At 34.4% G+C, this 288,358-nt stretch overlaps 5 protein-coding genes and 1 long non-coding RNA gene across 13 annotated transcripts; 1 reads left to right on the top strand and 5 right to left on the bottom strand.

The window, feature by feature from the left end:
• Positions 1-21,170: 21,170 nt before the first annotated feature.
• Positions 21,171-23,456, bottom strand: LOC149556337 (GDSL esterase/lipase At5g03610-like). 2 transcript variants are annotated; one of them, XM_089785852.1, is made up of 6 exons: positions 23,238-23,456; positions 23,060-23,136; positions 22,797-22,979; positions 22,420-22,709; positions 21,903-22,194; positions 21,171-21,764 (listed from the first exon to the last, which is right to left on the bottom strand). In XM_089785852.1, exons 1-6 carry the CDS (start codon positions 23,243-23,245, stop codon positions 21,481-21,483), a joined length of 1,134 nt encoding a protein of 377 aa, XP_089641978.1. In that variant the 5' UTR covers positions 23,246-23,456; the 3' UTR covers positions 21,171-21,480. The 2 variants fall into 2 exon arrangements, with proteins under 2 accessions (XP_089641978.1, XP_089641980.1); XM_089785854.1 differs by lacking the exon at positions 23,060-23,136 and having other exon boundaries at positions 23,137-23,359.
• A 40,879-nt stretch (positions 23,457-64,335) lies between these two features.
• Positions 64,336-201,159, top strand: LOC149556332 (uncharacterized). 7 transcript variants are annotated; one of them, XR_016364668.1, is made up of 10 exons: positions 64,336-64,980; positions 65,059-65,188; positions 119,898-120,026; positions 120,256-120,318; positions 182,745-182,803; positions 182,949-183,056; positions 200,002-200,059; positions 200,172-200,213; positions 200,355-200,471; positions 200,547-201,159. XR_016364668.1 is itself a non-coding variant. In XM_089830600.1 (9 exons), the coding sequence occupies exons 1-8, from the start codon at positions 64,861-64,863 to the stop codon at positions 200,186-200,188; spliced, it is 684 nt and encodes a 227-aa protein (XP_089686726.1). In that variant the 5' UTR covers positions 64,371-64,860; the 3' UTR covers positions 200,189-200,208; positions 200,547-201,159. The 7 variants fall into 7 exon arrangements, 1 of the variants encoding a protein (XP_089686726.1); XR_016364673.1 differs by having other exon boundaries at positions 64,371-64,980; positions 200,402-200,461; XR_016364671.1 differs by having other exon boundaries at positions 64,371-64,980; positions 200,402-200,471.
• On the bottom strand, positions 69,613-78,400 carry LOC149556336 (uncharacterized). The gene is made up of 7 exons (XM_089785881.1): positions 78,255-78,400; positions 77,900-78,132; positions 77,630-77,782; positions 77,144-77,544; positions 76,634-77,039; positions 76,357-76,498; positions 69,613-69,730 (listed from the first exon to the last, which is right to left on the bottom strand). Exons 1-7 carry the CDS (start codon positions 78,398-78,400, stop codon positions 69,613-69,615), a joined length of 1,599 nt encoding a protein of 532 aa, XP_089642007.1.
• Positions 126,488-127,213, bottom strand: LOC149556335 (uncharacterized). The gene is made up of 3 exons (XM_089785872.1): positions 126,783-127,213; positions 126,545-126,637; positions 126,488-126,491 (listed from the first exon to the last, which is right to left on the bottom strand). Exons 1-3 carry the CDS (start codon positions 127,199-127,201, stop codon positions 126,488-126,490), a joined length of 516 nt encoding a protein of 171 aa, XP_089641998.1. The 5' UTR covers positions 127,202-127,213.
• On the bottom strand, positions 177,310-177,765 carry LOC149556334 (uncharacterized). Its single transcript, XR_016352346.1, has 2 exons — positions 177,687-177,765; positions 177,310-177,559 (listed from the first exon to the last, which is right to left on the bottom strand). It is a non-coding gene; the product is annotated as an uncharacterized LOC149556334 (long non-coding RNA).
• On the bottom strand, positions 178,581-179,067 carry LOC149556333 (uncharacterized). Its single transcript, XM_089830601.1, has 2 exons — positions 178,943-179,067; positions 178,581-178,836 (listed from the first exon to the last, which is right to left on the bottom strand). The coding sequence occupies exons 1-2, from the start codon at positions 179,061-179,063 to the stop codon at positions 178,634-178,636; spliced, it is 324 nt and encodes a 107-aa protein (XP_089686727.1). The 5' UTR covers positions 179,064-179,067; the 3' UTR covers positions 178,581-178,633.
• Positions 201,160-288,358: the final 87,199 nt, after the last annotated feature.

Here is a 288,358-nt window from a genome sequence, read left to right as displayed (position 1 = left end):
AAAAATTAAAAAATTTATTGAAGTTTTACTGAGTGTCACTTTTTAACATTTAAGAGATACTTTTGATTAATAAATAATGGAAAAATAAAAAATGAACTAATAACACTATAAAATTTACATTTTTGAAACTAGAACAGTAAGACCTATAATGGGTTTTTGTTTCATCAAAAAATTCAATGGGGACGACCATATAAAAATTACAAAAATCCATAAAAATGTTGATTAAATGCCTTAGAAAAAAAATGGTTCATAAAGGCATGGCTTGGTGGGACTAAGCCTATCCCATGCCTTTCCCCAAGGCAAAACCCCATGCAAAATTCATGGCCATTCAAAATTCCCGCTTGTGTCACTAGAATCAGGCACCCGATTTGTAATTCAAAAATCGGGTGCCCGATTGTGTTTCAACCATTGAACGAATCGAGTACCTATTTTTTAAAAATTGGGTACCTAATTTTAAAACAATCAGGTACATGATTCTAATGTACCTGTTGGGCCCCAAAAGATGCCCCACAGGTCAATTTTCAATGATTGTAATGATTGAATAATAGTTTCGATCTGCAACAGCAAATTTTGTCATAGTTATTCTATTTTCTTATCTTCTTCTACAATTTGCAAGTTGTTGACTCAAATTCAAAACTAGTGCAAACATGGGATCAAAACAATGAAGAAAAAAGAAAAGAAAAGTTCTGAAAGATGAGGAGATTGCAACAAATAAAGAGAATGAAGGACAATGTCAATGAGTGAGAAGACAGAGAATTAGAGAATTGAACAATGTTTCAAAGGAGAAAGACATTGAGGATACCATGATGGATGAAGAAGCTGAAGAAGAGAACCCAATACAAGGAGATTCAGGTGCACATTCTAATCAAACATTCAATACAGGTGTGTCTCCAAACCCTCGAATTTTTCTCATGATGAAATTGGTGATTTTTTAGAAGCAAGTTACGATTTAAACGATTTAGATTTTCTTCATGAGAATAGATTGTCAAATGATCATACACAACAAAATCCAATGGAAATGCATGGCCCGAAAGAAATACCAAGAAAATTTGAAAATGAGATTCAAATCCCAAATAACAGTAAAAATGAAATGTCAACTGAAAATTAAATTTGTATGAATGTAGACATAGAAATGCCAACTACTAAACAAACATGTCAGAATGATAGTAAAGTGCCTGAACATAATTTTCATTTTCCTAATGATGTGCTAGATAATCTTGCGGGATTGGTTTCATGGAGACAAATTAGGACACATGCTAATAGATTATATAGACATTTTTTTTTATAATAATAAATTTAATGTCAGTTGATGCTGCAACTAATTAAAATGTCTTAACTGTGAAAAGTCATGAAAAGGTTAGGAATGTATACAAAACCCAAGAATAAAAATGAGTCTTTAAAACAAGTTGTATCCACTGTTGCTAGTGTCATTGATGTTATTAGAAAGAGAAGTCGCTCTAAAGATAAGAATGCAACACAATGAGCAATAACAATAGCTTTAGTTAACAAATCAACAACTGACAAAAGATTGATTAGCAACATAAGTGGATATCTTAATGTGAATCATGAGACTTTAGAAAGAGCTGTAAAGAGAAGGGTTAACTTTGAATGTGATCTGCAAATATTTTGTGGACTTCTAGTGGTAGACTCTCGAGATGTGATATGAAACTTACTAGTAAAGTCAAAAGTTTGGTTGAAATTTTTTGGCATGATAATACAAGAGTATCACCTAATTCAAGAGATGTTCTTAAATTAAGAGTTGGGTCAAAAATACATGATCCACATCCTAAACACCTTTTGGACATGACTCAAACTAAATTGTTTAGAAAAATTTTAGATGGTAAGGTATTAACTATTTCCATTAGTCAAAGATCTTTTGAAAAGTGTAAACCATGGTATGTAAGGATTAACAAGGAAAGAATCACATGTTGTTGTAAAACTCATGTTCAATTTCATTACCATTATGATGTATTTTGATCTATACATGGCACCATGCATAGTAAAGAAATGTTACAAGAATGTGGTATAAAAATACCACCTCAAACTATAAAGGATTTCATATTAGGTTTGTTTTGTAAGCCACCTAATGATCAATACTTTCTTTTCAATGCATGTCTTTCTAGTACGTGTGATATGTGTAGCAATCTTTCTTTGTTAGATGAATGTTTGCATGAAAATACTTTGACTTCTTTTGGACAACAATTAGTTGATGTAAAAAGATTCAAAACTGAATATCCATTGAAGGATGGGAAGATTGGAAGAAGGTGTGATTTAGTTATAGATAGAGTTATTTTTCATGCATTTATGGATGAGTTTAAGAGTGTGATCATACCAAAATATGTTAAACACTCTCAATATGCTAGATGTCTTGATGGATAATTTTGCATATGTAAGAATACATTTTCAATTGGTACTATACTTTTAGGTGTTGACTTTGCAGAGAATTACGCACTTGGACCACAAGATGAGGTACAAGCACAATATTAAAATTCAGTACAAGTAATAATTTATGTTCATATAGTTTATAGGCATGCACCTGATAGTACAGAGGAGGATCAAAAAATATTGAGAGAGTACCATTTCTATATAAGTGATAATAAACTTCATTCATCTGAGTTTGTCCAATATTGTTTCAAGGTCTTTTATGATAATTTAAAAGAGAGAAAAATTCAAATGACACAACATTGGATATGGTCAGATATTTGTACAAGACAATTCAAGAATGCTAGAATGTTCTATTGGTTGAGTAGGACACATAGGCAAACTAATATCCAACATGTGTGGAGTTTTTTTGAGGCTGGACATGGTAAAGGATAACATGATGGTGTTGGTGCATGTGTGAAGAGAGCCCTTAGTAGAGAGCAATTAAAACTCGAGGAGAAAGCCAAATTCAAAAATGCACATGAGATTGTCAAATGGTGTAACAAATATTTATACACAAGATCAAGTGAGAACTCTACAATCAAACATTTCTTCTACCTAGTTGAAGAGAAGAATATCCTTTCAAGATATGACTGTGATACAATTAGTGGGTCAGCTAAATGGCATTCATTTAGGAGTTTATATTCTAACACTTGGAATATATGGACTAGAAAGCTTGTTTGTTTTTGTTAGTTTTATCTTGCAGGTGAATGGGAAGAATGAGAGAATCAATAATGGGTTGAAGATTGGCAAAAAAATAAATTAGAACCTACTAAAACACATTTTCAAGGTGATATAGTAAATGAAGGCCAGAATGTTACTTTTGCATCAGAAGACTATGGTCATATTTTAGACCTTATACAACTTGGTATGCACAATTTAATTAGATTTTGTTGTGATCATGCTTCAATTTATATTATTTATATATGTACTCATGTGATTAAAGTGTTCATGTACTTTATCTTATCTTGTAGGACAAGTTTATGTTGTTATTGTACCTAATAATAACGATGAATAGACAGAGTATTAGATAGCTAGATGTGTGGAACCTAAGAAAAAATTGATATGTCATCAAGTACATGATGACAGTTTTGAGTATCCAATTGGGTCTGTCATTGTAGCTAGCACCTAGCTACATAGATACCTAACAAGAAGAAATGGTTTACCAACATTTGAAGACTACCAATCCAAAAAGAAGATTTTACACTATTCTCATTTGGTTGTGGCAACAAATATCAAATTAGAAAGATATAAAGGGAGACCCACCAATAAGGTATTATGGAAAATTTCAAAGGATGAGCACGAGACAATCATAGATGCATTGCAAAAGAGAGTTGATGCAGATGATACAGTGGGATGACTACATTTAAATCAAACATATGCAAGTTTTTTCTTTATTGTGTTATTTTTGTATATGTACTTATATAATTTAATTACATGTATGTATGCATTGTCAATACCAAATTAGAGAACTTATATATATACCTCTTATTCAAGTCTCAATTACAATTTATACAAATTTAAATATTAAGGTGGATCGAACATCAACATCTTGTGCAATTACACATAGTGAGTACATACAAATTACACATATATTTACATAGTTCAGATAGCTCATATTAATTTATGCTTTTATTAACATGTGTTTTTGTTTTACAATTTTATTTTACAAGACCTCATTTGAAGAAATATGTTGAACCAATTTTATATTTTGAGTTCACTTCTATAAATATATCATTGACATTGTCTTACATATATTGTGAAATATGTTGTAAACAAATTTAAAAATAGGAGTTTACTTCTATTTGAAAGTTAAAGGTGTGCAAGTTTGATATTATAAATTAATTGTCAATTTAATTAATGACTTCCTATTTTTTCCATTATTTTTACATTCAAACATTTTTAAATTAATGTTTGTATATAAATAGTTGAAATTATTGTTCATGCACCATATATACTTACAGAATGTGTCATAACATGAATAAAATATGTCACAATAAAGAAAACGGTTTGAATACTTACAACATGATAACATAATAATATATACTACATACACTAGCATGATAAGAATTCGTAAAAAAATAATACATGGTCTAACATGTCATAACATGATCTATGAAGTCAAAAAATACATATAATAAAGTTAACTGTCCTAATACAAAGTGTATCAAAATAAACAATATGTGTCATAAAAACATAATCTAAAGGTGCCAACAAGACCTAATCTATCTGATCTACACTCTTCTTTACTCCACATGAAGAGGATTTAGATGGATCATCCTGTGTAATATGAGTTGTCGAGACATCATGTGGGACACCCTGTGAGGCAGATGGATCATCCTATATAACATGAGGTGTCTCATCATGTACACACTTAATTGAAATGGGTTTCAAAATCTAGCTTTAAAATAAATTAAATATTCACTACATAATAAAATTAATACCACATGAGATGGGTGTCCCTCTGTAAAGGGAGGAGGTGCACTATCAAAGCTACCAAATGTGGTAGTGGTGAGATCCTGTAATTTACAATATGCATACATTTTTAAAATTTGATAAAGAGCATAATGAACTATGTATGTACATAAATCACAATACTGACCTCAAAGGATGATGTAGGTACCTCCATCTAGCTTAGTCCCATACTCTCAGCAACACTCATGGCGACATAGTCCTAAAATTATAGATACATAAACGTTGAGTTAAAATTATATATACATAAATTACAAAGTACGTAAACTAAAAAGTACATAATTTGTACACTACATTTTTTATACACTATAAAAACATGTATATATATCATACATGAGTAGTAGCCAATATCACAAATGTGTCTAAAGATATGATAGCACGATGATCAAAAGATGGAGTAAAAAATAAACTATACTGAGGCTTGTATGGATAAGTACGATCCATCTCATGTTTGTAAAATCAAAACACATAAAATTATACACACGAGTCAAAATTATTCAGATTATATGTTAATAACAATGTACATACATAAAAATAGTACAAATTATTTGTCTTCAGTCAAAAGTTCATACCTAGGTATTTGAGGTTGTGCCTCAGGGGTCAATGGATCAGGACTTGTACTGACATCAAACTGTGTAGCAGCCAACAATGCCTACAAAATTAGATAAAAGAATATATGAGCACATGTTATTAAATGTGAGTTCGAATGTACATTTTTATATTGTAATTCAAAGTGCATATCATATGGGGGATGCCAACGTCTGTAGGTCTCGAAAAAAGACTATACTGTCTCCTAGGAGGAACAATATCATCCATCCTCTGTTATTTCAAAATCAACATGTACATTAATATGGTTAATAAAATTACACATGTATGTAGAAAGTAAATAATTATTTACTTTATATTTAAATTTAAATTTAAATTTTACCTACTGCTCTTGACTATCTCTGGGCTCTCCCTACATGAGGTCAACAAATGATGACACATCAATATCATCACTACCATCACCATGGGCAACCTATGCATCATCATCAAAATCAACACCCTCAGCATAATGATCATCATGTGCCATATCAACATCACTCTGGGAGCCTCTACATATGCCTCCACAGCTAGTACAAATGTGTCCAAGTGGACAAATATGTCTCACCTACATCCACTGCTTTGCTAAATTTCCTAAAAGGGCACTCAATAAGGTAAGAGAAGATGAAACTGCTCAATGATGGTGTGGCACGGGAAGAGGTACAAGAGGCTGAGGTCGCATGCAATTTCTAATTCTATCACTCAGCTTTGCCCTAGGCCTATCCTGAGGCATCCCTCCACCAACCCCCTGAAATTATCTAATATCAAAATAATTAGGTTCAAATTCAATTCAAACTCAACCCATAGTTTCTTAAGGAAGTACATGGGCACCTCATGATTAGCGTGTGGTGGATGGTCAAATACCATCCACCACCACTCCCAAAAGTGTGCTGATATACACGAATGCGTGCACCATCTAATAGAAATACGAGGCTTCTTCTCGTTAATCTCCTCACCTATCTTAGGGTTTACAAAATATCTTTTAAAATGTCCTTTAACTATTTTGAGGTTATGGACCTCTCTATAAGATAAGCCATCAGAATAGAAGGAACACATGTTTTGCCTCCATAATCTAAATAAATCAATATCGCAATCCAAATTTTGTATAGAGTGAACGATGCCTTGCATGTTATTTGCAAGGCGTAGTAGGTGAGGAGGGTGGTGGGCCTTGCACCTAATAGTCTGAATATCTCACATGAGGTCGCTAAGATTACACCTCATGCTCTCTTGTAGATCCTCTATGGTAGGTGGTGGAGGAGGACTAGGTGGTCATGGAGGTGGGGGTGGAGGTGGAGGTGGAGATGGAGGGGGCAGAGACGGGGGTGGGGGAGGGGGAGGGGGTGGTGGTGGGTCCATCAAATATAATCTACATATATGTTTAAACAACGTAAAAAATCACAAAACTAGTATTTAATAAAATAAATCTAAAATATCAATTATATAAATGCACAGATCTTTAAAACCATATCAATTAAATAAATAAAGTTAAACACTTAAGTAAACTTTAATGTTAAGGCTAATTGAACATTATACCAAATTTAAGCCTAATCATAAAATAATACTCCAAAAAACTATATTAATAAATCAACTTAAAAATGTGAATTCTAAAAATATCTTATATAAATATGTTTATGATTATGCCTTAGCAAATTTGTATGATTAAGGATCAATATTAAAACAATTAGTATGTTGAACATATAAATAAGATTTTGGTTTGGGTTAGGATTGAACATATTATAATGTCACACTTAATTAGCCTTTCAGATGGTGACATCTACAGGGAAATGTGTTGGTTGCCAAGAACTGAATAAATAACTCTTTAAGTAGTTATGTTTTAAGTATCTATGTAGATGGTAGATCTTTATCTGTGTGTCTCTGTTATAAGGAGGAACTATATAAATCTGGTTTTAATGTTAGATATGAACTTGTTTTGTCTATGCAAGTTCAAGGGAACATGTTTTTGATATTAAGGAATTTAAGGATGTGAAAGTGCCCAATAGTTTAACCATTGTTTTGTTAGATTATGATCTAGATCCTACATGGAATTACTTTATGAAATATTGTAGTGATTTTATTATTATTAATATTTTATATCATGCTAGAGTAGTTACATTCCTATTTTATTTAGTTTTTAAATTATTGTTGAAAACAATATTACAGTTATATGTTTTTGTCCTAGAACCCTAACTAACCTTATAGAAAGGGAAAATATATTTTGGTACTCCTATAAGATTTTTTGTTCAACACTATTTATGCATTTATTTGGCCTACTAACAATCTAGTTCATATATTTGAAGTGGTTCCTATGAAAAATATAGTCAGTTCTCCATCCAAGAATGAGAAAAAAATAGATAGAGACAACTGACCCCATTGATGTATTAGGTAAAATATAATATTAAGACCCTCTTCCATCTTTAAGCACTCCATTAGGTGCTTAGTGGACCTCATAGTTGTTTCTTGGAATAGGCCCATGATTTTGAGATTCAATTAGCTTCTTTTAGTTCTCCTTATTTGACTCTTATGTGATGACATTATGCCACAACTATCCTTTTTGAATAATATATTTTTCATTATATATAAAAGAAAAGATATATTTATATCTTAAAAAAGATAATATCTAGGCCTACGAATAAGTATGTTGAAAGTAAATTATTTACCCATTCACTAAAGTGATAGGGGGTCCAAATGATTTCTATATTCTTGAAAATATAAAAATGAAAATAGTAGAGAAAGAAACCATATTTAATACACTTGAAATTGAATTGATCCTTATTAGCACTATGGTTTTCATCATTGATAAGTGGTAAAAGTTCATTCTATTCAAAGGAGGACCATATTGGATAATTTATTACTATTGTAGACTTGGCAAGAATTGATAAGATTTGGAATCAATGTACTTTGGATTCAATTTGTATTCATTAAGAATTACATAATCATCACTATAGTTTAATGCTATGGAAATTAATGGTCCAATGTGTTCTTTAGAGGATCAATGGTAGGCTTGTAAGGAAACTAAAACCATTCAAACATTACAATTAATTGATTACCTCTACTAAATTTGAGCTTAGTGTAGATAAAATAGGAGACAAAGATATAAATAAATTCCTCTTGGAACAATGTACAAAGGCTCTCTGAACCATCTAAAATTTACAAACATCAACACTATCAATTTTTATGTATACTTATTTTGTGACACTAGGGGATTATATTCTCATTATGAATTATATGTTCATCTTGGGATCAAACAAAGTTTAGTAATGTTACCTTTGTTGGCTCGAAATCTTAGTAATGAATGGGTTAAAAAGGTTATAAAAGAATAGAATCATACAAACTCATAGCGAAAGTTGCAACGAATGTAGACTTCATCACAAGTTGAATGAGTAATGGAAAATTATAAAATATACTTAATTTAATAGTTTGATAGAGGAAGTTTATAGTTGGTATAGTTTTAATGTCTCAAAATATCAATGTACCAAGATCTAGTATTTAACTTAAGACAATTATACACAATCACTATTAAATAACTACATTAATAAATGAATATTTATACACAATCCATTTCATTATTTTGAACAAATTATAAATAACATATATTCTCAAAATAATATTATTCATATTATCCATAATATTTCTTCAACCCAATTTAAAATCATTAAATATAGTTTTCAAACTTAGGATCAAGATTACTTTCCATTATGGACCTACTGTTATGGTTACCTGGCTAGGGATCAAGTGTTAGTTTTAAGATTTGAAGTTACAATTACAATTAGGGTTTAACATTTAGGATTAAGTTTATTAATGATTAGGGTTAGGCTTAGAATTAATTTTATTGATTTTAATTATATAATTTGGTTAAAATTTTAATTAGTGTTAGGGTTAGGTCTAGAATTACGATGAGAGTGAGATTTTACATCAAGGTTAATACTATGCTTATAGTTAGTGTATAGTTTTATTTAAAAAGATATGGTTTTAAGGTAAGGGACACATTATGTAATGCCCAACCAAGGAATCCAAAGAACTAACCTAAATTTTTAGTAAGTAAGCAATAACATGTACAATAATACATTAAAAACGTAAGAGATTACATTCCTTAAGGATCCCAAGATGTCGAGTCACATTTCATTTTTATATAATTATACTAGAAGTAAAATAAATAACACATCCACATGAAAGAATAACTACAAGTTCGATCCATTTAAATAATATACATTTGTTTTGAATGCCACTTGGCATTAATTCAGAATGCACAATCATCCACTGTACATGTCACAGGGTATGAAAGGCTAAAAGAATATACATTTATAAAATAGTTTTCACCATCCCTTTTCGATCCATGAAACAAAGTACAATACAATAAGTAAAATCATTAAATACTTAGGTTTGTGTTTGGATCCCTTGGTGGGGTGTTACACATTAAATACTTAGTTTTATGTTTAGGGTTTAGATTAAATTATTTTACAATTATGGTTAGGTTGAGGTCAGACTTACGAATATAGTTAGTTTTAATTTCTTTGTTATATGGTTTACAAACTAATCTATAATTAATTACTATTTATTTGAAATAAATATTAAATATTGAATGTAATTACATGTTTAAACAATGAATTTACATCTATCTAATCATTCAACATTATAACTTACATATTAAATACATTGAAACATCTAAAATAATAATTTTTAAATGAACATCTATGAAACTATTATTTAAATTAATAGATACAATAATCTAAAGATAATACTGTTAAGAATGGAAATTTATAATTTTACATATTAAAACTTTAAAAAATCAATAAATTGACAGTATTATAAAGTGTAAAACTAAAAATAATTAAATAAAATAGTACAAAACAAAATAAAATACATGGTATGTTGAAAAAAGTAGCAGGGGTCAGTAGACGTTGAAAATGGGCTCCCGTATCACTCTTAAAATCGGGCTCACATTTTCTAAATGGTTAAAATGAGCCAAAAAACCCCCAAAAAATTGGGATTTGTAGTTTCTTGCAATTGGGTACCCAATATTTTTAAAATCGGGTACTCAATATTAAACATATTGGGTACCCGATTTGTTTAAAATTGGGTACCCAATTTCAAAGAGGTTTAGGCACTCGATCCGTGTTGAACAAATTGGGTACCTAATTTTTTGAACATGGATTGGGTGCCCGAAGTAAGTTTTTAAAATTGGGTACCTGATTCTAAACAAATCGGGTACCGATTTTTGAAAGGTCTGATTCTGTGGATTTGACTTCTGCAGAATTGTGACCCAACTTTGTGCTCTTATCCTAGCATTGTTCTTTATCTCAACATCCAATTTCCTTAATTTAGTATTTCATCTAAGACTCATTCCATTTACAATTTCAAAAGGAGTCTTCTTAGTACTTCTATTCATAGAATTGTTATATGAAAACTCAGCTTGTGCTAAAATCAACTCCCAATTAAAGGGTTTATCTCCAATTAAATATATCAAAAGGTTAGCCAAAATTTTATTCACAACTTCAGTTTTTCCATCAGTCTGTGGATAAAATGTAGAACTAAACTTAATACCAATATACAACTTTCTCTAGAAAGTTTCCTCTAAAAATTACCAATAAACTCAGTATCTATGTCTGAAATAATATTCTTAGGAAATCTGTGAAGTCTCACAATCTTTCTAAAAAATAAGTTTTCTATGTGTATTGCATCTGATGCCTTCTTGCAAGGTACGAAACGTGTCATTTTTGAAAACATGTCATTCACAACAAAGATAGAATCATTACCTATCTAAGTTCTAGGCAATCCCAAACACAAAGTCCATATTGGTATTTTTCCAAGGTCTACAAGGAATAGGTAAAGGTGTGTGCAAACCAACATTCTGACTACTTCCCTTAGCAACTTGATTGCTATATTTGAGAAGAATATGACATGAGATTGTTGGTTTACAATCTATGTAAGCTCTCCATATTGAGAACATGCCATGATCATGGGTAATGAGCATGTCATCATTTCTTGATGGTCTGTATGAATTTTGGCCTAATTTGTCACATATTAAGATGGATTTTATACATTCTTTAGATGGAGCTTTATATTTACATTCTAATTGGTTCCTTTTTTTTATTGAGGCAAGTTCATTATGTGCATTTTTTGTGTCTTTGGACATGATCTACTAACTCTTCATAATTTTCATTAGGGTGAGTTGTGAAGATTTTAGATGTCTTGAGCAAGCATGGGTTGTCCGTAGTAGATCCGTGTATCATATTTTCTCTTGATATTTTTGAATGGGGTTCTAGGAGGTAACATACTTGTGAAAGAAATCCTTTTCTTTGATAACTTCAGCTCTATTTTCCCAATTGAGTGAATCCATGTGAGGTGCATTAGGTATCCAAATGAATCTATTTATATGTACAAATCCTTGATGTTTCCATTCATAATGGTTCAAGTAACTTGTTACATGTAAGTGTTTCTCAATTACCTCTTCACAGAATATTGTAAAACGTTGATTTAGGTAGAGAGTTATAGTGTATGGGTTTTTAATTACATTATTAGTGTGTTGATTGTTACTAAAATTGTTGGCATATTATTTGTTTGAAAAAGCCTATGCAATAAATAATAAATGTAAACCCTTGCTATAGAAAAGCCAAGAAAGAAAGTACTTAGTATATTAATAAACAATTGACACTTACCACTATACAAAATAGACAACTACCAAAATACTAACAATCAAAAATCTATACCTTTCAATTTGCGAGTCTTCTCAAATTTGTGGTTCTTTGAAATACTCCGACCCCATATTTATAGGAAGAAGTTCTACAGATGAGAAGATTTATACATAGTTTTTTAGGCTAATTTAAAATACTCAAAAATTGGAAAATTTATTTATTTATTTATTATCTTAGAAATTCAGGAATTTAATTATTATTTATTTTTATTTTAATATTTTTATTTAATAAAATAGATAATTAGATTTTTTATTTTAATTATTAAAAATTACATTAAAGTTTTTATTACCAATCATTTAAATATAAAACATACGTTATTAATTCTAATACTATATCTATTGATGCTCAAGTTAATAATGTGAATAAATCTCCGTTGCACCTCCTAATCAGAATTTGTAGATATACTCTATTCATTTACGTTCACATTCAAAAAATGTCACGAGTCAGCCTTCTTATTTTGACCAACATATTGATTACGATGATAAGATTGAAGTGAATCACGTGGCTAATCATGTTGAGTTAGAACCTCAACCTCTTATTTCTTTTCCACCTAAACCTAAATAGACACCTCCTATTAGCTTTAGTCAATCTGACTATGAAACTAGGGAAAATCTAGCATGAATATTAGAACACCCCATGTTTCATAATGTTTTTTACTAAAGAAGGAAGGATAAGGGAATTGAACCCAAGTAACAACAAAAAAAAATAGGAATTTTCTTCTTTGGGCCATTACAACTAAGAAAAATAAAAGACCATCTCTAACACAAACTGCTAGAGACCCACCAAAGAGAAAAACTTAATCAAAACAAGGTAAAGTACTATGAGAATCAATCTAAGTTATCAGCCATTTACACTGTTGATAAACCAAAAAGATAATAGAGTCTTAGTGTATTGGCCATTAACAATATCTAGATTTAACATAACAATTTTAAAACTATGTCCCAAAATCATAGGCAAGATCACAATAACCACAAAAAGAAAGAAGCTAAACTACTCATCATTGAAAAATGACCACTATTGCTAAGATTCCCTCTCAATGATCAAAACTTCTCTTGAATATCCACAAAATAGATAGCTTTAATGACAAGACCAAAACATAACTTTTATTCCTTGTAACCTTACTCTTGATGATAGTGGGAAACTCTTTCCCATAATTCTTATTCTTGAACTTGAGCATGAACCTTTCTTTATTTAAAACTATAGTTTTTAGTTCCTATGGGAATTTGAAAGTGGAAATATGATTCCAATTTTGAAAATTTAAATCCCAGTTAGCCACAAAGTCTACAACTTATTTCCTTCTCTTAATATGTTGTGAACTTTGACCTTGTGGAATGAAAGAAGATGCATTTTACAATCACTCACTAGACTCAGAATGTGCCATGAGCATCTAGCCTTGTTTAGAAGAATGTCAATAATAAGTTTTGAATCCCCTTCAACTTCAATAGTAGTAGCTCCATAGTCCTGTAACATTTTCAAACCATGCCACATTGCTATACCCTCAACATAGTTGTTAGAGTTAATTCCAAGGTTCTTGGTGAATCCCAATATAAGAAGACCTTTTTCTTTTCTTATGATACCACTTTCTCTCATTATTCTTGATTTTCCCTTAGAGAAACCGTCCACATTAGACTTAATCTCATTGTCCTATGAGGTATCCATTTACAATGCTTCCTTTCCTAGATACTATTCCAATTCATTTTTATTAGGTTCTGTGTAACATTCTAGTTTTTTTTTAGTTCTTAAATCTGTCAAACCAAGAAAGGAAAACCCTTTAAAGAAACTCACATTATTAACACTTTCCCTAATAATTCTTTTAGTTATCTAGAAAATAGGTAACATTTCCTTTTTCTTCTCTAAAGATTATGTTGTTTCTTTCCTTCCATATAGCCCAGGTTGTAGTAGGAAGAATAAGACGCCAAAGGTTTCTTAGGACTGGGTGGAGCTGAGGGGCATTGCTCCATTTAGAAATGAGAATTTTGATAGAGAACAACATCACTATGTTAACCTTGGTCTCCTACAAAATAAGAATCCAAAATTCTCTAGTAAAGGAGAAATGAATAAGTAAATCGTCAATAGTTTCTGCATCCTTTTCACATTAAACACATACATTAGCAAAACATAACCCTCTCTTATTGAGGTTTTCTAAAGTCAAGATCTTCTCATGATAAACCATCCACCAGAAGCAATTAGTCTTAGGGGGAAAGTTAGGAACCCACACCTCTTTCTGAAATTGGATAGCATCTCCCATTGGATCTAAAGAGATATAAGTAGAACTCACTAAGAAGAGATAATTATTGTTATGTTTCCAAAACCATTTTTCTTCTTCCATACTATTAAACAAAGAAGGATCTAGAAGAAAGTTAGAAAGAGTGATAACATCCTCTCTTCTAATACTAGCAATCCTTCTTGCCTCCCTTTGTCTTGGCCATAAATTTTCCAGATCCAATCATTCAGCCTTACCATTTCTCCAAACAATGTAGTTTTCCTCTTTGATACCAATACTAGTCGTGAGCTAGTTCTTAAGGTCTAGAGAACAACTCCTAAAGCGAGGTATCACTAGCCCAAGAGTCAGACTAGAAGAGAGTGTTTCTACCATTACCAATAATTTTCATGCTCCCTCTTTTGACATCCCATTTCATTTTTAATAAGTTCTTCGACAAAGAAGAAGGGTGTTGATAACATTGTTAGTAGTTAAGAAGAGGGAAGACAAGTCATTACCCATATATTTTTCTCTTATGATCTTCATCCATTATTTTGAACCCTCCAAAATAAACCATCCCATTTAGAAAACTAAGGATTTATTCATTTTCTAGAAACTTATTACCCCTAGACCCCCTTTCTTCTTAGGTTTGCACACTTGACTCCAATTGAATAGGGACATTTTCATCTTTTCTTCCAAACCAAACCAAAGGAATATTTTCTAGATCTTCTCAAGAGCATCGACCACATTAGCAGGCATGAGGGAGAAGGTCATAAAGTAAATTGAGATACTTTGGAGGCATGCTTTAAGCATAAGTAATTTCTCTCCCAAACTTAGGAGTTTACCCTTCCAACTAGCCAATTTCCTTTGGAATTTCTCAATAATTTTGTCCCAGTATGAGTTGGAAGGTTTCACCAGTGAGAAAGGGAGACCAAGATAGGCATCAAGAATAAGAGAAATAATACAAACCAACTACCTTGAGATACTCATCTGAACCTCTATGCTAGTATTGAAGAGGAAGAGCTTACTTTTTTTTAAAGTTGATATTGTCTAGAGAGAGCAACATAGTCATTGAGTAGGGCTTTCCACAAGGAAACTTTTGAGATCAAAGCTTCTCCAAAAAGTATTGTGTCATCCACAAACTATTGGTGAGTAGGCGCATGAAGCCTAGAAGCAACTTTAACACTTGAGATAGAGTTAGTAAGGAAGATTTTAGAAAGGTTCCTTCCAAGAACTTAAGCCACTAGGATCAAAAGATAAGGAGAGAGGGGGTCTCCTTGTCTCAAACCCTTGCTAGTAGAAAAAAAACTCATGGGCTTACCATTAACTAGGACATCATATTTCATAGAAGTCACAACTTATAATCATTTTATGAAATTTTCCTTTAAACATAAATCTAGTCATAACCTTGTAAAGGAAAGACCATTTATCTCTATAATAAGATTTGGACATGTCAAGTTTAAGAGCCATGGCAGCCTTATCATTAGTAGTCATAGAGTGAATAAGTTCATGATTAGTAATAACAAAATCCATAATGTTTTTCCCTCCAACAAAGCCTTCCTAGTTTTTAGAGACTAGCTTATCCAAGATAGGTTTCATTCTATTCACCACAAATTTAGAAATTATCTTATATATGGTGTTACAAAGGATTATGGACCAGTAGTCAGACATAGAGGAAGGGTCTCTCATTGTATGAATAAGGGCTATATATGTTTGGTTGGTATATAAGCCATAATGCCCATTCTGAAGAAGTGGCAGACAACCTTAAAAACATCTTCCCCTATAATATCTCAATCCCCACATGCCATAATGTTGACAAAGGAGAGGCATGAGAAGTTCATAAAGGTAATGCCATGTGGAAAGATCATGCCCTTTATCTATGTGTAAAGAAGAGTTAGGGACTAAAATGTAATGTTGTTATGTAGCTTCCTCTAAAACCTCTAGTCTTATCCAACAACTATTGACTGCACACCCCACCTTTTTGCTAAGAAAATATTTATTTTGTTGTTCTGTTATTTCAATGACATCCTCCATGTGTTTGGGAATATTTACATATTTTTTATTTAATGTTCTCCAATTTCTCTTTGTTCATTCCTTATTTTGTGTATTTGTTTTGATATAATACTATTTTCACTTAAGTCCTTAAATATTTTGTTGGTATGAAAAAAGTATTTCACATTCCTTAATTGGTACACTTAGACTAGGCAATCCCTATTTCCACGATATAATGTCTGCTTGATATCCACTATCTTTTTTTTCCTAGGTTAAGGCAAACAATCAACTACCTCAGCCAATTATAGACATTTCAAGTGACAACTTTGACAAGGATGTTCGAAGATTAATTGAAATGTCAACATCTATGAATTGGAGAGGAAATGACCAAAATAATATTATGATTTTGTCAAATACCCTTCTACCAACTTGCGCTAAGATATGTGACAATGTCATTCAAATAAGTGAGAATACAATGATGTGTCGAATAATCAGTAAAATTAGTTTTTTCTTATTAACTTGTGAGCCTGTAATGTCAGAGTTCTTGATTTGAGTCTACTTGAGCTTAACACATAAAAAAATAATTAATTACAAAAAATAATAATAAGTAATCTAAATTTAGGCTTTGGCCCATTAGCAATCAATTTTTTATATTAATTTAATTAATAAAAATTGATTGATTATTATAGAGATTTAAGAATATTATTATTGTTAATTTTATGTTGATCTTTTTAAGTAATAAAATAGAAGACTTTTGCTTAATCTTTAAATTATGGTATGTTTTTTCTTTTTGTTTTATTGTCAAAATAAAAAGGTTCAAAAAATATTTATTTAATTTTTAATAAATAAATATTTTTAGAATATATTATTTTTATTTACTCTTTTAAAATGTGAAGATATTATCATTTTATTTTTAATTTTTGATACTTTCTAACTTAATATATTTTTTAAATTTATTAATATAAATATCTTAGAGTATTATTATTGTTAATATATTTTTTAAATTTATTAATATAAATATCTTAGAGTATTATTATTGTTTATTTTAATTTTGGTATTTTCAATTAATAAAATATAATATTATTTGAATTAATAGATATATGATTTTCATTGATTTTATTGTCAAAATACAAATTATTAATAATTATTATTATAATAGAGATTTAAGATTATTATTATTGTTTATTTTAACTTTGAAATTTTTAATTAATAAAAAAAAAATTGTTTATTTTACTTAACAAAAAATTAAACAATTTTTTAAGTTTTATTGTCAAAATAATAATTAAGAGAAATAAATGATGGTATCCATTTCTTTTTTTTTCGATGTTACAAATAAATTTTATGATTTCATAAAAGTTGTTTTTATAAACTTTTAAGTAATTTCAAGCACCGACATACCTAAAACTTGTTTGTGAATGACTTCCATCAAAAAAACAAAACAAAACAAACTTACTTTTAAGTAGTTTTAGAACACAAATTTTTCAATAGTAAAATATAAGAACAATACCACAATATTAAAAACCTATCAACTAATTAAGACAAATCTCCTAAATTCAATTATACAAACAAATCATATTCTTTATTTCAAATTGGTGACAATTTTTAAATAATAATTAAGCCGATAGGCTTATATGTGGGAGCTTTGCTCCCAGATTTTACAATTTTTTACCAAAAAATTGTCAACCCCGTCGTTAAAGTTAATTTTCGGTTACTTAGAATTGTTTTCCAACTATTTCAATTGTTGCCTATTTTTTCATTTATTTATTTTCTTTTCTTTCTAATTCTTGCACCACATAAATTATAGATTAGAGAAATAAATTGATTCTATTTTTCTACCCTTTCTATTTCAATTGGATTTGTTTAGTTTTTAATTTGTCTTACTTACGGTTCAGCCTATGGTCTATTATTATATGTATGCATTTTCTCTACTGTGATCATCCAAAACCATATTAGATTTAGTAAGTCTTGTTATTGGCAGATTTTTTATGTAATCTTTCCTCCTATGGTTTTTTATTATATGTATGCATTTTCTCTACTATGATCATCCAAAACCATATTAGATTCAATAAGTCTTTTTATTGGCAGATTTTTTATGTAATTTTTTCTCAATTTTATTTTGTATGTAAATCATATGAAGTTTTTTCAAGATAGATCGATTTATGAATTAATGAGTTGTATCATTTTGAATTTCTATATTAATTAGATAACTCTTCTAACATTAAATATTTTAATTAGTTATTTTTACACTAATGAGAAGTTCATGGTTGATGAAATTCATAATTATATACATTTCCAACTATCTTCAGTGCCCATCAAGATCTCCAAGCCAAACGAGGGGTTCTTTTTTGTACACTAGTAAAAATTAATGCAATTGATGAAATACAAGAGAAGTTATTTATCATTTCTATACATTGATGAAGAGGTAAATTGATTTGTTTGTTTCATTGAAATTGGGGATATTGTAAAAATGTGCACTTCTATTATATACATTGATGAAGAGGTAAATTGATTTGTTTGTTTGTTTGTTGGTGATTATGTCAGGATATGTTGTTTATTTAAAGGTTCATATTCTACTCAGTTGTCCATTTTATAGTTATTTTGCTGCTAATTGCTACTTAGATTTTTAATAATAAAACTTTCTTATTTCTTAAAAAGAATAAAAAATTATAAAATAATAAATGTCAAGTTAAATAAAAATAAATCCACTTAAATATCATTGTTGAGCTTTGATACGTGATATGAACAAGTGCCATGTAGTGGCATGTACTTGCCAGAGAATGTATTGTAATAGAAATACTAATAAAATATTATAATAATTAATCAATAGAGTAAATGTATTATAAAAAGATAGATGTACGATAAAATTATTACTGAAATAAATATTTCAAATCAACTAATCTAATTTCAATATTAAAGTTTAGTTAAATAAATAATAATTTTATAAATAATCTCATCAAAATCATCACTTTTATTTGTGGAAGTTAAAACCAAACAATAATCTAGTAATAAGTTCAAAATTACCTTGAAAGTCAATGAAATTAATGAAGTGCTCCTAGCATCATTGAATTATATCTACATTCTAATCAATGCTAGTAGAAAGCTAATCTCATTTGATAAAGAAAGTTGACTATGGAATTGCTAATAAATTTGACTTGTTAGAAGATTCTATTAATTTTTAAATACAAAATAGACACTCTTAATTTTTCAGTATTTTATTTGACTTCCACTCTTCTCTAATTTTTGTATTCAAACTAAATAGGAAAACAATCTTTAAGTTTGTTTGTTTCCTTCAATGTATATTATTTTATTTTAGTTTTACAACTTCAAAAGTCTTAAAAAAACCTATTTCAATATAGAATTGTACATTTATGTGTAAATTAACTTGACATATATTTTCCAATCAAACAACTTAAGAAAGAACTAGATCCAAAATCTTACTTTTAGATAAAATATATGATTAATTCCACTTTTACCTAAAAAGTTAGCTTATCTTCTCTCTTAAAGATATCAATATGTAAAGATTTATTTTTCAAAAATTACTTTTCATTTAATATTTTTTAATTATAAGATTTCTAAATAATATTTGGATGGTAAAAATATTATAGGTAAATATATAAAATTCAATATAAAAATATTTAAGTAGGTTTCAAATTTTCTAAAATTCAAGGTGGATAAATATTAAACAAAAAAATCAAATGTGTCTTAAATGAACATTAAATTTAAAAGATTATGATTGTGTTTATAAAAACTAAATAGAAATTAAATACTTAATATTTTTGTCAACATAATATAGTTTATAAATTTATTCCTAAAATCTTGCCGATAAAAATGAGTAATGGAGCTATCTCTAAAGAAAGGGGTATTATAAGACAAAATCAAAACAACCAATCACAATGGTGAAAATTATTTTTAAAAATATATAAAATTCATCAATAAATTAAAAAATTTAGAAACATGTTAGTTACATAAAAATGGTCATTCGTGATTGGTGCAAATTAATTAAAAAATTGGATCAACTGAATGCAATAATATTATATTGCCTACGGCAAGTACAATAAGGAAAGAACCATTTTAAATGGAAAAAATGACAAAAACATCTATTTTATTATGTGTACTTCCCTAAGTAGATGTAGATATTAACAATTTAAATAGATAAGAAATTTCTTATCTAAATTTCAAAGAACTTTTCTATTCTAAATGTTGGTGTATTATATTCAAAACATTTTTTTTTGGTAGTAGTTATACATATTGAAGTAAATTTCTACTCTTCTCTATACTTAGGCTTTTATATCCTTGAATTTAGGTATGGTTATCTTCTTAAAAATAGTGAAATATTATTGTAATATAATGAATTACAATTTTTTTTATAGATCTCTTATTCGTTGTGAATAAGAACAATTACAATCTCTTTAACACTTTAGCAAGGTATATCTCAATTAAATCATCTAATTAGCTTCATTATTAATTGATTAGTGTTGATAGTTTTTTTTATTACAATTTTAGTCACATGGTTCTTTTTAAGAGTAGTTGAAACTTTAACATGATATCCAAGTCATAGCTTTCCACTCAATTTATTAAACATTTTTACAATAGATCAGTTTTCTCTAACCACAAAAATATAGATCATTAGATTTTAGTAGAGAGAGCTCTCTAAGAACAATAGGTTCTAGTAAAAGGTAATTATAAATATTTACAAGCCTATCTCGGTGGATATGAGGGGAAAGCAAAATTTTAACATAAATATATTTAAAAAGCTTCAATAACATTGTATACTAAACTACTTGTTAAAGGAAGCACATTGTCATCAAGGGTGTTACAAAAAGATGTTGCCCTCCATATATACAAGCCACTCAAAATCAATAGGAATAAAAGAATACACTCCTATTGACTTTTTGTTGCATGTACATAAACATGCAACTGCTAGTAATAGGTCATTGCAAACATGTGTACTGCAAAGATTTTGCTTCAAAATTTTAAGACAATTCTTTTAAGCGACTGGTTTCGCCATTGGAGATATTGTAGTGTTTTTTTAACAGAAACTTCATCGCAGAAGATCAAGAAATGCCTAGAAAAGTTTATTTAGATGAAAACACTCATGATTTATTTACCTGGCTTGTAACGCTAGGAGATTCCGTGAGCAACAAATCCAAGTAAGTGTAGCCATTCATTAACATTGGGTGCCCCCTCTGTAAAACTCATTGTTTTCCTTTCCATTTTCACTCCATTACTGTAGAGCGACATTATTGAATGCCATCCTTTCTGTGTTGGATGGACTGAATCCCAGTAGAACTTCTTATTCACGTCAGAACACACTTCATACAAAGCCCCGCCTACGTTGTCCACCTTTCCACAATTAGCAACCCCGCCTTTCTCAGCACAGCATGGAGTGAACAAATCCACAAACCCTGCCACATAATTACAACAACAAAAGGGAGGTTAAACAATCGAATCCAGAAACTACATTGACAAACAAAAGTAGGTTAAACAAGGTATTGATTTTGAAGATTCAGCAGAAACAAGAAAGGCAGGGTATTTGAAATTACCGAATTTCTTTGGATTTGAGAAAATAAAATTAGCTGCAGATACAAAATCTGAAATTATAATGGACGAATCCTTATGGCCAGATCTGAGACTTTTTACGCCCTGTGTAAGTAATCTCATATGCAGAGCCAACATGTCATCGTAATTCGAATTGCAGGATTTCTTGCCGATTTGAGGACCGCATCCAAAACGAGCATTATTACTCACTACAAAATTCCTAAAGCCGAATTCGTACAAATCTTTCACAACTTTGATTATTCCGCTTACCACAGGCTTCACCAGGTCGATTATTCCCTGTGATAAATGCACAAATTTGAGAGAACTTAAATGTAAATATCTCGATTCACCAGATCGATTATTCCCTGTAATAAAGTCACAAATTTGAGAGAATTTTGATGTAAAGATTTCGCTTCACCAGATCGATTACTCCTTGTAATATTAAAGTCACAAACTTGAGAAAAAATTAGATGTAAAGATTTCAATAGGCTAAAGAATTATTTCAGATTTCAGACTGAGTACCTCTGTGGAACCGTTTCTGCTAGCAACATATGAACCGTAGTCGTTTCCAGCCACGGAGATGAGGACTATTGACCGCGAGAGCTTGTGAGAATCGAACCCTGGACTTCCTCCAACCAGCTCCTTTAACTGCTTCACTTGTTCTGGCACTGTTGTGAAACCGTAGGCTCGAGTCACTCCACTTCCGCCGACTGCAAAATTCACTCCTTGTCGAATCTTGTTTGCAGTTGCTTTACAGTCATGACTTCTTAGAAGCTCATAAGCTATGGGAACCGGAAGCCCTAAAATATTCGCTGTACACACCAAAGCCAAATAATATTTAGACAAAGGTTGCTGAAAACTTTAAATTTCACCATTTGTGAGTGGAATCAAAAGTTTACCCCAAAAATCCGTCTGGATTTTGCCAGAAGAAAATCTGCCTGCAGGATAGCCAGGCCAGGTGAGACCGTAGGGTCGTCTCCATGACTGATTCTCGCTTTCATTGTATGAATTGCGATTTCCTGTGTCGGCAAATGAGTCTCCCAACACAAACAGCGCCTGCGCTTTCTCCGCAACGCCTCTCCCTGCAAATCAATCAATTTAAATTCAAGATCATACTAGCCCAGAATGAGAAAAAATTATAATGATCATCTGTATAACTGACCTATCAATTTAAACTCAAAATCAGTATGAGAAGAGAATGAGGAAAGTTTGATCAAATGGAAATTTTTTCTAACTGACCTGCAAATAAAGAAAGAAAGATTATCAGAAACAGAAAGTCCATATCTATGTAGCTACAACTTGCAAATTGTTTGAGATTTTCTGTGAGAGATGGTGCATACATATACATAAGATCTGGATGCTCTGACACTTTTATCGTGCTCGATCATGTGGCCTAATTGGCAAAAAAAAAAACTACTTTTTTTTGGAAGTGCGCTTCAATCATTTCACGTAGATCAAAATCTTCAAGTGTTGAGCAGCTTTTTCATTTAAATAGTTGGTGGTTGGAGAGAATTTTCTTTCGCGAGGATAAACCAACATTCGCATAGAATAATTGATGTCGAGTGAAAAGAGGCTATGGCCACTAATTTAATGTTATTTTCATTCAAAAGGATATATGACAAACCGACACAAATTCAAGTCGATGGTTTAAACATCACACATTAAGTTTGATTTCTATACTAACAGGGTTAAATAGTTAAAGTTGATTTTTTTTTCCAAACTTAATTTTTCTGTTAGCGATGTTTAAGGTGGTCAAATTAAAGAGCACTCACATGTTGTTTCTTCTATGATTATGTTTGGGAAGCTGGACTTTTGAATTAAATATCTAATTAATAATTATTTTATTATAATGTGCTTCCATTATAGAAGATAAGACTTGTGTGGGTAATCTAGGCAGCCTCTTCATGTCACCACAATGTATCGGTTAGATATATTCCTTTATAAGTGTGATTTATTATTTATACTATGGGGTGGGTACATTAAGGTGACTACATAAGTATTTGTAATAGTTTATATAGAGATGCAAATTAATTACTAGTAGTTATTATAGTTAATTTTATGTATTCTAAGTTTCTAAATGGTATATTGAATATTGATTATTTAGATATTCATGTTTTTGTATATGATTTGATTAGCTATGGTTATACTTGTAACTTTTGGATAGTCAAGAGAAATGTTGTGGGATGTGGGATTCGTTAGGTACAATAGGGTAAAAAATAGTCATTTAGAAGTGTCACCTAATAACTACTTAAATAACTATGCACTGCAACCGCCTCAATAGTTTTAACAGTTAATCCAAAATATATTCTTCAAGGAACATATAACTTTCTCTCAAAGAATTATTTTTACCAATACTAATGCACAATAACCATGTATTGTGCATACCAATAAAGGTGCAAAATTAATCCAATTAAAGTCTACAAATTTCACTGCTAGGAGTACAAGTGGGGGACAATTGGTATATGTGAAATTTATTTTGATTTTTTATTTTTAAAATGTCTTTAATGCTAGTAATTGGTGGGTTGGTGAGTGAGGAGTGATAATATACTTATGTGCTTGAAATTATATAGTTAATATTGGTAAAATAGAATGAATAAGTGTCATTTGGGATCCTTTGGATTCTAACATTTCTTGTACAACACTTCAACATTGGTCGATTAAGTCACCCTTGTAGCCAAGAATGGCAAAGTCTCATATAGTATCTAGCATGTTTGAAACAGTCACAATGATAGCTCATTTTTTTCTAGCTAGTTGAAGGATGTGATCACTTAAAGACTTCTTCAAAGGAGATCCATCAACTCCAACAAATCATTTATTGATATTTTTAATTTAAGGTGAATGGATAAATATATTTTGATTTGATTATAGTGGTATGGCCCCTATATAGCTCTATTGTGATTACTATTTTTTTTTTGCATATGATAAAAATCTTATATATGAGGATGCAATTGCAAGTAGTTAGAAGTCTATGGTTATTAGGACTGCATGCACGCACACAAACACACATAGGAGTATGTTGTAACCAAAGAGGTTATTATTATTTTCATGTGTCGCTTTTAGCCAAATATAATATTTTTCCATGACAAAGTTGCATGCATGAATATATGAGATATTGAATTAGTCTATCTACGTCATTGTATCTTTTGGATTGTTCTTCAAGTGGGTCCACTTAAGGTAACATATTCATTTATCAGGTAGATAGTTGTTATCTTACTTCAATTTACCAATTTTAGAATCTTACAATTCTTAACTAGTCTAGATTTGATATCCTTTTGACTTACTCTAAAAATAGTTATACATCGTCATTTTAGTTCATTATTTCTTGCTACTACCTTAGCTACATTAAGTTTTTGTGTTTTACTTGATTGCATTTGTTCTCTATTAAACTAGGATACCAACCACAATGAGGTCATGGTGCATATATAGTTTTGGTGCATTTCAAATTGATTTCCTTGGATTGATAATTAGACATAAGTCACAAAGAGTTTATCAATTAGCTAATCAATCTATGAGTTTATGGGTTGTTGAGATAGCTAGGATCACAAATGGATATCAATTAGCCTTCATTTTGGTGTTGTTTCTGAGGATGGTGTTAAGCCATGATGTTTTCTAATTTCCCATATTTTCCTTGAAATATATCTCATTACTTATAGTATTAGAATCTTTAGAGCTTAATGAAAAATGTAAACTCTTTACAAACAACATGCAAGTCAACTAGAATAAAGAGAATATCTTTTGTATGCAGATGAAAAGGGACCCTCTTGGAAGGATCCTTCCTTTAAAGAAAGTACAACTTGTACTGCATCTCCCTTTTTTTTGTATTGCATTTTTCTTGATGTAGAATTAATATTTTTCATGTTTAGATCATATTATGAGAAAATTTGGTTATATTGTGTTGAGTTGGTTACATTTATGGTCTTGTATTTATTGATTGAGAGTTTTTTTTACAAGTCATAACATTATGATGTTGATTTCATTCATAGAATAGTTATATGCTTATGATCTCAGTGAAAGAATATTTAAAGGTATCTAATTGGATTAAAGTATTATTATACCTTAAATTAGGATTAAATATGAAAATGGACGATATCATAGCATTTAAATGATAAGGCATAAAAATTTAAAATTCCCCTTTTAATGGCTTCGATTAAATTAATTATATTTGTTTGTTTAATTAATTATTTTCCTAAATACACATTACTTAAGTTTAATTGAGACAATGCATATCATCCTCCAAATTTTTGCATATATTTGTACATACTTTATTTCACAAAGGAGTAAGATCTACCTTTGTTGGACATGTGATTCCACCTTGTGAGTGTGACAAGTTATAGATCATATTTATCATATTCACTTATTTCCTTTCCTAAATAAGAATGCACATCTACATTTCACTTAGTTCACTTATTACATCATCAATGAAAACAATTTATTCTTGTCATTTGTGTCTCTCTTTCTTTTGTTTTACTCATTTACCTCTAGATCCTGAGTTATTGTTATAGGAAAGTCCTTACATGTGGTATTAGAGACATTGGAATGCCATTGAGTAACTTCTTGGAGAAATTTTAGTGCATACAAAGGAGGAAAATTCTCAAATTTAAGGATTGGAAGAATATTATGGAGCATCATACACCAAATTTGAGCTCATGGTCATGTCCAAGATGCTCTTTTGGAGAATTTTGACAATAAATTCCCCCATGTTGGATAAAAGTTAATTTTGGGGCCAAAATAATTACACAAAGGTCATAGAACTTCCTACTTGCACAAATGGTATGAATTTGTTTTAAAAATATTTTTTATTCTATGATTTTAAAATTTGTATTTATAGTCTATTTTTCAAAAAAATGGGGGTCTATACACTGAATGTTTATTTTTGTAGACCCTTGTCAAGTCTATACTTGATATGGTTTTTATTGATCACATGATCATTTGCAACACCCTAAAAACTCTAGCAAAAATAGTCCAATGATATAAGTGGAATAAATATGCCACTAATGACAACACTACCACCATTAATAATGACATTCACATGATTCACAGTCTACATGTGTGTTTTTGACATATAAATAGATTAGAGTGTCCCCAAAATAGTAGATGCAAGATGAAAATCTCAAGGATATTATGTGTTCATTAACACACAACTTGGTACTTTTTATACTTCTCATGTGTCATCCATAAAGAGTTCCACATAGTGGTCAATGGGTACCACATCATATAAGGAATTAACCCTTGCATAGAGACACATCATCTTCATGTGTTTATTTTGTGTACTTATGTAATTTTCTATCAATTTGTAGATATTGTAGGATAAAATATCAATTTCACTACTTGATCATTTTGGTACTTTATGATCATTATATAGTACTAGGATATTAGTTGGATCTGAGTCTAACTTAGCCTCATCAATAAAATTATAATTGTAGTGGTAGAAATGTGAATCAAGGATATGGAGCCAAAGCTCATCACATAACCATGCATATATAACATAACATAGGGAGGAAAGTTAGGAGATAAGTCATTCCAATCCTAATTCTATAGAACTAGGTCTAGAGAGATTACTACTAACCAAAATAGCAAGGAGCATGAATACAAACTAAGTCTAGGAAGAATAGGGAATAAGATAACCAAGCCCTTGAAAACCCTAGATGATGTGAGAAGGTAGAGATAGATATAAGTAAATATGTTGAAAGAACAAAGAAGGTACATAACACACCTTTGTAATCTATTTTTATGTTTGATGTACTGATCAGGATGAATGAAAATTATTTGATTTGGGCCTGAAACTACTCAATGGACAAAACCCATAAATCATATGGCGATATATCAGGGGAAAATGTGATGATCAGGTTGGCGCGATCATCATTGGTGCATCAAGGGTGGCCTAGACGACCCTAATAGAATGCATGCAATGATGATTTTGATTTCGTAGTTTTGAAGAAAGTCAAAAAGGGTGCTTAGATTTGCAACCTATTTGTCAATTCGATATCCACAACCTGCAATAAGAAAGGGTTTTTGTTGTTGATGGGGGGTTTTCTAGCTTGATCAAACCCTAGTTTAGGAATTAACCTTGAATTCAAATAATTGAAATAGAATGAATGTAAAGTAAATATATGAATTCACCTTACAATAGTAGGATATCATGAATCGAATGCAATGTGCTTATTTCGCTAGTTGATTTGGATTAAGAAGATGAATATGAATGGATGTAGAAGATGCAACAAAGGAACTTGAATGGATTGAAGATCTTGAATAAAAACTCCTTCAATTTCTTGAATGCTTGAATCCTTGATCTTCAATGGAGGGATGCTTGAAGACTTGAAAATTTGAGTGCTCAAACTTGTGTTTAATATTGGATTGCTTGATATGATATGAGATAGATGAGAAATGGAGAAAATGAAAGGGTTTATATAGAGATCACAATTGACTAACTATACTAGGTTGACTAGCCTAGAGATTAACACCCTAAAGGTATTGAGACATGAGACCTGAACATGTGATCCAAAATGAGGCCCAATTAGGGGTGCACTGTGCCCCTAAAAATCAAGGGTCATAACCTTTGGGATTCCAAAATAGGTCCTAAATCCCCAAAAATTAGGCACGAAGTCTAAGATATAGCCATTTCATGTAGAGAGAATATTCTAATTTGATAGGTAAAGGGAAGGGAGGATGTAGGAGGATAGATTCTACCTCAATCTTAACACCATGAAAATAGGATTTTTAAAGAGGATCTATTATCTTTTACCCCAATTCCACCTAGGAGTTCAAGGATAAAAAAGGGAAGAAAGAAGGAGAAGTGTGAGGAGATTAATGATCTTACATTAAATAGGTTCTAAAGCTTCATTAAACTAGAGTGCATCCAATTTAAGATGGTATATTTAGGCCCCACTTTAGCAAGAGTATCCAGAATTGATCCAAACTCTTGGTAATGTAGACCACAAATCATAAGATACTCTCATTATATAATCAAGGAGAAAAAGAATCCATCAAGCCCTGAAGGCATTGAGACTTTGCCAACTCCTAAATCATAGTAAGAGAGAAATCATTGACTAAAAAGAAAGAGGAGAGGAGTGATTATCTTGCCCAATAGAGTGCCCACCCTACTGGGAATCAATGAAAGAGATACTATAAAAGATGGCATTGAAATAGTCTAATAGGCTGACAACCTGCTAGTCAACCCATTAGAAGTCCTACCCATAGACCAACATTCTTCATATCACCATGGCAAGGTCTAATAAGATTGTGCATTATCCATAAAAGGATTCACAAGATGTGTGCATTGAAAAGGGGAATGAAGTACTAATGTATAGATTTGAGGATAACTTAGGAAGCATACTAAGAATCCAAGGCTAAAGTACTCCAAGACATACTCAAAATTTGTATTCACCACTTCACAACTAGAATTCAAAAAAGAGAAGAGTGTATGCCCCCACATTGAAGTCATTGCTAAAAATTTTACATGAGGAAAGGATTTAATGGAATATATACATAAAATCATTGAGAGATGTTTCCACTATTAGATTCCTCTAGGAGAAGATAGATCAAGGGAAATATATATGCAACATATAAAGAGAATAAAGGAATCTACTAACTTTGGGGTCAGTGTAATCATATGAGAACATGTAAATATTACATCAAGTATGCAATATCATCATCCTCTAAAGGAAGTAGAACTACAACACAATGGAAGGATATGTAAGAGTTACAAAGAAGAGTCTTTTTGGACTGCCACCATGGAGACCAAAAAGAATTGGTGTTACCATGTTGCAAATTTGAGCAGACAACACAAGGATACAAGTACAAACAATAAGATGTGTATAACATAACACATAAGAATAGATGAAAGAGGTAAGATACAAATAGAATAATGGTTCAACATTATTTATTCCTTTTTCTCCTTGTGCCAATGAAGCAACAAGGATCGTTTAAAGAAATCTAAACAAACATTAATAAAAAATAGTAAATGGGAAGCACATAATACCAAGCAAACACACAAAAAGATACTATGATGGAGCGCTCATTTCAAGCATGTTACAATCCTCTCCTATCTCAACCAGTAGTAATAAGAGAAGGTAAATAACTTGCAAGAGGAGTTATATCCAACAAAATAGGAACAATAGCTAAATCTAAAGAAGGACCCTCGTGAGAGTCACTATGCTTAGGGGTATATGTAAGCATAAGATGCGTAGAAAGTATGGTAGGTAAATCAATATCATGATCAATAATCTCATGCTCATCATCATTTAAAGTGTCTTCTTCGTCTAAATTAATAGAAATATAATCCAAAATAGGAATATCACATCTATCCATCTCATTAGTGTGAGTAACTTCCTTTACATACATAGGTTAATGTGAAACATTTGTACAAGCTTTAGCATGAGCCCGATGATTCTTTCAACATTCAAAAGTATATCAATTATTCTTAGCTTTATTAGAGATTTTTTGAGAAGAAGAATGATCAACAACCATAGGTTCCTTATCTTTTGATGGCACAAGAGGAGGAACAACAAGAGGGTGAGAGATAGAAGGAGGAACCACACTAGGTAGATGGACCACACTAGGAGAAGGATACATACTAGAAGAAGAAACCACACTAGGAGGATTAGTGGATGCAAGAGGTGGATGACCATTAGAAAGAAAGGAGTGTAGAATTTTTAGGCAAAAGACCACAAGAAATATCCCTAGGCATACTTAACTCAGCAATATTTCAACATTTATGAGCTTGATAATTGCAAAAAATATAATATGGACAAGTAGGAGGTGTAGTAGGAATAGAAGGCCAAAATAAATCAAGAGTAGGACAATGTCAAGGTCTAGAAGCTTGATAAAGACTATGATTAATGATCTTAATCTCACCATCATAAAGAAGTTTGAGGCACTGATGAATAGGGAAAGAAATGGCTTGCATTGAAGTCAACCAAGGTGAACTAAGCTTCACTTGGAATTGATTAGAAATAGGAATGAAAAAAGGTATAATAAATCATTGCTTTTCCATAGAGCTCAACAGGAAAAGAAATGGAACCTTAAGGAGCATACAAGAACCATTACAAGTCTGAATCCAAGTATCAATTGAGTCATAGAAATCACAATGTTTTTGTTTATCATATAAATGTTCCTCGGCAAGAAGGATTTTTAACAATCTGAGTAGTAATATAAAGAGGATCATTAGGAGCTTTGAATTTATCAACATCACTAAATGAGATAAAAAGGGGTCTAGAATGCTTATAATCTGGTTTAGGTTTCGTTTTGAGCATTAGCTGTAGAGGGAATTTCTTTCTTAGGTGGAGGTGGAGGTTGAACTAGATGTTCCATAACATTAACAGTATTATCATTTTCTCATCGTAAGGTATCATAAGCAATATTCACTTTAGGAGAAAATAAGGAGGAGCATGTTGAACAATAGTATTAGTATTCTGTTGAGGTAAAGGATTAGTATTGATTTGAAGATTTTAATTAGGAGGTGCCATAGATTTATTTCTAGTATCATGACTATCAATGGATAAAAAATTAGAATCAATCAAATCCTAAATCTTATTCTTCAAAGAATAAAAGGCCTCAATATCATGTCTAGATTAGCGATGATATTGACAAAAGGCTTTAGGATTAAAGAGTGGACTTGATGCAATAGTAGGAAGAAGAGGCTTAACAGGAGGAAGTGTAATCATTTTAATACTATCCAACCTACTCATAATAGATTGTAAAGACTCAAAAAGAGGATTCAATGTTTGATTCATCCAAAAAAATAAAGGAAGTGGTAGTGACACCTCAAGATGCGGTAGCTACTTGACCATCTACTATATTCATGGCTTTGTTAATCTTGACATAGTTATTAGGTTTTTGAATTTTTTTATGATTAGGTGGGGCATCATTTTTATCAATAGGTATAGGATCCATTGGAGAGGTCTCTCATATTGACTCACTTGTAATTGATAATGATGAAGCACTACACAAGGCTGTGAAAAAGAAGTAAATTTAGTAAGAAGAATCTTATCTCTAATCTATTTTTGTAAATTCTCAATAAACATATGTTAAATATCAAAATCAGGTATAGGATACAAAATATGAGCATGCAAATTCTTAGATCTACCAATAAAATCAATCACTTTCTCCTTAGGACCTTGTTTACAATGCATCAAATCAGTCAACAAAATAGAAGGACCAATATTATTCTAAAATTGTTGTATAAAGGCATTAACAAGTTTTTGAAAGGAACCGATAGAATAAGGTGGAAAACAACAATAGCATTGCAAAGCTTTGTCATGAAAGGTGCGAGAAAACAACTTCAGTAGAATCCTATGGTCATGAACATGGTCACTACATATAACTTGGAAAGTCTTCAGATATGTCACAAGATCATCTTTACCATTATAGGTGTCATGGCAATAGATATCATCTTGTTGAGGAGCAGGTACGGATAATGTCTAAAGATAAAGGACTACCCATATCACATGTAGGAACATTTAACTTAGATTGAGTAAAGGAAGCAAGGTTTTGTTATAAAGAAGACATAGTCCACACAAAGCTAAGGATAGTAGAATCATTAGAGGAAATAGGTGGAATAGGCACATTTGATACACTAGTAAGGGTGCATGAATTAGTTGGAATAGGAGAAGCTATAGGTGGGGCACTAGGAACCATAGTAGGAGGATTGGGATAATTAAAAGGAACACTATTATATGAATGTTTTGAAGTGGTAAATGAAATGGGAAGAATACTCATAGGAAAAGAAGGAATGGGAAGACTACTAAGAGGATTAAATGCTTGAATATAGGTAGTCATAATAGGAGCAACATAAGCAAAAATGTAGGAGATAAGTGCAGAAATAGGAATCCCTTAAAGGCTCATTATCATCATGAGGTGAGGATAATAAATATCCCACGAAAGCTTTTGAAAGTCGCAAAAAACTAAGGTCTCCCTGAGTTGGATCCAATGGGACCAATCTTATGACAATCCCATGCTCATAACTCTCACAATAAACAGAAACACAATCCTCCAGAAGAGGATTTTGGAAAAAAAACTCACAAATTACTAATTTCCAAAAGTGAGAAGTGAGGAATAAATTTCCTCTTTGAATACTTATTTATTTTTTGAGTGAATAATCGATTAGGTTAAATAACCAGGTAACCTAGTTAGACCCCGAATCAACCAAACAAAAACAAGCTATTCCAAGTAATTGGAATTCATCTATGGTAAAGCTGCCAGAAATTAAAATCAATTAAAATAAGGCTCAAAAACCTTACAAACTTTTGTGACAAAGGTGATGCATAGACATGTTCACAAGTCTAATCACATAATGAAAATGAGTACAAGTTTACTAAATCACTGGAAGATTTAGTTCAAACAATCAAATATGATACATTGACCATATAGGGATGACATTGGTAAAATATGAACAACTGAATCACTAACTCCATGTGCCACTATTAGGGACATAAATCCTGCACACTAAAACATGTGATCAAGTGCAATTACATATACTAACATAGCTAAAGCAATAAATTCATTAAAATAACCTAATTTAATCATTTATTTAATTATATCGAAATAATCCATTTACATCACTCACATTTGCATAAAGCATAACAAAGAGAGAATGAAGTAAATAACCATAACATTAAATCCAATATAAAACATCATCAGATAATATGTCCAAATATCGGATAACTAGATATCATCATAAAACATACTATCATCTCAAAACACATCATCATGTAGATATGATCAACTGAACAACATAGTAATATAACATCTATGATACTAGAAATCAAAGTATGACATCTTACCCTTAGGTCATCTCAAATGTAAAAATATCATGAATAATAAGTATCTCTTAGATCAAAATATAACAAGGTACAAACTACAAACACAAGAGGCACTACACTTCTTGTAAAGCATTTTGAGACTCATCATTTTCAAGACAACATAAGGGAGTACCATAAAGACCTTGTTGATATAGTGTGTCAGAAATTAGGGTGTAACATGATGTTTGGTGAAGTAAGTTTCTCTTTTGGTTTCAGGATAAGTCTGGTGGTAGGATATTGTCTTTTAGATAGGCATAGATTTTTCCATAAATTGGGGAATCTTGGCTCACTAGATGCCATATGATTGAATAGTCAGGATCATCATAGGAAGAATAAGATAAGGGATTCACTAAGAACTTAAAATGAGCTTGTGTGTTTTCCATATCAAGCAAGGAAACAATCATTTCCATGGCATCTACAGCTTTATTGTCCTATTAAGGAATTTGTAAATGCGATCACTGTGAAATATTGTTTGAAGTCATTTGTCACATGCTTATATGGTAGTAACTTATCATTTTTGGTTTGATATTCATCATTAACTTAATTGATGATCAATTAACAGTCTCCGTAAATATTCAACTCTTTTATTTTTCATTGTACTAGCATTTTGAGTCCTTTGAACAATGCTTCATATTCATCTATGTTGTTTGTACAAGGGAATAATGTAGTTTGTAAGACTTGGGTATTGGGCATTGGTATTTTTAGAAGAATTTTTGCAAATGTAGTAAGCATTACCTTTGTATATGGTATGTGTTTTCCAAATGGCAATGACCTCTTATTTAAATTAAGAATAAGCCATGAAGAGACATGTCCCATAAATGTGATATGTCTATTGTTTAATTAGATAATTAATATAATTAAAATATAATAATTATTTTATATATATAATATTAATTTATCTCATATAATAAACTTATATCTCATATATAATATTAGCCATAGTTTTCTCTGAATGAAGCTACCAACATCAATACTCCTTCTTAGTTAGGGAGGACAAACACAAGACATATATTACACCACTAGAAATCTTTAGGAATGATGCATTAAATAAATATTTGATTAGAATGTGTTCACTTTTTTGATATCATGAGTTTTGGTCTTTAGAATATCAACATATGATATTCACTGAATACTCTAAGTAATGGTCTCCAAAATATCAACACTTGATATTCACCATGTACTCAAAAAGGTAATGGTCTGCAAAATATCTACATATGATATTCCTCATTTTGTTATCACATTTGAGTATTTGTCTACAGGATATCAACATATGATATTCATCAAATACTCTTTGAGTAATGACCTCTAGAATGAGATGCAAGATATTCACCAAGTACTATGAGTAATGGCCTCCAAAACATCAAGTCATATGATATTCACCATGTACTCTGTGTAATGGCCTCCAAAACATCAATTTGCATAGCATTCACCATATACTCATAAAATGTTTATAAGATATGTGCATATGCATTCTCATAATGCTTACCATATAAACATCCACCATAATCTATCATGATCTGCATGGGCATCATAAGATATCCACCATAATAGAAAATTAAGTTATTGCAAGATCATCACCTTTCAATAACTTCTACAAATAAAATTGATAATCATTTGTAAGTTGTCAGTTCCTCATTATGCACACAAGGGGTAGGCCCATTAAAAGCATACCTTCACACACATGGATTTTAAGCTCCCTTTGAATTATTAATCTTCAGAGCTTCTCATTCAATGTTGCCTTTGATGAAGTGTTAGACTCCCTCTAAATCTGATATCAATCCTCTTTTTCCTGCAAGAGCATTATTAAAAAAGATCAAGGCAAATAATTCTTATAGTACATATAGAACCACAAATAATAAGTAGACAAATGTAATACTCAATTATAATTACTACCTATGTGTAGCAATATAAGACCATTCCAATAAAATATAGATAAAAATCTAAATTGAATTTATGATTTGAACATATATACATATATTCAATCCTCAATATGTTTATTCTAATCTATATTTTAGAAATGTCATTTTTTAACGTAATATCAAACTAACTAAATATCATTATGTTACTATGTAATTCCTTATACATGCATAACCTTATCATCAATGTTATCAATAATATTAAGGAATAATTATATAATATATCTCCTAACTAAAAGATAGCTTTCTTAATTAATAAAAGATATCACCTTTGATATCACAAACATCATACCCCTTATAATTTTGAGTTTTGTTTGTCCTCCCATTGTATTCAGTGGTCCTCCACTCAAGCATAGATTTTCCTTATAAATTTAGAATCCCAAGTATCATGTTAATATCAAATTTTTCTCTCCTTTTTATTTGTTCATTTGGAGAGGTCCACACAAGATTCTCTTATACGGGGAGGTAGTTTGATATCTTCCTTATAACTGGTCTAGTGACTGCTGATGTAGATACTAATGCAATCAACTTAGACTTTGTACATTCATATTTGACTCAGCTAGCATGCTCTTCATATTCTTTTCATATCTTTTCCATTCATTAGTTTCTCCTTCGATGTATTCACAGGTCGAATCCCTCTTTATTTAATTGTTGTTTTTTTGCAAATGTTTATATCAGATGATGATTTCTTATCCATGTACAATAACTTCCTATCTTGGTGTTTGACCACATTATTAGGAATTCATCTTGGTTCCTAACTGCCCCTTTATATTTTCTTCTTCCTTGTTGAGGGTTTAACAATTCTTCTATTTCACTAGTCCAATGATGTTGGGGTTGAATCACCTGTTGTTTGCTCCATATTGTTTGACTTATCTGCCCTTCCACAAGTTTTTTATAGTTTCAAATAATATCTACATCAATGATAAATACTCCAATACTATTCAAGCATGAAAAATTAATAAGACAAAAATGAGGACTCAAGTCCACTAGGTGTGATTTTAAAAACATCAAGGATTGAAATACAGAATATGTAAAATGCATATGCCCAAGATAATTTAGCTCTGGCCAAAAATGCACTCAAATGCAAAGGAGAGCACAAAAAATGAAGTTAGGACTATTATTCCAATTAAAAAGTTCTACGACAATCTCAAAATCCAATGCCCAGGCACAAAGAGAACCACATTTTGCAAGGGCTAGTGGAAAAGTTCAATCACAAAATTTTTGTCATTACACCTAAGTTGCACCCATAAATACACTAAGTGGTAGAAAATTTCTATACAAAAAATGTTTTCCATCACCTAGTATTTATTAGTCACTCTAAAGGACTATTCAAGAGATGGTGAATACAGATATCTGAGCTCTACAATCAAATTTCTCCCTAGGATTGAAACCTGCTCTAATACCATGTTATTTTTAGAAGAATTGTTGCAAATGTACTAAGCATTATCTTTGTATATGGCATGTGTTTTCCATATTCCAAAATCATGCAATTATCAAAGCAATTATCAGATGTTGATGATTTTAGTATCTAGAAGCTCAACATGTATCAGATGTTCATCTGACAATGTGGTGTCCACTAGTTGATCTGCAATAACTTGTCCCTTTATGGCTTTGTGATCCATATACTCAATGTCAAATCCACTTAGTACCATAACCCATTTTCATAGTCTGCATGTAAGTGTTGATTTACTAAGAAAATACTTCATAGGATCAATCTTTGCAATTAGCTTGACTTTATGAGATAACATGTAGTAACATAGTTTTTGTGAAGCAGAGACTACTACCAAGCATGCTTATTCAATTGATGAATAGTTAATCTCATATCCAACTAAATTGAGATTGATATAATAAATAGCATTTTCTCTTCCTACATGGCCTTGTTGTACCAATAAGGCTCCCAAAGAGTTGTCAAACACTAATACATATAACAAGACTGGTTTGTCATGAATAGGTGATATCAAAGTTGGTAGATTTTTCAAGTATTATTTTATCTTGTCAAAATATTCTTCACACGCAACATCCCAGTGAAATGATATATTATTATGTAGCATATGCATGAAAGGATGACTTTTGTCAACCAATTGTGAGACAAAACTTCTGATGGATTGCAATCTTCCTTGTAATGATTTCAATTGACTTGCATTTTTTGGTGGTGGCATTTCCATAATTTCCTTCACTCTATTAGGGTCAAGTTCTGTTTCTTTTGTAGAAAGTATGTACCCCAAGAGTTTTCCAAATGTAATCTAGCATTGTGTTTTTCCAGTTTGGTAAATATCCTATCTAACGCTTGTAAATGATCTTTCATGGTTTTTTATTTTCCTAGAATACCATCCACATAATCTTCCATATGATATGCATCATATCATGAAACAATTTAGTCATAGCCCTCTCGTATGTAGCACCTACGTTTTTGAGACCAAAAGGCATGACATTCCAACAATAAGTACCCAAAAGACATGTGAAGGAAGTCTTCTCTTGATCTTCTAGTTCAATTTTGATTTGGCTATACCCAAAAAATCCATCCATTAAAGATAGAATTTCATGTCCAATTGTAAGATATACAATAGCGTCAATGTTTGGTAAAGGAAAGTCATCTTTTGGATAGGCTTTGTTGAGATCTCTAATGTCAATGCATACCCTGATAGACTTGTTTGATTTTGAAATAAGAATGATGTTTGATATCCATTTTGCATAATCAATTTCTCTAATAAAGCCAACATCCAATAATTTATTTAACTCAACTTTAACTAGGAATACTACATGTGGATGCATCTTTTTGAGTTTTTGTATTGGTTTGGCCCCTAGAGATATAGATAAATGGTGCATTATGAGATTTGGATCTAAGCCTGACATATTAGTGTATGACCATGCAAAATTGATTTGTTTAGATTTGAGAAATTATAGAAACTTATCTCTTTCTGACTCTGACAAAGACATGGCTACTTTGAGGATGCATTGAGACTCTTTTGTTCCAATGTTGATAGGTATTGTTGGTTCAATGATAACTTATGATTGCTTTAGATATAAATAATAAGGAAGAGGTTCAATCCTTTCATCTTTAGGTGCCTCAAAGAGGGTTTCACCTTTAGATACATCTTTTATTTTTACAGTGTTGGGATTGAATACTACCACATAGTGATTTTCACCATTAGATCTATTAATTATTTTCATGTTTTTAAGACTAAAAGGATTGGCATTCTCATTGAAATGAGCCATGTCATTGACTTTAATAGGGAACCATTTCTTATGATCTCCCCATGGTAAATGATCTCTAATCTCAAGATAATCTATGATTGTGTGATCATTGTGGAAAATATCAAGTTCAGGAATACGAGGTGAAGCCCAGTCAATAAGTTTAGGTGTAAAAGTAGAAAGGGATCATTTGGACCATTTTCAAATGTAGTAATTGTATAAATAGATAAGTTCTCAAGATCTAGAAATGTATCAACAAGGTCTATTTTCATACTCTCATCTAAAATGTCTTGTTCCTAATAAATATCTCTTTCTTTATGATCATCATGATTTGCATAATATGGGATTAGCTCTAATGATTCTGACTGTGAACTTTCTCCCTCATGGTATGCATTACTATAAGTCTTAACAATGTCAATTTAATTATCTTTAGTGAGGATAGATAACTCATCGCATTCATAAACATTGGAATCATCTTCATCAGAATCATTATCCTCTTGTTTATCTCTGATATGATTTAGAAATTCTAGGGTGACCTTTTGTTTCACATATTTGATCCGATTTATATCCCAATCCTATGGTATCTCTTTGATAATTTGGATTCTTTAAAATAGGTTGTAAGACACATTATCTTTGTAAGTTGGTAGGTTCAATTCCTTTGTATACCATTTTTACCAAGATAGCATATCCTTTTCCATAATGTTCAAGAGATATACATTCATACTTGATGGTCTCTTGTTTCTTCTCCTTGTAGAGAAATTGCTTAGCATTTTTATCATTTGCTTCATCTATTAAGGTGCCCCACTCACAAAAGTGCCAAAAATAGTAATGGCATGTGGCTCCAACTAGTTTTGTTATCAAAGATCTTCCATATGATCTAGGAGATATGGGTAATTTTGTGATACAAAAATATTTCCACAAGGTATATTCTCCCATGCTCAATTCTTTGACATCAAATTTTACGTTTGATGACTTAGAAGTGGATTTTGTATTGCTAGGATCATGATTGAGAGCTGTGGATATAACTCGATTGTAGGGTATTAGGTAGTTTGTTTATGACTTCAGGGTGTTGCAATAGTGAAAAGGATTGGGATCTCATTTAATTGTTATATCTTGTCCATTAGGACGAAATTTTAGACATTGATGAAATATTGAAGGCATTGCTTACATAGAGTAAATCCAAGGATGTCCTAAAAGAATATTGTAGGCTAGTTCCATATCCAGGACTTGACAAGGTACATCTTTGATCATAGGGCTAACTCTGATAGGTAACACAACTAATCCTCTGGATGCCCTTTCTTGTTCATCATAAACTTTAATTTTGATTTTCTTTTTAGGATCTATTGCATTTTTGGAAAATCCCAGTGCAAGGACTAGTTTTACAGTACAAATGTTCAAACCAGCTCTCCCATCTATGAGGACTTCTTTGATTTTATTATTTTGTACAAGATCTTCAATGCGGAGTGGAGCATTATGAGGTTGGTGAATGACAAGATCATTATTTTTGGTAAAGGATATGAAAAGTGGCATGGTCAAATGTCCTACCATAGCTTGGAATTGATCTTCATCTAGATTTGTGGGTATTGAGGTCTCTAATAGAGATTTTCAAGAATTTATCTATGTGATGTTGACAACTATAGAAGCTTTAATATGGATATCTAGGCTCATGTTTTCTTCAATTGGTCCAAAAGGTTGTATTGTTTTGACACCCCAACTATAGACTTTGGTACATAGATAACTTTTGTTTGAGACATGGATGGTTTGGATGAGATACCTTGTAGTGTGACCTTAGCTTGATTCCTAGTGGTAGAATTAACTTGTTCGGACTCATCCTTCTCATGAAGGGTAATGACATTGGCATAATATTGAGAAGGATCACATTCAAATATGGTGTTAATGTACGTGTAGGATGTAGTATTATAACTAGCTTTACTATCATTTTTACTGTTTGAGGCATTTCCTTTATTATGATCTAGAAGTGGATCTTTGAATGTAGTATGTGTCTCATTTGAGGTATGTCCATCAACATTTACTTCACCACTCTTAACCAAATCTTGTATCACGCTCTTTAACCTTTAATAGTCCTTTGTTTTATGTCCTTTGCCTCTATGGAATTTACAATAATAATCATCATGTCATCATGATGATTTCACTTTTGGTTCATAATCTTTCACTTCAGGAAGTGTTATGAGTTTTCAAGTGATTAACTTCCTTAAAGCTGATTCGAGAGATTCGCCTATAGGAGTAAATGTTCTTTTATTGGCTATGAAAGATGTTCTCATGAAAGACTGATTATTTCATTGATTGTTTTGGACTTCTTGAGTATTTTGATTTGTTTTAGGAGTAGTAGATTTGTTTCCCATATTCAATATTGGTTGTGATGTCTTGATATTTTGACTATCTACTACTTCATCACTCACAATATTTTTGTTTTTATTCCAATATTTGTATTTGTCATTGTTGGTATTGGAATTTTTGTTGTTGAGATTTGGAGAGCTAGCATTGTCTTTTGTGTAAAGTTTGAGTTCTCCTTTTTGAACCGTAGCATCTTTAATTTTTAAACCATTTTCAATGAGATTTTTGAAGTTTGGTGGATATTATTATTTTACTCTATAACTTATGTCTGGTGTAAGATTTTGTATAAGGATATCCATCTTTTCATGTTCAAGAAAGATTTCTCAGATATTTTGACAAAAGGTGATGCCATATTTGTTAGAAGGTAATAAATGGTTCTCCATTCTTTTATTTTCTATTTCAAAGGTCTAACTTTGTCACTTCATGTTTAATGTTATAGGAATAATGTGTTATAAACATATCAACTAGCTCATTAAATGACTTGATACTAGGTGGTATCTTAGAAAACCATTCCATAGATTGACCTCCCAAACTTCATGGAAATAGTCTCATAAGGTAAGTCTCATCATGAGCTACTTCAATGCATGTAGCATATAATTCTCTAACATAGTCTTGTGAATTTGTATTCTCTTTGCATTTATCAAATTTGGGAACCTCAAAATGAGGAGGAAATGGAATCGTGGCTAAAATTTTGTCAAATGGATATGGACATATATCTTCTAAGGTGTAACTCTTACTTGAATATCTAGTTTGAATTTATTCTATTTGTTGTTGAAGCATTTGGATTTGTTGAACTAGAGGGTCCAATGATAATGTATGTCCATACGTGGTATTTCCTTGAGTACTAGTTCCTCAAGGATTTGGACTATAGGTGTTCATACCATGAAGATTATAACCTTGTTGATGAGGTCCTTGGAATGTTTAGTTTTGTTGTTGGAAAGGACTAGATTGAGCATATTATGCAAGTATTTGTTGAACATAACCTTGAGAAGAAACATGTTGGGGGTCATCCCTAGTTGATAAGATCCTTGATATGTTGAGGTTTGTTGTTGGGAAGGACCTTGTAAGGTTATGTGTCGTAGACTACGACCTTGTTGGGTTGCACCTTGTTGAGGAGATGTTTGTTGGGTATATCCTTGTTGAGATGGTAAGAAGAGAAATAATAAGACATCAAAGGCCAAAAAAGATAAAATAACCTAGGATGTTGTATGCAGAAATTAGTGACAATGCTTTAAAAAAAAATCTTAGCTAACAAATGCTTACATAATGAAGGATTACAAATTAAAATGGAATTTTTACCTTTCCTTACCAAATGTAACATGCCTCCATTGTCCTCCAAAGCTTGAGTTTCCTAATTTGTGAGCCCTTATATTGTGATCAAATCCCTTCTTCAAGATTCTTCAAGTTTTTGGAGATTGTTAACTTCAATGTAAGATCCTATCAAATGGTCCTAGGATGATAAATGCAAATGATGATGGATGGATGAACGAATTAAGATTATTATGGAGATTGGATGAACAAATATGGATTTAATGGCAAATTGCTTATGAATTCTCTAATTCTAATTCAACATGCAAAATATAGTTGTTGGTACGAGGGAATAGGGGTTTCTTTTATAGACTCTGGGAAAACCCTAGCCTAGGTGGCAACATCTAATGGTGGAGAGACAATTTAGGACATGTGGACAAATGAGATTGACTTGGTTGGAGAAATGGATGTATTGTCCCCACTCCTCGGATTAAGGGATCTTCAAAGATGTGGGGACAATACTAGTTCTACACATCTTTGAAGATCCCTTAATTTGGCTTCCTAACCCTCTAGGAGGATCCCCTGTATTCATGAAGAACAACCTTCAATTATTTGGCCTTCTTCCCTAAAACTACCTTTCAAGTTAGGCTTTACAATCCTCTGGGAAGACCCTTTGGGTTCCTTAGAACAATCCTTGGTTAGTTAGCCCTTGTCCTTTAAAGACCTACAAGATTATCTTAACACATCCACTACAAACCTCTTCAATAGTTTGGTATTAAATGTTTAATGTAAATCGATATTCTTCCTAAAATAATTTGCATGCATTATTATTTCTATTCACCTCTATTGTGAATCCTAGTCATGATTCAACTGATTTTAAGAATTCTCATATTTAAATGGTATAAACTAGCTTAATAATAATACTATTACCATATACTAGTAATAGTACTATTATAAAATAACTAAATATACCTTACATTTAAATATTCTTAATATAAGGAAATACTACTTTATGTAATTTAATGCTCTTGACCATACTATTACTCCTAAAAGTTCTTTCATTTAATTTATATAAACTAAATTGATAATACTATTGTACTACATGTTAGTAATAGTATTATTACAAAATATCTAAATACAATCTTATACCTAAGTCTAATATTAATTCATATCACTAAATATTCCTATACTACTCCACACATACTTACATAGCCAATGGTGATATAACTCTATGTACCCCAATGTGGCCAAGGCACCGGCTATGGTGCAACTTATTTTCACCATGGAATGTTGTGCCCAGTCTTGCCCCTGCTCGACTATGGGAAAGCTATGATGTGACATGGCTATCAACCTATGCGTTAAACAAGCGATTTATTTTCAAACTTCCTGTGCAAACACATTCAAGCATTTTTCACGTAAGTTTTTTAATTCATTTTTTCTATTATATCAAATTCATAAATTTTAATAAAAAAACTTGTATTATATTTTATATTTTAAGTGTTATTATTATTAGTAAATTGTAAGTGTTATTATTAATGTAAAAGTATTAGATTTGTTTAGCTTTACTTATTTATTCATTTTATAGTACTTAGTACTATTTTATATTGTTATTATAAAAAAAATTGTGTTCATCTATTTTCTATGTTTCAATTTATTTTTTAATCAAAATTTGTAAAGAAAAACTAAATTCATAAAATTAAAAAAGTATTATATCAGTACATATCAATTCAATATAATTTAATTTAAAATAAAATAAAATTATGATCTATTTTTAAAAGGTTTACTCACTATTATCAACCTTGACACTCCAAAAATCAAATTACACTCAAGATCTAGAACGGAATATATTACTGATGAATGATTGATTTAATTTGTTTCTTACTATATATCACCTAAAAACTTCCAAAAAAAATAAATTATAATTGAAAGTGTAATAGAATGACTGATTCACCAAATTGAAACAAATTAGAATTGAAAATAATATATTTCTTCAATTCGTTCATCATGTTGTGTAATCCCAATTGACCATGTTGAACTTTTTTAATCAATATTTTTAATTTTTTAATATTACATTCTTACAATATCATATAATACAATATAAAAATTAATTAAAAATTGAACACAATCTCATCTAAAACTCTATTAAATATCATTCAAAATGTTATAAATTAACTAAAATTTCTTAGAATAAATATTTGCACATCAAATATCATATTACATGCATAAATCTTGATAATTAAAATAGACTTTTACACAATATTGTTTAACTTGTTCAACACCATTAAATAGTATTTAAATTGTTGATCTTAAGATTAGCAAGTGTACATCGAATAAAGCTATTGTAATTATTAAATTATACTACACAAAATATAAAAATATAATATGTTTCGTTAGATTACAAAATATAAAAATATAATATATTTTGCTAAATTATACCAATATTTAAGTTTATATAAAATTAAATCAAATATTTAATGAAAAAATATTTTCAAAATTTAACATAGTAAAAATTTAATATAGTAAAATTTAAATAACATATTTAATGGAAAAAAATATTGTTGAAATTTAACATAGTAATTTTTTACTAAAATTAACAATTTTTACTTGCATGTTTTAATAATTTTCATTATTTTATTGGTTGCATAATAATTAAATAATAGTACAAAATTAAAATTTAATAATAAAATTTATTATTAAAATTTAATAATAAAATTTATTATTATAATAAAAATAAAGTGTTATAATTTTTTTAAACAAAACTGAAATATAATAATAAAAATAGATGCTCATAATTTTTTTTAACAAAATTTAAACATTATAATAAAAATTAAAAATTATAATAAAAATAGACTGTTTTAATTTTTTTAAACAAAATTTAGATTCATATTTGACAAGGTTCCTGCTATCCATCACATCACCGTTCACATCACAGTTCCACGTTCAGCAACCGGGCACGAGCAACACTTGGCACGGGATTCTATGGTGCAAATAAGTTGCGTTGTAGCTGGTGCCATGTGGCCAATGTCTCTCCATATACTCTCCATGCACTTTGATTGGGAAGCCGCTCAAACCTTAACACCTTCGTTCATGTGGAATTCGTACTACCAGGGTGGTGCTATCCTTGTTATCGTGGTATCTAACAATGTTCTTACTTGGCAGTACTTCTCCTCTAACAACCTTTATCTATGATCTCTTCCATGGGTGGTATACATGTCTCAAGCTAAATGCAACTATAGTTACTGACATGTCCTTGTTGACCGATATGTCTTTGACCTTTATTGTGTGCAATTGATCCATGTGTCCTTGCTGCAAGGTATTGCAATTTTTGTATATGTTGCTTTTTTCATATTCTCCAAATGCCTTCTTACCAAGTGCTTCCCTGATTTCTAGTCATATGGTTGGAGTTAAATATCCATGCCACACAAAAAGGGCTAGAATGGGTCGTCACCATTTTTGTGGATTTATATTAATGTTAAAAGACTATTATTTATTAGATCAATTGACCTTAATGAATATTTAAATTATTATAATAGTAATATCTATGTTGAATGTTAATGTTTCAACAATATCAATATTTACAAATTTTTAATAGTTATTTTTTAATAAATTATATGTTCTATATTTCTCATTTCACATAATGTAGTTAAATTCATTGATTACATAAAGATTTATGTATTAAAAGGAATATAAAATATTTTTTTTTAATACATCCATTTGGGCTCATGACAATCTGCCCTTCGTGAATTTGCTTGTCCTCAAGCAAATATTTTAAGAGTTGTGTTTAGCACTTTATAATAGCTTCCTCCTATTTTATAGAGAAATGAGCTTATATCTATTATCTCACAATGTTGCCACAAGTTGATCATATGTTATGTTCTTGTTCATCAATCTTCGCTCTTTTCTTTGGACTTTAATCACCACATCTTTCTTCAGTTTGATTCATTTTCCCTCTCTTACATTTATGGTCATAACTCCAAGGCCCTTTGCATTTGAAACTTATATTCTTCTTTAATAATTCATCTCTTTTCTGGCATCGATGTCCCCTACTCCATGATTCATGACATATGTAACATGGTCTTCCTTGATTACTTTGTTTTGATGTTGCACCTTGTTGGGATATTGTTGTTAGGAGACTATTGGGTCTTTCCTTTATCATATTTGACTCGACCTTTTTTTCTTTTCTAATGGCTTCTTCTAGATTTTGGGGCTCAAAGGGTTCCACTTGTGCTTTAATGGATTCTTAAAGCCCTTCTATGAATAAATGATTGAGTTGACCCGAAAGTAGATTTGGAGCCATTACATAAAGATCTTGAAATTGATTTGGATATTTTTCTACTAATCTTGATTGTTTTAGATGATTTCGCTGTTGGAAGTACCATTCAAGATTCCTTAGATCAAACCTAGCCATCAATCTTTGAGTGAATTCACTATAGGATGTTATTTTTTTGAGCCCAAGGGAAATTTGGTCATAATGCCACCATTTGTGGGATGATCCTCTTAAATGAAGTATGGCAAACTTGACAACACCTTTTTCTATCATAGGACTATAGGATATAAATGTATCTAACTTTTGGACCCATGATTGAGTAGTTTCTTCTCCCGACCCATCAAAACATGGTAATTTTACCTTATTTAGTTTCTTCTAAAGGTCTTCATCTACATGACATTTCTTTATATTTTCCATGAGTTTAGATTCATAGTGTTCTTTAAAGGGAATAAGTTGTTGAAGATTGAGATCCAAAATGGCATACATTTGTGCAATTTCTTCCACACTATTAGTGGTCATTCCATTATCTACAACAAGTTCTTCTCTCAGAATGAACAAGGGGAAAGTTTCTCCTGGGATTGAACTTTGTGACGAGGGTTCATTTTCTCCATGAGTGGAATGGTGGTCCCTCTGTGAGTTAAGTCTTTCATTTTTGTTATTATTACTACTTATTTTTTGTATAGCTTCTAGTAGTACCTTATTGGAGTTTTATGTCTTTTCAAATCTCTCATTAGTTTGTTTTATAAAGTTCCTTACTTCTTGGGCTAGTTCCCTTGCCATCATTCTTTAAGGTGTGATGATGCAAGGACTAACATATTCCACAGGTTAACAGGATTATGCTCTGATACCACTGTATTGTCCCCAGTTCTCGGGACAATTTTACCTATAGAAATTATTAGCAACATAATTTATTAAATTCAATTCTAATGATTGATATTTAGGAATGTTACTAGCTCTACACATCTTTGAAGATCCCTTAATCTGGCTTCCTAACCCTTTGGGAGGATCCCCTGTGTTCATGAGGAATGGCCTTCGATTATTTGGCCTTCTTCCCTAAAACTACCTTTCAATTCGGGCTTCATAATCCTCTGGGAAGACCCTTTGGGTTCCTCAAAACGATCCTTGGTTAGTTATCCCTTATCCTTCATAGGCCTACAAGATTATCTTAATACCTCCACTACAAATTTCTTCAATAGTTTGATATTAAATGTTCAATGTAAATTGATATTCTTCCTAAAATAATTTGCATTCATTATTATTTCTATTCACCTCTATTGTGAATCCTAGTCGTGATTCAATTGATTTTAAGAATTCTCATATTTAAATGATATAAACTAGCTTAATAATAATAATACTATTAGTATATACTAGTAATAGTACTATTATAAAATAACTAAATATACTTTACATTTAAATATTCTTAATATAAGGAAATGCTACTTTATGTAATTTATTGCCCCTGACCATACTATTACTCCTAAAAGTTCTTTCATTTAATTTATATAATCTAGATTGATAATAATACTATACTATGTATTAGTAATAGTATTATTACAAAATAGCTAAATACAATCTTATACTTAAGTCTAATATTAATTCCTATCACTAAATATTCCTACACTACCCCGTACATACTTACATAGCCAACGGTGATATAACTCTATGTACCCTAATGTGGCCAACGTCTCTCCATATACTCTCCCCACACTTTGATTGGGAAGTTGCTCAAATCTTAATGCCTTCCTCCATGTGGAATTCGTACTACTAGGGTGGTGCAATCCTTGTTATCGTGGTATTTGACGATGTGCTTACTTGGCAGTACTTCTCTAACAACCTTTATCTGTGATCCCTTCCATAGGTGTTATACATGTCTCGAGCCAAATGCAACTGCAATTACTGACCTGTCCTTGTTGACCGATATGTCTTTGACCTTTGTTGCATGCAATTGATCCATGTGTCCTTGCTGCAAGGTACTACAATTTTTATGTATGTTACTTTTTTTGTATTCTCCGAATGCCTTCTTACCAAGTGCTTCCTCGATGTCTAGTCATATATTTGGAGTTAAATATCCATGCCACACAAAAAGGGTTTGAATGGGTCGTGATGATTTGTGTGGATTTATATTAATGTTAAAAGACTATTGTTTATTAGATCGATTGGCCTTAATGAATATTTAAATTATTATAATAGTAATATCTATGTTAAATATTAATGTTTCAACGATATCAATATTTACTAAATTTTTATACTTATTTATTAATAAATTATATGTTCTATATTTCTCATTTCACATTATGTAGTTAAATTCATTGATTACATAAAGATTCATGTATTAAAAGGAATATAAAATATATATTTTTAATACATCCATTTGAGCTCATGACAATGGAGGAAATCAAGGAATTAGTTGAGATGTGAGAGCAAATTTAGGGAGAGGAAAGACATGTGGAAAACATCTCACCAAGGCCTCTTGAGAGAACTCTATCTTTAAGGGAAACTCCATGGACAAGTTTCTCATGAGCCCCTGTTGATGGCATGAGCTGGATTGATTGACTCCAAGTTAATGGAAGAAGTAAAAGAAGACTTTCTCATCCAGGGACATGTGTCCTAGAGGTTGAGTTGATCAATGTCACATATACTCTTTTACCCACATAAAAAAGGACACATGGGTGAGTATAAATAAGATTTGTAATAATTAATTAAAATTAATTATTGGTGCAAATATGAGGTGGCAAATAGCATGGACTGACTACGTCGACTAAAAGACTTAGTCCTTTAAGTAAGTGGATAATTAAGCAATTTAAATAAATCACTTAATAAGATTATTTAGAAGACTTAGTATAGTGTAATTGACTTAGGTGAATTAGCTTAATAAATTAAATAGTTTATTAATAATAATAGATCTCGAATAATTTTAATTAAATATAAAAATATTTAATTAATTAACAGAAAGCGAATTAACTTAATATATTAAATATATTTTTTTTTTTTAATTTTGGAAAAAGGGGTAAAAATTTATTCAATCAAAGCCAAATTACAGAAGGCCTCAGGCCCAAACCACCAACACACAAACCCAAAAAAATTAAATTCTGTCCTTTGCTACTAATTGCTCAAAAGTCCCAATATAATCAGTAGGAAGATTATCCCTTTATGAAATATCCCAACCAACTCGTTTCCCCAAAGCCCATTTTGCCAAGACATTAGCCACTCCATTCCATTCCCTAGGAATATGACAAAAGGAGATCCAATCCAAAAAGCTACTCAAGTGAAGAATCTCTCTAACAATAGATGTAATTTTCCAATTAGAGTCATCCACACTCTAGTTATTTATCATATCCACTACAATCTGAGAATCTGACTCACACACCAATTTCCTCCAACCAAGAGAGCATCCTCGCTCCATAGCCACCTTAATGGCCAAAGCCTCCATCATGTTATTGGATTGAACTCCTTTGTGAATAGAGAACATGAAAACAATATTGCCATCTGAATCTCTCCCAATCCCCCCCACACCACCCTATCCAGGGTTCCCATGGGAAGAACTGTCTGTGTTAATTTTAAGGATATATGTCGGTGGAGGTCTCCATCTCCCCACCCTACAAACCTTTCTCTTGAGCAACTGAGGTCTCTTGTTGTTTGTGCATCCCAATCCTTTGTCCATCAATCCCAAATTCTTGACTATATTGAAGACACCAGGATCCACAGGTTCTGTCATATCACACTTAGCATAGATAGTTTCCTGAAGTCTGCTTAAAATTAGCCACCATATTTTAGTGACTCCCAAATTGGAGTTACAAAAAATCCTACGATTACGCTCCAGCCAAAGATTTCAAAGAATAAAGGTAGGTCCAACATTCCAAGCCACCTGGAGGAACGTAGTTTTCGCCAGGGGTCTACCAAGGCTGTCCCAAAATTCAATAAGAGATTCAGCATGAATGCACCCATGACACCATGCCTCCCACCACTTATGCCAGATTTCTCTAGATAGAGGACATAAGAAAAATAAATGAGACACATTCTCTCCATTCAGCATGCAGAGGGGACAGAAAGAAGGACCCTGAAACCCTCTTCTCTGAAGATTATCCCAAGTAAGACATTTCTTTTGAACAACTAGCCATAGAAACAAAATTACATTTTGGCCAAGAGAATTTATTCCAAGCCTTCTTCCACCAAGGAACTTCATGAACTCCATGGCATTGATTATCCAACCGAGCATATCCTTGAGCCACATTGAACTTTCCTTTAAGACAAGGACTTCAAGCAAGGATGTCTTTGTCCTTAGAGGAACTACACAGCTTGACAGAGAGAAGATTAGCCAGCTCAACCCGAATCTCCAAGGAACCCCCCAGAGGCCATTCATGTGGATCCTTCCAACCAGCCACATCCATCAATCGACATCACTTAATAGTCTTGAAGTGAGCAACCTTGGTCCATCCTGCAATAGAAAAAATTTGACATAGAGGTTGGAGATGGGGGTAGCTAGAGAGAATGGGAGGATGGCCGTCCCAAGAGTCTTGCCAGAATAACACACTTGATCCCTCATTACATATCCAAAAAAGGCCTTCCTTGATAAGAGAAGCTCCCCTTTTAAGAGTATCCCAAATAAAATAACCTTTTCCATCAAGAGCTAGCCTTGAAATATCCTGATATTCCACTCCCAAAAAATACTTGTGGGCCAGAATCTTAACCCAATCCCGATCCTGGTTCTTGCACCACCTCCAGTATAACTTAGCAGCAAGAGCCTTGACTCCAAGAGCCATACATTTAAGGCCTAGACCCCCAGCAAACTTAAGCAAGCAAATAGTGTCCCAGTTGACTAAGCTCCATTTAGAAGAAAGTAGATTGCCTGACCAAAGGAATTGTCATGACAAAGCATCAAATTCTTTCATAATTCCAATGGGAGGAGTTTGCACCAGACACCTATAACTGGGAAGAGCCTGAACCACAGTCTTGAGGAGGATAACTCTCCCAACCAAAGAGAGCCACCTATGAGTCCAATGACTCACCTTGCTACGAAATTTGTCCAATAGACCTTGCCAATACTCTTTCAGATGAGTCCCTAGAGTTAAGGGAACTCCAAGATAGATCAAAGGAAGAGAACCAATTTGAAACCTGAGAATCCTAGCAATCCTGAGCTGGATCGACTGTGGAGTATTAAAGAAATAAATAGATGATTTACCTTCATTAATTTGTTGTCCAGAAGCCTTTAAATAAGTATCTAAAATCATTCTGAAGTTTCTTGCCTCATTAATAGTAGCCAAGCCCATCAGTCCAGTATCATCCACAAATTGGAGGTGTGTGTACACTGGAATATTATTATGCCACTTCCACCCTTGGACAAGCCCCTGCTTTGCTTGAAATTTTATAAATCTACCTAAGCCCTCTGCCATAATGATAAAGAGATATGGAGAGATAGGATCCCCCTGTCAAAGTCCTCGAGAAGTAGAGAATAGCTCAGTGGGTTCTCCATTAATAAGAACTGAAAAGGATGGGGAAGTCACACAACTGAGAATCCAATCAATCCATTCCATATCAAATTTGAAAGTGAGGAGAACCTGACCCAAGAACTCGCAACTAACCCGGTCATAAGCTTTTGATAAATCCAACTTAATAAACATAGCCTTTTCCTTAGACATGGCCATAGAGTGAATAGCCTCTGAAGCAATAACCACCCCATCAAGAATCTACCTGCCACCAATAAAGCCTCCTTGTTCCTCACAAATCAAAGTGGCCAGAAAAGGCTTGAGCCTTTCAGCAATTAATTTGGTGATAATTTTGTAAGTGACATTACATAAAGCAATAGGTTTGAACTGATCCAAACTATTAGCCCCATCAATCTTGGGAATATGAGCTAGGAAAGTATCATTCAAAGATTTGAGCATTTGTTTGTTCTGATATGATTCCTAGAATACCTCTAGAAGATCAAATTTAATAATCTCCCAAAATTCTTGGAAAAATTCAATGGGAAATCCATCAGGGCCCGGGGCTTTACCTTTCTTCATACCAAAGACCACCTTCTCTAGTTCTTCAAGCACAATAGGCCTTAGCAGATCCCTGTTCATACTGCTAGACACCAGTTGAGGAATGCAATCTAAAATAGTCCTTGTCTCCACCAATGAACCAAATTCTTCCTTAGAGAAGAGTTTATAAAAGTATCTAGTGGCCTCTAGAGAAATTGCCTCTTTGGAAAATAGTTGATCACCAAAAGTAGAAATAAGAGAAGTGATAGAATTACCAAACCTGCAAGCTTTAACCGTGTTGTGAAAGAAAGTAATGTTTCTATCTCCCTCCTGCAACCAATCCACCCGAGAATTTTGCTTCCAAAATATTTCCTCATGAAGCTCCCATTCCTCTAACTCCCTATGAGCTGAGGATTCTCCAAACATTAAATTCTGAGTCATTCCTTGGTCCCTGATCTGGCGAGTGACACTGTCCAGCCTAGCTTGAGCCTCCCTCAACTGTTCTTGAAGGTTCCCAAAACACTGTTTATTCCACTGTTTAAGCTTGAATTTCACATGCTGAAGCCTCTTCTCAAAGGTGAACATGGAAGTTCCATGAGGAGGCCTACCCTCATGCCACCAGGCTATTATAAGATCCTGCAGAGAGGGATCCCTCAACCACATCAACTAAAACTTGAAAGAAGGATTCTTAGAAGTCTTGTAAGGAGTGACAAAGCTTAATAGGCCAGTGATCCGAGCCACTCCAATCAAGAATTTTTGATCTGGTAGACCATCTAACATCTAGCCAAAAAGAAGAAGCCAAAAAGAAGAAACCATGAACCTATCAAGCCTTTCTAAAATAGCCTCTGTCCCACTCCTTCTGTTATTCCAAGTGAATATACTAGAACTAGGTTTAACATCAATGAGATTCAAATAACCAATATTATCTCTAAGCATACTAGACAAAGGGCCCAATCGAGCAATCCCTCTTCTCTTTTCCTCTAAATTAGTAACAACATTAAAATCTCTAGCCACAATCCAAGGAAGGAAAGGATCCAAGGACTAGACAAATGTAATATGTGACCACATAATAGATTTACCCACCAAATCACTCAGAGCATAAATATTGGAGAATAAGCATCTTTCTCCTATCTCAAAGTGAGAAGCCATCAGAGAGATAGAAGACCTACTTGAAATCCACCACAAAGGAGTCACCTTCTTAGGATTCCAAAGACAAGTGAGTCCACCCGAACTTCCTTGAGCACCCACTCCTTGCCAACTACCATGGGGCCATAACTTTGGTCCACAACTATCCAATTCATCAACTGTAAGCTTAGTTTCCTGAATGAAAATAATATATGGAGAATGTGAGTCTATTAGTCTACGAACAACCTTTTTTCTAGGGATGTTGTTCAACCCCCTCACATTCCAAGAAAGAATAATCATTTAGAAGATTGCAAGAAGTGAGATTCAATGGGCTTCACAAATCCTGCCTCAACTAAAGTCTATCCCATCATCTTAACCTTCTCCTGATCAGTCTTCCTTACACTCTTAGCTGACTTCTCTGAGGTCCCTTTTTTAAAAGGCTTTTGCTGTAAGCCTAAAGATACTGTAGCTTTAGAGCCTTTTGTGCTGTCAGGCATCCCTTTCTTAACAGGAAGGGAAGAAGCTATGATATTTGGGGTGTCATTGGGATGCGACCCACCAGGAATATCACAACTTATCTCCTGAACCACTCCATCCAAACAAATTGGTTGACCTTGTTCCTCTTCAGGAACTTGGATTAGATTCCTCACCTCCTCCATCAAGGGCCCCTGAAAAGAGCCATCCCTCGGGGGCATCTCAACTGGTATGCCTTCTTCCTGTACCAGATTATCCAGAACATTAAACCTATTAAAAGTGCCATCACTTTGTCTATCCACCCAAGTTCTCTTCTGTCCCTTTCCTTTAGTACATGTCTTAACTGGGAGAAAACCCTCCTTGTCCCCAGAAGAACCTTCTGGCATAGGGGCCTTACCCTTGTCATCCTTAGGGGTTGGCATAGTGGAGGTCAATGATTGAGAAAATTTATTTCAAGGGCATTTGTGTTGCAAGTGCCCATACTCACGGCATATCCTGCATCTAAAGGGTAAAGTCTCATAGTCCAATTGTTGAATCCATGAAGTAGAGCCCAAGCAAATCTCTATAGAGTCAGACAATAGATTATTAAGATCAACCTCTACACAAATTCGTGCATATGAAATTACCTTTTGGTCTTGGGTTTGAGTGGTCGATCCAACCGGCTTCCCAAGTAGAAGTGAGATTGAATGAAGAATATCCTCTCTCCAAAATTCCAAAGGTAGTCGAGGATGATGAACCCATACTAGGACCCGAGATGGGATCTCCTCAATAGAGTTAAACCCGATGTGCCAAGTTTTGATAAAAAGCCCTACCTAGTTAAATAAATATGGGCCCCCTTCGAAAACTTTGTTCCTGTCTGTCAAATTTGAAAAAATAACCATAAAATAATTGTTGGCTACCAGAAGAATCTCCATATCTCCTTCTAGGGTCCAAATCCAATGCGCCCACGATTCCAACATAGGAAGAGAAAGCCAAAGACCCAAAAAATTACAAATGAGTGCATGATTGCCCTTGTACTCCACATCCTCAAAAATTTTCTCTAGTTGAATAACCAACACCGGTCGATCATCAGATCGCTCCAAACACCCATTCATCTTTTTAATATAGACAAAACCCTTCGATGATGAAGCGTTCACCCTAGATGAGATATTGTCAGTCTGGCTCTTAGCCTTCCCCCACATCAGAATAGAAGAATCAGCCATTCTTAAATCATCGGATAAAATCTAAGACACAAGGATCTCTAATTGTCCCATGTTCAAAGCCAAAGACCCTATCTCCAAGCCGAAACCCTTTATATAAACACCAGCAACCTGTTATGCAACCCACACTGTTGCAGGTTGAAGACCCCACTCCCAACGTCCAACCCTAGCCGGCCTCGACCCCAAACAACTACCCAAAACCCCACCTCAGCCCCACACACAACCCTACGCTGTCTGCAAAGCCAAGCACGTGGCCAACAATAGGAACAATGACCCCAAATGCAATAGCCAACATCTGCAACCGACAGGCTTAGAGCACATCAGCCCTAGCCATGCAAAATGCCATTCCACGCACCAGAGCCTTCATATTAAATAATTTATTTAAGTTAATATAGGAAAACTATTAATTGAATATTAAAATATTTAATTAATTGACTTGACAATTTTTAAGTCTATACAGGTGTTAGAACAATAGACTAGTATAGAAGATATCAATCCAATGTTAGAAAATGGATAAGTAGAGAAAATCAAACTCAAGAAATATAAAGGCAATAAGATAGTGAGGTTACTAATCTCAAAAGGGGGGGGGGGGGGGGGGGGGAGAAAGAAGAAGTTATATAAGTTTTGGTAAATGCCAATAGGAGGAAGACTTCACCTTGAAGAAGAAAATATAATTGGCAACCAACAAGGAAAAGAAGGGAAAAAGAGAATTTTTTTATTTCTAATCTTAAAAAGAGTGAAATTAGAACAAAATATGTTTAGAGTCAATTAACAAAAGTAGAGGAAACAAGATTGAACAAAGTAAATATAGAGGATCAACTTAAATCCCCCATTCCTTTGGATGAAGCTGACTCAAATGAAGAAGACTCCCATGAGGAATTTGATGCTAAAGAAGAAGATGCAGAAAGTGAAGAAGCAATGAAGGAAAACATATGCTTAGTCAAAAGAATCATGGAAATGAATAAGGAAGAACCTAAAGAAGAGGATTTAGAGGATAATATAGAAAAATAAAATTTAATAGATACCAAGAGAAATAGTGAATTAATACTAGAAAAAAACATAGTCTTAGGCACTCCAGTAGGAATATAGGAAGATAAACAATTGAATATTTAATAACAATAAAAGAGTATAATATATTTTAAAACAAAAGAAAATGAAATCTAATTCACCCTCCTGAGAAAAAAGTAGAGAAAAGAGAAGGTGATTGTAGATATATTCCTATTGGGGCAGATACATTTTAAAGGGAATCCGAATTGAAAAATCAAGAAGATATACTAGATAAATGGGGTTTGGATAAACTAGATAGGAATAAAGTAGGAAAATCAAAAATTGGGAGGAGTTTAGGATCCGAGAATTAGAAGAATTCCAGCAAGATACAGATATAACAAATAGAGAAAATAGTCAAATTAAGAAAACAATAGGCAGATAAATGGACGATGATGATACAGGATTTAGTAAACAATTATGAAAGAATATAGAAAAGAACATTCAAATAAAATAGAAGATGAATCTATTAATGCAAGTGTACAAAACACTAGTAATAATCTAGACAATCTTGGTATCTTGGAAAGCTTACAAGGTTTAGAACATCCAATATGTGGAAAACACACCAAAAAAAAGAGAATTTTTTTTATAGCTAAACTTAGAGCAGCTATAGTATAGACTAGCAACCATAAAAATATTAACGTTCTTATGAAGGTAGGGAAGAGGAAGCTCCTTTCCACGAAGCCATGAAGCTAACAACATGGAATGATAGAGGCCTAAATTCCCCTAACAAATTTTTTTTATTCAATCACAATTTAACATTATTTGAATTAGATATAGTATTAATACAAGAATCAAAACTTAACAAAAGAGAAGGAGAAAAATTTAGAAAAAAAACTAGGTTCTTGAAAAATGGATTTAGTTGATTTAGTGGGGGCCTTAGGTGGGATTGATATTATATGGGACCCAAGGAGGGTAGATTTCATTCCACTTGTATCTAATAATAATTGGATGGGGGAAGATAAAATGCTTCAAAAATAAAATAAAGTTTCCACTTATTAATGTGGATGGTCCAACACCAACAATAAATAAGAAAGAAATTTATAATGAGATTAGCAATTATTTAGAGTTAAATTCACAAGAAAATGTTTTCATTGGGGATACTTTAATGCAATTCTAGATTCAGGAGAAAAAGTAGGTGGATTTGTGAGCATAAACCAAGTCATTTTAAATTTTAATGCATGGTTCATAAAAGATAACCTTATTGATATTCGAACATCTGACAGGGTCTTCACATGGAATAATAAACAAGATGGATTCTATGATATAGCAGATAGCTTGGACAAATTTATATTTAAAAAAAAAATTAATATATTTTAATCATCCTTTCAATATAGCCATTCTGCCTAATGCAGGATTTGATCACTATTTAGTTGGACTACCAATAGGTAAATCACAAAAATTATGAAGAAATCTATTTAAGTGTGAGAAAATCTGGCTTTTAGATAATTTTTCTTAATAATATTTATCAATAATAGCACAAAGAGAAATTTGAATGATCAAGGATATTTTGTTTCGTAGCCAAATTGAAATCATTAAATAAGAAATTAAGTAAATGGAATAAATATTATTTTAAAAACACATTTAAAGAAAAAATAAAGAATGAAGAAGAAATGGGAAACTTAAATGAGGAAATTATTAAGGTAGGAATGGATAATGAAAAATATACCAAGGAAAAAGAATTTCCAACTAAACATGAAAATACTAGCAAAAAAAAGACATATTTTGGAAACAAAAACCAAAAGAAACATGGTTGTTAGAAGGTGATAGATATTAAAAAAAAATTCATCACAGTACAATTAATAGGAGAAATATCAATACAATAACAAAAATCAAGGATAATTTAGGAATGGTAATTGAGAAGCCAAATGAGATAACAGAAACCTTTGTGAGTTATTATACATATATCCTTAGTAATTTTGAATCATCAAATTTAGGAGCTCAGAATAAGTTGTTAGGTTCTATTCTGAAAATAATAATTGCAAAAGTTAATAAAAACTTAAATAGGAAATTTACCAAAGAAGAAACTAAAGAAACCCCTTTTCAACTTAATCCTGATAAATTTCTGGGCCCTGATGGCTTTCAAGCTTTCCTTCAAAAATGTTGGGATGTTATGGAAGATGAGGTCTTTGGAAGGCAATTGAGGCAACTACTAATTTTGGATCCCTTCTAACTAAAATTAACAATACATTTTTGGCTTTAATTCCAAAAAAAATTGAACATATGGATCCATGAGATTTTAGGCCCATAGCCTAATGTAATACAATCTACAAAATACTCTCAAAATCACTAGCCAATAAACTTTAAAAAGTAGTACCAAAGCTTATTTCAAATGAACATATAGGTTTTGTTCCCAATCAGTCAATTCTCGATGGTATTATCATAACTCAAGAATCAATTCATTCTATACAAATTAATAAGGAATCTTCTATGCTAATGAAGATAGATGTCCAAAAAGTCTATGATAAAGTGTATTGGAGATTCTTATGTAAAACATTCGAAGCTTTTGGATTCTCTCGTCAATGGATCAATTAATATACAATTGCATTTCGATACCATAAATATTCCTTCTCCTAAATGGTACCACTGAAGTTTTGTTAGCATATCTAGAGGAATAAGACAAGGGGATCCTATATCACCTTTTCTCTTTATTATTATTGCATAAGCTTTTGACAGAGCTACAATAAAAGCTTAAACTAAAAGGAAAATTAGAGGAATCACACTAACTGAGGAGATCCCTAAAATAACTCATCAACAACTTGCAAGATGATACAATTCTACTAGAAGAAAGCACTTCGAAAGAAGCTCAAAATTTTAAGCAAATAATAAATAATTATAAGGAAGCATCGAGCTAAAAAGTAAACACTAACAAATTAGAGACTTTCTTTATTAATACCAAAGAGGAAGTGGAGAGAGAAATTTCTAAAATAATGGAGTTCAAAAAATGAACATTTCCATGCAAATTCCTTCTCATTCAACTTGAAAAAGGCATTAGAAAAAGTAAAGCTTGGAATACGATTTTAGAAAAATTGGATAAAAAATTTGGGAGGTTGGAAAGGGAAAAGGTTAACTAAAGCTAGTGCCGTGACTATGACTAAAACAACACTTTCAAACATCCCCATATATCACATGTCATGTCTTCCCTTACCCAAAGATGTAAAAAGGGAATTAGGCTCTAAACTTTAAAACTTCTTCTAACAAGGTACTAAAGATAAGAAAAACCAAGCTTTGGTATGAAGAGAAAAAAATATGTAGACCTAACGAATTTGGAGGCCTAGGCATAATTTGAGTTGGCAAAATGAGGTGCTAGGGACAAAACTTATCTAGAGAATTTTCAAATAACATAATAGTAAATAGGCCAAAATTGTATATCATAAATATTTAAGCAATAATAATCCTTTGTCTTTGATTAGAAAATAAATCCTCCAAAAGGTTTAAGGATTTGAAACTTGACGTTGAATTGCCACCCATTAATAACTAATAACTTAACTTGAGATATCAGTTTAGGGTAGGATGCTTTATTTTGGGAAGATTCACGGGATGAGTTACCTTCTCTAGATAGTGTAAATTTATCTATAAACATAAAAAATACTCTTTCAACTCCATGGGGTAAGAATGTGAGTGATGATAAAATTAAAATTAATGATAATCAATATGGAGGATTACAATGGAAAACCCTAGATGAAACTCCACTTTCATTATAGGAAAATTACATTTTTAATGATTTTTTTAAAAGTGGGCAGACAAATCATAAAGATAGGAAAGGTAAATTAATTTGGGGAGCCTTGAAAGATTAAAATTATAAAGTCAAACTAGGGTATGAAAAGATAATAAATTCTCAACAATAGGATAAGATTGACATCCCTCTAAATCTATGTTGGGATCTGACATGTCTTCTGAAAGCAGGTATCTTCCTTTGGGCTACTCTACAAAAGAGAATTTTATTAACAAACAGGTTTACTAAGATGGGTTTTGAAGGACCATCTAGATGTCCACTTTGCAAAAAAGAATATGGAACATCTGATCACTTGCTTTATGACCATCCCTTTGTTAAGAATTTCTGGTATTGGTTATGTAAGAAATTAAATTGGCAAACTCCAATCCTTGATAACCTATTATTTTCTTAAAAACTTTGGTCAAAGCAAGGTTGTCCTAATATTTATAGTAATTTATGGAAAATATCCCCTTCCATACTCCTGTGGGAATTATGGAAAGAAAGGAATAAAATAATTTTCTATAATGAATAGATGGATTTAAAATAGTTTTTTAATAAATTGGAGGTTTATTTTACCAAGGTAGGTAACAATAATCTAACTTATATAAGGAGGAAGGTTCCTTCTCAGACTGGGATACAAAGATGCATACAAATTGTTTTAAACTAATTAATCCACCAATGATATACTCAGAATCCAACAAGATTGCTAGGAATGAATGTAAATGAGAACCTCCTCCTACAAGATGGCCAAAGTTGGTTTTTGATGGGGCCTTTAGAGGTAATGTAGGACCAACAAGCTTAGGATGTATTATTTGCTTAGATAACGATTCATGCCTAGTTAAATGTGTCAAACCTTTATAAGTAATGTCTAATAACTTAGCCAAATTAGAGGCCCTGATAGAAGACTTAACTCTAAGCAGAGAGATATGTATTAATAAATTAGTTATCAAAGAAGACTTGTAAATTATCCTAAATGCATTAAGAAAAAGAGAGACCCCAAAGTGGATCTTTAATTCTAAACTTGAATTTTCCCTAGCCATTGTTGATCAATTTGAAGAAACAATCATAAAACATATTTATAGGGAAGGTAATAGCGAAGCAGATAATCTCACTAACAAAGGAGTAGATGAAGAAGAGATTCTAATAAGACAAGGTAATATGATAAGTATAAGCTAGACAATTGTTCTCGAAGTAAAATTGGTTTAAATTTTTGTGTTAAAATGTGTGTGTGTTGAGTTTTGTGTTGGCTTATTATTTTTCTTTGCTTCTCTGAGGATTGGTTGCTTTGTCCTCTTTCTAGTTTCCTTTTTTTTTTCCCTTGGCTTTTCTTCCTTTACCTTTCTCCTTCTTTCTCTTTAGTTTTTTATTTATTATTTATTTTCTTGGTGTGCATGCTCTTTCTCCTTGCCCCCTCCTTTTCTCCTTTTTATTAAGTCTGGGTCTGCATCTTATCATTTCTTCATATTCTTAGCTCTCTCACCCTGATGATGGATCATTAAGTATGATCTGAAACGTTGTTGATAAAAAAATTACACACAATCTTACCAGAAGCATGAATAAGAACACTACTTATGGAAATCTTTTATCAACAAAATAAACATGTTAAATTTAGCTGATGTCATGGAAGTTTAACATTGATAAGTTACATATTTGTAGTTATTCAAAACTTTTCCTTTTATACTATTTGATTTTAAAATTGAAGTTAATAGGAGATAAGTTTCATTTTTTTATTATGAAGCATACTTCATTTTGTTCTAACAACTTGATCATAGGCAAGTTTAATTTTTAGTTTATATCACAAGGTAGTATCAAGAGCAAAGTTATAAATTTGGAAATTAAAATAGGTGCTAAAGTTGGTTAAATTATTTTGAGATATTTATGTAAGGGCAATACGAAGGATACATATCCATCTTCGATCTTTGGTGCCTAATTGAGATGGTTTTTAAAATCTATATAAATGCCTTTTGCGAACATGTTCAAAACAACCCAAATAAAAAGTGAGACCAATGGTTGTAGAAAAAGGGAACACATATTTGCACAACTCATATGACATCACGTTATTGGTTGTTTTTGCAATAAAATATATAATTTCATTCAAATACAGGTAGTCATCATTGTACTAACAAATTTAATTGGATGTCTATTCAAGCATGAAAACCTATCTGACAAAGTATTTTGCGTGCAATTAATAATTAGAATAAAAATCAAAATGTAGTCATATTTTGAAAATTAATTTAATTATTACATTTAAACAAAATATCTTGTAAGATATAAACATTTTCCAACTTTAAAGTTAAAATGAATAGTGCAATGTTGTAAAAAAAAATTGAATATCAAATTTTTTTATCGGTAAACAACCGAAGTCTTATATACTATATTAATAAAGATAAAATTACAAATATCTTTGTTCATACAGACACTGGTAGGAAAGAACAAAGAAGAAAACCTCCAGTTTTGCCCGAGACCTTAGTCCTTTACAAAATTGAATATCAAGTAGCTTAATAATAAGTATGAATATTAAATAAAGTGTAGGTCCAAATCAACTATTCAGAAAAACAAGTTCAAACACTGATAAGTAAGAGATAATTTCCACAACATGTCAAATTTTGATATTGCTATCAGGATTTAATTGTGTAGTATTTGAGTCAAACTCATTGACCCATATTTCCTGAGTAGTGATTCAACACAAATACATCACCTAGATTCAATGAGTGCTGAGTGTTCCATTTATTCTCATGAGAAATGGATTCGTGTTGAATCACTACTCATGAAATATGTGTTAATGAGTTTGACTCAATACTACACACTTAAATTGTGATAGCAATATCAAAAAAAGTTCAAATTCTTCCTAAGTTCATAGATCACACAAAAAAATACGACAAAAAAATGATGACTTAAACATTTGACGTGACAACAAGGTTCTATCATCGCACCAACATTAAAAATATCAGAAAATAAAAAAACGAAGGGGTAAAATAGAAAAAATGTGTTAAAGACGGCAAGGGCAGGAAAATACAATCAATATTCCAGAAAATGATGGTTAGAATGATTCCAATGGTCGTCCACTTTTCTCGTCAAACTTGAAGGCCCATGTGGTTGCTGGAATATGATTTAGGAATTAGAATTTGAAATCCTTGATTTAGGATTCTAGAACTTGAAATCCAGATTATGGTTTCTGGAATTGGTTTTGGGACTATTTGGTTCAAACTTAAAAATATTTGATTTTCAAAATTTATTATTCCAAGCTTGTTTGGTTCAAAATACGAATATATGGTTTAAAAAATGAGTATAAAAGTTACAGTGAGAAAGATAATGGCCAATGGGCAATGATCATTGCTTTCAAAATGTTTTCAAATGTTATAGACTTAAATGCAAAATGTGGAAATATAGACAAAGGCATGTGAATTGCTTCACGAAATGCTTCATTCAGATTGATGTCATCCTCTTTCCAAGTCTCAGATGCTCACGGTTGGGGTACTGTGTAAAATGTAATCTTCAAAGTTTAAGGTTGATGCTACCAACGAATTTGCAGAATGTTTCTTTTCCATTCAAGGAGGGTTGTAGAAGTTGAATTCTATACTGAAAACTATGTTGAAGAATTACTCATCGTGGTTGATACACATATAATGTTTACGATTTATCATTGAAAATGGAGCCACACACAATTTCGTTGATCTTAGAATTCTTTTGAGGACCGAAACTAATGTGCCCTGAAACTAGTCTTACACACCAATCAAAAAACATGGGGTGAATGTAGATTTGAAGCAAGCTAGTAGAAAAATGTTGTCGAAATGATTTTATATAAATCACTCATATCTGTGCATTTCCCAATCTTGTGAGACCGCACTTGCTCCATAATTTTCATTAGGTAGATTTCTTCAAATTGAAAATATTTTGAAAGCAATGGCATTGCTCAAATGAGCATCTAGATGTCAAACCTAACTAAATTTTACTTTAGTTGAAATCCTTATTTTCAAAAAATATGATTTAAAACAAGAATTCCAAATAACTAGTATTTTGAAAGAATTTGGAATTCTTATTTTAGGAGTTAAATAAAGATGCTAGACTCTACTTTTCCCAATTCCAATTCTGATTGTGCAACTCAAAAAATAGATTAATTTTTTTAAAGAATTCCGAATGCCAATTCCATATTAATTCCAGCTACCAAACACCTGAAGGATCGAAAATAGCCTTGGAAGAGTTTCTGCTGATTATCGTCGGAAATTTATATGGTGCAATCTTGACAATTGATCATATAATCATAGGATGGGCGTGTAAATGTCTTGGAATTAACCGAGTCCGACTCGTAGCCCTTTTTATGTGCATAAACGTAAATTTGTATTTGCGAGTGAATCGTTAATAAGACGTTTTTCAGTCTGGATTGGGATGATTGTGAACCCAGGTCGTAGTGCTAGTTCAAGTTCTGCAAAAGACGACTACCATCCTATACTATATCGGAACCATTTAATAGAATTGCTGTTCCGGGTTATTGAAGGTTTTTCATTAACTTACATTTCCATCAGTGAAATCTGTGACCAGAGTTTCTTTCCGGTGGCTACAATTTCATTTTTCCCACAGGCTGGGCTTTCCTTCATTGTTGTAGAGTTACTGCCATATTAACTGTTCATTTAGAGGAGAAAGCAGAGGAGGGTGGAAATTGCTCGCAAGCAATGTCATTTAGAGGAAGAGGGAGAGGTGGTGGAAGGTTCGCAGGGAGGAGGACCTATCAAGCTCCTATTAAAGATGAGCATGGGAACATTAAGAAGCCTGAGCCGCCTACTCTCTTTCCGGTATGCATTCCAGTTTACTTATCTTCAGGTTTTGGCATAAAGCCACTCTTTTGCAACTTATAATGGAATTGGATGCAGGAGGTAAAAGCATTGCCGGTGCTGCCAGAGATAACAATGAAGGATGAAGAACTTGTGTCTAAGAGGAGAAAACTTGATCATTTTTGGGAACTATCACCCTATTACATTGAAAATCCAAAGGAGAAGACTGGTAAGTTAGCTTTTTCATCAGTCCTTTTGTTTTTTTGATTTGGCTGAAAAATCCGCCGGAAACACTACTCATCTAGTTTTGGAGGTCTGGCCTGGTTTTTTGAATGGTTCAATGTCTATACCTTTTTTGCTGTTATTTCTTTCTGGGTTCATTTGTTCTGTATATATATATATATTTTTAGGCTAATCGGATACAGGATTAAGGGATGAACATCCAGATAAATTATTGGTTGAGATACCATTTCCTTGTGGTTTTAACTTTTAAACTAATCAATTTGGGGAAAGAAAATTGAAACATCCGCTTTTCTGTCTATAGGGAATCTTCTCTTCTTTGACCTACCACATATTCCAGCTGCAAATGTGGCAAGAAAAGTGTTATTGTCTTCAGCTGGTTATCTACCACACTCTTACTTCTTTTATCATCCTTGTTGATTTGGTTCAGTTTAGCATCCGCTTTCTGTTTCTATGATAAAGAAACCTCCCTTCTTGAAACCAAGACATATTTCAAGTGCAAAAAAGTTGGCGTGAGAAAAACTATTATTTCACCTGTTATCTATCACCTTTTCTTTTATAATCATACTTCTCGATTTGATCCAAACATGAAGAGGCACTATTAAATGCACATAAAGACAATTTTGTTTAATCCAAAGTGTTTTCTCTTTTTGGTTCTAGGTTTTTGACTTTTTATTGAAGAGCAAGCTATTTTGAATTCGCACAATCTTTTGATAACAGCTATAATGCCATGCAGTACAAATGATTGAGCATAAAGTATTTCGTTCAACTTTTCTTTTCCTACTTTGGCTTATATATTTGCTGTTGTGTATCTTGTCTTCTTGACATGTTGATATGAGATCTCATAATTCTTAGTTTCCAATGACATTGTTTGTTTGCCCAGCCATAGCATTGGCCCTTTTTGATCACTTCAGTAATTGGGACTCCCTTTCCATCTGAAGTTTTTTCAGTTGTTATCCTTTAGCTAGCCCTTTTTTTCTAAGAGAAACATTGTTTTTCCCTGTACTTATTCCAAAATTAATTGAAGTTCAAACCTCTATAGCAGCCACTTTTATGATGCAAAATGACAATGTTAGAGGTATAAAAGCTGAACAAGTCGACGCAAAAATTGAATAAGTTTACAAAGAAATTCCTTGTAGCCCTATGACATCATTCGGAGATAATTTATCTCAGACACTATCACCTTAAATCACTTGGGGAGAACATGAGTCAAGACAAAACTTGACGGTTTTTGATGATCCCAAAGAAAGTAAAGAGGAGGTCAAATTCTGATTTGGGGCAACAATAATTTACTTTTTCATTCTCATGAGCTTGCAACACTTATGAAATAACTAATGTAGAGGAGTGTATAGGTGTTGAGTTTGAGGTTTTCAATGAAGAGTGCTTGTAAAAATCCATGACACAAAGGCATGACAACAGTGTTGATTGTTATAACAACAACGTTGATTGCTAAAACAACAGTGATACATGCCGATAATCCTCAAGATAATGCAACCCATAATTAAAGAGAAGACAATCTTATGAGGTCATCTAATGTTGGCACTCAAGTTTGGGCAAATAGTCATGAGACATGGATTGATGATGCAACTACTAAGTGAGCAGATTTTGTGCATCATAGCATAGAAGATGTAAAGAGGATTCAAAGCATGAGCATTGAGTTGCTTCACAATTCTGGGCATGGTGATGTTGTTACTATTAGAGTATTGCAGTCAATTGGCAGAGCAGTGTTCTTGAGGTTGACGTGGGATTTAGATAGGTGTAGTTTGCTTGAGGACAAGCAATCTCAGGATGAGAATACTTGTATTGTCCCTGATACGGAGCCAAAGACTTCATAGGGTGAAAATTAAATATACAAAGCAAATAAGCTGAAGTGAAATTTAATTACAATAAATCATTTATTGGGGCCACTTTAAGGCACAACTTATCAACTACCTAGACTAATGTGATGAATAAAAGGAATTTCAAATTAATAAAGTGACTTTATGATAATGTCAACTTTAATTTTCAACATCAAGTTGCTTTTTGGAGGGAAATTGAATAAAGTATTTTTCTCAAAATGGGGAAAGGCTATTATAAATGGGGATTGTGAAGGCATTCTGGAGAATGTTGTTTTTATTTTTAGTCTTTTCTCTATGTTTTGAAGCTTTGTTTGAAGGTCCAATTAAAACCGTAGGATGGAAATACTAGATGTGTTGGTGATTTGGACGAAAAACCCAAATCAGTCCCCTTGGCGAGTATCAGTCACATTACATTGATTGGTTTTGTGGATGAGTATCCCATCCTTGGTTGTGACTTGGTTATATTCATGGCGCCATTGTGAGGGTGAATTCCCATTGATGTTTTGCCTTTTTTGTGGGCAATTGTGTAGTAACAACCTCTCCATTTTGGGCAGTGATCATTCCTCACATTGCAATGCTTATTTGTGGCTTTGTTGACATTGATATTGAATCACCTCTACATCAGTGACTCCAGTTTTGCATTGGTCACTTTTCTTGCATGTCATTTAATCTTCTTCTGTTTGCTACAATGCTAATATCTCACAGGGGCTTGATGATGTTGGGTGGAATTATGTGGGTATGTGGTGTAGGAGCACCCAAGACCTGTCAGGACCTCTGATGCAATAAAGAGGTCTTAGTATGGGATTTGATCAGTTTAGTGTGCTTTTGGTCTAATAAGGTTATTTGAGACCAATCAAGTCATTCCAAAATGTTTTGGAGTCATAAGACAAAATTGTAAAAGTTGGAAAGTTGTCAAATGTAACAAATCTTGTCAAAGTATCATTAATATTAATAAAATAGGTAATGGTCAGTTAGGAAGTTGAAATGTGATTGTAATAGCATAAATACAGGTTGTAAACACAAATCCCAAGGTTAGAGATGGGTTGGTTGAAGATGTGAATGGAATTTGAATCAATATGGATGCCATTTCTGTGTCTCTTTTCTGCAATATTGCTGTGCCGTTGCATGTACGGACTGGTACAGTCTTGATATTGGTTTTGTTTGATAGAGGGATGAATTAACTCTCATTTGCATTTGGTTTGGTGCCCATTCATTGAATATTTTGAAAGTTATTGCAAATTTACTAAAACTCACCTGAATCTGTACCTAGGGTTACCAGTTTGGGAAAACTGGCATAAGTTTTATTTCCACCATTATAACTTTATAAAAATCTGAGGAAACTTCTGTAACTATGTTCTCTACAATCTGACCAGAGCGATTGATCTTATTTGGTGTTGTGTGAAAGTTATGTATGACTGTTTGTTGCATTTCACAGTGAGAATTCTGTGTCTTCCTACGTTCTGCAAATCTTTGCCACTTATATACAGACTTACTTTGCTTTGTACAGTATGAATGATGGATGCATGATGTAAAGGATTGTTCTAGCTTTGTTTTTCTTCTAGTTTGGTCAAATTTCATCTAATATTTAAGGAGATATCATTTATTTATTGAAACTCACTCCAACTTTGCCTAGGCTTTAAAGCAACCAAGAAAAGAGTAGCAAATTCCACAAAAAGAGTTCGGAAATGCTTTGTTGGTGAGAGGAGCATATTATTAGATGTGTGAAGACCCTTCGAGAGAAAGAAAGTGGTTGGAAGATCTTTGGAGTCCTTTTTGTGGTGATGCCATCTAAGTTGCCAATTCGGGTTCAGGGACGGATTTGGGTTCGAGGTTTGGGTTCATGGGTTCTGGCAATTTTTTTTCCCATTTGGGTTTGTGAGTGTGTGTGTGTATCAAAGTAACGAGACTGGGACCCGGCTAAGACTCGACAAGGGTAACTCAAGTTGTGACCTGGCTCGGACTCGCCAATGACTTGGCAATGACTCGACAAAGTGACAAAACCCTTGAAATTTTGAGATTTTTTAGGATTTAAAGAACATTCCATGAACCCATTATTGAATAAAGCTTAAAGACACAATATCATCATGAAATAGAAGGTGATTTGATCACATATTTAAACATTCATAGATTACATAATTACAAAGGTGAATTGCTAAATACTAAATAGTAGCTGAAGGAAATAGAACACATAGATATATAAAATCCATGAAACCCCATCAAATGTATATCAAATCCATGAAATCCATCACATCAATAGTCATCATCAAATGTTCTAATCATTTGTTAAGTTAAACAAAAAGTAAAAACAAGACTATAGCTATGGCTCCTAGTCCTCGTCCTCATCCTTATCCTCATCCTCAGCCTTAGACTCAGTATAATTTATAATATGCCTCTTAGAAAGGCGTCTAAGGTAGGTCCTGGATGACTGATTAGATATAGCCTCAGCCTGTGAGGTGCCTCTAGGATCAATTGTAGTCTCTGCCAGTGCTTGTGAGGTGACACTAGGAACAGCTATAGCTCTTTGCTCCTTTGCTGCCATAGCCATGGCCTCAACCTCTCTATCTGCCTCGTCAACTCAGTCTAGGTCCTCATCATCAAAGACAGGATCAGTAGCCTCAGTGATCCACTCAGAGTCTGGATCAACCTCCTCTAGAGCAATCTGAGAGGTGTTACTTTCCAAAATCTCCCTGGTCCTAATGCACAAGTTGTAATGCACAAAGACTACTTTATTCATTTTCTCCACAAACAATCTGTTGTGCTTCTTCAAGTGGATGTGCTCGAACATGCTCCAGTTGCGTTCACATCCAGAAGTGCTACTTGGCTGGCTCAATATGCGGATGGCAATTTGTTGAAGGTTTTTGGTTGAAGGCCCAAACATTTGCCACCATCTATCTAGATTTTGAAAAAAGGAAAAGAAAAAAATATTAGTCTCATTTCAAACTTTAAAGCTAGAAAGTTAGAAACTAGAAGTATATATGTGCATCATTGCATATTGTATTAGGCTTAAGCTGCAATTTTTACTTAGCTGCAATTTTGTACGACCTTCTTTGCAAATTTGACCTGAAAAAATGGGCCCTGTTGCATTATTATAGGCATCCATCTCAAGCAATATATCTGTGGCATTAGTGGCCATCTTCAATATCACAGTGTATAGGCCACTAAGGACCTCCTCATCTCCCTTGAAATCATCACGAAAATGGTATGCCAGATTGAGGTAATAGGTTGCTGCATGGATGGGTCTATGAAGCTGATTTTGCCATCTTCTATCAATTATGTCCCAAAAAGGGCCATACTTACATATTTGGCTCTAATAGCCTCCTTGGCCCTATCCATGCCCTCATATATGTAGCCCATAGCGGGCTTCTCCCCATCAACAACTCATAGGAGTGCTACAAGGGGCTCAGTGATCTACAAAACAATTAAATAAAAAAACAATTTAGTGAATGAGGAAACTTTGCAAAGTTGCACAATGAAAATAAAACAAAAATATGTATAAGATAAATTAATTTATAAATTTTAAGACTTAAGCTTGTAAAATTTAAATTACCTCCACAATCTCCTTACATGGCTTCTAAAAACCTTCATCATAAATGCATTTTGTTGCATTTATCCTTGTAGGGTTTGTGGCAAAGGACGAGGAACTCCATCGTGGACCAACAAACATGAACCTCAAAGGTAACCTTGACCTTAGCAAGAATTTTAGTGTGATAGATAGAGGCAAATCTCGTGATACCGGAATGAGCCAACTCTTTTCCCTCTGTGTATTCCCTCATAATACTGAGGACCAGGGCATGATTATAGATGAACTTGCAAAGATTTTTGGCTTTATCAACACATGATTTCACCCATTCAATCTTGCCAATATCCTCTAACATGAGGTCGAGGCAATGGACTGCACATGGAGTCTGAAAGATTCTTGTGTGTCTCTCCATCAAAAGTTTTCTTGCTGCAATTTTAAATTAGTTAGTAAACAATTAAAAATTTAGACGTGTTAAAAAACTTTTCATTTTCAAGATTTAATGAAAAACTAAAATAAAAAATTTAGAAACTTAGAAGTTAAAATTTTACCTGTAGTAACATAATTAGCTGCATTATCAGTCACCACCTCGACAACATTCTCTTCCCCCACCTCCCTTATGACCTCAATAGCCTCACATAAGTATTTTGTTTTTTGACATGTGAGGAAGCATCTATAGACTTCAAAAACATGGTGGATCTTGAAAGTGAAAATAAAACAAAATAATTATTATTGAATAATCAATAATTTTTAAAAAAAATTATTCAATAATACATTAAATTTTAGACTTTGAGAAGTAAAGAATGATGAATTATCTCCGCTAGAAACAAGAAAATTTAGGAGATTCCTATTCCTCCTATCTGTTCATCGATCCGTCATAATGGTACACCCCCTTTGGCTTCAAATCTTTCTATGGTCCTCCAACTCAAGTTTCATCTCCTCAACCATTTCTAGCAAGAGCGGGCCACTTAACTCATTTTTAGTGGGGGCTTTAAACCGCACACCACAGATGGAAACCACATCAATCATCCTTTGCCAATAAGGAGTTCTGTTACATTTATAAAAACATTAAAATTAACATATTTCAATATCAAGTTAAAATTATAAAATTATATTTTCAAAATTGAATTAAAAAAATTAAAAGTAAAACTTAAAACTTAAAACTTAAAACAATCAAATATAAATGAAGTTGAAGTTCCTGGGTGCTATAAATGGAATGTTGCAGAAATACCAAAACTTGCAAATTGCTTTTCTTCAAGCTTTATGAATCTCCCCATTCTAGCCCAAGCTCTCGAGTGAGGGTTGTGCACCAGGAGTGGAACGTGGTACAAAAACTTGTCCAACCTAGATTTTTTGACTCTAGGACGGAAGGTAATGCCAGTTTTACTATTAGGGGCAATGCCACTAGCTGTGCAAGGAATAGATGTAGAAGCAGTACAACAAGTAGAAGCACCAGGACAATAGGGGCAAAGGGAAGAACCTTCTCCAACACAATCTATTGAACCCGGGGGGGTATAAAACTAGATACAAAAGCAGTTCCAGATGAGCATGGATGGGAAGTGGAACCAATTTGAGCTAACACTGCTAATTGTTTTTGTCTTAATTCCTTTTATTGTTCATATTTTTCTAAGGAAACATAACAAAAACATTGAGCCTCAGCAGTTGCAAATTTACAAGGTTCAACATCATGACTACGTATGCCAACGATATGGTATTTCAATCTATTTATCCCCCCACTATTAATGTAATGACCCTCACTATAAAGGCCACAGAAACCCTCAAACTGAACTTAGGAATTTTGTCAAACACTTGGCGTGTAACAGTAACAATATTCAGAATATGGTAATTTCAGATTTGATACTTTCAGAATATAATCACAGAATTACAATATATATAAAGCCATTGAACTATATCTCAATTACAATGCAATAAATTCTGAAATTATTTTATTACCAATTCTGGACTGATTATTACAATGACTGTATGACAGCAAATTTACCCAAAAATTGACATATATTTCAGAATGCAAGAACCTGGTTTGAAGAACTATGGAAGAACACCACGTTTTGCTGCAGATCGTTGATGAAGACCTCCAACCGCACCCCCAAACTGTCCTTAATTTGCTGCTGCTGCCCAAACTAGCAGGGCCGTACCAGGCCGTACTTGTACGGCTGCTGAAATAAAATAATATTAGGGTTTTGGGACCCCCAAATGCAAAGAAAATGGGTGCCTAGGGTTAGGTAGTAACCCTGTAAAACCATAAAAAATAACTCCAAGGGGTTGAGGAGATATGAGCAATTATGTGGTTCCGAACCCTGCTTTGCCAATTCTGAAAATGCACTTATTCTGTCTTCAAACTCTTGTCAAATGCTTCTCCAATTGATAGGGCAAATCTGAAATCCTTATTCCAACCAAAAACAAACCCTAACAACGAATTCTCAATAAGCTCCAATGAGATGGCTGAATACCAACTCCAATTATGCAACAATTCAGGTGATATTTCACACCCTCAAAGTCGCCAATCCAAGGGAGTGATTCGTTCCCAAAGATCGAATAATTTGCAGATCCAAAGTCCACAAATGTCTTCACAATGAAGAAGTAGAAGAGTTCTCCAATCCAAGCATGTCCAAATGAGAGGCCCAGCCCTCTATTTATTCACTTTTCTAAGAAGTTGCTAGAACTTCTAGAAACATCCTTTATAATTTCTCATTATAATGCACTTTTTATAATAAAGTAATTTTATAAAATAAAAAGTGCAACTCAAATTAAAATTATAACATGTGGGCCCCAATATTACATAATGATAAAATATAACCTCTTAACACTTCTTCAAGAGCAAGATATGACTATCTGATCCGCAGAATTGACTCTCTTTCCACACCATTTGCCTACGAGAGTTTGGAATAGGCAAATCCATGATCAATGCCATGTCGAACTAAAGAGGGGACATTACAATTAATGACCTTACAAAATAAGCATCTTGTTTGAGTTCTACCTCTACTCGGAAAGTCTGTGGTGTACTTTCAGCACTCATCTTTTTTATTGCCTTTAGAGAGCTTGACTTTTTTAGCTGAAGGAGCCATTATGAGTAAGAAAAAATGTCAAAGTTGCTGCAAAAAGACATTTTAGACCAAAAATTACCATTTAAGCATTGTATTTTATGAAGATCCAAAGTAAAACAAAACTCATAAACATACAAAAAAAATTCATCCAAAAAACCCATAAGCACAGAGAAAAAAATCATCTAAATCCAAAAAATCAACTCTTACCTCTTTGAGTTGAGTTGACAAGTGTTGAGAAAAGCTCCTATAAATTTCTTGATGATCTAAATGCAAGTATATAGCTGCTCCAATGTAACAAATGCAAGCTTTTCTTTTCTTCCTTTTAGTTAGTTGCAAAACAATGACACTCTATTTTTTTTTTCTCTCTCTCTCTCTCTCTCTCTCTCTTTTTCTCACAATAGAGTGTTATGAAAGCCCTCTTAGGGTTATAATGATAAGAAAGAACCAAAAAATATATTAAAAAAAACCATTTTAAATTTTTTTGTCTTAGCCGAAAATTGACTGTTACGGCCGGGTCACGACTGTCATGACCCGCTAGTCATGCCTTGACTCGTGAGTTAGGTGAGTCACTTGACTTGACCTGTCGAGCCCGAGTCACGGGTCATTTTGACTCGGCAAGCCTTGCGTGACTCGCCGACTTGGGATACTGGCTCAACTTGCGGCGAGTCTTGTTACTCTGACACACACACACACACACACACACACACACACACACACACACACACACACACACACACACACACGAGAAACATGCATAGTTGCAAAACATAGTCATTTCATAGTATGAATAATTGTTGCTTGATTATTGATCAATGCCAAATGTCAACAATAAACATTAAATACTTGCTCATTAATCTATCTTCACAATTAAAGAAAATCATACATTGAATTACTAAATTGCAAAACATAGACTAGTTCATCAAACAATAAAGTTTGAAATGTCGTTCAAGGGTCAAATGGATCATAAAAGAAAGAGAAATCAATGGCTTCATCCCCGGCTGCAACTATATCTAGATCCTCATCATTAGAACCCAAATTGGTTCCACTAGTCCTAGATGTTGCTATATCATCATCCTCCTCCTCAACATGAGAGATTAGAGTAGTGAAATGTTTTTTATTAGGTTCCTTTTAGAGGTACATTAAAAAAAACTAAAAAAAAACTTTAAAGTTGTTTTATTTCACATTTTGGACCCTACTACTCCGATTCCTCTTGCGTTCGCCATTGGTTTGCTCTAGCAAGGACTTGAGCGAACCCACAGTCCAAAATAAGGACCCTGCCTGGACCCGCAGCGAACTTGGATGCAAATCCGGATTCGTGCGGACCTGGACCCGAATCCGGGCAGCAGGGGACGAATCGGTCTTCTTAGGATGCCATTGAGCACTAGTCCTCAAATTAGCCTTTTTAGGCCTATTTGATAGGACAACCGATTTTTGAGGCATTATTTACAAAGTACCCTACCTTGATTCTGAGATATGTTGAATAAAGTCCAAATGGGTATGTGGAACTATGTTCACATTTTTGATACCATGCCTGCTTCAAAAATCATGGTGGAAAAACCCCATTTGAAGGGCTACTAGGTAGTTTGAAGGCTTGAGAGGGAAAACCCACTATTGGATATTTCCGGGAATGGAGGATTGGTTATATGTGAGTTTTTTGTAGTTGTACACCACTGCTCTGCATCAAATTGGTATCAGATCTAGAAGACCTTGAGAGTGCAAGGTATGCACTAGGACAAGGGAGTTGTGAGAGAAAGTTTGTTGCAGGCATGATTGATGTTAATGATGTTAGCACTGAGTGTATTATAATTGACTGACAGTATATATATATACACACCAAAGTAACAAGAATCGGAATCGGATCGGAATCGGCAAGGTCGAATCGAATCGTGAATCGGCAATGAATCGGCGATGAATCGACAAATTTGAAAAAACCCTTTAAATTTAAAGATTTTAACAATTTAAAACTTATTTCATGCACCCTTTATTGAATATAACTTAAACACACTATAACATCATCAAATAGAAGTTAAAACTTAACATACATAAACATGGAACATAAAATCCATCACATATGTAACTATGTTATCTAAAATCTAAATTGTAGGCTAGCTGAAGTAAATAGAAATCAAATGATCACAATGATTTAAATCATAGAATGTATGTAAGATGATCCATAAGACATCAAATCATAAATGTATGTAAGAATCTAAGATGAAGATCCATGAAAGTTTGAAACATATGTCTATCAATGATTCAGTATCAATATCTGTAAACAAAATATAAAAACAAGGCTCCAGCTCAAGCCTCAGACTCATAGTCATCATCATCATCCTCAACATCATCCTGAAGCTCGGCTGCAGTCTCAGCCTCAGCCTCTGAGTATCCAGTCTGCCTAGTAGCAAGGTGTCTAATGTAGGTCCTAGAGGACTGCCGAGCCATATCTCTCGCATGTAAGATGGGCTCATGAACGTCGCTAGGGCCTGTGCCTGTGCGTGCACATGTGCGTCTACCAATGCCTGAAGAACGTGCTCTAGCTGCCTCAGCCTCTATATCCACCTAGTCAACCCACACACGGTCTTCCTAAGTGAAGACTGGATCCACAACCTCTGTGAGCCACTCTGATTCTGGATCAATTTCCTCCAGAATGATCGGAGAGGAGTCAGTGCCCAAAATCTGTCTGATCCTAAGACGGAGGTTGTAATGAACAAAGACAATATCATTCAACTTCTGCACTGTCAACCTGTTTCTCCTCTTCGAATGGATGTGCTCGAACATGGACCAACTGCGCTCATATCCAGAAGCGCTGCTTGGCTGACTCAGAAGACGAATGGCAATTTTTTGAAGTTTTGGGGTTGTGGCCCCAAACATTTGCCACCATCTATCTGCAATAAGGGAAAAATTGAAAATAGAAACAATTAGTCTCATTTACAAATTACAAGTTAACTCTAAAATTACATAATCAACTTTAAGATTAGAATCTAGATTCATGAACATTGAATATATTATTTAATTTTTACCTGGCTGTAGTGTTGTCTGAGCATTTATGGCCATCCTGCCAGAGAAAAGTGGCCCCTCTTTATTGTTGAACTGGTCTAGCTCAACAATCGCAGCAGCGCTATCTTCATCGCTACTCAACCTCTGAATCACTGTGTATAAGCCAGTGAGAACCTCCGCATCCGCCTTGAACTCAGGACGGAAACGATATGCCGGATTCAGAAAGTAAGCAGCTGCATGGATGGGTCGATGGAGCTGATTCTGCCATCTCCTATCGATGATGTCCCAAATAGGGCCATACCTCTCCTGCACTCCTGCATATTGGGCTCTGATGGCCTCCTTGGCCCTATCCATGCCCTCATAAATGTAGCCCATAGAGGGCTTCTCCCCATCAACAGTTCGTAGCAAAGCTACAAGGGGCTCAGTGACCTACATATAAAGTAAAACAAAAAACTTGAGTCAAAACTTAAATATAAAATAATATAACTTAAAGTAAAAGTAAAATACTAAATGTTAAATTGCAATAAATTTACCTGCAGGATTTCTCTAGCGGGTTTCCAAAAACCATCCTCATCAAATATGCAATCCGCCACATCTATCCCTACAGTGGTCGTAGCATAGGAAGAGGAAATCCACTCCCGTCCAACAAACATGCTCCTCAATTCATCCCTTGATGTCAACAAGGACTGCAAGGTGATGAAATTCGAGGCAAACCTCGTGATACCTGGGCGAGCTAACTCTTTGCCTTCTGTGTACTTCCTCATTGTGCTAAGGACAAATGAATGATTATAAATGAATTTGCATTTGTTTTTTGCCCTTTCCACACATGACTTGACAAACTCAAGTTTGCCAATTTCCTCCAACATGAGGTCAATGCAATGTGCCGCACAAGGGGACCAAAATATGGTGGGGTGCCTCTCCATCAAAAGTTTACCTACAACAATTTTAAGTCAATTAGAAATTCAAATTTCAAAATTCAAATAAATTTATTTTCAAAACTTGAAAAGTTAAAAGTTTACCTGCAGCAACATAACTTGCTGCATTATCCGTCACCACCTGGATCACATTTTGTTCTCCCACCTCTGCTATGACTTCCTCAATAGCCTCACATAAGTATGTGGCATTTTTTACATGTGCGGAAGCATCAATGGATTTGATGAACATGGTATATCCTACAAGTAACAAAACAACGAATTAGAATATTAAAATTAAATGGATCATCAACAAATTAGCATTCAACAAATCAAAATTTACAATTATGTATGTAGGAAAGTAGAATGATCAATTACCTCCACAGGATACAAGAAAATTGAGGAGTGTTCTATTCCTCCTATCTGTCCAACCATCAGTCATGATGGTGCAACCCTTTGCAATCCACTCCTTTCGGTTCTCCTCGAGCTCAGCCCTCATGTCCTCTACCGTCTCATCCAAGAGGTATCCGCTCAACTCAGCCTCAGTTGGGGCTTTAAACCCCGGACCACAAATAGCAACCGCATCTATCATGTTCTGCCAATAAGGAGCCCTGTCACAAATAAAAATTTAGATGTCAAAGACTCAAATTATAAAACAAGTAAATATAATTAAAGTTTTACTTTTACTTTTAATTTTAACTTTAAAGAAAACAACGAAAAAAGAATCAATTACCTGGCTGCAATAAATGGAATGTTGCAAAAGTACCAAAATTTGCATATCTCCTTTCTGGCAGCATCATGAATTTCCTTGTTCAAACCCATGCCCTCAAGCATGGGTTGGGAACTAGGAGTAGTGCGCGGCACAAAGTAACTATCCATTCTGTTTTTCCGCACTCTAGGCTGCAATAGGTTGGTGTGGGACTCTGTCTCAGTATGTGACCGACTAGCACTAGCACGAGCAGAAGAACTAGGATAAAAAGGAGGCTAAGAAGAACCCTCTCCAACACAACCTACAGATGCAGAAGCTGATGCAAATGCAGATGTGGATGCGGCTGCAGATGCGGATGCGGGAACATGGGAGCCAATACCCCTTAACCCTTCAAGTTGCATTTTCCTATTGGCTTTGTCTTTTTCAATTTTTTCTAATGCCATTAAGCAAGTGCGTTTTGCCTCAGGAGTTTGGTGAATGCAAATTGTAACATCGTGTCCAAGTATAGCAGCAATGTGGTATTTCAATCTATAAATACCCCCAGAAGTTATTTTTTCTTTACAAAAAATACATTTTGTTTGATATTTGGTTCTTCCTGGAAACTCTTTGTTATATTTCCAACATTCATCTTTTCTACCCATTGCGAATTTGCAAAAAATGAAAGCAAAGGCTGCTGCAATAAAAAATTATATGTAAAATATCAAAGTTTGAAGCTAATAAAAGCTACAAAACAACAAACCCTAGTTTGCAACATAGTAAAAATAAAGAACATTCAAGATCTAAACTAAAAATCTTGAAAACTATAAAAATTTAACAAAAAATGCATAATACACTAACATGCAAAAAAAAAAAGAGCACGTACCTCTTGCAAATGAGTTGAGGAGTGTTGAGATTGGCTCCCTAATGCTCCCAATGCAATTGATGGGCTCCCCAAATGGATTGCTGATCTCTTTTGTGCTCTTTCTTCTTGCCGGTTAGAAACCTATGGCTTTTCTTTTCTCTTCTTCTCTCTCACTTTTCCTCTCTTCTACTCATGTTAAACAAATAGAAGGTCCTTTAGGGTTATAACAAAGAGAATAGATAAAAAACAAAGTAAAAAAAACAAGCAATTTTTTTAAATTTTACAACTCTATACTTTATTGGCCGCGGGCGATTCATGCCGATTTTTCTAGGCGATTCAGGCGATTCACCTGAAGAAATCGGCAATGGCGATTTCCGACTCCAAAAAAATCGCCATTGCTGAATCTAATTGCTGAATCGCCGATTCAGGCGATTTTATGGCGATTCTCGTTACTCTGATATACACACACACACACATTACAATCTGTCATCAACAAATTAGTTTTAGTTATGAACAGATTAAGCAGTATTATATGTATTAAGGGATGACCACGTAGGGTCATACCCCTACTTGGTTATATTTCAATATATATATAGGTTCATTTCTCATCTGCAAATCATATCAATAACATTGTCATATAGATCTCAGACTGAAATTAGAATACAAGTTCTCAGATTATATTAGATCAAGAAAATCAAGCAATCACATAAAGAACGAATAGGTTTGTCAAACAAAGGAAATCAAACTGAAATATCATTGCTTAGTCTCCACCAATCAAGATCTATAAAACTTCACATGTTATCAGCGCCTAGTTGGTAGAGAGACTATCAAACTGATTTTTTGAATATATAAAAGGGACAATATGTCAAATAATGTAAGAGTAAGGACAGATTCGAAGGAGCAGCAAATTTCTTTTCTTGGAAAATTCGAATTACTACAATTCTTGAAGGATTAGAATTAGAATCTTTTATTGAATCAAACATTTCGATTCCTGAAGATGAGGTAGGAAAAGCTACTTGGAAAAGACAAAATAATAAAGCGGGAAAAATCATTGTGGATTCGGTAAAAGATCATATTCTTCCATCCATATCAAACCAAAAGAAGGCATTTGAAGTATTCAAGACAAGTAAGGATATGTTTGAAATCAACAACTCAAGTAGATTGATTACACTAAAAAATCAACTAATGAATATTAAAATGAGTAAAGGAGAAACAATCTCATCATACTTTGGAAAGATCTCCGTAATTAGAAATCATCTAAATTCTATTGGAAGCAAAGTAGAAGATCAAGAACTATCTATAATGGCACTTAGAGGATTGCCCTTATCATGGGAAGCGTTTATCCAAGTAATCAACAGACCTTTTATACCACATTTTGATCAATTAAAGCATGATTGCATATTAGAAGAATCAAGGCTAATCTTTAGAGGGATCATATCAAATCAAGAGGGAGAAAATCAAGCTCTTTTCTTAGTTTCAAATTACAAAGGGAAAAAGAGGAAGTTCAAAGGAAAGAACTATGACAAAAGGAAAGAGAATAAAAATTACAAAAGAAATGATTTCTTCAAAGTTAAATGTTACAAGTGTGAGAATCTTGGACATACTTTCAGAAATTGTCCAGAAATGAAAATCATCTTAGCTTCTTTAGCCGAAACAAAGAAAGATTAAAATCTATTATTCTACTCCACCTTATCAAATGAGATGAACTCAAATGAAAATGTGTGGATAATAGATAGCGGTGCTTCCCAGCATATAATAGGATTCAGAGAAAAAATTAAAACCTTTGAAAATTACCTTTCTAAAGGAGTCACTATTGGAGACAACTCCACCCATCCAGTCAAAGCAATTAGGACCTATTCTATACAACTAAGAACTGGAGTCACACTAAAATTAAAAGATGTTCTATTTATACCAGGCATAAAAGGAAATCTAATTTCAATCTCTGGTTTAGCTGATGAAGAATTTCAAGTCACCTTCAATGAAGACAAAGTCCTGTACTGGCCTAAAAACTCTAATCTAAAAAATACTCACTATAATGGGACATTATATAAACTATGCAACATTTAAAACAAGTTCTTAATCATGAAGTGACGGATTCTAATGAAGTTTGGCATAGAAGACTTGGACATATTGGATTTAGTTCACTTCCAAATATAGGAAAAATCATGTCTGGAACACCGAGCCTAAATTTGAAGCACAGAGATATCTGTAAAGGATGTGCCCTAGAAAAGAACATTAAAAAACCTTTTCCTCCTACTGAACACAAGTCTAAATCAGTCCTGGAACTAGTCCACTTTGATTTATGTGCACCCATGCCAACACTTTCTCTAGGAGGTTATTCTTACTACATAATATTCATTGATGATTATTCTAGAAAACCTTGGATTTACTTTCTAAAAGTAAAAGAATCAAATGAGGTCCTATCAAAATTTAAAGAATTCAAAGAAATTGTTGAAAATCAAACCTCTAAGAAAATTAAAACTCTAAGATTTGACAATGGGGGAGAATATCCTTTTGAAAATTTCAAAGCTTTTTGTACTTTTGTTGGGATTAAGAGGGAGTATACAGTACCTTATAATCCGCAATAGAATGGGGTAGCAGAAAGAAAGAATAGAACCATTTTTGAAGCAGCTAAAGCCATGCTTTATGATCAAAACCTACATTTTTCATTTTGGGCGGAAGCCACCAATACTGCTGTATACATTCAAAACAAATGTCCTCATTCCATACTAGAAAACATAATACCTGAAGAAGTCTTTACAGGAAATAAACTTGATTTAAGTCATCTTAGAATTTTTGGGTGCCCTGTTTATATCCACATACGTAAAGAAAGAAGAACTAAGTTAGAACCATCCAGAAAGAAAGGGATATTTATTGGGTATAGTGAAAACTCAAAAGAGTATAGAGTTTATGTTCCTAGACAAAGATCAGTTGAAGTAAGCCGAGATGTCATATTCAAGGAAAACACTGTATTAAAACTATCTACAAATACAGAAGATGCACCCATTACAAACTTAAATGAAAATATTTAAACTGAAATTCAGAGGGAGAACACATTAGAAGAAAATGAACAATCACTAGATATAGAAGATAGAGACATCTCCAATACCAAAAAAAAGCCATTATGGGCAAGAAAAATGATCGAAGAAAATAATCTTGAACCAAATGAAATTTCCAGGAAAAGCAAGAAAACCAGAAACAAATCTTGTTATACTGCTTTAGTAACCAAGCTTGCTAAATCTGAACCAACAACTGTTGAAGAAGCCCTGACTTGTCAAGCATGGAAAGACGCTATGGTTGAAGAATATCAATTGATACTACAAAATGACGTCTGGGATATTGTACCCAGACCAAAAGACAAATTAGTTGTTTCTTCAAAGGGGCTATATAGAATTAAATATACAGTAGATGGAAGCATTGAGAAACATAAAGCAAGGTTTGTGCTCGAGGGTTTTCCGAGAAGGCAGGCATTGATTATGAAGAAACTTTTGCTGCAGTCGCTTGTTACACTTCGATTAGGACAATTATTGCGATTGCAACAACTAAAGGATGGAAGATACATCAGATGGATGTAAAGATTATATTTTTAAATAGAGTCATTAATGAAAAAGTATATATTGAACAACCTGAAGGTTTTGTTGTAAAAAATAAAAACCTAAATGTGAGTAAACTCAATAAAGCCTTGGTATGGCCTTAAACAAGCACCTTGAGCTTGGTGTGAAAGGATAGACAGCTACCTCACCAAATTAGGATACTCTAAGAATGAAGCTGATCCTAACATATATTTCAAAATCTCTAATGATGATACGTTAATACTTGTTTTATATGTTGATGATCTATTGATAATAGGAAATGATCATCTAATTGAAAGATGCAAACAAGATTTTGCAGCTGAGTTTGAAATGAAGGATCTATGTTTACTACATTATTTTTTGGGTCTAAAAGCATGTCAAAAGAAAGACTACATATTTCTAAATCAAGGGAAATACACTCAGGATATCTTGACTAGATTTGGGATGATGGACAACAAACCACTTGCAACTCCAATGGAAACTAATCTACACAAGCTAAAAGAGGAAGCGGTACACTCAAAATCTATTGATCCAACTCTCTACAGACAAATCATTGGATCTCTCATGTATTTGGTAAATACTAGGCCCGATATCTACTATGCCACAAATGTATTAAGTCACTTTATGTGTGAGCCTGAGAAAATACATCTAATGGCTGCAAAACATATTTTGAGATATCTACATGGCACTATTGGTCTTGTAAAATATAGAAATATTGAAATCAAACTTTAAGGCTATACTGATTCTGATTGGGCTGGTTGTTCCATAAACCGTAAAAGCACAACCAGTTGTTGTTTTAGTCTCGGATCTGCAATGATATCATGGTTCAGTAGAAAACAACCTACAGTTGCCTTGAGCTCCACCGAAGCTAAATACATGGTAGTGTCCATGGGAGCATGTGAAGTAGTATGGTTACAGAAGCCATTATTTGGATTATTTGGAAAGAAGTTAGATTCCACTGTGATTCATTGTGACAATTAGAGTTGTATCAAACTCTCCGCAAATCCTGTGTTCCACAACGGTCAAAGCACATCAAGATTCCTTACCACTATATCAGAGACATGGTTGACAGGAATGTGATCAAGCTGATCTATATCAGCACAAATGATCAAAATGTTGATATTTTTACCAAACCTCTTGCAAAAGTGAAAATAGAGTACTTCAGAGGTAAACTTGGTATGATGAATTTGTAATCATATTTGTAAATTTATATATATTCATGAATATTGAAAATTAGATTGTTTTCAAACTTGTAAAAAGAAAGGTGATGATCTTTCTCATGTTTTTAAGGTCTTTATTGTAAGGTGACAATCTTATCAATAAATGACCAACCTTCTAACACCAAAAGTGTTGAAGGAAAGTGTTATCATTGTTCTTCAGGCCAGATTTTGCCGGACACATTGATAACAATTATGGTTCTTCAGGCCGGATTTTGTCGGACACCATGAAAATTATTATGGTTCTTTGGGCAGGATTTTGCTGGACACTATGAAAATTATTATTATGGTTCTTCGAGCCGGATTTTGCTGGACACCATAATTGTTAACCACAGTTGAGTGGTACTTGTATATATATAATTGTTTCAAACCCTCATTGCTAAAGAGGGAGTGTTAATGATGTTAGCACTGTGTGTATTATATCTGCTGTTTATTATAATTGACTGACAGTATATATATACACACACACACACACATTACAATCTATCATCAACAAATTAGTTTTAGTTATGAACATTTTAGGTAGTATTATACATATTAAGGCATGACCACATAAGGTCATGCCCCTACTTGGTTATGTTTCAATGTATATTTATACTAGGTTCATTTCTGATCTGCAGATCATATCAATAACATTGGCATATAGATCTCAGACTGAAATTAGAATACAAGTTCTCAGTTTATATCAGATTAAGAAAATCAAGCAATCACATAAAGAACAAATAAGTCTGTCAAACAAAGGAAATCAAACTGAAATATCATTGCTTAGTCTCCACCAATCAAGATCTATAAAACTTTACAATTGAGAGCTGGTGGCTTATATCCTCCAGTAGTGATTAAACTGGGTAGAAGGCGTGCAGATTTCTTCCACCAAGTGGAAGTGGGTAGAAGAGGTCTGTATATTGAATCTTCTAGAATCTTGTCGGGTAGAGGATAGTTGTGTGTGTGAAGGTATTGAGATACCAAAAGAATGGAAATGTTGAGGACAGTAGTTCGTTGAGACTTGCAGATTAAGGAGTTACCATGCAAGCAATAAGAGACAAGAAGAGAGGAAAGGGAGATACAAAAGAAAAAGGAGCAGAGAGAACAAATGAATATAGAACAAGAGAAAAAAGAGATAAGACAAGCCTCGGAGAAAATGGAAGAAAGAACGAATCTTGAGAGGCAGCAGTTGCTTGAGAGAGCAAACCAATAAAATGGTTAGTATTGGCCAATAAGAAATAAGGTAAAGTGTCCCATCAAGAAGATCATTCAGAGGAGAAGAAGATAAGCAAATACAATAAAACCAGACCTTGGAGAGTCTTTGTTGATGATGGACAAGCAAAAGCCATCTGAGGAAGAGAGAAAATGTGAAGAAAATGGGTCCATTGTGACTCAAGGTTTTATTTCTAACAATATATGTGAGTGTGTGTTTATAGGTGCAAAAAATAAAGATGAAGATGGGAAAGAACATAAATCAAAAGGAGAAATGCATACAGTACATGAAGACGATTTTACAAATGTAGCAGACTATGGTGAATAAGATGTTACAAATACAATATAGATAATGGTTGCATTTTCTGATTTTATGGGTGAAGAATATGTTCATTCATTGCGGGCATTTCACAATGGGGTATTGGAGGTTAGATATAATTTATTTCTTGTTGTAGAGAGCAGTGAAACTGATGAAGAACTTATGTTTGAAGACCTAATGGTTAGAGATAAAAAGAGAAGTCTGAATGCTCTTGTTGAGATTGCAAGCTTGAGGGGTGAGAAACCTAAGGTGAAAATGAAACAAGTCATTCAAGGAGAGCAAGGTACTATTGGCATGCATGCCATCCATCAAGGAAAAAAGAATCAGTTACAAGATAGTAGTGCAGATTGGGGACATGTTTATATTGACAAGTTCAACTCCCTTTGCCAAGTGTTCAAGAAACCTAAAGTGAAGATGAAGCAAGCATGGAACTGCTCCAAAGACGACAATTTGTGAAGACTGAAAGACATCAGACAAGAGATTTCAAACATGGTTTTCTGTTGCTATCCTCCATTCAAGTGGAACTTGAATCATTTCTTCCATGGGAGTATGGTACAAGAGCACCCAGAACAAGTTAGGACATCCAATTCAATAATGAGGTCTTAGTTTGGGACTTGACTAGTTTAGTGTGATTTTGGTCTAATAAGGTCATTTGATGCCAATTTGGGTCATTTTAGAATGTTTTGGGGTCATAATGCAAAATTGTTAAATTTTTTAAGTTACAGAGTTGTCGAATGCAACAAATCTTGTCAAAGTGTCATTAGTATTAACAATAGAGGTTATGATCAGTAGGGAAGTTGAAATGTGATTGTAATAGCATCAATACAGGTTAAACACAAATCCCAAGGTTGGAGATGGGTTGGTTAATTATGTGAATGAAATTTGAATCAATATGGATACCATTTCTATATTTCTTTTCTACAATATTGCTGCTGCTCACATGGTATGGACTGGTACAGTCCTGAGATTGGTTTTGTTTTATAGATGGGTGAACTAACGTTCATTTGCATTTGGTTTGGTGCTCGTTCATTGAGTATTTTGAAAGTTATTGCAAATCACAAAAACTTGCCTGAACCTGTACTTAGGGTTACCACTTTTGGGAAAAACAACATAATTTTTGTTTTTATAAAAATCTGAGGAAACTTTTGTAATATGTTATCTACAATCTGACTGGAGCGATTGATCTTATTTGGTGCTGTGTGAAAGTTATGTGTATATGATTTTTTTGTGCATTTCACAGTGAAAATTCCGCGTTTTCCTACATTCTGCAGATCTTTATCACATATGTATAGACTTACATTGCTTTGTATGGTATGAATGATGAATGTATGATGTGAAGGATTTTTTCTAGCTTTGTTTTTCTTCTGGTTTGATTGAATTTCGTGAAGTATTGAAGGAGATATCATCACTTTGTTGAAATCCACTCCAACTCTGCCTAGGGTTCAAAGAAACCAAGAAAAGTAGCAAATTGTACAAAGGGAGTTTGGAAATGCTTTGTTAGTGAGTGGAGCATGTTATTAGATGTGTCAGGGCCTCATCAGAGCAAGGAGGTGGTTGGAAGATCTCTGGAGTCCTTTTTGTGGTGATGCCATAGAGCACTAGTCCTCAAATTAACCCTTTTAGGTATAACTGGCAGAAGGACAATCAATTTTTGAGGCATACCTTACAAAGTATCCTACCTTGACTTTGAGATATGTTGAATATACTCCAAATGGGTATGTGAACTGTGTTTACATTTTTGATACCATGATTGCTTCAAAAGTTATGCTGGGAAAACCCTGTTTGATGGGCTACTTGGAGCTTTGCAGGTTTGAGAGGGAAAACCCACTATTGGATGTTTTGTGAGATTGAAGGATTGGTTATTTGTGATTGTTTTGTAGTTGTTGACCCCTTCTCTGCATCAGTATGTTGCATGTACATTTTATGCATGTTCTGTAACATTAGTGCACTTGATGTAACAGCCTTGCATGCTTTAGATCAGACTCATTTTCGATAGATTTGTCTTTAAGATCACTTATTTCCTGGAAATCTATATCATTTCCTTTGCATGTTTTTATTTTGCAATGAAATGTAGCAAAGCATGTCAAGAATCAAAAACTCAAATCAGATTGAGGCAATATCCTAGTTTGGAATATTACAGACTTGGATTTGGCGAGTTGACTTGTAACTTGAATTAGGACTTGGGCAAATTGCAAAACACAAGAAACTCATATTTTAAGGATTTAAAACTGGATTCATGCACCCTTTAATATATAAACCTTAAAAACACAATAATATCATCAAATAGAAATTATTTTCATCATACACAAGTATACACCAATCACAGAATTATAAATTCAAATTTTAGCTAAAGGAAATATGACATTTAGAATCTAGGTATAGAATAAGATCAAATGTACAAAACTCATTGAATATGAAATCCATGGCATTAAAGGTTCTAAACAAATATTAAAACAGAAGCTCAACGCTTATAGGTCAAAGGAGTTTGCATTACTTGACTCTCCTCCTGGATGATGATGTAGCCATGATATTTTCTCTCATCTCAATGACACACACCAATATCCAAGGTGTTTGCTTATGCTTTACCTTCCTTTGCCATGGCTACTGCCTCCGCCTCTCTATCCACTTGGTCAACCCTATTGATTTTTGCATCACTAAAGATGTTAGATTTTAACACAGAAATCAGTTAAACAACATAATGAACCAGAAAGAGGCAAGAAAGACACGGAAATATCCTAGGATAACCCATTGAGAATGAATGGAAAAACTCAGCCACACACAACAAAAGATCATTTTATTGATACTGAAATTCAAGTGTACAATGCCTTTCGCTTGAAGTGATATATAACGTAAAGAGATACTCTTCTCATTCTAAACGAAGGTCTCTTTAATTTCCCAAAACATAATTCTTTATTTTCAAATACAATTCTTCGTATTTCCATGCCTTAATGCATGTCGAATGACACATGTCTTTATATTTAATATTACAATTTAATCTTAAGTGTCCTCTTCAGCTGAAGGTGATCATGACGATAATAACATACATATTTCTAGAGATAAGGGTCTCTATTGCAGCTACAATCGCCAACACTCCCTTTTAGTCAGAGATAGATCTTTAGCTGAACAATCACACAAGGCTGCAATCAAAATGTCAATGATAAAATCTAATCACATGGATCCTATAAAATTCATGGAATGACTCAACATGAAAACCCTGCACGAAACACAACTAGCTTTCATCACAATGTTGTCATGGAATCTCTCAACATGACACTAAGACAACAATTTACTAATTGTAGACTTGTCATAATCATGGAACCACTCAACCTGAAAAACTGACAAAAAATCACAATGAACTTTCATCACAGACTTTCTCAATACGATGCTGTCATGGAATCTCTCAACATGACAACCTTGCAAAGATCATAATCACCTTTCATCACAGACTCACTCAAGTAGATGCTGTGATGGAATCTCTCAACATGACAAGTAAGTAAGGTTTACAACCAGCATTTTATCATGGACTCCCTCAACGTGATACAATCATGGACACTCTCAACATGACTTCCAACTCCAATCACAGAATCTCTCTATTATGAAAGTAATTGGTAAAATACTTGTTTGTTATTAACAGAGACCAAAAGGTCATTATATACAAAAGAATAAAACGATGTTTCCTTAGGAAACGATTGTAAAGAATAGAAACATTCTATTCTAACAAAGAAAGCTAACTTAAGTCTAACTAGATATTTACAATAGATTACCATTAACTAATAATAGACAATTATCTATTATCGTAATACCCTCCCTTAATGGTTAATCTATCTAGAACAACAAGCTGTCCTCTGAAATTGACAAATTTTTCAGGACCAAGAGGCTTGGTGAGAATGTTTTATAGTCTGATCTATAGTTGATGACGGTACTGCTCTGATACCACTGGCAAAGGGCCACACCACCCTTACCAACTCACAACCAAGAATGCTACAATATGAAGACAAAGAGAGATAAAATGCTTCCCAAGAAATTTTATTAAACTTGAAAATTCTTAGCAATTACAATAACATTTTTGCAAGATCTCTCAAGATCCAATCCAAACTTAAGCTAGTCTAGATCCACACTCTAGTAGAAACCTCTTGAGATCTCAACTTGTGCTCGCAAGCTACCAAATAACCTTCTTGTTTCTAAATCGCAGCCATTAGCTCTTCTCCAACTTTATCCAAGACCCAAGTGTAAACTGCCTCACATTCGGCGCTTTGTTCACACACTCACAATTCTATCACAATCCTGCTGTAAACTGCCTCACATTCGGCGCTCTGTCCACAGACTCAGGAAAACTCACTCTTCACTTCCTCCTTCTCTTTCACACTTTGAAACTCTCCAAGCTTCACCTTCCACAACTTTCACCTTTCCAAGTTTTCCTTCCAAAGCTTTCACCTTTCCAAGCTTCTACTTCTTGAGCTTCACCTTACACAACTTCTACTTCTCAAGTTTGATTAGAAATGCTCATATGCCTTGCTTAAATAGGCACTTACCACCCAATGCATGACTTATCCACAACCTTCTAAAATTCCTCCTACACAATATCCACAACCTTCTACAACTTCCATAACCTTCTACAATATCCACAACTTTCTGCAATATTCATAACTTTCTAGAATTCTACCCACACACCTTGATAAATGGAATGACAACCATTTATTTTTTATTTTTTCTATTATGCCACCTATGCACCTCGAAAATAGAAATCCCCTTTTCCTTTCTTTTCTCCTTTTTCATTTTTTTATTATTTCTCCTCTAATTTTCGTCACTCTCTCCTCTACAATTTTAAAAAAAAAAAAAAATTTTCCCATGCAAGATGCTCCTGCATCAATAGTAGGAACATACTGCAAATCTATAGTCCCGTCTTCAACCAGTTGTCGTATGTAATGACAATGAACATCCACATGCTTGGTTCATTCATGGAAGACTAGATTTCGTGCTAACTTGATAATGCCTTCATTATCAACAAACAGAGTATTCGGTCCTGTTGGTGACATCTACATATCCCCAAGCATCTGACAAAGCCAAACAACTTCACATCCTGCCTTAGCAATCCCTTTGTATTAGGCCTCTGTACAGGAGAGAGAAACTGCCTATTGCTTCTTACTGGTCCATGTGACTGCACCGGATCTCAAATTGAACACATATCCAAAAGTTGACTTTTTACCATCAACGAAGCCCGCCCAATTTGAATCTGTGAACTCACCAAGTTTAGGATTAGAACTTCGAGATTACAGAAGTCCATAATCCGAAGTGCCCTTCACATAATGAAGCACACACTTTGCTACCATCCAATGATCAACCTTAGGAGCTATCATAAAGCATGAATTATAGCTGACTGCGAAGCTGATATCAAGCTTAGTAGCAAAGAGGTAGATGAGGGTGCCTACTAGTTGCCTGCATGTAGTATCATCAATGGAAGGAGAATCATACCTTTTTCTATAGGTGTAGATGCAAGCTTGCAATCCTGCATACAAAATTTGTCTAACAGGGTCCTGGCATATTTGGACTGAGAGATGAATATACCAGAAGACTATTGCCAAACTTCAATACCTAGGCAATAATGCATGAGCCCAAGGTTAGTCATATCAAAAGAATGGCATAAATTATGTTTGATTCCCTGAATCAAAGATGCCAAGCTGTTAGTGATGATCGAATCATCCACATAAATAATCAGAAGGATGATGCCACTATCAGTAGTCTGGATGTATAGATTTGAGTCTAAAGAAATCCTCTTGAAGCCTTGATCACTAAGGTGCTTATTAATTTTGATGTACCATGCTCGAGGGGCTTGCTTCAAGCCATAGAGAGTTTTTACCAATCGGAGAACTTGATGGTCTTTACCAGCAACCTTGAAACCAGAAGGTTGCATCATGTAGACCTCTTCATGGAGATCACCATTCAGGAAAGTACTCTTGACGTCCATCAGATGGACTTTCCAACCAAATTGTACTGCTATGGCTAGGACTAATTTGATGGTGCTCATCTTTGCAGTAGGAGCAAAGGTCTCCTCATAATCAATACCCTGACGTTGAGAAAACCCTTCGCCACTAAGCGAGCTTTGTACTTGTCCAAAGTACCATCCGATTTGTATTTGATTTTGTAAACCCATTTGTAGCTAATGGGTTTCTTCCCTGATGGAAGATCAGAAAGAACCCAGGTGTTGTTCTTCAGCAGACTCTAGTGTTCAGATTGCATGGCCTGTTCCCACTCTAAAATTTCTTCAGCCTTGAAATATGTTTGAGGTTCAAACACACTGTGAATGTTGCCCATGAGAGAAAAGTTAACAGAACTTGTAGTTTTGCTCTTTTTCTGAGCAATTCTCCCATCAATGAGCTCATCATCATGAAGATCAACAAGTGTCTTAGCCCACCGCTTAGGCCAAATAGGAGAATGACCAACATTAGTATCAGGAGATGCTTGATGATCAGGTTCCTCATGAGAAGAATCTGGATCAAACTTAGGTGAAGCATCTACAAAGCGAAGTGATCTTGCAGGAGAAGCTGGAGGTGTCTGTATAGGATCGCTAGTATAAGTGGAGTTGTAGGAGCTACTGGAGCCCTACCATTAGGTGGACCTAATGAAAGACGAACTCCCAAATCATGAGCCTTCATAGGCTGGTTTGCTGGATCAGGAACAAGAGAAGCAGGCATGAAAGGTCCTTGCTGCTCATCAAAGACTACATCACGACTGTAGATGAGACAAAATGTCTCAACATTGATCAGGCAGTAGGCTTTGTGAAGACTACTATATCCAACAAGCATGAGTTTTTGACTCTTGGCATCCAACTTGGTGCGTGATGCATTAGGGATCCAAACAAAAGAACGGGAGCCAAAAACCTTCAGGTGATTGATTCTAGGCTTCTGACCTGACTAGGCCTCTTCCGGAGTCTTACCTTTGACCGCCACTATGGGTGACTGGTTCAACAGATAAACTGTAGTGTTAACTGCTTCTACCCAAAACTTCTTTGGAACATGTCTATGTTCGAGCATGGATCGAGCCATCTCGGTGACTGTCCTGTTCTGTCGTTCAACTACACTATTCTGTTGTCGCGTGTGGGGTGTGGTCAATTGGCGTTTGATGCCATGTGTATCCAAGAAGCTGGAGAAAACATTAGAACAAAATTCCCCCTCATTGTCTGATCTAAGAGTAATAATAGATTTCCCAGACTCTTTTTCAACTAAAGGTTTAAACTTCTGAAATACAGGAAATGCATTTGATTTCTTTTTAAGGAAATACACCCACATTTTTATACTGAAATCATCAACAAACAATTGAAAATACCTAGACCCAAGAACATAAGGAGTGGCCATAGGGTTGCAGATATCGGCATGAACAAGCTGAAGTGCCTGAGAAGCGCGCTATGAAAAACCACTAGTGAAAGGTGTGCGATGTTGCTTCCCAGCCTGGCATGCATCACAAACTCCAAGCTGTTGGTTTGTATCTCTAGCAATCCAAAAACAAGCTCCTCTTGAGCAAGTTGTGAGAGATAATGCACATTTAAGTGCCCACATCGCTGATGCCAAAGTGTACTGATAGAAGACCGCCAAGCAGCCATAGCTAAGCCCTGAGAATCACTAGAATCAGTAAGTCTGGAAAGACCATGATCCTCAAGACCCATTGCAACAATAGACTTAGTCGCCTGATTAGTGATGGTGCACTGATGCGAACTGAAGGTGACTGCCAAGTGTGGAAAATGTCGTAGCAACTGACTGACTGAGAGTAGATTTAGCTCCATCCCTGGAACATAGTGCACATCGAGGAATATGAGATTCCTCCTAGCAGACTGAATTTGAATGTTGCCTTTTCCGACAACTGTGTACTCTTCTCCGCCACCAAAAATAACAGAGTCTGAATAAGGCTGGTAGTTAGTAAACCAGTCTCTGCGGTGAGTGAAATGACGAGAGGCACCTGAATTAATGTACTAGGCAAACAACTTCACATGATCTGCAGGTCTTTTAGCCATGAAGGTGTAAAAGGCAGATTCTGCCTGCTTAGTATACTCTGCATTGTTCTGTTTGGGTTGCAAACCTGATTGCTTATATTGTGTAGCTAAGCGTTTCCTACATTCAACCTTCATGGCAGTAGTTGTATTGAATGATCTTCTTTCGAGAACCATCTAATGCTGAAGCAGAAGACTTCTGCTGAGATGGCTGCTAAAACTTGCCTTTATCCTTCTGAAAGGATTTCGCAGGAAAGGCTTGCTTTGTGGAGGTGGAATTGGAGCTACTACCGAATTGTTGTTTCCACCGATTGTTGAAGCAGCAGTGTGCAGAGATCAGTGAACTTCAAATCAACACTAGAAGACGTGATGCTGAGAGTCTCAATAAATGCTCATAGGACTTTGGTAAACTCCGAAGAGTGATAACCACAATATCCTCTTCCTCCATCTTGCGACCAATGGCAAGTAACTGATCATGGATTTCTTGAATCCAATTTAGCTATGCCTAGAGCGAGGTGCACTCATCCATGAGAATAGAAAACAAAGCGTTTTTCAAAAAGAAAGTTCTGCTTTTGTCAGAAGTTTCATGAAGACCTTTGAGATGTGTCCAGATCTCGGTAGTTGTGTTGCCGGATGGAATTTGAAAAAGCTGATCATCAGCCACAGATAATTTGAGAAGCATCATTGCCTCTTGATTATTCAGATCCCATGTATCTTGATCAAGAACAAGAGAAGTCGAACACTTCGTAACACTTAGAACAAGTTGATCAGCATTCCGATATATAAAAATTGCAATGATTCACTGCTTCCAAATGCCATAATTTGACCATTGAATTTGGAGTTATGCTCGAGGAGAATGTTTCTTAGAGATGCCATGGCACGTTTTTCAATGAAAAATTGTGAAAATCTATGAAGGCACGTTCTTTGAGGAAAAAATTGGAAGGCCTAGAAAAAATCAGAGAGTGACCCAGAAGAGAGCTTGAAAAACTCTTGAAGAAATATGGTGTCATTTTCTGGATTCGTTGGCTCAAAAATTGAGACACAAAAAATGAGGCATCCAGAAAAAATGGATGACAACCCAGTTGAGCTCTCAAAAAACCCACTAAGACTTTGCAATGAATTTTTTTTCAAGGTCAAAAATTAGGGTTTCGAGAAAAACGTAGTCGGTAGCCATGAAAGCTCAGATTTGTAGAAAAATGACAGAATGTTGTAAAAAAAAGCCTAAAAATGGACAATGTTGGTGTTGGAAGAGGCATTTTTTGCAGGGACAACACAAAATGAATAGATTCTTCACCCTAAAATTGCAAAAATGCAGAATTGTGAGCTGCCTTATATCAACAAAAAATGACACCAAATTTCGGCACACACAGAAACAGATACTAGTTTGGCACACGTGAATAGTCATGATTTGGAGAATTTTAGACAAATTCGATGATTTATTTCACTGAAAACCCTAGTTGAATCTTTTACTGGTGCAATTTTTCGACAAATTCGATGATTTGTTTTGATGATTCTCCAAAATTTGAACAGAAACCCTAGCTGGGTTTTTGTGAAACAAGAAAACTCAGAAATAATCACAATTTTTTTTTAAACAAATAATTTCAAAAGAAATTATAATTTTTTGAAGAATCGACTTTGATACCATATTACGGTGGTAATTGGTAAAATACTTGCTTGTTATTAATAGAGACCAAAAGGTCATTATAGACAAAAGAATAAAACGATGTTTCTTTAGGAAACAATCGTAAAGAATAGAAACATTCTATTCTAACAGAGAAAGCTAAAAAAATGAAAGCTAACTTAAAGCTAACTAGATATTTACAATAGATTACCATTAACTAATAATAGACAATTATCTATTATTGTAATACTCTCAACATGATGATATAATGAACTCTCTCTACATGATGCTCACTATGAATCTCTCATAAGTGAAAGAGTTATTAGATTAACCTTATATTTATCATGAAAAGGAACTCATAATTAGCAAGAAATGCAATCACAACTAAGACTTGTTTCCATTAAGAGTCTCAAAAAAACTATTATACTAAAATATTAACAACATATGTAAGAATGGATGGGATTCAAACTCCCTGTTAATCAAGAACTAATTTCATCACCGAGAAGAGATCGCAAATGAATCCTTTCTCTAAATCACAAGCTCCCTTTGAATTCAACATCTTCCTTTGAATATGAACTCCTTATCTTGTTGCATTCTGCAACCAAAAGAGATATTAATGACTTATAAAATCGACTTTAACAGAGATCAGTATTAAAAGCATACACTAATTATATATCTATAATTCATATGCATGAAATACTTATCTCTTTGTAGTCTAATCTTCCTCAAAATAATCTCAGCATGCACATAGATATGGATCAATACATAGTAATTTCTCAACATTTTTAAACACCCAAGTAAAGGTGTTTGGATTCTCTTCACCACCATTAAACTATTTTTTGTAAATTTCTGTAAATCCGCAACCTCACAAACATGCACCATATGATCTCTGGTATGCCAAGACTGATAGAAAGTCAAGTATAGCCTTACTTCTCTACAAAAATGAACTCAACCGATGTAGATCCACCTGCGAAAAAATTACACAGAATGCAGATGTCGGTGCAGATCCACCTAGAACTCCCTGAACCTAGAAGGGAATCAACAATAATGAATCGAAGAGAAAGAAGGTAACCAACACTAAGGTTATTTCGTAACCATAAACAACTCTCGGCAATGAAGAGGTGAAAATGAAGCCCAAGCAATACCCATTACACTTTAAATATTAACGACACATACAAAGTGTGAACCAACACCATGCACAATCAATGTGGCACCGAGGTGGATGCCATGTAAAGAAGCCTTCCAAACAAAGATTTTTTGTACTTATCATACCATTCTACCCAGAAACAATAATACAAACCCTTATTTGATGAATGCGGTCACCCAAAACGCCTGAAGAACATAGATGCATATGTTCCTATTTTTTAATCATTGCTAATTGACAATGTTCTATAACATGCTAATTTTCCGTAATCTAATCAACCATTAATTAAATGAAATACCATTACAATCTTAAAAGAAAGAAATGTATGACAGTTATTTCAGTTACTTTACTCATTCACATGGAGAGGAAAATACGAGTTAAGTATAACTTGCAATTCATATAACCGAAAGATAACTAACATTTCAACATCTAGGTTCACATGAAAAACAATTATAACCACCATATCCTTTGCATTTCCATGAATCATAACGAAATAACAGAAATTGAGTACATGTTTAATCATATACATATACATCAAATGAAGTGTGGAAACATGAAATAGATACTCGAGAAAATGCAGATACCGTCCCTGAGTTGTGCAAGCCTTGGAATCTGGAAGATAGGAGAAGCATTACCATGGGCTTAACCTTACAACTGCAGACCTTTAAGTATCCCCACACAATCTCTACTGAGAAAGGTCCTCCCTACCCTGGGAAATAGGCTTGGGACATCATTGTCCTGCCATTGAGCATCTAGGTGTTAGAGTGTCGACTAGTCAGCTGCCGAGGTTGTGGACACCGTCCATCAACCTATCTTCTGACTGCTAGCACTTTGATCTCTAGCGATCACAACGGTATTCATGCCATTAACCTACCTTGGCCAAGGATTTTGGATGGGCATCATGTATGCCCGATTACACACAGCTCGACTTGACAACAAGAATATACACAAAGGATTACCATGAGCTGACTTAGTTATTTTAGATTTGGTTAATTGTTACTGATTCATGTTTACTTTATCTTGCATGGATATTTCTATTTACACCCTTTATCTCGACCGTGCTGGTCCTCATGGATGAATTCCTAAGTAATTCCTTAAATGATATCTAGTTCTTGGAAATATAAAGCATTGCCATCTTATCATGCCCATACTGGCCTATGGCATAATAAACAATATTTACAATCTCCTTTCAGATTAATCCATTACCATGTAGGTTCTGCTCTCATCTCAGAGGGTATATTGACAATACCCCTATATGAGAGCTCACACTTTGACTGAGAATTATTAAGATTGCAAAAATCATATTCGATAAACATAACTTTCTATTATCATGTAGGTTGGCTCCTTAATTAAATCAGTTCTAGAAAGAACAACAAAGGAATACGCAGACTGAAAATATTTCAATTCTGCAATAAGAATGATAGCCTCATCTTCACTCATGAAGGCTCTCATCTTCACTTGTGAAGGCCCTCATCTGACGTGCCGGAAGGTGAGCCAATAATCTAGAAGGGGCACTCATCTTCACTTGTGAAGGCCCTCATTTGACGTGTCAGAAGGTGAGCCAATAATCTAGAAGGGGCAATTCTATGATTAGATTGGATTAGTATCAACTCGTAAAGAGTTCAGGTTGAGTGGAATGCAGAGGTCCGTTGATACTAAGGGAATTAACTGCATCGTATGTCTTCATTCGGAACGTTTCTCGATATAGGGTATGGCTTACCCGGGCAGAGTATTCCTTGACAGGAAATCGATCAATTCAAAAGCATATTATTGGAAGGATGCAAAGAAATTCAGATTATAAATGCATGACCTGATGAAAGCTTGACTTGCCATCTCGCGGGTGAGCGTAGATATGCAAGAGAGCTCCCACGTGCATGCTTTATTACACAAGAAAGTTCTGAGGTGGCAAGGCGTTTGCAAGACCATTGGTTCAAATATGAATATTTTATGATGAGTCATCCTTAAATACAAAGTCCGATGGTATAAGAGAAATATTTCGATGTGGCTGCCCAAGGCGAAAATATTAAGGCTATCACCAAGATAAAAGAATAGTAATAACTCCAATCTCTTAATGTTTTAATACAAGGACATCTTTGTACTTAGCTATACCCCTAGGTGTATATATGCATACATGCATAAATCTCAAACACGTATTTTTATGTATACTTTTGAAAAGAACAGATGTCTACATCTTAATTGACTTACGCATATATACACATACATGTATACATGTATGAGTATACCTAGTGTTAGAATGTTGTCATTGATGTCAAAGATGCAGGCAAAGAGAGAGATTGATGAGATATCATTAGTGATGCCAAAGTTATACAAACAAATTATTCATTGATGTTAAGGGGACATGTTGAAAATCCAAAAGAAATAGTGATGAAGTTAAGTTGTTTTGATGAAGTACATGATAAATGTAAAGCTACAAGGAACGAATGCCTAGAAAGGTTAGATATACTCAAGGATGGAACAAATCAGATATACAGTTAGAATGGCCATAACTGTTACAAAGATGCTAATTAACTACTTCACAAAGAGAAGTGTTGTTACACAGGAGAAAGTCAATCCTACATTAATAAAGTATGACAGAAGAAAAACAACAAATAAATTGACCATGTTTCGGTTTCATCATTATAAAGAAAGTCTTGAAGTCTACATCAACAATCTTTAAAAGACACTTCAACAATCGGCATTGGAAAGAAGCAAAGTTGGAAATAATAGAGTTTATCAAATTTGGCATATCCATACTTCTTATGAGGTGTTGTGGGTTTCATATCAAATGTTGTCTATGTCATTGTGAGTTTCCATGAATGAACGAAGGCCATTGCATTATGCAAAGGATTTGCCTGATAAAATTGAAGTTTTGAACTGCAACAATAATCAACGTGTAAAAAGAAAGGCAAATAAAAAATACAGGTCAGCATTCGAATAAATGAAATTAACAATTAAAAACAATATCATGGTGAGTAATATAAATGGAAACAACAATTAAGACAGGAGTAGTCGTCAATCAAATCCATAATAGAGCAGCAGTAATATGTATCAAAATCTGGATGAAGAGAAGTGGTGAAAGTCAGTGATAAAGTATTGCTGAGCACAAGAGCAAACATAGATGGAATTAATATATCGATTCCAAAAATCGATGACTTGGAGCAGCACACAAATGCCAAAAATAAAAGTCACATGGAAGACTGATATATCAAATACAGTGCTTGTTGTAGTCCTGAGCATATCGCTGAAGATAAAATATTTTTAATACAAGATATTTGACCTTTGAATACACTGCTTGAATACATGCATTTGATTCACGATATCTTCATAAGAAAGATTATTCAAATGGCGGTGTTAAAATAAAACGAGACCATCACAGTGATAAAAAATGGCAACTATATAACAGCAATACTATAGGTCTGACATGGATGGAAACACAAACTGCTGAAGTTGGGGCTTCAAAGAAATAAGGTTATTTATTGATGTGAAAAATCAGACATTAAGGTTTAATGATACATAAGCGAAGTTAGTTAAATGGTCAATAAAATTAATTAAACAAAAGGCACGGTTAAGGAAGATGATCTAAATGAAAAAGTGTAATTTATTTTAAGGAGATGTGACTTTTCAGTCGGTAGAATATAAATAAAGGTTATTCAGTTTGAGAAGAGTGAATATAGAAAATGAAGAAAGATAAATAAGAAGCGTGAGATATGATGTAAGTATAAAGAAAAGAGTATAAAATATATGAATACATGGAGTGAAATGAAAGAAAAGAGATATAAAAAGGACAAGAAGTGTGTGAAGCAGATATGAAGTCAGAAGTGAGAAGAAGGGATAAGATAGAAGGAAGAAATATAAAAGACATATTTTCAGATTTTTAATCTGATATATATATATATATAGAGAGAGAGAGAGAGAGAGAGAGAGAGAGAGAGAGAGAGAGAGAGGTTGAATAGATGTTAATATATAATCAGATTTTTATCTGATATATAAATATACATACCTTTTGTAAGGAAGAATACTTGCCTGACTTAAAGAGAGGAGTATATAAATTTATACAAAGACAAGAAAGAGTGTTCTATAAAAGCGTCTGTCATTAGTTGTAGTAAGCAACATCATTGAGATGGAGAAGAAGTTCAAGTGCAGTGGGTCGAAGACAAGTAGAGGGAGTTTGGTGCTTCCAGTAGGTCGGTGTCTGCAAAGTGTGGGAGTTGGAGCTTCCAATGAGTCGATGCTCATAAACATAGAGGTCTTAGCCTCTAGTAGGTTGAAACCTACAAAACATTGTAGAAGGACAAGTTTATATAAAAACATTTATTTGTAATGGTTTTCTCTCGCATTGGGTTTCTATGTAAAACATTGTGTTATTGTGTTCATGTGCATAATTGCTTATTTCACTATTTGAAGTTATTGTTTGAATAAAAGTATAAAAAGGCAAAAGTTGATAATATATTGATTCACCCTCCCTCTCAGTATATTCATGTGCTCTTCACCTAGGTATTATAGTGTCATTCTATCAAAACATGCCATATGCAATAGAAGGCTCACAAATTAAAAAGGTAACAATTTGATATACTTAGTGATTCTCCTTAATCATTTAATGTTTTATGATAATTGGTTAGCTCATGGTCATCTTTTATACATCCTTGCTCATCTAATTGTTTCATCTTTGATCAAGGTGGTTAGATTTCATATTTAATAGTTGACAATGGATTTGGGTGTCCAATTCCTAACTCCCATTTTGGCAGCACTTCCCCCCTTCATCGTGCTTCTGCAAAAGAAAAGATTCCTGAGTAATAACATGTTTCCATAATCTGAAATATCAATAAATAATCATTTCCAAAATATTTATTTTTCAATTTCCATAATATTAATTTTTGTTTTCCATCATAATGACTAACAAACATGTCATTTGAAATATTTAACTAATAATGAAAATTTCATTTCACATGATCAAATATCTCAACGGCTTAGACTTTACATGAATTCTCAATGCCTAGAAGATTATTTTAATTTAAGCAAAATTTGGGATGTAACATGTTCCTTCCCAAAACAATAACACTCTCTTCATTAGTATCTTTCTAGCCAAATGCACAATTAATCAAACTACACCGCACAAACATCCATCAAAGATACAACCTTTCAAACAATACCTCCCAGGAAATGAATGTCGATGCTGAAGAAAAATCCCATGCACAAACTCATTGCAAGTGTGGACTTAGAAAATGAACCATCTGAAAGAGATCGAAACTTCAATACTACTCACCGACCCGGTGGTTCATACACTTGTCAAATAAGACTTCAGTAAAGAATACACTTCTCTGCAATGTTTTCTACAATACCTTTTGCAAATCTTTCCCAATGTCTATCCTTTGCATCTCTCTCAGTATTGAAGATAGCTAATAGCCAAAGTATCAAAGGCCACAAAATATGCTGTATTTCAACACTCTATTCTCATAGTGGAAAAATATCAAGCAAAAATACAGAAACAAAGATTCTCTCGATGCCTATCAGACACAAGAGATGGAGATGTCTAGTGAATGTGAATGATCTTGATAACTTTTTTTATATTGAGTGGTTATGACTAAACAAATAGAAGAACAACGATAGACGAGAGGGACTCCCCGTGATTTGTATGACATGTTGTCGATGAGATAAAAAAGATCATAGATGCCATTTGAAGATATAGGAGCATTCTTTGTTAGAGGAAAAGGGTATTTCTTCTGCCATTTTGCACTCGAGAGATTATAAAATAAATTTCAATCATAATCGAAACCTCCATAATTAGTGACGGATGAAAAGACAGAGGGACTACGATGCCAAGAGATCGTAGATGAGCAAAATGCAACATAGAACAGAAAAAGATGAGCACAACCAATAAAATTCATCGCCATTTGTCCTGAATTAAAATGAGGCCATCGTACCATGATGAAAGAGGGAAGGAAAAACCATTATGAAGCCCAAGCGACATCCTCATGATCTAGCAATCACATCTCATGAACCGTCTACACCTTTCAAAACATTAATGAATGATATATAGCAACAACATGCCCATAAACATATGCACGATGCGAAGACATAATCGAATCTCCTCAAAGCTCTACAAACATGATAAAAAGAGACAACCAAAATACGATAGAAACAACTGGGACACAAAAGATTTAAAGAAGATAGAATTTAATTCTTGTTATCAACCTGGCTCTGATACCATGTTAGATTTAAACCCAAAAATAAGATAAACAACAATAATGAATAACCAGAGAAGATGCAAGAAACACACAAAAATATCTTGTGAAAACCCTTTGAGAATGAGGGGAAAACCTAGCCACACACAACAAAAGATTATTTTATTGATAATGAAATTCAAGTGTACAATGCCTTTTGCTTGAAACGATATACATAACATAAAGAGAGACTCTTCTCATATTAATTAAAGGTCTCTTTAATTTGCCAAAACGTAATTCTTTATTTTCAAATATATCTCTTCGTATTTCCATGCCTCAACACATGTCTTCTTCAGCTGAAGGTGACCACAACGATAATAATATTAGAAAATAAACTTAGCATGCTTTTTGTTTTTATCCATGCTTTTATTGGATATAACTTTTATTCTTAGTGTGTAAGCTAACTAAGGAATACTTCTGATTTTTTCAGTTTTATTCTCTTTTTCCCTCTGCTTTATGCTTTGAGGGGGCCTATATTATTGTAATTCCTTCATTGTAAATAATGAGAAGTTCCATTTTTCATCTTCTGTTTTATTTTGTTTCTTCCTACAACTGCATATTTTGTTCTATCATTCTAGCTAGATTATTTGTTGGTTAAACTAAAATTTTACATGGTATCGGAGCTCATTGCCGCTAGAAAGGAGAATGAATTCTTTTGCTACAGGTATTGAAGAAATTTAAAGCTTTTGAAGAATGGAGTTTTCCGTCTTTGCTTGTTTGAAGCTATATTGCTATTTTAAATCGAAGTCAAAGATTCCACTTCAGCTTAGAAGAGAGACTTGCATGAAATAGTAATGGCAACAGAGGTTGAACTGAATTCTATTGGTCCATCATAGTCATGCTCTTTTTGTATGGGTCTTGCCTTCATCTTCTTCGTAGTGACACACAATCTTAGTGGACCTGTCATGCCTTTCATCTCAATATTTTGGAGGGTTTTCTACTGTTAGTGTTGATGCTTCCTTTGTTCCACAGTTGATCAGTTTTTTTAGACAATTGACACCTGTATTTTCACCTAGCAATTTATTTTTGCATGGTTGAGTAGTGTTGTTTAGGTCACTCGTACAGATTTATGTGTCACCTGCATCCTTAACTGATAGATGTTTTGCCTTTGTTTCCCATCTATTTATTGTTTGTGGGCTTCTATGCAGATTATTGTCTTTTGTATCTTCGATTGACAAATGTTTTGCCTAGTTTGTCATTTGCTCATTGTTCGAGTAGTGTTGTTGGGGGCACTCATGCAGATTGACCCCGATTTTCATCCTGGTTTCGAAGGAGATTTTCATTCAACACTATGACAGTTATCATTGGACTGTTGTAAACATTTTTCTTGTATATCAAAAGATGCCTTTCTAGTGCATATTTTGAGGGGGAGTTTTGTTCCTACCGGATTTTCCCTCTTTCCTCTTTGCTTTTCTTAGGCTTTGGTCTCCTTAGACTTAAGGGGGGGGGTGTTAGAAAATAAACTTAGCATGCTTTTTGTTTTTATCCATGCCTTTATTGGATAAAGCTTCTTTTCTTAGTGTGTAAGCTAACTAAGGAATACTTCTGATTTTTTCAGTTTTATTCTCCTTTTCCCTCTGCTTTATGCTTTGAGGAGGCCTGTATTTTAACTCCTCCATTGTAAATAATGAGAAGTTCCATGTTTCATCTTTTGTTCTAATTTTTTTCTTCCTACAGCTGCATATTTTGTTCTATCATTCTAGCTAGATTATTTGCTGGTTAAACTAAACTTTTACAAACAATGTCCATATTTCTAGAGATAAAGATCTCTATCGCAGCTATAATCTCCAACCCTATTGATTTTTGCATCACTAGAGATAGGATCTCTACTTTAGTGATCTAGTCAAATTGTTAATTAGCTTCTATTTGGTTAGTGATAAGGCAGTGTGCTAAATTTATTTGTCGCAAAGATGGTCATAATGAACATAGGTTAGACCATCCAACCTCTGCATTGATTGTCTGTCATGTTTTTTGGAGTGTATGTGCTCAAGAAAGCTCCAATTCCATTTACAACCCAAAGCACGGCATGATTGGATCAATACTTAAACTGCAATACCCAAAATATTTCTTTCCTACCATTCATTTGAGATGAGAAAAGGGTTAAAATCAATCTCATCATCAACTACAAGTTTCAATACTTAATTATAATATAAAAAGAAGAAAGTTTTAAGTTTTTCAACTTAAATCACGCCCTTGATAGATTTTTACTTGGCTGCAATGTCAACCAAGTTGCCTTACAATAACTTGTGCAAAGAGTTGTTCTTGTGCAAGTCCAAAGACCTCAATCATGGTGATTATTTGTGTTCCAATACTAGAATCAAGCATCATTTTCTCTATAACTGTGTAGAGCCCCCTTAGAACCTTCTCTTCTGCCTTTAAGTTATGGCATAATCAGAATGCCAAATTGAGGAAATAAGTAATTGCATATAGGTGCTTGTGAAGTTGGAGGTGTCATCATCCATTGACGATTTTCCAATTACGGTGATACTTATCCTCAATTCCCACATAATGGATCAAATGACCTCCTTGGCTTTTATCCATGCCCTCACAAATGTAGCCCATTGTAGGTTTATCTCTATCAACAACTCAAAGGAGAATCACTAAAGGCTTTGTGAATTATAATTATTGTGAAACATCAACATAACTAAATATGAACAAAAAAAGTAGATAGAAGAAAATAATGATTGAACATATAATGTAGAATCAATTTAATTGTACGGTTGCTCCAGTTGGTACCTAGAAACCTTGCTCATAAAAAATGCAATTTGTGACATTGTCACGGCCCAAAAATTTCAATTATTTTGGTCCCTTTTGGGGCATTCTTAGTCTTGATCTTATATAATATTTAGCTCAAATTGTTTTGTTATTCTTAATAAGTATCATTTAGTGTTGTTGGTTTGTTCAACCTTTCCATGTACCTTGTTGGTTGAATCCCCAAGCGTTTGTAAGTCCTTTATGGTCAGTAAGTCAGGTGGATTCATGAACTCTTTCATCTTTTTGCAATGGTTCAAAAGTGTAGCGAGGTTACTGATTTCCTCAACTATGTGAAGTTTGCTTCATGTTTCTTCCCCTTAAGTCCCTTGTTGTTGAGTTGGGGTAAGTTTTGAACTTTAGCTCAGTTGCTTTTAGAAGAAAGTTGATAAAGCTCACCATCTAGCTCTAACTACATGGAGTTATACGCCTTTTGAAGCACTATCTTTTCAAATTTTTGGAAAGTACAACTTTTAAATGATAAGTGTGATTACAATCATCAAGGCCTTCAACATGGCTCTTATTTTTTAGGGCTCTACGATCCTTTTCACCAATGCGACCAAATCTTTGGTGCCATTACATTGTCTTCTCAGCTGGGAGCTTCATCTCCAAAGCATTTGCATACTGAGGTACCCAGAAAGCACAATCATCAGATGTAGAAACCACAATCTCCATCTTTGTGTGATTTGATAGTAAGGATGAAGAATCCAAAAACCTTTTCTCGGACTTCACAAAAACACTATTGCATTGACCCGTGCATCCATCCAGCGTATACAAGGTGCCAATCCTAACACCCTTAGCAAGCACCATAGAGCCTCTTGCCATCTTGCATCCACGACTTAAGAATGTGGATTGCTGCAAATGTAGTTGCATTGCCCTTTGAGGTATATGTTTTCCAATTGCAGCGATTTTACTCATATGTATATAATATAAGGAAGAGATATGTCTCCTCATGAGACATGTCTATCCATTATTATCTATTACATCCCAAATTTTTGCCAATTTAAATATTCATATAGCCGTTATGTAGTTCATGTGAATGTCAGTTGGCTAGTAAATCAGTTGAATATTATGATCATGTGAAATGGAAATATGGTTTGTTTTAATTCATGTAATAGTTGTTTGTTACAATTTTAACCGAAAATGAAATTTATTATTTTAAAGAAGTTAGAAAAGTTAGTTGCTTATTTGAAATGGTGGTTAGCCATTATGATGATTATGAAAACAACTTTTGATTATAGTTATCTTGATTTAAATTGAGGGATATGTTATTATCGTGGAAATTCTTCCTGGTTGCTGAACACGAGGGAGGGGGAAAGTATTGGTAAACGGGAGCTAGAGGTTTGGGCACCAAAAGTCCACTAAGAGGTCATCAGGTATGGATTCTAACCATCTTGGTTAGGGATTGACTAGTCAAGCAAGAGTATACTTTGGACAACCATGAACTACTCAGTCCATTGATAGTACTCATCAAGAAAAACCATTAAGCATTTAAATTATATAAATTGTTACCTTTGCTATCTGAGATCGTTGTGTAGTCTCCTGATTATATCTCCATATATTGACACCATGTTATCTTAACATCTATATTTGCACTTACATGTATAAATATGTGCGTCAATCAATATAATAATACAAAAGAAATGTATGAATAAATTTATGCACATATATGTGTATATGTACACAAATAAAGGTGGCACAGATAGCATGTTGCCAATATATTTTTAAATCACGGGGAAGGAGAACCTTTGTAATTGTTTTTAATAATTGCTCCATATTATTTTGAGCGATTGCCCATCTTTTATCAGGCTTTTATTTTTTAATATTTCAACCGATGGACTACTCTTCTAATTGATTTGAAAGTCATTTCTTTTGAACTGATAACTGGCCTTGCACTCGCCACCTCGGCCTCTTGTAACGAAGAGTGCGTTGTGGGTTTATTTATGCACTCGCCAAGACTGCAACCTTTGTTTTCAAAGTTTTCTTTATACTTTGCATTTTCATATATCTCATGGAAACAAGACGAGGTTTGTGCTAACAACCGAAACCATTGGAGAATCTCCGCTTATATTCAAGAGCCTAGCCAATAGTCTCATCCTTTTCAACTTCCTTGCCATCTTATTATAGTGATAGCATTTCACTTGCATTATGAAGATAGTGATCTCAAGTTCGTTTTAGGCAGCACAACTTCCATAGCAAGTTATGCAATCATTGTTCCTCATTACGTCGCAATGCATATGGATCGTATGTTGATAATACTATCAAGCAATCATTATTCCTCATTACGTTGCAATGCATATGGATCATATGTTGATAATGCTGTTATGCAATCATTGTTCCTCATTATGTTGCAGTGCATATGGTTTGTAAGTTGATAATACTATTATGCATTCATTGTTCCTCATTACCTTGCAATGTATATGGATTGTTCGTTGATGATATTGTTATGCAATCATTGTTCCTTATTACATTGCAATGCATATGGATCAAACGCTGATAATACTGTTATGCAATCATTGTTCCTTATTATGTTGCCATACATATGGATCATATGTTGATAATACTGTTATGTGAATCATAAGATGCCTTCAAGATCACTGCAAGTGATCCTCATTTATATATCTTTTGACAGCCTTTGTGTATGATGTGTTATATACCCAAGCACTAAAGTACTTATTATGCTTATTAATCATCCTGACTTATACAAAGGTGTTGGCAATATCCCCCTGAGATAAGATCAGCATGTGGTGCCATGAAATATCATTGATAATAGAGTACTCCAGTTTATTCCAGAATTGAATATCATCTCGAGATCTCCTAAGAAGCACCCATAAGACCAAAATGGTCAAGTCAAAAGGGTGGGAGGAGAGAATATCCCTGCAAGAACAAAAGAGAATCAGAAATGAAAGTTATCTAAATATAAAACTGCATAAAGAAAAATTGAGTCAGCTCATGGTTGTCCAATATGAAACTCTTGTTGTCAAGTCGAGCAGTGGATGATCGGGCATAATTAGTGGTCCATTGAAATCCTTGGCCAAGGTAGGTTGGTGGCATGTTTGTCACAATGATGACTAGAGGTCAAAATGCAAGCTGACAGAGGGGAGGTTGATGGAGGACCTCCACAATCTTGTCTGCTGCTTAGTCGACACTCAAACACCAGAATGCTTGGGTGGCAGGATCGTGGTGCCCCAAGCCTAACCCCAGAGTAGGGAGGGTCTTTCTTGAAAGAGATTGTGTGGGGATAAGTAAATGTCCGTGGTTGGGAGGTTAAGCCGATGGCAATGCTTCTCCTCTCCACCAGATGCCAAGGCTTGCTCAACTCAATATCAGACATCTGCTAAATATATGGTACTTGATTCTTTTGTACTTTTTCTTTATCGTTGTCTCAAATGTATATATATGTTATGTTATTCAATTTGATTAATTGTTATGTTATTTTGAAAGATTATCATAGATGTGTAAAGATAATAAGAATGGAAGATTATAATTGTATGTCATGTGAATTAGATTCAGTTATAACTGTGTTTCTTGTGGACTAGATTTGTTCGCTATTAGTTTCCTTGATGATGAAATTGTCTCCTTTGAATAAGTTTTTAGATTTCCTTTTTATATGAAGCAACTGTTATAACTGTCACTTGTCATCCCGTTATGAATATGGTTTTTACTTCAAAATATACTTCTTAATGAGTACAAAAATTTAGCATGTTACATTATCTAATTAATATTATAACAAGTTATTATTTAATTATATAATATATCATATATTTAATTTATATATTTATATTATATCCCTCTCTCTCTCTCACACATATTTTTTTGCACTTTAGTCTCATAGTTTATCCAACCGAAGCTACCAAACATCAACACTCCCTCTTAGCTAGGGAGGATAAACACATGACCATATATTACCTCAATGTAATATAAAGATATTGGGAGCAATGGCCTCATGAATGTCAACTCATTTGACATTCACTACATACTCTTTGAGCAATGGCCTCCCGAATGTCGGGTTGCAAGATATTCACCAAGTATTGTGAGTAATGGCCTCCTGAATGTCATTTCATATGATATTCACCAAGTACTTTGTGTAATGACCTTTTGAACATCAATTTGCATATCATTCACCATGTACTCAAAATGTTCGTAAGGTATGTGTACACACATTCTTATAATGCTTACCATATGAACATTCACCATGCAACGTGTAATCTATCATGATCTGCATAGACATCATAAGAAATCCATCATAATAGAAAATTATGTTATTGTAAGATCGTCACCTTTCAATAACTTCTGCAAATACAAGTGATAATCATTTGGAAGTCGTCACTTCCTCATGATCTACACAGGTGGGTAGGCCCATTAAATCATGCAGTCACACGCATGATACCAAAAGTTTACATGAAGTCAAATTTCTCATTGATTCTAATATGATCAAAATCTTCAAGGATCAGCTGAAATGTAACCTTTATCTGCTTCTTTAGACAAATGTGTCAGACTACCTCTGAACATCAATCTTCTAAGCTCCTTTGCCTTTGAAGAAGTGTCAGACTCTCTTCGAATTTGATGTCAATCTTCCTTTTCCTGCAAGAACATACCTGGAGAGAAAAGAAAAGATCAAGACAAATATATCTTCTTATAATACGTATAGAAGTACAAGTAAGAGAGATTTACTATATTAGGAATATAATACTTAAAAATGCTAAAATTCTAGCCCATAAATCTATGAAGATAACCAACAAATAAGAAGAAGACAAATCTAGAACAAGGAATACCAGAAATATCTTGTGAAAACCCTTCTAGAATGAAGGGAAAAAACCCAGCCACACAAAAATATATCTTTATTGATAATAAAAGTTCACGTGTACAATGCCTATCGCTTAATGCGATGTATATAACAAAAGGAGAGACTCTTCACATTATAACCAAAGGTCTCTTGAGATTCCCATAACTTCTATAATTAAATATGACTCTTCGAATATTCATGCCTCAATGCATGAGAATGACACATGTCATTTACATTTAATGTTACAAATTAAACTTAAGTGTCATTTTCAGCTGAAGATGACAATAATGGTAATAACGTCCAGATTTTGAGAGATAAAGATCTCTATCGTAGCTACAAACTTTAACACTCCCTCCTAGCAAGAGAGAGATCTTTAGCTTAACAGTCACACAGAGCTGCAACCAAAAAATGTCAATGATAAATTCTGATCATACGAATTCAAAACATAATTCATGGAGTTATTCAATAGGAAAACAAGTAACAATGAATCATATCTATGGAATCACTCAACATGAAAACCTATAACAATCAATCATATTCATGGAATCACTTAACATGAAACCCTATAACAATTACTCATTGTTAATAATCATGGAATTACTCAACATGACAGATTTGTAAGGCTCATAGCTAAGCCTTTAAACACGGGCTCTCTCAACGTCAACTGCCATGGAATCATGACATCTAACTCCCATCACAGAATCTCTCAACATGATGACATCATGGACTCTCTCAACGTGCTGACATCATGGACTCTCTCAACATGATGTTCACTATCGCATAGTGAAAGAGTTATCATAGCTGATCTTACAATCTCATTTATTCATAGAAGAATAGAAATAGGCATAATAAAAAAAAGACTTAGTTCCATTGAAGTCTCAAATTTTACAAATACCACAAACATCACAATCATATATGAGAATGAAGAGGATTTCTTAAGCATTCCCTTTGAAGCTAAAATCTCCCTCTAAAGCTCAACATCCTTATCTTATTGCTTCTAGTTGCATCCTGCAACCAATAATGGTTATTAATAACTTCATAAGATTAAATCTTTATCTCAAATATATAACTCAGAATACTTATCTGTTTGAAGTATAATCTTCTTGATGTGAATCAATAACCAGTGCTAGAAGTAATGTATGCAGCTATTACACATAGGCTCTAGCCAGTTAGTACTGAGAAAGATTAAACAGATATTCTACCCAAAAATAATTCTAAGTAATACATGCAGAGATAGTGTTAAGGAGATTCATGCATGGAGATATTGTTCAAGTGATTCACACAGAGTCAAAATTTGCCAAGTATCTTTCATTGCTACACAAAACATTCAAAGGAGTAACTAAAGTACTCGATTGTCTCCCGCATAAAAGCACACATGTAGAATTGGCGGAGGCAAGAGATTGCATAACCCTTGTGCACCACCGTATGTATCTATCGCTGTGTTCTTGATAATATTATGTCCACGTAATCTTTCCCGGACGACACCACCGTAATCTTCTTCAAATAATACTGCACCTTTTTTACTGTGCTGATCCTTCCCCGAGTTGGCCTGTACAACCTGAGTTGGCCTAGTGGTGGAGAACTTGTACTCTTGAAAGAGAGGTCACAAGTTCAAATCCCACGGGGGGTAGGGTATGTACGCCTCGTTTGTAGCGCCAAGCGCCTCTCGAAAAAGAGTACGAGGTAGTCCCATATCACTGTCACCATATGTAAACCCAAAAACTATGGCATAGTGTCGTGGACTATAAAACCCACTTACTTACTTACTTACTTTAGCATGACAGGTGGAATATGTAATGGAGGCCTTAATTGACCATTTTGGAGGACATATCGCATCCGATGGGAGAACAACGGCAAGAAGACTTGGGTAGAATGCCATGAAGCCAACTGCACAAAAATAATAAAGAAGTGAAATGAAGATGAAGCGGTGCGATAAAAAAATAATAATATATGAGCAATACAAAACACTTAAGACAAAAGATGAAAAAATCAACAACACTCTAGTTCTATCTCACTCGAATATGCAACCTTCTAAAGCAACGAGCATAAATCCATTGTATTTTGCATCCAATAACAATTAATAAATAAACCAATCAATATTCAACATATATAATCCTAAATACTTATATCTTTAATGCTAAATTTCGGCATGCATAGAGATATGAGAAGAGATAAAAAATCAGATACGAATACCATGCGGATAAAGGGATACTTGACTCCAGGTTATGACGATTTTTTATTTAAAAAAAAAGGTAAAATCATGCCTCCAAGCATAGGCAGTAAAGAAGTGCACAGACAACACTTCTTCCCTGTAACTCCTACATTTGACGTGAGAGGGCCTAGCATTTTCTCAACTTGACTCAAGGTGAGGTTACACGATTGATTCCATTGCCTGGAAGAATCGATGAAACATATTGGAGAAAGATGAACGCACACACTGAGAAACCAAAACACCACAACCATATAAGCTTGCAATATCCAAAGGAGTATGGCACAAATTATTACCATGAGACTACCTGCTTTGATACCATGTTAAAATTCTAGCTTAGAAATCTATGAAGATAACCAACAAATAAGAAGAAGACAAATCTAGAACAAGGAACACCAAAAATATCTTGGGAAAACCTGTCTAGAATGAAGGGAAAAAACCCAGCCACACAAAAATATATCTTTATTGATAATAAAAGTTCAATGCCTATCGCTTAATGCGATATATATAACAAAAGGAGAGACTCTTCACATTATAACCAAAGGTCTCTTGAGATTCTAATAACTCCTATAGTTAAATATGACTCTTCGAATATTCATGCCTCAATGCATGAGAATGACACATGTCATTTGCATTTAATGTTACAAATTAAATTTAAGTGTCATTTTCAGCTGAAGATGACAATAACGGTAATAACATCCAGATTTCGAGAGATAAAGATCTCTATCGCAGTTACAAACTTCAACAAGAAATTGTACTAAAAAAGAATACTTGTCTTATGTAGTCAAAGGATATGAATTAAACAAGATTCTCCAGCTGCTCCCACTAACATAGATGCATACCCTTCGAAGGATAACCTTCGTCTCCGTACACTTTGAACATTATAATATATAGCGTGTTTATAAACTTCTCTAATTCTTGAGCGAAAAGAGACATATATCTCTTTAACTAATGATTCCTTTTAATTATTAAACTGCAATGATGTTATTGATTAACTACCATTATCCACCTCTTCATGATATGATTGCTCATGTTAATTGTTTAATCCATATGATTATGCCTCTGCAAATTTATGCAGCATTAAAGATTATCTCAGTCTCTTACTGATTATCGAACCTTGCTTTTAACAGTAATTGTGACATAATTAATTCAAAGGCTTCCTCAATCGCTTACAATAATATCAGTGACCAGTTAGACTTCTTGAATTGTTTGATCATATCAATTGCTAACTCCCTTAATATTGATCTGCAAGACTAATCGATGCGAACTTCTGTTAATATTAACTAATATTTATTTATTGTCATTGGCAGTGGATGAGTTGCACAAATAGATTTGACTGATATATTCTTCCCAAAATTTATCCTAGATGCTATTGCTTGGAGACTTGGGTGAGTTTGACTGTCGAGTCATTCACAGCAGAGGAGATTTGCAGCAATTTTTCATTTCCTGTCCATGGCCTTGATATAATACATGTTGTTTTCCTACTTCTTTGCTGATTTTGCTGCATGTGTGAGAAGAAATTCAAGGACTTGAGTCGACTCTTAATTTTATATTATATGCGAGGGCCATGTCACTATTCCACCCGATGCCTTGTTTGACGTGGCCTTTTATTTTGGTGTTCGTAAATTCGCTGCAAATCTTTTTAAATAGGCATGCCTCTTGAATAGGTTACAGACAAAAACTTTACTATGCACTATCCTGTGTAGTTTTGAAAGAGCTCTTGCCTGGAGCCCCTACTAGAACAGAATTTGCTGGTCTCACATACCACGCAGCAGATGAATGTCGCGTACCAACACAATATATTCACAGTAGTTATAATGGAAATACATTTTAAAGACGTTTAACTGTATAAATCCCTCATAGTAATGAAAACATGCTGACAGTTATACAAATATAACCTTTATTCCAATGTAGCAGAAATTGAAAGGTGCAAGATATGTTGGTGATTCCTTTGTACTTTATTTCAGATTGAATGCTAATAAACTCCAAATAGACACAGTAATTTATGTTAATCCATTAGTTTTCAAACCACACCATCAGAGTGGGGACAACCATAATCCCTGCATGCACAATTGTCAACGCTTTAGCATCCTTGGGGCCTTGTTACAACTAGATGTAGAAGGTGTTGTTCAATCCTTCAATGCTCTCCAGACCAATCACTATTATATTCTTTGCAGGTTTCACAGGCACATGCATTCTATTCCGAGTCATCTTCTTTTCCATTTACATCTGCAGCTAGGCTCTAATACCATGTTGAGTTTGTGGATCGCTGCAAATGTAGTCGCATTGCCCTTTGAGGTATATGTTTTCCAATTGCACAAATTTCACTCATATGTATCTAATATAAGGAAGAGAATGGAGAAACATGTCTCCTCATGAGACATGTCTACCTGTTATTATGTAATTAATATAATAACAAATGATTATTCAATTATATATATATATATATATATATATATATATATATATATATATATATGTATGTATGTATGTATGTATGTATGTATGTATGTATGTATATCACACACACACATATACATATATTTCTGCACTTTTGTCTCATAGTTTATCTAATTGAAGCTACCAAACATCAACAAAGAAAACAATACACACACACACACACACACACATGTATGTATATTATATCTCACACACACATATACATATATTTCTGCACTTTTGTCTCATATTTTATTTGAAGCTACCAAACATCAACAAAGAAAACAATACACACACCCACATCACCAAGCTTGCTTATTGAAGGTAGGTTTCATGCCAAACCACCATCAATCCCCTTTACTCACCTTCAGGGAATCTAAACTTGACTTTACCACGACCAACAACATTTAGGTGGGAGTTTCCTCTCATATACACTTTCCCACCATCAAACATTTTGTACTTTGAAAACCAATCTTTGTGAGATGTCATGTGGAAAGAAGCACTTGACTCTATCAGCCACACATCTTTTGATGCATGCATTGTCAAGGATGTGACAAAAGCATCTACATCATCTTGAGAGGATTTTTCAGAGTCAGAATTAGAGAAATCCTTTCTACCTTTCTTTTTCTTTTCCTCCATGCACTCTTTTTGGAGTTGACCAGGTTTACCATAGTTCCAACATTTGCCTTGGAATTTTTACCTGGAGATTTGGATTTACCCTTCTTGTCCTTCTTACCTTTCTTGAATCTCCATTGTTCTACCATAAGCAACTAGAGCCTCCTTAGCCATCTCAGAAGATTTTCTTTGCATCTCTTTAGATAACAACAAACCAACCATATCCTCCAATTTGAAAGAGGTTGTTGTGCTTCCAATGGCCATAACAAGGTGATCCCGTGAGTCCGACAAAGAATTAGAGAAATCCATTTTACCTTTCTTTTTCTTCCCCTCCTTGCACTCTTTTCGGAGATGACCAGGTTTACCACAGTTCCAACATTTTGCCGTGGAATTTTTATCAGCAAATCCAAATATCCCAGGAGAGACTTGGATTTACCCTTCTTGTCCTTCTCACCTTTCTCCATTGTTCTGCCACAAGCAACTAGGCCCTCTTTGGCCATCTCATAAGATTTTCTTTGCATTTCTTTAGATGACAACAAACAAACCACATCCTCCAATTTGAATGTTGTTGTTGTGCTTGCAATGGCCATAACAAGGTGATCCCACAAGTTTGGCAAATAGCATAACAAAAGCATACATTTATCTTGATCATCAATCTTATCGCCAACATAATTCAACTGAGCAACTACCATATTGAATGCATTCTTGTGATCAGTAACAAACCCAACTACCTCCATCCTCAAGTAATACGAGTTCTATCTCAGGAATCACATATTTACCAAGGATTCCCTTGATAAATATCACAAAGCTTCTTCCAAAGATCAACTACAACCTTCTCTTCATGGACATTCAAGAGCATCAAATCTGCCAAACAGAGTCTTATAAAACCCTTGGCTTTTCGATCCATCTTATCTCAATCATCTTGTGTGTAGTTTGGGGTTTTGTTGAAGCATAGATCTCTATCTACAAGGATGTCCTCCATTTTGATTTTCCACAACTCAAAATTGATGCCATTAAATTCATCCATCTCTACTTTGTTGGGTATGTTTGCCATATCTAACTTACAATAAGATTTTGAATATTCCTCTGCAAAACTCCGACTGAAACTAGATCAGCACTGAAAACCCTTCCACTGAACAATAACAAAGATGGGTAGGCTCTGATACCAATTGAAAGGAAGCCAAGTGGCGGAATGTTTCCAAATGCTAAATCAAACAGGAAAGATAGTACAGATTTTTTTTATTACAAACCCTTGACTCACAAATTAGATACACACATAAATTGGATTTCAAACAGTAAACACATAACACCGAATATGCTTGAGAAAGCCCTTTCGGGAAAAACCCCAACACTCTAGAGCCATACCCAATTGTATTATCAATAATAAACCAGTTACAATACAATTTCAAGAGCCTATGCTCTCCAAGAGTAATCGGTTGTAACATCTAGATTCAGAATAATTTCGGCAGCATAACAAGGTTTTCGAATACTTTTCTCTCAATTCTCTTAAGCAACACATTGTATTTATAGAGTTTTCATGCAAAAGGAAACTGCTTCTAAAGTGTCTACATTCAATGTATTTACAACCTTATTTAGAAATTTCCTTTATGCATAATTCTCACAAATACAAATCCTAGAGAATATGCCAAATGATAAACTTCATAATTTTTGCTCCAAGTCTATCCTTGTAGAAGATTTGGTCCCATTAAGCATCTTTTAAAAAATGCACACTTAAACAATAAGGGCTCCTAAGGTTGAGTCACCTTATCCCAACAAATTGAAGTAACCAGCTATTTGAGCCTTGGTGAATTAGAGACTTTGTCGTGTACACTATGAATTGCCTCTCTTCAAGGAGATCAAGGATTGCTAAACTTTAAGATAGAAAAGAAAAGAGTTTGCAAGGGTTGTGTACTTGGCAAGCATCCTAAGATTACTCTCCTCTTTAGTGAGCATAGAATGCAAATCATTCTTGTTTTTCTTCATCTAGATTTCTGCAAACGTATATTAATAGGTTCATTGGAAAGTAGCATTTACTATGTGTCATTTATTGATAATTTTTCTTGTAACACTTGGATTTACTAGATAAAAGTAATTATAAAGTCTTTCTTAAGTTAAAATTCTTTTCTTTTTGATGAGTAAACCTTAACTTCATTGGAGTTTGTAAGACAATGTTGCAAACTTGAACATTCCTGCCCTTAAGCTTGAGTATAGAGTTGGATCTCTAAGACTATTGCGGGTTGTCCTCTCTTAAAAGACAAATTTTAAGGTTGATGAAAGATTGTGGATGAATAGATACTTAAATGTATCAAAGGATGGGGTGGCGACACAAAGATGACTAATATTAGATACCTTTGAATCTTTTTGCTAAAATACTTACCTCTTCAATCTGAACAAAGACACTTGGTTTGTTGGTCATATTGGTTGTGAATTCATGCTTCGTGTTTTGTAAAATTGATGAAGGTTTGATTCTTTTGCTTAATGTAGATGCATAAAGTTGTCAAAAAATAAAAAATGAAAATGACATATTTGGACCTGCCTAAATTTGGTTTCTTCATAGTTCCAGAAACGTTTGTATAAATCAGCTCTAGAGACCTTGACACATTTTAAGGAGCTTTTCCTGGAATTTCCTCTCAATGATAATTTACTTATACATAGATAATAGAACCATTCAATGCATTGGCACATGGTGGTTGTGGTCAAATACTGATTCTCAAAGAGTGTTTATATTGTCTGTCTTAGTGATTAAAATAATACTAAAAGAAGGAGAAGCCCAAAGAGAAAGATGGAAAATAACATAACTTTTGTGGGAAATGGAAACTTATTTCTCCTATTTTCTAAGTGCGTTCTTTGATATCTGGAATCTTACAATGATTATGTATGTTCTTATGGCTATTTTACAGTAATCACTTTTTTTCTTTGAAAAATTGAGGTGACTCTTTCTTTTCTTATCAAGAAGTACCTTGATCTCAATCACTTTCCTCTTCCATTTGTGCTTATTCTTGTAAGTGATCTAATCCTTGGACTTCAGATCTTTGATGATTTTGTTTTGCAATATTGGGCAAAGAGCATATGGGAATATGTAGATTAGTTGCCTTTTAGCAAACTTTTCATATTGATTTTGAGAATGAGCTCAGCCTCAAATTCAAAAATTCAATGAATACATTACAAATAAATTTTCCTTAGCCTTTAAGTTTTAGGAAATGTAAAGAAATCAAATAAATTCCAAAAATTGTGGGCTATAAAATGAATTAATTAAATTCCTAAAAGTGCAATATGTTAATAAAGACCATCACAAAAAGCTAAGATTTGGACTGTAGCTCTCTTATGTGGATCCACAGAAACTCTAAAACTCACTGAAAAATTCCTAATGTTTTGCACAATATGCACACTTTTTTAAAACTGGGGTTTCCTTGGAGTACATCCTTTAGGTTGAGATGCCTTGAAAGAAAATAGCACTTGTTTTGATACCATGTAGAAATTAACAGGTAATACACCCCTCAGAACCAAGATACTAAGCATTAACAAGACAAGAACAATGTGAGGAGGAGTCAAACAGATTTGATGGTTGATACATCATTAGATTTGGATGTCTATATGTGTGAAGGGTACAAATAGATACGGTGGTGCCTATAGGCTAAAATACATTTATAAAATTTGATACTTGATAAAACAATAGGTTTGGATGAGTATATGTAAAGCTTTAACAAGACAAGATCAATGCGAAAAGGAGACAAATAGATATGATGGTGCACATAGGCTAAACTACTTAAAATAAAATTCGATACTTGATAAATCAGTGGTCTTGGATGTGTATACACATGCATATGCATGCCAAAGGATGGTGGTCTGGCACATATCAAGAGGAGGCTGACTAATTAAGGTACTTTATTAAAAAAATTCTGCAAAGGGCCTTAGACAAAATAGACAAGATTACAATGCCCAATACTTAGCGAAACTCTATTATTCTGCAATTTCGTTCTTGTAATTCTGCAGCTACATTAGGAAAAAATCTTTTCATTGTAGATGTTTTGCTCTACAACAGTCTCCTGAGCATCACATGTTTTATTTCAAATCTATGATTTTTGAGCAGCTGGAGCATTTGTTGATCATGGAGAAAATTGAAAATGGGCCTATTAGATTCATAGAGAAACTTATGTGGAGATCTTCTATTCTTCTTTTCTATGGTTACTTCTTTATATTCCTTCAAAGAGCTTGTGCAACTGTATTTAGTAGGCAAGGAGAGAGTTGATGTTCTTTTCTCTAACCTGTTGATGAATGAGAAGACTTAATGACAAGTTATTAAAAACGATTTCAAATTTAGTACCGATGAATCTCTTTCTAGGATTTTAATGTGGATTTAAAATAAAGTTGTTTTTAGAGTACCAATTTACATTGTTACTAATGGTTAGGAAAAACCTAAAGGATTGATTGTTTTAGTGGAAACAGATAAGTGTTTTCAAATATCTTGTTTTTCACAAAATATTTGATAAAAAGAATAGAACCACTTACGTAGTCCTGGTATGGCACAAGGAAAAATAGCTTGTGATTTACCCCATAAACCCTACCAGAGCTTTATATTTGGCCTGCAATGCTTGTTATGAGTTGCTGTAGCTAGTAGCTATGCAAAGATGGAATTCTATTCTGATTTCTTTTATTCATTTTGTTGAGCTATCTGACTCTCAAGTTCCTATATTTTTAAATTGTGTTTGTTTATTTTTGAACAACAAATTGACAAACTTATGCTTTTGCTTTTCCAGGAGGAGTGATAGCTGAAATAGAGCGATATTCTGACAGGTATAAACCAAATGTGCGCATAAATCGCCCACCACTTTCTTCTGTTCTAAAGCTTGCTGCAGCATATTTTCCTTCAGAGATATTGAACCAAGGTATGTATTCTTAGATATTACTTTGGATTTATTTTGTTTCACTAAAGATTGTCATACTATGTTTCCTTTCCGAGGAATTTATCTCAGCATATGATTAACCATAAAGAAGAAATCTTCTACTACTTTGAACTATTTTTAGAAAAGGATTAGTCATCAGTTGAGTCAGTAATCCTTATAAAATTTATTGCAGCTATGATTAAATGATATTGCCATGCAAAAAAATTGTTAGGTTCAAAGCGGACCCGTGCATACAAAGGAACATCACAATGGACAGTACAACCAGATGCAGCAGGTAGCCCATCTTTCCATGCCATATACTTTGTTTTAACTTTTAAGATTGTGCGGCTGATATAAAATCAGTTATTGCCATCTTCTTCAAGGAACTTTTACTGTGCCTTGTGAAGCTAATTAACATTATACACTGATCTCCAAATACACATCACATCACATCATTTAAAGCTTTACATTCAATACCATAGAGAAATGAGAATAATTTGGCATTCAGATGGGAATAGTCATTTACCTGCCAAATACATTAGAAATGCAAAAATAAATGAGAAATGTCATTACGAGAAGCTTTGGGACTTGTGGGATGCTTTTGGTTGTCTTTGCGACTATTTTGTGTGCAAGAAAAAAGTTTACGTAAACACCATTTAAACTAAAAAATATCCCTTTCTAAATGCATGGCATGCATCCCCAAGAACCTAAATACCCTTTACAAGAGACTGCTGTGTAGAGGTGTAAATTTATCTGGGACATGCTATACATGTGGAAATAATTTTTCGAATAACAAGGTCAGTGTTGCAAAGTTTGTGTTTACTTGATTCAAACTGTGAGGTCATTGTTGCATTACGTTTGTGGCCTTCATTCAGAAAAAAGGTATACCCATATTGACAATGTTAGGCAAAAAGATGCCTAGACAAAGGTGTCCAAGTGACCAGAGTAGCCTAATAACAGTGAACTGTTGTGATTGAAGGCCATGGAAGAAATATTGCGCAGCTCTGTTTGCACTATGACAGAAGATCTTCTTCTTCATTGCCTTCAGGCTCCAATAATTGTTTAACAACTTTACAAAAGGCATACCCATAATGTATATATCTGATATCATTTTTTCACAATCTGTGTGACCTTCATTAGGAACATGTTATACCATATTGACAATACAAGGGAAAATGATGCCAAGGCAGAGGTGGCCAAGTGACCAAAGTAGCCTAGTAATGACTACTTGTCATAAACAAAGGCCATGGAAGGAATGTCATGACCAGTTCCATTTGCAGTAGCGTTTTTTCTTTATTGCCTCCAGGCTCCAACAATTGTTTAAGAACACAATATTTGTGTTTCCTGCATGCATGCATAGTACTTTAAGGAGAAGGTTAGCTGTTCATGTTGGTGGAAATGAGTTTTGCTATTATCCTTTTCATCATTTAGACAAGATTAATATTTATCAGAGACTATCTTCTAACATGGGCTTTGCATGCTTTGGTTAAGCCAATATTATGTATTGACAGTTGTTGGATTGTTTTAGGTGTGCTATGCATATCTTTTTTAGTCTTGTGTAATGTATAGTGACACCCTTGTCGTTTACCAATTTGTTGTATTTAGGGAAAGGTCCAACTTGTACACAATATAAATCATGGAGGAAACTCCATAGTTAAGCGTGCTCAGGCTGGAGTAGTACTGGGATGGGTGACCTTCCGGGAAGTCCTAGTGCATCACCCGTGTGAGCATCACCTAGATCCAATGAGTGCTAAGTGTTCCATTCATTCTCATGAGAGATGGATTCATGTTAAATCACTACTCATGAAACATGGATCAAAGAGTTTGACTCAAAAAGCACACAGTTAAATCCTGATAGCAATATCACAATTTGACTTACTGTGGAAATTATCTCCTACTTAACAATATAAATCATTTTTTGTTGTTGTTGGGGAGGGCAGGGGACAAAAGAGCAACTGTTTAGGATAATATACATTTCCTCCAAGGCATTAGTGATGTTACACATACTTGCTTCAGTCATCTGTAACGTAGATAATAATCTGTCTAAAAAGGACAACTCCAACCTGGACTTTTAGAAAACCAAAAACTTGTTACATGGTGACAAATAGAAACCATTTAGGATAGCCAATGGTTTCTTCCACAAGTATAAGCTATCCCGCTTCTAGAGTGTATCATATTGTCCATCTTGCAAGTGTTTAGAAATTATATTAAGTCATTCATCCTGAATGATTGCAGCTCAACTACACGTCGGCTTCAAAGCATGTGGAATGTTTTCAGTCACATGGTCTAAAGGGTGTGTATAACAACCATCTTTCTTACCCCTTAGTTTCTCTATATTTAACATTCAAAATAAGCTATATACATATTCACATACATGGGATTAATAGTTATAACAGATTAACTGGTTCTCATGAAGTACCTTAACTAACAATTGGAGATTTATTTCATTTATTTAATTAAAACAAAAGGTCAAATTGCATGGAAGAGTGAGATCATTAACTAGTTGATACATTTAAATGTCACTTCATTTAATTGAGAGTAAGTGATGCAACTGCAACATAAATAATTACATATCTAGCTGAACTTAAATGAGCATGAAAGGAAATTCAACACCCGCTAAATCGTATCAGGCTAAGAGTGTAGACCCGATATGTCTTGTGCAAGTCTTGGCTTTGGTGGAGAGGAGAAACATTGTCGAAAGCTTAACCACCCAACCACAGACCTGGTGTATCTCCCTCTCACTCTCAACTAAGAATGACCCTACCTTGCATGGGATAAGGCACGAGAACACCATCTCGTCCTACCACCAAGGCATCCTGGTGTTAGAGTCTCAACTATACAACCGACTAGACTGTGGAACCCTCTTATCAGCCTATCCATCCAACTGTAAGTTATCCTGACCTCTAGTGATCACATCAACATCATTTGCCACTAATCCTACTCTGGCCAGGGATTTAACTAATCCTACTCTGGCCAGGGATTTACATGGGCACTATGTGCCCGATCGCCCACCTCTCAACTTGACAAACAAGACTACACCCAACTGCCCACCATGAGCTAACTCAGTTAATAGTTCCAGACTTAAGTTTCCTTTTTCTGTTGTTTAATTTATCACTGATTCAATCTCTTATTTTGCTGGGATATTCCCATAATCCATTGTTCACAGTCCACACCTTTCATCTTGGCCATGCTCAGCCATCCTCAATGATCCTTGGTGTGACTGTCCATCATTCATGGAATTTGCAGGCTGTTTATACAGTAATAAGTTCCCTGCCCTATCAGGAACTTTATAATGGTATCAAGAGTAAAACATGGCTTTCAAAAGAATTCACCATTATACGGCAAGGGTACACCTCCTTGTCTCAGAGACATATGTAACTTAATGCCCTTGTACAAGGGTGTACAACTTGTACAGATTGTTCATTTTAATTCAGAAAGAGAACCTCATTTGTATTAAAAGACAAGTTATAACATGTGTCACAGCTTAGTGCAAGGCCAATGCCTTCATTCCTCATCCAGTCGTGCTCGGCCAATAGAAATTATTAGGCCATTTTTCTCATGGAAACAATAGAATAATAGACACAAAGATTGAGTAACGACTGGCAGAGATTCAAGTTATAACGATAAACTTCATCAACAAATGTATGGCTTGTATGCTTGGATACAATACTAGACATCTTGAGATTTGATAAGGAATAATAAAAACATTTCTAGAGTACAACCTGATGGGGCTGTGATGCAAGCAATCTGTATCCTAAGCATAGTTGGAAAACTCGCCAAATGCAAAAACTCGCCAAGCCCCCCAAAAGTTTAAATGGGAAAAACTCGGCGATTTAAAAAAAAAACTCGGGAAAAACTCGGGAACCTAAAAAACCACTGAAATTTAATTAAAAATACATTAATTTTGCAAAATTTAATGAGAAGATGCATCTAATAAGTTAATTAAAGACAATACAAAAGAAAGAAACAAAGTTTAGATATATATAAATGCATAATGCGTACAAAATTGCATTCTCATGCAGAATGCTCATGGTAGGAAGCAAAATAGTAAATTACTAAATAGTTTCAATCTGTCAAACTAGAAGTAAATACTAAAAGTCTAAATCATCAATCCAATGTCAATCACATCTTCCTCTTTCCACTTGCACTAGCAGGAAAGTGAGGGGGTCTAGTCCTAGAAGAAGTGCCCCGCACTGGGATAGGAAATTTAATTAAAAATACATTAATTTTGCAAAATTTAATGAGAAGATGCATCTAATAAGTTAATTAAAGACAATACAAAAGAAAGAAACAAAGTTTAGATATATATAAATGCATAATGCGTACAAAATTGCATTCTCATGCAGAATGCTCATGGTAGGAAGCAAAATAGTAAATTACTAAATAGTTTCAATCTGTCAAACTAGAAGTAAATACTAAAAGTCTAAATACATCAATACAATGTCAATCACATCTTCCTCTTTCCACTTGCACTAGCAGGAAAGTGAGGGGGTCTAGTCCTAGAAGAAGTGCCCCGCACTGGGATAGGGCGTGAGCTGCGTGACTGTGAACTCTGTGGCTGTGCCCCCTCGCTCGACGTCTCTACTGACTGGCTCGGCGTCCTAGAAGAGGATGCATCTCCTCCTAATGGTAATGCCTGATCCTCGCCTGAATCATCATCATCCTCGTCCTCATCCTCAATGTCATCCATAATGAACTGAAAATCAGTGTTAGCCTCCCCCTCCATGGCTTGCCTCTCCAAATCAGCGATTTCATCTAGTGTAAACAATGGACTTGGCTCCTGTGCTGTCCAATCAGAATAAGGATCTATCTCATCTAGATCAAGTGGACCAGGTAGTTTTAAGAGCTTTGCCTTTTTTATGCGCAACTTAAGATTAGAGTGCACATAAACAAGGTCATTAAGCCGTTTTTGAGTCATTCTGTTTCTTTTCTTTGTATGGAGGACTCAAATAAGCTCCAATTGCGCTCACAATGGGATGAGCTACAAGGTTGGGATAGGACTCTAAGAGCAAATTTCCTTAAATTGGGGGTATTGCCACCCCAACTTGCCCACCAAGCATCTGCAAAAAAAAATTAAAAAAGTTATAAAGCAATAAAAAAAAAAATCAGAAGCACAACTTATCAATTAGCAAAAGTTTTAAAGTTTGACGCTTTACTTGGTGCTTGAGTAGATCTTGCTCTCTTTGCTAGCATAGAAGAGAACAAAGGACCCCTTGATTCCACATAGATTTGTTGTTCGGTCACAATAAGGTCTCTCTCCTCTTCACTTGATATCATTCTCTCAATGCATTTAGAGAGACCTTCCATGACCTTTCCATTAGGATCTGAGTAGGAATCATTAGCCCTAAAACAAATAGAAAATGATATCAAGTCTTACTACACAACCTTAAAAAGTAAAGTAAAATAAAGGCTTATTAAAATCCCAACTTCAAGGACAATCAATTATCATAGTACTTGAATTTGGGATTGAGGAAGTAGCCTGCTGCATGAATAGGTTGGTGGTGCATATTGTTCCACCTCCTATCAATTATTTCCCAAATGGGGTCAAATCTGAGACTATCCCCGTGATAGTAACTTCTAACAGCCTCTTTCGCCCTATCCATGGCCTCATAAAGACCTCCCATTGGGGATTGCTGCCCATCACATGTGCGCAAGACTAGAACCAGGGGCAGAGACATCTACATTTGAAATTTGAAAAATACAAATTAGTTAATAACATAGTAAGTTATGAATTGATAATGAAACTTGAATAAACTAAAAATATAATGAAGTTACCTCCACAATCTCCTTAGCCTTTGCAAAAAAGCTATTATCAAAAACTATTCGTGCCACAGCCTCTCCTTCGGGCTTCTTTGAGTAAGGTGAAGCAACCCAATCAGCACACACAAACATTTGCTCCAAAGCCAATATGTGGTCAAGAATATTTTGCAACGTCAAGAAGACCGTTGCAAACCTTGTCATAGCAGGTCTCATCAAATCTTTGCCTTTAGTGGCTTTTCTCATCAAACTGCGAACCCATGGGTGATTATAGATATATTTCGTGACTCGCCTAGCATCTTCCACAACTGGAATCACCCAATCAAGTTTTCCTATGTCCTCCAAAAGAAGGTCAAGGACATGTGCTGCACAAGGTGACCAAAAAAGTGTGGGATGCCTCTCTTGGAGGATTCTACCTAAAAGATTAGCAAAAAATCAATAATCAGTAACAAACTTTCCATATTTAGTATTTACAAATTACATCAAATCTAAATTGAATAATACCATAGCATTACATTCATGATTCATATTGATTCAAATATAAAAAATTAAATCTACATGTTGCCACATATGCTGCTGCATTATCTGTGATTATTTGCACCACATTCTCTATTCCCACCTCCATGACAACATTCTCCAACATTAAAGCCAATGTGGCTGCATTTTTCACTTTGTTGGAGGCATCGACAGATTTCCAAAACACCACATCATCTTTGCAAGCAATCAAGAAGTTAATAATGGTTCTACTTCTTCCATCTATCCACCCATCAGATAAAATGGTGCAGCCATATTTCTTCCACTCTTTCTTTTGGTCTTCTATCAACAATGTTGCCCTACCAACCGCTTTGTCAAGCAACCTACAAAATTTAGGTGTAATATTAAATAAAGTGTAAGTGTTAGTAAAAAATTAGGAAATAAGTTATAACAATTAAGATTTAAAATATAACAATGAACTAAAGTGAATCACAATTATTTACAATTACTAAATAGTAAAATACTAACCTTCCACTCATATCCTTGCGATTAGGCGGCTTGTACCCTTTGCCTGATATTGTCATTGCATTCACCATATTGACCCAATAGGGACTATCAACGGCATTCATTGAGATATTGTTGAAAAACCAAAAATCAGTTGCTGCAATATCAGTTTGCTCATGCACCTCCTTAAACCATGCAATGCCCTCTAATGATGGCTGTGCTCCAGGTGTGTTCCTGGGCACAAAATAACCACCTATCCCTGATGGGGATCTGGATGGTGATGACGAAGAAGTAGGAGATGTAGAAGAAGTGGAACCGGTAAAAGAGAAATTTTGTTTGCGGATCCGTGGGCCATGAAGAGATCCTGGTATGTTCTCAAGTGCTTCTTCTTCCTCTTGCATATCAAAAGGAGCTCCTTCAGATTCAGCTATGGCTGCCCTCATAGCTAATTTTGCCCTCTCCCTATTCAATTTTTTCTCTTCAGCAGCTGCAAGTAGGGCATTGATGAATCTTTTTTCTTCATCAGTTACCTTGAGACAGGGATTTGAGTCATGTTTCTTTATGCCTGCAAGGTGATATTTGAGGTGGTTTATGCCTCCAGAACTAATTCTCTCACAGAGAATGCATATCACCTTCCCAATATCATTTGGACTTGGAGCTTCATAGGCATATCGCCATGCCTTATCTCTTGCATTTTTAGGCCGAGTGCCTATATATCCAGATGGGCATGGTGTTTGTGGCCACTCTTTTTGCGGGTTTGTCATTTTTTTAATGGTTGACCGCTGCCCTACACATAAATATATAGAAAAATGAATAAACAAATTTAGAACTTAGAAGCTAGGGTTTCAAATGATTCAAACTTCAAACTTCAACCATATCCTTAGCAAACAACAAACTTCAACCATATCCTTAGAAGCTAGGGTTTCAAATGATTCAAAATGATTTTAAATGATTTGAAAACATTTACTAACAACAACAAAAACAAAAGAACATTTGTTATAAAACTATAAAAAGTTTTCAAACTATGATAAGATGAACATACCTGGAAAGAAATTTGTCTTCTAAAATCGGTTAGAATCCTCTACAATCCACTCAAATCCGCCTTGAATCACTTGCAATCAGCCAAGAATGCCTCCAAACCTTCTTCTCTTCACTCCTCAAGGCTCTAAACAATGCAAATACAACAAAGAATGAGAAAAAACACACTCATTGTTGCTTTAATCCGTCACAGGCCTCGTTCACCAGTAAATTGCGAGTTTTTCATAAAAACTTGCCGAGTTTTTACCACACTACTGAGTTTTTAAATCGGCGAGTTAACTAGTGAAAAAATTGCCGAGCTAGGAAACTCGGCGAGTTTTCCATCTATGATCCTAAGAATCCAGGCTGCGAGCTTCCAATGTCAGACTTTTTGGCCTCTATCGGCACCACTGATGTGATGGAATTTTTACTGAGATGAGATTTAGTAGACAAAAGTATAGAATTGCATGTGTATTTTGAGAGCAAGCCCTTGAGTAACTGCGATTTTATAACTTATAGAGTAATGCTCGGTTACAAGGGAATCATGCCCGACCAAGAAAGAGTTACGTGCATTAGAGATTTGCAATGTGGCGAGCACAAGTTACAGTCTTGATAGAACTTGAAAAAAAAATTCAAAGGGGCGAAATAATAAGGAAATTATAAGAGGCTGATAGACTTTATGCATTAATTTAATTTGACGTAAGACAATAAGAAGTATAGAATACTTCCCATAATTTATTGTATCAATAATACTCAAATTATTTTTATATTTTTGTGTTAAGTTTGTAGCTTCAGTCAGAGTGGTTCAATTATGAGATACATAGTTGTTTGGTAATTCATCATATATATATATATAGGATTACATATATTATTTTTAATATATATTAACTAATGATGATGGCTCTTCATTCAGTTGTTTGTTAAATCATCATATATATATATATAGGATTACATATATTATTTTTAATATATATTAACTAATGATGATGTCTCTTCATTAGACATGCCTCTCATATTTATAAGAGATTCAAATCTGCATTTAGAACACACCAATAACAGTGGCAGTGTTAGTGCATTTGAAGAAAACGATCCATGTTACTCAACATGGTATCAGAGCCAAGTTTTCTCATCAGTAATAACAAGAAGATATTTACAGACCTGAAGCACTTCGCTGATAGGGAAATATTTTAGAATTTCATGAATATTTTATCTCTAGGCGTCTGATATTTCTGCGTAATATATGATGCTTATTTCTTGTATACGATTTTCAATATCAAATCGATAATATAGTGAATATTCTGTTTAGCCCGATATGGAAAGTTGAAAGATAAATAAAATATTATGGTTCTCCACTGTATAATCATTATCCCGGGGCGATTAACATTTATGCTTGAAAACTTTATGTCATACTCAAATGTATTAAAATGGGCCCGACTTATAATGCGATTATTTAGAGTGCAAGACAGACTATTGTGTAGACCCAAAATAGATGTATTGCTCCATATTGTTTTTTTTTTGTAAAGAATGTGTGGCAAATAAAGTTTGTAACTTTTATGTGTGGGTTTCTTGGTTGGTGGGTTGCAGAAATAAGCCATTTCATACAGCATGGTCTGGTCTAATTCTCACAGAGATATCACAGGCAGATATAGTAGAGAGTTCTCTTATATAACTGGAGATTCAATTAAAAGGAGTGTTCTTTAGCAATGTTATACATTCTCGAGAAGATCTGTGCAGAAGGTGGAACCTTGAACGGATGTTGACAACCGCATGTTGTCTTGGAATACCATAAATGGAATGAAAAAAAGCCTCTAAGTGTCTCAAGCATTGAATCTGAAGTCCACAGTTGAATAAATGATTGTCAGACTTCACCTGTATCAGGTTCCTGGGCGAGATCATTTTGGGCCGGAATTCAAAATAAATTGGCTTCTTGATGTCAAAAGTTTAATATTGCTTTCAAATTGTATCAAAGAGAGGTTTGCATGAATTGAGTACAAGAGCAGGCGAGATTGTTTGAATGAAGAACGAGGATTAGTGTTACTAAGAATAGAATGAGAGCAGTAGGTGGAGTTTCAAGTTGGGAATTTATTTTTGTGATGGGTGGAATTTTGATAAGAAAATCAGATCTGTGAAGACATCATCCGTGTAGTTCGGCAGTACTACTAGTTACTATATGTCAACACCATTATAGGTGGGAAGAATAGTAATAAAATATTTGAAGACTGACACAGTGTTGCAAGAACTACCAGGTTGTGTTCAATCTGGTGATAATACTGAAAATCGTGGAACACTGGTATCTAATTCTGAGAAAGGATTACTATTCTTTCCAATATTATTTTGGAGGCTGGAGGCTGGCTGCATTGCTCATTGGAGGTTTGAAAGTCGCATTCCCATTGAATCAACCATTTCTCTCCATGCCATTACAAATAATAACCGACCTCGGACAAGTATTGATCGTCATCTCCATACATGAATGGATGGCATCTCAAATGTCAACTGCTGAATCATCAAGGCATGACCTGTCTTTGATACCAAATCTTGTAAGAGTAGTTCCATGTCAATAATTGTACCATGTAAGGACTCATATTCTGTAGGAATGAGGACGTAGCAACAACTCGACACATTGCTACAACTCAATCTCATTATGGGACAAATGGAACCACTCAACCTTACACACAACATTGCCCCCTTAAACATTGGATGGGATAAGATATGATTCAAGGCAGTCATTATTATAACTGGGAACAAGACCAGATCAGACTTTACAGCGATTATAGTCAGACAATGTTGTCCTTGGGAGAATCATATCTCTTTATGAAAAGGTGAGATGGGGTATTTATATAAGTGTCTGAAAGACAAGTTGAAAAATGAGGAGCCAAATAAAAGAATATTACTCAAGTTTTAAATTAAGAGCAGACTATGAAAATGAGTAAGAGCTGGCATCAAGGAAATAAAAAAAAAGAACTCCATTTGATGAAGGGTATCAATCTCCATGAAAGTCATTCTACAACTAAGCATTTGAATTTTACAGAGATCTCTCTCCCAAAGCATTTGAAAATTATGTGTAAATTGGTATGAAGTATCATACCTGATAATAGGCAGCGGGTTGATTCTCATTTGTACATTCTTCTAATTTATTCTTGCATATGAATGACATGTTCAAAAGGTGTACAATTGATGACAACAAGGAAGAGAAGTACAAGCATGATATATAGTTAATTAAAACTCTTAGTTGAGGGGAGCCAATAACAGAAAGGCATTGATACACTTCAGAATAATATAAACAGTCTGAAGCAACAGAACCAAATATTCACACAAAGAATAACAGATGTGTGGATATGCAATTGTTGGGAGATGACAAGCTTTAAATTATGTTCTAGAAGCAAGAGAAAAGATTATTACCAGATGCAATGAATTAATCTCTTGAAACGATCTGTAATGCCAAGGACTCATTCTCTAGTGTATCAAGCTTATTCTGGGAAGTACACAAACTTGATAAAAGGATGGTTGTCTTCAAATTGAAGAGAGAGGGACCTGCCTACGTTGTCCTTAAGGACTGAGTTGAGACACCTGTCAAAGAGGAAGAATCTATACAGATTGTGATTAGTTTCTTTAATGAGGGGGAATCAACAAATAGAAAGAAGTTTGCCATAACTGATGTGCTGCGAAATTGTTCAAATGATATAAGAGTGGGAATTTTACATTGTGGGGGGGAATAATAGCCAATGTTCCATTCCTATTGTTTGACAAATGCTTATATGGAGACATTTTTTGATTTGATGCATATGGACCTTCATTGGAGTAACTTGTGCATATAAGTATTCATTATCTTTGAGTATTACATTTATCTACTCATTGTAGTCTCTCTCCTATTTGTAAATTCTATACACCCTATAAGAGTTATTTGCCTTGATCTTTTCTTTTGTCTTTGAGGTTGTTCTTGCAGGAAAAAAAGGTTGGTACTTTACACATGGTATCAAATATTGTGCAAACTCAATCTTATGACAGTAACTCCAAAGAAGCTGTGATCTGGAATTCAATTAGTTATTTGATGCTAAGAATGGATAAAGTGAGGCTCTTGAAGCGAACATCTTTTGGTGATTGATATTATGCGTATCATTTCATATCAAGAGGGGGTCTGTTACTTCATCAAAGATAATCTTATATGAGGAGCTCAGAATATTGATATTTAGAGGGAGTCTAAAAATTCATGTGTGTGACTACACAATTTTGATGAGCCTACCCCTGTATACATGATGAGGAAGTGACAACTTATCACCAGAAAGTCGATAGATTGATATCAGATTCAAAGGGAGTACGATGGGCATCCTTGGGTGAAGAGAGTCTCCAAGGGAGTAACTAGAAGACCTAACTTCCCAAGGATCATTGTTTAGAAGGAGAAAATTGAAGTGTGATCCCCTGTTAATGTTCTCTTCTCTATGAGGGAGAAGTTTGAAGTGAAATTCTTTGTAATGTACTTTCCTTTGTGAGGGAGAAGTCCGAGGTGAAAACCCTTGATCCACCTACTAGCTGGGTTAATAGTGAGTTAATACATGATTCTGTTCGAAAACATCATGAAAGGTGACGATCTTTCATGTGATGTGTGTGTGAGGTTGCTATTATAAGATGATGACCTTAACAATAGCTTGACCTGTTATCATGATTGACTACTTTAATTTGTTGTCCTAGAATGTGCTGGAATTCATGATAACAAATTTGATCAAGATTGACTACATTAAGTTGTCCCAGAATGTGCCAGATTTCTTGATTCTGCATTGTTGCGTTTAGTTGTTATCACTAAGTGTTGTCCCTAATTGTGTCGGTGATTGTGATAACAAACATATCATGATTGACTCCTTAAGTTGTGTCATGGATTTTGCCAGATATCATGATACTGAGATAGTTATTTCTTGATCTATTATCATGACAAACTACATTAGATTGTTGTCCCGAAATTTGTCGGAGGTCATGTTAACTTATGTATAAAGATGGATTATATATATTTATAAGATTGTGATACCTATGATATTGAAGACTTTATTGTCATCCTCAGATCAAGGTTGTTATTTGGTAGACTTCATCTAGTTGTCCTCGGGTGCCTCGGAGAACACATATCTTTCTAAGATACATAATAATACAAGTTTTGACAAGTATCATGATGTTGATGCTACTGGTTATATCACAGAATATGTGATTGATAAGATTGCTCAAATTCAAATCACCACTCTATGAGATGATCATATTGATCAAATGTCACCTCAAGATCATGGTACTCATCATGATGGACTACATTAAGTTGTTATCCTTGAGGTCATGGTTGTTATCTGATAGACTACATTTAGTTGTTGTCTCGAAGGGTTGGAGATCAGATAACACATATCCTTCTAACATATTCTTTCGATAGGCATTAAGGATTTGATGCCAGTGCACATAAGAATATAAGTATGGTGAATATCATATGATTGATATTTTTGTTGAATCATACTTCAGATTATAACATTTAAGTTGATGAATATATGTTGATATCCTTAAATATGTCATTCCAGGAATATCATATTAAGATGAATATATCTTGATATCTTTAAATATGTCATTCCAGGAATATCATATTAAGATGATATCCCTCCATGTGCTTGAAAGCATAATGTGTTCTATAACAATCCTTCCTAGCTAAGAGGGAGTGTTAAGTTTGTAGCTTCAATCAGATTCGTTCAATTATGAGATACATAGTTGTTTGGTAAATCATTATTTAGATACATATGTTTATATATACTTATATACATATATATTATTTATATATGATTACATATATTATTTTTAATTTATATTAACTAATGATGACTAACCGTTGAGACATGTCTCTTCATGAGACATGCCTCTCATATTTATAAGAGATTCAAATTTGCATTTAGAACACACCAATAATAATGGCAGTGTTAGTACATTTGCAGAAAACAATCCATGTTACTCAACAGTTTGTACGTGTTATTTATGTACATACATACATATACATTATATTTCAAATATGTGTATGCTTGCACATACATTATATTTAAATATACACATATGTAACACGTACAAATGTATTTAAGTACTAAGTACTATGGGTATTATTTCTATAATAAGTCATGTCTGACAACACAAGAAGGATGCAGAACATTTAGATTCCCAAATCAAAGGTAATAATTATTTTTATCTAGCTTAATGTTCAAGTGAATATACATTTATGTATCTTTTTTAGATTAGATGACCCAGTTAGCTCATGGTGGACACTTGGCGTAATCTAGTTTTCCCATCTTGCTTTCCCTGACCATGGTGGTTTAGACTCATACATGTTAGCTCAGTGACAGGTTGGTGCACTCGTGCTCTATTCCCTCTCTGCTAATGCTTCCCCCATCATCGCTCTTCCTACAAAAAGAATTAACACCGTGAAAGCATACTATCACGTCATTCAAATCAAAATAAGTTATCATAACTAATAACTAGATACCATTTTCCATTCATGTGATAGCATATTATTAACCAACATCTTCCATTCCACACAAACATAATGGGTAACCAATATTTCCATTAATATGAACTCAAAATGAGTAACTAATTTAACCAACCATTTCGGATTAGCTTGAAATATCAACTGCTAAATAATTTTTCAAAATCAACAAAATAGGGGATGTAATAGTGTGGTTGGTTTAGTTTATAGAAAGGCTTTATTATTGATCTACGTTGGTGGTGGGCATAAGGGCTATCTCCAATTTTTAGAGAAACCCTCTATATAATTCTCCGGAAAATCAATTCTTTTAGTTTTCTTAGACAAGGCATTTTCACAACTTGAGATATAATGTTCAACAGGGGATGTGTTATGCTTTACTTAGGGCTTGTAGCCGGGGGATCTGGTGATGAGTATTTTATGACTGCACCAATCCAAAATGAAATACCAATGTATCTTATCTTCTCTTGATCAAAATCATGTGTATGCCAAGATTGCAAAAGATCATACAATTGATTCCAAGGTCCTTTTATGTTAGTGCTTGAGTGTAGAAAAGCTCAATGGTTGATGTGATGTGTTGGTATGAGGTAGGGACTTGCGTTATTTCCTCAAGTCAATTTCAAATGTCACTGGTTTATGAGAAGATGTGGGAATGAAAGTACTTTTTTGGGGTTTTCACTAAATATGCTCAATGTAAATGAGGTAAGGTTTACGAATTCTAGTTTAATTCTAAGGATTTGAAAGATAAATAGTGCTACAATGAAATCCACCAAACTTTACGTCATCAAATTCAACAATTACATAAAGTTTGTGCACTTTACAAGGGTTTTGCAAAGAACCTTTCATATCCCAATGAACACCATCATAACAATGTGCATCAAAGATAGAAAATGAAGCATCCACATAAGGGCTCAACATCAACCTTACATTGTACTTAGGAACCCCCAAAGAACAAAAGGTATGAGCAAGATGATTCGACCATAATAATACGATCAATCACATTCATCAAAGTATTTGAAAAACAATTCTAATTTAAATGAGGGAACAACGAAATGGTGCGAGCACCAAAACACTTGAAGTAAATATCATGAAACCAATGATAAAAACTTTATTATCTCTGTAGCTCTTAGCAACAATCTCAAATTTTGCTCTTTTACAAATGAGAAGTGAGCTCTTCACATATATCTCAAAATTACAATGGGTGGCTGGGATATAAACAAAACAGATGACCTAGATTTTGCCAGCTCATCCTTGGCTAGGGTTAGGGCAAGAAGAGAGAATCTACAATTAATGAGTGGGTCCACATGGACCAATAGAAATACACATGTCCAATAAGGTGGGGTAATAAATGACCACTATGTAAATCCACTCAATAGGAGGGGTGAAATTAATATCCACTACACATTAAATGCTTTGCCACCCCAAAATAGTCAGTCAAGGATTCCCCTCATTGAATGTAGTGAACCAGGAGCACGTTCTCTTGCCTGAACTCCATGATTGTTGTATTCTATTTGTACATGGCGAATTTCTTTCCCCATTCTAGCACCATGTCCCACACTTTGACTACAATACTTGAGAATGATGACAGAATCTCTAGATCCCTTGCTGAAAAAGAAACCACGTCCTTTAGATATTCAACTATCATCTCTTCTCCTATTAGACTTTTTGAAAACAAAGCTTCAACTGTGTTAGAGATGCTTTCTTGAATAACCCTGATTGCTCTCCTTAGTTTAGTTGAGTCCTCGTTTGATCTCTCAAACAAACCCTCTCGATTTACGATGTAAAACTATTGATGGAAGTCACATGATTCATTCTCCATGATAATTCCATCATCTATCGAGATTTGTTCAGGAACCACCATTATCTTTTCCAGTTGTGAAATGGTTTGATCCTGATAGACACGAGTTTCATCCCAAGCATGATCCTTATTCTTAATTCTGCCAAGATCATACATAGTTTGTTCATACATTTGGACCAGATCTTTGACAAACTTGGATGCAGCAGTGCTGACATTTTTCACCCTTTCCTTAGTGCCTTGGACATTTTTTTCCACCTCTTCCAAACCTTCAACTTCTTCTTTCAGAAGAGTTGCTGGGGCTACAGAAGCTTGGTCTTCTTGCCTAAATGGATGCATTAAGTGTTGCATGTATCCATGCTAGGCTTTATAAGTTTATTCTCACTTTTTAGCTTCATATTTTTATAAGTTTATTCTCCAAGATCTGAGCATTGGATGGCCAGAGGAAAACATGATGCAACCACAATCCCACTTCTGATGCATTTCTTTGCAAGGAATGGTATAGGATAATTCATAGAGCCAAGCATTCTCCTCTTGAATTCTCCGACATCTGAAGTGCCTAGGATGGTGTTTGTGATCTCTTTCCATCTCAATATGATTTTTGACTCTAGTAGAAATTCTTTCAACTATTCTTTGATCTAACTTTGTCTTGACATGCTTGGTGCTCTTGATGGTTTAACCATCCCTTCCCTGCAACACAAAATCATAAACATAAGAGCGTGCAAGGAATCAACATAAATTAGATGTAATATCCCCTTTTCGGGTTAGACGTGATTGATACCTGTTGTGAGGTTTTCACACATCGCCCCAAAATCTTGGGGACCCCCTTTTTAATCGCCTTTAGGGCCAGTGGAGAAGGTTAGATGTATTTTTCACCCGGTTTCAACTTGATTTTCCAGAGCTATCAATTCTATCCTTAGGCCGAATAAGTTCAAAATTGATTTCAACTTGGCAGGATAAGATTGTGAATTTTGTACTTAGACGATTTCTTTTGAAAATTTGGATTTAATTGTAAATTTGAATGATTTTCAAATAAGGAAATTTTTCGTTAGACTTAGGTTCTTGGAAAATCTTATTTTTTTTTGGTGAAATAGAATTTAATTTTGTAAGATGAAGTTAAATTGCAAAATCAATTTTTACTCTAGAGGCAATTTTATTTTTTGTCATAAAATTTTAATTATTTAGCAAAATCGATTTAGAGGAAAAATTGCAAAAATTGGCTTTAATAGATTAAATTTGCCTTGAAAGCTTTTGGTATTTAATGAAATTGGTAAATTAATATTAAGAAATGGCTTTTGGTTAGCCAAAATTCAACTTCAAGGATGTATTAATTAGCAAACCCTCATTAAATAGAAATTTTTAGCATCCCCAAGGCACCATTCAATTTCGTTTTGCAATTTGTGGTTAATTAGTAAATTAAAAGTGCAGTTTTCATTTTAGAAAATTAAAATTTTGGCAAAGTATTTAAAGTGGGCCACTAACTTAGCTTTAATTTTTATTTTTTTTTCCTCTATAGGACCAAGTCGGCCAGCCTGGGAGGAAGGTGAAAGCTGCTATAAAGGGAGTCCCCTCCCATTTCATTTTCATCAATTCATTTGCTCCTCATGCTTGGGCGAATTTGAAGCAAGGGCAGATTTTTAGACTTGGGCGAAATTGGTGGAAGGCAGTTTTTTGGCGATTTTTGGGCAATTTCTCCATTGCCATTGTTGGGCGATTTGTCTAAGGGCCAGATTTTTTGCGTTTTTGGGGATTTTTGCTCCACTTTGTGGGCTGCGATTTGTGCCCTAGGTGGCAGATTTTACAGATTTTGCTCCTTCTTTGCTTGGGCGAATTTTGTGGAAGGGCAGATTTTTTTTTCATGCTTAGCCGAATTTTGTGGGAGCCGAATTTTGTGAGGGCCGAAATTTGTGGAAGACAAAATTCTGATTTTCTAGAGGGGCTGCAATTTTTATATCAGATTTGGGCAATTTTGTTGGGAGAAGAGATACATATGAAAGTTTGATTTTTGCATAGAAGGCAAGTGTTGGATAAGCTTAGAGGCTTTGTTTTCTAATTTGCAAAGGGATTTGTAATTCTTTGATGTCATATCCCGGGTTCCGAAAAGTTGCTGTAAGATTATTAGTTAAGGTGAAAGTCATCATCTAGAGTTGCAAGGAGTGCTTAAGCTGACATCCATTCTTTCGCTCTTTTCTAAGAATTGCACTACTTGGTTCTTCTTGCCTTTTGGTCCACCACTCTACCATCCCGTAATAGGGCGACGAGCATGGAGGATGATAGTGCAAGTAAGAATCCCAAGCGGGCAAACGCTAAGAAAGACAAAGAGGATATGACGCCCAAAACTTCCTTCTTCTCGAAAATGAAGAAAATAACCGATACTAATATCGCTACAGTGGACATGATACGGATGAGGGACAGACTAAAGGAAGGACAATCCCCCTTGGCAAAGAGGATATACAAGAGCGGAATTGTACATGCAGCAGCTTTTCCTCCTACTTTGCCTTGTCCGGAATTGATTATGGAGTGTGCATCCAGATTTGATCTAGACAGTAAATCCATCATTTTTGGCGAAGGGAAGAGAGTGTTGGCCAACATTGGCGAACAAGCAATTGAAGAGACATTTAATATTCCCCAGAGCAGGGGCATGACAGTTGTAATGGTGGATCAGGCGGCCAAATCATTTCAAGGTAACCAAGAGGCCTACTTCTCACATCTAAAGCGGAATTGGATACACGAAGGAAGGAAAGGAGTTAACAAATCAACAAGGCTTACAGTGGCAGATTTCAAGCCGGAATATGGCGATCTCATTGTTCTTCTCAGCCGGATCATGGGCCTAGCTCAAGCTATGCAATTCGAAAACTGGATGTACTTCTTCATTGATGAAATTGAAAAGGGAAAAGGAAAATTTGATTGGGCTAGGATCATAAGTGAAAATTTAGAGTTGCAACTTAGAACAGTTCAAAACCAAAGGCAATTCTACATGGGATCCTATCTGTTTTACTTAATTGCTAGATTGTACGAGAGTTCGGGACTTAGGGCCTTAGGAGAGATTGGTAATGGGCTGGGGCAATATTTGGTGCATGAATGCTATCCGCAGCTTCATTTGCACAATAACAAGGATTACAAGATGTTTTGCGATGCATTCGCCATGAAGACAGTAAGGGTATTACAAGGGGCGCCTGCTAAGACACTTTCATCGAAAGCAGAAGCAAGGATTAAGAAGTTTGGGAGTTGGTTCATCCAATTCCCGCAATTCACATACATTAGAGTGGCAGGAAGTACAGTTTGTCCCAAGAGGCTTCCAAGATACCCGCCCGACAAGGTAGTTTTGATGGAATTGGCTAGGCAGCTTGAGCACTATGATAGAGTAATGAGGAATGAGGGGAAAACAGGCGTTTCCTTCTCAATTATAATTGGCAATGATAGTTGCCCAAATCGGGCCACCTTTGAGGCTGCGGAAAAGGAATTGGAGTGGTATCATCTAGGATGGTACAGAGCAAGGCAAGGATTCGACCCTGTTGGTCTTATCAAGGCATCTCATGGAAGCGAATTTAAGCATGTTCCCACTATAGAGGACTTTTGGGCCAATGCAAAGGATGATTTTCACGTGAGAAAGCTAGCTTTCTCGAGATTGTCGGTGAACATGATGAGAGATATCAGATGGAGAGGCCTTGATATTCCCGATCAATTGGAGGATGATCGTAGTGTGTTGAGAGAAGACTATGAGACAGTAGTTGGAACAGAGTTGAATCCAGTGGATTGGGACGATCATCAGGATCCTTCTTTGGAGGTAGTCACAAGGACAGTAGATTTGCATACCGAGTCGTGGTATAATGCCAAGTTGAGAAAGCTACAAAGACAAAAGGTTCTCCTTACTTATGAGATGATGAAACCGAAGGAAGGTCTAGTAGAATCAATCGGACAGAAGGGTGAAGGAAGTGGCCGGCAATCGGAGACAGTTAGAAATAGCAAGAAGAGGGCTTTGGAGGTAGAGAAAAGCCAAGAACGTTCGGAACTTCCAGCCAAGAGACAGCGGGCAGCGCTGTCAAGGGAGAGTATAACTAAGGCTAGAAGCCAAGAGGTCAATTCAAGTGATAAAGGGGCCGCAGTGGAGGTGAGCTCTGATTCGGAATCAAGTGGCTACAGTGAAAGTACGGAGTACTCCCCTCTCTCGGAGAACCAGCAAGGAAATATGGCAGAAACTAGTAGAGAAGAAGATGGGCCGATTGATATTGAAGAGATAAGTCAGGCGTCTAAGGCCGTTGGTGATGCTTTGTTGGTCGAACCGAATCCGGATTTGGGGAGATGCACTGCACCACTATGGTTAAGGCAAATGCTTATGCCGAGAGGCGAGGTGGTAATGGCTCACGCAGTTGATGATATCCAAGGACTAATAGAAAAGGATGATAGCGAGAACCAAAAACAGATGGCAAATACGGTGGCAAGGGTAATCAGAAGCGACAGTGCTGGTCACCGAAGGGTTCAGATTGCTATACCAACAGTCAATAAGGCAGCGGATGAGATTGCAGCCCAGGAGTACGAAATAGTAGAACATAATTTGGGAAGAAATACAGATGATATGGAATGTGAGGAGGTTCAGGAAGGCATAGCATCAATCAGAGAAAGATTGAGGAAGGCAAACGAAAAGATAGTAAAGTTGGAGGCCGAAAACAAATATTGGAGAGATTGCCAGCCAATCCAACAGTTGCATCAGGCAGCCCTTCCTCAAGACAGCGGGAGCAATTCAGAAGAGGTATCAGCTCAGTTACATGAAGTAAGGGGTTGGATCTATGATACAATCCAAGATGGGCGAAATTTCTTGCCCTCCTTCATCTCAACATTCCAGTCATTGGTGACTGTTAGAAACAAATTTAGATTATTTGAAGAGGAATGGAAGAATTTTCTTCCCATCAAGGATTTGGTTATTCCTAGGCTGCAGGCGTTCATTAGGCTACCGGAGGCATATTTGGAAAGAGCCCGGTTGGTTGATGAGAGAGGATTGAGCATAGTTGAATCTTGGTATGTCGCATTGACTACCAGATTCAAAACACTTGAAGAAATTCATGATGAGATTGCACAACACGGCCCAAGCGTCGACACTTCCATTTCGACCATGATGAGCGACGTTGGGGTGGCGCTTGATTTTGAGGGTATTAGAGAGGAGGATGTCAGTGAGACAGGATTTGGATCGAGATTGGATGAGTTAGGAAAGGCTGCCGTCAAAAGGAAACATCTGAACACCCTTTCCTCACTCAATGCTTTTATTGGGTTTGCAAAGGAATATGAGAAGGATCACGAAAGGATACTACAAGCAGCAAACAGCGTGGCAAAGTCAGCAGAACTCCGAGCGAAGCACACACCTTGTCCTCCTATGGAAGAAGTTAACGAAAGGCTAGCTAAGTTCATTGCCTTAGCTAAAAGAACAAAAGAAAAAGGAAGAATTATATTAGAAGATCATCTTATGTAAGCCCAAGTGGCAACTTTCTCTTTCTTCTAGAATAGGACAAGTGTTTGTTTCTGATTGGCCACCATTTTGGTGCCTTCTCATTGGTTGCCACTTTTGCACTTTTTCATTGGTCCATTGATGAGGTGGCATCTTCTCATTGGCCGATGGGGTGGCAACCCTAATTAGGGTTTTGGATCCAATCTGGATCGTCGATCTTGTTTTGATCTCTACCGTCCATTGTATTTTGGACCTCTATATAAGGCCATTGGCTCTCATTTGTAAAGGGGGGGGTTGGAGAAATTGTTGCGAAAATAATACCAAAGTGCTCTCTTTTTCATTGCATGTTGACTAAGAACATTGGGTGTTATTGCATGTTTTCTACTTCCACATAGTTAAATTTTCTTTTCAAGTTGAAGCAATTTCATTTCAAGTTGTTAGAGTAAGAGTAAAATAAAATGGATAGTTGCATGGTAGCTTTGGTAGATGTTTGATAGGGGTCAACACTAGGCCACTAGCATCCTAGCGGCTGGTTGGGAGGCTTTGTGTGGTGATCTAGTTTACTTTCCTTTGAAGCGTTGCATCTATGGAGGTAGGGCCGCTGGTTAGCCTTCATTAGATTCGATCCCCGTCCATTTGCTAACCTTCCATTCTTAGGAGTAGGAGTAGTTGAGTAGCCAAATTTCATGCTTAGAAGAGGTTAGTTAGAGAAGTAAACCAAAACATCGGCATTCTCACCTTCCATCGCCATTCACCCTACATTGATATCATCGCGCCATCAACATCATCTAGCATTCACACCGAACCACCATCTCCATTTTCTCACCAAGATCCAATTTTTTCTCAAACAAGAAAACGTAAGGCCGCCTACGTGATTACCAGCAAATCACATTGATAAAACTGAGCGAGTATCCAACGGTGTAAGGAACATTGGAGTTATACTCATGTCCCATGAGAGATAACTTTTCAAGAGAGGAATTGTGTATTTGATATTCTGTATCAAGCATCCAATTACTAATATGTTATGTAGTGACACAAAGCTCGCATCAACATTATCTGGCGCTAGAAGGAGGGCAAGAAATTTTCCTTTTTGAGAAACTTTCAAGATAAGTATGAAGAAGAATGGTGCTTCCTAGATCAAATCAACCTAGAGCAACTTGGAGAACACTTCCGGATTACCTTGTAGCCAGTTTGGGCTCAATTGCTTGGGAGGAAAGTGAAAACACTAGAGAGTATTTGGACACCATTGAAGTATTGAATCAAGAAGAAAGGAAAGCAAGAGCTATTGAAAGGAGAATTCAAAGGAAGTTGGAACGCCAAAGAGAATTGGAAAGGAAGCTTGAGAGAGAAAGAAAGGCGCAAAGACAAGCTCAAGCTATTATCAAAGAAGACTCGAATTAGAGAATCACTTGAGTCGGGTCTGAACTATATTCAAGCTGGATAGAAAGATTGGATCTTTTTCCCCTGAAAGATTTGAGAGATTGATATCGGATAAGAGACAGAGGATATTGAGAAATACACCACACCAAGAAGAAGACTTACTTGTGTTAGAATCTCCCAAAAGGTCAAGGAATCGTCAGGTAGCTGATATCTCAAACTTAGCTAGCTCCTCAAGTGGTCAAACAATCCAAACTTTGGTTAATTCGTCAGTTCAAGTTCAAGTTCAAGTTCAAGCCAATCAACCAACAATGGCTCAACCACCATGGATTCAAAACAATGCTTCACCCATTTCATTCCAACAGTACCATGATCTACCTAAGAATCTTGAGGTTTTTTGCTCCAAGTTTTTTGTCAATAACCCTAACCGCACAGCAGAAGAGCATATCAAAGTGTTTCAAGAGGCATTATGCAACAGAAGAATTCAAGAAGAAGATGTTGCATGTAGGCTTTTCCCCTATTCATTGAGTGAGGAACCATATTACTGGTTTGTCAATTTGCCAGCATCATCAATAACGGGATGGGTTCAACTCAGGGAAGCCTTTATTGCAAAGTTTGGTATGCCCACCACACCACTGGAGTTACATAGAATGTTTGTGGACATTAGGAGACGTGATAAAGAGTCAATAAGTTCCTTCAATGATCGTTTCCATAAGGCTTACACGAGATTGCAAGCTCCTTACACAATAACAGAGGCGGGTGCATTGGAAGCATACTACAGTGCCTTAGATAGCCAGACGGCTATGTTCACAAGGATGGCGAATCCTGCTCCTACAACGCTAACTGAGGGTTACACTAAAGCAATTAAGATTGGGAGGCAATTAGGCCAACAAGGAATAGAACCTCAAGGTGTAAGGTATCCGAACAATCCAGTTCCACAACTTGCTTACCAAGCTCCTACAAATCAATTGGTGGTACACCCGGGGCCTCCATTATCTCAAGCACCACCCTCAGTACCAGTTTATCTACAAGGTGCAGGTTCCTCCACGAGGACACAAGAAGAGAAGGATGAGATGAAAGAGTTGATTGACCAAGTCAAGAAGCTATCCACGGAAGTCACCTATTTGAGAAATCAGAACAATCAACTCCAAAGTTCCCATAGAAACAACCAAGGAAGCAATTATCAGAACCAAGGGAATAATTACCAGAATCAAGGTGGAAGTTATCAAAGAGGGTATCAAAGAAACCATCAAGAAGGGGGATACCAAAGAAATTATCAGGATAGAGACTACCAAAGAAACAATCAAGGTGGTGGTTATCAAAGGAACTATCAAAACAACAACTATCAAGGTAACAATCAGTCACAAGACCAAGGATATAGCAATCAGTCTAACCAAAGGAAGACTTGGAACACAGGCCCAAACAATGGAAATGTGGTGTCGCCACTTGATAATCAGGCCTCAGCAGACAGTAGACCGGTAGATAGAATATTTCTAGCTGAGTCCGCTATGTCCAAATATTGTAGATTTCATGAGACTGATTTACATTCGGAGTTAGGATGTGCTGAGTTCAAGAGGGCATCTAACCTGTTTCAAAACATAATAGATGAGTCAAATAGTCAGGAAGATGTGAAGGTCACGGGGTATGAGATTGTTCCATCCCTGGGATATGATCAGTGTTTGACTTTTGAGGAGTTTTCATTCCCGCCAGAATTTGAAGCATATAAAGAGCATCAAGGAAGATTTCCACCCGAATCAGCCAATGGGCCAGTTAGCGAGGTGATAAATCAAAATGAATATAACAATGAGTCGGATTTTTCTTTCCCACCTTTGGAGGATATCGTTCTAGTTCAAGGAATAGGTGGGAATCAAACATTTCAACAACCGGCTAGCAACGCAAGATTTTATCAGAGAAACAACAGGAGGAATGACGGACCCTTCACATCCTCCATTCCCCCGAATAATTTCAATACACCTCCACACCCCAATGCGAGCAATGTACCAAATGCTTCAAGGGATGCCCCTGAATACAGACAGAGTAACCATAGCAGTGGGAATGGACAACAGAATTTTCAACAGGGTATACAAAAGAACAATCAAGATGTTCAAAGATCACAGAATGTCCAGTCGACACAAGAAACAAATAGAGGAAGAACGGGAAACAATGCTGTCAATAACGAAGAATTGAAGAAGTTGGGACAAAGTGTGACAGAGGAGATGAGGAAGATCAAGATCAGTCTCCCTTTGTCCGAATTACTGAAGATAGCAGAGGTTAGGGATACGTTCCTTAACAATTTGAAGGATAACAAACCACAAGGATCTCAAACTCAAAGTACAGTAACACATACTCAAGGGAGGTCTCCTCCTAATTCGGTGCATGTAATCCAAGACGCTCTAGGAGCGAATATGACAAATTCATCTCAAGAAATTTCGTATGGTGAGGGGGAGAACCCTACACAAGAGGTTGCATATGGCGACATTAGCAGTTTCAATGGCCAGTTAGGGCCTCAACCAATTTATGTGGCTCAAGGATCGACGCCTATAGAACAACAAACTCAAAAGAGTCAAAATCCGGTGAACAATAAAGAAAAGGTGAAGAAGGAAGAGATTACTCAAACAATAGATTTCGGAGTGAAGCCAAAGCAAGCACATAAGACACCTGTGGTATATTATCATGGGAAAGAGGAACCAGCCCCATTCTTGTTGTCAGTAAGGATGTTCGGGAAGTTGCTTCACAATTGTTTGATAGATTCAGGAGCATCAAGCAACGTCATGCCTTTGAACATTTGCAGAAGGTTAGGAATCACGCCTTTGGACTCCAACAGAAGAGTTACTCAATTGGATAAAACGGAAGTGCCAGTGGTAGGAGAATTACACAATATACATATGCAGTTGGCATCTGATCCGAGGATGGAACACATGGTAGACATTTCAGTAGTGGATGTAGCCGATACCTACGGATTGATCCTAGGGAGAGATTGGGCTAAAAAATTGAATGGATATATGGCTACTGACTTCTCCCACATGTGGCTCCCATGGAAAGGTTTGGCGAATCAAATTAGAATTGATAGCACCCCAAGGTTGAGATTGACAGTGACCGAAAATGGGGAGTCAAACGAAATATTGTTTGTGGAGACAAATATGAGCACCTACAGACCAAAGAAAGTAGAAGTATTGGCAATGAATATCATAAGCAAAGGAAGGGATTCCACTGAGATCCTGATTGAGTCAGATCCAGATGCTTCGTCCGATGAGGGTGAAGGCATGTTTGAAAATTTCAAGAATTTCGTGACTAGGACCGTGCAACAAGGAATGGAGTTGGGTAACCGAACACCAGTAAGAGACTTATTATTACCCAATTGGTGCAGAATTCACAATGCATTCCACTCGGAGTTATCTTGCTCTTTGTGTACAGTAGCCTTAGAACAAGTGGAAAAGAGAATACCAGGGGCTCTAAAACGAGAAGATCAACATGGTAAACAGAAGGTTGAGATTCAACAAGTTGAGAAGGTTGAGATTCAACAAGTTGATGAAGCAGAAAGCAACATGATGGGTGAAACAAAGAACCAAATTACACCACCCAGAGCGGAAATAAAAGAAGATGATGAAATAGACGAGTCGGAGAGTCTCCAAAAGGAGAAGCATCTAGAAAGAAATGGAGTATGGACTCTAAGATTCGATGGTTCCAGAACCAAACAAGGAGCTGGAGCCGGATTTGAGTTAGTCAGCCCAACAGGGACAACATATTTAGAGGCACATAGATTGCAATTCTCATGCACTAACAATGTGGCAGAATATGAAGCTTTGATTTTAGGATTGTTATGCGCTATCAAGAAAGGTGCCAAAATACTACATGTTCTTGGGGACTCATATTTGATAATTGAGCAGATAAAACAGAAGTTCGCCTGCTATGACAAGAGATTGAAGAGATATAGAAACAGGGTTTGGGATTTGATAGAGGACTTCGATGCCTTCAATATCAAGTTTAGCTATAGAGCGAACAATCAGGTGGCAAATGCCCTCGCACAGACTGCAAGCTCGCTGGCACCACTTAAGTTGGATGGTTTGAAGAAATTCAGAGTTGAGTTGGCATCGATTCCATCAGTACCAGACAATGTCAAGAATTTCCAAGTGTTTGAAGATGATAGACATATCCTCAATTTCTTGACCAATTCAGATGTTTTCACAGCGCAAATCATAGATGGTGAAGTGGATGAAGAAGCAGAGATTGATGCAGAAGGAATTATGAGCTTAAAAGAAAATACTATTCCAAAGGGGATTATTGAGTTAGAAAGGATATTTGACATGGACCAATTCCACAAAATGCAGTATCAACCCACAGGGGGCGATGAGTGTGAAAAGGTTAATTTGGGGACAGAAGATTGTCCCAAAATAGTTCACATTGGGAAAGTTTGCACACCTAAGGAGAAGGCAGATATATTGAGTTTGATGAAGGAATTCCCAGATGTAATTGCTTGGGGATATGGAGATTTGAAAACATATGATCCTTCTATCATCACACATACAATTCCACTGAAGGAAGGGAATAAGCCATTCAGGCAGCGGCAGAGGCCAGTCAATCCTTTATTAGAACCATTGATATATCAAGAAGTAAAGAAGTTGCTAGATGCGCGGATCATTTTCCCAGTGAGACATTCAACGTGGGTCGCCAATCTTGTCCCAGTAAGGAAGAAGAACGGAGAGATAAGACTATGTGTAGATTTCAGAAATTTGAACAGAGCCTCAGAAAAAGATAATTATCCATTGCCATCAATAGACGAGGTTTTGCAAATTGTAAATGGAGCCCAAATGATGTCATTTATGGATGGATACTCGGGATACAATCAAGTGATAGTCGAAGAAGAAGATAGGTTAAAAACGGCTTTCACCACGAAGTGGGGAACATTTGCATATAGAAGGATGCCTTTTGGCTTGATCAATGCAGTCGCAACATTTCAAAGAGCCATGGATTATGCTTTCAAGGACTTAAAAGACAAGTGCATTATAATCTACATGGATGACATAACCGTATTTTCAAAGAACAGAGAAGATCACATTCTGGATTTGAGGAAAGTTTTCAGGAAATGTAGTAGGTATGGAATTTCTCTGAACCCGAAGAAATGTATGTTTGGAGTCACCGAGGGTAAATTGCTAGGACATATAATTTCAGAAAGAGGTATCATGATAGATCCAGAGAGGGTGGAAGCAATTTCCAAACTTGGCATGCCAGGAAGTAAGAAGGAGCTCAAATCGTTCTTTGGAAAGATCAACTTTGTGAGAAAGTTCATATCTGCATTTGCTGAGATCGTGAAGCCAATGAATGACATGTTGAAAAAGGATGCAAAAGTGGATTGGACTCCAGTAGCTAAGAAGGCATTTGAAGAGATAAAACATGCTATCATCAATGCACCAGTTCTAGTGAGTCCAGATTATGAGAGGCCATTCAATATATATTCTTTCGCCTCTGATCATGCATGCGCGGCTATTTTAACATAGAAGAATGAAGAAGATGAAGAGCACCCGATAGCCTTCATGAGTGCACCTTTTAGAGAAGTTGAATTGAATTATCCAAATGTGGAGAAGCAAGCTTATGCCTTGGTGAAGGCAATGAAGAAATTCAGGCACTACATCTTGAGAAGTAAAGTACGTGCAATTGTACCTGATATAGCAGTGAAGACGCTACTGATGCAGAGTGAGCTTGGAGAGAGAAGAGGCAAGTGGGTCGCCACTATCCAAGAATATGACATAGAAATCCTACTAATGAAATTGGTTAGAGGACAACAATTGGCACAGACCATGGCATCAGAGGGGCTTGGACTTGTGCAACAAGTTTATGAATTGGAGGATGTACATCCCGATGAATGGTACCAGGACATAACCAACTATTTGTTAAATCATCGGTGCCCTTCACATTTGAATCCAGTACAGAAGCGAGCATTGAGATTCAAGAGCAGAAGATATATGTTACAAGGAGCAGTATTATACAAGCAAAATCATGAAGGGATATATTTGAGATGTGTCGGAAAGGAAGAAGCCAGAAATATTTTGGAACATTTTCATGATAAATGGGGAACAAGACACGGATCAGACTTGGCCACAGCACATTGGATACTAAGAGCAGGATATTATTGGCCAACTTTGTTCAAGGATACTCACGAGCACGTAAAGATTTGTCATGTTTGCCAAACTTCGGCAAAACGACAAAGGAATCCGGCAATGCCTCTGCGGCCAATCATCGAGGTGAGACCTTTCGCGATGTGGGGACTTGACTTCATCGGTCCTATCAATCCACCTTCCTCAGCACAACACAGGTATATTCTAACCGCAACTGACTACTGTACTCGGTGGTCAGAAGCCCAAGCTTTCAAGAATTGCACTGCTGAGATTGTTATCAAATTTTTAGAGGAAAGAATCACTACTAGGTTTGGGTGTCCTTCTGCTTTTGTTTGTGATAATGGTTCTACTTTCACTTCTTTGAAATTTCATACATGGGCATTTGATCACGGGATTATTTTAAAATTTTCATCAAGTTACTATCCCCAGGGAAATGGCCTAGCAGAATCCACAAACAAGAACCTTTTGACTGTGATTGGAAAACTTTTAGACAGGAACCCAAAAGATTGGCACACACAACTAAGATACGCTTTGTGGGCAGATAGAACAAGAGTTAAAGAGTCCATAGGGATCACTCCTTTTCATATGGTTTATGGACAAGACCCTGTATTCCCAATTCAATTGAAAATTCCAACTTTAAGGTTCATACAGGAATACTATGATGAGAACGAAGACAGAGTCCAAGTCAGGTTGACTCAACTGATGCAGTTAGATCAGAAAAGAGACGAAGCCCTGGAAAAGTTTGCAAAACATCAAGGGGTAGTAAAACGTTGGTTTGACAGAAAAGCACAAAACAAGGCCTTCAGGATTTCTGACTTGGTCTTATATTGGGACAAAGCCCATGAAAAGAAAGGACAACATAATAAATTCGACAAACTTTGGAAAGGTCCTTTCCAGATTGCTGAGATCATCGGAGATAATGCATTTAGACTCAAGACACTCACTGGAGGAGATGTCCCATTGCCCGTCAATGGGCAATTCCTCAAGCATTATTTCCAAGCCTAGGACTCTGTCCGGAGCCCTTTGTACATAGTTAGTTTAGGTTTGCTTTCAGTTGTTAGTTTAGGTTTGCTTTCAGTTCTTTAGAATAGAGTTTATCTTGGACCATTTGGCCCAAGGGTTAAAGTAGTTTCCCTTTCAATTGTTTAGAGTAGTTTTCTTTTAGTTGCTTAGTTTAGGTGTTTTGAGGGAGCTTGAATTTGATTTGCATCAAGTCATTTCACTTGAGATCTTTTTGCTTCCTTCAGTCGGAGAGTAGTTTTGGTTTTAGACCTTTGCAAGTGCAAAGGAGGGTTCCATGTTATCACTCATGGGCGAGGTGTGTAGATTTTATATTATATTGGGACAAAACGGAGTCTGTCTTGTTCATTTCTCGAATGCATTTAACAAGGTTCAGAGATTAAAGGATGTGTTTAGTCGTTGGTCTATGGTAGGACTTGTACTAAATTTGGGTTAGACTCTATAGAGGTTCTTAAGTTATCTTTTGACATGGTTACAACATTCTACTCACACTTAATTGCTCTGAGTTCTTGGTGTTTTAAAGTGAAGTTGGACTTAGTAAAAATCATACACCTGCTTCAGCGCCACTGTGGTCTTCCAAACCCTCCGCAAGCTTCATTACCTGCAAACCAAACAAAAGATTGAAAAGAGAGAAGAAAAAAAGAAAATATCAGGAGAAAAGAGAAAAGGCAATATTAAAGTGAAAATAAAGATAAAATTTGGTTAAAGGGTGTGCAGTCATCTCTGCCGGTGCTATAAAGATAATCACTAAAGGCAGAACCGTGATTGTGGTGCCACAGCGATAACTCCGTCGGGGCTATAGACGCCTGACTGGCAGCGGAGCTCTATCCGGGTTGCTTTTGAAGTAAGGATATTTATAATAGCTAAGTTTAATGGATCTGAGAGACTATCAACTTCTTGTCGAGCGGGGAATAAATCATTTGCACACACGTGAGTAACTTATGTTCAGAGTGCTTAGGTTCAACTTGAGAGTCCTTTCCCTTGTTGAGTGCTCGTCCTTAAGTGATTTGTGGATAGGCCATCCTGAGATTTTGTTCTAAGTTACTTGTTTCTCGAAATGTTCAGGAACATTTCACCCGTGGAGTCGCTAGATGTTGTGAGGTTTTCACACATCGCCCCAAAATCTTGGGGACCCCCTTTTTAATCGCCTTTAGGGCCAGTGGAGAAGGTTAGATGTATTTTTCGCTCGGTTTCAACTTGATTTTCCAGAGCTATCAGTTCTATCCTTAGGCCGAATAAGTTCAAAATTGATTTCAACTTGGCAGGATAAGATTGTGAATTTTGTACTTAGACGATTTCTTTTGAAAATTTGGATTTAATTGTAAATTTGAATGATTTTCAAATAAGGAAATTTTTCGTTAGACTTAGGTTCTTGGAAAATCTTATTTTTTTTTGGTGAAATAGAATTTAATTTTGTAAGATGAAGTTAAATTGCAAAATCAATTTTTACTCTAGAGGCAATTTTATTTTTTGTCATAAAATTTTAATTATTTAGCAAAATCGATTTAGAGGAAAAATTGCAAAAATTGGCTTTAATAGATTAAATTTGCCTTGAAAGCTTTTGGTATTTAATGAAATTGGTAAATTAATATTAAGAAATGGCTTTTGGTTAGCCAAAATTCAACTTCAAGGATGTATTAATTAGCAAACCCTCATTAAATAGAAATTTTTAGCATCCCCAAGGCACCATTCAATTTCGTTTTGCAATTTGTGGTTAATTAGTAAATTAAAAGTGCAGTTTTCATTTTAGAAAATTAAAATTTTGGCAAAGTATTTAAAGTGGGCCACTAACTTAGCTTTAATTTTTATTTTTTTTCCTCTATAGGACCAAGTCGGCCAGCGTGGGAGGAAGGTGAAAGCTGCTATAAAGGGAGTCCCCTCCCATTTCATTTTCATCAATTCATTTGCTCCTCATGCTTGGGCGAATTTGAAGCAAGGGCAGATTTCCAGACTTGGGCGAAATTGGTGGAAGGCAGTTTTTTGGCAATTTTTGGGCAATTTCTCCATTGCCATTGTTGGGTGATTTGTCTAAGGGCCAGATTTTTTGCGTTTTTGGGGATTTTTGCTCCACTTTGTGGACTGCGATTTGTGCCCTAGGTGGCAGATTTTACAGATTTTGCTCCTTCTTTGCTTGGGCGAATTTTGTGGAAGGGCAGATTTTTTTTTCATGCTTAGCCGAATTTTGTGGGAGCCGAATTTTGTGAGGGCCGAAATTTGTGGAAGACAAAATTCTGATTTTCTAGAGGGGCTGCAATTTTTATATCAGATTTGGGCAATTTTGTTGGGAGAAGAGATACATATGAAAGTTTGATTTTTGCATAGAAGGCAAGTGTTGGATAAGCTTAGAGGCTTTGTTTTCTAATTTGCAAAGGGATTTGTAATTCTTTGATGTCATATCCCGGGTTCCGAAAAGTTGCTGTAAGATTATTAGTTAAGGTGAAAGTCATCATCTAGAGTTGCAAGGAGTGCTTAAGCTGACATCCATTCTTTCGCTCTTTTCTAAGAATTGCACTACTTGGTTCTTCTTGCCTTTTGGTCCACCACTCTACCATCCCGTAATAGGGCGACGAGCATGGAGGATGATAGTGCAAGTAAGAATCCCAAGCGGGCAAACGCTAAGAAAGACAAAGAGGATATGACGCCCAAAACTTCCTTCTTCTCGAAAATGAAGAAAATAACCGATACTAATATCGCTACAGTGGACATGATACGGATGAGGGACAGACTAAAGGAAGGACAATCCCCCTTGGCAAAGAGGATATACAAGAGCGGAATTGTACATGCAGCAGCTTTTCCTCCTACTTTGCCTTGTCCGGAATTGATTATGGAGTGTGCATCCAGATTTGATCTAGACAGTAAATCCATCATTTTTGGCGAAGGGAAGAGAGTGTTGGCCAACATTGGCGAACAAGCAATTGAAGAGACATTTAATATTCCCCAGAGCAGGGGCATGACAGTTGTAATGGTGGATCAGGCGGCCAAATCATTTCAAGGTAACCAAGAGGCCTACTTCTCACATCTAAAGCGGAATTGGATACACGAAGGAAGGAAAGGAGTTAACAAATCAACAAGGCTTACAGTGGCAGATTTCAAGCCGGAATATGGCGATCTCATTGTTCTTCTCAGCCGGATCATGGGCCTAGCTCAAGCTATGCAATTCGAAAACTGGATGTACTTCTTCATTGATGAAATTGAAAAGGGAAAAGGAAAATTTGATTGGGCTAGGATCATAAGTGAAAATTTAGAGTTGCAACTTAGAACAGTTCAAAACCAAAGGCAATTCTACATGGGATCCTATCTGTTTTACTTAATTGCTAGATTGTACGAGAGTTCGGGACTTAGGGCCTTAGGAGAGATTGGTAATGGGCTGGGGCAATATTTGGTGCATGAATGCTATCCGCAGCTTCATTTGCACAATAACAAGGATTACAAGATGTTTTGCGATGCATTCGCCATGAAGACAGTAAGGGTATTACAAGGGGCGCCTGCTAAGACACTTTCATCGAAAGCAGAAGCAAGGATTAAGAAGTTTGGGAGTTGGTTCATCCAATTCCCGCAATTCACATACATTAGAGTGGCAGGAAGTACAGTTTGTCCCAAGAGGCTTCCAAGATACCCGCCCGACAAGGTAGTTTTGATGGAATTGGCTAGGCAGCTTGAGCACTATGATAGAGTAATGAGGAATGAGGGGAAAACAGGCGTTTCCTTCTCAATTATAATTGGCAATGATAGTTGCCCAAATCGGGCCACCTTTGAGGCTGCGGAAAAGGAATTGGAGTGGTATCATCTAGGATGGTACAGAGCAAGGCAAGGATTCGACCCTGTTGGTCTTATCAAGGCATCTCATGGAAGCGAATTTAAGCATGTTCCCACTATAGAGGACTTTTGGGCCAATGCAAAGGATGATTTTCACGTGAGAAAGCTAGCTTTCTCGAGATTGTCGGTGAACATGATGAGAGATATCAGATGGAGAGGCCTTGATATTCCCGATCAATTGGAGGATGATCGTAGTGTGTTGAGAGAAGACTATGAGACAGTAGTTGGAACAGAGTTGAATCCAGTGGATTGGGACGATCATCAGGATCCTTCTTTGGAGGTAGTCACAAGGACAGTAGATTTGCATACCGAGTCGTGGTATAATGCCAAGTTGAGAAAGCTACAAAGACAAAAGGTTCTCCTTACTTATGAGATGATGAAACCGAAGGAAGGTCTAGTAGAATCAATCGGACAGAAGGGTGAAGGAAGTGGCCGGCAATCGGAGACAGTTAGAAATAGCAAGAAGAGGGCTTTGGAGGTAGAGAAAAGCCAAGAACGTTCGGAACTTCCAGCCAAGAGACAGCGGGCAGCGCTGTCAAGGGAGAGTATAACTAAGGCTAGAAGCCAAGAGGTCAATTCAAGTGATAAAGGGGCCGCAGTGGAGGTGAGCTCTGATTCGGAATCAAGTGGCTACAGTGAAAGTACGGAGTACTCCCCTCTCTCGGAGAACCAGCAAGGAAATATGGCAGAAACTAGTAGAGAAGAAGATGGGCCGATTGATATTGAAGAGATAAGTCAGGCGTCTAAGGCCGTTGGTGATGCTTTGTTGGTCGAACCGAATCCGGATTTGGGGAGATGCACTGCACCACTATGGTTAAGGCAAATGCTTATGCCGAGAGGCGAGGTGGTAATGGCTCACACAGTTGATGATATCCAAAGACTAATAGAAAAGGATGATAGCGAGAACCAAAAACAGATGGCAAATACGGTGGCAAGGGTAATCAGAAGCGACAGTGCTGGTCACCGAAGGGTTCAGATTGCTATACCAACAGTCAATAAGGCAGCGGATGAGATTGCAGCCCAGGAGTACGAAATAGTAGAACATAATTTGGGAAGAAATACAGATGATATGGAATGTGAGGAGGTTCAGGAAGGCATAGCATCAATCAGAGAAAGATTGAGGAAGGCAAACGAAAAGATAGTAAAGTTGGAGGCCGAAAACAAATATTGGAGAGATTGCCAGCCAATCCAACAGTTGCATCAGGCAGCCCTTCCTCAAGACAGCGGGAGCAATTCAGAAGAGGTATCAGCTCAGTTACATGAAGTAAGGGGTTGGATCTATGATACAATCCAAGATGGGCGAAATTTCTTGCCCTCCTTCATCTCAACATTCCAGTCATTGGTGACTGTTAGAAACAAATTCAGATTATTTGAAGAGGAATGGAATAATTTTCTTCCCATCAAGGATTTGGTTATTCCTAGGCTGCAGGCGTTCATTAGGCTACCGGAGGCATATTTGGAAAGAGCCCGGTTGGTTGATGAGAGAGGATTGAGCATAGTTGAATCTTGGTATGTCGCATTGACTACCAGATTCAAAACACTTGAAGAAATTCATGATGAGATTGCACAACACGGCCCAAGCGTCGACACTTCCATTTCGACCATGATGAGCGACGTTGGGGTGGCGCTTGATTTTGAGGGTATTAGAGAGGAGGATGTCAGTGAGACAGGATTTGGATCGAGATTGGATGAGTTAGGAAAGGCTGCCGTCAAAAGGAAACATCTGAACACCCTTTCCTCACTCAATGCTTTTATTGGGTTTGCAAAGGAATATGAGAAGGATCACGAAAGGATACTACAAGCAGCAAACAGCGTGGCAAAGTCAGCAGAACTCCGAGCGAAGCACACACCTTGTCCTCCTATGGAAGAAGTTAACGAAAGGCTAGCTAAGTTCATTGCCTTAGCTAAAAGAACAAAAGAAAAAGGAAGAATTATATTAGAAGATCATCTTATGTAAGCCCAAGTGGCAACTTTCTCTTTCTTCTAGAATAGGACAAGTGTTTGTTTCTGATTGGCCACCATTTTGGTGCCTTCTCATTGGTTGCCACTTTTGCACTTTTTCATTGGTCCATTGATGAGGTGGCATCTTCTCATTGGCCGATGGGGTGGCAACCCTAATTAGGGTTTTGGATCCAATCTGGATCGTCGATCTTGTTTTGATCTCTACCGTCCATTGTATTTTGGACCTCTATATAAGGCCATTGGCTCTCATTTGTAAAGGGGGGGGGTTGGAGAAATTGTTGCGAAAATAATACCAAAGTGCTCTCTTTTTCATTGCATGTTGACTAAGAACATTAGGTGTTATTGCATGTTTTCTACTTCCACATAGTTAAATTTTCTTTTCAAGTTGAAGCAATTTCATTTCAAGTTGTTAGAGTAAGAGTAAAATAAAATGGATAGTTGCATGGTAGCTTTGGTAGATGTTTGATAGGGGTCAACACTAGGCCACTAGCATCCTAGCGGCTGGTTGGGAGGCTTTGTGTGGTGATCTAGTTTACTTTCCTTTGAAGCGTTGCATCTATGGAGGTAGGGCCGCTGGTTAGCCTTCATTAGATTCGATCCCCGTCCATTTGCTAACCTTCCATTCTTAGGAGTAGGAGTAGTTGAGTAGCCAAATTTCATGCTTAGAAGAGGTTAGTTAGAGAAGTAAACCAAAACATCGGCATTCTCACCTTCCATCGCCATTCACCCTACATTGCCATCATCGCGCCATCAACATCATCTAGCATTCACACCGAACCACCATCTCCATTTTCTCACCAAGATCCAAATTTTTCTCTAACAAGAAAACGTAAGGCCGCCTACGTGATTACCAGCAAATCACATTGATAAAACTGAGCGAGTATCCAACGGTGTAAGGAACATTGGAGTTATACTCATGTCCCATGAGAGATAACTTTTCAAGAGAGGAATTGTGTATTTGATATTCTGTATCAAGCATCCAATTACTAATATGTTATGTAGTGACACAAAACTCGCATCAACAATACCTTTAAATCAGTTGTAATATTCATAATAGCCATTTCAATTATGAAATGTTATTATTACCAAGGATTTATAGATGAAGGATAGATACATTAATCAAGTAGCTAGACACCATCGATGCACTCCCTCAAAGTTTACAGGTCCAAGTTCGTTTCACGAAGATTTACGGAACACTAACCCCTACCCTCTATCGGGATGAAATCGATTAGATTGGATTTATACAAGCCCCTCCTTGGTAATGCTATACTCTTCTTAGCCAAACAGTAGTAGGATTGAAATGCAGATATATTTTTCTGATTTGCTATTATAGTTGATATTACAATTTCATTATTATAAATGATATTAATACTACAATAGTTATACTTATCGATATATGATTAATAGTCATATATCTATAAATATGTATATCATATAGATATTATAAATCTTAGAATCATATAAATTATTTATTTCTTTCTCCTTTTGAAGAAATCTCATTGTGTTTATATTCTCCTTTATAATCATAATCCATTCGAAAGTCACACCCCTTCATAATTACAATCCACGTGAAAAGTTGCAACCCTTTAGAGTTACAATCCTTTTTAGAAGTCACAACCCTTCATAATCATAATCTATTCATATATTCAATATCTAATAATTACAATATTTTTGAAGAGTCACAACCATTAATAATTATGACCCTTTCAAAGAGTCACATCCTTTCAATATTATTGATACCTTTTGAGAAAGTCACTTCCTTATTTCTTCATTTTACTTTTATCTTCCGTTATTCCTTCTTTTACTCCCATTTTTTCTTCCTCCTCTTTCCTTCCCTTTTGAAATGAACTCTCCTCTCTTTTATATTTAATTTTGAAGGAGTCGCATCTCGTTATTACATATCTTTTGACTTTCCATTAGATTTACTATTGCGTATCAAGAAAAAACGGAGGAGTTTTACATAGTTGATAATGCCACTGCAAATTACCCAGAAGAGCTACTAAATCTAAACTACCTTGGCATAATAGAAAAATCAGCCACTTGGCTGTCACAGATTTTATAACTGCATACTGAAAATTTAGAACTTAATAAAAACAAAAACGCAGATAAGGGTAGTCTAATCATCTTCTTCTTCACTGGAGTCTGAGGTGGTGAAGCGCACTGGCAAGGGCATGAATAGATTGGCAGGAGGCTCTCTATCCACAGTCTGTCCTTCGAGTTGCCCTCGTGAGTTTCTTAACAAGCTGTGCCAAGGGACTGTTAAACTCATCAAGCGAGTGACCTTTATCTTTGTCTTTCAGAGTGGTATAACTGTGGACCAAGTCTTTTATGTCCAGCAGACCTTTCCCTTCCTGTAGCAGTTGGCCGAACTGATCTTACTTAAATTTGAAAATTGCTGTAACCTGCAAAGCAATGTCAGCAAAAATGAGTCTCCTTAGAGACTTAGTAAGGAATCTAACTTTACCCTGAAAAAGGGTATTATTCCTATATTTCCATAGAGACTAGAGCACAATAGAAGAGAGAATGGACCTGAACACATTATAACATTTGCTGCTACTACTGATTTTACCAAATATAATGTTGTGTAAAGAAAAATTGCTATCAAGCTTGTGCCCAAAAACTTTCTAGATTTCTCAGGCAAATGAACAATGAAAAAAAACATGAAGAATTAATTCTGTTTGATTGTAGACAGTACAGATATCACAATCCCCCCCATGTTTTTTAGAAGGCAGTTTATGGACCAGCATCCTCCACAAGAAGCAAGAAACCTTGGGTTCAATAGGCCTAGCCCACATATGGAAAAGGATCTTTTTCCATTCAGCATGTGTAAGGGAGAAATTCCAGTTGGAGTTCAAATGGTCGAGAATGACACTAGTGGAGGAAAGGATAGAGTAGACATATTTGGTTTTTACTAAGTGCAGAGGGGATGAGTCAGGTCAATGCAGCTGGGAGAGGGAAGAATCAGGAGAGAAACATTCAAGCCTAATACGTGAGCCTTCAAGAGCACTCTTAATAAGACAATAGGTTATTTTCTGAGATACAGGTAAACTTTGTTTATCTTTCAGGTCCGCCTAGTCCAAAGGATGTCACTAAAAGTTCTTATGCCTGTCTTAGCCTACTTCTTTGTAGAACATCCCTGAACAAGGGCAAGGGGTTTAGAGTTGCTTATCAAATTCCACCAAATAGAGCTTTTACCACACCAAATGTTACCTACTTCCGATCTCTGAATGGTACCAAGCAAGGGTCTCACACTTGCCCAGCTTTTCCACAGTGATCTGAACACATTGGATCCCCTTACCAATGTTCTACCTTCCAATGCTAGAAAATCTAACATGTCCAGATCACTCCACAATCTAGCTCCAAAAGGGTGTCCTCTGCTCAAGTTGTGCTTATAAGAATTTTGCACGGTTCATTGCCCTGAAATGCTTTGGCTATTCATTTAACTGCCAAGGCTATGCCTTGCATTCTGAGATCCTTCAAACCTACCCCTCCATATTCTTTGCTTTTGGTGCATCAATCCCACCCGACAACATGAGTTTTATTTGTTCCTTTCCCATTATACCATAGAAAATTACAAGTAATTTCCGTAGGAACTCAAATTGGTTAACATTGAAGAGCCAAGCTAAAGAGAAGTACACTGAGTAGGAAGAAAGGATTTTCAGACACACCTACACAATCCTAGCCATAGATAAATAGAAGGAATTCCATTTGCTAATCTTAATACTGATTCTCTCTCTAATCCAGTTCCACATATCATTAATGTCTGGATTAACAACAAATGGTATCTCAAGGTATTTCACAACACGGCTAGGACCCCCCCAACTAATACCATACCTGCAGCACCAAGGTGGGGGGTGCAACTCCCATCCCAATAAATTTATTTAGGGATAGAAATTTTGCTACTAGAAGCTGCACAAAATAATTCCAGTTTTTTCATTAACTGACCCATATTTTCCTCTTCAAGGGCAAAATTAATAGCTGTATCATCAATCAATTAGACACTGGAGATTCCCTCCCCATTTGGAAGGCTAGAGCATTGAACCTTGGGAGACAAAGAACTGTCTCTGAGTAAATAATGAAGAGAATCTGCTGCTATAACAAAGAGAGCAGGGGCTAAGGGGCAACCCTGCCTAATTGATTTTGAGAGTTCAAAGAAGTCTGACCTATCCTCATTAACTTCAACTGCTGCATTTGCATCCATCATCGGAATTTCCACCATGCGAGAAAAGGCTGAAGGAAACCAAGGGCTTCCATCATCATCAGAATAAATCCCCTCTCAACCCTATCATAGGCTTTTCATAATCAATCAACAACATCCCCACATTTTGCCCTGACTTCTTAGCCCAATCCATGGTTTCCCAACATGTTAGTAGACCAAACTTAGTTAAATTATATTATTTATTTACTTATTTACTTTTTACAATATTATCTTGTGTAGTCAATTTTATTTATTTATTTATCCATTGTAATTTTATTATTATTTAATCTTATTTATTTATAGATCTTATTTTATTTATAATATAGATTATATTATTGTTTATTTTATATATCATAATAATAATTTTGTTACCATTTCTTATTTTTCTATATTAATACTAATTATAATATATGATTTTTTTATCATTATTTATTTAATAATATCATCTTATTTAATTATTATTAAAATTTTATCTTAAAATGGGGACAAGACATTAGACTATGAGAAGGCTTCACATTTCTCATCCGAACTATCAATAATTTCGATCTTTTGGAGAGAACTTTCAAGTTTCTCTTCCAAACTCACCTCGACTCCTCAAGTCTCTTCCTTTTAACTAACTTCTTCACATTTGATGTGGAGAATGAAATCAGATGACCTTGTTTATATAGAGACAATACCCCAAAGCTGCCAAGTTGGGAATGAGTTAATTTGGGCAACTGCATTAAATGTTTCCTTAAACTCTCCTGTGTGCTGCTATTTCACAGAGAGACTTCTTCTTACCACTTACAAGTTTCCATAAATTCACACATTCCTATTGACACGTGTCATGTTTTTTCAACTTTCTCGAAAACATTCTATTTCAGACATTTGTCTTCATTAACATATCTCCTTGACCTGAGGTGGCAAATTTGGATAAAACTTGGATTGTTTTAGAAACCTTCTTTTATATGCGCCAACTTGTCATCTACATGATTTCTTTCATCAACATATGGTTTAATTTTCCTGTGCTTTTCTTCCTTGGTCACAATTTAGTAGTTTTATCCCATTTTGCCATTGGATTTTCCTCTTTCCTTGGGTGTGTATGAGATAGTCACAATAATTTTGAACACTTTGAAGTATTTCCTTGGTTAATGTGATAGTTGGAGCATGAATTATATCAAGTGGTGGAATCTTAAATTTCAACACATTTTCCTTGCCACCCATGGATTCTAAACCTTGTAGAGAAGTTTCTTTTTACTTTGCCAATTTTCAATGTTGCTATTTCAGAATCTATGCATAAAAGAGACATTGTAGTGGAATTTTCTCATAATACTTATCCAACTTTACCAATTTTATATTTGATTGGTATTTATTATATCAACTCCTTTATTCTTACATATTGATCAATACCTAGATCAATACAATTTTCGTAACATGTGCAAGTATTCGATAAGAATTCTTCCTATCCAAAGTAGTATGAAACATACTCTTTCATTTTATATTTAGATTGACCTTATTAAGTATTGGATATAGGTTAATGTACTTTAATTTGCAATTGCTTTAATAACGAGGTAGTAGACATTTTCAATAAGAATATTGTAACTACACAAGTTTCTCCGTGAATAAGTTATAGATAAAAGTAGACTATTGCAATTGGAATTATAAGAGTCTAGGCAAATCCCTAAGGGATTGCATAAGGGGACATTACAAGTGGTATTAGAGTGAGTTATTTCTCCAGTCTATGAAGGTTGAGAAACAACAAATAGAAAGAGATGAACATGGGGGAGAAGAGAGAATTCAATGCTAAAATGAATCAATTCATGGTTGAACAATGTAATGCACATTAACGAATAACACAATTGTTAGAAATGTTGACTTGAACCATGATTAAAAAACAATCATAACAAACGGGAAGAAAAAGGAGGCAATGATATGTTTTGAAAATATCATATCCCTAAGTCTAGACCAATGATACCTACCTTTCCTTAAAAGGTAGAACAATAAGAGAACAACAAACCTACTTTATTTGAACTAAAAAAAAAGCTCTGATAGGATTAGATAAATGGAGGGTTGCAAATAGAAGAGCCCCTAGAAGACTGCAGTTTTGAGGATGAAGCACTTACTCGAGAAAAAGATCATTACTTTGACTTAAGAAGAAAGATAAGAACACTTAACCTACCATGCGTTGATGGTTCGGACAAAACCACAACAATGTGTGGGTACAAAAGGTTGACACATACTTTTAACTCAACCTCATAATGAAAGACCTAATCAAGTATGCAGCCCTACACCTAGATGGAGTGACTCATGAATGGTGGTGCCATGATATGGTCACCATGGATATCACATTCAATTCAACTCATACAAAGAGTTCATAGAGTGACTAATCGAAAGGTTCGACAACAAAGATCCTATATTTTATTTTAAGGAATTAGCACAATTAAAACAAGAGGGATCAATTGAGGAATTCATTACAAACTTCCAAAGACATCAGTGTTGGTTACCAATATATCGGAAAGAAGAATGGCTGTATTATTTATGGATGAATTAAGGGATCCTCTTAGGGGTTGGGTCAAATCTCTCAACCTAGCACACTTTAAGGAGTTGTCAAGAAAGCTTGAGATATGGAGTCTTGTACACCTAGGAACAAAGATAAAGCAAAACCACCTCATCAGAAGGAAGTACTAAAGGAAGATGTAATAGAGGAAAGTGACAAACAAGATCTTGAAGGCAATAACTAAGGGCAAAAGAAGAACTAAGGGCAAAAGAACACTCTTTTAAAGATGGGATAGTGGATATAATTGCCAACATTTTGGAAGCTCCTCCAAGATTTAACTCCTTGAAGGTTCTTGGTGTATTGCGAGGACAAAAGACAATGGAGTGATTCATAAGTTTATTGACTCAGCTTTGGTTGCTAGAAAGGGCCTTCAAACTGTTGAACATAAAGGCTTTAGTGTAATGGTAGTACATGATTGCCAAATATCTTGTGCAACAAAGGTTCCAAAGTTAAAGGTCACTATTGACAATCATATGGTCATTGATGATTTCTACGATGTAGAACTCGGTGATACCAATGAATGATGTCCATTGTTAAGTACTCACAAAATTTCCAAACCATGGAATTCAAGTTCAAAGAGAATATAAGAAAGTGGTTTTCAAGAGACTATCCAATGGAACTTGAGTGATATCAATGAAGAAGATGGAACTTGTTGGGCTGCACTAATTTGGTCAAAATCCAAAGCTACTAACAGCAAACTCAAGTACTATCAGGTTGATGAATTACAAACCATTTTGATTAAGTATAGTCTAGTTTTTGGAGACATACCACCCAATAGGGGTTTCAAATTCACCATTGAATTAGAAGAAGGTGCAAAGCCAATCATCAACATTCCATTTTAGAGTTCCAAGATTGGTTAGGACAAGCCAAGACTCGACAAGCTTGAGGTTTGCTAGGAACTGGGATTTGCAGACATGACCCATAGATTGGTTGTTGCACAACAACATAAAATCACTTGAAGCGCAATTGGAGTCTATTTTAGCACAACACTCCAAGAGGCAAAATAGGTTGTTTGTGGAGATGTTGAATGATTTTGTCTTTGTTCATTACAACCTTCATTTTAGATATAGATGGGTTTTGGACCATGATTCACCAAGATCACTCTAGAGGAGGTCAATCCATAATCCGAGGGGATCATTGAGGCTATGGATCATGTCTTTAGTTACAAGGACCTTGATTGGATTGACTATTAGATAGAGAGAATGAGGTTGTAGCCATTGCAAAGGAGGATAGAGCATGAGTAGACATGGACACAATTGATGTTGGTTAGTATGTCATGAGTCACAGGTTAGACTATGACCGCTGAATCATCGAGGACCTACCTTTGATGCAAACTCCTCCCAGTTATAGACTTGTATATTTTGTTTTGGTATATGTTTGGAACATTTGATGTCATGGATTTCATATTCCATGAGTTTTGTATACAGTTGAAAATATTTATATATCCAAGTTTGCTGTTTGCTTCAGCTATAATTTGCATTTATACTCGTGCATATTATCAAATTAGCTTCTATTTGGGATGATGTGATTGTGTTTTTAAGGTTTATTTAATAAAGAGTGCGTGAAACTAATTTTAAATCCTAAAAAATCTGTACATTTCTTGGATTTTCATTGTGCCAAGTTTTGTCAAGTTTTTCTTCTTAGTCTCAAGTCCTAAGTTAAGTCACTCTTTCTAAGCTCATGCCGAATTCAAGGCTTGTTTCTATGCTCCATACAAACACCCTAAGAAGTTCAAAGAGATTGAGAAATCTATCAAAGAGTTAATATCGAGGTCAAGTCCATTTGTATACTTCGTAGTTTTTAATAAAGAAGAAAGATGCAACACTAAGAACGTTTATTGACTACCAAGCATCATTTCAAAGACAATAAAACTAGGTGTCCCATACATAGGACTGATGAATTGTTGGATGAATTTTATGGAGTATTCTATTTTTCCAAGATAGACTTGAGCCGGTGCTCTCACCAAATAAGAGATTGGTAGTAAGACATCCACAAGATTGCTCTTTGATGCCATTTTGTTCATATGAATTTTTGGTCATGCCTTTTAGTTTGACAAACTCACCAACAACATCTCAATCTTATATGAACCATGTTCAACAAGCGGATGAGACATTTCTTAGGAGTGTTTTTGACAATGTCCTTACATATAACAGAACTTGGGAAGAGCGCTTGTAATGCTTTGATGAAGTTTTGGGAATAATAGAAGCACAACCCTTCTATGTTGAAATTACCTCAAAACTGGGCATGTCTCTGCCCAGTGTGGGTTGGAGGCAAAATAACAATCCCCTTCTTGGTGGAGGGGGGTTTCTTCTGAGCGTTTTCTTGTTAGGAAGAAAAGCTTCTCCGTGGTGGTTGCACTGGATTCTCTGTGTGTTAAGGCCAGTCTCCTAAGGTTTTCCATATTGTGTACCATGAATTTTGTCAACTGCCATTCCTTACTGTCAATAACTGTATTTTTGATTTTAGAACCTACACTCTGTACCGCTGAAGTTTTTATTAAGCCCTTCCTCTTTGTTTCCTCTGCAGACCGTATGATGTGTTTTCCTTGCTGTCGGCACCTTTCTACTAATTTCATGGTTTGGTATAACCTTTTCTTTTCGCGCGGTCCGTTCATCGTGTACCGGACGGTGGAATCTTTCATTTTTCTGGGTTGTACTGTATGTTCTTCCCCTCAGCTTCAGCTATAACCGCCTTTCCTTCTTCCGCTTTTCTGTATTCCTTCGGGCATTCATTTTCCTTTTCTTTCTCACTTTCATCGACCCTTAACATATTACAGCTCAAAAAGAGTTCGTAGTCCTCTATTTGCCAGTGGAAAAGGCTGTTCACCAAGTCTAGGTTGTCCTCATTTGATCCTCCTTCTAATCTCAATACTCCTTCATTTGGTTCCATTCTCTTCTTTCCTTCATCGTCACTCTCACCTTCACCTTTTGAGTCTGACGACTCTGCCTCCTCACCTACCATTTGTGTGTGCAGGTCAATTATGAATCTTCTGCCTCCGCGCTCCATTGATAGGGTATTTCGTTTCCAATCATGTTTTACTTTTGCTTGCACTAACCAATTCCGTCCTAGAATAGCGTCATATCCTTTTCTTTTCAATGGGATGACCACAAAATCCAATAAAAATGGTTGCGTTCCAATAGTTATCGGTTGCGCCATCAAGGTTCCCAATGGTTTGATCCTGTGCTAGTTTGCCGTGAGCAACTGGAATGTTGGTGGCCACAGCGTAGGTTGTCCTAACTTTTTCCATACATCTTCTGGTAACACATTCACGCCTGACCCTCCGTCCACAATTGTGTTGGTTAGAACAATTCCCAGAATCCCCATCTCGACTACTATCAGATGTCTTCCCGTCGTAAGTGCCAGTTTCATTGGGTTTGCTGTCGTTGTTCCACTATTGTCCCTTCCTGTTTCCTCCATTGCTTTCAGGAGCGGTGTCATAATTAGAATGGCTGTTCGTAACTGGGGCATTGTGAGGTCATTTAATTTGATCGAGACTTCTATTTGCATCACCTGCCTTATTATGTTTTGCTCAACCCTGTTCCTTGTCGAGGTACTGGTAGTGTCCTTCAATTGTGATTTCTCTGTTTGCGTTGCTTTCTCAATTTTCGCTCGCGCTTCTTCCAATCTCTTATTTTCTTCCGTCGGATCAGGGTACAGTTTTGCTTGCTTACGGGTGATTGCCAAGACTTATTTTTCGTCTGCACCGATGTTGATCAAATTCACTCCTGATTTTGGGCACTTGGCATCTTCATGATTTCCAGGACTGCACCATCTGCATAACAACTTTGGTGCGTTTGTCGATGTATAGTTTCGTGCAAAGTGGCCCCACAAATTGCATGCTCGGCATTGAACCATTGGGCGGCCGTTCGCATCGTACTGAATTCGGCTGCGGCCCCCATTATTATTGTTGATATTGTTGTTTTGCCCTTTTGTATTATTTCTGTACCCTCCCGAAGTGGCACCCTCATTGCTGGTGTTTTCGCTCCCTCCTGATGCGGAAGCCTCTTATGTTAGAAGCACTTGTTGAGGTCCTCTTGTTTTCATATTGAAGGGGCATTTTTTTGTGGAATGTCCCATAATTTGGCAGATCTCACAGAACTGGTTCTTCGGATAGGATCCTTTCGTGTGACCATCTTACATTTTGTGCACCATAGCTAGTTTCCCTTCCTCTCTGTATATTCTTAAATTCCTTCATCATTCAGAGCATATCCTTCTGGAGAGTTTGGACCTTCTTGCTGCCCTTTTCGTCACCACTGCTATCTTCTTCCGAAGACACGTCATCTGAGTTGGATGAGCTACTTTTCTTCTTTTTTGTTTTCTACTCACTCTCTAAATTCATTGCTCGATTGTATGCTTTGGTGTATGATGATTGAGGCACAATCTTCATTTTCTTCCTTAACTTCGGGCATAGTCCTTCAATGAACCATCTTTTTTGCAGCCCATCTGCCGGCTTACTTTCCATTTTATTTATTAATTCTTTTAATTTTCTAGCATATACATGGACTGTTTCATTTTTCCCTTGCTTTGTGTTGCATATTTTTGCTACGATCTCATTGTTGTCGCGCAACAATTGAAATTCAGTGATAAACTCCTTTTTAACTCCCGCCCATGTAGTTAATTTTTGGGGATCTGCGTCGGCAAACTAATCAATTGCTACACCCCTTAGGGTTATCGGAAATTGTCGGATCCATTTATCTGTGTCGGTTATGCCATTCACTATCCAAATTGTTTCCCATGTCTTATAGTGTCTGATTGGATTGGCCGTTCCATCACCATCAAACTTTGGCAACTTCTCCTTTGGTCTTGCCATTATTACTTGATTTTGTGTACGGGCGCTATTCAGTGCTGTGACATCGGCGTTGTTCGGCACTGCAACACCGGCGCTATTTTGCACTTCGACATCGGTGCTCTGTACTCTGACACTGGCGCTCTGCACTCCCACACCGACACTCTACACTCCCACACTGGCGCTGTTTTGGACAGTCGTCTTATTTCCAACAACTGCGTTCTCTGGTGAAGAAGGGTCTTCGTTAAGCGAAGTTGTCTGTTTTGGAAGTGTATGGCGGACGAAGAGTTCACTCCACGCTTGTGCTCCCTCGGCACTCCGAGCTTTGTGAGTTAATTCCCTTCCGTCTGGATTCTCTTCCCTTGGTGTATACAGGTTTCGAAATTCCTCCCTTGCTTCTTCCACCAAATCCAACCACTGTCGAGTCTCTTCCAACAATTCCTCGGTGCTTCGGTGTCCATCAGCAATCTATTGAAACCTCCGTCTGCACTTTGCCTGTTGTGCCAAAATTAAATTACTTTGTGCTGTGTGTATTTCATCTTTTTCTTTTAGCTTATTCTTATTTTTGTTCAGCTGATTCGGCATTAGTTTTCATTCCTTTGCCTTTGTTCCAGGCCCATGGGGCAACAGTGCCAAATGTTTACTGTATGGGGTAAATTGTTAATGCATATAGACAAAAGACAAGAACAAAAGTACTCCTTTTATTATTCGCATATATGCCGAAGATATTACATAGTGCTTACAATGATGATTACAACCATCTTGGATGGTGTACATATACCTTCCTGAAGGGCTCGTCGGCTACATGTCGGCCACACAATAATTACCGACTACATGCTAATCTACTCGTCGGCTACAATATAGATTTTATTGACATCAACCCGTTGGCTACACAATATTTACCGACGACACAGTTCTTGGTGTTGTTGGCTCTTTCGCCTCTGATAAGGTTTTGGCTAGTGTGCTTATGTTGTTGCTGTTGGGTTTCATGATATGGTGATGGTCATTCACCTTTGGTTGTTGTTGGCACTGCTTTTCAGATTTTTTCTAGATCATCCTCAGGTCCTTTGACTTCTCAAGTTTATGCTGATTTTGCTTCACAAGTTTCAAAGCCTAGTTCTTCTAGTGATCGTGTGTGGGTTGATGGTCATTCTCCTTTGGCTATTTCTGTATTGCTTCTTAGATTTTTGTCGGACCATCCTTGGGTCCTTTAGCTTCTCAAGTTTCCTTTGGTTTTGCTCCACAAGTTTTTGTTGTTCTTCGCTTGGATCCTACTACTGAACTTCCCTCCTAGGGTGGGGGAACTTGTGTGCTCAATTCAATTTCTTGGTAGAATACAACTGCTAGGGTGGAGGAGGGTTGGGTCATAGTTAAAATTTAGAAATCTAAATCCCCTCAGTCCTCGTTTGATATGACCCTTGTTCCTACAAGGGTAAGACAAAAGTCTAATGTTAAGTATTTTTGGTTAGGTTGGGTTGGCTCTCATTCTAGCCCTTCTTCGAGTTTTGGGCTGCAGGCAGGCTTTTCAGTGTAATGTTTGTAGAATGGTTAACATACATAGAATTAAAGTATGAATTCAACTTTACCAACATCAACATAAACATTTACTACCAATGATAAGTGTACCAATATTGGTGAGGGAAACCAATATTCTTCTATTGATTACCAAAAACAACAAGGACATCATTTATGTTTCAATGTTCTTAAATTAATGTCGGTTGGTTAGAGAGGCCAATCGGCACATCCCCTTGCTACCTAACCACCCAAACCCAGAACTATCTATCTTTAATCATATTGTTTCTTTATTATGCCCTACATTATTCCCCCCAAAAAGAAGTCGTCTTCCAAACAACTTAAACACAATAACTTGAAAGGTTAGGGTTACAGGTGGCCATTCTCGCTTGATGTCCGCACACATACAGACTTGTTACTTTCACTTGGTACCCAGGCATATGACCCTGTTGCTTCTGCCTCCTGGTGTATGTACGACGTACATAATGCCCCCTCCATGGGCAGTCTTCTACCTTCGTACGATCTTGGTGCCGACTCGTACAACCCACTTGCATGGTTGTATAGTTTGTATGACGTACGACATCCTTATTCCCACCTTGACATTGTTTTCTTCTTGTCGTACGATGCTTCAACCAATGCCTCCTTTCACTGCATGGACTTGGTTGATGGATCTTCGCACAAAGTCCCTAATCCTACGAGCTGTTTTCTGTCATAGTTGCATTGTATGGGTTGGCTTTGTATGAACTTTCCCTTTTTCCTCCTGCGTACGAAATATTGTGTATGGATTTCCCCAGTTTGTGTCATACATAAAAAGTCCTTTTGCATATTGCAAACTCTGTCCTTCCACAGCATACGAAAATTGTGCATATGAAAATCCTCCTCTTGAATTTGTACATTGTGAAGTCTCTATCTTCCTACTGGCGTCTGTGGGTCGTATGGATTTCGTCCTTGTTTCTTTGTACGGGAAACTCCTTTGTACGAACCTGTCTTCCTTGTTGGTTCGGTGTTAGCGGCCTATGCTTTGTCTCTCTTTTGGTCTTCTCCCTCCCGCTCCTTGATTTTTGGGTTCAACTATAGTTTGGACATCTTGATTTCATTCCTTGTAACCTTTTAGTTTGGACTTCAATGCATCTTTTAATAGATTATTAGAAAATTTTATGGCTTCGTTTGTTTCAACTTCGACTATCCTTTTCTTGTGCTCCTTATGGCATACTGCATCTCCTTTCTGGCATTCTCCTAGATTTGCAACATATTGCATTTTGGTTGAAATGCTTCGTAATCCCCCCATTTGCCAGTGGAACATGCCATTAAGAGAACTTGTTTAATTTTCTAAGCCATTTCCCAAGCGTAATATGCCCTCTTTATCTAGCTCGACTGCCTAGCCATCTTTGCCCTTCGCCTTTGAATCAAATGCAAGTTTTTCAACTACAGACTGGCTCCTTAAGTCAATTGAGTATTTTTGTCCATCTACTTTGATGGAAAGGGTATTTTTCTTCCAGTTATGGTTTGCCTCTGTTGTGACTAACCACCCTCTCCCTAATAATGCATCATATCCCTTATTTTGCAGAGTAATCACCACGAAATCTAGGTAGAACTACTGTGTGCCAATCACAACTTTTTGTCCAATTAACATCCCTATAGGCTTGATCCTATGTTGATTTGCCGCGCGCTGATATGTAGGTGGCCAAAGGGTTGGTTTCCCCAGAGCCTTCTAGGTTTCCTCAGGGAGGACATTAACACCCGAGCCTCTGTCCACGATAGCATTTATCAACTTGCACCCCATTATCTCCGTTTCTACCACAATGGATGTCCTCCCCATCCCTATGCTGAATAAAGTGTTTGTGTCCTTTCCTACTTTTGGTTCCTCCTTTCCATCTTGCTTGGTGCTTCCTCCTTGTGTTAATGCCACTCGTAGCTAAGGAAATGTTTCCAATAGATCGACAATCTCACTGGTATGGTGGCTTCTAGTATTTGCTGTATGATGTTAGTTTCTAGTACAGACCTAGTGGATGGAAGTTTAGAGGTACTTACTTTTCCTTCCTTTGCCATGGTATCTTTGATGTCCCTCCTGGCTTCTTCAAATCTCTCTTTCTCCGTGCCTACTTCAGGATATGTGAGTTTCCTAGTTTGTATTGTTGTGATGGCTAGTATTTCCCTCCCTAGTTTTGCAATGTCGAGCATGTTCACCCCTTTTTACTTGGTCTGCACCATTGACTAAGAATTCCTCCATTCTTTGCCCCATTCTAGCAGTCCCGAGCAAAATGTCCCCATTCATTCAATCTTTTGCATTGTATCATGGGGCGACCCCTCCACTCACACTGGATTCGACTCCTGGGCGTGTTATTATTGCTGTTGTTATTGCTTCCTCCCTACTATTCTGGTACCCCCAAAGTGATGTTTGCATGATTGTATTTCGTGGAGTGGATAATTTTCCCTCTTGTCGGGATAGTGTTCCCTCTCGCCGGGACAGTGTTCCCTCCTATCGGACAATTTTCCCTCCTATTAGGAGAGTGTGCCCTCTTGTTAGGATAGTGCTCCCTCTTCTTGAGACAGTATTCCCTCTTGACGGGACAATGTTCTCTCTTGACAAGATTATTCCTTGAGTACTAGTTCTTGTCAAGATATTGTTCCCTCCTATTGGGACAATGTTTCCTCTTTCTAGGATAGTTTCTCCTCCTGCTGGGACAGTGTTCCCACCTGACGGGATTATTCCTTGAGTACTGGTTCTTGCCCCTCCTGTTGGGACTGTGTTCCCTCCTAAGGGTTGCTTCTTGCGTGCCTCCTTCTCCTTGTCCTTGTAGGTCTTCCTCTGTGTGACTAGAGTTTTGTTCTTGGATAGGGCAGCGCTCTCCACATGCTAGGGTTTTGGGGTCCATCTACCCTCCTTCCTTCCCCTTTCTTCTGAAATTGCCAAATTGGCTATACCCCTTATAGTGTTTTCAATCAACTTTTCTTCGGTTTGGTTTGGCACGTGTGTTTGATTACTAGCCCCTTTAAGACCACACCACCTTTCTTCCTGCTCCCTAGTATGTAGATTCTGCTATAGGGTAGTTTCCCCTTCAGTTCTTCTTCCTATACTTGCCGCTGGTCCTTATTTCGGATTAGGTGCTTGAATTGTTTTATTGCCTTGTTCTTGGAATTCACAAGTACTTTCGGCAAACTGTTGGAGTACTTGTTGTCTTCCCTGCTCTTTTTGAACTTCGGCTCTCTCTTCTTTTGCATTGCATCATGGGGCATCCCCTCAACTCATATTGGGTTCGGCTCTTGGGCATGGTATTATTATTGTTGTTATTGCTTCCCCCCTACTATTTGAGTACCCCCTAGGTGATGCTTCCATGTTTGTATTTCGTGGAGTAGACAATTTTCCCTCCTATTGGGACAATGTTCCCTCCTATCGGGACAATTTTCCCTCCAACCGAGACAATGTCCCCTCCTACCAGGATAGTGTGCCCTCCTATTGGGACAATGTTCTCTCTTGTCGGGGCAATATTCCCTCTTGATGGGACATTGTTCCCTCGATTATTCCTTGAGTACTAGTTCCTGCCAAGTTATTATTCCCTCTTGCGGGGATAGTTTTCCCTCCTGCCGAGACAGTGTTTCGTCCTGTCGAGATAGTTTCCCCTCTTGCCAGGACAGTCATCCCTCATGTCGGGTCAATATTCCCTCTTGACAGAATTATTCGTTGAGCTCTGGTTCCTCCCGGGACAGTGTTTCCTCCTATCAGGATAGTGTTACCTCTTGAGGATTGCTTTTTGAGTGCCTCCTTCTCCTTGTAGTTCTTCCTCTGTGTGACTAGAGTTTTGTTCTTGGATAGGGCGGTGCTCTCCACGTGTTGGGGTTTCGGGGTCTGTCCACCCTCCTGCCTTCCCCATTCTTTCGAAATTGCCAAATTGGCTATGCCCCTTATAGTGTTTTCAATCAAGTTTTCTTTGGTTTGTTTTGGCACGTGAGTTTGATTACTAGCCCTTCTGAGACGACAATGCCTTTCTTCCTACTCCTTAGTAAGTAGAATCTCCTGTAGGGCAGTTTCCCCTTCAGTTTCTTCTTCCTATACTCGTCTCGGGTCCTTATTTGGGATTAGGGGCATGAATTTTTTTATTGTCTTGTTGTTCTCTTAGGATTTTCTCATTCTTGGAATTCACAAGTACTTTTTCAGCAAATTGTTGGAGTACTTGTCTTCTCTGCTCTCTTTGAACTTTGGCTCTCTCTTTTGGCCAGTAATCGAGGTATTTGTCCAAGGAGTTCATACCGAAAGCTCATTCCGTACTGTGCTCTCTCTCTCTCTCTCTCTCTCTCTCTCTCTCTCTCTCTCTCTCTCTCTCTCTCTCTGTGGCTTCCCTTTGCACGTACTAGTTGACAAAAACTTCTCAGGCTACCACCAGGTCTTGTGTTGCTTGATCTTCCCTTGTTACTTCTTCCTCTTCCCCGTCACCATTTTTGACTTGTACTTGTGGTAGGAATGGTCTGCCTAACACTCCATCCCATTTGTAATATGACCTCTAGGCTCAAACTTAGGCAACGACGCGAAAAATGTAGAATGGTTACTAGACAGAGAATTAAAGCATGAATTCAACTTTACTAGTATCATCATAAACATTTACTACTAATGATAAACATATGAATATTGGCAAGGGAAACCAATATTCTTTTTATTGATTACCAAAAACAAGTACATCATTTATGTTCCAATGTTCTTAATAGAAGTTGGTTGATTAGGGAGACCAACCGACACATCCCCTCACTACCTAACTAACCAAAACCAAAACTATCTATCTTAATCATATTATTGCTTTATCGTGCCCTACAATGTTCTTCTTTGCCACATAACTTTTCTTCTTGTTTGGGGGAGTTCACTAGCTTTCTCTCCCTTTCTTGGCTTTGCCCTGTCCTATTCCTGACTTGCTTCTTCTAGTGGGTAGTCTTGAATATCTTAAGTTGTGGCTTTCAAGTCCCCCCAAAACTTGTTTTGTACAAGGTTTTGGGTCCCTTCAAAGCCTGTTTTTGCTCGTATTAAAAACCAATAAACTTCCCAAGCTCCATTACAAGAACTGTATTTTTGTGGTCATCAATTGACTAAAGAAGTATGCACACTTCTTTGCTATCTCATTCGAATTCAATGTACCCCAAGTTGTAGAGATATTATTCAAATAGATATTCAAACACCACGGACTTCCAAACAACATTGTGAGTAGTCAAGATAGCAGATTGCTTAGAATTTCGGACTGAATTACTTAATTTATTTGGTATGGAGTTGACACTAAGCACTAGCTACCACTTGCAGATAGATAGGCAAACCAACATCGTAAATAAATGGGCTGAAGTTTACTTGTGCAATTATGCTGCAGGTCATCAAAAGACATGGATCACATGGATCCATTTAGGAGAATATTCCTATAATACTACATACCACATGTTAAGCGGAATGACACCCTTCAAAGTTGCATACGGATACAATGTGTTGGCATTCTTAGACATGGTGTTTGGTGAAAGGAAGGTGCCTAAGGCCAAACAAAGGGTACAAAAATGTCAAGGTAATTATAAATCCCTCAAGAAAAATCTACGAAGTGGCCAAAATTAGCAAAAGACATGTAATTAAAATTTGAGATTGGGGATTTGGTTTATCTCTAATTGCAACCATATTAACAATCTCAAAAAGTGGCAGGGAGAAATTCAAACTAAAATTCTATGGACCTTACAAAGTAATCAAGCGAATAGGAGAAGCAACCTATCGACTTGAGCCACCATATAAGGGTCTTGGACAACAAGTCACCACCTTTACATAACTTTCACATTTGGATGGAGATAGAAAGTTGGTTTTAGTTCCCAATTAAGTAATAGACATTAGAGAGAATAAGTCGAGGAAGAAAGTCCTCAAAGAATAGCTCATCAAATGGAAAATCTTCCTACAGAAGATGTGACATGGGAGAGTGAGCAAGAATTTCAACACCCAAATCTTATTTTCCTAGTGGGCAAGCAATTTCAAGGAGGGGAGACTGTAATGATCCCATGGATCATACAAGGTGCACCAAGGACAGGTAGCAATGAAGATGAGACAATAGTACTTGCTGCCATCTAAAGTATTGACATCTATTCTGTTATTATTGTCTAAGTAAATAAATCTTAAGTTTTTACTGAGATTGCTCCTGAAGCAAATAACATGATTCAACTACCAGTATAGTAGTCTGTTCCATTCAATTGATTTGGATTGCATTCTGAAAATATCACACCAGCTAGCATTCTCTATATAACTTTGAACAAGCAAATCACTGCACCTTGTCCAGCAAAGTAAAAAAACCAGTAGACCCTTGTACACAAACTGCTGGTTATAATTCTGGGTATAGAGAGGACAGTAAGCAGTGAGAATTGGGTGGGTCATTGCATATCCTCCCTTTTATCATTCTAACAATCCACTTTTGGAGTGTTCTCCATCCTCTAATCACTGTTTTTGTTGTAGGACAACATTAATGTTATGTCTATGATTTTGTCATTGGATTCACTTACTTTGTCCAAGTTGGATGTTGTAGCTTACTAACAGTATTTAAATATTAGACTTCTTATCATTTTGTTCTATTGTCACCTCCTTTGCACACACACACAGATAGGATTTGTTCACCCACAATTGCCATACCAGTGCATGATATCACAATGAAACCCATCACAAATTCCTGCCTCCAGTCATACATGTTTTGTTTAAGGTTCCTAGAGACACGATTCAAAATTGGTTCTTATGTGCTTGTGATTCTAATACTAAGGTGTAAGGTTTACTTAGAAGAGCAATGAAAATGAGTAGGGGTGTAAGGCGCTAGTTAATATGGTCATTTACATGTCTTTGTTATGCTACTCTCAATCTTGGTACAAACTTCCTGAATCCTTAATTTGTGCACTAAGCTTGGGCTATCATTATTATTAATAGAAGTGGGTGTTTGCCATTACACTAATTGCTCCTTGTTGTGTGACAAAATTATTGTTATGCAGTTGACAGAAATGAAACTGTTGCATTACCTACAGAGGAACAAAAAACACATTTTGCAGTGGTTTCTAAATGGCCTCTTCATGTACAGCCACCTATGCAATAGCCACCTGCATAAACTAGTGATTGCATAAATGCTACCAGTATAAACTAGTGATTACACAATTGCTACCTGCTCGAGTTGGCAGTTTCAATATCATCCATCGAACTTTACATTTTCAGGAATTTCCTGAACTGAATGTTACATCCAAGATGTTTGGATCCCCATAGACATGACTTCACCCATGCATATCACTTGCACTGTCTCCATTTTTCTTCTTCTGAAAATCAGTTGGAAATGAGGTGATCATTATGAAGTGTCTTACAAGTTAAATTGTAGTCTTCTTGATAATTAATATTTTTTCCTAACAGTTCATGATCAAATTTGAATTATTCTATGAGCTTACAAAATCAAGTTGAATGTGAAGAAGATGCTTAGCTGATCCTCCCAATATCTAATTAATTTGGTAACATATCATTAATGATCTTTACATGAATACCATCACCTTTCAGATCTATTTCCAAAGTAATGTGTTTAATATGGAACCAAATACATAGCATCTCATAATAGAATTAAACACACTTCTTGGCAGGATTCATAGAACTTCGATTTTTTTTTTGATTGGAATATGTTAAACATCTTGTTGATATTGGGTGCATGGATGATTGTTCTTCTTTGGCTTTAAAGAAAAGTAACAAGAATCAGAATCGGATCGGAATCGGCAAGGCCAAATCGAATCGTGAATTGACAATGAATCGGCGATGAATTGGCAAATTTGAAAAAACCCTTTAAATTTAAAGATTTTAACAATTTAAAACTTATTTCATGCACCCTTTATTGAATATAACTTAAACACACTATAACATCATCAAATAGAAGTTAAAACTTAACATACATAAACATGGAATATAAAATCCATCACATACGTAACTATGTTATCTAAAATGTAAATTGTAGGCTAGCTGAAGTAAATAGAAATCAAATGATCATAATGATTTAAATCATAGAATGTATGTAAGATGATCCATAAGACATAAAATCATAAATGTATGTAAGAATCTAAGATGAAGATCCATGAAAGTTTGAAACATATGTCTATCAATGATTTAGTATCAATATCTGTAACCAAAATATAAAAACAAGGCTCCAGCTCAAGCCTCAAACTCATAGTCATCATCATCATCCTCAACATCATCTTGAAGCTCAGCTGCAGCCTTAGCCTCAGCCTCTGAGTATCCAGTCTACCTAGTAGCAAGGCATCTAATGTAGGTCCTAGAGGACTGCCAAGCCATATCTCCCCAATGTAAGATGGGCTCACGAATGTCGCTAGGGCTTGTGCCTGTGCGTGCACGTGTGTGTCTACCAATGCCTGAAGAACGTGCTCTAGTTGCCTCAACCTCTATATCCACTTGGTCAACCCACGCACGGTCTTCCTTAGTGAAGATTGGATCCACGACCTCTGTGAGCCACTCTGATTCTGGATCAATCTCCTCCAGAATGATCGGAGAGGAGTCAGTGCCCAAAATCTATCTGATCCTAAGATGGAGGTTGTAATGAACAAAGACAATATCATTCAACTTTTGCACTGTCAACCTGTTTCTCCTCTTCGAATGGATGTGCTCGAACATGGACCAATTGCGCTCACATCTAGAGGCGCTGCTTGGCTGACTCAGAATACGAATGGCAATTTTTTGAAGTTTTGGGGTTGTGGCCCCAAACATTTGCCACCATCTATCTGCAATAAGGGAAAATAGAAACAATTAGTCTCATTTACAAATTACAAGTTAACTCTAAAATTACATAATCAACTTTAAGTTTAGAATCTAGATTCATGAACATTGAATATATTATTTAATTTTTACCTGGCTGTAGTGTTGTCTGAGCATTTATGGCCATCCTGCCAGAGAAAAGTGGCCCCTCTTTATTGTTGAACTGGTCTAGCTCAACAATTGTAGTAGCGCTATCTTCATCGCTATTCAACCTCTGAATCACTGTGTATAAGCCAGTGAGAACCTCCGCATCCGCCTTGAACTCAAGACGAAAACAAAATGCCGGATTCAAAAAGTAAGCTACTGCATGATGGGTCGATGGAGCTGATTCTGCCATCTCCTATCGATGATGTCCCAAATAGGGCCATACCTCTCCTGCACTCCTGCATATTGGGCTCTGATGGCCTCCTTGGCCCTATCCATGCCCTCATAAATGTAGCCCATAGAGGGCTTCTCCCCATCAGCAGTTCATAGCAAAGCTACAAGGGGCTCAGTGACCTACATATAAAATAAAACAAAAAATTTGAGTCAAAACTTAAATATAAAATAATATAAATTAAAGTAAAAGTAAAATACTAAATGTTAAATTGCAATAAAACTACCTTTAGGATTTCTCTAGCGAGTTTCCAAAAACCATCCTCATCAAATATGCAATCCGCCACATGTATCCCTACAGTGGTCGTAGCATAGGAAGAGGAAATCCAGTCCCGCCCAACAAACATGCTCCTCAATTCATCCCTTGATGTCAACAAGGACTACAGGGTGATGAAATTCGAGGCAAACCTCATGATACCTGGGCGAGCTAACTCCTTGCCTTCTGTGTACTTCCTCATTGTGCTAAAGGACAAATGAATGATTATAAATGAATTTGCATATGTTTTTTGCCCTTTCCACACATGACTTGACAAGCTCAAGTTTGCCAATTTCCTCCAACATGGGGTCAATGCAATGTGCCGCACAAGGGGACCAAAATAATTGTGGGGTGCCTCTCCATCAAAAGTTTACCTACAACAATTTTAAGTAAATTAGAAATTCAAATTTCAAAATTCAAATAAATTTATTTTCAAAACTTGAAAAGTTAAAAGTTTACCTGTAGCAACATAACTTGCTACATTATCCGTCACCACTTGGATCACATTTTGTTCTCCCACCTCTGCTATGACTTCCTCAATAGCCTCACATAAGTATGTGGCATTTTTTACATGTGCGGAAGCATCAATGGATTTGATGAACATGGTATATCCTACAAGTAACAAAACAATGAATTAGAATATAGATCATCAACAAATTAGCATTCAACAAATCAAAATTTACAATTATGTATGTAGGAAAGTAGAATGATCAATCACCTCCACAGGATACAAGAAAATTGAGGAGTGTTCTATTCCTCCTATCTGTCCAACCATCAGTCATGATGGTGCAACCCTTTGCAATCCATTCCTTTCGGTTCTCCTCGAGCTCAGCCCTCATGTCCTCTACCATCTCATCCAAGAGTTATCCGCTCAACTCAGCCTCAGTTGGGGCTTTAAACCCCGGACCACAAATAGCAACCGCGTCTATCATGTTCTGCCAATAAGGAGCCCTGTCACAAATAAAAATTTAGATGTCAAAGACTCAAATTATAAAACAAGTAGATATAATTAAAGTTTTACTTTTACTTTTAATTTTAACTTTAAACAAAACAAAGAAAAAAGAATCAATAACTTGGCTGCAATAAATGGAATGTTGCAAAAGTACCAAAATTTGCATATCTCCTTTCTGGCAGCATCATGAATCTCCTTGTTCAAACCCATGCCCTCAAGCGTGGGTTGGGAACCAGGAGTAGTGCGGGGCACAAAAAGTAACTATCCATTCTGTTTTTCCGCACTCTAGGCTGCAATAGGTTGGTGTGGGACTCTGTCTCAGTATGTGACTGACTAGCACTAGCACTAGCACTAGCACGAGCAGAAGAACTAGGATAAAAAGGAGGCCTAGAAGAACCCTCTCCAACACAACCTACGGATGCTGAAGCTGATGCAGATGCAGATGTGGATGCAGCTGCGGATGCGGGAACATGGGAGCCAATACCCCTTAACCCTTCAAGTTGCATTTTCCTATTGGCTTTGTCTTTTTCAATTTTTTCTAATGCCATTAAGCAAGTGCGTTTTGCCTTAGGAGTTTGGTGAGTGCAAATTGTAACATCGTGTCTAGGTATAGCAACAATGTGGTATTTCAATCTAGAAATACCCCTAGAAGTTATTTTTTGTTTACAAAAAATACATTTTGTTTGATATTTGGTTCTTCCAAGAAACTCTTCGTTATATTTCCAACATTCGTCTTTTCTACCCATTGCGAATTTGCGAAAAATGAAAGCAAAGGCTGCTGCAATAATTTTTTTAATGTAAAATATCAAAGTTTGAAGCTAATAAAAGCTACAAAACAACAAACCCTAGTTTGCAACATAGTAAAAATAAAGAACATTCAAGATCTAAACTAAAAATCTTGAAAACTATAAAAACTTAACAAAAAATGCATAATACACTAACATGTAAAAAAAAAAATGAGCACTTACCTCTTGCAAATGAGTTGAGGAGTGTTGAGATTAGGTCCTTAATACTCCCAATGCAATTGATGGCCTCCCCAAATGGATTGCTGATCTCTTTTGTGCTCTTCCTTCTTGCCGGTTAGAAACCTATGGCTTTTCTTTTCTCTTCTTCTCTCTCACTTTTTCTCTCTTCTACTCATGTTAAACAAATAGAAGGCCCTTTAGGGTTATAACAAAGAGAATAGGTCAAAAAGAAAGTAAAAAAAAAAGTGATTTTTTAAAATTTTACAAGTCCATACTTTACTGGCCGCAAGCGATTTCTTGGCGATTTGGGCAATTTTTTGGATGAATTGCCGATTTGGGCGATTCAGGCGATTCACCCGATGAAATCGGTGATGGCGATTTTCGACTCCAAAAAAATCGCCATCCATGAATCTGATCGTTGAATCACCGATTCACACGATTTTTAGGCGATTCTCGTTACTCTACTTTAAATTTTAAATCTTCGTATGCAGACAATACCACCAAATCGATAGAGGACTGGATTTGCCGATTTTTTGACACGGGAGGTTGAGATAGAGACACTTCATTTTCTGTTGCCCCATCTGCTATTAGGTTAGAGGGAGGTTTTATTGCCTACTCCCTCCCATCCTTATTTAGATACACTAATTAGCAGTGTCTTGCAGTTTCTCTATAGGAGGCCACAAGGCTTCGAGATCAAACTCTGCAGCTTTAGTTCCCTTCGAGATAGACCACAAATCAGCTGATCACCTCCTTCATGTTGGTCTCTCCAGTTTCGACTACCAAGTGGTTGTCTGCTCTCCGTACTTCCAGACACAACAGATCCTGGAAGCCTTGCAGGGGTTGCATGTGGCAGTAGCCCTCCACTTCCAGTGGCTCTTAGAGAGGATGCCTCGACCTGGACCATATTGTTTAGCTTTGGACTTCTTCTCGACGATGATGAGTGACTAGCTTGTTGCTGGCTTCTGCTTCCATTCGTTTGTTTGGGCTTTGTTTTGCTGATTCTCCTAGGCACCATTTGGTGTTCCCGTTGTTGGTTGTTCTTTTGTTGTATGTTTTCTGTCCCTTAGACGCTCTTTATGGTCTCTTGTTGGACATGATAAAATTTATCTTTATCTTTAATCCCTTAAAGTATGAAGATGCACCATTTTGCAGTTCAGGTAATGCACACATGTTCTATAGAAAAGTCATTCTAGTATTACCAAACGGATATTAGTGTTCAGGGTATTACTCTACAAGAAGTCATCTTGCCTCTTTTCCAAAATGGAAATTGATTAGGGTCTCAAATAACAATATAGAGCATGCAAGATAAATGGGCATAGCACACTTCAAAGCATTTTGAAAGTTTTAGGTTAGCATTTCAGCATTTCGATATTCACAATCGGCTTGGTATCTTAATAATCTAATCACAAGGCTTTCGGAAAAGTTGGTGTAAATATTTTTTTTACAGTGGAGTACATATTATTCTTAATTATTAGGCTTAGCCAATTATACTTTAAAATAAAATATTATCGTTATTTGATTTCCAATTTATTAAATGTGTTCCAACTTCCATGCATGCAAATTATTTAGGCACTTCCAAAATCTAATTCCAAAGTCTACTTTTTCTTCAATTTTTTTCACTTTGTTTGTGACAAATCATTGTCAAAAGTCTATAAATTAGTGTCAAAATTGGAGAAGAGATTGTTGGAATTTCTGCTGGCTGCTTGGAGTTCTGGCAAGAGCTGCAGCATCTAGAAAATTAGAGTTACAAAATTTAGTATTTAAACTGTATTTGAGTGTAGATGTGCAACTTTTCTAGGCATTAAGTACCTATTTATAGTCCTTGCTTTTGTCCTAATTGATAAGTGCAAGTACAGTTTCTCTTTAGGTGCTTATTTTACCGTGTAAAGCTAGTTTTTTCTTTAGCTGTTTTTTGTCTATTTTTAGGGCGACAACACTCTAGCTGTTTTTCTAATATTTTTTACTGGGATGGCTAAATTTGTTTAGGGCACGTTGTGTTGTTTAAAACAATATAAAATAAGTAGATCATGTGTGCCTAGTTCATTTGTTATTTATCAACCCTTGGTATTACTATCTTTATATTAATCCAAACTGCAGAGAAGCGCTGCTTTGTTTGTTTAGAGGAATATATATTTTTCTCCAGATTGCAGACTATTCTGATTTCAACTTTTTAAAGGTTTTTTTACTTTCATTTTTCTGTGTATGTAGGTTAAGGCACTACTGCAATGGGTTTGATTACGATTGAGATTAGTCAAATTTATTGAAACCTAGAGTAGAATCTGTGTACCATATACTAAATTTCAGCAGAGATTATATTCAAACCTTACAGTGTAGAATCTGCTTACATGTGCTGAATTTAACAGAGATTTAATGCTTTCTTTGAGTTCTTTTTTCCAATTCTTCTTGACTAACGATTGCAATTTTGGGGTCCTGAAGGAACCTTGAAACATAGGAATAGAAAATACAGTGGATTCAAATGAATGGTATTATGTGCTGGGAAAATCTGAATTTCTTTATGATTGCAGTGAAATTAAAAAAATTACTCCTAAGTTTTTAGACTAGAGTTTATCTTAACTACTTTGAAATTCTTGGATTTCAATCAGATCTCCAGAAATTTGACCGTCTTGAAAATCTTGAGCAAAAGGCACAGCAGAGAAGTGAGGTAAGAATAATGCTCTGACTTATGTGTAGCTTCTAGAGCAGATTTCTTTAATTTTCCAACAGTTAGAGGAAGCTCATGGCAAAGGATCTTCTAGTTGCTTTGTTTGTTGGGTAGTAATCAGGTGTAGATTTTCTGTTATTTTTAGAAAGGAGATAAAGAACCCGATGAAAAGAAAGAGGGTGAAAATGAAGATGCTGAAGAAGAGGAGATAGAAGATGAAGAGGAGGATTTAGGGGATGATGATTACAACCAGGTACACTTATTTTTCACCAATGGATAAAGGAAACTTATCTCTAATTTTTCCTGGGATTTTTCATTTGGTCTCTGTAAAATGCTCAATAGGAATGGGCATCAAATATGAACATTCACCAAAAATGATATCCTGTGTCTTTCAGATTGCTGTTTGTTTCTGTGTAATTATTTTTCAGGTCGCTATGATTTCCTAGCATGTATTGTCTTTTCATTTGCTTATAGTGAAGAAGCATAGCCAGTTTTCAATAAGCTTACTAGTGAAGAAACATTCATGCAAAAAATTATACATTAATGAATTAAGAGTTAAGAGTATTGTATTTCTTGTTCACAATCTAAACAATGGTAATTCTAGAAAGCTGATGGCATATATTAGAATGGTCTATCCAAGAATATTAATTTGACACATGCATGGACAATTTTACTCTGCCTTGGTTATGGTATGAGTGGGTATGCCTATATTACACACACACGCACACCCATAGTTGTGTTGACTCTTGAGTAACATGGATCATTTTCTGCAAATGTACTATCATGGCCATTGTAATAGATGTGTTCCAAATGCAGATTTGGATCTCATATAAATATGAGAGGAGACATGTCTCTATGGTGTAATAATTTATTAATAATATTATATTAATATAAATAATAATAATATATATATATATATATATATATGTATATATATTATATACTATTATATACAATAATATTATTTAACATGGATAAGTATATATAGGAAATGATGATTTATTAATAACAATAATGTATCTTTGATCGAACCAATCCGACTAAAGCTACAACCTTAACACTCCCTCTTAGCTAGGGAGGATTTTTAGAACACATTATACTCTCAAGTAAATGAAGAGATATCGTCTCAGTGTGATATTCTTGGAATGGCATATTTAAGGATATCAAAATATATCCGTCCATTTAGATGTTGAATTTCAATATAATCCGAAGTATGATTCAGCAAGAAATATCAATCATATGATATTCATCATACTTATATTCTTTTGATATGTGCACTGACATCAATTAAGAGATGTTTATCAAGAGAATAAGTTATTTGATTTCCAGCTCTCCGGGATAATTAGGTCGATTAGATTAACAAAAATCACAATGTCATGAACTTTATCATGACAAGTATTATGATCTCCGGCACTCTGGGACAACAACTACATGTTCATTATCACGACTTTCAGCACTTTGTGACAACAACTTAATGAAGTTTGTCATGATACATTCGTTATCATGGCTTTTAGCACTCTGTGACAACTTGATGAAGTCTCTCATGATAACAGGTCTACCATTTATAAGATTGTCATCTTACAATGGTTACCTTCTGTTTATATATGTGAATGAAAGATCATCACCTTTCATTACATATCATATGCAAAATAGTAATCACCATGAACCAAGTTAGAGGGTGGTACAAGGGCTTTCACCTCAATTCTCTCTCATAGAGAAGAATGCATTACAACAAATTTTACTTAGAACTTCTTCCTCATAGAGAAGATATCATTCACAAAGGATTGCACCTCAAAAATTCTCCCTCTGAATAATGATCTTGGGAAGTCAGGTCTTGTAGTTACTCCCTTTGAGAGTCTCTTCACTTAAAGATGTCTGTCAGACTCCCTTTGAATTTGATATTAATTTTCCAACCTTTAGGTGACTAGTTATTACTTCCTCATGATGTACATATGAGTAGGCCCATCACAATCATGTAGTCATACACAATTATATTAGACTTCGTCTAAGTATCAATCTTCTGAGCTCCTTGTATACAGTCATCTCTGATGAAGTATTAAACTCTCTCTTGATATGAAAGGATACTCATAATCTCAATCATCAAAGATATTTTCTTCTTCAGCCTCACTTTAACCAGCCAGATCATCAGATGACTAATGAATAACTTCTTTAGAGCTATTGCCATAAGATTGAGTCTACACTATATTTGGTAAAGTATCAATCTTCTTTTCTTGCAAGAGTATCCTCAGACACAAAGGAAAAGATCAAGGCGACTAACTCTTATAGTATGTGTAGAATTACAAATAATAAGCAAGTAAATATAATAATAAAAGATAATGAATACTTATCTGCATATTAACGTTTTTGATACAAGTTGCTACAATGAAGTTCCATATACATCAAACAAGAAAATGCCTCCAGTGGGGAATGAAACATTGGTTAAGGTAATCATTCACCCCCCACAATGTAGAATTCCCACATACTTCATTATTATTAATTTGAACCATAAAATAGTCTAGTTCACTTCCACTTGTAGATGAATTATAATCATATTCAGTCTTCTCAGGATGATCATTGTGTGTGTGTGTCAGTCTCCCTCTCAATCTTCCTCTTTTTCCTCTTACTTGACTCTATAATATGAATTAAAAAGGATTATATTTAGTATAGAGATGCACTATATAGTTGATGTTTCTATTCTTCATATGTTTATCTATTTGAGATCTCATTTCTGATTCGAGTAATACCATACGTGATAGTTAATCTGAATTCTTATATTATAGTCTCTGAGATATGTTCCTTATGATTATTAAAGGTTCTCATGGTGCCATTTCTCCTATAAGAAATCTCTCTAAATTCATGTATTGATAACTTGATAAATCTATCTCAGGTTGAGCACTCGATTTGTCTTAAAGTCAGGATAGAGTCTTTCTTTCGATCAGTTCCATCATGATTATATCTCTCTAACCATCTTGTAACCAGAATATGTCTATTTAGTATTTTTATCTCACATACTCATATTCTATTTCCAGAGGATCAGCTTACGGAGCCTGACTTGAGGGCTCACCAAAAAGGGCAAATTATCTATTGTCAAACTTAAAGATCACTGGCTTCTTATAAGACCACAATCACTCTCAGTGTATAGTTTGAAGTTTTCATTTTTCTCAGATAGTCAGTGTACCGATTGCATATTTCTCCTGTATATTGTCTATATCCACGCCGAGGATAATTATATTTCTTTGACTCCGTAATAATTCTTAGTTTTGATAGATAGACCAATGTTTATTTGCTTCCTTACATCAATTATGAAATGATTAATCTCCTGTACTATAACTAAGGATAGACACATGTGGGAATCTTTTTCTTCTATTAATCAAGGATGATAATCTTTTGTTATGGCTTTAATCTATCAGTAGAACTTGAATATCCTTCTTTCTTTGAGATACTTTGATCAACGCAATTGTTTGTGATGAAGACTAATCTTCAGGGCACTATTGTCAACAATAGTTGGGATAAGAATGTCAACCTTATTATATTAATGATTCCCCTTTTGATCTGTTTGGATATATTATAACTCTTGCTCCATGATATGCATCCTCTTTTCAATGTAGATAGATTCTACTTTGTATGTTGATAAGTTGCTCTTTATGTAAGCAGATGTAAAATATATAATCTTCCCCATGAGTCTTTAGATGACATTTGAGCTCCCTCCATCGAGGATCCTCTTGGAATCATTAACAAAACCAGAAGAGCACCTTACAAAACAGGTGGAAAGGCTGAAGAAATGACCAACCAAATCAAGCAATGCCCATTTTGATTTTTCATTCTTGTATGTACTTTGATTGGTTTAAAGAAACATTTGTTCCTTCATACAAAAGAGTACTTGAATTGTTTTAATTGAAACTTGAATGATTGTACTGTCTCCTAATTCAATTTTTTTATGATTTTGGACTATCTTCAAATGCAAGAGACTTCTTTCTGTAAAAACTTATGGAGATTGTAGCATAAGGGTAAATTGTTCTGATAACAGAGTATACTTATCCAAATGGTTCCCCTTTGATCAACCCAATCGCTCATCTGTTATTCTTATGATATTTCGATATATTACAGGTTGGTGCATCACTCTAACTGTTATGTCTGATATGGATTTATCAATATGCAAAGGTGAACTTGTGTAGGTCTGATAAGACCTTTGATCTGTATGAATGCTTGCCTGGAATGTCTGACTAATATAGCGATTCTGTAAGATCTTTTGATCTGAATGCTTGCTTTTATGTCTGCTGATTATAGCATTTGAAAAAATAATGGTGTTATGATTTATAGCACTTGTACTTATGTATCTAAGGGAAAGAGGCTGCTGCTCAACATGAGCAATCTACAAAGAATATGAAGTAGACATCAGAAAAGATATTTGATGATCTGATCTCCTAGTCTTATTCCCCTGATGTCTTTTGCAAAGTGCTTGAGACCTATATACAAAAGCCACACATATTTGACCGGTCATGTCAACTCATTAGACCTGTTTTCTTATGATGGCAATTTATAATATCATCGCCCCACTTTATTAATGTCAATCTCATACACATTATTGATAGTCATTGTAACACTTCATAATTGTTATGTAGATGTGTTAATCAGATCTAACGGTTAGTTCCCTTCACTAATCCAAACCAGAATGATGCAGCTCTTTGCTATGCTTAATTTATATATTATCAGTAATCTATTTTCAAATAAACTAGTCATGATTATTGATGTTGTATGAATTGATTCTCCTTAGTTTGATAGATATCAAGGTTTGTCGTATTCCTCCATAACTATATCAGGTGTGAGTGTTGTATCCTTTAATTCCGTATTTATCGATGTGACTTTTTTGTGATCTGCATGCCCCCTTTGTATAATTGATGATCATTGATTGGCTATTCAGACTTCATAGGAACTGTCGTTCCTTTCAGCACTTGGAAAAATTCATTCCTTCATCAATTTTTGTATCATTCCATGTCAACCTTTCCTTCATAATAATCAGCTCATTGATAGGGAGTTCGCGTTTCAATTCTTCAGCATTAAGAATTTAGTCACGATATTCCTCAGTATCCCCAAGGCAAGGATTGATATGTGTGAGTGTTGGTCTAGATGTTTATTACCTCCTACAGCTTATGCAGATATTCGCCCAACTCAGGATTTTTTTTATCTATCTCCACATGATAATAATATGCCATGTCTGATAATGACAACTCCGAACATGTCTATTAAAGTCCTTATGCTGAGTATGTTCTCCGTACACTTCTTTGATGCCTTGCTAGTACTGTTCCAATTTGGTTTTCTTTCTATCACATAATAATTTCAGACCCCCTTGGATCTGCTTGACAATGAATATTCCTCTCTTAAATGGCCACACATTATTTTCTTACATTTGCAGTCTGCTCTGATACCATGTTGAGTAGCATGGATCATTTTCTGCAAATGTACTATCATGGCCATTGTAATAGATGTGTTCCAAATGCAGATATGGATCTCATTTAAATATGAGAGGAGACATGATGAGACATGTCTCTATGGTGTAATCATCATTTAATAATATTATATTAATATAAATAATAATAATATGTATAACAATATATATTATATTATATATATATAATATTCTATTATATATATATAATATTCTATTATATACAATAATATTATTTAACATGGATAAGTATATATAGGAAATAATGATTTACCAATAACAATAATGTATCTCAGATCGAACCAATCCAATTGAAGCTACAATCTTAACAAGTTGGACTAATCATTGATTAATCACCGAGTTTTTATTAAAAAACATGGCTGCACACATTAATAACATAGTTTGAACGCCAAAAACAACAGGGTACAATTCATTTTTTTTGTTAGCCTAAAAAAGAGAAATAAGTTAACCCAAAAATGCCTCAATGACCTTGTCTATGTACAACATAATCTTCAGTTGAGTGTAAGAAAGGCACAGGAAGTAGTAGCTTGTAATGTCCCCTTTTTTTAGCATTCATAGCATGATGTTGTCGTTAGCCTATTTCCCCATGGTCCTGTAGGCTAACCAGGACATTAACGACACTTAGAGGCCATTTGGCCTAGATAGTTTCAGTTGTAGGTCTTTCTGAGGGGTTTTGAGGCAACTTTGGGCATATTTACTATTTATAGTAAGTCATCTTAGGCATGGGTGGACATCCAGTGGCAGCGGTATGTCGATGGTAATTGTTTAAAATCGGCAAGAAGACTTGTTTATCATTGATAAGATTTTTTTTGCATTGATAAAGCTATTTTATAAAGTTAAATTTAAATATTTAACTTTATTAATACATAGACTATAGTTTGTGGGAAATATTTAAATTAAAAGAGTCCCTTTTATTTTATAACACATTGGAGAAATAAGTTACATAAAGGGAGTTATGTTTTATCCCACATTGAGAAAACGAAGGATGGAGCTCTTGTGAGAACACTATAAAAGAAATGGAAGAGCTTCTTTTAAGCATGGTTGGAAATATCAAAGAAATTGGAGAATTTTCTGGAGGTTATGTCTCAATAGTTTGAAGGACGAAATCCCTTCAAGCTAAAAATCTTGACGCCATTGAAAGATATGGTCTTGAGATTCAACAGGGTAGCAATCCAAAAAAGCAGAAACGAAAAAGCAGTCTGAAAAAGCGGAACCGAAAAAGTAGGCGGAAAAAGCGGAATCGAAAAAGCAAGTGGAAAAAGCGGAACTGAAAAAGAAGCGGAAAAAGCAGAATCGAAAAAGCAAGCGAAAAAAGCGGAACCGAAAAAGCAGGCCGAAAAAGTAGTTCGAAAAAGTAAAGCAGAAGGGGCAGCATTGAAGGAAAATTATTACAGCCATCTACAACCAGGTTCCCTTGTTAGTATTGTTTTTTTTAGGGTATTATAAGTTTCAGCTGTAAGTGTACATTATACCAGCATTGTCATTTTGGTAATCCATGTAAATGCCAAAGTCTTGGCCATATTTCATGAGCATTGTATTAGAAATTTGATTGCAATAAAAAAGATAATAGTTGCTGGTGTCATTTAAGCAATTCAATCTCATTATTTATCAGCTAGATAGTTTGCATACCAACTGTTTGCAAAAATGCCAGTTGGCTGTAGGTGTTCTTTTCTCATGCTTAGATCATAATATATGCACTGAATATTGTCAAAATTAGGAGCACACTCATGTTAGGTCATTGTGTAGTTCATTGTAATCTTCTATCACTAGATTCTTATTGATGCAAATTGGAAAAAAGTCATTTAAAGCAAGCTGAAATACTATATCAGTCATATGTCTCTTGCATGTGAATTGTTTGACAAAATTCTTTGAGCCTTCAATCAGCATCTTTGAGAGCAGATTTGAGGAGGGTTATTATAGTGGTATCAGAGCTTGCTTGCAAAGTGTTTGACGAAATGTCAAACAACTGAAGTATAAAGATTTTTGGTGTTTGAAGAAGTTATAACTTGTTGGGGTCATTACATAGCTAGTCTAGTTGATCTGGGTGATATAGATCCTTACAATGATTGGACGACACAGGAGCAACCTCCTTTGTTTACAGAGGATGACACTACCAATTTAGAGAGGCAGACTATGGAGGAGGAGGGCAATTTGGTTTCATATTGGATGACATTGAGTAGGAGAACACTGAGGAGGATGAGTCAGATGAGGAGTCATTGCTAGTGCTAGGAGCTACATCTAGAATGGAGAGCAAGCCACAAACATCATCAAAGATACCGAGCAAGGAGAGGCACAATCACACCTAGAAGATGATTATACTTCTAGGATTAGACCTCTAGTTCTCCTCCCTAATTTGTGAGCAGAAATATGAAGAGGAAGATGTAATTGTAATGATGTATTTACTTGTAGTTTTTTAGAGACTATTTACTATTTTTCTTCTATCCATCAACATTCCGTATGAGAATGCAATTTTATAACTCATTGGGTGCATCTTCTCATTGAATTTTACAATGAAAATGCATTTTTAATCATAGTGATTTTTTTTATAGTCCGGAGTTTTATGCCAAGATTTTTCCGAAAACAGGCCGAGCTTTTCCTGAATATTTTTTTAGGCATTCGCGAGTTTTTGCTGAGTCTGAGTTTTCCAACTATGCGCACACCTATCCACAAACGCTATAAGAAAAGTACAAAATTAAAAAGATAGTTGATAGTGATAGATTATTCAACGATTAATAGTAGATCGCATGCATAATAGAAGATTAATACGAAGAGTGATTGCTATGATTTTGATGATTGCAAGAAAGAAATAGGGGAACAATAATCATATTAACATAAACCACAATTACCATTGTGAAGACTCCCATGGAAGAGTGTGATGTCTATCAAGATAACCGGTTGATATAACAAAAGTGATTGACATGCAGTAGTTCACTCATCAAATGGTTATCACAAAGTGATGTGGTTATGAGAAGGCTCAAGTTACATCCCTTAGGTACTGCACGATATTTAATATGGATCAAATCCAATCTTTTGGTAATCACTGAACACACAAACATACTGGCAGATCAAATACAATGCAGATTGAATATATTGCAGACTGAATATACAAGACAGATCGATGCATATTCAGATCGATTCATATTCATTGGCAGGTTGATACATATTCAGACTGATTCATATTGATTGGCAGATCAATACCTATTACAGAAGGAATCATATCAGCAGATATATATATATATATATATATATATATATATATATATATATATATATATATATATATATATATATATATATATATATATATATATTGCAGATCAATGTTCATCTACAGGCAGACTGTACAAAAGGATACATATAGATTGATATTCATTAATTGACACTCATTCATCAGCCTTGTGATTGACAAACTTTTTATCAGTCCTCTGTTATTTGATAAATATAATCAGAGATTTTGTTGCTGGGATTTTTCACCTTCAAGTTGGAAGGTTTTCCCAGGGTATATGCTGTGCAATTTCAGTTGAATTACTACAGCTCTTAACTGAGAGAGAGAGAGAGAGAGAGAGAGAGAGAGAGAGAGAGAGAGAGAGAGAGAGAGAGTTTGCACTGCAAATGTCAAAAATTGTATAACATAATAATGAAAAGTAAAGTTTGACAATTAAGACTCGACGTAAGCCCAAAAGCTTGAAGGGCACCATTGATATGTAGAAAAGATGTTAGACATGAGTAAACCCCAACAATAAAGGGGATGTGGGCATTATGCCCTTGATTTTCTTTTCCGATGATTGTAAAGATGACGTAAAAATGAAAAAGGGGACGACTGGCTGTCTCTTACATTTGGGGACTTATTAGACATCTCCAATGTGTCCCAGGGGTGGTCAGCCATCCCTTGAATGTTTCCAAGAAAAGGTACATGTTGGGGACATCTCAGAAATGACTCCAAGGTGTTTTCCCAAAAATGCAAGGGACACGTCCAAGAAAAGGACATGTTGGGGAGATCTCAGAAATGACTCCAAGGTGTGTACCATTGATACATACACACACACATGCATGCATGCATACATACAAACTGTAGTTACACTGTCATGTGGGATGTGGATGTCAAGACGGGGGGACAAGTTTTCGGGTAGGGGGGACAAAGGGGCGTCAATTTGGGGACGCTGAGAGGACAGCAAGGTAGGTTTATATACAATATACTATACATGTGGTACTTAAAATGCTAGTTATGAAAATATGTATAACAATATAAGACATAGAGATGTAAAATATTAGAACTTTAAATACTTGAATCAACAAATGGAAGAGTTATAACTTCTATTAGATAAATATTAAATAACAATAGTCATAGATATCAAAAGTATGAGTATCTCATAATAAAGATGATTACACTGATCAACATGATATGATATTCAATACGGCCAATAGGATATTAAAAAATGCTTTTTAAACAAACTTTTTTTTTGACAGGGGATGTCAGACCATCCCCTTGAGTGGTTGAGGGATGCGTTCCCGTCTATCCCCTTAAGGGACGCCGAGACGTGCCCTTGTCTCCACCAAAATGATGATGGACTAGTGGTGTCATTTGTGATGCCAGAATGATGCCCCCCATCCCTAGTGCGTCCTTGTCTCGGAGATGTTTTTTTTTTTTTGGGAGTAATGCATCCTCACTGATAGAAACACACACACACACATACTTTGCATGCATGCATACCTACACACACATATAGACAAATATATACACATACAGACATGCACACACACTCACACAAAGACACACACATACGGACATGCGCATACACACACAAAGACATACATACACACATATAAACATGCACTCACACACAAAGACATACATACATACATACTAGCTGTACTATACCCAAGAATATTTTTTGTATAGGCATATTAAAACTTTGTACCCATACTCATAGAATGTACTCAACCCTATACTAGAACTAACAACCTAGCATAGCATAATGGATATAGTAAAGACAATATGGTGGCTTGTTTAAGAGGAATCTAAGCCTTACACAAGCAATGCAAAATCAATGCAAGATTCCAAACTGTGGTACAAACATTAAACAAGTGGGCCATTCATTAAATGGGCTCCCCCAAAGTAACATTGTCTCTCCACAATCTAATTGGTTTGAGGGTACCTAAATAACTAATTATTTAAAATAAATAGAAGTGAATGTTTAGATGAAAAAGGGAATTAGGGGAGAGGATTTATGTTGTAAAATGAAATGTGCTGAGATTTAGTCCCATTATAAAGTACAACATTAATCCAACCTTAACCAGATTGTAGTTTATACATTCTTTGTTGAAGAGGTTTGTCCTTGTAATAAACGTCATATTTTATCTTATTGATTTTTTTTCAACTTACAAAGCAATGTCCTTGTCACTTTCTGATCATCCGGTTCCTCAGATCAGAAAGATGAGAGTACATATCATATAGGATCATACACTTTAACTAAATCGATGCTAACTCAATGGAGTGTACAGTACAATAGCACAAGCACTTCTCACTTATTCAGTAAAGTGCAATTGCATAACACCCACTTATTCGTTGGGATGAGCATGGAAATTAACCTGGAACTAAACAATCTCATGTGCAAACCCCTTCAAAATAACTCCAAACTTCACCAAAATATATCGGAAGGAGTAATAATTAAACTGGTGATTGTAATTAGACATGTAGGTATGATATAATGCTGTTACATCAGGCTAAGTCACAGGGCTTGCCGAATTTCAGCTACAAGGGTTGAAATTCTGTGAACTTCAAATCTGAATGAAAATTTGTTAAAATTCACCCACTATTCGGGCAGATAAAGGTCGCTTTTTTTTTAACAGAATATGTTTAAAAAACAATTTCTAGGGTCTTTGTAAGTTTGGTGGCGCACATTTTTGTAATGTCCCTGCTTTTGGGTTGAGTAATGAAAGCTATAACCTATAACAATTTGTTAGTACATGATAAAATAGATATGAATATGAAATCAATTACTTATAAAACCGGCAACAAGTGTTAGTAGATAATAAGATAAATAACCATTAAATTAAATGCTCACTGATCCCCTTAGAAAGCATTCTTCAGATTTACCTAACCCTCTGATGAGAATAATTTTCAATTAGGCAACCATCACATTGAGAATGCCTTTCTGAGGCCTTTGGGATCTCTATTAATGAGCACACTCGTTAGCAATAATCACTTGACAGAGATCCCACCTCTAACCAAGCCTCTGATCTCAATATATGCATATGCTTAACCACTACAATATATATATATATATATATATATATATATATATATATATATATATATATATAGTTTCTAAGAGATTCTCTACAAATCTCTGTTTGGGTTCCAATTTGGAATCCCAACATTCAATTAAGAATGCTCTCTAGTCTCTGAGTTCTCTTTATGAGAAACTCGACATCCATAATTGGATGCCCCCCTACCAAGATAACTTGGTCTCTATAAGAGCTATTAAGTTCTTATCTCATGTAGAATATCAATCCTTGATTGATAAATTTCTCTATTATATAACTCTTATTTGATTCTAGAATGTAATTAATAAATGAGATATAACTCTAGTTTCTTGGCTCTGACTCCTCTTCTCAGAATATTTCGTACTCTCCACTTCCCTTTTATTAAAATTGGTTCTGTAATATAAATCTGTATTATAACTCTGCACTAATTGTAATCCTTTCACTTATGATTATTCCCTTTTGGTATTTGTTATTTTTCACTGTCTTAATACTTATCTCTGATTTGATAACTTGATGGCTTTTTCTGTTGGTTCTTTTATGCACTCATTTATTATGGTCTGGATCAGTGTTTATTCCTTATTGTTGTGCAATGGTTGGTATTTTAATTCTTAACGCTGTTTTTATTTTTTTCCATTCTTGTCCCTATCTCTTATTCATTATCTTGCTATCGTTGTTTTATTACTACTGATTCTCCTTTGCTTTCCTTTTGCTGCGTATCTCTGAGATACCTGATTTTTTTTGTTTGTGACTCCTTCTTTTCTTCCTCCCGTTATCATTGATCGAAAACTCTTCCAAGAAAGTTCGCTTCTCCATATTTCTTTCTCACTATGTTTGTTGCTAGTTTGGATTTCCTGACCAGTGTTTGTTTTTCCTATTTATTACTTCTGTCTTTTCACTGTCCCTTCTTTTCTTCTCGCGGAAACTTATTTCTCATCTATTATTGTTCTCTATTTCTTATTTACTATCTCTGTTTTTATGACTGTGTATTTCCCTGTAACATTGTTATTTTTCTTACTTCTTATCAGTTGCTACCTCTGATATAGAAATATCATTTTTTTTTTGCAGGAAATATTACCTGAATTTTTAATCCCTTTGTATTGTAATATATTGTGCAACGTCTGTAGTTGATTGCTGCCATGCTGTCTTTATCACGACATTTTGAAAACTGATAGTCTTAGCCAAATTCCTGGACCTAGTGACTTCTCCCTTAACTTCTATTTACTGAGAATGCCGAGTCAGAATCTTATTTTTGTCTTGTTTCTTTCTATTGTGTTCTTAGAAAATCTCCTCTGTTTCTGTGGAAGTGATGATGACATGGACTAAGATTGTCTATGTTGGTGGTTTCTTTTCTGTAGTCTTTGATTGCCAACATTCTCCTTTGAGCATTTATCTGCCTCTCCTGCATTCGATCCAATTTCTCTGGTTTCCACGATGTTCCTGTGATCTGCATATCATCTTTTGGCCTCGGTTCTCATATTCCTTGCTGCCATTTGCTCTGAATATGACAGTAATTTCTCCATTTTACCTGTATTATGCCTTAAATGAAGCACTTGATCATAGAGTTAGGTTTTCTGAACAACTTTCCTCCCATCTGAGAAATGCATAAACTTACCCTCCCTTTCCTAGTCACGTAATATGAACCAATGCATTAGATTGTTTTTGAATGCCCAGTTAGGTGTACAAAAAGGAATAGATGAGAAGAGAAGTTCCTTAAAGGCAATCTAGACGCAGACATGACATCACATTGACTCAATCCTATCTTAGAAGTTTGAAAAACATAGGGGACTGAAATCATGGCAACAAATATATGATAAGATCAAATAATGATATAATTTTATTATATGTTCAAATATATAATATTTATATTTAATTATTTATTAATATATTATGTATACATATATGTGTGTGTCTATATATATACTATTTGATGTATTACATCTATTCACAATAACATGTGAATTGTTAAACTTCACATATGATTATGATATTTAATCATCTCTAATCACTTCTGATATTAGCATTTATTAAGCTTATTATTTATTAAATAGAAATCCAATTACAAATGAGGGACATCACAAATTTCTGGGGTTTTTGAAGGTTAAGCAACTTGATTGCTATTAATCAGAAGAAATTGTGACAGGTTTTCCTGGTGTATTGCTGTGCGTATAGTAGCGTAGGCAGGTTTTCTGTTTTACATAGATCAAACAGAGCGAGCAATGTTAAGGATATTCACTGGATTGTTGTAGCCTGTAGCAAAGCGTGGATGGATTTCTTCTATTCAATGACACGTGGAATTTTGCGTTTCAAACTGACGGTTGCTCTCACATTTAATATTAATTGTTTTGATTTAATTTATCTTTTTCCTTGTTCAGATAAAACTTGCATTTGCATTTGTTGTTATTTTAATATTTTACCTTCTCAAATGAAACTTACATTTTTTTTTTACTCAAATAAAACTTACACCATTATATTTTTATGTTTTGTTTCTCATTAATATATTAAAATTTATAATTAAAGAACATTTAAATTAGATTTATTATCATAATATGTGTATGTAGTATATGCAAAATTTAAAATATTTGTTATTGATGTATTAATTATATTTAAATATGTTTTTTAAACCTACAATATTATAATATTTTTACGTTTTAAAATTCAATATATATTCTTTTGTTTTTATTGATCTATTAAAATAATTTTAAAAATGTTAATTTATATTAGTTGAATTTTATGGTGATATTTTTTCGGAATTTTTTCTCTAGCTGAATGTCATCCAAATTTTATTGGTGACAAATTCTAACTCAAACTCAAACCTTGTCACATAGATAGCAGGTACAGAAGAATAAAGTTTCATCACAACTTAAAATCTTGATAACTCAATGCAGGAAGGATCTGGAAGATCTTGGTGTCCTCAAACGAGAAGAAACAAGGCCCATAAACTAAGTGCTTCACCCAACCAGCATCACGCCTTCCTTGCATGCCATGGTACAACCTTTATTAGGATGTATGGCCAGCCTCATTTTTAATCTAGGAATGGTTTGGTCAGCAGCAACAACTTTCCAAGTCACCCTTCATGCATACCAAAACTAGAAAACAGTAAGCAAACAATACTCATTTCTCGCAACCAAAAAGACAACAAAAATCTTTATCTTGAAATGAACTTAAAAGTAACTTCACTCGCAGGCATAACTGTGGCTCCTGCATGAAACCACCAAGACCAAATAAGGTTTTCCCTGAAAAGCTAATTTCGAGAAGGTTTTTGTCCTCAAGAAATTTGAAGGACAGGTTCTCTTGGCACATAAGCAAATATCAATTCATTTCTAACCCCTCAAATGAGCCATCAACCTCCTTTACTTTTTTAGATGGAAGTTTTAACATCAGAGAATATTATTGGTGAGCATGCCTTGATTGTTCATAACCTAAGCAATGTAGAATAAAGGCAGCTGTTGTTTTATTGGCAGATCCTATTAAAAGCTCATCTGCTGGGCTAGAACATATCAAGGCTAGACTGATTGAAGTGGTGGTTTCTTGTTGTTTGGGTGAATTTGAGGGTGGAAATTTTAAATTAAAAACTACTGTCATGACTCATGGATTGGTATTGTTTCAAGAAAACAAAGTTTACATTTCCTTGTCCATATTCTTCTTGCAAAAGAAACAAAAAATACTATCTAACTCACAGTTTTCATCAAAGGAAAGGTGGTCATTTCAAATGGTTCCAAAACCCAAGTTTATTGCAGCACTCTTCTTTCCCGAGTCTTCCACTAGCTTTCATGTAGCTGCATTCTTTCAATAATGCTCTCTGATACTTATATTTTTGTCATCATTAGATCATATAATAAGCTCATCTGCTGGCCTAGCACTTAATGAGGTTAGAATAATTGAAGTGGTGCCTTCCTGGTCGTACGGTTGAAGTCTAGGTTGAAAATTCTATATAAAAATATTATATTCTGACTCATGGCTTCGCTCCTATAACAAAACAAAACAAAAAAACTACTATTCTATTATCTGTGTATCTATCTCACTTATTGTCATCAAGGGGAAGTTTACATTTTAATGAACCTTCCATAGCCTTGTTGCAGGTGTTTTTCAACCCTTTAGTGAGGCATGTTTGCTACATTTCAGATCAGATTGATTTCTAATTCTTTCTTCTTCTCTCCTCTACTGAATGTTAAACATTGTTTCATGACTCTCCGTGAGTTGGGTGAGTATCCCGGATCGGCGAGCCGGGTCAGCCCTGCCAGTTTCAATATATGATAGCAAAAGGGTGAAGGCAAGTGTGAATCTTTATTAAAATTTCAAGGGGTTTGTCGCTTTGCTGAGTCACTGCCAAGTCACGGCCGAGTCTGGGCTGGTTCACGAGTTGAGTTAGCTTTGCCGAATCACGGCTGGGTCTTAGTCTGGGAACTTTGATGTCAAACATAATTGCAGATGTTGGAGATTTGCATTTGTACATCTTATTATTTTAACATAGTTTACCTAGATAGTTAAAGTTTGATTGCTTGTCATTTGATTGTGTATAGTTCATAATATCCACCTCATGCAGTAGAACTAGAACTTAATCCTAGTTAGAATCCTTCCAAGTTGTAACCCCCTAATTGAATTTTTTGTCAAATTAGATGATTGAGTTCAATAGACTGATATATGGGCTAACTCTTGGTCACCTTCAATCAATGAGGTTAACACTCAATCAAATCTATTTAGTATTCAGTTAATATTTCATCCCAATTGGCCTAAAAATAGGACTCGTATGATACAATGTTGAGGTAAGGCTATCATCATTTATATTTCCTTATTCTTGAAATTGTTTCAGTGTCATTGTTAAATTGACTAGCCTAATTGAGTCGGTTTTTGGTGTCAAAAAGGTCCTTGGGTGGCTTCTACAGTTTTTTGTTTTTGCTTTTATTTATGAGAAGACTTTATATCAGAGGTAATTTCTTATTAAGGTAGATTTACGAATCAGCTTCTTCCCACATCAGTTGGTTTCACTCATCGTTGCAGGAAAACAATGTGAGCCAATTGGCATAAGGGCTTTTAGACATGATGTGGATTTAAGATTGACTGATACTAGATCATGCTTGCAATTTATGATTGCTATATACATTGTAGATATTGTGATAAAGCAGGGCATTTACAATATGTTTCCAGTCAAGTGTTTGTGTATGGGACATTTGTTAGACCAGATTCGTACCACAAGTATTGTTAGACTAATTTGATTGACTGGATGTTTGATTGAGTGCCTGAAATCTATATCTTTCTACGAAACCACTTGCAGTTGATTTTGATGAGGCCCTTAAACAATAGTCATGTTTTTTTAAATTTGAAAATTATTTTTGAAACATTCCTGCGACACTTAAGCTCTTCTTTCCAGTTTCTTTTTGTTGAATTTTAGATAATGCAAGAATAGGCTTTATAAAACACGCGTGAGGTCAGCTGATACTGTTGTCATAAACTTTTGCATTGACAGAATTTTGGGTTCGATGATGACGAAGACTATTTGGATATGGATGATGGGGCAGACATTGGTTAGTTTTTGTATCTCAGTTTCTTGGTTTAAATTTATAATTATACAAGTTTGTTTTTTGCCTTTATTGTTGCTAATGGAAATTCATTTCTGTGACAATGCAAATATTCCAGAAGAAGCAACATATTGAGCTTTAGTGAGTGGAAAATAGTAAGGTATGCTAGTGTTCTACTGATGGGTGTTATTACGAAAGTTTAAGGTATTAAAAATTACAAATGCAATTATTGCTTGAAAAGATGACATGATATTATTTCAGAAAATAAGAGACCGGGTTCAAATGTTGGTTTTTCTAACAGTGAACAACAGCGTCTCTCCTTGATGCATGTGGTTGATTTTACGAAAGTTAACAGAGGAGCTTGGAATGATGTGCTATCCCGAGAACCATATCTGAGCACATTGATAAGTATAACTTGGTGAGTTCACATTTCACCAGGATAAAAGTTTGGTAAATTTAAATTGATTGATAATTTCACATATTGTCTTCACAGGTGCCCTTGTTTGTTCTGGAGGGGCCTACCATGAATGTTTCTTATTGCGTGATTCAATATGATGTTCCCGGGCATAAATTCCAAATCATTTTGTACTTCTGTGGGTTATTTCTGAATGAAAAGAATGTAAACATGAACAGCTATAACTGCTGAACTGAAAATTAGTCTAGACAAATAAAGGAAACCGAATTCTATTTGTAAAGAAGAGCCAAACATATAATTATTCCCGATGACATTATTTGCTAATTGGCTCCTCTGTTTATATGTAAACTTTATACAAAATAGGTTTGAAGTGAGAACAAGAAACAGTTTCAGTACTCTTCTTATATTCTGGTCCATTGATTTTACATGTGCTGTCAGTAAACGATCTCATACATGAACAGCCAAAGCAGTTGTGGTGTGCAGTTGAACCCAATATCTCATGTATAGTAACAATTCACTGGGGACGTAATAATTTGTTCTGCTTGTGGATTGACACCACAGATCTGGGTAGGGAATGGCATCTGTAATGTATTTTAGAAGACAATTAGACTTCTAATTTTCTTCAATTTCAAATACTCATGAAAAACTTAACAAATAGTTATTTATAATATCAAATTAGATTTTTAAATAATTATCAAACAACATAATAATTAAAACAAGCACTAAACAACATCAATAAATTAAACAATAGAATCATTAAAATATAAGTATTAACAATTAACAAGGGTTGTGTGAGTAGCTCGAGTCCTTGTCTATGATAAGAATGTCGAAGGTGGATGGGTGTTTAAGTACACAGACAACTTGCATTCGTGATGGGAGATTTATGCATTTTATAAATGAGTAAAATTATATATTTTGCATGTAACTCTGTGAAATTCTTAAATATAATGTTTGACCGTAGTTTTAATGCCCACCCCATAAACCAATGATAGACTGTAGCTTCTCATTATTATAGATATTTTGTGGAATAATGTATGTGTGGGCCTATAATGAAGAGAGTACATTAAATATAGTTATCTTTCATGTTTATTGAAAAATATTTACATACCTATTTTACATGATATCAAATTTGTGGCTCATATATTCAACCCAAAGTCATATGCATTATAATGTACATGTAATATAATTTAAAACAAATCAACATTAACACAATATAACTCAAACGTGTTATGATGCCAGTATATGATAACATTTATGAGAACCATATTAATTTTTCTCTCTCTTGACATCTTCATGAAGAATAATTTGGGTTTAGAAAAATACATAAAATTATGCGTCTCTCGGAATATTTAGGAATGAAGTCCTTATTTGGTACATTAAAAATTTGTATGAAAAAAGAATTATTGTTAAGCAATCGGTAATTTTTAGAAGTAATCTTGAATTGGAAAACATTGTAATACAGGTGAGATACAATTGGGAATTTCAACCAAGTATCCAATTGAATTTGACTATAAGGAATTACACACCTAAAAGGAATTGTTACTTGTAAGTGTAACATTTTAGAACACAAAATGTACTAATAATAACATACAATTCACCTTTATTTTATAAATCATCTTAAGATAGTATAAAAATTGGTGAAATGATTAACACATAAACTGAAAAGCTGAAATAAAATGGTGAAATTTTACTTCACTAGTGTATGTGTACTGTATATTTACAACTCCAAAAGTCATAAACTAAACAAACTTTGCCAAAATAGTTTCTTATTAAATAGTTAAAACTATGTGCACTGAAATGCATAATGTAAAGTGAAATGCAAGTTTTAAAACATGTGGTATTCTGTTGAAGAGGTTGGTCCCCTAGTGTGTGCATGCATCTAGCCCTCTTGTTATCCCTACTTAGTCATACCCCTGCAAGAACTACACGCTGGTTTTGGGGAGGTTATGAGTAAGTAATCTAGTGCTTATGCATAATAGATAGCTTCGACTCCCCTATTCATCCAAGAAAGGAAGCCACAAATGCATATTATTTCTATTGCAATTCATGGCAAGGATTTATAAATTTGACTCGGAATGAGAAAGCCTACCTTTTAATTGTAAGGGAATAATAAATCCACCATTTTAAAAAATGTATAAGAAAACCATTCTTATGTGTGAGAACAAACTATTCATCTTTAAAAAAAACCAGTCTTAGAAAACCAATCTTATGTATTTGAAAAAAAACTAGTCTTATAAATGTACTAGAAAATCCAATTCATCTTGTAATTCAAAATCACTTCTTAGGACTATTAGAATTCACACACATAAAATCACTGAAGAGAACTCTAGAAAACCCAAAAACATTTTCCCTTCAATCTCAAAATATGAGAGTTTTAGATTTTTATTATACGAATATATTTCTTCCCAGATGGGAGGTTGGCAGTCTCAAATCCATGTGGATACAATTTCTTGGCTTCCTCATTAGTTATATACGGTGGTTTCTTTGCTTCCTGTTGCTCCAACATGTGGGCCACATGACCGGTTTGCTATATCTCTATTTGTTTTTTGCTCCCGCACCATGGTTTGCTATGTGAAATAGGCATATAGGTGATATTAGTGTGAGAAAATAACATTTTCCCAGTCCTTATATTAGTATCCTTGCTTATACATATTTTCGTTGCCTGAAGAAGGAATGCACAATTGCTAGTTAGTATGCACGAGGAGCCAAAGATGCACTTGTAAGCATACATGGTCACTAGTCTTCCTGATAAAATTGTACTAAAATCCGCAGAATAACACTAGAATGTTCATACATCAACTCATTCAAGTGAAGAAGTAAGTTATGATGACTTCCCTTTCAGAATATTCAATTGTTTGAATACTGTTGGGTTGTAACTTGATTTCCACAACCAATTTGGAGTTGTTCTCCTTGTTTGCATTATAATAAGTGGTTGAACCGACCGTGGATATCCATCAAAAGAAGAGTTTACTGCATGACATTACTGTCATCTATTGGAAATAATGATATTTATAATGAATATTTTATGTCTTTGTTCACAATTGCAATCACTATAAAAATGAACAATCTTGAAAGAGAATAGAATTCTGATGCAAGAAAGGTCTGAAAGAAAAGAGCGCTAATCTAAGCGTTGAGGCAAAGAAGGGAGTTGGGGCTTCCCTATTTGTTTAATTTTGAAGATGAGTTAGAGGCTGAAATCTTCCCCCATGTTGGGGATCAAGTGACTCTTCAATCATGAAACACCCTTATTAGAACTTTATTTAAAATAGTAAACAAAATAAATGCCACATTTTTCAGGGCATCATGCTTCAGAATGGAATACTTTACTCACATTCTCTTACCCTCATACCATGGAGAGCTTCAGATTTATGGGGTCTCATTTTCTAATTTGAAATTATCACGCCCATTCCCCATTCAAACAGTAGGGGTAGGGCTCCTACTAGACTATATAAAGGGGGGGGGGGGGGGGGGGGGGCGGGGCGGCGGGCAACCTTCTATAGTTCGCGATGCCTACTATTTCAAAGGGGAAGATACTGACATGCATTCCCTACTGTTCTAATGGGCATCAGATTCTATTGGGTCTAATATGTTTTTCAAATACAATCTCTTATGATGATAAGATCATGTATCTGTTACTTTTTCATCTTGATTCCCTGAACATCATAATTTAAATTCATTATATTTAGTCTTTGCTGAAATTGGTTTTCAAACAAAGCTCACCTTGTATGTGACTACACATTTTTTAAGGAATGTTAAATTTGGGGAAGAAATACTTCAATATTTTTTGCAAATGCAAGTCGATCGTCGTATTTGTAGCTACAGAGCTACTAAGGCATCAACATGTTTTTGACCCCATATTTTCTATGCATCAATGACAACATGTTTTTTTAATTTTATGGGTACTTAAATGTGGGGATAACTCCATACACAATCTTTAGAAATGCTTATGCATTCCTATAAACAGATTTATTTAAGATCATTGTGCACTCTAGCTATTGCTTTCATGATAGGTCACATACTACATGATCATAATTCTTGATAAATAACATTTGCATTTCATATCTTTATAGACTTGAAACAATGATTTTATATATAATTGCAACGCAATATAAATATATGAAAAGTGCACTACAAACAAAAACTAAATCATAACACATCTAGAAGATTTTTAGAGATTACAAATATAAATCTAACTATAATTAGAAGTCTAATAATGTTGTTTTAAGTATGGAGCACCTAGCCTTAAAGTTTCACAAAGCCTACTTAAAAAATAGGTGAAATTGTATAATTGAATAAGTGACTAAAAATATAAACATCACACGAAACTGACGAATGTAAAAATTGTATATATTCAAACGATAGACCAAAAAATGTTTCCCTCATTGTAAAAATTTCGTAAACATTTTGACTAAATTTTCAATGACTAGTTATGTGAGTTATTGTCTATTTTGAACTTTATAGAATTGACAGCAATATGCTTCTATATCAAGCATTCTAAAAATTAAATTTATAGAAATAACATAAGAATTTGACTTAATATAACTGAAAGACTCGACAGATTTATAATTTATAATTTTCTTGAAAGGATAATTTTATTTATTTATATGTGGAAGTAATTTGAAGATGAGGTTTATGAAGTGATCTATAGGAGAAATTAAAGGTGAAGATTACCATTGATTGTGTGATTAGCAAAGAAATATTGTTCTAAATCATAAAAGAACAAGACCCAACCATCCATAGGAAGCAAAAGGCTATTGGAAAGATACATATTTGGACATATCATACACGAGTATCACAGGTTCTATTGACATGAAACTCTGGCAACAACAACATTAGAAGGCCGATTAGAGTATATCTTAAAGAATTTGTAAAGAAAAGACTGACCAAGTTAAAAATAAAATAATTACAAAAGAACAAACAGGGGTTAACCTTAGTTATATGAATATTAAAAATATTATACTATAATACATTGGTTTTTTTTTTGATAAATTTAATAATTAGAATATTTAAGAATATATTTCACAATTCGATAAAGATTTTTTAAAAGAAAATAAATATTTAAAAAATTCTAATTTAAAAGTACTTATAAGAATATCAAACATTAAAACAATTTAAAAATAAGGATAAGTACATCAAACATTAAAATAAAATATCATGTAAACATATACAATATTAATTATTATTTTAAGAATTTTATTTATTTATTTGAACATTTGTTATTGTGAGAAGACTATTACTATTTAATAATATTTTAAAATTATTTTAATTGATATTTGAAAATAATTAAATTAAAATAAAACATGAGACATTTGATATTCTATATTGTAACTAATATCCAAAATTTAATGTATTTTATATTTCAAAACCTAATAATTACTTATAATCAAATACTAATACTATAACAGAAAATCCTAAAATCACAATACAATAATGTGAATCTCTTCTTCATTATCCTCGCAACACTTCTAATTCCCAACAGTAACAGATTTATAAAGTCAAGGTGATGCAATTCAAACTTGTGGTTGATTAATGCATCTTATGATCATTTTGATGCAATGATTGTTTTCGTTTCTTGTTCAATCAAAGCCTCCTTGCAAGATGTGAAGGAAGACACCATGGACTTAAGTTCTGAAAATGGATGGAAAGTTTAATTAAGAGATGAGACAAATCCTGTTTTAGAAGAAACACAATGGAGTAGCGTTTAGATACCTAAAATATGTTTACAGTTACAAATACCATTTCTAAACCAATTCATACTAGACTAGTTCGAGCAATCAGAAAAAATAAATTTCTTTCTAGAAATATAGTCGGCCATTCTATGCTAGCAAGTTTGTTTAAACTTTTATTTTCAGCAATAGCATCTTCTACTTTTTTTTCATATGGTATGAAAAATGCAAAATAAATTAGAGTAATCTATTGAATGTTTCAATTGTTTCTTTTTAATAATCAAGGTAGACTGATTCATGGTTTACAAAATTTTACTATATATGAATGTGAAACTTTCTTTTAATAAACAAAGTTAAGTATTTCAAATCATGAATCAAACCATAATAAATAGGAGAAATGGAAAGATAACAATACAACATAAAGCAAGTAATACAATTTCACAACCTTGGAAAATGCTTCTTATCAAATACTTGACTCATGACAAAATTGCTCAACAATGTCACATCTGTGAGGATGCCTAATCTGCTATACCCCTTAGAAAAATTTGCTCCAGAATGTCACACCTGTGAGGATGCCTCATCTGCTATACTCCTCAAATCAGTGTTAGCGAAATACATTCTTGGCCTGCAATAAAAAATGAACAAAAAATTCTTTTTAGTTCTAAACTTAGCATGTCAATAATGAAAACGATTGAAAGAAACTATTGAGAACAGACCTAACAATTCCTTGAGAAAGCAACAAAAAGTGCAACTACAATGGAATGATGCATTTTTATTGTATCTTCTTATTTTAAAATGTGTCTACATTCCCACTTTTTTCTGTCACATGATTCAATGTACTTAACTCTAAAATATCTACACCTCATCCCATGCAGAGAATGTAAGCTCTATAAGTTTTTCCCTTCTGCATCATTACTCGTATCGAGAATCAAAACAATAGACATGTAACCTTTTTAGAAAAATGACAACTGTCATGCTCAAATATTTGAGATAATATTTGTGCAGAAAAAAGAAAAGATTGTCAAGAAAAATAACACGAACTAATAGAATCAAACCTGTTCACATATATGAGGTAAAAAAAATCATTTTTTCTTACTAACTATAGTGTAGAATGCTATCATATGAAAAAGTGCAGTGTTCAATAAACAAATAATACATTAGAAGTGATTGAAAACTTTAGTCTCCTGCCTTTACGACAGGGACTAATAAGCTAAATAAATGAAATTAACACAAATTACTTATAAGACATTTGCACAATTATTAATGAGCATTATACCTATATAGTCCATCAAAACAAATAATTGCATTATACTACACATGGAAGGCATAGATGCGTCTAAGAGGCATGGGGATTTAACCAAGAAACATGGCCAATAATGAACACGATGAAATTAGCAGAGGAAGTTCGAAACACTGGAATTCAGATTGGAGTTTATCCATAAACAATTTGTAGAACGGTTGGCCACAATGTTTTATCGATTGAAATGTAATATAAAAGAGGCGCAATTGAGGAAGGCATCTCTTGGAGAAGAGAGTAAGATGCACCAACATTCAAATTTCTTTCAACCTCTGTTTTTTTTGCAAGAGAAACCAAGTATGCCCACACCATTTTAAAAACTCTTATTTCTAATTTGTAGTTTGTGTAAATTATTTTGGGGATTTCTTGAGTATATTTTTTAGGTCACGAGTTCGTGGCTAAATCCTCTTGTAGCCATTTTAAAACAACAAAAGAGTTTATTTTTAATTTCTTAGAACATTTAAAAACAAGTTGAAACCCTTGCTTGATGCACTTCATAGAGAATACTTGCTTACATTTCAAATCTAATTTTGTAGATAATGTTCTATTTCATCAAAAGAAAACTACTATAAAAAGTTTAATTATCTAATTAAGAAAAAATTTGGTACACAACTCAATGTTGCATATTTCTTTTATTGTGTTGGTTAATCAGTTTATTCAACCAAATGTTGCGTGGTTTGTTTGCTTTTAAAATAACATAACTAGATCATAGTTTGAAAACAACTTATATGAATTCCAATAATATAAATTTGTTGTTCACAATCAGCTTTGATAAGCATATAAAAGAATTTCATTGTTGTTCACAATTTCTACATAGGTCTAAAGATGAATTAAACACCTTTTTTAATCTTTAAGTTTATACCAGAACTCTTATTTCTATCTCAAAACTTAATAGCATTGGACATATTGTAAATCAAACTTCAGCATTACAAGCTTTATATTTACTCACCATTATATTTGAACCTCTCTACCTTTCTTTTCTAAGGTCTCTACTTTATTTAGATAACTTACACATGTAATATAAATGTTGTTCTAATATTTAAACTCCTTTCCACATTATTAGCAGATCATAGCATAATATTGAATGTTATTTGTTAATGGTATTATTCTTGCATCGCTATTATAAATCCTAAATAACATTATTCTTCAAAACATTCAGATAAAATACCTTATATGTTTTATAGCAATATCATTTTGATTTATATAAATTTTCTTTAAAAAAGAGAGTTATAATTTATCAGTATGTTAGCTTTCTCAATGACTAGTGAAATTCATAATGAGAAATAAAACACTATTGAATTACACCTAACATCTTAGAAGAAATTTTATATATTAATAGCTCAAAGAAAGTTAAAAAAAAAAAAACCTTTTGTAGGTAAGCATAACGTATATTTTTCAAATATAACTATTAACAAATACCTTAGGTGTTGAAGTAGATGCTATAGGGTCCACCTAAGATGCCTAAGTTGGTGGATGTTGGCAAATAATTGTTGGGAATGACTAATGCTCTGAAACGGTCACCCCACCTTATATAAGACTTTCAACTAGAACTAAATAGCGATAGGAAAGTGCAAATCCATGAACACCTTGATTATGTGGATGCAAGGAATGTAGGTAGTATCAATGACATAGGATATAGTTGAGAGGGAAAGCCTTATACTTTAATGAATAAAACTATTATCAACAATGTTCCTACATGATTTGATACTTAAGAAGGTACCCGTACTTAGTTGGATGCTAGAAAGTTGAGAAATGGTACAAGTCTTAAGTAAATTTTTTGGTGGTCTTGCACCTACTCATATCCTTGAAACCTCGGGAAAGTTGCAAATCCAAATCTATTGATATACCTTGCATATATATTCTAGGTACAACATTTGGACAATTTGTGATATCTATAGAAAAGGACTTAGAACATGTATTGGCACTAATGAGTCCAAAAGTCTCTAATCAGAGCACTCACTTATTATATGCTCTTATGGCCACAATGCCAATATGAGAACCTATCCGATTAGGATAGAGGCATAGTCTAATAGACCACTTATTTATTCCTATTATGCATGGATAGATGGATAATCCAAATGACCACTTGATGCCTAGGATGAAAGAGCTAAGATCAACTAAATGAAATATCTCTTATGGACCTTATGAAAATATTATTGTAACTCTTGAGTAGTCAATATATGGCATTGTAAAAAAAAATTAAAGCCTTATATCCTAAAAATTTTATCATTAGCTAACTTGTGTTTTATTTTTATATGCTTTTGACATGTATACTATTTACATGTGGTATCAAATATTTTGGATCAACATTCGGCCTAAAGCCTATTAGAGTTTAATGCGAATATTGATATGTCGTAACATTTTTGCTTCAAATTTAACAATTTCAATTTGTGTTCCATAGATGGAAGGGGCAGTCTACGTTTGAAAAGGGAAGAAACTCTTGAAGGATCAAAACTCCCAACCCTCTCAATGGGTGGATACTGAAAATGTTGACGACAAAATAGTAACATCAACGATTGAAAGGGACAAAACTACGTAAGGTAAAACTCAATGAAAGGAATGAAAATATATACAAAAAACATAAACCATTTGTGGTTCAAGATTTCCCTTTTGGTGTCAATGAAACAACCCCTTAATTAGGAAAGAAGTACTAGAATATTATTGACAAGTACATCCTAGGGATGGATCTATAAACCAAAACCCCAGCTTTGAGGAATAAATATTAGAAGAAGAGAAAATAACGTAAGATTCTCCCAACATATATTATATACAAATGTAAATTGTGTACACATGTTTTCGTATTACACCCTTTTGTACACTAATTGAACAAAAATAAAGCTACCACTTCTTTAAGTTTATAACATTGATGGTTATGTTTTAAAATAATTTCATTTTCTAAAGTATAGTTGATTGAAATGTGAATGGTTAAGCATTCTTTATTCTTTGCTATCGTTGCTATTCAACATATGGGTATCAATGCTAGAACAAAAGGACCTTGTAGAAGGAAACTCACTACCTCAACCCAAACACAATAGTCTAGTTGATACTGACAATGGTATAGAGGCTATTATCAACTTACTAACTAGACAAATGAATAAAATTATTAACTACTGTAGACGATCAAAGACTTGAGGGTTAGGGAAGGATACTTGGAGGATATTGTGGAGACTCTCAAAAAGGATCTCAACTACTATGGCCATGCTTATTCATCGATGAACCATTGTAGATCCATGTAAAGACATAAAAAAGTTGTTCCTAAATTTCATGGGATTTGTGTTGGAGATGCCATAGATGATTGGTTAACTATAATGGGAAATTATTTTTAGTTAAGAGATTATCCTGCAAATATGAAAACTATGTGGGGTGCTTGCTAATTAATAGCTGAAGCTGCTAGCTGGTAGACCAATATTAAAGAACAATTCATTTATTCAAAAGAGAGTTTGAGCTAGGGGCAATTTGTTGAGTATTTAGAGACAATTCCCATAACTATTCCATAATGAGAAAATGACAAAATAAAATTCTTAATTTAAGGCAAGCCAATATGTTTGTCAGATAATATTGGGACTAGTTTGCTAAGTTATTGAAGTATGTCCATATCTACTAGAAAGATGAAATATCTTAGATAAGAAAAAATATTTTAGAGCTAAACACAGATGCTAGAGATGGAGTTGATGTGTTTTCTCTTAAAATCATGAGTTAAGTTTTGGAGAAAGCTTGTGAACATGAAAATGAAAATAAACTTTAGTACTTGGGTGTAGCAAGATAAAACTTAAGGATGAAAGGTCTATGTTTTGAAGAAAGATGAAACCTAAAAACTCTAGGGAGAAGATCAATATAATGTGAGGTTATGCCAAACCAATAACAAAATAAAATAAATATCAATGGAACAACTATAGTCATAATTAAAGAAAAATGGTTGAAACACTCAACTTAGACCACAAGAGGATCACTTGCAGGATGCTTTATGTCTAGATGAAATTATTTTTTTAAAGATTGTTCAAAGAGATAGGGGTCAACCCCTAATTAACCTCCTCAACAACATTAGATCTATGTTGCGATGAGGAATCAACAAAGTTAACTACATAATGTTCTTATGGAAGTAATATGCATCTTCCTTAGGAAACCTATTTCTATTTTGATAGATAGTGGATCCTTAAAGAATTTAGTTTCATGTGAGTTAATAAACCATATATCCGTACAATTAGGGAGAATGGGTACATTATGGATTGTTTATTATGGTGATAATGCTAAAAGAACAATTAGCATGTACCTTAAGGATGCTTTCATTAAGCTTCTCAAGATTGGAACTAGGGTAGCCTTATATGTCACTCCTTTAGAAACATATGCTGATATATTACTATATTGGGGATTAATTAGTCAACTAAACATAAAGCCACTATTGATTGCCACTATAAAATAGTGCAGTGCACACATGATGTGTATAGTGTTAAGATCTATGGAGTATATATAGCCATAAACACATAGCTATCTTGACAATGCAAATAAAGAAGGCAAAATGAAAATGGGAAAATTAGATCTTCATGATAGCCTTAAATGAGAAAGAAGAAAATAAAACTCCAATTTTTGAAAACAACACTTCTTGAATTTTGAGATTTTTTTTCTAAGGAACTGTGGGGACAACCACCAAAATGGGATTTTGATTTTTCAATAGAGTTTCTACCAAGAATAGTGCCTATATCAGAATCCCTGTGTAGGATGAATATTAATGAGCTTCAGGTTTTAAAAATATAATTGCAAGAGTTATTACCAAAAGTATTGACTAGGTCTAGCATCTCTTTTTGGGCTACTCCAACATTTTAAAAAAAGAATGGAATGGTGAGGTTGTATATTGACTATTGAATGTTCAACAAGGTACCATCCAAGAAACAAGTATTATTAATGTTAATTTGTGGTGACCGATCATGAAAGTACTATACACTTACCATTTGTCATGGGGTTTGTGTTGACTCGTCAAGCATTTCCCTTGGTTAACTTATGAAGTATTTTTAGGTTTTACTTGTAAATCAACAAGGGTAAATTACCTAAAGGACTATTAAGAAGTTGTAGTATAATGTAAAATGTATGAGATTGTAATTTTCTCTTCATCGGATAATAAGTTTGGACTTTGTTTGGTGGACATAGCCCAAGATTAGGCGAGCTACGTTAAATCTTTATGTCTTCTATTCTACTTATGTGTGCTTTATTCCTTTTCATTATTGGTCATTTTTGCATGGAACTATTAGATTTATGTCTTCTAATCCTTACAAGTGGTATCAAAATGAGGTTGGTTATATTATTCTTTGTAGTTGGGTCTCAGAGTTGAATGGGCATAATGACAAATGATGGCAAGTTGAAGGTTGAGAAGTTTAATGGGCATAAATTTTAGTTATGGAAAATATAGATGGAGGGTTGTCTTTGTTAGAAGAATTTATGATGACCACTAGGAGTAAAATTTAAGAATGACCCAAATATGTCAGATGAAGATTGATATTTTGGAAAGAAAGACACTTTGCAATATTCGGTTATTCCTGACATAGTTGATGATATTTAATATTACAAAAGTGGAGACACTTGAAAAGTTGATGGAAACCCTAGCAAAGTTGTATGAAAAACCTTCCCCTTCAAATATGGTATTTCTCTTGATTAATCATTTATTTAATATGAAGATGGTAGAAGGCGGGTTTTTTTGTTGATAATAAAAATGAGTTTAATATGATCATCCATCAATTATCTTTTGTAAATAGCAATTTTGATGAAGAAATTAGGGCTTTTTTGATTTTGTGTTCTTTTCCTAAAAGATTAAATGATTTGGTAATGGTTGTTAGCAACTCTTTTTAATTCAAATACCCTAAAATTAGATGATGTTGTTTGTGCTATTTTGAGTGAGGATATTAATATAAAAAGCTCTAGTAGATCCACATCAAACAATGCTTTGAATGCAAAAAGCAAGCACATTCAATGAAGAGGAAATAATTATGGGAATCATGGCAAATCAAAGGGAAAGAGGTTTCCATCTAGAGGACCAAGAGATTGCTGGTATTGTGGAAGACCAGGTCATTAGAAGAAGGATTAGTTATCTTAGAAGAACAACAAATGAGACAAATAAGGAGGAAAATGTGGTTAGTAGTAAATTTGAAGAGGATTCTTTGCTTCTTTACGTAGAAAATGTAAATGATTCATAAGTTTTAGATTTGGGGGCTTCAATTCATGCTAGACCCAATAGAAGTTATTTTATTGACTATGTCTTAACAGATTTTGGGCTAGTTTATTTGGGAGATAACAAACCTGTCAAACTATTGGAAAGAGAAGAATTAAGATTACATTGTAGAATGGGAATCAATGACTGCTACAAGAGGTAAAATATGTTCTAAGGTTGAGTAGGAATTTAATTCCACGAGGACAACTAGGTGATGATGATTGCATAGGCACTTTTGATAAGAAAAATTGGAAGGTTTCAATAGGTTCCTTAGTCATAGAAAATGTGTAAAAGTCAAAACCTTATATCTTTGTACATGCCATATTGTTCCTTCTACTTTAATTGTTATATAGAAAAGTCAATGTTTAGGAACAATTGATGTAGTTGAGTAGGAAGACATCACATAGTCATTGTAGATTTTAAAACAACACTATGATACAACAGAATTGAGAACACGAGTGAAAAAGGTATGAAATTCATTCATTTAAAAATACTTGGTTTGAAATGCGTCAATATGGATTTATGTAAAAGTTTTATGTGTAGAAAGCAAATGCGAATTAGTTTTCCGAAGACCGAGAAGGGGAAAAATAAGAGAAGTTAAAGCTTGTGTATACAAATGTATTTGGATCATCTTAGGGATCTTCCCTTGGTGGCTCTTTGTATTATGTTACATTTATTGATGATGCAACTAGAGAAGTGTGGATTTATTTCCTTACACAAAAATCTAATGCATTTATAACTAAAAAGAGGAAACGTTTGGTTGAGAATAAGAGTAGCAAAATACTAAAATGTCTCATTTTTTCTAATAGTGGTGAGTATTGCAACAAAGAGTCTGGAGATTTATATTCCTCTAATGATATTCATAGATAGAAAATCATTCAAAGGATTCCACAAGAAAATGGAGTGGCTGAATACATGAATAGGACAATAATGAAGTGTGCAAGGAGTTTGTGGTAGCATGCTAGGATGCCCTTGAACATGTGGGCATAGGCTATACACACTACTATTTATTTGATTAATAAAGACCCCTCTATTCCTTTGGATTGTGGTATTTGAGAGGAAACATGGACATGTATGAAGGTGTGTTATTCTTTTCTCAAAACGTTGAATTGTGAAGCATTTGCAATTGTAGATTTTAAAAATAAGACTACGTTGGAAGCTAAATCAAAGAAATGTATATTTTTTGGATATGTCATTAATAAATTTGACTCTAGAATTTTAGATTTTGAAAATTAAAAATTTGTAAGAAGTAGGAATGTCATATTCATTAAGTACGTGTTGTACAAAGATCTATTGGAACAAGATGAGAATAAAGAAAATGATTATGTAGTGGTGGATGACACTCCAAAAGATGATGTTCCAGTGGTTCCTCATGCTCCACAACAACAATAATTACCACAAACTTTAGTAAATGTTAGACAATCAACAAGCTAAGTAGACCTCTTCGAAGGTTCTCTTCCTCTTTGTATTTTGTTTTATTAACATATGCTCGTGAACCTAAAGGATATGAAGTTATGTAGGTGGATACAAAGGTTGAGTGGGAGTTTTTAATAACTGTAGAAATGGTCTCCTTGCTAAAAAACCACTCTTGGGCATTACCTAAGTTGCCTCTGGCTAAAGGGCTTTACAAAATAAATAGGTTTATAGGATGAAAGAGTAAGATAGGGGTTAGAAAATATCTAATGGCAACTTAGTTGTAGAGAGACTTTACATTAAAAAAGGCATTGATTTTGATGAGATCTTCTCTCCAATTGTTAAAATGACTTCTATTTGTACTGTTTTAAGTGTTGTGGCCACTGAAGATTTGCATCTAAAATAACTTGATGTTAAAACAACTATTCTTCATGGTGATTTGGAAGAAGAAATATATATGGAACAACCACATGGATTTGACATCAAAGGTAAACAAAACTTAGCATGTAGATCAAAGAAAAATTCCTATGGCTTGAAGAAAGAGCCTTGATAATGGTATATTAAATTTGACTACTTTATGATCGAGCATAGCTACAATCGGTGTCATTCAGACCCTTGTGTTTATTTTAAGAGGTTAGATTGATGGCAACTACACTATATTATGTTTATATATTGGTGATATACTTGTAGCAGGGTTTAACATAGATGAAATTGAGGGGTTGAAAAAAATTTTAGGACTTATTTTTCTATGAAGGATTTGGAAGCAACAAATCAAATCCTTCATTGAAAAATTGTAAAGATAAGAACAAAAAATTGACTTATCTCAGGTTGATTATGTTGAAAAGGTGTTGCTGAGATTTCATATGGAGAAAGAAAAAGTTTTCAGCTCACCTTTGCCTAGTCATTTAAATTTGACCAAGGAGATGTGTCCAAAGACACAAGAGGAGGAAGATAAAATGTCAAAGGTACCTTATGCTTTAGCTATAGGTAGCTTAATGTATGCCATGGTATGCACTAGACCAGCTATTGTACATGCCATAAGATTCACTAGTAGGTATATGTGTCACCCTAGAATTGAACATTGGAATGTAGTGAAATGTATTGTCATATAATTGAGAAGTACATCCAACAAATGTTTACACTTGGAGGGAATTAATACCAATTTACAAGGTTATATTGACTTAGATTTGGTAAGGAATTTAAATAACATACATAGTACTACATGATATGTATTTACTATTGGTGGGACAACAATGAGTTGGATTTCTTGACTTCAAAAGGTGAATGCTTTATCCACTCTAGAGACAAATTATGTTGCTTCTACAAAGGCAAGTAAGGAGATGATATGACACTATTTTTTCATGAAAAAGTTAGAACACTCACAAAATAAGGATTATTTATTTACAAACATCTAGAGTTCCATTCATCTTGCAAAGAATTGTGCCTTACATTCTAAGGCCAAACATAATAGTTGAGGTATCAATTCATTTGGCCAATTATGAATGCTGAACAACTAAAGCTAGAAAATATATATACGCATGAAAATCCAACTGGTATGTTTTCTAAGTGACAAGGGAGAAGCTACATTTTTGTTCAACATTAGATGGCCTTCAAGAGTAAAAAAAGTAAAAAGAACAATAGAGTCTAGGGTGTGACAATCTAATGGGAGGTTCAAGGGTAATGGTGTTGCTACATGATTTGTTCCCAAGTGGGAGGTGGTTTAGTATAAATCTTGATTTGTCCCTAAGTGGGAGATTGTTAGTTTGTGGTGACTGATCAGGCAAGCACTATTCACTTACCGTTTATCATGGGGTTGACTCATCAAACATTTCCCTAGGTTAACTCATCAAGTGTTTTTAGGGGTTACTTGTTAATTTACATTGGTAAACTACCTAAAGGGATACAAACAAATAACAATATAATGTAAAATGTATTAGGCTATAATTTTCTCTTTGCTAGATAGTAAGTTTGGACTTTGTTTGGTGGACGTGGCCCAATATTGGGTGAACTAAATAAATCTTTATGTCTTCTAATTTACTTATGGGTGCTTTAGTCCTTTGCATTATTATTTATATTTGCTTGTAACTATTAGATTTCTATCTTCTAATCCAAACACTTAACCTAAAATTCATGACTTAGTTAATCAAATAATGGAAGCTATAATATTTCCTAATATCAACCGCCAATTATTGCCACCAATTAAGAGTAAAGGATTGAGACATAAAAAAAATTTCAAACTAGGTATGGTCATTGTGAGCTCACAAAAGTACCTTTTGGGGTAACCAATGTCCCAACTACCTTTATAAATTTAATGAAAAATGTATTGCATGATTATTTAGACAAGTTTTTTATAGTAATTTTAGACATCTTAATCTACTCTAAAAATGAAGAACATTTGGCTCACTCCAGTTGGTGATGCAAAGGCTCTAAAAGCCCAAACTATTTGGAAAAATGTTGAATTTTTCTTTCTTTGAAAGAAAGATTCATTATTTGAGACATCTCATTTACCTGACAAAATTGTTGTAGATTCAAAAAAGATTATAACAATTAAAAAGTGGCTAGTACCTAAAAATGTATCTAAGGTAAGAAGTTTCATGTGTTTAGCATGATACTAGAAAGGTTTTTTAAATACTTCTCAAGGATAGCTACTCTCATTACTACTTTACAAAGGAGAAGTTCAAAAAAATTATCTGGACCAAAAAAGTGATAAGTCTTTCGAAATTTTAAAAGAAAGACTAACATTGTCTCATATATTGAGGGTATTAGATCCTAATGACCTTTCATTATAGTTGTAGATTCATCTATAGAAGAGCTAGAATGAGTTGTCTTACAAGATGGAGGTGTAATTGTACAAGTCTAAACAATTCAAAGCCTATGATGTCAATTATGTTCTGCATGATCTTGAGTTAGCAAACCATATTTCATGCCCTACAAAAATGTAGGCATTTCTTATTGGGAAATTTGTTGAGTTAATGATGAATCATTAGGGATTAAAATATATCTTTACCAAACCACACTTAGAATCAAAAAAAAAAAAAAGGTGGTTGCAATTCCTAAGTGAACACAATTTTGAGATTGGATACATTAAACGGAAGGAAACCATGGTAGCTTTAACACTCCCAATTGAAGGAGACATATTATGTTAATATCTACCCTAAAAGTAGATTTGACACAATATATTATTGGTCAACAAGTTAAAGACCTATGGTATATACAAGTTAACACCACTCTTCAAGATTCCACTACTGAATGTAAGTATGAGGGAACTAATTTTGAACTTTAAGGGTTGATGAAATAAAATGGCCAAATATTTGTTCCCAATCAGAGTTAATAGGGACCTTCTTAACAAAATCCCATTGTGCACCTTATTTGGGACACCTTCGAGTAAAGGGTTGATGAAATAATACATCCAAATATTTTTTCCCAATCAGAGTTAATAGGGACCTTCTTAGCAAAATCCCATTGTGCACCTTATTTGGGACATCTTGGAGTAAATAAGATGCATGCTGATCTTAAGACACTATACTTCTGGCTAGGAAGGAAAATGAATATAGTCAATATAATAGTTGAGTGCCTTGAATGCCAAAGAATAAAAGTAGAGCATTTGCATACACCATGATTCTTGTACCCACATAGTATGCCATTGTACAAATGATAAGATATAAGCATGGACTTTGTTGAAGGACTGTACTCGTGTACAAAGGCATCCAATTTTATTCTTGAGAGCTTGCACTATGATGGTTCTTCCATAACTAAGAAAATTACCAAAGAAACCTTTTGACTTTGTGGAATACATGAGAAGATCAATTTAGATAGGGATGTTGAGTTTACCTTGAGGGTCCAAAAGACACCAAAAATCACTTTGCTTTTATTGTATGGATTAACAGACTAAATGGGAAGAGTATTTACCATTAATGGAAATATCTTATAATCACTATTTTTCAATTAACAATTGATATACATCTAATAGAAGCCCTTTATGGAAGATAATGTCAGACACCTTTGAGTTGAGATAACCTAGAAGATAGTAGTAATTGATCTTGAGATGTTGCAAGCTATGGATAACCAAATATAACTAATGAGAAAAATATTGAAAGAAGTTCTAGGTTGACGTAAAAGTAATTTAGATGAAAATAGGATCCCTTGAAGCTCTTAGATTGGCGAGAAAGTATTCCTTGAGATTTTACTCAAGTGTTCTATATCTTTTAAAAGGAAGTCCAAGTTAAGTCCACGTTTTGTTGAAACATTTGAAGTGTTGGAGGAAATCACTTTAGTGGCTTACCATTTGGCCTCATCACTAACACTAAGTTACATTTATAATGTATTCCATATAAATTTTTTCAAAAAGTATATATCCAACCCTAAGCACATTTTGAATTGGAGTACCCAGTAGGTGGAAGAACCATGAAGTATATCAATGCAACCAAGTAGAACTATAGAGAGGCAAAAATATCGCTTACACAATCAAATAGTGGACTAATCTAAAGTATAATAGGAATAGGATTTTCCCAAAAATGTTTTCTAAGAAGATACCATAGAAATGAAGAAACTTTGTCCAACTTTATTTTGAACACTTTGATGAAGTTATAGACTATTAATTTTGATAGATACTATATGATAAAGTATACCAATGATTGAAATATATTAGCATAGATTTGATTTTACAATAGATCGCATATGTTTTCTTTTAGGGATGTGAAATCTCATATTTGACAACAAATCTATATGTCCAATATATATATATATATATATATATATATATATATATATATATATATATATATATATATATATATATATATATATATATATATATATATATATATATATATATAATGATATTTTTACTCTCTATGCTACTCTATAACCCTTATACATTGAGACAATGCTTTTTGTAAGGGGAAAAGATGTCACGAGCCCTTTATAGATTCACATTTACGTTTTCCACATAATGAATTATGAAAATCATGTAAATGAGTTGTGCAAAAGAAGGCAATATGAACAATTTGATTATTAGTGATATTTAATGTTACTCTTATGTCTGAATTCATATAACAACATTAAATTTGCTTATATTTTAGAATAAATTAAATAATCTAATCATTAAATAGTATAAATACTAATAACATAAATAAATGAAATTGACACTAGTTATTAATAAGACATTTGTTAAAATACGCAAACATCACAACTATATAAATCTATGGAAAGAAAAGCATTAACAACCTTTTTATTTAGCACCATATCTATTGAAACAAAGAATTGCATAACATGTAAATAAAAACAAAAATACACGCTTCTTGCATAAACACCAATTTGAAAATAACATAATCAGATATAAGCTTCAATATGAGATGAAACAAAAGGAAAGGTTACACATGAGAGGTATATACACATCCACATGTAAGAGGTGTGATGATATGATATGATATGATATGATAGATTTTAATGACGTCCACGAGACTAAAGTATTCTATGGGACCCATGCAATCGCCCTCCCGAGTCAGGAGCCAAACTAGTCAGTTGCAAAGTTTTGGTTAACTTGACTCTTCTTCTCTGAATTTTGATAATAAAATCTGCTGTTCTCTTCACTTGATCTTCCTCAAATAAATAGTTGAAGTCCTTGTTTTATAGAATTTTTGTATAATCAGATTTGATGTCGTTGTAAGCCAAGCATTCCATGACAAAGCGTTGCTCTGTCTCCACTGTTCCCATATTGCAGAATAAACATGTTCTGTCTGCCCACTCTTACTTTGGAACTTGCCATCTACCAGTTTCACATCGTAGCTGATGTGAACTAGTTCTAATTTGTGCCATCAACATTTTTGCTTTCCAGTTAATAGGTTCCCTTATATAGGCCTTTTCATCATGACTAGAAGTGAGATTAAATTCTTTAATGTAATAAGATTTTTTCCTCCCTATGTGTCTTGTCCACAGAATATTGCAAAATTTTTCATTGACAGACTTTTTTATTTCTTTAATGTTATCCGGGCAAGCTTGGATATTGATATCCCATTTTTGCATCCATTTGTCATTTTGTTTCATCCATGTGCTTTTCCGCCTCACAAGTTTTTCCTCTATTACCAACTTGGGCCAACGATGTGTTTCTAGACCTTGGGTTTTCTTTAAATAGCTTAGCATTCAGATCAATGCGACGGCTTCTAATGGAAAGGAACCCACCTCCGCCAAAAGGATTTCATACGAAACTGTAGTATTGACTTTAAGATTGCATGTGATAAAGTGTTTTTGAATTCTTTCTACTTGTCGCCATTTCTGTTTGGACATACTACCGCCCCACACTTCACATCCGTATAGAATAACCGGAGTGACCAGCAAACCAAACAGAGTTTTCATGGTCGTCCAATCCCATAATTTTGCGTTCCTGCACTTGTTTTGTAAAGAGTATAATGCCTTCCAGCCCCCTTGGACCCTTTTCGATCTACAAGTATACCAGTTGAGTTTGTTATGAAAATCGATGCCCAAGTATTTGTACTCTTCCACAATCTCAAGGGGGCTATTTTCAAACAGAAACTTGTCTTGTATGCCCCTATTCTTCTTTAGTGAGAAGATCATAATTTTGGTTTTGCTAGTGTTAACTTGCATTCCTACCTCATGACAAAAAAATTCTAGAGCTTTCAAGTTCTCTTTCAAACCTTTAGCTGTTCTAGCAAGAATTATGAGATCATCTGCATATAAGAGCAATCTTATCACGAAGTGGGCCAACTGCACCCCTTCACCATTGGTCTTGTTTATCCACTCTTCTAACTTGTCAATATAGAGCCCGAATAGCATTGGAGAAAGTGGACACCCTTGCTTAACCCCGATGTTGCTATCAAAATCTTCTGATATCCCTTCTGTCGTTCTGATTTTAGCTTTGACCCGCTCATATAATCTGTAAACTGCTGACCTAAGTTCTTTAGGGACATCCAACTCTACCATTCTATCCCATAGTTTATTACGTGGCACTGTGTCGAAAGCTTTTTTAAAGTCCACGAAACAACAAAAAGCCTCTTTCCTCGGAGTGTCCCAAACTTTCTCTATCAAATGCCTGAGCGTGATGCCGTGATCTATAGTAGAGTGTTTCGGTCTAAAGCCTGCTTGCCCTTTTGCACGTTTGCCTTCTGTTTCAACCCAGTTGCTGATTTTTTGTTCTACCAAACTACCAAATAACTTGCCAAACAATGGATTGATCATGATGGTTCGGTAATTAGAAGGATTGTTTATATCTCCACTTTTGTGGAGTGGGATCACCACACTTGTAGTCCATTTTATAGGGAAACCTTCTCTATTGACACTGTTCAAAAATCTTAGTGATGTGTGGTGTGAGGATTTCAGCACCCCATTTTAAGTATTCCGCTTGTAGCCCATCTATATCTTGCACTTTACCAGTAGCTAACCTCCTAATGCCTTGAATAATATCATTTTCGCTGAATAAATCCCCTGTAGTCTTTATTTCCATGGTACTATGCTCTCTTAGATCACATTAGTAAAGAGTCTTGGCATATTCCAGCCATTTGGTTCCTGTTATGTTATTCACTATCTGAGTTTTTCTCTGTTGAAGCTCTTTCCAAAATTTTTTGGGGTTGTTTTTACCAAGATTAATCAACTCTATTCTTCTCTTGTTCACATACTCTTCTTTCTTCTTTTTAATCAGTTGATCATACTCTTTTCTACTTTCTTTGTTCATGTTCTTTTTCCAATTCCTTTTTGCCATTTTGCACTCCTCATCAAACCAAGGATTGGCCGGAAAAGTGTTCTTGGCTTCTTTTGTGTCCCTAGATCTTTTACACTCCTCCAATGCTTTAATGATAGTAAGAAAAAGATTATCCTTGTCCATGAAATGCTATTTTTCAGACTCTAGATGGTTTCCCGGAACCCTAGACAGCCGCAAAAGAGAGTCTTGAAAAGTATCATGGTTTTCTTGTGTCATTAAAACTTTGCCAGTCGAAATCATCTTCCTTTTCTGTAAAAGTTTTGCAACAATATGTTGATCTTTAAAGTGAGTAGTCACCCTTATCAAGATGGGGTTATGATTAGATTTTAACTCTATGGGGCAATCTTCTATCTCAAAGTTAATTATCTTTGCGACATAGTCTTGCGAGCATATAACATAATCAACAACACTTTGTCCATTGTGTCTTTTGCATGTGATGCCTCCTGATTTAGGCCACTTTTCCATACCATTGCATATAACCATGTTGTATAGGCAGCATAAGCCTAGTAATTCAACACCAAAATGATTAATCTTTCCCATGCTATCCTGTGAAGATCTTTCCCATTTTTGTGTCCCTTCTTCTTCGAGCCAAACTGGATCTCTGCCTTCATTGTAACTCTCCTTAAGATTGAGAGTTTGGTTGTTTTCTGTTCTAGCATTGAAATCCCCTATTAACATTATTTCCCCTAAAGAGCTAAAGGCTGCTATGTCTTTTTTTAGCGCAACGAACGGATCTTCTCGATCCAATCTATGTTTTTTATATATTTTTGAGCCTTTTGGAGCGAAGTAACATATAGCCACCCTTGTAGAAATCAGATTCTTTGTTATTTTTATCCAAATATACTGCTTGTTTACATCTTCTTTCTCTAAGTTTACAAATCTGCTCCAAGTTTCTTTTATTAGAATGGTGATGCCTCCATGTCCCTTACCATTATCTATCTTTTCATTCCAGAGTGATACAAACAAGAAATGTGGCTAGCAATGAGAAAGACATAGGGGCCAGTTTGGCTATTGAAATTCAGAATTCCAGTATTGGTTATTCTAAATTTGTTATCCAAAATTTGTAATTCCAGTATTGGTTATTCCAGATTTTGAGTTTTTAGAATTTGTTTGCTTCACCAAATTGAAAACAAAAACGTATCTACCCTTTGGTTGAGACCACTTGACATAAATTTAATGTGATTAAGGGGTGATACTTTGGAGAGAGACAAAATGGAAGATGACAATCCAAATACCTTCTCCACAGATCAACCCATATGCTACAATGGGAACACAAGTCTCTTCTTTCTTAAAGTTTAGTTTATGCCAAGCAAAAACAATGGTTGTCCCTAAGCACATATCAATGGAGGAATAAGGACCCATGTAGAATGAAATTGCCATGGCTATAGGAAGAGAAATATGCTGAGCTATTCTCCCAGGGATCACATCTTCAATGGCATTTACAAGAATAGTAAAGGTAAAAGGCTCGTAACATATAAAGACACAATTTTTGGGAAGAGCTAAAAATCCTTCAACGCCCATAACAACCATGTTTCTTTAATGATAGCAAATGTGGCAAGCTTTGTGTTGCGTTGTAAGGTTTACAAAGTCGCTACCTATTTATTTTCTAGAGTTTGGTTATTAAATTCGTGAAAGTCAAAATGGAGATTGGAATTACAATTTCAATAACATATATTTTGGTGGAATTGCAAATTCTGCTTTTGGGGCCAATATGAGAATATGAATTGAGAATAAAAAATAAACTCCAATTCCTAATTCCTATGCCACTTGAATTCCTGCAAACACATGAGCCCTAGATGTATAAAATCAACAAGAGAAGCTCAAAACGTAGGAAATAAGATTGAATTTATAACTAGCTAAAAATGTGTGTAAAAGAGGTGCAAATGAGAAAGGGTGGGTATCACCTAAAGACGAGAGTAAGCTACATTGACATTAGAATTCCTTTCAATTTTTGTTATATTTTTCAAAGAGAAACCAAGTATTCCCACATTATTTTAAAAACTCTTATTTCTAATTAGTAATCTTTATGGATTAGTTTGGGGATTTCTTCACTTTATTTTTATTTAGGTTATTAATTTATGGCTAAACCCTCTTTAATCCATTCTCAAAAAATACAAAGGTTTTTTTTTTTGTTAGGAAAATTTAAAGAAAAATGGAAACCCTTGTTTAATACACTTAAAAGAGAACACTATGCTTATATTTTAAAGTTTGTAGTTGATGTTTTCTTTCTTCAAAGGAAAATTATTAAGGAAAGATCAATCACTTAATTATTAAGGAATAATTTGGTACACAATCAAGCATTGAATAGTTTTTTTTCCTCCATTACCAAATCTATGTATTCAAACAAATGTTATTAGGCTAATTTACTTTGACACTAACATAATTGAATTATAGTTGAAAATACACTTCCCTATATGAGAATTTCAATACTACAAATTTGTTGTTCACAGTTAAATTTAATAGGCATATACTTGAATTCCATTGTTGTTCATAATTGTACATAGGTACGAGGTTTCTTAATCTAATCTTTAAAATTATAGTCGACCTATTGTTTCTAGCTCATAAGTTAATAATATTAGACATATTGCAAATAAAACTAAATATTACAAGCTTTGTATTTATTCAATTATATCCTAACCTCTTTACCATTCTTTCTCAAGTTACTACTCGATTTAGATAACTTATGAGTGCCATATGACTGATGTATTAATACTGGACTCTTATCCACACTATTAGGAGGTCATTGGATATTATTGAATGCTATTTTATTAATCATATCTTGTATTGCAACCTTGTCAGATTTATAGCATATCATTTTTTTAATCTATATGGTTATATTATTTTATAGAAAAAAAGATCAATGCTTTGTTATATTAACTTTGTCAAAGATTATTCAAATTCATACTGGGAAACCAAATATTTTTAAATTAAACATAAAATTTTAGAAGGAAATATGTTACAATAACAACTAAAAGAGACTCAAACAAAAACCATTCATGTGTATAGATAGACATAATATACACTTTTCAAACATAATTATTATTTTTGATTGGTAAGAGGTCGGAGCCAAGTTTAATTATTATGTGTGTGATTAATTATTATTATTTATTAAACACAAGTAGATTTGAACCCTATTCGATAAGAGGGTCACAATTTGTCGTTGTGTTGTAGGCTCTTGCCTTTTTCAAACATAACTATTGACAAACACCTCACGTGTTGAAATAAATGCTATAGGGTTTTTCTGACATGCTTAAGTGGGTGGAAGTTGGAAATGAATTGTTTGAGACCAATTAATGCCCTAAAAGGGTTGTGTAGCCACCACAATTACATAAAATATATCTCAACTAGAACTACATATCTATAATAGAGTGCGAGTGTGTAAATACTTGATCTCATTGATACACGTGCTAGAATGTCAGGTTAGTGCTATCCATGTTGTTGTCATTAATGTCAACATATTTATATGTTAACCTCTTGATATATTTGTTTCTTTATATTAATTGGATTGGCCTATCGGTTGATGTGCACTACTAGCATGTGTATTAGCAAAGGTGTTCACTTGACGACTGTTCTTTTTAATGTTTTATCCTTCCATGCCTTGGTGTTAGATCCACTTAACAATGGAAAATCCACTTGTCATGCGACATATGGTATATCACATGTTCTTGGTCAATCCAAGTCGTAATGTATTATTTGTGTTTTGGTTCTAACAACTACTTTGTACAATGTGCATAGTATGACCATTAAAGCTGAATATCTTGGAGATAGTGTTAGACTTTATTTTGGTCAAGGTGGTCCATGTTTTTTTTATAGGAAATGGATTAAAAACTTTGATCATTTATTATTATTTATTAAAATTAATTATTATCATGTGCCAAGCTCAAGTAGTCTCGAATCCAAGGCATCCTAGATGAGAGGCTCACAACTTATCATTGTATTATAAGCTCTTGCACCGAGGTGGTCCATGTTTCATTCCTTTAGCATTGTGGGAATGGCTTGACGTGATCTAGATTTGAGGGAAAAAATGGTATAAGAGAAGTCTAGATTTCAATTTATGGTATGCATCATGCTTGTATTCAAGTAATATGTGATGTAAGTATGGACTTGTTAAGACAATGATTGAATGTTTAAGAAAGAAATGATAGATTATGTTTTACATACGATCAATGATTGTTTTTAGTGGTGAATTCAACTTTCATTTCTTATTTACTGGTTATAAGCCTAATTTTAATGATAATGAGCCCTTATTGTATTCTTGGATAGTTAGTCACATTGACAATGAGCCTACCAATGGTGACCCAAATCATAGTGAGAAAAACTAGAAGTGATCCTCTTCTAGAATTCACCTTAACCAATATCAACTAAAAAGTGTCCATTTCATGAGAATTAGCTTCTTTGTGATTTTTCCTTGGTTAGGTTTGCACATAAACCTTGTTCTTTGTTTCAATGTTTTTGTGCTTTTTGCATGTTTACATTTTCTATGAAAGTTTAATATTCTTAATTGATAGATCATAAGTTGTTATTAATACTTTTATAAGTTTACCAATAGAGTAGAAGTTTTATAATTTGTGTGGTAATAATCGATTCAACCCCTCTCAATTATTCATCATGTTCAACAATTTTTATCATCTCTTGGTTCCTAAGTATATATATTAACAACTTAAGGCAGATTTGATGGAACACAAATTGAATATTCTATGTTTGATGGATCCAACTACAATTCATACAAAGATTAGATGAAAGGTTATTTCATTTCAAGCGGTTACAAAAAAATGGAAGCATGTGGATACAAAGTATGTTGTCCCTTAGAATGACCTTCAAACTACATATGAAATTGAAGTATAGGAGAAGAATGAGGAAGCTAGGTATGCAATCATTAGTGCTTTATCAAAAAAAGAATTACCTAAGGTTATTTATTTGAATATTGCTTATGAAGTTTGGGAAAATTGGAAAGAGATCTATTAAGGAATTTTAGAGTTAAGTTATCTAATAAACTAAATCTAAAATACATTATGAGAATCTGAGGAAGGAAGATGGTGAAGACATTAAAATATACTTTTAGGGCCCATTTATTTCATGGAATTGGAGTGGAATTGGGGTAGTGGTAACTTGATTTTGTCAAATTTTTTGTTTGCATCCAAAATGATGAAGTGGAATTAGAATTTCAAAATTCTCATTTTGCCCCAAAATGAGATTACCACTCTTCCTTCTAGATAGGTGGAATTGAGAATCGACTTCCAGATTTTACTTTTTGAGGGTTGGATTTTTTATTTAAAATTTATTAATTTTTGATGTTCGATAATTTTTAACCTAATTTGTTATACCATTATACCATTTGAACTTTTACCATTTTACATCATTTTACTTATGTGTGTTCCACTCTTGGGAAATTGTTAACGATAAAATTTTGTTTGTAACCTCCTAGTGATTCACCCACTTGAAGGTCTACATATGATGACTTGATCACCGGTTGTGTTATGATATTTTTAAAGAATGAATTGACTTAGCAACAATATACTTGGCATTTTCATAGGGTTTCATATTCGTATTCTTTGTTTATACCGGAAGAAGAGGTCGTTTATGGTGATTTGTGAATTGAGGATGTTCTAGAAATATATTCAATGGAGAGGAAGATGAGAATGAGGGAGACAATTTTTGAGAGTATTCTGCAATTGGTTTACATGAAGAATGGAAATTCTCATGGTTTTGTGAAGGATGCTCTTGATGTGAGCTTGGAGGGTGATCTTCGTCGGTCCAAGGAAGCCAATATAATTCCATAGATATTTTTTTATTATTTTTATTAAGATTAATAAGTTATTAACAAAATAGAAATATAGTCAAATAATTGTCAAATTATTAAAGAAATGAAACACATTCAATTCATTGTCAAATTAAAAAATGTCTAATTCCAATTCCAATATCATGAACCAAACACAAAAGATTTATCTTCCCACTTATCTTCCAAGTGAAATAAATGTACCAACTACTTTCCCAAAAACCTAATTTTAAAAAAGAAAACCTGATTTTGACAAATTTAGGATATAAATCAAAACCCAGTTTTTCTATTTTCGCAAAATAAATGAACCCTTAGATAATTGAGAATGCCATGAATTAAATAAGAACTTATGTGACATCATTAAGGATGAAGATTTCATGGAGAAGATCTTGATTATGGTACTTGATAGTTTTAGTGACAAGATGTCGACTATAGAGAAGGTTTATGATTTGAATAAGTTCACCAAAGAGAATTTGATTAATACCTTAATGCCATGTGAGCTAAGGAAATTTGAGAAATAAGAGTAGATTTGAGAAAAATTTCAAGGCAACTAAATTTGAAGAATTAACTTGATGGTGATGATGAAGAAGAGGAAGAGGTTAGCTTTGCAAAAGACTGAAGAAAGGTAACACCAAGTAAAAATGTATATTACCTCTACAATATTCTAGATGGGGTAAAATTGGTCATTTTGGCTACTAGATGTCCTGAAAGAGGTCTTAGGAAAAAGCTAAGATGTTCAACAAAAATGATTTCTATATGAATAAATATTCCAGTATATCAAATGCCAAGTCAGAAAGATAATACTATTTATTTGATTCAAAAGAAGAAAATGAGAAATTATAATTTGATATTTTTAATATCAGTGCTAAAGCTAATGATAATGTTGAAATTTCTATGTGTGTTAGGAGAAATAAGAATGTATGGCTGATTCATAGTCTGTGTTCTCATCATATGACTAGAGAAAAAAGTAAGTTCTTATTACTTAAGAAGTATAATGGTAGTCTTGTTAGATTTGACGATGATAAAGAAACATATATTGTTGGTAAATGGTAAATAAATTTTGATGGAAATAATACCATTGAATATGTTTCCTATGTGAAAGGTTTGTGTCATAATATTTCAATTGTTCAATTTGCATGTGAGATTATTTATGATGTGATTTTGAAGAATGAAGGTTGTGAGATGAGAAAAAGATTTAGAGAAATAATTGTGGATGGATATAGGACTTGTAGAAACATGTATAGACTTGAAGAACCTACAAAATGATGTTTGATACCACACGTTGATGATAGTTTTCTTTGGAACCAAAGAATGTGCCACATCAACTTTGATAACTTGGTAAGAATAAGCTTATCCCATATTTTAGTGGTTTACCAAGATTAAGAAAACTAGATAACATTAGATGTGAAGGATGCTAGGAAGGAAAGAAGAGGAGATAATCTTTCAAGGCAAAATATCACTGATGTATTGGTTTGTTGGAGCTTGTGCAGTCTGACATTTGTAGTCTTACCAAAACAATAAATTTTTGAGGTGAGAGATACTTTATAATTTTTATTTTTGATTATTCAAGATAAATATATATGTGTTGCATTTGTAAGAGAAAAATCAAAAGCATTTAACAACTTTAAGATATTCAAGGCTAGATTTGAAAAAATGTGGTAAGATGATTAAATGTTTAAGGTCAAATAAAGGAGGAGAATTTATTTCTAATGAATTTGAAAGATATTGTGAGAAATATGGCATTAGAAGACACTTATCATAAAATAGAATGCCACAACAAAATGTGAAAGGTTTGTGACATAATCTTTCAATTGTTGAACACGCATGTGAGAATAGTTATGATGTGATTTTCAAGAATGAGGGTTGTGAAATGAGAAAAAGATTTGGAGAAATAATTGTGGATGGATATAGGACTGGTAGAAACATGTACAAACTTGAAGAACCTACAAAAGGATGTTTGATGCCACATGTTGATGATAGTTGTCTTTGGAACCAAAGAATGTGCCACATCAACTTTGATAACTTGGTAAGAATAAGCTTATCCCATTTTTAGTGGTTTACCAAGACTAAGAAAACTAGATAACATTATATGCAAAGGATGCTAGGAAGGAAAGAAGAGGAGATAATCTTTCAAGGAAAAATATCACTCATCTATTGGTTTGTTGGAGCTTGTGCAGTCTGACATTTGTAGTCTTACAAAAACAAGAATTTTTTGAGGTGAGAGATACTTTATACTTTTTATTTATGATTATTCAAGATACCTATGTGTTGCATTTGTAAGAGAATAATCAAAAGCATTTAACAACTTCAAGATATTCAAGTCTAGAGTTGAAAAAATGTGGTAAGAATATTAAATGTTTAAGATCAGACAAAGGAGGAGAGTTTATTTCTAATGAATTTGAAAGATATTGTGAGAAACATGGCATTAGAAGACACTTAATACAAAATAGAACACCACAACACAATGGTTTCATGGAAAGAATGAACTGAATGTTACAAAATGAAGCAAGAAAAATGATCAAGGAGACAATATAATAGATGCAAAATTTGGAGACGATTTGTGCACACTATTGTATACAATTTGGAGTACTAAGGGATGTATTTAGAGAACTAGAGTTATCTTGAAGGTACAATTTCTTATAATTTCTTAGGTCTAAACGTTGTTATATAATTTACCTAAAAATGATATATGTATACCTATAAATTACCTCAACCAAGTGGATGAGATGTTATAAGATTGTTCTTTATAATATTTTATGATTAAGACGTTGAATATTACTTAGCCCAAAATATCTATTTTGATTAATGATAATACCCTATCTACGTAATATATCCTAATGATACTATCTATTGTGATTAGATTTGGATAAATCCTGTGATTTGATTATTATTGATAAAATGAATATCAACAAGATAATACCCTTTTGTTATTTTGGAAGACCATCTTAATCATTCAATGTGCATGCTGATAATGATTGATTTCTTTGATTAGTGCATACTTTTGATTATGATTTTGGTCTAACCTAGCTAACACTTCATGTCATATATATTCTTCTTGGCATATTTTTCGGATGAGAAAAGGCAATTGTAGTCGCTCCTTCAGGACATCTACAGGATGTTGCAGTCCTCCCTCCTTGTCTTCTATTTTTTTTCTTATGTTTATGTATGTGTGTGTTTTCATCTCAATGATGCAAGGTTACAAGTACCAGACACTGACTCCACCTAGGTACATAGGTTTGAGCATGCCTTTAAAATACTTGAAAGTTGTTGTTGTAGAGGTAGTTCCAAGGTCCCCACAAATAACTCCTTTGGACATAGGTTTTCTATTTGGGTGGACTAATTAACTTTATTTGAATTTTTTGGACATGAAAATCTTACACTTTTATTATTTTGGTAGTATGACTTGTTTGATCATTTCATGATCTTCCATATGTTATGTTTCAAGGTTTTGTCCTTTGTCAGGAGTTTATTTTGAATCACCTTGTTGACTATGGTTAACCTTGTTTGATCTTTTGATTTTTTCTATTTATTTTATAGTTGAATGTAATGACCTCTTTAGATGATTATATATACTTCAAGATATGTGATTTTATTCTTTCTAAGTATTATATTTTATAGTATTTATTAATATTACGATCTATTGCTTTCTAACCATATAGATCATATTGTTGAGAATTTTACACACACACAAATGGGTGTGTGCACACACAAACACAGACACGCCACACAAACAAGTTTTGGTTGAGAAAATTGGTTTTGAAGGGCCCCTAAAACCTTGTACAAGGACACTAGAATATTAAACCATTAGGCCCACTAAGAGAGACAAAAAAAGGAATAGGACCAACAACCAAACAAAATCCAACCACAAAAGGACAACAAACAAATAAACCAAAATAGAGCACTAAAAGACAACACAACCAAAACCATAAAGCATAAATGGAAAGTTATCCCATATTCCTGAGGAGCTTTGTAGCCCGCAACTCTAACTAGTCCATCTTTAACACAATATCTTTGATTTGATTGACATCCCTAGAGGCAGCCATAGCCATCTTTTTGGTTTTTTCCCTGGTCCTTTAACTAGGCCCATCCTTGCTGTCTAAAGGACCCCCTTGATCATCATGAAATTTAGTGATGATCTTCTCCTAGGTAAGTTCTCCAACTTGCTGATAAGGATTTTTATTTTCTCATTTGATGCCTTAATGATTTTGTAACTCTGATAAGCTATACATCTTAGAGTGTCATTAATGCTTGTCACCTTTTTGGACATAGCTCCGACACCTTGGCTTCCAACCTATAGTAAACCTCCATGTTAATTAAGGATCCCATATTTGGGATCTCCTTATCAACAACATCGTAAAACCTCTGATTATTCATTTTACCTTCTAGAGAAGATTTTGTGTCATTTATGTCACTGATCTCATGATACAATCATTTGTTGGACCTATAGTTATCCAACATACTAATTCTGGCATTATTAAGCATGTCCATTTTCTTCTCTTTGTTGGAATTGTTGAGGATCAACATAGAGGGGTCAATTAGTTCCCCGATATTAATTTTACCAAGCTCCACCTCACCAACCATAAGATCAATTTTTTTTCTAGAAATGCCCAACCTCATAGCATTCAAGTCCAAATTCTTCTAGACAATATTCTTGATCCTCAATGGGGTGCCAATCACAACAAGGGCATCAACAATATGAGCCCAAGCCTGCACACAAGATGACACATTAATGCGTTGGTTATCCTCATCATTAGGGAAGCCATCCTTATAGTGATCCTAGATAAGTCTTCTATATATATATAAAAGCTATATGTGATTAAATTTAGATTAAGGTAAAGTAAATATTCCTTAATGTGAGGTATGAAATTCTTAATTACTAATTACTAATAGTATGAATATGTTACATAATTTTTATATCTACCATACCAAATAATATAAATATGTGTTCTAATTGTTATAAAAGTATTCATTATAGTTGTATTAATGTGCTATAGAGTTGTGAGTTTATAGTTATATTGAGTTTATTTTTCCCTTTATGTAGGAGTTACTTCAATGTTGGTTAGCTTTGGAAAATCTATTTATACAGGTTCTCATTTTTCTGTTGAGGGAGAAGGGTTTGAAACCTTGAGGAGAGCCTTGTTTTACTTTTTATGGAGATATTTGGAGAAAAAATTATGAATTGTAAGGGTTGATTTTTTAGCATAATTATTTAAGGACCTCAAAGTTTCTTTGTTTTGGGGGAGAGAGTCATATATTAGAGAATTAAGGGTTGAGATAGCTATTTGTTTCTATGTAATTGGTTATTTTACTTCCATGGAGATTTCTTAAAGTGATGTGGGTTTAAATGATGCATCTCAAGTTGGATTTGTCTTCACCTCTTTGTCTCCTTCTTCCTTTGGTTAAATCTTCATAAGACATGAGGTATGGATTCAATTTTTCATCTAATACAATATGGATCCATTTGTAGAAGTTGAGAAAACCAACTTCACAGATCCTCAAGAACACCTGCATGCAAATATCTTGCAATGAAGAAAAGCCAAAAAATGGAAAAAGTAGAGCTTAGAAGTTCTCAAGAATATGAGAGAAAAAAATGTACTCTAAGTTATGAAAAAAAATATACAAAAGTTCAACCTTTTAAGGTGAACGAAACCCTAAAGGAAAGAGAACTAGGTTTGCTCATTATAATTAATATAAAATATTAATTATATGCACCTAAGATAGCTAAAGAAACTAGAGTAATAAATAACTTACTCTAACACCCCCCCTTAAGTGAAGCTTAGGAGGAAGCTAACCTAGAAAAGCTATAAAAGTAGGAAAATGGGTCCCGACAACAAGGCTTGATCAGGTACCAAATACAAGGAAATCTTTGTAAACCAGAGAAAAAGGAGAAAACCAAGTCGAAAAAACCCCTCTCCAAAAAGAGATGAAAAAACAATACAAATAAAATGGCTCAAGAGACTCTCTCAAAACCATAAACAACCCCCCCATGAGAGAGAGATGAGACATCAAAGCCCCCCTAGAATGATGAAGCCCTTGTAGAAATGAATGAACCAATGGAACTCCAATGCGAAAGAAACAAGGGCACAGAACAAGGAAACCACTGAATGATGGGAAGGCCTAACTAATGCTCAAAGGAGTAGACGTGAGGATCCTGAAAAGGAATCCCCAATGCAGGTGTGCTGACACTATCATGAAAGAGGAGATGAATGTCCTCTATAGAATCCATAACAAGTGCTCTTGAAGGCTTGATGAGTGGAGTTGGAGGGTCCAACAGAGCTGAAGAAGAAAAGACTTCAACAAAATGAGGTGTAGTGATCTCAAGAACAATACAAAGGTTCACGTGTCCTGACTACACCACATGATGCTCTTGCGAAAGAGAAGAAGTATACTTTGATGATGGAGATGGTGGACCAAAGTGCGAGAAGGTGTAGAGATGGGTGGTATGATCAACTATCCTCGAAGCAATAAGGCATCCTATTGCACTATCCCAAATGTAGATTGAATTTTTAGTGAACTCAACTATCTTCTCTAATCCACTGTGTGTAATCTGATACATTGAGAGAAGGTTGGTAGAGAGAGATGGAACATACAATACATCATTGAATGTGCCATCCTGAATGCGAATTGAAACTTTCCCACAGACTGTTAAAGCAGTGTTATTCCCCATGAGAATATGAGGAATCAGAGAAGCCTTAATAGAGGAGAAGACCCCTTTAGAAGATGCCATATGGTGAGAAGCACCTGAATCCAATATCTAAGTGACCTAGGAAGGGAATGCAATGAAAGCCTGTAATGCATGACCCTGTCCAAAATTTGGTGAAGATGTCAAATAGGTGGAAGAAGACTGAAAAGAAGACCCCTGTGAGGTAGAAGAGGATGGGGATGAAATAGAGCTCTTTCAAAGAAGGGCTTGCAAATTTGCAATCTATTTCTCATAGACATCAAATCTCTTCTGAAAATAATGTGCCTCATCATGAGCTCCTTTTTGACAATAGGAACATGAATGAGTCTTAGTCTTATTTTTCTCCTTCTTCTTAGAAGAAGAAGATGGACCAGTAGAGTGCTAAGAAGAGGAATCAGATATCTGCTTCGGCTTCTACTTCTATGTATCCTTGGCAAGTAATGCCTGTGATGGTGAACCTGTAAGAGAATCCATTTGAGTGAGCTTGGATTGCTCACAAGTTAACCTATCAAAAAATATCTCAAAAGAAGGCATTTGATGTCTGTTACCCAAGGCATCCATAGTGGAGTAGAAAGTGGAAGAAAATATCTGATACTATCCTCACAACTTTGAGAGTATCAAAAAATACACTCATCATCTATTTTATTTCCACCACATCCTTGCAAGACTGTGCAGAGATTTGAGCTTCATCAAGAAGTCCTTAATGTTGGGGAAATTGATAGGTGTCAAAGAAGTCAACTCTGCATCAAGCTGTAGTGCTCGAAACTCATTCACTATGCCAAGAAAAGTTTGGAATTTGGTCCAAATAGCCAGTGGAGTGGTCAGACCATCCAAGTGAAATAGTAGATTATTTATGATGTTTAGTACAATCAGTCCCATGGCTTCATCCATTTTGTTTCTATGTTGAAGGACCTCAAAAGGTCACTACAGAATAGGTTGGTTCGCATCTAGGTAGGACCATAAGCCTCTAGACATGAGAAGCCTAGTCATCTGTGTCTTCTAGGTGTGATAGTTGTGTGGCATGAGTCGGATCACAGAAGGATTCAACATTGAGAGAAAGAAAAGATGGAAGTAGAAGGGTCTAATTTTGAAGAAAATTACAGAATAGAAAATGCTTCCCCCACAACGAATAAAAAATCCCCCAATACCAAAGCAAAAAGTATGGAAAAACACAAAAATTGAGAAAATAACCTGGAATTCGGATGCAGAGAAGAGAAAAATAGAAGCCTCTACTTCAACACCAAATTTTGAAGCTCAAACAAACTTGGAATCAAATGAAACTAGCACCATTGTCTCCATCTCTGAGTTAGCTTTTTACCACTTCTTTCAGATCGCAAAAATACGTCCGTATGCTCAAGTTATGAGCAAAAAATTGACTGCAGGTCCAAAAGAGGAGCTCACTGGAAAAGTAGAAACACAGGCTTAAATTTGATGCCCGTACGACCGTCACAGGCCGTTGTTGGCAAAAAATTTGGTTGCTAGGAGATGACATCAGCAGCCAGATAGTGACATCATCTGGTTGGGAAGTGAGATCAGCAGTTGTTGAAAAATGTCAATGTGAAGTGACGTCAACAGTTGGGTTTTTGACATCAACAGATGGAATGCTGACGTTAGTCAGAAATTTCATAGTGTGGCGGCATCGCTGGTGGAGGTGACGCCTAGGAGGAGAACCAGGTGATGCCCTCTAGTGGAGGTTGAGCTAGGGCGACAGGCAGGCCGAAGCTGAGCACCGGTGGAGGAGCTGGTCGCAGTGGCCGCTGGGCGGTGCCGCAGTGGCTACTGGGTGGAGCACCAGTGGAACATTTTTTAAATGCAATTTTTAATATATTTTTACATTTTTTTAACTCCCGCGTCCATACAGTTCATACGACTGCATGCAAAGGGGGCAAATTTTTTTTCCCAGACGCTTGGAAGCCAAAAACAAAAAGTTTTCTATGTATTTTGACTGCAAATGGCCTTCTGGATCCAATGGCGGTGTCCATTTGAGCCCAAAGTGCCTCAAAAATTTTCCCTTCACCCTTTTGAATAAAAAAACTTTAAAAAAGCTAGGGTTTGTAACTCCGAATCATGGCTTCAAGAATCTTTGGATGAGAGGTCCACTTTGATACCATGTAGAAGTTGAGAAAACCAACTTCATAGATCCTTAAGAACACCCACATGCAAATATCCTACAATGAAGAGAAGCCAAAAAATGGAAAAAGTAGAGCTTAGAAGTTCTCAAGAATATGAGAGTGAAAAATGTATTGTAAGTTATGAAAACAAAAATACAAAAGTTCAACCTTTTAAGGTGAACGAAACCCTAAAGGAAAGAGAACTAGGTTTGCGCATTATAATTAATATAAAATATTAATTATATGCACCTAAGAGAGCTAAAACAACTAGAGTAATAAATAACTTACTCTAACAGTATTTGTATGTTCTCATGATGTATGATATCTTCACTTATCATTTCTAGGGTTACTTAAAAGTTTTGATTTCTTTTTTGTGAAAATTGCAATGTATTTTTCTAGTTTTTTCATAGCATATTTTTGGAGATCTATTATTAGAAAAATCTAAAATACATCTAGGGTTGTTTTTGATTTATTTGGTAGAAGAAAAAATTAGAGAATGTAAATTGGAAGCTCTCATATTTTCCATTTGGGGTCGAATGAATGCCCTATCATGCACACTTTGTCAGATTGAATGTATCCATTTAGGTTTCTGATTTTTTAGTCAAGTTCAATTGATTGGTATGGATTGTGAAATTATTTTAAAAATTTGAATTTTATATCAGAGATGATTTTTTGTATTATCTTTCATTTACCGTTGGTTTGATGGATTTTTGCTATGTTCCATGAAAGTTATAATCATTTTAGCGAATTTTGGTATGAACCCTAACTAGGGTTTTTGGTTAAAACACATAAGTCATAACTTAAATTCGCACCATTGGGTCTTCATATAAATTACAAGTATAATGAATTAATGAATTGATTATGTGATTTTTGAAAGATATGGGTTATTGTTCATTTTTGTCTTTTCTTGACATGTAACCATTATTTGAAATAAATCAATTTTGAAAGTTGTTAAGTTGTAGAGGGTTGTAGGTTACGAGAGGCTTTTAGGATCTTCTTTTTGATTCATTTGAACCTTAAATATATTAAATATGGTTTTGATATCATGTATGATTTTATTTTTCTTTTTGATGGGTTTTAAAGGCTAGATTAGGGTTTAGGGTTGTCCATTGAAGTAGAGTTTAGGGTTTTCATAATATAGAAGGCTTGTGAGAGGCAATATTTCATTAGTTGAGGAGGTTGATGCCACAATTAAGGAAAGTATGATGAGGTCACATATGCCCTATTGGAGTACTGAGACCATATGCCATTCTATAGAAGGATCTAATGTGGCATTGTGATAATGGTTCAGGAGGTCGATCCCAACATTTGAGGGGTATGAAATGAAACTCACCTAGTTAGTACCCTAGAATCCCTTTCTCTTGATGTTATTGCTTCTATGAGTCCTTCTTGATTTATTATTATTTTATAACCTTGTTGTTCCTTATTTTGGGAAGGGATCTACCATCTTATGAATATCCTAGTTGTCACCTCTTGTGTGGACCTTGGTTTCTATCTCCTAGCTCAAGGAAGTGAGCCTTTTTGGTTCCATATGGTTGGGTGGTTAATTTTATCGAGGTACTATTCGTCATCTCATGGATGATTCTTATTTATGTTCCCTTCTTGATTGGGCTTTGAAGACTTTAGATTCAGGTATATTATTTTATGTTGAAATGTACTAATGTGTATGCATTCATGTGAATATAATATCCTAAAAGGAGTCGTAATTATATGACATAATGATGTAATCCAATTTATAAGAAATGTAAAAAGGGAAAGGGTATCTCTAAGAGAAATAAAATGAAAAAGTTAGCATATTCTATTTTTTAGAGCATCTAAAATATGTTGTTTCAACAATGGTCTTTGTTTAAGTATCTCTTATGTTGATGGATAAAAGGAAAATAAACCTAGGTATACTTATGTTGTGATGCATCTAATTAAATGATAGAAAATGAAATACAAAATTATCTTTTAACTTAATGTTTAAATGATGTATTATGAATGAAAACTTGTGGAATGTACTAGTAATCAATAGGTAGTTATGATACAATGATGGAGACATTGACATGATTGTATTGATCAATAAATGGTTTATGTTCCATTAATGCATCTAAACTGAATAAAGAGTTTTAGGACAATGCATAACTTAATGAATAATTTATGTCCACCTTAATGTCTAAACATAAATAATATTATTTATAGATTGGTAGAGGATATGAATTCAATGTTAGTTTTGAAGTAATGGCTTGACTTGATATTGCAAATAATGATAGTTCATTAACTTACATTTAACTAAGATATGAACATTAAGATCATCATAGACTAATATAGATCACTATTCAAAGTATATCTTACAGATGCAAATGCATTTGATGATGTTTCTTTAGTAACGATGTTAGGGAACCCGTGAGGACTTTTGTTGGCTAGTAACCTCACATTTGAGTTTTGTAAATAAGCCTTTGTTTTTTTTCATTGGAAACAATGCATATATCATAAAAAACATTGACTTGCACTTTTAGTAGTTATATGGCTTGTTCTCCTAGGCTTCTTGTTGGGGTGTTATACACTTGAACAAAGTTATGTACCAAAAGAAATATAGGAAAAACTCATACAAGCTACATGACATGGAATATAACCTACTATGAAATGCTTTAAAATATTTGGGATGATGAATTAAGTTTTGGGATGTTTAAGACTATTGATAAATTCCTCAAATGACTTATCTTTATGATGAGATTTTGTTTGGATCAACAAGATCCTAGGAGATTCTTGGTTTTGCATGATACTTTGTATTACTCAAAAGCCAAATAATCATACTCACAAGAAAATAATAGGATCATATAGATAAACACAAAGAACACTCAATATTAAGCACATATATAATGAAGACTCATAAAACCACAAAAAAGTTGCAACACCAATAATACATTTGATGTAGGAGTATCTTGGGTTGAGTAGAGATCCTTGTAATGCCTCACTCAGAGATCATTGGAAACAAGGATAAATAAAGATGAACATATATTTTTAAAGATAAAGAATAGAAACATGAAACTACAAATATAAATGAGATTGCAATGGAAGACTTAGCTAACTAGCCAAAAAAAGATCCCCAAGCATTCATCACTTACTATCAAATTAATTTCCATCTACATGAGTTAATCATACAAGGTTCATTCCATTAACATACAAACAAGGTTACGATGATCAATATAAATCCCAAGCACAAGTTCCTAAATGATTAAACCATACAAATTCATTTACCAAATGCATAGAATGTGAAAAAATTCATGAATAGCCATCCTAAAATTAGGCTAAGTTTGAATCCCAAATTCCTAAAATAAGACTAAGTCTAAGATCCTATCAACTTTAAAATCCTGGATTTTTTTTTACTCAACTCCTATAGAACTAAAACCTATCTCAAATGAATTATCATATATATAAAATATATCTTAAGTATAAGAAAGAAGAGGAAGAAGAATATAAAATCAAAGAACCCAAAGAAGTAGTATGATACTTCTTACTAAATACATATGCTACTTCTCCTAACTATGGTGTGATACTTTACTAGTATCATACGATATTACATATAATTGTAGTGCGATACTTTACTAGTATCTACAATATTTCACATAACTATAATGTGATACTTTACTAGTATCGTACGATATGCTATCCTACTATGGCTCAAGACCAAAAGAAAAGTTAAAAGGCTAAAGTAGGAAGCAAATAGGGTAAAAACCTCCAAACCGGGGAGTACCAAAACCACCAGTCTCAATGAATGAACACTTGAGAGCATCAAAATCATAAAGAAAATCTAGATAACTCCCATAAACAACATGGTTTGTAAACCATGATAAATAATATTTTCATGAAGTAAATCAACATCCTCACAAGATAAATGTACATAAGAAACATCTTAAGAAGGAAAGTGCAAGCATATGATGAAACCAAATCCAATCAACCCTTCTCATTTCCTCCCTACCATAATGGCATCATGAGATCTCAAAGATCCTAACCATACCCTTGAGCATGAATCTCAATTTTCCAACAAGATTGTTGGAGTTATCTCATGAGATATTTCTTACCAATAACCATCAATTAACATCAATAAAAAGTACATTCAACATGCTAATCTACCAATACCATCACTAGTCCAAAGAAGTGGTAAGAAATACCAACTAAGAAATAATATACATCATCATAATAAAGGAATGCAGAAAGTAACATACTAAACATCAGCTAAACATGTTATCTAATGCATCCAAGGTAAAGCATGAAACACAAGAGAACATACTCCAGATACACTGAAATGCCAAGTGAACATCTAGCACTGACCTCAAAATTCAAAGAAAACCATCTCTACACACTAGTCCCTAGTAATGTTATAGCTAGTTATGCCTCCTAACCACATAATACCCATAGGTACACACCCACCATGCTCATGGAGATAATGACCCAACCATAATTACATAATGTTGGCATATTTAGAATAATTGAGAGTGGGGTTTGGGGGGGGGGGGGGGGGGGGGGGGGGGTGTGCGGGAATCAATTATCCAAGGTCCAAATGTATAGATAAAACTTTTCAACACTTATTAGATCATCCAATACCTAAATACTTTGTAGGTTACTATCCTAGGTCAAAATAACTTTGTAGAAATGTAAACATGAAACATAAAAGAATCAAATACACATTTGACACAAGGAGTTTTTGTGGAAACCCAATTTGGAAAAAACCACCAGTGACATCGTACTAATTCTCACTCTTGTAAAGTGATTCCCTATGAAAGGCCAACCTTGTTAAAGGTTACTTGGTTAAATGATTTCAATCACCTTGTTAGGAGTGAGCCTTGTTAAATATGACTTTAGAAACACTTTGCTAAATATTACTTGGTTAAATGATTTCAATCACCTTGTTAGGAGTGAGCCTTGTTAAATGACTTTAGAACATTCCATTAGAATGTCACCCAGTTAAAGGATTTACAAATGACTGTTAGGTCAACCTTAATCGAAAGGATTTATCCTAACTGATACAATTGCTAGAAAGTAATAACATAACCTTGACATGATAATAAAAAAAATCACCTGCAAAAATTAGATCTCATATTTAGTCCTCCATTCTGCTTGGAATTCATCCTCTTCATTTCCTTAGCTTGTTCACCCTTAAACCTCTCACTTAAACCTTCTTTCTTAGTTTACCAATTGCAGATTCATTCACTTAGCCACCATATGAAGCAACACCTTAGACTTCATCTTTCACAAACTCAGACCCTTCTCCTTGGCTCCACACTATTGCTTCTGGCTTGTTATATCCTTAAATAGAAAATTCAAATCTTTTGTCACTTCACCACATTCGTCCATCTTAGGGTTAGGTAGGATTCATTGAATCTAACCATCTTTCTATTTTGTTCTTCCTCTAGAAACTTCCTTTGCAATCCTCTTTGAATTTGCCTCAAAATGGTTTACCTTGAATTATGTGCACCATCTCATCAAGATTATCTTCCACATGCTTTAGATACTTCAAGAACTAAACTGTATTGGATCAAATTTGACAAATCTTAGATTAAACTCTTTTTACTATCACTCGACATCAACATGCTGTCACTTAGTCCCAACAATATTTTGACACTCGACCAACACTAGTTCACTCGATATATACTAAAGTTTACTGATGCTTGACATCAACAAAAATTTACTTGGCACTTACTGACTTTTACTCGACTTCCACTATTTTTCTTCTTTTCTCGACACCTATTTATTTTCAATTGGCTTTCACTATTTTTATTCTTTTCTCGACACCTATTGATTTTCACTCAGCTTCCATTATTTTTTGCTTGACTTGCATTGTTCACTTAGTCAAGCTTGTCAGACACTTTTCTTTGCTTAATCTTCTTCCATTCTTTGCATGAGTAATCTTTTATTAAAAACTTAAGTAGATAAATAATATACTATATCATCAATGTCTTACTTGGTCTTAGTGCTCCTTTTGTATACCAAATAACTCAACCTTTCCTTAGGTCCTCTTTTTATTCTTTCTTTTCAAATCCTCTTCATCAATCAACTCTAATGATAAAACTCAGACCAAATTAGCAATTGTTTCACCAACAAGTAGTAGGTTTGAAATCAATGACAAAATAATGATTGTTCCATAATAGGTTCCATCAAACTCTCTCATCATTAATCAATCTTTCTCTTAGAAATCTTATCTCAACAATCTCCCTCTTTGGTATTGATGGAAAACCAATACAAAAAAGAATTGTCTCTCTCTATCAGTATGACTAAAATCTATCTGATCTCCGATTTCTATATTTTAGGAATATCTCCCTCACATTTATCCCTTTGAATAATTTCTCTCCCTCTTGGTTATTTCTCTCTCTCTCTCTCTCTCTCTCTCTCTCTCAAGTGTATATCTCCCTCTTTGACAAAAATTCCAAAGACTCAACATCTTAATATGCTAATTTCTTCAATTTCATGTTCTCCCTCTATCACCTTGCATGTGACTATAGAATCTTCTATTTTAACTCCTTCCATACATTAGGCAGTTCCTAAAGTAAGATCCACTACATCAAGTTGTAAGATACAACATTCAACTCATTTAATTCAGGGTACTACTCTTTCTTTTCAAGTAGCCTTGGATAGGGGTATGACCCATAGTTTACCTCTTAGATATTCATGTGCATCCTTAGGTAAAGCTTTTGTGAATATGTTAGCTATTTGTTCTTTTGTATGCACATATTCCATTCTCACTTCTTTGTCTTAAATCAACTCTCTCAAGTAATGATACTTGATTGCAATATGCTTTATCTTTGTACGCATCACAAGGATCTTAGATATGTTTATAACACTTGTATTATCATAGTAAGTCACAAAAGGTTCAACAACCTCTTCTTTCATTCCTTTGAGTAACTATTTGATCCATACCACTTTTGTGTAATTCATAGTGGCAGCAACATATTCAGCTTCAACAGTAGATTGTGAAATACAATTCTATTTCTTACTAGTCCATGAGACTAATCTCTTTCCCAAGAAAAATGCTCCACCGCTTGTACTTTTTTTGTCATCAATATTTCTAGCCCAATCAGCATCTATATATACTTTCAAATAAAATCTATCATTCTTCTTGTAGTATAAACCATAATCTTTAGTTCTATTTAGATATACCATAATTATTTTGACAACCATCAAGTGATTTTCCTTAGGATTTACAATTATTTTTACAACAATCCCAACAACTAGTGCAATATTAGGTCTGCTATGCAGTACATATTATAATTTCTCAATCATAGACCTATACAATATTTGATTCACTTTAGTAGAATCATCAGTCTTTGATAGTTTATGTCCTTTTACCATAGGTATACTAACTAGTTTAGAATCCTCCATACCAAATGTCTTCAAGATTTCCTTTATATATTTTGATCGAGTAATGTAGATACCATACTTCATCTAATATACTTGTAAACCAAAAAAGAATTTAATATCTCCAAACATGGACATCTCAAATTCTTTCATCATTTCATTTGCAAATACTATGCATAATGCATTTTAGCCTCCAAATATGATATCATCAACAAATATTTTAGCTAGCAAAATACCTTTGCTTCCTTCAATCTTCAAGTATAAATTATTGTTGTCACAAGTCTTCTCAAAACCAATCTCACAAGGTAATTGTGAGCCTTTCATTCTATGCTCTAGGTGCTTTCTTTAAACCATATAAAGCCTTGTGTAGTCTACATACTATATCCTTCTTGTTTGGATCAACAAATCCTTCTGGTTGTTCAATGTAGACCTCCTCTTCTAGTATCCTATTCATAAATGTTGAGTTCACATCCATTTGATAAACTTTGAATCCTTGGTATGCATAGTAAACAAGCAGTGTTATTACTCCTTTAAGTCTTGCAACTAGGGAAAATGTCTCTCCATAGTCAATTCCCTCTTCTTGTGCATATCCTTTACAAACCATTCTTGCTTTATTCCTGGTTACTTCTCTATTCTCATCTAGTTTTTTTTTTTTTTATAACCACTTGGTTCCAATAAAATTCTTGTTCTTTGGTCTAGCTACCAATTTCCAAGTTTTTTTCTTTTCAATTTGATCAATTTCTTCTTTCATAGCTTGGATCCAGTTTTCATTCTCTAATGCATCATTCACTTATTTGGGTTCATGCATACTTAGTAAACACAATTAATTTCTCAACTTGTTTCTATTCAGCATTTCACCTTCTTTATCTCCAATTATTTGTTCAAAAGGGTGATTTCTTTTGACATACTTTGATAGCCTTGGCTCTATTCTTCTTTCTACAACAAATCTTTCATCAACTTCAGAATCACTATGTACATCTCTGTCAGGTAATTCAACATGTCTTTTTGTATTATCTTAAAATGGAAGAACTTCCATGTTAAGAGCATTTAGCCCTCTGAGTAAGTGGTCTGGAGTCATGTCAAGTGCCTTGCTTAGGTCTTTTCATGGATCTTGCTATTTTCCCCCTATTATGCCTCTCTCCCTCATTTCTAGCCTCTTTCTGACAACTTTGTCTAAGAAACTAAAGACTTTGAATTTTTGGGTCAATGATGACCTGATGGGTCAAGGTTGACCTTGAACCTGACCTAAGGTAGAATCAACCTCAACCCTGACCCTAGGTCCAAATTTCAAGTTCTAAAGGTTTTGGGATGGGCTTTAGAACGTATCATTTTTCTCACTTTCGGGTCAGTTATTTTGGGTTTCAAAATGGTAAAATATTAAATTATATTTAATCTAGGTCCATTTCTATGGGTTAAGATTAATTGGGATTTAATTCTCCAATGTTGACCTCTCTATAATTTTGTGCCCTAGATCTCTATATAAGGGAGCCTCCTCCTCTCATTTTCTCTAACCCTAAGAACACATGATATCAAATAGTCCATTATTTTCCACAATCAAGAAAGATCAAGTGAGCATTCCATAAAGTATCTAAGCTATTGTCTCCATTCAAGTTCTCCATGGAAGATCAAGGATTCAAGCATTCAAGCTTTTGAAGGGATTTGGTTCAAGCATTCAAGACTCATCTTTCAAAACCCTAGATCTAACCATCATGGTGGTGTGATCTTCCTTCAAGATCCTTTGTTCATCTTCAAGATCTATTCATTCTTCTCTCAAGGTGGATTCCAAGCATACAATCATGGAGGTTTTCATTTACATTTTCTAATGTCACGTTCAAGCTTTCATATCAACATACTTGTGTACATTTCAAATATAATTGCATATCTATTGAATATCGTAGCTTCATTTTTAGATCTACTTCTACAACTTGCTACCATTGTTTATTTTGATTCCATTATTAAGGTTGATTCCAAATTGGGGTTTGACCAAGGAAAACTCCTCATCCAAAAAACAAAACCATTTTTCTTGTAGGTACAGGTACATGATAGTGAATTGAAGTGCATATTTGGATACCCTTTTTAGAAAACTTCCAAGATCTGCAAACAAAATTTTTGTTGGAGCTGTTCAGGTCAAGGAGGACTTTTAGTTGGGGGTAAGATTGTGCCCCACTATCTGGGTCAAAGTCGACCTAACCTTAGAAGGACAATATTTTTCTAGGTTTTCTCTATCTCGACATTTCCAATCTAGAGTAGGTTGCAAAATTCCCTAAAACTATGCAAAGACATTAGAAATCAACATTTTCCATATTTTCCCTACTTTGAGGTTATTATTGATCTTCTATTCATTCAAGGTTTCAAGTACATATTTTCTATAGTAGATTATAGGATTTCCTCCTTTCTCCATATTCTCCATTGTTTGATTCATTTGTGCATTGATCACTTCTTTGTGATTAATCGATTTGGATCTTTCCTTTTTGGAATTTGTGTTAAGGATAGGTCCTATATTCCCCCTCTTACATCATACCCCACACCCATTCATTTACCTCTATTCACTTTGGTGAACCTGACAAGCTTACCCCTCTCTTTTGTGGAATTAGATTCTCTATTGTGTTTTTGGTGTTAGATTTCTCTTCATATTATCTTGTGTTTTCACCTTCAACTATTCATTTTGGCAAGCCCAACAAGCTTACCCTTTTTATTTTGTGGATTTAGATGCCCTATTGTTTTTAGTATTAGGTCTTTTCTTGCATTAAGATTATACTTAGTTTATGCTCTTGCATTTTAAATTCAAAAATACAAAAAAATCTATACATTCAATAAAATACAAAAACATTTCTTGCATTTCATTTACTATGAAGATTATTAAGATGCTTTGGTGTGTGATCATGTTCTTTATTAACCTTCTTTTAGAATCTCTTTACCATACCTATGATGTTTATGAGAGTAACATTCACTTTATTATGTTGACGATCCTTCATCTTATTCTCACTTATGCTTTTGTGAATTTGACTTATACTAGTCTTCCTACATTCAAAACTTTATTAAAGATTCATGTGGTAGACTTATTATTCTCTTGGATTATGTGAAGAATTTGGTAGATGATACACCATCTCGTAATCTTCCTAATCCTAATCATATTATTCCTAATTTGATGCCTAATTCTCTATTTATTAATCCTAGTTCTTCCGATACTTATGATGGAATTCAAGCTATAGTTCAGGATGCATATGTGCAAGACTTCTTTCATTTACCTTCTCCTTTGATTCATAATGATATTAAAGGAAAGGGTAAAGAAACTTCTTTAAAACCTATTATTCCATCACATACAACCTTTACTCATGAACATGATAAATAATCTCCTCCTATAGAAGCTTTATATGATATGTACATTATAGTATATAATATGATAACTAAAGAAGGTTATAAAGGTTTAGGGCTTGGAGTTAATGAGAATGGTATCAAGTATCCAATTCATATACCCCCTAAACCAGATTTGCATGGTGTTGGATGTTCACAATCTCATGTCAAGGTAGGTGATGTTGATCATCCTCCTCCTCTACGTATTCTTCTCCCTACACCTAAATTAGATAATCTCGCTACTCATTAAGATATAGCTAAGAAGGTGTATGTTCAATTAATAAATTTCAAAAAAGAAATCTTTAAAACTATATTGAAAGATGCATTATCCAAGTACAAATGTCCTTTTCATTATTGTAATACACACTTACTTTCTGATTGTAAACATTTTAAATTATATGTTTGAGAAAGAGCTGCTTTAGGAATTATATCTCACTTTTGTGCAGTTTTACAATTCCTTCATAATTTTAATATAGGGGATTCCCCTCATCCTGATATAATATACATCTCTTCTCCTCTAATCTTTGGACTGGGCAGTAAGAGGTGTATTTGCATCCAATCTCCTAGGATCCATTAGGCCTTTTATTTGGCTTAATTGGTATTCTTTCTTCTTGTTCTTCTATGATTTGGTATTATGTTTATAATCATTCATAGAATCTATTCAAGATATATTTTCTAGCACATTGGTTTTGCAAAGATATCTCTTGTCTTCATCCTTGGGGAGCAAGGTTATTCCTTCTTTCTCTTTGTCTAGGGAACTTCTCTCCTTATTTTAGTGGTATTTATTTACATTTCAATATTATTTCATCATACTAACATATGTTTTGACTATGAATAATCATTTTCTAAGAGGTTGTTGTCCTAGCTCATCATCTCTTCTCTATGTTGAAAATTATGTTCTTTATAAAATCTTACCCTTTCTTTGGTGTTAGAGTTATTTTCCTTATTCAAAAGATTCCTCTTTCTCTTCTTTATAGGGAGCTTGATGATTGAATCTTTGTTCCCACTTGCTTTATCTTTGAAAGATGATATTTTATCTAAAATAACTCCTCTATGGTGAGGGTCTTTTTGATAAGCTCTCTTTCTTCGAGGATTATTTTTCCATGAGTGACATATCCTTTTCACAATTCTCTATACTCTTGGATGTAGGGGTCAATATCCCTTGCTAAGAATATGGTATACATTGTTGTTAAACATGATATCTCCTTGCATTGTGAAGCAGGTATCGTCTTCCTCTTCCTTATCCTATCTAGTAGACAAACACAATAAGGAGGGGGGAATACATAGGGTCTCCCCTGTACTATAGTTTTTTATTTATTTATATGCTAAATCTTGGAAGGTAATGCACATGAGTTGCTAAATCCTGAAGAGACACACATTTTTCAATTTGTCAATATGCTAAATGTTAGAAGGTAACACACATAAGTTGCTAAATCTTGAAGACACGCACATTTTTTAAAATTTCAACATGCTAAATCTTGGAAGGTAATGCACATAAACTGCTAAATCCTAAAGAGACACACATTTTCAATATGCTAAATCTTCCAAAGGTAACACACATATTTCATAGTCATAGTGATACAAGAAGGTGGATCTACGGGTATTCCAAAAGCTATTAGAAGACACATTGAAATTGCAAGAACATTTGATGGGTGAACTATCAGGTTTGGACACCTATTTGGCTCTCCCTCCCTTGGTGATTCACGGTAAGGTGGGCATCTTACTGGGTGAGGTAATCACTTCCTCTTTTCTTTCTTTTCACTTTCATGCTAGTAGGACTAGATCATGAAGCTATGTTATTTATAGTGTTTCTCTTATCTTTCTTATGTAATCATTCATTATTTTATGATAGCTTTCCAAATATGATATTAGTATGAAAAAAAATTCTTATTAAGGTTTCTTATACTAGTTGATTTGGGTTTGTTTAGTACTAACCTTTTCTTTTATGTTGTTTTGCTTTTAGTTTTTGCACTTTTGTGTATGTATGTTGAGTTAGATTCCTTAGCCTGGGGGCTTGTGTATTTAGCTAAGTGTTATTTTATCTCATTGTGAATCCACTTGGATCTCTTCTTTCCTCTCCTTTACCAAGTGTTTGCATTGAATCCATACTCTTGCTAAAGTGGGGCCTTAATGTCTAATATTAAAATGGAAGCACTTCCATGTTAAGAGTGTTTAGCCCTTCGAGCAAGAGGTATGGGTTATGTCAAGCACCTTAATTAGATATTTGCATGGATATAGCTATTTTCCCCTTGTTGTACTTCTCCCCCCCTATTTCAAGCCTCCTTCTAAAAACTTTCTCTAAGAAAATAAAAACTTTGACTTTTTGGGTCAATGATGACTTGATGGGTCAAGGTCAACCTTAACCCTGACCTAGGTTTAGGATGACCTTGACCTTGACCTAAGGGAGAGTTGACCTTGACCTTGAACCCATGTCCAAATTTCAAGTTCCAAAGGTTTTAGGATGTTGGGCTTTAGAGAATTTCATTTTCCCACTTCTGGGTTGGCTATTTCAGGTTTAAGAATGGTAAACTCTTAAATTATATTTAATCTAGGTCCATTTCTTGGGTTAAGATTAATTGGGATTTAATTTTCTAATTTTGATCTCTCTAGAAGTATGTGCCCTAGATCACTATATAAGGGAGCCTACTCCTCTCATTTTCTCTAACCCTAAGAAGAATACATGATATTAGATGATCCATTATTTTCTATAATCAAGAAAGATTAAGTGATCATTCCATCAAGTATCTAATCTATTGTCTCCATTCAAGTTCTCAATGGAAGATCAATGATTCAAGCCTTTGAAGGAATTTGGTTCAAGCATTTAAGATTCATCATGGTGGTATGGTCTTCTTTCAAGATCCTTTGTTCAAATCTATTCATTCTTCTCACAAGGTGGATTCCAAGCATACAATCATGGAGGTTTTGACTTACATTTGCTAATGTTGTGTTCAAGCTTTCATAACAACATACTTGTTTACATTTTAAATACAATTGCATATCTATTGAATATCATAGCTTCATTGTTAGATCTACTTCTACTACTTGCTAGCATTCTTTATTTCAATTCCATTATCAGGGTTGATTCCAAATCGAGGTTTGACCAAGGTAAACCCCTCATCCAAACAACAAAACTATTTTTCTTGCAGGTATAGGTACATGACAATGAATTGAAGTGTAGATTTGGATACCCTTTTTGGAAAACTTCTGAGATCTACGAATATAATTTCTACTAGAGCTATTCAGGTTAGGGATGACCTTCAATGAGGGGTAATATTGCGTCCCGCTATTTGGATCAAAGTCAACTTGACCTCAAAAGGACAAAAGTTTTATAGGTTTTCTTTGTCTTGACATTTCCAATCTAGAGTAGGTTGCAAAATTCCCTAAAACTGTGCACAGACATCAGAAATCAACATTTTCCAGATTTTCCCTAATTTGAGGTTAGTATTCATCTTCTATTTATTCAAGGTTTCAAGTACATATTTTCTATAGTAGATTATAAGGTTTCCTCCTCTCTTCATATTCTCCATTATTTGATTCATTTGTGCATTGATCACTTCTTTGTGATTAATCCATTTGGATCTTTCCTTTTAGGAATTTTGGTTATGGATAGTTCCTATATTCGCCCTCTTACATCATACCCCACACCCATTCATTTACCTCTATTCACTTTCTTGCAAACTGAGCTCTATATCATAATGAGTTTCTTTTTCTATCTATAACTCAACTCTTGGTTGCAAGTCAATGCTTGAATGCAACTCGATATCCATATGTGACTCAAAAGTAAATGATTCTTATGGATTTACAACTTGAATCAAATCAATTTTATTAGCATGCATATCTTCATAAAAGTATAAAAAAGTTTTTTATTCTTCAGGTTCCTTCTTAGGTTCATCTTCATGTACCTCTATATATTCATCAAATTTCATATTTGCACTTTCCACAACTTTGTTAGTGTTAGTATTCAAACACTTAAAAGCTTTACTTCTTGTGGAATATCCTAGGAATATACCCTCTTCACTTTTTGCATCAAATTTACCATTCTTGATATCCTTAAGGATGTAACATTTTTTTCCAAATACCTTAAAATATTTTACATTGGGAGAGTATGAATACCATAGTTCAAAAGGTGTAGCATATGTACCTTTCTTGACTTGTACTCCATTCAAGGTATAGATATCTATACTTATATCTTCTCTCAAATATTTTAAAGAAACATTCTTCTCCATTATCAATATTCTGGCATAATCCATTACTAATTTGTTCCTCCTTTCAACAATTCCATTTTGTGGAGGGGTTCTAGGTGCAAAAGTTTGTCTCTTCATTCCTCTATCATTATAGAATATCTCAAACTCATTTAATGTAAATTTTCCACCTTTGTCAAATCTCAAACATTTTAGAATTTTACCTGTCTCCTTCTCAACTCTAGCCAAGTACCACTTAAACATTTGAGAAGCATTAGATTTTTGTTTAAAAAACTTAACTATCATCATCCTAGAATAGTCATCAACAAATATGATAATATACTTGTCACCTTTGTGTAAATTTACACATCAATTGGTCCACACAAATTAGTATGAACCAATTCCAAAATTTCCTTAGAAGAATGAGTCTTACTCTTGAAAGTAGATTGTTTCATTTTTCCTAGATGACATTGTTTGCAAACCATATTATCAGGTTTCTTTAACTTTGGCAAACCTCTGACTCTCTTCATCTTACTAATACTGATAAGGTTATTAAAATTTACATGACATAACCTTTTGTGTCATAGATATACAACATCAAATTATACAACAAGACAAGTAGCATTATTCATGTCAAGATAAAATAGATTACCTCTATTCTGATCTCCATTTCCAATCAACTTTCCATCATTGTTGTCGATCTTTACTTTCTTTTTATCAAATTTAACTTTGCAACTTGAACTATCTAGTTCTGACACACTCAACACGTTATAGTTAAGTCCTTCCACATAATAAGCATTGTCACACATGATCTTATTTGTGAGTCTAATTGATCCTTTTCCTTTTATCAAATATCGTGCATCATTACCAAACCTTACACTCTTACCATTATAATATCCAAGGTTAATGAACTGACTTTTTTCTCTAGCCATGTGATGTGAGTATCCACTATCAATGATCCATCTATCACTCTTGTTCACATAAGAAATTAATGTAGTTGCCTCATCTTCATCTGATTCATCTTTCATAGCAACATACACAACTTCATCATCATGATCATCAGATCCATCATTTGATTCTTCTTCAGCAATATAACAAGCTTTCTTTCCTTTGTCTTTATAGTCTTTGTTGTTCTCATCTCTCTTACTTTTGTATATGTCTCCACTTCTATTGTTCTTCTTGTTTGGACACGTTGTAATAATATTGCCAACCTCATTACAATTGAAACATATGATAGGTACCTTACCTTTGTATTTTCCTTTGCATCTATGAAATCTCCTAGCCAACAATGCCTCAAGTTCTTCTACATCATCCTCATCTATATCACTATCACTAGAAACATGCTTAATATTTTTCTTCTTTTTGTCTTTAGGTTCCTTCAGTGCCAATTTAGCTTTGAAAGTAGAATCAATACTCTCAGATTTGAAATTGTCAAAATTAAAAAGTTTAAAAATAATAAGTCTACCAACCAAACCTTCAAGTTTAAGATTGCTACCAAGGGCACACCTGAGCTCTTGAATTGTAGAGACTAATAGCATAAATAGGTAGTAGGGTTCTCAATATTTTTCTTATCATAGTCTCATCATCAATGATTCCATTTTCTCCTCTGATTGCATTAACAATGTCCTTGACTCTCGTACAATATTGTATTGTGGTCTCACCTTCTTGCATTCTCATTTTATCAAAATTTCCTCTTAAGCTTTCAGCTTTGGCTCTCAAAACATTCTTATCTCCTTCATAAATTATCTCTATAGCATCCCACATATTCTTTGTAGTGTCACATCCCTTGATGTCCTCTAATTCTAAGTAACTTAGAGAAGATGCAATCTCTAACATTGTCTAGTTGTGTTCTTTTTTCTTTTTCAAATCACCAATAGTTGTAGCACCAACAAGATCTACATGTTCAATAGAAATAATTGACTAAGAATAATCTCCAAGTCCTCCTAGGTGAATTTTCATCAAGCTTTTCCATTCTAGAAAATTATCTCTATTGAGTTTGGGTACCTCCTTTCTGTACATATTGATATTTAGCTGCTAGTAACTTCAAACTGTCCACTCACAAGAAAAAAGCTTTGATATTAATTGTTTTAATATTTAGAACAACTAAGAGGGTGGGTGAATCAATTATCCAAGGTCCAAATGTATATATAAAATTTTTCAACACTTAACAAAACCAAATCCATATATCAATACCATTGCATGCATCCAATGGATCATCCAATACCTAAATACTTTGTAGGTTATTGTCCTACATCAAAACAACTTTGCAGAAAGTTAAACATGAAACATGACAAAATCAAATACGCATTTGACACAAGGATTTTATGGGGAAAAAAAATTTGGGAAAAAACACCAGTAACATGCTACTAATTCTCACTCTTCTGAAATGATGCCTTGTAAAAGGCCAACCTTGCTAAAGGTTACAATACACACTATTAAATGTGACCTAGTTAAAGGATTTCAATCACCCTATTAGGATTGAGCCTTGTTAGAGTAATTTAGAACATTCTATTAGAATGTCACCCAGTTAAAAGATTCACAAATGACTCTTAGGTCAACCTTAATCCAAAGGATTTATCCTAACTGACACAATTTCTAGAAAGTAACAACAAGACCTTGATCCGATAATAAAACAACTCATTTGCAAATAAAAAATCTCATATTTAGTCCTCCATTCTGCTTGACATTCATCCTCTTCATCTCCTTAGCTTGTCCACCCTTCAAGATCTCACTTCCTTAAGCCTCCTTATTTAGTTTCTCAATTTTAGATCCATTCACTTAGCCACCATATGAAGCAACACCTTAGACTTATAGTCTTTCATAGATTCAGACCCTTCTCCTCTACTCCACACTATTGTCTCTGGCCTATTATCTCATTAAATAGAGAATTTAGATCTTTTTCCACTTCATCACAATTGTCCATCTTAGGGTTAGGTAGGATTCATTGACTCTAACCATCTTTCTATTTTGTTCTTCTTCTAGAAACTTCCTTTGCTATCATTTGGCACCAAAAATATTCTGACACTCGGCCAACACTATTTCACTCAACACATACTAAAGTTTACTAATGCTTGACATCAACTAAACTTTACTTGACACTTACTAACTTTCACTCGGCTTCTACTATTTTTCTTCTTTGCTCAGAAACTATTGATTTTCACTCGGCTTCCACTATTTTTTGCTCAGCTTACACTAAATTTTCTTGACTTGTGCTATTCATCGAGTCAAGCTAAAAAAACACTCTTCTTTGCTTAATCTTCTTCCAGTCTTTGCATGAGTAATCTTTTATTACAAACTTAAGTAGGTAAACAATACAATATATCATCAATGCCTTACTTGGTCTTAGTGCTCCTTTTGTATACCAAATAACTCAACCTTTCGTTAGGTTATCTTGTTATTATTTCTTTTCAAATCGTCTTCATCAATCAACTTTAATGATATAATTCAGAACAAATTAACAATTGTCTCACCAACAAGTAGTAGGTTTGACACCAATGAAAAATAATGATTTTTCCATAAAAAGTTCCATCAATCTCTCTCATCATTAATAAATCTTTCTCTTAACAATCTTATCTCAACACAAAAGAAAAAAATCCATGGCTAACACACACGCCAATCAAGAACATGATACCAACATCTATATGATCATTAATACAATGTAGTACATGAAGTCATTAGTCAAACCCACTAAAGATAACTATGTAAGGACTTAGGTTTGGTGTAAGTTGCTTGGCATCAGAAAGCCCAAGCTATAAGTGGTATGGATCAACTCCCCCTAGGAGGCCACATACCTGGCATGGCTCAATTCCCTTGGGAGGCTACATGTTGTTCCCTTGTATGGTCTGGCTTACTACCCTTGGGAGGCTACATATTGTATGAGTGTTCTCTTATCTTATCATGAAGTTTTATTACCTAATTATTAATTTGGTTATCACTTGTTTAAAATCTCTTCACATTACCTGATCAACCACTTTTGGGCTGGGGCACACGAGAGAAGCCACTCCACTACCTATCTTACATACTTATGGTCACCAGATGATGAGTGCCCATAGGCAATGAAAATTTTGGACTCAACCCCCATTTGAAGAATCCCTCAACTGAATTATATCCATGAATTTGGGTCTTACAAGATCCCATCATATGCACACACACATGCTCATATGTTGGCACAACCATCTTCATGAGTGCAATTGCATAATACCAATGCCAAGGTTGGATATGATAAATACAACAAAAGACACAAGTATAACAAGCTCATAAATTGGCTTATATTCGAGAGTACAGATTCAACATGAATCCCAAATAGATAGCAAAACACCCAACATCATGAACTCACTCAACTGGCCTATATCCAAGAGTATGGATTCTACATGAATCCAAATGATGCAAAGTAAAACTATGGTTAGATTGGAAACCTAATAGACATACCAAATCCATGACCAAAATAATTGCTAAGAAACACTCAAGATAGTTGGACGACACACAAAATGAGGCAATGTAAAAATTGCTAAAAAATCAATGTTGTCCAAAATTGACAAAATCAAAACTCATTGGTCTAAATCCACCCAAAATCACACTTTTCAAATAAAATCATGGATCCAAACACTTCATGGAAATCCAACAGCATAAGAGTAGGAAAACCCCCAAACCCACATGTTGAAAACATAAAATACTCACACCCATTCAATTGGGTGATGAAATTGCATAAAAATGGAGGGGAACACTAGTTCTCCACTCCCTAACATTTAGCAACAAGAAACACAAGCTAAAAAAAGAAAAACTATATAAATGAGAAGGTTCTACCTCACAGCGAAAAAGGCTAAAATGAGATATGATGCCATAAAATAATAGATCTGCTGAATACTTTGAACACTTGGCCTAACAAGATTTCCCCACTACAAATCCAATGAGACTAACCTCACAATGATCCACCAAGCCAATCTCACCCAACAAGCACAAGAAGAAAATGCCATGAAGAGGGTTTGGTGATTTTCTTTTCAAGCATGAAATAACAAAGTGAACAAAAAAGTTCATTTTTGCCAATATAAGCACTTTTCCAAAGTGGCTTATAAATTAGGTTATTAAAATAACTTAATAACCAATTGACACCTTAACCCAAATTAATTAGGGAATTTCAATTTCTTAAAATTCAACTACAAAAAAATAGCCAACAATAAAATAAAGATTAAATCAAATAATTAAAATCCCTCTAAGCAATTAAAATAATATTTAATTTAATGTTTTCCATGACAACTGTGGAATCCTAAATGCACAAACATGCTCACGGGTATAATCACATAATTCATTATGAATATGGATTTACCAATCACAATAGGATTAAAATAATCATAAAAGATACATCATCCATATAGGGACAGTATTGGCTCAACATGAAAGGTCTAATCACTGACTCCATGTGTCATTGCTAGAGATATAAGTTCTACGCACTAAACAAATAGGATCAAATGTAGATGAACAATATATCATAGCCGAAGCAAAAAGTATGTAAATTACATAATTAAAGCATCTAATTAATTTATTTTAAATAATCATTTAAATAGCCCATTTTGCATAAATTACTGAAATTAACAAGGTAAATATCCATAACACATAGTTCCATAAATCTAATATGGATAGCTTATTTTAATTATTCTAACAATTAATAATGGAAATAATAACTAGTTACTCAACAACAATTAATGCACAATAAACACATAAGTCAGCCTGGTCAAACACATGAGTAAACACCACTACAAAAACCTAGTCAAGTGCAATAGGACAAATAATAGATAGTGCAATCACTATTCACATTTCAGGGTAATCATAGAGCACCATCAGGATGCCACATAAATCTAGGAAACTACTAGAACAAACCTTAGTAAAACCACCAAATACATTATAATATCATGAATCATGTATACAGAAATTAATCTAGCTAATACAATAATCAAATTACCCCTAAGGGTGTAGACCACTCACGGGTCCCAATCATGATCACTTATGAAGTAAGATCATTAGGGTTTCATCCATTAGGATGACTTATAAAAATCAAATGGGAGATGCTCTACAATCTGAGTCAGTAGATTTTCTCAGCTACCATTATGGTTTTTCTTAGTAGATGTTTCAGAAATTGTCTTGGTGAAGTGTTCTTGTCTTCGTTAACTGAGTTGGCCTGGTTTATATGTTACGTGTTGTGTTTGTCAAGTAACTTTACTGACTGTTCTGTGTCTGTGCGGTGATGTCTTGTTTCTTGTTCCTTGTGTTGTTTGGGTTCTCTTTGTGAGATGACATGTGTATTTAATTCATAGTCACGAGTAAATAATACAGACGATCATAGGAATTTGGTTGACTTATATTTGGGTCATCCTTTCTCTAATGCTAGATCTAGTAGATTCTATAAGTTGTTTTATTTAGTATAAATAGATTGATCTACTCTAGGTTTGAGTAGCTAGGAGAAGGAAGGGGAAGTAAGGAATCCGTAAGAGAGTTAGGAGGTCATGGATTTTGTATGTATGAAGACTATTCTATTTTGCAACAAATTCATATTGTATTGGTCATAACTAGGAAGACCTCACAACTTGACATGTATCAAGTTTTAATGTTTTAATGAAAGTTGTATACTTCCCTCATAATTATGTGTGATTTATTTCATTATGTGACTCAACAAGGTGATTTGGTAATTGGTTTAGCCTTTGGCCCTAATTATTGATTCTTCCTTGCATTAACTAGTATTATAGTGGGTTTTGATTGAGGTTTACGAATCTAGGTCTTCGATTGGGGTTCCTTCTTGTAAACCCTAGTTCATTGGCTTGTTGTGGGGTAGAAGATTATGATTTGACTTATAATATTAGAGGGTTTAAAGATGGTTCATGGAAGGAGGGACCCAAAGGCAAACTTGGCTAATATGCTAAGACAAATTAGTGTCAGGTTAGAAGTTGTTGAGATAACCCAACATCATGGAAGACATCTTGATGATGTTAGTGAGGATGAAGCTAAGGAAGTACAAGAAAATGTCACACCTAAACCTATAATGGATCAAAAAGAATAAAATTTTGAAAGTATTATCAAGTTTGAAGTCTACAGTGCAGTTTAAATATCTTGAATACATTGGAAAACTATATTTGGATGGGTTGGTGGACTCGATCACCAAAATTGAGAAATATTTTGAGTATGAGAACATAGCTAATGAGAAGAAGGTGGAAATTGTAAGCACAAAGTCAGAAGGACATGAATGCTTGTGGTGGGAGCATCTATAGCTAGATCAATAGAAGAGAGGTAAAACCAAAATCAAGGTATGGGATAAGATAGTAAACAAGTTAACGGGCAAGTTCTTACCTTTTGATTATGGGATTAACCTAGTAAGGAAGATGCAAAGTTTGAGACATAAAGATAGGTTGGTGAAAGATTATACTGAGTAATTATATAGATTGGGTATCAGATTTGGACATATTGGAGATGAAGTCGAAAGGGTTGAAAGGTACTTGAATGGATTGAGAAATTCTATCCAAGAGGAGAGAAATTTAGTTGAGATAGAGAGTATTGAGGAGGCTTATCAGTTTTTACTATAAGATGAGGAGAAATTGAACAAGAGGCATAAAAAAAGACAAAGAGGAAGAGGTGGTAGATTCCCTAGAGGAAGAAGTAGAGCATATGGTAAAGGTAGTAGATTTGATCAAGACAAGAAAAATTAAGACAAAGGTAAGACCAAGTGGAAAGGTGATAATTTATCCCAAGGAAGAGGTAGTTATAACCAAGGTGGATATGGTAGAGGAGGATTATGAGGAAATTTTTTTAATTGTGGTGAAGAAGGGAATAAATTATTTGAGTGTAAAAATACAAGTAAGAAGGTCAATAGAAGCTTAAATTATTTGGTGCAACAAGATTCACTGAATGAGCTTGAGAAGGAAGGAAACTTGATGGTTAGAAGAGCACTGTGGAATGAAAAGAATATGGAAAATCTAGTAAGAAAGAGTTTATTCAAGACTAGATGTAAAGTTGTAGAAATGTTTTGAAAGGTGATCATTGCTAGTAGAAGTTCAGATAATTTGGTATCTAAAAAAATGGTTATCAAGTTATAGCTAGAAAGATTGAAGCACTATGAACCCTATCAGATTTTTCGGATCAAGGATGAGAATACACTTATAGTAAATGAACAATATTTTGTGAACTTGAAAATTAGAAAGTATTATGATAAGGTGTTATGTGATATTATGTCTATGAATTGTTGTCATATTTTGTTAGGCAGACCTTGGCAATATGATAGACATGTATATGATGGAAGGTTGCACAAATATACCATTTGGGCTAATGGGAAGAGAAAAATATTGTTACCTTTGATTGAAGAATCTATAGGATATATATATATATATATATATATATATATATATATATATATATATATATATATATATATATATATATATATATGAAATTTTTTTGATGGAAGGTAAACTATTTGTGAAGGATTTGAAGAAGAATGATATCTATTTTTCTATAGTTCCTAACAAACTGAGCGAGGGAACATAAGATAAAGTTCTCGAGGAGGTTGGTAAGTTTCTTATAGAGTACAAGGAGATCATTTTAGATAAAATGTCTGATGGTTTTCCACTAATAAGGAGTATTAGTCATCACATGGATTTGATTCTTGGAGCTATTTTTGGAATAAAGAACCACATTGATTGACATCGAATGAGAATGAGTAGCTTAATTGAAAAGTTCATAAATTATTGTAGAAAGCTTTGATTAAAGAGAGTTTGAGTCCATGTGCAGTACCAACTGTGTTGGCACTAGATAAGAATAAAGAATGATGAATATGTATTGATTCTAGAGATATTAATAAGATAGCAATTAAGTATCATTTTTATATGCCAAGGATGGATGATATAATGGATTTTTTAGCTAGAGAAAGATAATTTACTACAATTGATTTGAAAAGTGGATATCATCATATTAGAATCATAGAAGGTGATGAATGGAAGAGAAATTTTAACACAAAATAAGGTTTTTATGAATGGTTGGATATGCGTTTTGGTTTAACTAGTGCACCAAGTATTTTTATGAGGTTAATGAATAAGGTTCTGAAGAGATTCTTAGGGAAAAAATTTATTGTGTACTAATTGGATGACATTTTGATATTCAGTAAAACCAAAGAAGAATATTTATTGCACATTAGATAGGTATTGCAAAGATTGAAGGAAGAAAAGTTGTTGATTAGTTTGAAGAAGTGTGACTTCATAAAAGAGAAGATTGTATATTTGGGGTTTGTGATTTTAGTTGATAGTTTGAAGATGGATGTTGACAAGGTTAGAGAAATTTTCAAGTGGCCTACACATGAAAATGTTGGTGAGGTAAGATCATTTCACGGTTTATATATTGTTTATCAAAAGTTCATCATAAAATTTTAGTTCAATTTGTAATGTTGTGACTCATACAATGAGAGGAGGTAAAATAGAATTCAAGTGGACACATGGAGTTGATAAGAGTTTTAAGATTTTAAAAAAAAGGTTATTGAATTTCTTACTTTAGCTTTACTAGATTCAATAAGGTATTTCAAGTTGAATGTGATGCAAGTGCTAGTACAATTGAAGCTATGTTGAGTCAAGAAGGTACACTTGTTACTTTCGTCAGTGAGAAGTGTTACAAGCTAGAGTTATCATTGCACCAAAAGATCAACCTATTAATGGATGATACAAGCACTAGCCTTATAGATCATAGGTGGTGGTTAAGCCATGTCACGAATCTCAAAGGGGAAGGCTGGCGATTAGTCCAACAATTCCCTCCTCTACGTTACTTGAGGAGATTCAAACCTATGACCAAGCTCTAATACCACTTGTTACAAGCTAGAGTTGTCATTGCACCAAAAGATTGATTTATTAATACTTGATACAACCACTAGACTTATAGAACATAGGAGGTGGTTAAGCCATGTCATGAATCTTGAAGGGGAAGGCTGGCGATTAGTCCAACAAGAAGTTGAATGGTGCTAAAAGGAAATGTTACGTGTATGATCAATAATTATATGCTATTGTTCAAGACTTGAATAAATAGAGAAATTATTTGATGCCAAAGGAATTTATGTTGTATACTGATCATAAAGCTTTATAGTATTTGGGTAGCCAAAATAAGTTTAATCAGAGACACATGAAATGGGTTGAGTATTTATAGAATTTAACATTTGTGGTCAAGAATAAGAGTGAGGTCTTTAACTGATTTTTTGACTCATTAAGTAGAATAATATCTTTTCTAATTGAAATGAGAATTGAAGTTCTTGATTTTGATGATATGAAGAATTTGTATGAGTCCAACCCTGATTTTTCTAAGCTGTGGAGAATGTGTAGATCACCTATTCCATATCAATAGAGTAAGTGGAAAGACTATTTCATTCAAGAAGGTACATTTTACAAAGAAATTTTATTATGTATACTAAGAGGGTCAATGAGGACTAATTTTATAAAGGAAAAGAACAATAGTGATTTGGCTAGATATTTTGGCATTGATAAGATATTGAGTTTTCTAAAGGAAAGATACTTTTGGCCTTAGTTTATAAGAATTTTTAGAAATTTGTTAAAGGTTGTGGATTTTGTCAAGTTGCAAAAGGAGTGAGTTAGAACACTAGATTGTATACACCAATTTCTATCCCTAAGAAATCTTGGAGTGACATCAACAATTGTTTTAGTGAGGACATCAAGAGGTAATGATTCCATATCTGTTGTTGTGGAAAGATTTTCCAAGATTGCACATTTCATATCATGTAGTAAAAAATTAGATGTAGTGCATATAAAAAATATTTTCTTCAAAGAAACTACTAGATTGAATGGATTAGCAAAGAGTATCATATTTGATTGAGACAATAAGTTTGTTGGCTCTTTTTAGAAGACTCTATGGAAGAATTTGGACACAAATTTAAAGTATAGTTCTACATTTCATCCACAAACTGATGGAAAAACATAGGTTGTCAATAGAATTTTGGGTAATTTGTTGAGATTTTTAGTTGGAGATAAGCTATTCAATAGGAGTATTGACAAGGCACCTTTTTAGGTTACTAGTGGCATGCAATCAAGAGGTATATTGTACTCGAGGGATATTTTTGGAGAAGAGAAGAGGAGTGCTAAAGGAGAAGAAATTACTAAATTTATGAACTCATTGCATGAGGAATTTAAACATAAGTTGAGGCAGAGTAATAAAAAAATGAGGATAGTGTAGATAGGACAAGAAGACATATAATTTTTGAATTTTGTGCTGAAGTGATGGTTCATTTGAAGAAGGGAAGATTTTCTATTGGAACACATATTAAGTTGAAGATGAAGTAAGTTTGGTCCTTGTAGGATACTAAGAAATTTTAATGGTAAAAATGCTTTGGAAATAGAGCTACTTGATGACATGGATATATCACCAATATTCAACTTACATTTTTTCATGAGTATCATGAACCTAATAAAGAAGTGACTATACCAAATGATTACCCTAAGAAGAAAACACAATAATTTGAACAAACTCTATAACAAAGAGTTGGTAAAATAACATGGGAAAAAGATTACATGGAATGCTTGGTAAAGTGGAAGAATAGACTAGTTGAAGATTGTACATGGATTTATCAATGTGAGTTAGATTGTTGTACCTCAGTCATGATTTAGAGAATCATTTCTTCTCAACCTTGATTGTTTGATGTAGGAGCATCTTGGGTTGAGTAGTAATCATGCTCGTTAGGTTTTCTAGAGTATCGTTGTGCTCCTCCTTGGTAGTTGTTTGAAAATTTAGTATATTGAAAGATAGCATGTAAGTTGATGGATATATATTGATATGTCATTCCAAAATATCATATTGAGATGATACTCTCCATATGCTTGAGAGCATAGTGTGTTCTACAAATCCTCCCTAGCTAAGAGAGAGTGCTAAAGTTGTATCTACAGTTAGATTAATTCAATCTAAGATAGATTATTGCTATTGGCAAATCATCATTTCCTATATATACTTATTCATGTTATAATTATATATTATTATATATATTATAGTATATATTATATATATACATATATATGCATATATATACATATATATACATACATATATATACATACATACATACATACATATATATATATAATATGGATTATTATTTTTAATATATTAATTAAATGATGATTAAACCTTAGAGACATGTCTCCTCCTATCATATTTATAAGAGATTCAAATTTTTATTTAGAACCCATCAATTACAATGGCCATGTTAGTACATCTGCAAAAATTGGTCCATGTTACTCAACACACTTATCTTTGCATTTTTACCTTGTGCAAAGCAAGCTTCTCATTTGATTAGTTTCATTCTCACCACTGAATAGGAATCTTTTGTTAACTAGGACTTATCCTCTTTCATTATCTTCAAAATATCATGATTTGGAATCTTCATCAATATGTGCAACTTTGGCATGACCTTCAATTCTTTTATATATCCTTCCTTGGCACTGGGGACACTCAAATACCCTATGCCCTTATTCTCCACAATGAAAACATGTTCTATGAAAACCTCCTCTTCCGAATCCTTTCCCTCTTCCTCTTCCTCTCTAATCTCTATTATTATGATCATGGAAAGGATAGTTTTACCTATGATTTTATCCTTCTTTCTTCTATTTTGTTCTAATTGGATCTCTTTCCATCGTATCTTCACACAACCCTTTAGTTTTACTTTCACAAATTTGACCCTATCTAAATCTTCAATATCTTCATACTCAAAGTATTCTTGTAATAAATTGATCCAATCAATCAACTTCTCTAAGTTAAGATTTCCCAAAAATGTGGGAACATAAAACTTAGGTCTTTTTCAATCTTGGAAATGGCCCTTAAAAGCCTTTATTCTTCTAGGTTCATAACTTCATCTTCTACTTCTTGATCAGTATTTCCTCCTCCTCTTTCATCCTCTTTTAATCTCTTATGGGAAGTTTCATTCATTTGTGCATATGTTCTTCAAATTCTTTCTTTTTTCTTTGGAGGGCTCGAAAAACCTTAGGTGTAACACATGTGGCTCTTCTACCATGCTGGAGGCATTTTCACTCTTATATTGAAGCCCTAGTGCAAAGTGTCTCACAATCAACAATCTATCTACACACTCAACCCAAACCATGGTCCTTGTGTAAAATATCTCATAGTCAGTGATCTATTTACATACTCAAGAATTCCCACTCTAATACCATTTGATGAAGGGTGTTCCCCTTGATACCACAAATACACACAAAAATAGAACAATAGAATTTTTGCAAGAATAGAAAGTGGGCTTCTTATTATCACCAGACATGTGGAATTACATTTTTTTAAATACAATATGAAAAGCCACATGTGCAATTTCTTTACAATGTTATTCAACAAAAAGCCACAAACTACCACCCAAAACTGTCTAAACATCCCTACAGGCTTTCCTTATATAGATAATTTTTAACTTTATGGGAAGGTTCTATACATTAACCTTAACCCTTGAAGCTAACCAAACCCCAATTAAATATTATTTTCTTATTTATTACATAGGTTCAACACTAACTATATTTTTAGATACTCCAACTTCTAGAGTCCATAACTTTCAAATCATATGTACAACTTTTAATTATAAATACTTTTTGGAAATGTCAGCTTCTGGTATACAACGTCTAACACATGCTAGCACTAGTCAACCAAGGTTCAACCTTGTTTCTAGGAGCCTCTAAGGCCTTCAAAATTAAGCTCAAATGATTCATACCCATGTGAGGCCTTGCCCTGACCCTTCGTAGCCTTAGATGTTACTTTATCATTTTGATACTCACGACTCGAGATGTTGAGACATTATCTGATGCTTAGAACATATCATATTATTTCATGTTGTGTGATGTCACTTTTAGATATTTGATGTTGTCATTTAATGTTTTATGTATATGTATGTTGATGGATTAAGTAAGAGGTAGGATTAACAGTTTGGTTTAAGATATTTTAAATGGTTAAGAATTGAATAGGATGAGAGGAACCCTGATTGATGTATGTTTCAATTTATGTGAAATTCTGATACGTATATATATACATGTGATTTTTGGGACTACTGATGTGTGCAATGAGTGTGCAAATAATTTTAGCCGAGGAAATTGACAGAGGAACAGAACTAATCTCTATGTGTTAATTTTGGAAACCTTGTTGTTCGTAATTCGAGTATTGTACTATGAGATGTATGTATTTTATTTATGTGTTCAGTTAATGTCAATGTTCGTAACTATGTTCTTTCAGTGTCGCTTGACACTCGTGAATTATTTGTGCTCTTTAGCATGCTAGTTAGGGTTAGCTATGTAACCCTTGGACCTAAGTCAATTTAAGATAGTGTTAGTTTGCTAATTGAGTTCTTAATTGAGGTTAGTCATCCCTTAATCCAGTTTAGTGCTTAATCTCAATTTTAGAGTTGTTAGTTGGTACTAATTAATCCCTAACTTTTGTTTGGCTCTCAACCTATTCCTAAGGCTTTAAAACATGGAATAATTATACCCAAAGGGTATGGGTATGGGTTAGGGGTCTTTTCCAACCCCTAAGCCCCTTTTATTGACTTTTGAGGTCACTCAAAAAGTCTCTTTTTGCCTTTGTGCGAAAATTGACCATGGTTATCATGAGTTGTCTTACCCCACCTCCTTTTGGTGTCTAACCATAGTGTAGGTTGAGTTAGGAGTTTCTAGAATTGCAAGTGGGTGGGGGTAGTTATTGAGCCCTTGGGTAGTTGAGTTGGAGGCCTATTTAGATGCCCTTCTTGGACTTGTGGAGGTTGTTACCCAATCTCTACATTTAGAAAGGAGTTCTTGAAGATTGAAGTAAGGAGAAGGAAACTCTACTCAAACTTGTTCATTTCCATTACCGCTTTGTGAAGGTTGGATTTCTCATCTCCCTTGTTCAGATTTTATTCTTGTTCATGCTTATGCTACCTTGTTGTTGTTTCAATGTTTGTATGTTTGTGGGTATGTTGGGAAGTTTTGAAAAACATGTTATGTTTGGATGATTTCCTTTCATGTTATGTTGCAAGTTTGAGATTTTTCTTGCATGGGTGTTTTGGTATTACTCACCCTTGGAGAGGGCAGAAGTGACCAATTTTGGGAAAGGTCTGTTTAGTTGAACTCCAACCAGTGTAGAGTCTCTTCTCAGGATGAGAAGAGGGAGAAAAGGTAGGGTGTTATGGGCCCCTACCTGTCAGCACAAACCTTGTATGATTATGGTATGTTGAAAAGGAAGAATGGAAGTTCTTGGTTTATAGCCCTGATTGGGCATCTGTTTGGTGTTGTGCTTGACTTCTCCTAGTTGGAAGAATCCACCTTTCCCTAGTTTTGATTCATGATTAATCATTTTTTGAAAACCTTGTATGATTATGCATGTTTGAATTGTTCCTTGGACATGTTTGTTGTCACCTAATTAGATTCTGTTTCCTCCACGGTTCATAGAAATGTGTTGCAGAGTTTGATATGGAACCCTTGATGAGGGTCTTGTAGGAAATTCAAATAAATTGTTGTAATTCAGGATTGAAATCCTATGTAATATGTATTTCAAAACTTTTTGGTAATGGCAACAATGCCGGGTTTTCTTCCTGGTTCTTTCCCAGCCGAGCCTTTGAATCAGGTGGTCAATGAAATGATGATTGAATAATATTCTTGAAATAGAATCAATTAGTATTCTAGCTTTTCCTATGCATATGCTCACTTCAAATATGATGTGATGATAAATCACCTTATTATAACAATTATTCACTTTGAAATTTCATCCACCGGGTTTATGTTATTTGGATATAATGATGGTATATAAGTAAGCAATTTAAATTCAAATCTTGTCAAGTCAATTTCAAGTTTCATGAATAAAGATCTCATCTTGTTTCCTTCCATGGTTGATTAAATAAACATTAACCCTGCACTATTGTACCACACTATACAATTATAATTCTATGTTTTAAATCCAATGAGAAAATAAAATAGATTCATGATAATGCTTTCATTGGGCTAATAGAGATGATGGTATTAATTCAATACTTAAAAAAAAAAAAAAATTGTCTCCTAGAAGTAAAAAGCTCTCTGGAGTTTGTATGAGAAAAGAATTTTAACTCCCTTTGTGTTGACAGAGAATATTCCTTACTGATACTCTTTCAATTTATTAAAAAAAAAAAATTTATATATGCAATATCCTAAAATATCCTAACTTCCTAAAAATCCTAACTACTTTACTTTAAATCATTACTTCTTACCCCTACATCTCTAGAATGGGCGTAGGTTGTTTTGAACAAATTATACTTTAGATGGGATGGGATTGCGTGCCTACTCTCACCCATGTGTATTGACATGACATTTAGTTGATCAGGTTGTTTCTTTTTAAAAATTAAGCTTTCACTCTTACCTTGTCTTTTCTTCCCCTAACTCCACCTTGGTCTAGGCGTCAGTTTGGTGGTAGGGGCAGATGGAGTTAAAACCAAAGTCATGATTTTGATTAATGCCTTTCCTCACCTTGATTGGACATGGGGTTTTTAGCATCATTTGTTTCCCTTCATGCGATTTCTCTTCAACTTTTACTTGCTGTCCTTGGTACTACGTCATGCCTAGGTAGGAGGGACCAACTTTATGTGCAACTTTCCTTGGTAGGCATTCAGGGAGAAAGTCAGCGCTCAGAATTCCATTGCTCAACGTGTCTCCCTTGGAAAGCGCTTGTTTTAGTGGGCAAGCAAGTTGTGGGTGGTGGGAAAATGTAAATGGTGTTGGGTTAATTGCCATGTGGGTAGAGGTTAGAGATAGGTTAGTATTGTTTAGGTTAGTTGTTTCTTTTTAGGTTATTATTTAGTTGCTACTTTAAGATTTAAGAATTAGATTAGTGAAGCTTAGTTTTAATTATTATTATTTTTAGTTAAATTGTTTGTTTAAGTTTGGATTTTGTTTATATGTGTTAAATTAGTGTAATTAGATTTCTAAAATTTATTTTAGTAATTATTAGAGGATAAGGGTTACTTAAAGTTATGAATATATTTAGAATGTGATAAGTATGTTGTTTGTTTATTAGTTTAATATTATTAAGTTTTAAATAGTAACTGGTTTTAGTATTTAGTTTTAATTAGTTTAATTTGTAATTGGTTAAAGTTATGTTGTTTAAATTTCATTTATATTCCTTTAGTAATATTAGATTCATTTCATGTTTTAATTGGATAGTTTTAAATTTTATTTGAATTATAAAGTTAAGTGCTATTAAATTTTAGGCATTCAGTTTGTGCATGGTTAGATCAATTGTAGATTTAGTTAGTTAGTTGAAGTTAAATTAGTTAGTTGTTAGTAAACTAAATTTATGACTAGTGTATAATTCACATTAATAATCTTTAATTTAAGTTTGGAATTAATGTTTTGTTTTAATTATTAGAATTTTTTTAGTTCGTTCTAAGTAGATAAAGTATGACAGGTTAATTGGTTATTTGCTATAGGTTTAAACTCGGGTTTATTTGATTGGAATTTACTATTAATCTAAACCAAATTTCATTTAGATTATTATTAAAATAATTTTTACATGATTGTTTAAGCAATGTAATAACAAATCAATTAAACATTGATATCAATCTAATAATGAAGAACTTCAAAATCCTGACGATGTATTCCTCCACTAGAGTTTTAAACTTAAGATGTTGTAGAGAACCTTTACTTAAACTGTAATCACAATCATTTCAAAACTTAGAGCAATTTAATTATTATTATAAAAAAAAAAATTGTGTGTTTTTGCCCTAAAATTTTGGGCATTACATTTTGGTATCAGAGCTTGTGTTTCAACACTAGGAACCTTAAACCCTTATGCTTCTGAAACTTAAAACTAAACATTAAATTGTGTAGGATGCCTCCTGTTACTCGAAGCAACCCACGAGGTAGAGGTTGTAGGGCGAGAGGTGGTAGAGCGGGATAGGGGGATGGACCACCTCCACCACCACCTCCTCCACCTCCACCACCACCTAACCCAAATTAGGACATTATTGATGTACTTCAGACGTTGATCGGTGTAGTTCAGTAGAGGGTAGTACCGATAGTTCAGCCAGTTCAACAGATTCTAGTAGTGGAAGCAGAGGGAACCAGAGGAGGAGGGCCCAGAGGTAGAGAGAGGCCTAGGAGTCCCCCATCGAGATAGTTAGAGGGGAAGGATGAGCATGAAGGTGAGTCAATACACCACAGAAGACCCCCACTTGACAGACCTCCTAGACATATAGGAGATGACATCAGGGAATTGATTCGACTCAGGCCACCATTATTTATGGGTTCCATTGAGGGGATAGTAGCAGAGACATGGTTGCAGAGCCTATGGAGGTGCTTTGGATTATGACCCTATGGGAGTAATCTAAAGGCATGCCTAACAGTTCATCAGTTGAGGGGGGATGCCTCCAATTGGTGGCATCAGGAGGAGATCATAGGTGGAGTGAGGATGGATACCCTCACATGGGAGTCTTTCCTAGAAAGATTTTGAGAGAGGTACTTATCAGAGCATTTCTGACAGAAACAGATAGAGGAGTTCCATTCTCTTTATCAGAGAGGTCTTACAGTGGCACAGTATGAGAGCAAGTTTCTCGAGCTCCTTCCTTATGTGGAATACATGAAGGAAGAGAAACTACAGGTACATCATTTTATCATGGGTTTGAATTTATCACTTTAGGGTCTAGTTCGGATGGCCTTCCCTACCACCTTCAGATAGGCAGTGGAGATAGCACTAGTGGCAAAAGATACTTGGGGTAGACAGGAATTACGGGATCGGTCTCAGAATCAAAATTCTACCCGACAGAAACCCCCTTGGAAAGGGAATCAGAACTATACACCAGGGTCCTCTAAGGGCCAACAGTCTCAGCAGCAACATGTACTCTCACAGGGTTACTAGGGCTCCAAGCCCAAGCAATGGTAGTCACAGCAAGATCAGAGAGTACGTACCCCACAGTCACAGTCAGTGTAGACTCAACAGTCTTCTAGGGGTGGATACAGTGGGTCTAGCAGGTCAGGAGGTCTACAACAGTCTAGATCACATGATGCACAATCTTATACTTGGGGACCATGCTATACTTGTGGTGGCATGGGTCACATAGCTAGAGAGTGTTCACAGGGACAGTCATCCAGTGGTTAGAGAGGGGCTTTTTCAGAGCCGACAGTTGGAGACATGGGCAGGTCTCACAGAGTTTTCGCAAAGGTTGACAACTGCCAGATTGAGCATCAGGGTATAGTTATTGAGGCTTCAGGTGGAGTTGGTCAGCCAGTTAGTGCTAGAGACTATCCTTATTATTTCTCGACAGACCCTAGCTTCTTGAGGTCGAGAGCTAGACCAAGTTAAGGTCTAGCGGGAATGTTATAATGAGGTCATGATTTCTTTGGGGGATGCAACACGGATGCAATCTCTATACCCTTATCTTTTGATGAACTCCAGGAGGAAGTTCATGCATAGTGGGGGAGGATGTGAGGCCTCGCCCCGACCCTTCGTAGCCTTAGATGTTACATTATCATTTTGATACTCACGACTCGAGATGTCGAGACATTATCTGATGCTTAGAACATATTATATTATTTCATGTTGTGTGATGTCACTTTTAGATATTTGATGTTGTCATTTAATGTTTTATGTATATGTATGTCGATGGATTAAGTAAGAGGTAGGATTAATAGTATGGTTTTAGATATTTTAAATGGTTAAGAATTGAATAGGATGAGAGGAACCCTGATTGATGTATGTTTCAATTTATGTGAAATTTTGATACGTATATATGTACATGTGATTTTTGGGACTACTGATGTGTGCAATGAGTGTGCAGATAATTTTAGCCAAGGAAACTGATGGAGGAACAGAACTGATCTCTATGTGTTAATTTTGGAAACCTTGTTGTTCGTAATTCGAGTATTGTACTGTGAGATGTATGTATTTTATTTCTGTGTTCAGTTAATGTCAATGTTCATAACTATGTTCTTTCAGTGTCGCTTGACACTCGTGAATTGTTTGTGCTCTTTAGCATGCTAGTTAGGGTTAGCTATGTAACCCTTGGACCTAAGTCAGTTTAAGATAGTGTTAGTTTGCTAATTGAGTTCTTAATCGAGGTTAGTCATCCCTTAATCCAATTTAGTGCTTAATCTCAATTTTAGAGTTGTTAGTCGGTCCTAATTAATCCCTAGCTTTTGTTTGGCTCTTAACCTATTCCTAAGGCTTTAAAACATGGAATAATTATACCCAAAGGGTATGGGTATGGGTTAGGGGTCTTTTCCAACCCCTAAGCCCCTTTTATTGACTTTTGAGGTCACTCAAAAAGTCTCTTTTTGCCTTTGTGCGAAAATTGACCATGGTTATCATGAGTTGTCTTACCCCACCTCCTTTTGGTGTCTAACCATAGTGTAGGTTGAGTTAGGAGTTTCTAGAATTGCAAGTGGGTGGGGGTAGTTATTGAGCCCTTGGGTGGTTGATTTGGAGGCCTATTTAGAGGCCCTTCTTGGACTTGTGGAGGTTGTTACCCAATCTCTACATTTAGAGAGGAGTTCTTAAAGATTGAAGTAAGGAGAAGGAAACTCTACTCAAACTTTTTCATTGCCATTACCTCTTTGTGAAGGTTGGATTTCTCATCTCCCTTGTTCAGATTTTATTCTTGTTCATGCTTATGCTACCTTGTTGTTGTTTCAATGTTTGTATGTTTGTGGGTATGTTGGGAAGTTTTGAAAAACATGTTATTTTTGGATGATTTCCTTTCATGTTATGTTGCAATTTTGAGATTTTTCTTGCATGGGTGTTTTGGTATTACTCACCCTTGGAGAGGGCAAAAGTGACCAATTTTGGGAAAGGTCTGTTTAGTTGGACTCCAACCAGTGTAGAGTCTCTTCTCAGGATGAGAAGAGGGAGAAAAGGTAGGGTGTTATGGGCCCCTACCTGTCAGCACAAACCTTGTATGATTATGGTATGTTGAAAAGGAAGAACATAAGTTCTTGGTTTATAGCCCCGATTGGGCATCTTTTTGGTGTTGTGCTTGACTTCTCCTGGTTTGAAGAATCCACCTTTCCCTAGTTTTGATTCATGGTGAATCATTTTGTGAAAACCTTGTATGATTATGCATGTTTGAATTGTTCCTTGGACATGTTTGTTGTCACCTAATCAGATTCTGTTTCCTCCACGGTTCGTAGAAATGTGTTGCAGAGTTTGATATGGAACCCTTGATGAGGGTCTTGTAGGAAATTCAAATAAATTGTTGTAATTCAGGATTGAAATCCTATGTAATCTGTATTTCAAAACTTTGTGGTAATGGCAACGATGCTGGGTTTTCTTCCTGGTTCTTTCTCGGCTGAGCCTTTGAATCAGGTGGTCAATGAAATGATGATTGAATAATATTCTTGAAATAGAATCAATTAGTATTCTAGCTTTTCCTATGCATATGCTTACTTCAAATCTGATGTGATGATAAATCACCTTATTATAACAATTATGCACTTTGAAATTTCATCCACCAGGTTTATGTTATTTGGATATAATGATGGTCTATAAGTAAGCAATTTAAATTCAAATCTTGTCAAGTCAATTTCAAGTTTCACGAATAAAGATCTCGTCTTGTTTCCTTCCATGGTTGATTAAATAAACATTAACCCTGCACTATTGTACCACACTATACAATTATAATTCTATGTTTTAAATCCAATGAGAAAATAAAATAGATTCATGATAATGCTTTCATTGGGTTAATAGAGATGATGGTATTAATTCAATACTTAAAAAAAAAAAAAAATTGTCTCCTAGAAGTAAAAAGCTCTCTGGAGTTTGTATGAGAAAAGAATTTTAACTCCCTTTGTGTTGACAGAGAATATTCCTTACTGATACTCTTTCAATTTATTTAAATTTTTTTTTTTATATATGCAATATCCTAAAATATCCTAACTTCCTAAAAATCCTAACTACTTTACTTTAAATCATTACTTCTTACCCCTACATCTCTAGAATGGGCGCATGTTGTTTTCAACAAATTATACTTTAGATGGGATGGGATTGCGTGCCTACTCTCACCCATGTGTATTGACATGACATTTAGTTGATCAGGTTGTTTCTTTTTAAAAATTAAGCTTTCACTCTTACCTTGTCTTTTCTTCCCCTAACTCCACCTTGGTCTAGGCGTCAGTTTGGTGGTAGGGGCAGATGGAGTTAAAACCAAAGTCATGATTTTGATTAATGCCTTTCCTCACCTTGATTGGACATGGGGTTTTTAGCATCATTTGTTTCCCTTCATGCGATTTCTCTTCAACTTTTACTTGCTGTCCTTTGTACTGCGTCATGCCTAGGTAGGAGGGACCAACTTTATGTGCAACTTTCCTTGGTAGGCGTTTAGGGAGAAATTCAGCGCTCATAATTCCATTGCTCAACGTGTCTCCCTTGGAAAGCGCTTGTTTTAGTGGGCAAGCAAGTTGTGGGTGGTGGGAAAATGTAAATGGTGTTGGGTTAATTGCCATGTGGGTAGAGGTTAGAGATAGCTTAGTTGTTTCTTTTTAGGTTATTATTTAGTTGCTACTTTAAGATTTAAGAATTATATTAGTGAAGCTTAGTTTTAATTATTATTTGTTTAAGTTAAATCGTTTGTTTAATTTTGGATTTTGTTTATATGTGTTAAATTAGTGTAATTAGATTTCTAAAATTTATTTTAGTAATTATTAGAGGATAAGGGTTAGTTAAAGTTATGAATATATTTAGAATGTGATAAGTATGTTGTTTGTTTATTAGTTTTATTATTATTAAGTGGTTTTAGTATTTAGTTTTAATTAGTTTAATTTGTAATTGGTTAAAGTTATGTTGTTTAAATTTCATTTATATTCCTTTAGCAATATTAGATTCATTTCATGTTTTAATTGGATAGTTTTAAATTTTATTTGAATTATAAAGTTAAGTGCTATTAAAGTTTAAGCATTCAGTTTGTGCACGGTTAGATCAATTGTAGATTTAGTTAGTTAGTTGAAGTTAAATTAGTTAGTTGTTAGTAAACTAAATTTATGACTAGTGCATAATTCACATTAATAATCTTTAATTTAAGTTTGGGATTAATGTTTTGTTTTAATTATTAGAATTGTTTTAGTTCATTCTAAGTAGATAAAGTATGACAGGTTAATTGGTTATTTGATATAGGTTTAAACTCGGGTTTATTTGATTGGAATTTACGATTAATCTAAACCCAATTTCATTTAGATTATTATTAAAATAATTTTTACATGATTGTTTAAGAAATGTAATAACGAATCAATTAAACATTGATATCAATCTAATAATGAAGAACTTAAAAATCCTGACGATGTATTCCTCCACTAGAGTTTTAAACTTAAGATGTTGTAGAGAACCTTTACTTAAACTGTAATCACAATCATTTCAAAACTTAGAGCAATTTAATTATTATTATAAAAAAAAAATTGTGTGTTTTTGCCCTGAAATTTTGGGCATGACAACCCACAAACCTCAATAATTTTTGTAATACATATGGTATGACAATACAACTCCACTAGTAGGCTAATATGGCTAAGATGACCCTCCACCTGTGAAATCAAAACATTTTGAGATCACATGAACCACTTATTAAAAATAGTATTTTTTCCTAAATAGTAACTTTGTAACAAAATAACCCTAATTGAAAATGAAAAAACATAAATATTTTTGAGTAATGTAAGATGCCCTTACACCCATAATGCTCCTAGATCATACCAATGTCTATATGCTCATAAAGACAATGCAATACACTAGGTCACTAGCCAGACCCACTATAAGATACCTATGTAATTTCTCAAGTGGAGTGTAAATTTCTTGACATCAAAAATCCCAAGCTATAATGGTGTGTTAAATCAACTCCCCCGAGAGGCTACATATCCGATGCGGTAAATCAACTCCAATCGGAGGCCACATATTGTATCCTAACAAAAAATTTTGTAGAAGACTACAGAATGTTCAAACACTGCACCTTTCCATTGGCTCCCTTGGGATGCTTAAAGAATGTAAAGGTGTGTACTTATCAGTAATTTTTATTATCCATTAGTTAATTTGATTATCACTTGTTAGAACCTCTTAACGTTACTATGTCAAACCTTTTAGACAGAGGTACGTGAGAGAAGCCACTCCATGCTTCTACACTATATACCCATGCTCATCACTCGATGAGTGTTTGTAGGCAAGGAAAGTTCCAACTCCAACCCCCAAATGAACAATCACTCTACTAGCCTAGATCCATAGTTTAGGTCTCACAAGATTCCATCATAGGCACATGCATGTTCGTGGGCGTGGGCACAACCAACTTCACAACTATAATCAAGTAATACCAATGCAAGGTTTACATATGAGAAATGTAACAAATGATGCAAGTACAAGATAATTCTCTCAACTAGCCTATGTTTAAGACTATAATATCATAAATCACCAAGTATCACACACTCACTCAACTAACCTATATCTGGGAGTATGAATTTGATACAAATTTGAATGTCCATGAGATAAAAGAATAAGATGAAAGGAAACATGGAATACAATCCATTTCCACAATAATACCAAGTGTCAGCAAAATCCTAACAAACTATGTGTGGTACGCAAAATGAGACAAGAGAAAATACCTAAAACCCAAACTTTTTAGATAATAATGAAATTGAAAAAACATCACCAAAATATGGTCAAACAACCAAGGGTCCAATAATATTCATAAATTAGGCTTAGAAATGTCATCCAACAAATTTTACAAAATTCCCCAGAATGTCCTATTACCATTTGAATTTTATGATGCTACTCATTGGGGGAAGGGATACTAAATCAAATCCCTTATCAAGGCAAACAAAAAAAAAACTTCTTATAAAAAAATAAAATACCCCAAAATGTCCTATAACCATTCCAATTCCATGATCCTACTCATTGTGGGAAGGACTACTAAAGCAAATCCCTAATCACGCAAACAAGGCAATAGGTGAAAATTGAATGGCATGCAAAATGTGGTGATGCCAAGAACAACCAAAGATAAAAACTCCTTGAAAATCGATGAAATTGTAAATGCATTGAGAAAACATGCCTAAACTAAGGAAAATCAAACAAAATTTAACTTTCAATAACACACAAAAACTGATAGCATAAGAACTCCTAAACTTGCATTTCTAATTTCCTACAAATGGTAAATGCTCATCCCCATCCAACTGGGTGATGGAATAGCATAAAAATGAAGGGGAATACTAGTTCTTGACTCCCTTACATTTATCAACCAAAAATAGAAATTAAAATGATGCAAAAATGATAAAACAAGAAAGCCCTACCTCGCTACCAAAATGAAAAATTGAGAAAAGCAATCAAAAAATAAAGATCTTCCCAAATCAAATGAGACCATCAGGGAAGTGGATTAATCCCAAAATGAATCCAAAAATTATCTTTATGCACAAATCCATAAAAAAAAATTGATCACAATAGGAAAATGAAGGAATTTCTCCAAGAGGGTTTGGAGGAAATTCCTCCATTTCTCAAAACATGAAATTAGAAAAGTGAAAATAGAACTTCACTTTTGGCATAGTATAAGCACTTTATTAAGTGGCTTATAAAATAGATTATTAACCCTCTTAATAATTTATTTTCCCCATTTCCAAATGAAATTAGGAAATTCGATTTAAATTGGAATTCAACTACAAAAAATTAGCCAACAAATAAATTAAATTAAATCAAATGACTAAAATCCCTCTAACCCATTAGATCAATATTTAGTTAAATAATTTTCACGACAACAGTAGAACCCTAAATGTATAGACATACTCATAAGCCCTGATTTACCAAATACCAAAGAATTAATAATAATAATATAAAGATGCATCACCCATATAAGGACGATATTGGTTCAACGTGAAAGGACAAATTACTAACTCTATGTGTCACTATCAAGGATATAATTCTTGCATGGTAAATGAATACAATCAAGTGTAGATGCACAATGTATAATACCAAAGCAACAATTACACTTAATCACCTAACAAATCATCGAATTAATTTTATTTAAATAATCATTTAAATCATCCATTTTCATATGTCTACTAAAAGGAATGAGGTAAATATATGTAGCATAATAATCCATGAATCCAATATGGACAACTCATTTTCCCATTATTATGTGCATTTGATAATAAAAATGATAACAAAATACTCAACAACATAAATGACATTCTAACATATTATCTTAAAATAATCATGCTACAATAACATCATAATTTTGTAATATGAACATCTGACACGATTTGAAACACAAATCCCATGCTCATTCTTGAATGATACATCCTCTACATCGGGGAGGAAATGATTTTGTTTACTCTTCAAATCCACGAATCCAAAATAAAAAAACTCCTTCATCAAGTACTTTATAGCTACTACTTTCACAACATTTGTTCTAACTAATCTCAGCACAACTAGTCTTTGAGCTCTATCACTTTTATAATCACCAAGTAATGGTGTCTTCAACTTATGTTGTTTAACTCCACCTCTCACATCATTCAACAACTTGATGTTCTCTAATCCACTCCCATAAGTTTTTTTCTCACTTATTACTATTTCATTAGTAACCTAGCGTAATATCATCATCCAATTTTCACTAGTCTTCAAATTCATCACTTCATGCTCACTTATCAAATTCCTCAATAATTATACCATGATAGTAACCTTTTTATTCACCTGCTACAAACTATCACTTTCTGATCTAAAGTAGTTCATTCTCCTAAGGTGTAAGTCTTCTTCATACTTAGGTTCTTAGCTTTCATTCATTTCTCCTTCAATGAAACTAACATAAATCTTCTTCCATCTCTGATGATAGAAATGATATTCCTTTGATAATTATGAATAACACCAACATTATATTGTCAAGGTCCATCTAAATAAACATGGGAAGAACTCATGTTAACCACATCACATAATATTTCATCTTGGTATGGTCCAATGTTGAAATAAACCCAACATTGTTCTTTAACTTCCACCACATGATCATCCTAAAACCAACTTATACCATAAGAATAAGGATGTTTTAATCTCCTCAATCCTAAAATTTGTACTAGTTCCTCTTATGCAAAGTTATCAGTATTTCTACCATCCATTATTTTGCAACATTTGCAAATGATGTGAAAATAGTTTGGAACAACTGCCTCCTCTACATAGTATTTGTTTGTTTCTTTCTCAACATAACTCTTCTAAACACCCAAGATTCTCCCATCTCCAATGCAACTTCTCTTTCATGACTTGTTCCTTATGTGCCAATAGGTTGTATTTTCTTTTTCTATAACCAACTAAACACTGGAAAACTCTATGTCCAATCCTACATTTCTAGCTTTCATGCTCAAAATTAGGGAAAAAAACACACCAATTTTTTTTTATTAAGATAATAATAAGTAATTTTTCTACATACTAACACTGAATGAGTTGCAATTAGGATAATAGATGATAAATTTTACTAGACTCAAGAATCAATGTTGCATCATTTGGTAAAAGTGTTTAGGGAAGTGTTTAGGGTCAAGATGCATATTTACATCATCATCAAGGTAACAATTACAAGGTGAATTTAAGGTATTATTAAGAGCCTCACTCTAAATTATAGGTTTGACATAATATTAATTCAATACACATTCACTATGGTTCCTATGTTGATGTTGAAGACATACTTTACTAGTTTGAAAAGCCATAACGTTGCTACTAAAAGAACATTGATATGGGTTGATAAATTTCAATAGATTAAACTATTATGCTATAGATTATGTGTGCATTATTTAGGCACCAAAATAATTAGGTTTTCAATTTCATTAAAAAAGTCCATCTATTTAGGTTATCACTTAAAGGATTAAGTTCATGTGTTTCAATTTTCTAATATTTAAAAGAAACCTTACTACCTAATCAATGTGTAATCATTAATGCTTTAAAAGGTTATAATGTATCTAATTCATCCTATGGATAATTAAAAGGTTTAAGTAAAGGCTATTCATACTAATCTTAAATATGATTATTAAATTTCAAATTACATATATAGCTCAAATCTAAATAACATAGAGAAATTCTAAAGAGAACCTAGCATTGCTAACCTAACCAACATCCCTCCTTAATGTATACTTCCTAATTAAACTATACAAAACCTACCTTCCAAATTTAACTTACAAAAATAATTTTAAATATCTAATACATGCAATAACACTTCTTTCATGTCCTATCTCTAAACCCCTACCATCAATTAACTTGCTAACTGAACAATGCCCTATAATTCCTAGATCTAATCACTTATCCCCTACTCACATATGCTACCAATTATTAAAAAAATACAAATGAAATAAAAATTAACTAAAATACTACATAATAGAAAGAGAAACAACTAATCACATTGATCAAATACTATCTACATCATAATCTACCCACTAAACTAACATACCATCTACGAATCATCCTAGGCCCTATGCTACTTGACAAGTTGCCTAACCCACTTGCATGTTGCACTTCCCTAAGCCCATGAGATCTTTTCAAGGGGTCTGCATGCTTCTTAAATGAAAAGGAAACATACCAGGATGGGAAGCATGCTTGGGATGGATTGAAGGTGATGGGTATTGGGGGAGGAACCCACCAAGGAAATCATTTATCCAAAGTTTTGAAATGTTTGAAGTTTATTACCAAAACAATCTCAACCCAAGCCAACATGCATGATGAGAAAATTATGCATGGGGTCTTGGGGAAATAAAGTGGAGGGTGATATTAAGGTAGGTAGTTGGGGGAGGGCCCCACCTATGATATTGGAGACTCTAACTTAAGCTTGAAAGTAGTTTGCTATTTTTTTGCTTTCAAATATGAACAACACGGGTCTGCATGGATCTTCAAAGGGGAGAGGGATTGTGGGGTGTGGGCCCCACATGGGTCACATCCCCACTCCTCTACTTTCCCTTTTCCCATTTTATATTTAATGTTGATGATCTAATTTGAACGGGTATATTTTAACTACTTTATGCATTTAAGTCCCACTTGGTATTTAGGTTCAAATATACATTAAATTTTTTGAAAGAGAATCTTTAAGAGATTGTTTTCTATGATTTTCTCTTTTCGGAAGGATTAATATTGCCCCATACATCTTTTAGAGAGAAAATATGCTCTCCCAAAAAATGTATGGGTAACTAGGGATTTTTCTTTCCTATGAATTCATTTCTATCTCAATTAATGTTTTAAGGATTTGATAGGGTACTAGTTAAAAAGGTATTTAACTATAATCTTTATTTACTCATACTTTCCAATGAATTTAAACAACCAAATTAACAAACCTATATAGTCCATTGGATCTATTTGATTAATTTTTTATGAATGAATATTGAAAGTGAGTTATTTATTTCTTCAAATATGCAAATGAAAATGTATCCAATAATAGAATTACTTTACATGTTACTAGAAGGATCTCCTACAAGGTAGATTAAATAAAAAAAATCTTTTATCCCTATTACAAAATTGTAAAGGAATGGATTTGCACAATGATGTATCTCAACAAATTCAAATAATATATCTTTTATTTCAACTTGAGATTAGAGAATACAATGAAAGTTACTATTGGAATGTTACATGAATTCATTTGAATTTCCTCACATAGTGAAACTATCATTTTCCAACAATTGATTTGCAATACGTCATAAGACAATTCAGTACAATACAATAAGACTGCCAACATTCCTTTCATTACAAGGATGTAACAATGCAACAAAAAAGTGAACAATGGAGAATTCTCCAACTATAATGTGTCAAAAAGACACCATCAAGAAATAAATTTCCAAGATTCCTCTAACCTTTGAATCCATAAAAGCCTAAAAATACAATGAAAAATACCATGGATAGCTCACCTCCCAACCTAAGTCTCAAGGAGGCCATCCACCAAGTTAGGAGAAAACATACAAACCAAATCTTATTCAAACTCAGTTACAAACACATGAACTATACAAGAAACACCCAACCAAGGATTTCACAATGGGTTACACCTATGAACCCATGACAAAGGATGAAGGTGGAACATCCATGAATGAGATGCCAATGAAACTTACAAACACATGCATTTCCAAGGCTCAAAATTAGACACATCATCCATAAGAATTCTCTCCTTTTCTATCCCAAATAACATCAAAATATATTGGCAATGAGGGTCCATACACCTTACATTTTTCCTTCTTCTCCATGAGAAGAGACTCTACAATTCTGTGGAGTCACAACTAACCCCATCACCCACACATGGTCACTTCTTTCCTATCTAAGGGTAAGTAATGTCATCACTTCCATTAACAATCCCTCAATCAATTGTATGAAAAATAAAGAAATAAGATTTAAATTGTCATTTTCCCAACATTCACAAACACAACACAATAATACATGTGATGCAAGAAAAAAAAGAACAAGAAAATTCAAACACAAACTACTCTATTACAAGAATGAAACAAAAATCCATGGAAAGGGAGGACACCAACCTTTCTCAATGTGTTATGGAATAGAAAGTTGAGAAAATCCATATCCCTTTGTTTCTCCAATTTCAAACCCTAGTGTCTCTATAGGTAGAGAGTGGGTGAACACCTACTAACTCTTCCAAGGGCCTTTAAAAAGGCCTCCAAATATCACCCACCTACAAGCAATGAATTATGAATTAACCCTAAGTCCTTTGTCCATCATACATGTCCCCTACCATTAATGCAAGTTTGGGCAAGAGTGTGGGTATGGGTAATGTCATAAGACCACTCCATTATCGCAACTAATGGAAAATGGAAAGTTTAGAGGGTCCCTAAAGCTATTTGGGCCTTCTAGTGGTGCTAAAAAGGTCCCCTACCACTTAGCCACTCAGATTTCACTAAATTTGGCTCTTATGATCACATTTTGGCCTATAAAAGTGGCTAAAATTTTTGAATTCAAAATCCTTATTGGTGGGAATCCTAACTAAGGGAGATTAATTTAGTTTTCTAATTAGGTTTAGTTTAAGGTTAAGGGTCACATTGTGAACCCTAATTGACATGTCATTTTACACATATACATGACAAGTGTCAAGTGACACTATAAAATCACATTACATAAAGAATTGGCATGTCACTAAATACAATATAAATTAACCTAATACATACATTCCAGTTATGATTACGAATTAAATTACATGACAATGAGGTTCTAATTTCTTCATTAGATTCAACCTTGGTTTTACAATTTGCACATAGGGTTGTTAATGGTTATTTGATAAATTTCATGCACGCTCATTCTAAATATCAGTAATTCAAGAGAAACACACACATACACACACACACACACACACACACACACACACAAATATATGAACTTAACTTACATACCCAAATTTAACAAAAAAATTCTTAATCTCATATTAATAACATATAATTGAAATACATAATATATTCATCAATTCAATTTAAATTATCAAAATCAAACATCACAATGCATGCAACTACATAAAACATCATATATCATCATAAGTAATACATACTAGAATAATCATCACATGGTATTAACCATGTTGATCAATGTCTAATCTCTCCAATAATGTCTCAAAATATTGCATCATAATATATCAGCTAAGCTATGATGAGTCAGGGCGAGGCCTCATAGAAACAAGCATCTTTAAATTCAATCATAAGTTTACCTTTTCCCTTATCAATAACTGATTTATCCCTACCCCTAGGAGTAGCTATAAAATTTTATATCAAAAAATATATAATTTCAATTTATAGATGTATTAAATATCCTCTCTTTCCTTAATATATATTTTTTATTAAATTAATTCAAATACATAAATCACTATATGTGTGTGTGTGTGTGTGCGCGCACGCGCGCGTGTGTGAAAAACTATAGTTTTAATTTATAGATGTATTAATATCTTCTCTTTCCTTAATACAAATTTTGTATTAAATTAATTTAAATACATAAATCACCATCTGTGTGTGTGTGTGTGTGTGTGTGTGTGAGAGAGAGAGAGAGAGAGAGAGAGAGAGAGAGAGAGAGAGAGAGAGAGAGAGAGAGAGAGAGAGAGAGAGAGAGAGATAGTTTATAGATTGATTAATATATAAGAATAATTATTAGACAACACTTTATCCTCAATATTACCTTAATATAAGAACATTGTTCTTATATGCCTATGAAGAACTAATGCAGATTGAAGTACAAATAGTCATCCTTATTTTTATTCAATTTTCATTTTCACTTTTTTATTTATTTACTTTTTGCATATATGGGCACTAATAAATATGAAGAAAGGAAAAGGGTACCATGGTCTATGACATCATGACCTATAATGGGGTTATATAGATGATGACATTAAACATGCCTGATTATATGTTATACAACCAATTTTATTGGTAATGAGAAAAGTAACAACAATATAGGTTTTAGTATAAGGTGACTTAAATGAGTATAATATGATAATCAATTATCATAAGATTTTCATGGTAATATTTACTTAAATATTCAATTAGTAAATTGATGTATTCGTAAGTTAATGTCTCAAATAATTTGAGGCATTATTATGGATTAGGTATAATAGTCTCTTGATGCTAACTTAAAAAACTTCCTCTTTAGCAAAGGAGACTTTCTTATTAGGTGGAGTTATAGAATTATATTACCAACTCATATCGTATTCACCATAGTGAGTTAGAATGATTTTAAGACATACCATTATATCCTAGGGTACCACCATATGTGGTATCCTTCATAATGGATATACAATATCTACCATCATGATATACCCTTAGGTAACATCGTATGTTCTTCCCATCATGATGGATTTAAAGATATATACCATTATATCCTAGGATACCACCATACATGGTATCATCCATAATGGGTCTACAATATGTACCATCATGATATATGATGGGTGTGCATTCGTGTGTCTTTTTATATATCATTTGTGCATATTTCCACCCAACTTTGTGTCATCCCACTCCTATTTATGCCACTAATTAGTAGAGATCTAAAGTATATTGATAAGATGTAAGATAGGAAGTAATTATTGAAAAATTCACTAGTGTATAGAATTTGAATATATCTCTATAGGAGAAAATCTTGGATGACTAAGTAGCTACAGGAGCTTGGGAGTGAGTGGATCAAATGTGTACATGTTATAGCTCTATTTTGGGCAAGCATTTTGTTTGTACTCTTTAGTCTGGAATGATTTTCGACCAAAATAATATTCTATTATTATGATGTTTGTTAAGTAGTTAAACAATTAGTGGCCTATGGCCTAAATAGTATGTTTTAACCTTAGATCAATGGCATGCACCCATAACAATCTAATTCCACTATATTTGGTATTTTAAAACACCATATAAGAATGTATATGATCATATGATCATATCAAGGGGAAATATACTTATTAGAATGTTTTTATAAATCTTCTTTCTATTACTATTAGAATTAGTTTTGGATCAACTTAGCCATTTTGTATTAGTCTTTCACTCACCAATTGGACCAGAGGAAGGGCCCCCTCTTGGGAATCCTGGTGATACCATTTCAGTTTGCATTGCGAGTATGTATGCATGATTAATTATTTTATTTGTGTTCATTATGGGTTAATTGTAGATTGAATTGAGTGTGTGTGTAAATCTATATAATTCATCCATGTGTTCAATTATATTCTAGTTATTCAAAGATATAGTTGTCTACTAAGTTATTGGTTCATGACCATTTCCTTTTTGCTAATCATCATTTCTCTATCCATACCCCTATTTCAAAAAAAAAAAAGATCGTCCACTCCTAAACCATCATCCATTACATTATACTTTCCACTATAATTATCCCTATTGTCATCTTCTAATCCTGGTAAAGTTCCTACTACCATCCATTATACTTCATGTCGCACTTCATTACCTAGCCTCTAGACTATTGTAATAAACTTCCTGCCACAACCAAACTTCCTATAGAAGATCGAGTCTATCTTAATCTTCATTATATTGGATTGATATGTAATAGAAGTATTCATAAAGCATGATATTTAATGTTTAATTATTTAGATGTGTGATTGTGAACATTACTTAATTAGTGTGAAGATATGCTTTAGATTAAATGTGATGATATATTGCATACGAATTCATCATTAGTTTCATTCTTAAATATGTGGATTCTAATTCAGGTGATTAAAAGCTTCTTCATTTAATTTCTTAGCATGTAGTAACTTGCATTCAAAACCACTTGATTTATTTTTTTCATCCCTTGAGAAAATAGCCATTATATCTCTCACTAGTTTACAAACCCTTGATTGACACTCTTAGGGTATTTCAATTCAATTATATCCATAAATAGTCCATCAAGTTAAACCTCAACTTTACCCAATATTTTTGGCATCATTATCAGTGAGAGATATTAAAGGCATGAAATTTGAAATTATAGTAAGTCATGATATGAACAATTCATTTATGGCAGTATCTGATCAAGTGTTGACCTTGTTTGGTCTGGTACCTTGGATTTGCACTGTTGTAAATCATTTAGTTGCATGAAGAGGCCTAGAGATAGTCAAGATAGGTTTGCTAAGAAAGAATCAATAGGTATTTCAAAAATTCAAAATCCAAAAAAAGAGAAAAGTCTAGTGACCATCGAAACCAAACCAAAGAGCAAAGTCATTATCTAGCCTCAAAATTCACAATTTCATATGAAGATAGGTGTAGTAAGCCTCCAAATCCTCCAAAACAACCTTTTAATACATATTATACACCATGGGAAATTGAAGTTTTGGAAGGAGTCATGGTTGGTAATACTATAAATAACACAGGAGGTAATAATGGTAATGTAATTGTTGAACACAATATGACCTTTGAGTTTCCTATTCAGCCTCTCAAGGATAATTCTCCTATGAATAATATCCCTCACTCAATACTTCTTATATTTAGAGGGTCAACCTCTGAGGATCCTGGTATGTCCCTATTTGAATTTGATGTCCTTTTTAATATCTATGATTATCAAAGTGATGCAAAAAATTAAAGCTATTTCTAGCTGCATTGAAAGATGTTGCATTGCGATGGTTTATGAGTCTTAGGGACATTAGAGCATGGGACCAAATGAAAGATGATTTTCTCACAAAATATCAGGAGTATTGTATGACCAAATAAGTATGGGATGAAAACTTTTAGATGACTCGACGAGAAGATGAGTCAATTGAAGATTTCTTAGAGCATTTTTCCTTTAGCTCGTAGTGCTCAAAGTGTCAAGATTTAAATATAGACACTATCAAAATGATTTTCCTAAGGGGAATTCATGATGAACCATGGAAACCTTAAATTTGATTGGTAAAGGTGGTATTTCTAAAATGTTCTTTGATGATATTTGTGATATATATAAGAACTATTCACTATCTCATAGATCTTTTTGTGTTGACATTCAAGTAATTTTTCACCATGGGTAATGCATTAGGTATCTCCAAGTGAGAAATTGGTAACCTACTTGAATACCTTAAAAAAGATTTATTAAATCATATGGATAAGAAAATTGACACTTTGTACACTTATAGTAAATAAGAAGACATTGAAAAGGCCTTGACAGTATATTGGTCAACTTGTCATAAGAAGCATGGACTAGAAGACTACCCTTACAATTAGACTCATGTAGCATCCCTTGAGGAAGATAGAGAGACTTCAACAGTACAAGCTCTTCCTGAAGGGATGGTTCCTATGGAGTATACTACAGAACCAATTTACTATGTGACTCCATGACACTAGTTTCCACCTAGAGGGTTCTCAAATGAACATTTTTCAAGACCATCTCAGCAATTTTCTAACCAAGGTCCATGGTATGGAGGTTGGAAACAACCTCAACCTTATCATCAATGGCCCAAAACTTTTTATCCTAGTACACAACTAGGGCATCAGGCATGGAGGCCACAATCTCTGTATCCACCTCCACAACCTTATACATAATCCTATCTTCCACATCAATCATTTCCTCCACCACTGATGATAAGTTCTTATCAACAACCTCAATAATTTCTTCCCCCAATTCCTGTATCTTCCTCACATCCACCTAAACCCAAATCCTTATAATAAGCCTCCTCAACTGCTTTACAATAATGAGATGGCCAATTTTTCTACCTATCTCCTAAACACAATTGAGTTCTATGGTGTACAACTCACATTCTGGAAGGCTCTTAAAGGACCTACTATCATAGAGGTCCATGATGAACCTGAATAAGAGTTAGAAAAAGAGCCTCCCTTTCTC

Source organism: Cupressus sempervirens, chromosome 5, assembly GCF_028749045.1.
Source record: "Cupressus sempervirens isolate cs-2001-9-10 chromosome 5, ASM2874904v1, whole genome shotgun sequence".
In the NCBI taxonomy this organism is placed as follows: Eukaryota; Viridiplantae; Streptophyta; class Pinopsida; order Cupressales; family Cupressaceae; genus Cupressus; species Cupressus sempervirens.
This window is presented reverse-complemented; position numbering and strand designations above follow the sequence as displayed.

Excerpts from the sequence above, each read along its gene's own strand:
- LOC149556337 (XM_089785854.1), bottom strand. The coding sequence starts at position 23,245 with ATGTATATGTATGCACCATCTCTCACAGAAAATCTCAAACAATTTGCA. Across the intron at positions 22,980-23,136 it reads CTTTCTTTCTTTATTTGCAG|GGAGAGGCGTTGCGGAGAAA; the intron begins GTCAGTTAGAAA and ends ATTGATTTGCAG. Across the intron at positions 22,710-22,796 it reads AATCCAGACGGATTTTTGGG|CGAATATTTTAGGGCTTCCG; the intron begins GTAAACTTTTGA and ends TGGTGTGTACAG.
- LOC149556335 (XM_089785872.1), bottom strand. The coding sequence starts at position 127,201 with ATGAGGGCAGCCATAGCTGAATCTGAAGGAGCTCCTTTTGATATGCAA. Across the intron at positions 126,638-126,782 it reads CGCAAGGATATGAGTGGAAG|GTTGCTTGACAAAGCGGTTG; the intron begins GTTAGTATTTTA and ends TAAATTTTGTAG.
- LOC149556332 (XM_089830600.1), top strand. The coding sequence starts at position 64,861 with ATGTCATTTAGAGGAAGAGGGAGAGGTGGTGGAAGGTTCGCAGGGAGG. Across the intron at positions 65,189-119,897 it reads AAATCCAAAGGAGAAGACTG|GAGGAGTGATAGCTGAAATA; the intron begins GTAAGTTAGCTT and ends TTGCTTTTCCAG. Across the intron at positions 182,804-182,948 it reads AGGCACAGCAGAGAAGTGAG|AAAGGAGATAAAGAACCCGA; the intron begins GTAAGAATAATG and ends TGTTATTTTTAG.
- LOC149556336 (XM_089785881.1), bottom strand. The coding sequence starts at position 78,400 with ATGGATAGTTACTTTGTGCCGCGCACTACTCCTAGTTCCCAACCCATG. Across the intron at positions 77,783-77,899 it reads TTTTCTTGTATCCTGTGGAG|GATATACCATGTTCATCAAA; the intron begins GTAATTGATCAT and ends TGTTACTTGTAG. Across the intron at positions 77,545-77,629 it reads AGCAAGTTATGTTGCTGCAG|GTAAACTTTTGATGGAGAGG; the intron begins GTAAACTTTTAA and ends AAATTGTTGTAG.
- LOC149556333 (XM_089830601.1), bottom strand. The coding sequence starts at position 179,063 with ATGAGGGCTGAGCTCGAGGAGAACCGAAAGGAATGGATTGCAAAGGGT. Across the intron at positions 178,837-178,942 it reads TTTTCTTGTATCCTGTGGAG|GATATACCATGTTCATCAAA; the intron begins GTGATTGATCAT and ends TGTTACTTGTAG.